This window comes from Engystomops pustulosus, chromosome 5 (assembly GCF_040894005.1).
Source record: "Engystomops pustulosus chromosome 5, aEngPut4.maternal, whole genome shotgun sequence".
In the NCBI taxonomy this organism is placed as follows: domain Eukaryota; kingdom Metazoa; phylum Chordata; class Amphibia; order Anura; family Leptodactylidae; genus Engystomops; species Engystomops pustulosus.
The window spans coordinates 132,264,036-132,530,898 of NC_092415.1; the positions used below are offsets into that span (position 1 = coordinate 132,264,036).

The 266,863-nt window shown below is 41.2% G+C and overlaps 2 protein-coding genes across 5 annotated transcripts; both read left to right on the plus strand.

Moving 5' to 3' along the window:
- The first annotated feature begins 1,769 nt into the window (after positions 1-1,769).
- On the plus strand, positions 1,770-239,151 carry SLC12A7 (solute carrier family 12 member 7). Of its 4 annotated transcripts, XM_072153071.1 has the most exons (26): positions 1,958-2,083; positions 43,902-44,046; positions 97,010-97,101; positions 106,320-106,442; positions 115,515-115,661; positions 115,999-116,053; positions 127,531-127,661; positions 140,496-140,731; positions 143,147-143,352; positions 143,759-143,923; positions 165,979-166,077; positions 174,740-174,797; positions 175,537-175,711; positions 177,354-177,472; positions 180,911-181,009; positions 186,578-186,697; positions 187,041-187,145; positions 188,756-188,924; positions 189,497-189,692; positions 196,283-196,452; positions 204,732-204,863; positions 214,795-214,902; positions 217,865-217,981; positions 232,825-232,997; positions 236,664-236,797; positions 237,118-239,151. In XM_072153071.1, the coding sequence occupies exons 1-26, from the start codon at positions 2,081-2,083 to the stop codon at positions 237,207-237,209; spliced, it is 3,369 nt and encodes a 1,122-aa protein (XP_072009172.1). In that variant the 5' UTR covers positions 1,958-2,080; the 3' UTR covers positions 237,210-239,151. The 4 variants fall into 4 exon arrangements, with proteins under 4 accessions (XP_072009171.1, XP_072009173.1, XP_072009172.1 ...); XM_072153070.1 differs by lacking the exon at positions 43,902-44,046 and having other exon boundaries at positions 1,770-2,083; XM_072153074.1 differs by lacking the exons at positions 1,958-2,083; positions 43,902-44,046 and adding an exon at positions 88,888-89,060.
- On the plus strand, positions 22,229-25,090 carry LOC140133212 (uncharacterized). The gene is made up of 2 exons (XM_072153069.1): positions 22,229-22,910; positions 23,730-25,090. The coding sequence occupies exon 2, from the start codon at positions 23,798-23,800 to the stop codon at positions 24,812-24,814; it is 1,017 nt and encodes a 338-aa protein (XP_072009170.1). The 5' UTR covers positions 22,229-22,910; positions 23,730-23,797; the 3' UTR covers positions 24,815-25,090.
- Positions 239,152-266,863: the final 27,712 nt, after the last annotated feature.

Sequence of the window (266,863 nt, forward strand, 5' to 3'; positions counted from 1 at the left end):
GTGAAAATTAAAGGGTTTACATATTTCTTAAAAGTTGTTTTACATTCTTTGAGGGCTACAATTTCTAAAATGTCATTAACCTTTTAACGCTCTGCGCCGTAGCTCTACAGCGCAGAGGTATAAGGAGTGTATGAAGAGGGCTCACGGGCTAAGTCCTCTTCATAAAAAGGTGGGGGTTTTTGCATTTTGCAGAAAACCCCCACCGCTAATAACCGCAGTCGGTGCTTGCACCGATCACGGCTATTAACCCTCTCAACGCCGCCGGCGCACGGGCGCCGCCATCTTCATTACGATCGCCGCGCCTCGAACGTCATCGGGGGGCGGCGATCGGTTGCCATGGTAGCCTCTTCTTTTGACACGAGGCTACATGGCTTCTGGAGATTCGTTACAATGAGCCAGTGGCTCATTGTAATGAATGACCTGCAAAAATGCCATATATTGCAATACAGAAGTATTGCAGTATATGGTAGGAGCGATCTGACCATCTAGGGTTAATGTACCCTAGATGGTCTAAGAAATAGTGGGAAAAAAAAGAAAAAAAAAAGTTTAAAAAATAAAAAAAATTTATAAAATATTAAAAATTCAAATCACCCCCCTTTCCCTAGAACTGATATAAAACATATTAAACAGTAAAAATCACAAACATATTAGGTATCGCCGCGTCCCAAAATCTATCAAAATATAAAAACGGTTACGGCCGACGGTGACCTCTGAGACGGGAAATGGCACCTAAATGTCCGAAATGCGACTTTTACACCTTTTTACATCACATAAAAAATGAAATAAAAAATGATCAAAATGACGCACAGACCTTAAAATGGTAGCAATAAAAACGTCGGCTCATTTCGCAAAAAATGACACCTCAAACAGCTCCGTGCGCCAATATATGAAAAAGTTATTAGCTTCAGAAGATGACAAAATTTTTTTTTTGTACACATTCGTTTAATTTTTGAAAATGTATTAAAACACAATAAAACCTATATAAATTTGGTATCACCGTGATCGCACCGAGCCAAAGAATAAAGTAGGCGTGTTATTTGGAGCGAAGAGTGAAAGTCGTAAAAACTGAGCCCACACGTGCGTTTTTTTTTTTTCAATTTTTCCACATTTGGATTTTTTTTTCTGCTTCGCAGTACACGGCATGTTAAAATAAATAACATTACGGGAAAGTCAAATTTGTTACGCACAAAATAAGCCCTCACACAGGTCTGTACACGGAAAAATGAAAAAGTTATGGATTTTTGAAGTTGGAAAGCGAGAAATGAGCGGAAAAACCCTGCGTCCTTAAGGGGTTAAAGGGGTTTTTCTCTCATAAATGTAGAAGATGTCTTTTGGTAAATGTTAGTTATTAAGTTATTTGAGGGGGGTGGGGGGTGGAGGGAGATAATCTGCCTGAAAGCATACATTTACAAAGTTTGAAAACTGCATTTTTTTCAAAATTTTAACCAAATTTACATTTTTTTCATAACTAAACGCAAAAGATATCACCCACATTTTTCACCTAACATAAAGTACAATGTGCCACCAAAAACTATAACAAAATAAGCAGGGTATGTTAAAGCGCTCCAAAGATACTGTGACAGGGGCTGTAGCAGGAAAGTGAAAAGTGGCTTCGGCAACAGAGGGGTTAAAATTTCTATAAGTGGCCAACTCAGCTGAGCTCACACTCAACAATTTCTGAGCGCAATCAGTTGATACAAGACACTTCACACAAAAATATACACTGTATATAATCATCGCTAGTATTCATAGGAGGAGCATGAGGCCGGCTGCCCAGCCCACTGCACATGGCTCCTGGGCAGGGATTACACACTCACTGTCAGCGCAGCCTTTACCCGCCCTGGGAGTGAGTGGCTTCTCTCCTGAGGCGGCGCATCTCCATCAGTGCACTCACACTGCTATTGTGCCGGCAGCTTCATGGCCAACCGCTTTAAAGTGACCCCGGCGCCCTCCGGCGAAGAGGCAGCGGTGTGTGAGGAGCAGGAACCGGCGAGGCAGGCGTACTTGTCACTGAGCGAGGCAGAAGGGGAGCGCGGTACCACCGTCCACATCCTGGAGTATTCCAGGGAGCCCAACAAGTATGGTAAGTGCTGAGGCGCAACGTGAGCACTCGTACTGCATGGCCCCTATGGTGCACCATCATGGAAGACGTATGTCACCTCTCCTGTTACTATTACCCGCGGCTGCCAGAGCATTGTGAAGTAGGGCAGGACTTGGACGCCAAGGGCAACGTTTCCTGCTATTGATCGCAGGTCTGTAGCTTATCTGCCCGGCGGCTGCTTCCGCTGTGTGTATGTAGCCTTGCTTCAATGTTATCTCTGGTACCGGTACTGCTCGGTGCTCGTTATTGGCGCTGGACTAGTACCGAACTCTGTCCACTGCCTGCTGTCCGTGTGTCTGGTGCCAGTGGCCATACTGAAGGGCAGGCGATGGTAGTTGCATGGTGCTGATGTGTTATCTCCCCAGCACTTCTGTCACCTCCTGACAGATTGTGTGCGATACAAGCAGTACACACAAACTGCTGTCATTGCACTACTTACTGTAAAGGGAGCCTGGTGTGAGGATTCAGTCCCAAAAGTTGTCTCCAGGATTGGGTCAGGACAGGACCACAATGATGTCCTTCTGTATTATGTGAGATTCTGCACCCGGATTATGGGACATCTATTACATTTTATCTTCTCCACAACCTCAGACTCCCTATTGATAGTTTGTATATTTTTCTGTGTAATATAGTAATCCAATTCATCATGTACCTTTTAGACTGGGTTAAATCACATTGTTTGTGTATGCTCCGCGTAAACATTGACTAATAGTGGCAGGTGGAGGCATAGTTTTTGCCCCCATCTGACCACTATATGTCAATGTAGCGAAAAAGGCAGGATGGAAAGACGCCATCTGTTTCATGATGTTAAAGTGCAGCAGAACCACAATCCAGAGGATTAGCCACTGTGCACGCTGGTTAAAGGACACCTGTCATCAGGTCTGTGTCACTAGTCCTGTCACCTCGACCTGTTGGAGCAGCTCACAAGGATCCCATCCCAGCCTTTATCTAGTTATTTCATACATTAATCATTGTAAAATCATCTATTTTTTATAATGTAAATGAGGCTGGTCACATGGTCAGAGGCAGTGATGTCACCCCTGTTACCCCTCCCCTCTCCTCCCCCTGCTCATGTCTGTGTGTAATGTATAGTAAATGCTGCATCCTCCTAATATACAGGTGAGAGACACAGACATCAGCTACACATGAATCTGACATGTTCTGCTGTAACATGGCTGCCTGGAGCTGCTGTATCTCTCCTATATACACACACACATGCACACACAGGCTGCAGGGGGCGTGGCCACCAGCACCAGGAAGCACATCATTATACAGCCTCACACCATTATACAGGCTGTCAGTCATGCACTGGGGGTGTGGCTGTGCCTCCCACTCATGAATAGAGTGGACAGCTTGAATATGCTAATGCTTCATTGGACATTTCACAGGTTATTTGCATACAGCTTTAGGACCTCATTGCTTAGGTTTACAGACATGTAGAGGGACAATGAAGTGATAGAGGCAATGCTCTCTAATGGCAGTTTCTGAAAATATATTTAGTTTAGGGGGGTTATTTTGCATGACGGGTTCTCTTTAAAGAAGAACTGCCACCAGAATTTTATTTCTCACACCAGTAATACATGCTGGTAAAAGGTTAAAAGTGCTCCCCATATCACCTAAAATTATCTGCCACTGAGAAACTCTACTTTAATTGCAGCCGGTTTCCTGATATGCAAATGAGAAGAGGCGAGTCAACTTCTGAAGAGAAGAGTCAGTTTTTCTCCAGGCTGCCCATGAACCACGCCTTCTTGTTTTGACATCTCTGTGCCTCTACAAATTTTGGCCCAAGCAGACAGGAAATCCTCTTTCTGTCAATTTCCCGTCCTTACAAGAATGTTGTCCCTCTCTCTACATGGTTGATCAGTGAGCACTGTGTGGGTCAACTGCAGGTCTTCTCACCATTTCACATACCCCGCAGTACAAACCTTGATAAATCTCATTGAGTGATCTGTGAAAACTGCTTCTGACTAGGACATGCTTTACTTTTTAACGGAATGGTCGCACTATCCATTAAGATACCGGTCATTGACCCTGATCTAATAAAATATTAGCATTTTCGATTTTCACTGTCATGTGAATCTGCTTTAACCTCCTGGCGCTCAGCATCCAATATATCGGACGCTGAGCGCAGAGACTTAGAGCTCAGCGTCCGATATATCGGACGCAGCGCTGATGCCGTTTCAGCTCAAGATCTGAGCCGAACCGGCATTGAGACACCCGTGTGTCGGCTATAACTAATAGCCGACACCGCTGTGTAACACCCGCAGTCAGAGTGGGCTCCGATCGCGGGTGTTTAACCCGTTAAATGCCGCGGTCAGCGCCTCGCTATGCGCCCATAAAACAAGTAACAGCCACGTGTGGGGGGTCTCTTTATGTGGGAGAAATTGCATAACAAATTGTAAAATGGTTTTCTCTTTTTAACTTTTGGAAATGTGTAAATTTTAGTGCTAAATAAACGTATAACAGACACAATTTGACCATTCAAAATTTTGATGTAATTACTATGAAGATCTCATGGGGTTAACAATCTTCCTAAAAGCTGTTTCTGATAGTTTGAGGGGTGCATATTTAAAAAATGGGTTGATTATATAGGGGGTTTTGATGTTAAATATGTAAAATGTCATTCAAAACAGTATTTATCCCCAAAATAGTCAATTCTGAAAATACGAAAAATCGATATTTGATTTGTAAGCCGCGTTACATCAAAATAAATTATTCAGACATTTCAAAAATTATGAAAATGTTAAGTAGACATATGGGAAATGTTATTCAGAAATTTATTTAGGTGGTAAATCTATCTGCCTGAAAACGCAATGATTTAGAATTTCTGAAATGGCAAATTTTTCAAAAAAATTCAACATTTTTTCTTTTTTTTTTTTTTGTAAATAAACGCAAAACTTATCAGCCAAAATTTACCACTAAAATGAAGTACAACATGTGGGGAAAAAACAATCTCAGAATCACTGTGATAAAGTTCAAAAGTTATAACCATATAAAGAGACGCAAGTCAGAATCCAAAAAATGGGACTGAGCCTTAAAGGGGTATTCCCATCTGTGCATTTACATTTAATTAAATTCATTTGCCATATGTAAACATTTCTTCAGTTGGATGTTATTAAAAAAAATGTTCCTGTGTGCAGATAATTTCTCATAAATGTAGTTATTCTGTCCCTTAGAAACCAGATAGCTTCCTTGGATACGACCACGTCACACTCTGGCAGCGGTGGCGAGATATGCGCTATAGAGTCCTGCCAAACCACCAGGATTCAGCGATCATTACCACAGGACGGCTGTGCGACATGTAGTAACTCCCGGACATTTTATATACAATAACCTTTTGTTTCTTTCTGCACTCAATCTATCAGACGTGGCCGTATCCAAGGAAGCCATCTCGTTTCTAAGGGACAACATGGTTACATTTATGAGAAATTATCTTCACACAGGAACATTTTTTTTAATAACATCCAATTGAAGAACGTCATCGGGGGGTGGCGATCGGTTGCCATGGTAGCCTTGGGTTCTTCTTTTGACAGTGGCTCATTGTAATGAATGACCTGCAAAAATGCCATACTGTGCCAGGAGCGATCTGACCATCTAGGGTTAATGTACCCTAGATGGTCTAAGAAATAGTGGGAAAAAAAAGAAAAAAAAAGTTTAAAAAATAAAAAAACTTAATAAAATATTAAAAATTCAAATCACCCCCCTTTCCCTAGAACTGATATAAAACATAATAAACAGTAAAAATCACAAACATATTAGGTATCGCCGCGTCCCAAAATGCCCGATCTATCAAATACGGCCGGCGGTGACCTCCGAGGCGGGAAATGGCGCCCAAATGTCCGAAATGCAACTTTTACACCTTTTTACATCACATAAAAAATTATCAAAATATCGCACAGACCTCAAAATGGTAGCAATGAAAACATCGCCTCATTTTGCAAAAAATGACACCTCACACATCTCCGTGCGCCAATCTATGAAAAAGTTATTAGCGTCAGAAGATGGCAAAAATGTTTTTTTCTTTTTTGTACACATTCGTTTAATATTTGAAAATGTATTAAAACACAATAAAACCTATATAAATTTGGTATCACCGCGATCGCACCAAACCAAAGAATAAAGCTGAGGTGTTATTTTGAGTGCACAGTCAGTCGAAAAAACTGAGCCCACAAGAACGTGACGTGCGTTTTTTTTTCAATTTTTCCACATTTGGAATTTTTTTCAGCTTCGCAGTACACGGCATGTTAAAATAAATAATGTTACGGGAAAGTAAAATTTGTTACGCACAAAATAAGCCCTCACACAGGTCTGTACACGTAAAAATGAAAAAGTTATGGATTTTTGAAGTTGGAGAGCGAGAAATGAGCGGAAAAACCCTGCGCCCTTAAGGGGTTAAGGAGTTAAGGGTGAAGACACAGCTGTTTATCTAGTCTGTGTCTACATTGCACACACAGGACTTGCTTGCTGTCATTCTATAGAAAGCGTCATTTATTTTCAGTAGATAGAAATCTGACCATGGTCACACAGGTGCACGGCTTGTTATATCACACAGCTCCCATTACTCTCTATGATACTAATGAGCAGTGCACCTGTGTAACCATGGTGACATTTCTGTCCACTGGAAGTAAACATAGAAACTTCCTATAGAATGACCATAAGCAGAGATTGTGAAAATTTTGAGGAATTGATGTAGAAAGTATATTGGAAAACTGTATAATTTTTCATAATACAAAACAAAAACCTCAAGTTACCAAAATGGGGATATCCCTTTAAATACAAACGTATTAGGGGAGATGTATTTTTGTTGTCATGTCATTTTCTGACTGCAAAATGTTTCTTAATTGGCACATATCCTCTGAGTATTTTAAAAGGGTTGACCACCTTCAGCTTTTTTTTCCTAACAAATTATAATAGCATGTCCATTACCTAACTAGCTCTCCCAGTTCCAAAATCGGGTGTTAAACTGACTCACCCAGTTCTTTACTGTGGGGCATATTAGTTTCTTTTCTCTCTGCGGTGTCCCTGTGTGGGTGAAAGCAGTGGGCGCCATCTTTGTGCGTGCCCACGCACGTCACAGGGAGGTACACGGGCAACAGAAGGCTACAGAGCGGGTGCGTGCACGATGGCTGGAAGGATCATGCGCTCCTCCAGTGAGTGAGGCGCAGCGAAGGGTCCGGGGAAGAGAGAAGAAAGACGACGAACCATGGACCGAAGTACAGCAAGGAAGGATCGGAACAATGATGTAGAATTCGAAATGAAGATAATGGGGACATTTGACCATCAGCCTGCCCCCAAGCCATAGATGAAATTTACATTAAAGTGTCTAACCCCTTTAGCCCCCCTCTGAGTCTCAGTTATGAAGCTGTTAAAGGCACTATAGTAAATGTGGTGATAAATCTCCCCCTTAGTCTTTATTGGGATAATATATAAACAAACGGGCCGATTTATCTGCTAGTTTCTGGCGTACAAGTTATTTTATTTTAGAAAAGTGGGTGGTACGCTGTAAGGCAAACTGACCCACTAAATTAGGTTCTAGCTGAAGTCTATGTTTGAGGGACATGGTCCCTGGTAGCAGCAGAGCTTCTGCAGTAGGCGTTCAAGCTACCGTAGTCTACCTTCCTCACAACTTGACACTGCTATCTTGGCTGAAGAAAATTCCTGAGGTAGGGGTGAGGAGCAAGGTTGTTTCTCTTCATACAGCCAGCATTACTTTCACCCACTCCTACCTGAGGGAATGGTTAGCAGAGCCATTCACACACACAGGGGCTTATTTAGTGCAGCATCTGCGGACAATGCACTTTCGGTGAGATCCTCCGGACGGTAAGTAAATGTGCCCCACAATCTCGCTCTCTCTTTTTTTGTGGAGTAGTGTTTGATTGAGGAGAGAGTCTCTCAAGGAGGAGAGAATCTTGACTGAGAATGAAAGGGGGTGATGGAGATGGGTGAGTGTGAAGCACAACCTAGGGGACCACCGGCAGGTGGTTGAGATCTGCATAAAAGCAGTGGAATGCATCAGCGATGTTTGGAGTAGAGTGAGCTACTTGATTAAAAGCAGTTTTATTACTTTAAACGCATGATTGGGCCAAGTGCTACCTAAAAGCTCTCTCTAACATGCAGTTACTTAGGTTGCCGTATTCATAGAATCTTCTGTGTCAAATCTGCAGCATCACACAATCTGGAGATGTTTTAAATTTAGGGAGGCGACCTTGCAGTGTGTGAGGTTTCTTTTTCCTAAGGCGAGCTCCATATTTAATAAAGGTTCCACATTAAACACATGAATAAGTTATATAATTGATAACTGTAAGGACACTGCATTCACCAGGTCTTGCAGCCTTGCAACTGCAAGAGGACGTGTTTCACTTCTTTAGTGCCCAAGAAATTATCCAAGGTGGGGTCTAGTGTAAGGTTGAGCTCTCCACATAGTATAACAGAGCTAGGGATCTTGGGTAGGATATCTTCCTAGTAAGTAGGTAACCTAACCCTGATTAGGTACATATACGGTGACAATACAGCCACTGAGTTCAATATTAAGGAAAACATATCTATGTCTATGGTGCACTCTATGATTTGTGGAAACTTTTGCCATGCCACAGGATCGGGATTCGCGCTTATTGGCAAAGTGCCAGGATCTTAATGTAGCAATATGTGTAGCAGAAGCCCAACATTCAGAATGAGGTTTATTCTATAATATATAGCACAAAAATCCACATCAGATTATTCTGACATCTATTTTATGGCTGTTATTACAGCTCTGTGCTCTGTATTGATTCCGCTGTCTGGGGCTGGTTAGAAGAAGTCCTAAGTGTCAAATTCCCACTGATCTCTAAGGGATAGGTCTTCAATAGCCATATGACTGAAAATCCTTTGAATTTACATTCAGTTGCCATAACTTATAATTTATTGTAAAATATGAGAAACTATATTTTCTACTGCTGGTTTTATTTTTGTATTGCTCCCATAAGGCACCTGTTGGGTTGTATTGCCTGTCACATGCTAGTTCAATGATGATAATGTTCTAAATTTAGAAATAACCTTTTTACTGTTCCAGGGTCAAAACTCTAATAATATTAAGAGACCGTAAAGCAATGTCACTTTACACTATGCCATTTAAAAGTTGAAGCAAGCTTTTGGGGAATTGTAGATGGTATCAACTTGCTTTCAAATGGTAAATGTATATTTACCAGTCTGGCTATTTGCATGTTACTTCTGAACACATTAAAGGGGTTAACTAGGACTTAAAAAAGACCTTAACCACTTCCCACACCCTGATGTAATTCTACATCATGGTATGCGGGTAGTTCCTGCACCTTAATGTAGAATTATGTCATGACGATCAACCGGGCTCAGAAGCTGAGCTTGTGTGATCTCCGCAGGATGCTGGCAGTACATGGTAGCCGGGATCCAGACTATCGCGATCCTGTCCGTTTAACCCTATAGACGCCACAGTCATAGTGACCGCGGCATCTATAGTGCATTGCCGCAACGATCGGCACCCTCCGTGCAGGGCATTGAGTTGCCGATCGTTGCCATGGCAACCCTAAGGTCCAATAAGGACCCCAGGGCTGCATACAGTAGCAACCTGTTAGGATCGGGATTACAGCAGGACTTAACAGTGCAGCTGTCAGCCTATGTATAAAGCAAGGGCTGACTATGTAATATGCTGCAATACATTAGTATTGCAGTATATTACAATGACCAAGTGATCAAATGATCACTTGTTCATGTCCCACCCTGGGACAAAATAAAACCGTAAAAAAAAAGTTAATACTGTAAGTGCAATAAAAAAATTCTTAAAAAAAGAATAAAAGTCTAAAGTCCCATCCCATGCAATCATCAAATAAAACATAAAGTGAAAATCATCCAAAGAAACACAACATATTGGGGCACATTTACTTACCTGGTCAAGCGCAATTCCCGATCCAGAGTGTCCGGCGATAATGTACTGTGCCGCGATTCACTTACATCTGCATTACGACCTGCATGTGTTGCTTTCCCGCTCAGGTCCGCCGGAGTTCACCATATTCCTCCCAGTGCGTATAAGTGCATTGATTGCAACACAATTTTAAAGTTAAATGCCGCGCTCTGATGGGCCCCCCCCATTTCTGTCGCAGGAAAGCTGGTGCTGATGTGCCAAAATCCAATTGCATGCGACACAATCCCCTTCTAAATCTCTGTCCCAGCGGCGTGATCCCCGAAAACGTCGGAAAACCCGAGGGAAACCCTTAGTAAATAAGCCTCATTGGGTATCACAACGAATGTAAAATTGTCACTGACCCTGTACAGTGAACGCAGTGGAAAAAAAAAGCCAAAAACTTCACAAAAATTATGACATTTTCACATCTATATTTTGCAGAACAAGTTAACCATAAAAAAAAGCTTTATAAATCGGGTAACGCCATAATTGTGATGACCCATAGAATAAAGATAACACATTATTTTTATGGTACGGTGAACATTCAGGAAAAAACATGCTAAAAACCATTAACAAGAATTAATGATTTTTTTTAACCACCACCAAGTAATAAAATCTGATTATTAGATATTGATAATAATGATGTACCTGAAAAGTGGATCTCGCCTGCAAAAAAAATAATCCCCATATGTCCAAATTACAAAAAAATAAACATTTTATAGCCTGTAAAATGTGAGAATTAGAGATGAGCGAGCACTAAAATGCTCGGGTACTCGTTATTCGAGACGAACTTTTCCCGATGCTCGAGTGCTCGTTTCGAGTAACGAGCCCCATTGAAGTCAATGGGAGACTCGAGCATTTTTCAAGGGGACCAAGGCTCTGCACAGGGAAGCTTGGCCAAACACCTGGGAACCTCAGAAAAGGATGGAAACACCACGGAAATGGACAGGAAACAGCAGGGGCAGCATGCATGGATGCCTCTGAGGCTGCTTAATCGCACCATTATGCCAAAATTATGGGCAACAGCATGGCCATGACAGAGTGACAGAATGAAGCTAGATAGCATCTAAAACATCCAATAATTGACCCTGACACTATAGGGGACGGCATGCAGAGGCAGCGGCAGCAGCGGAAGGCTAGAGAGTGGCATGGCGACATACCCTAAATGGACTCAGGCTTCAAACCAATGGGTAGCAGAGAGGAACCAAAGAAGGTGAGCAAGAAGCGCTCAAATAATATTGGTGCATGATAAAAGTTTGCCAGTATATTTTGTGGATTACACAGCAGGGTGGCGACAAAGTTAACATGGAAGCCATGAAAACAATCCAAAATTCTGCCTGACACAGCTCGTTTGATAAGGGGACGATGTATGGAGGCAGTGAACTAGTAGTAGATTAAAGGTACTGCAGTTAAAACTATGTTAGTTGGTTCTTGGCATGGAGATGGCGCTCCGCTGCCAGGCGAGCTTTCGCCAATCCAAGCCCCTGTCTCTAGGCTACTCCCCAAACAGCACTTCTAAGAACCTTTCGGATAAGATCAAGTGTAGTAGCGTTCTTATAAGTTTGGGATATGGCGGGTGAGGGGAATGTAAACATCTGCGCAAGAAGCGCTGAAATAATATCCGTAAATGAAAAAAGTTTTCCAGTATATTTTGTGGCTTACACAGCAGGGTGGCGACAAAGTTAACAAGTTTGATGTGGAATGCCCTGCAATAGCTCTTGGGCGGTGTGCCTTTTATCACCTAGGCTCAGCAGTTTGAGCACCGCCTGCTGTCGCTTAGCAACGGCACTGCTGCTGTGCCTAGAGCTACCGACTGATGGCGCCATGCCCACGGATGGTAATTCGGAGGAGGAGGAGGTGGAGGAGGGGTGGGAGGATTTGGAGGTATAGTAGGCCTTTGAGACCTGGACCGAGGTAGGCCCCGCAATCCTCTGCGTCGGCAGTATATGACCAGCCCCAGGGTCAGACTCGGTCCCAGCCTGCACCAAGTTAAGTGTAGTAGCGTTCTTATAAGTTTGGGATATGGCGGGTGAGGGGAATGTAAACAGATGCGCAAGAAGCGCATGATGCGCATGGAGCTGGCGCTCCGCTGCTATTCGAGCTTTCGCCAATCCAAGCCCCTGTCTCTAGGCTACTCCCCAAACAGCACTTCTAAGAACCTTTTGTATAAGATCAAGTGTAGTAGCGTTCTTATAAGTTTAGGATATGGCGGGTGAGGGGAATGTAAACAGATGCGCAAGAAGCGCATGATGCGCATGGAGCTGGCGCTCCGCTGCTAGGCGAGCTTTCGCCAATCCAAGCCCCTGTCTCTAGGCTACTCCCCAAACAGCACTTCTAAGAACCTTTTGTATAAGATCAAGTGTAGTAGCGTTCTTATAAGTTTAGGATATGGCGGGTGAGGGGAATGTAAACAGATGCGCAAGAAGCGCTGAAATAATATCCGTAAATGGTAAAAGTTTGCCAGTGTATTTTGTGGATAACACAGCAGGGTGGCGACAAAGTTAACAACTTTGATGTGGAATCCATGAAAACAACCCAAATTTCGGCCTGACAAACCTCGTTTGATAAAGGGACGATGTATGGAGGCAGCTATATGGACGACTTTTGGAGGTAGCAATGGAGACAACGTGTGGAGGCTGCTATGGAGACAATTCAATTTGGATAGTGCCTGTATGTGGCAGTCCAAAAAATTTTTCAAACCAGAGGAGCAGGTAGGTGGCCCTCCAGAAAAATGGAATAGATTGAGTGCCTGTATGTGGCAGTCCAAAAAAGTTTTTAAACCAGAGGAGCAGGTAGGTGGCCCTCCAGAAAAATGGAATAGATTGAGTGCCTGTATGTGGCAGTCCAAAAAATTTTTCAAACCAGAGGAGCAGGTAGGTGGCCCTCCAGAAAAATGGAATAGATTGAGTGCCTGTATGTGGCAGTCCCAAAAAATTGTTTAAAACAGAGGACCGGAAAGGTGGCCCTCCAGAAAAATTGAATAGATTGAGTGCCTGTATGTGGCACTCCCAAAAATTGTTTAAAACAGAGGACCGTGTCGGTGGCCCTCCAGAAAAATTAAATGCATAAAGTACTATACCTAGAGCCAGTGGGCCCTGTCAAAAAACAGCCAGTTTCCTCTGCTTTACTGTAGAAAGAGGAGGAGAAGGAGGAAAATGAGGAGGAGGAGGAGTGGATAAATTATTCAGGTTGAGCTTCCTTCACCTGCTGGAGATTTGAAATTAGGAGAAATCCATGCTTTATTCATCTTGATAAGCGTCAGCCTGTCAGCGCTGTCAGTCGACAGGCGTGTACGCTTATCGGTGATGATGCCACCAGCTGCACTGAAAACCCGCTCTGACAAGACGCTAGCGGCAGGGCAGGCAAGAACCTCCAAGGCGTAGAGCGCCAGTTCGTGCCACATGTCCAGCTTTGAAACCCAGTAGTTGTAGGGAGCTGTGTGATCATTTAGGACGATGGTATGGTCAGCTACGTACTCCCTCACCATCTTTCTGTAAAGATCAGCCCTACTCTGCCGAGACTGGGGATAGGTGACAGTGTCTTGCTGGGGTGACATAAAGCTGGCAAAAGCCTTGTAAAGCGTACCCTTGCCAGTGCTGGACAAGCTGCCTGCTCGCCTACTCTCCCTCGCTACTTGTCCCGCAGAACTACGCACTCTGCCGCTAGCGCTGTCAGAAGGGAAATACTGTTTCAGCTTGTGCACCAGGGCCTGCTGGTATTCATGCATTCTCACACTCCTTTCCTCTCCAGGGATGAGAGTGGAAAGATTTTGCTTGTACCGTGGGTCCAGGAGAGTGAACACCCAGTAATCGGTGCTGGAATAAATTCTTTGAACGCGAGGGTCACGGGATAGGCAGCCTAGCATGAAATCTGCCATATGCGCCAGAGTACCAACGCGTAAGAATTCACTCCCCTCACTGGCCTGACTGTCCATTTCCTCCTCCTCCAACTCCTCCAACTCCTCTTCTTCTGCCCATACACGCTCAACAGTGTAGGACTCAACAATGGTCCCCTCTTGTGTCTCGCCAACATTCTCCTCCTCTTCCTCCTCATCCTCCTCCACCTCCACCTCCTCCGATATGCGCTGAGAAACAGACCTAAGGGTGCTTTGGCTATCAACAAGGGAATCTTCTTCCCCTGTCTCTTGTGAGGAGCGCAAAGCTTCCGACTTCATGCTGACCAGAGAGTTTTTCAACAGGCCAAGCAGCAGGATGGTGAGGCTGATGATGGCGGCATCGCCACTGACCATCTGTGTTGACTCCTCAAAGTTACTCAGCACCTGACAGATATCAGACATCCACGTCCACTCCTCATTGTAGACTTGAGGAAGCTGACTGACCTGACTACCAGTTCTGGTGGAAGTTGACATCTGGCAGTCTACAATCGCTCGGCGCTGCTGGTAAACTCTGGATAACATGGTCAGTGTTGAATTCCACCTCGTGGGCACGTCGCACAACAGTCGGTGAGCGGGCAGTTGGAGGCGGCGCTGCGCTGCCCTGAGAGTGGCAGCATCTGTGCTGGACTTCCTGAAATGCGCACAGATGCGGCGCACCTTCGTGAGCAAATCAGACAGATTGGGGTATGTCTTGAGGAAACGCTGAACTATCAGATTTAACACATGGGCCAGGCATGGCACATGTGTCAGTCTGCCGAGTTGCAGAGCCGCCACCAGGTTACGGCCGTTGTCACACACAACCATGCCTGGCTTCAGGTTCAGCGGTGCCAGCCACAGATCAGTCTGCGCCGTGATGCCCTGTAATAGTTCTTGGGCGGTGTGCCTTTTATCGCCTAGGCTCAGCAGTTTGAGCACCGCCTGCTGTCGCTTAGCGACGGCACTGCTGCTGTGCCTAGAGCTACCGACTGATGGCGCCATGCCCACGGATGGTCGTTCGGAGGAGGAGGTGGAGGAGGGGTGGGAGGAGGAGGAGGCATAGTAGGCCTCAAACACCTGGACCGAGGTAGGCCCCGCAATCCTCGGCGTCGGCAGTATATGACCAGCCGCAGGGTCACACTCGGTCCCAGCCTCCACCAAGTTAACCCAATGTGCCGTCAGAAATATATAGTGGCCCTGCCCGGCAGCACTCGTCCACGTGTCCGTGGTCAGGTGGACCTTGTCAGAAACGGCGTTGGTCAGGGCACGGATTATGTTGTCTGACACGTGCTGGTGCAGGGCTGGGACGGCACATCGGGAAAAGTAGTGGCGGCTGGGGACCGAATACCGAGGGGCGGCCGCCGCCATGAGGCTGCGAAAGGCCTCGGTCTCTACTAGCCTATAGGGCAGCATCTCCAGGCTTAGCAATCTGGAGATGTGCACATTAAGGGCTTGGGCGTGCGGGTGGGTTGCACTATATTTGCGTTTCCGCTCCAGCGTCTGGGGTATGGAGAGCTGAACGCTGGTGGATGCTGTGGAGGATCGTGGAGGTGACGATGGGGTTTTTGTGGCAGGGTCCTGGGCAGGGGGCTGACTATCAGCTGACACAGGGGAAGGAGCAGTGGTGTGCACGGCCGGAGGTGAACGCGCTTGTTGCCACTGAGTGGGGTGTTTAGCATTCATATGCCTGCGCATACTGGTGGTAGTTAAGCTAGTAGTGGTGGAACCCCTGCTGATCCTGGTTTGGCAAATGTGGCACACCACAGTCCGTCGGTCATCCGGTGTTTCCTTAAAGAACCTCCAGACTTCTGAAAATCTAGCCCTCGCCGCAGGAGCCCTCGCCACGGGAGCTTCACTAGTTGACACATTTGGCGCTGATGCACCAGCTCTGGCCCTGCCTCTCCGTCTGGCCCCACCACTGCCTCTTCCAACCTGTTCTGGTCGAGGACTCTCCTCCGTCTCAGAAGCACTGTGTTCACCCGGCCTCTCAACCCAGCTTGGGTCTGTCACCTCATCATCCTCCGATCCCTCAGTCTGCTCCCCCCTCGGACTTCCTGCCCTGACAACAACTTCCCCACTGTCTGACAACCGTGTCTCCTCATCGTCGGACACCTCTTTACACACTTCTTCCACTACGTCAACAAGGTCATCATCACCCACAGACTGCGACTGGTGGAAAACCTGGGCATCGGAAAATTGCTCATCAGCAACCGGACAAGTGGTTTGTGACTGTGGGAAGGGTCCAGAAAACGGTTCCTCAGAGTATGCCGGTTCAAATGGCAAATTTTGCTGGGAGGGGGCAGACTGGGGGGGAGGAGGCTGAGGTGCAGGAGCTGGAGGAGTGCCGATTTCGGTGACATGGGTGGACTGCGTGGAAGACTGACTGGTGGACAAATTGCTCGAAGCATTGTCGGCAATCCACGACATCACCTGTTCGCACTGTTCTGGCCTCAACAGTGCTCTACCACGATTCCCAGTAACTTCAGACATGAACCTAGGGAGTGTAGCTCTGCGGCGTTCCCCTGCTCCCTCATAAGCAGGTGGTGTCTCACCCCGCCCAGGACCACGGCCTCTGACCCCTGCAGTAGTTGGACGCCCACGTCCCCGCCCTCGTCCTCTACCCCTAGCCCTCGGGTTAAACATTTTGAAAATGAGAGTTATAACTTGTATTTTTTTTTTAACTTTTTTTTTTTTTTTTTTTTTTGTGTTTTTTAGTTTTTAAAACCAAACGATGCTATCCTATTGCTATAGCTATTTTCTAGCCAAGTATTACAGCACACTACTATGCCAGATGAGATGACGCTGAGTTATGAAAAAAATAAACGTAAAATAAAAAAGGAAATGGCAGACTGTGCCTAATTGAAATACAACCCCGGGCCCTAATAAATTTTCCCACTTCGGTCTTTGCGATGGATATGTGCGTCACTAAAACACAGTGGTCGCAAGTCTGACTCCAAATTGCTCCCAATTTGATAGTAGATGCACTGCAGCAAGTACAGCCACCAGCAGATCAACCAGAAATCAAATATATATAACGCTACTGTAGGCGTAAGTAAGCCGTTTGTATTCTCCTATGGCTATTTTCTAGCCAAGTATTACAGCACACTACTATGCCAGATGAGATGACGCTGAGTTATGAAAAAAATAAACGTAAAATAAAAAGAAACTGGCAGACTGTGCCTAATTGAAATACAACCCCGGGCCCTAATAAATTTTCCCACTTCGGTCTTTGCGATGGATATGTGCGTCACTAAAACACAGTGGTCGCAAGTCTGACTCCAAATTGCTCCCAATTTGATAGTAGATGCACTGCAGCAAGTACAGCCACCAGCAGATCAACCAGAAATCAAATATATATAACGCTACTGTAGGCGTAATTAAGACGTTTGTATTCTCCTATGGCTATTTTCTAGCCAAGTATTACAGCACACTACTATGCCAGATGAGATGACGCTGAGTTATGAAAAAAATAAACGTAAAATAAAAAGAAACTGGCAGACTGTGCCTAATTCTACTCAAACCCCTAATAAATTTTCCCACTTTGGTGTTTGAGGTGGATATGTGTGTCACTAAGAGCTAAACACAACGGTAGCAAGTCCCCCTGCTAATTCCTCACAATATGGTACTAGCTGCAAATTAAAAAAAAAAAAAAATATAACGTTATTGTAGCCCTAAGAAGGGCTGTTGGGTTCTTTTAGAATCACTCCTGCCTAACAGTAAGCTAATAGAACACCCTAACGCTTTCCCTGAGCAGCAGCAGCTCTCTCCCTAGCGGCATCCAGACAGAGAATGATCCGAGCAGCGCGGGCAGCGGCTAGTCTATCCCAGGGTCACCTGATCTGGCCAGCCAACCACTGCTATCTACGTGTAAGGGTACCACGTCATGCTGGGTGGAGTGCAGAGTCTCCTGGCTTGTGATTGGCTCTGTTTCTGGCCGCCAAAAAGCAAAACGGCGGGAGCTGCCATTTTCTCGAGCGGGCGAAATACTCGTCCGAGCAACGAGCAGTTACGAGTACGCTAATGCTCGATCGAGCATCAAGCTCGGACGAGTATGTTCGCTCATCTCTAGTGAGAATGTAGGTCTGCTCTGAATGGCGCTCCTTCCGTTCTATGCCCAGCCGTATGCCCATACAGCAGTTTACCCACACACGTGGGGCGTCCCCATAGAAATTGGGTATCAAACTTTGGAGTTTTTTGAGTTTTTTTGTCTTTTAATACTTTGACGGTTTAATTTTTGGCCAAAATTAATATATTGTCTAACAAAATTACAGCTTGTAAATTACAACTCCATTTTGTTTTATGTGAAGTATCTAAAGGGATAAGTCTCTAAAAAGTTTATAAAATGGCATGATTTATGGGCTTTTACTGCTATTAAGGCCTTTCAAAGTCACTTAAACCCTGTTACCCTCTCCTCTCCTCCCGCTACTCATGTCTATGTCAGGTGTAATCTATGATAAAGCATTGCTGGTGTCTGTGCTTTATCTGCTGTGAGAGACACAGACATCAGCTAGTTTATAGGAGTTACAGCATGTCAGGCTGTAACAACTGCTACAGGATGCAGCCATGTGTATAGGAGTATCTCATACACACAAAGGATACAGGGGCCGCCAGAACCAGGAAGCACATGGAGGAGCAAGCACCAGGAGCGTCAAATAATTATACAGGCTGTAAATTAAGCACTGGGTGGGGGTGGCTGTGCCTCCCACTCATGTATAAGCTGGACTGCTGAATATGAATATGGTTCATTGGACCTTTCTCAGGTCATTTGCATACAGCTTTAGTACCTGATTGCTTAAGTTTACAGGCAAGTAGAGGGTAAATGAAGGGGTAGGGGCAATTCTTTCTAATGGCAGTTTATGAAAAAAAATGTATTCAGTTTTGAGAGGTTAATTTGCCTGACAACTTCTCTTTAAGTAAAAAAAAAAACACAATAACTTGCCCATGTCTTTAAAGGGAACCTACCACCACAAATCTACCTATAAAGGTAGATTGGGTGGTAGGTGGATCAATGGGACGTGAGGATGGCCCTTTTAAGGGCTAATCCTCACGTCCCCACACTTTTATTAGACATATATTCAAATTTACTTATGCGGCTACTGGGGCGTGGAGTAGCCGCATCTGAGGTTACACGAGGCGGCTACTCCACGCCCCGGTAGCCTCTTTTCCCCTCCTACTCACCCATCTTCGGCGCGCAGCTGCGCGCCCTCGTCCGGCGATCCTGCCGTCTGCGCATGCGCAGAAGAGCAGGCCCGCACCTGTTTCGGAGCAGTGACCGCGCAGGCGTAGCTGCGCGCCGAAGATGGGTGAGTAGGAGGGGAAAAGAGGCTACCGGGGCGTGGAGTAGCCACCTCGTGTAACCTCAGATGCGGCTACTCCACGCCCCAGTAGCCGCATAAGTAAATTTGAATATATGTCTACTAAAAGTTAACAAAAAAGTGTGGGGACGTGAGGATTAGCCCTTAAAAGGGCTATCCTCACATCCCATTGATCCACCTACCACCCAATCTACCTTTATAGGTAGATTTGTGGTGGTAGGTTCCCTTTAAATATCAAGCTAGACAAACGGGGTACCCCTGTTCAAACTTACTAAAGTCTGCTGTTGACAACTTTCCAGGTAGTAATAAAAAGTGTGTTGGTTTAAAAAATAGCTTGCAGCTAAAATATTTGTGCTGCCATATTCTGACACCTAGGACTTACTTTGGCACATTTTTTTGCGGCACAAGCTGACATTTTCATTGACACCATTTTGAAACTGAATGACAAATTGTGTACAGGCAGTCCCCGGGTTACCTACAAAATAGGGTCCAAAGGTTTGTTCTTTGAATTTGTATGTAAGGCAAAACGGTATATTTTATAATTGTAGTTCTAGACAAATTTTTTTTTTTCCACCACGTTCCATGACGGCCCCCACCTGGAGGATGCTCCTATATCCTGTAGGGACAGGAAGCGCAAGAGATTAAAAGCTCCTCCCTAGCACCCAACACCAGTGTCTTCCTGTCCCTTCGGGATATAGGATGCAAGAGAGTCTCCCTAGGGAGACACGAGTTTCTTTTTACTTTTACTTTTTACTTTTACTTTTTTACTTTAATGGGTTCCGCCTCACAACCGAGTGGGGGGAACGCCAAAATATACCTCCTCCCCGCCCCCCGTTCTGCCAGCCCAACCAACGGTCCCGGGAGACCAATGCTGGGTGGTTGCGGGGGGGACATGCAGCGGTACCTGTGCCGGGGCCCTTTCTCTGCTGGAGGACCGGTGTGTGAGGGGCATCGGTCCTCGGCGGTGAGGGGTTCCGGCTCCGGTAGGTGTTTTCGTGCGCGCGCGCACGTGCTGCTGGTGTGCGTGGTCCGGGATGGCCGCGTACCGGAAGTCGGCCGCAGACGCGACTTCCGGTGTACACGTCAGAGCGACAGGGTCGCGTCATTGGGGGCGGACCCGAAAGCCGGCTCCGTGGACGCATGCGCAGTCCAGGAGCCCGATCGCTTCCGGTTTGAACCGGAAGGGGGAGGAGGGACGAGCCTCTCCAGAACGCGGGAAAAAATCAAATTTAAGCGTTCCTGGAGGGAAAACCTAGTCGGTGGCTCTGGTGCTTCCAGCAAAATGGCTGATGACGCATCCAACCTGTTCCAGGTCCTGGTACCCGTAAGTACAAGCCCTGGGCTGTCCTCTTCTCTCTCACCATACATTTCATACCTGTTATTAACTGTTATCATGTATGCTTCTCTTAGGGGAAAGAGCAGAAAGAACCTAAAGAGAAAGAACAGAGAGAGAGAGATAAACCCCTTAAAAAACCCTCTAAAAGATGTGGCTTATGTAGTTCTAAATTACCAGAGGACTATAGGAAAAGCCTGTGTTCAGATTGTCTGACCAAAATTTTAAAAGAGGAAAGGTCGTCATTAATGGACGAAATAAGGTCCGCAATAAAGGAAGAAGTTTCTTCCTCTATTGCTGCTCATTTACCCGAACCACCTAGGAAAAAACCTAGATACGTTCAGTCTTCCTCTTCTGATCAAGACTCAGATTTCCCTTCCTGTTCTTTAGATGATAGACCGGAAGAAAGTCTAGAGGGGGGACATTCAAAAGATCAGGGGCACACAAAGTATTTGTTTGCGTCCGAGGATCTAGACAGCTTATTAAAAGCCTTGAGAAACACACTAGAAATAGAGGATGTGTCTGAACCAACCTCTGTACAGAGTGATCTCTTTGGGGGACTCAAATACAGAAAGAAAAGTTTCTTTCCTGTAATTGACACACTAAAAGACTTAGTGTTATCAGAATGGAAGGAGCCAGAAAAAAGAATTTCTATCCCCAAAGAATTCCGAAATAGATTACAATTTGAGGACAATACTTTATGGGAGGAAATACCTAAAGTCGACATTCAGGTGGCTAAAGTAGTAAAAAAGACGGATCTCCCATTTGAAGATAGTGCCCAATTAAAAGACCCCCTTGACCGTAAATCTGATGCTTTACTTAAAAGGGCTTGGGAGACGTCTTCTTTAAATATTAAGACCAACATTGCCTCCACTTCTGTCGCCAGGACTTTATATTTCTGGTTGTCAGAATTGGAATCACACCTGGTAAATAAAACCTCTAGGGATTCCATTATAGAGTCTTTACCCCTCCTCAAATCTGCCACAGCCTTTTTAGCAGATGCTTCTGCTGAAGCTTTAAGGTTTTCGGCCAAAGAGGCGGCCTTGACCAATTCTGTCCGGAGATCTCTCTGGCTAAAACAGTGGGGTGGGGATACGAAATCTAAGTCTATGCTCTGCGGTATCCCATTCCAAGGTGAATTTTTGTTTGGCAGCGAATTAGACTCTATACTAGAAAATGCTGCAGACAGAAAAAAGGGGTTTCCGATTAATAGAATTCCCCCTAAAAAACCTTCCTTTCCCTTTCCCTTTCGTTCCTCCAGGGAAGAGAAACCTCCCTTTAGGGGCAAAGGAAAGACAGGTAGATGGAGCTACACAAAAGGAGGCGCAGGTCGAGGGTTTTTCTCTAACCCCGACCACAAGCAGAGGAAACAATGACGAACAGGTGGGGGGGAGACTTTCCCATTTCAGGCCCGAATGGGAAAAAATCTGCCAAAACCCTTGGATTCTCCAGACCATCCAGTCAGGTTACAGGGTAGAATTTCTCCATATTCCCCCACAACATTTTCAGAACCCAAATCTGCCAGAAAGTCAAACTCTCCATCTCTGGACCAACATCCAACAATTGCTTCAGATGGATGTGATTGTTCCAGTCCAGGAGATAGAAAAAGGGGAAGGATTTTATTCCCCTCTTTTTTTGATAAAAAAACCCAATGGGTCTTACCGTCTAATTATAAATCTAAAAAAACTAAAAACAAATTTATAAAGTACAAACACTTCAAGATGGAGTCGATAAAGTCAGCGACCCCCTTGATAGGAAAAAATTATTTTCTTTGTACGATCGATCTAAAAGACGCGTACTATCACGTCCCTATTTGCCAGGATCACCAAAAATACCTAAGATTCACAGTTCGTTCCCCGGGGGGAAAAATACTTCATTTTCAGTTCAAAGCCCTACCATTCGGGATCTCTTCGGCACCCCGTATCTTTACAAAAATTATGGCAGAGGTAGTGGCCCACCTAAGATTGAAGGGCATAATTATAGTTCCTTACCTAGACGACCTTCTTCTAGTTGCAAAGACCAAATCAGACCTAAAGACCCACCTTCAGTTAGTCATAGGTCTCCTCCAGGACTTAGGTTGGGTCATAAACAGGAAAAAATCAGATTTAAAACCAGAGATGGTGAAAAAATTTCTAGGGGTAAAACTAGATTCCGTGAAGCAGAGTTCTTTCCTACCGTTAGAAAAGATCCAAAAAATAAAGGAAAACATAAGTCTCTTCCAGAGGAAAGAGTCGTGCAGCATTCGAGCAGCTCTGAGTCTTCTGGGCCTTCTGACGTCCTGTATCCAGTGCGTGTCTTGGGCTCAAAACCACACAAGGACTATGCAGGCTTGGACTATCCGGGTGTGGGACAAAAACCCTCTACATCTAGACCACAAGGTAAAGATTCCCCTTCTAGTCAAACATTCACTATCCTGGTGGAAGAGTCCCATAAACTTAAAGAAGGGAGTTTGGTGGAATCCAAACCCAATCTTAACAATTCAAACAGACGCAAGCCTGTCAGGTTGGGGAGCTGCGTTGGCAGGCCACTATTTTCAGGGTCAGTGGGACAGCCAGACTTGTTCTAGGTCCTCAAACTTTCGGGAGTTAAAGGCAGTCCTAGAAACATTCAAAAAGGGCCACTTGCATATAAAAAATCAACACATAAGAATCCTCTCTGATAACACTACTACAGTAGCTTATTTGCGCAGGCAAGGGGGCACAAAGTCTAAATCTTTGTCTGAGTTATCACATCAAATTTTTAGGTGGGCAGAAACACACTTTCTATCCCTCTCAGCTATCCATCTCAAAGGTACAGAAAATATAGAAGCAGACTTCTTAAGCCGGGTTACATTAGATCCTCATGAATGGTCTTTAAACCCACAAACTTTCGGGGAAATCTGTCATATCTGGGGGACCCCAACCTTAGATCTTTTCGCAACCTATCTAAATAATAAATCCCCTAAATACTTTTCTTTAGACCATAGGGGCTCTCCTACGGGGTTAGATGCCTTCAGTCATACATGGGGGTCGGGGTTAGTCTATGCCTTCCCTCCCATACCCCTAATTCCCAAAATCCTGCAGAAACTAAGATCAGAACGGGCATTATTAATCCTTATTGCTCCATTCTGGCCAAAAAGAAGTTGGTTCCCGGTTATTCAGGAACTAGCTATAGATAATCCTGTTCATCTTCCTTATCGTCAGGATCTTCTTCTACAGGGTCCACTGTTTCATCAGGACGTGCGACATCTAAAGCTTACGGCCTGGATCCTGAGAGGGCATACCTAATGACCAAAGGCCTTTCTACCGGAGTGATCGACACTATTCAAGCAAGCAGGAAACCAGTGACTAACGCTATTTATGCCAAGATCTGGAAAAAATTCTGTACTTGGTGTGGGGATTATCCTCCTTCTCCAGAAAATCCAAACTTAGGCCAAATTTTAGATTTCTTACAGGCTGGGTTTTCTCTAGGTCTTAAACCAAGCACCCTTAAGGTCCAGATTTCGGCTTTAAGTATATATTTTGACTTTCCCTTAGCAGATCACAGATGGATCAGGAGATTCATTAAGGGCTGTTCCCGTATTAAACCACGTATACACAACCCAGTCCCTTCTTGGGATCTCTCTCTGGTCCTGAATATTCTCACAGAGCCCCCCTTTGAGCCTCTGGATTCTGCAAACATAAAAATCCTCACATTTAAAACTATCTTCCTGATAGCAATTACCACAGCACGTAGATTGGGTGAAATCCAGGCCCTCTCTCGCAGAGAACCCTTTTTAAATATCTTAGATGACAAAATAATTCTCAAACTAGATCCCCTCTTCCTCCCTAAAGTTGTGTCCGAATTCCACCGTAAACAGGAAATTATTCTTCCCTCCTTCTGTGCTAATCCTAAATCTGAACGGGAAAGGAAGTGGCAAACCTTAGATGTTAGGAGATGTGTTCTCTTTTACTTAGAAGCAACAAAAGAGTGGTGTAAAGATTCCAGTTTACTAGTTAACTTTGGGGGAAAGAATAGAGGGTTGAAAGCCTCAAAGGCAACCTTAGCCAGATGGATAAAATCCACTATATCTCTCTGCTACAAGACCACAAACACTTCCCTTCCGGGGGATATTAAAGCCCATTCCACTAGGGCCATGGCGACATCCTGGGCCGAAAAAAGGGGTGCATCTCTGGACCAAATATGCCGAGCAGCAACGTGGTCAAGTTCCTCGACATTTGCAAAGCACTATCGGTTGGATATTGCCTCCCAGGAGGACCTGGCATTCGGCAGGAAAATCCTGCAGGCGGTGGTCCCTCCCTAATAATGGGGTAATCTGGTAAGTCTCCAGGTGGGGGCCGTCATGGAACGTGGTGGAAATATGGAATTAGACTTACCGGTAATTCGGTTTCCACTAGTGACCATGACGGCCCCCCATTATTTCCCTCCCTTTCTTCCTTCTTGGAGATGGTTCTATGTGAAATTCCTTGCACTTGCATCCTTCCGGGTGGTACTTTGGTAGACACTGGTGTTGGGTGCTAGGGAGGAGCTTTTAATCTCTTGCGCTTCCTGTCCCTACAGGATATAGGAGCATCCTCCAGGTGGGGGCCGTCATGGTCACTAGTGGAAACCGAATTTCCGGTAAGTCTAATTCCATATTTTTTTGCTATAATGGGACCAAGGATTATCAAAAAAGCTTAATTACAGACACCTTACAGCTGGTCATTGCAGTCTGGGACTATAGTAAAGCATCCAGAGAGCTTCACCAGAGGTCATAGGGGCAGAGGGGTCCGTCTGTAAGTCGGGTTTCCATAAGTAGGGGACCGCCTGTATATGTGTGTGTTTTTTTTTTCACGTACATTGGATGTTCTAAGGTAACTTTGATCTAATTTTTATGCCCCCTATCAACCCCTGGCTGTTATTCATTTTGGAGTTCTATGGGGGTTTTTTTTGTCCCCGCATCGCAAAAGCCACTTTTATCTTTAAATTCATAATGACATAATTCACATGAGGCATAACAAATTGTACTTCCTAGTGGCACCATTGTGTTGGGAGAAATTAATGAAATCACATTTGCGCCATTAACTTGTAGGCTCTGTTTTTACATTTTTCCTTGTGTTCTCCAAATGACACATCTTCTTTTATTTGGGTCAATACAGTTTGAGATATCTCATTTTTATAGGTGTTATTCTGTTTTAAGCCCTTTCCGCACCTTGATTATAAATCATAGGATGCGGGTCGTTCCCGCACCTTGACATAGAATCACGTCATGGCGATCGCCCGGGCTCAGAAGCTCATAGTGACTGCGGCGTCTATGGTGCATCGACGTGCCGATCACCATATTACCATGGTGACTCTGAGGTCCGATAAGGACCCCAGGGCTGCCTATAGTAGCTGCCTGTGTACGATCTAACAAGTGCAGCTGTCAGCCTATGCAGAATGACTGTAACATGCCGCAATACATTAGCAGTATAGTACAATGAACAAGTGATAAAATGATCACTTGTTCATGTCCCACCCTGGGACAAAATAAAACCGTAAAAAAAAAAAAAAAAAAGTTTAAAAATAAAAGGGAAATTAAAAAAAATTATTAAAAAAGAATAGTCCCCTGAAGTCCCATCCCATGCAGTAATCAAATAAAACATAAAGTGAAAATCACCAAAAAAACACAACATATTGGGTATTACAACGTCCGTAACAACCTGAACAATAAAATAAAACTGTCACTAAACCCGTACAGTGAACGCCATAAAAAAAACCTCACAAAAATTATGAAATTTTCACATCTGATTGTATAAAAAGCACATAAAAAGTGATCAAAAATTAAAATTTACATAAAATAACATTATACCAAGAAAAAGTACAGCTTGTCACGCAAAAAATAAGCTCTAAAACATCTCTGTAAACAAAAAAATATGAATGTTCTGCCCCTTGTTACATGGCGATGCAAGAACGAGCAAATTTCTCAAAATTAGTTCTATATTCTGTTAAACAAGTAAAAAGCCATATAAATCGGGTATCGCCGTAATCGTGATGACCCGTAGAATAAAGATAACACATTATTTTTATGGTACAGTGAACGTCCGGGGAAAAAAATGCTAAAAACCATAAAGAAGAATTAATGATTTTTTTTTTAACCACCACCAAGAAAGAGTTAATAAAATCTGATCATTAGATATTGAACCCCCTGTAAATGATGTACCTGAAAAGTGGATCTCATCCACAAAAAAAAATTATCCCCCATATGTCCAAATTACAAAAAAATTAAACATTTTATAGCCTGTAAAATGTAGCATTGCAGATCTGCTCTGAATGGCGTTTCCTTCCTTCCTTTCTATGCCCGGCCGTGTGCCAATACAGCAGTCACCACCACATATGGGGCTTCCTCATACTCAGGAGAAATTGGGTATGAAACTTTGTGGAGTTTTTCTTCATTTAATACTGCAATGGTTAAATTTTTGTCCAAAATTAATATATTGTCTTGTAAATCACAACTCCATTTTGTTTTAACCCCTGTGAAGCATCTAAAGGGTTAAAACATTTCTTAACCTTGATTTTTTTTTTTACACATTGAGGGGAACAGTTTCTAAAATGGCACAATTTATGGGGTTTTACTGTTATTTAGGCCTCTCAAAGTCACTTAAAGCTGAGCAGGTGCCTCTAAATAAGGGTTTTGGCGTTTTTCATAAAAATTAGAAAAACTGCACCCACAATTCGGACCCTCCTAACAACCTAGAAAAGAGAGAGGATGCATAAAACCCTATGCCGATATAAAGCAGATATTTGGGAAATGTGATTTATAAAGTTACTTGGGTGCTACGACTATCTGCCTGAAAAGCAGAAAATTTTGAACTTTGAAAATGAATAGTTTTTAGAAATTTTTGCCAAATTTAATTTTTTTTCATAACTAAACACAAAAGATATCATCAAAATATTTCTATTACTTTGAAGTACAATGTGTGACGGTAAAACAATCTCAAAATCCCCTGGATATCTTAAAGCTTCAGAGGGCAAATTTTAAAAATCAGGCCTAGTCCTAAAGGTCTAAAATGGCTTGGACACAAAGGGGTTAATACAACTAGAAAAAGTAAATCTTTAGTACAAAACAATTTTTATTGTTTTGCTATATTATGTTGTACTTAACTTTATGGAACAATGTAAGATACCATTCTGGACTTTACAATCTTTAAATCACTTTTTATTAAAAGTGGATATTCTTGAGATGTTGTTTTTTTTTTTTTTTTCCTGTTATGGCGTTCATCAAATGGGCTAATTTTATTGATTGGACATTTTGGGATACAGGTACATGTTTATGATTTTATCTATTCATTTTTATATGATTTCCTGGAAAAGGTGGTGATTTGAATTTTTACTATTTTTATTTTTGTATATTTGTTTCCTATTGTAATAAAACAGACTTAACCGCAGCGCTACCAAAAGTTACCATTTGCGCTAAAAGGATATCTACCAGCAAAACCAAGCATGATAAAGCAGGACACTTATAGATCCAAGCACCCTACCCTGAATATTTATTATTCATTATGCTAATAACAGTGAAGGGCACTAGAGTCCCTCAGTGCTTTTGTGCCAAGGCTGTTTCGCTCCTTTAGCACTTTACCCCTCCCTTTTACCTGATGTAATCTCGTTACAGAACGCAGTGAGATGGGTTAGTGCTCCTGTACAGTGTAACAAATTGTGACTGTGCAGCACTAAGGGGCTCTGGTACTGCCCCCAGAGCCCCTGGCTCATTAGAAAAAATGTAAACATAGATTTTAGAAGAGGAGGCCATTGATAACATGTATAAGAATATTACCACAGTCTCAATGCCTGGGATCTATGAGAAAGTGTCCCTGGTTTATCATGCTTGATTCTGATGGTAAGTTTCCTTCAAAGGTTGATAATAGACTTGGGTGTGTTTGGCATCCAGCATCCACGTCGGTCTACATCAGAACAAGTACAGCTTCATCCTCTGTGTTGTGACATAGCTAGACCAGCTCCCATTTACTAGAATTCTCTTATTAATCTTTGACCTCCATAGTGATACATATATGTTGTATTTTTTATCATAATATTTTAATAAAGGATTGGAGTTTACTGAATTCTCTATATTCACCAGCATTCATTTGATTCCCATAAATGTATTCCCCAGGAGGTGGGAGCAAATAGGAATTGTTTTGCTGTGGGGTTTTTTCTTTTCTTTTTTAAATTCTCAACTACCTTAGGAATGTGGAAAACCTGAGTAAAGTTGGGCCCCCTCTCTCCCGAGCACTCATTTATCACCTTGCTATATTCTGCAACCTCTCTCTCTCTTCTGGTGTCGTCCCCTCTTCTTTCAAGCATGCTGTTGTTACCCCTTTACTAAAGAAACCTTCCCTGGACCCATCCAGTGCTACTAACTACAGACCAGTTTCTAACCTCCCTTTCATCTTCAAACTCCTGGAACGCCTGGTCTATTCTCGACTAACCCGCTATCTCTCAACTGACTCCATTCTTGACTCCCTACGATCTTGTTTTTGTACTATGCACTCCACTGAAACTGTTCTTACTAAAGTCTCAATTATCTCCTCACTGCTAAATCCTAAAGTGACTATTCTCTCCTTATTCTTCTGAATCTCTCAGCAGCGTTTGATACTGTGGACCACCAACTTTTCCTCAGGATGCTTCGCTACATCGGCCTAAAGGACATTGTACTCACTTGGTTTTCTTTGTATCTCTCGACCACACTTTCAGTGTATCTTTATCTGGATCTTGCTCTTGTCATACTCTCACTGTCGGGGTTCCTCAAGGCTCAGTCCTAGTTCCTCTTCTCTTTTCCCTCCTATACGACCCTCCTATACCATCAGCAGATTTGATTTCTAGTATCATCTCTATGCTGATGACACCCAGCTATAAACGTTTGCAAGTAGCCTCACCCCTGCCTTACTCCAGAACACCAGTGATTGCCTCTCTGCTGTCTCTAACATTATGTCCTCTCTCTTCTTGAAACTTAATCTTTTTAAGACTGAATTTCTTATCTTTCCACCAACTACTAACCGACCTAACCATGACTTCTAGAACTCGGTATGTGGGCTCACTATAGCTGAGGCAGCAGGCCCGCTGTCTTGGGGTCATGCTGGGCTCCGATCTTTCCTTGCTACCACATATTCAAGTTCTTGCCAAAGGCATCTCAGAAACCTCTCCATAATTCGCCCATTTCTGACAATTGTAACCTCTAAAATGCTTATTGTTACTCTGATTCACTCTTGACTAGACTACTATAAATCCCTAATAATTGGTCTAACACTCACTAAACTCTCTCTTCTACAAGGGGCAGCAGGGTGGCTTAGTGGTTAGCATTACAGCCTTGCAGCGCTGGGGACCTGGGTTCAAGTACCGGGGTCAACATCTGCAGAGAGTTAGTATGTTCTCTCAGTGTTTGCGTGGGTTTCCTCCGGGTCCTCTGGTTTACTCCCACACGCCAAAAAACATAGTGGTAGGTTGATTAGATTGTGAGCTCCATTAGGGACAGGGGCCGTTTTAGCAATCTCTGTGTAGCATTGCATAATCTCTGTGCGCCATATAAATAAAGGGGGAAAAATCTATTTTTAATGCTGCATCTGGGCTTGTCTTTAAGACCAAACACTACATGGATGGCTACAGTTTGTGCCAATCACTGCACTGGTTGCCTGTCTTTTTCCGAATTCAGTTTAAAATAACCCTCATCCACAAAGCTCTGCATAACACTGCACCTCCCTATCTATCTTGTCAGTCTATTGCCCAACCCATGCTCTTCGGCATATGATATTAGATTATTCTCTACCTTAATTCAAACCTCACAGGCACCTTCGGGACTTCTCCCGAGCTGCACCAATTCTCTGGAATGACCTTACCTGGACTATCAGACTAATACCTAACTTTCAAAGTTTTAAACATGCTCTTAAAACGCATCTTTTTATGCAAGTCTATCACACTCGCTAACTGCATGAAATGTCAATTCTCTTTACTAATCCATTCTATGTCCTATCTCCTGTCTGTTATCTGGCAAACACCAGATATACACCAAGCTCCAGGCTTCTATCCAGTCATTTTCACCTTGGATATGTATATAAGATGGTGGTTGGCTAAAGCAGCAGAATTTTTATTTATTTTATACTGTTCTCTTATATGGCTGGACCATTAATACAAGCTCTTATATCTTTACAATTGTACAGGGAAATGTATAACAAGCACTTATATCTTTACAATTGTACTGGGAAATGAATAACAATACCAATTTATCTTTTATTAAATCCATCCATTAAAAAGTCACAGAAAAACGGGGGACAATGCATACAGGGGACAATTCATGTACAAATAACAAAAAACATCTATAAAATTTAGTGTATAGTATACTGGAATTAGAAGCATATGGGTCCAAATTCATATATTTCAATCAAAAGTGCAACAGTGTTAATACGATAACAGTATAAAAATTCCCATAGCACCAACAGCAATATTAGTCATGGTTGCAGTGATAGGTACACATAACAATAAGGTATAAGACTGACTATGATCCAATATACCAAGAGGTCCACCTTCTGCCCCAAGCCCGACACGCGTTTCGCCTGGGAGTAGGTTCATATTGACTACCATTCTGCTTTGGTTGTGGTGTAATTGTAATTATGTCAGGTCGAGTACTCAATATCACATATCTCACTTGTGGAGATCTGCCATTATATCCCATGCTGCATTCGCTGAACGGCACCAAAATCTCAAACCGGAAGTAGCTGTAATCACGTGTCCAATAAGTATCATGTGGTCTGGGCACATCATTATCCAACCACATATGACGCCAGCCTGCCGATCAGCTGACTGGCCGGATAGAACCCTAAGGTATGTTTTCTGTAAGTTTTGCACGCATATTAGGATGTAGATGGAAAAAAGGCAAATTTTACTTTTACCTATAAAACATCTACTTTAAATTCTATAAATCTCTCATTATCATTTAGATGAATGAGCAGTTAAAGATGCAAACAATCCATACTTTATAATTTATATCTAGCCATAAAGGACAGAAAGTACCCCCCACCCCCACCCCCCGCCCCTCCTTCATAGTAGCACAGGATGTGAGAAAATTAATGCGGAAGAAACTCCATTCACAAAAACAATTGAAGGAGATGTGTCATGGAAATATTCAGTGCAAACAAGTGAACACAAAGAAAACCATTCCATGCTTTCAGCTGCTGTATAGCTATTGTTGCTGTATTGTCCTCTACATTACTTTACACAACTTATTTTTAAATATTAACTTTTCATTACAACTTAACCTTGGCTTTTTTTTTTCTTTTCTTTTGTAATCTCAAAATGGCTGTTCGACAAAATAAGTGATTAAAATTAACAGAATCAGATGGGACTGTTGGCAAAAGGTTTTGTGTGATAACACTGCCTTGCCACTTACAAAATCAAAATTTCCAGAAATCATTGTTGACTTTCTGTTCTTATTCATTGAATTGCTCAATCCATTTCATCATTCCTTTTTAAAGGGGACCTGTCGGCATAAATTGACCTCATAGATCTCTATCGGTTGTAGTCAAACAACATTCAAGATGTTTCTTTCACGAAGCATTGTGGTGGCTCCACCCAGAAATTTAACTCTGAAGTGAGATGTAACTTGTGAGATGTTATCCTGGAAATAAGGGAATCAAAAACTTCAAATGAGATGTTCTGGAGGGTCGAGCTTGACTTCAGTTCTGAACTCTTTCTCCTTGACTTTTATACAACCAGTTTACATCTCCTTTCAAATTAGAATTTCTACATGATACCACATAACATGGCAAAGTGATGGCAAACCTTTTAGAGACAGAGTGCCAAAACTACAACCAAAATCCACTTATTTACAATGAAGTGCCAACATGGCATTTTAAGCAGTAACTTATTGCTACCTGTTTTTCAATTTCCCTACCCTTTCAATTGTATCGGCCGCCTGAGGTCACAAATACAGTAGAAAGAAGGAAGGCCTCTGTACAGGAAGAATGGTTGGTCCAGCAGGGTGACCCCCAAAAATAATGCACTTCTGTCAGCAACTTCTTACTTTTTCTGCAGTTCCAAACAGCCAATGAAGTGGTGCTTTAAAATATGCTAAGAGCAGCATCTAGTAAGTTGCCTGGGACTGCGACAGAAAGGGCTCTGAGTGCCACCTATGGCACCCGTGCCAGATGTTTTTACCTGCACTGACTATGCACACAAACTGTGTGTCATTTTTAATGGATACACAATAAAGAAACATTTGATCGTATTTGGTTGTGCTCTGGCTGTTTTTCAAATTCTTTTGGGTATGATTAAAAAGCATTCCCTGTCCCTTAGGATAAGTGGAATATTGCTGAATTAGTGTCTGTAGGAGCTGGACATCACTCAACATAACTAGTCCTGATGCTGTGTGTGTGTGTTGGCCGGAGGGCTGTAACTGGAAGCAGTATCTGTCTCCTAGCTGTATGGTCCTCCTGGAGGGCAAGTTTGGGCAGACTAGGTGCCTGCGAGCTGTCCTGAAAGGGGTCACTATGTGTGTGCTATTTGCAATCATAGAGGATGCGAGTTGGCATTCTTTCGGCCTCATTTCTGGGTTCCAGTGGCCAAATGGTCTAAGCTTGGAAAATCACTGACTGGAATGGACTTTTTTGCGATATCTTAAAATAAGAAATCTCTAAAAGCAGAGGAAGAAGTAAAATCTATACAGTCGATGCAACACTTGGAGGCATCTAAAAAAAAAAACATTGCTGCTATGCGAAGATACTGGATTACTTAAAGGAAACCTGTTGTCAGGAACCCTTTTATTCTGGCTCCCCCATGTTCCCATACAGAATAGTGTACACATTGCCAAAGCGTTTTTTTTTTTAATAGTAAAATAGTCTTTTTTTTTTTTTTAAATTAAGTTAGATGACAGTTTACCTTTCTGTATGCAGAGCTGTGTCGCTAGTGCCATGGGTTTCAAATGCTCCCATATGGGAGAAGCTTGTATAAATTGGGTTTCAAGCTTCTCCCATATGGGAGCATTTGAAACCCAATTTATACAAGCTTCACCCTTTTGGCCAAAAATAATACTATATAGATGATCTGTTTATGATTTGGAGGGGGGATGAAATGGAAGCTAATGCCTTTGTGAAACATGTGAATGACAACTGCTGGTGACTAAAATTCACATCGACCTTCAATTCCAATTCAATTATCTTTCTGGATCTGGAAATAAGTAAAGATAACCAATACCACATCAAAACCAGAACTCATTTTAAAAAAGTCGACGGAAATAGTCATCTGAATTTTACCCTTCAGTCAGTTCCGGAGGATAAGAAGAAATTGTATCACTATAACTGACTATAAAAGCCAAGCCAATATCATCTTTAATAGATTCCTTGCAAAGGGATATCCGAGGCCACTTATACAAAAGGTATATATCAAAAACCTGTATACCACACAAAAAGAATGCTTGCTCCCAAAAAAAAAATAAAAAAAAACACATACCCTTCAAAATTCAACACCCATATAGTCTAATTTCATTACAACATTTGATAAGGGCAATAATGCCCTCAGATGTCTTCTACAAAAAAAACTGGAAAATTTTGAAAAATGATCCCCATCTGGAAAAACTTTTACCGAACGAACCAGCCATAACACTCAGAAAAGCAAGAACTATAAAGAATATTATTGCACCCAGTAAATTAAGAACTATAAAGAAATCACAAAGTATCCAAGAAAAAACGGTAATAAAGGGTGTTTACAAATGCCAACATAAAAAATGCTTATGTTGCTCAGTAATTACAGATAAGAAAACTTCCTTCCGCTCTAACATTACCAAAGAAGAATTCCGTATCAGATATAGAATGACCTGTGAATCAAACTTTGTAGTATACCTAATCAACTACAGCTGTGGATTACAATATGTGGGACGAACAACACAATCCTTACGAACAAGATTAAATGGCCACAGATGCAAGACAAAATCTGGATTTCTGCTACAAAGTCTTTCCAAACATTTAACAACAGTACACAAAGACTTCAGCTGCATCACAATAACCCCCATCGAACATATCCCAGAAGACACACCGGATCGAATAACCACCCTGAATAAAAAAGAATCATACTGGATCTTCAGATTACATATTCTAGCCCCTGGAGGGTTGAACAAAGCGATTGAAACCTTTGAAAATTAATTTTAAACTGGATAGTTATCTCTGTGAGCTAAGTGATATCGATCTCTCTCAATCAATCTGTCAAATCTAAGATGACAAACCAATATGGAACAGCTATATATTAAATAGGCTTTGCTTTAAAATCTCTCTAAAAACTTCTCTATCGTTCATCCAATCCATCTGACGCCTCCATCTGATCCATCCATCTCTGGCGACCAAGCAGAAAAATGACGGAACCCCTTTTTGTCCATTGCCGACTTCCGTAGTTATCAACATAGCTAGGACGGAATGACCACAATCCATTTTAATCACAGCCAGCTTCCGTAGTTACCAACAACACTTAGGCTATATTCACACTGCCGTTGCCCGCCCGTACCGTAGCGGGCAACGGCAGTGTACGGGGAGAGGAGGAGGAGGTGAGCGCAGCTCACCCCCGCCCCTCTCCACAGCAACCTATGGCGCACGGCGCCGTATTACGGGGAAAGATAGGACAGGTCCTATCTTTCTCCCGGGTACGGAACGGTACGGTGCCGCACGTGTGCTGCACCGTACCGCTCCCGTAGGGTGCCGTGCGCCCATAGGAGTGTATGGGGGACGTATATACGGCCGTATATACGTCCCCCATACGTTCGTGTGAATGTAGCCTTAGACGGAATGTCCAGTCTCTAGGGAAACAGACGCTAACCTCAAACATCACATTACATCCGCTCCCAAACAGCTAACTATACACTCATAAACAAACAAACATTCAGTACTTTTATACATTTCTTACCTTATATTGTACTTCCCATTTTGAAAATATGAAATAATGAAGTTATTTTACTAACACAGAGATGACCCTTAGGGAGACCTATTTTGTCTATCATTCTATGTTAACATCAGTACGGGTCTGACGTATTTCCTTCACCCAAAGAGCATTGAATGTGTTTTATATGTTTTATTCCCGACATTTGACGTACTATTACTGCATGGGGGAGGTGCGTTCCCGCAAAATGCAGTAATAGTACGTCATGCTTCTGGCGCCGGCTCCAGAACGGAGCCCGCGCCAGAAGCTGCGGGTGTCGGCTATATATTATAGCCGACACCCGCCTCTAACACCCGCGATCAGAGATTTCTCCGATCACGGGTGTTAACCCCTGACACGCCGCGGTCGCGCTGACCGCGGCGTGCTAGGGGCATTTGAGAAGAATCGGACCCCCCACGGCGCTTACCGGGGGGGTCCGCTGCTCCGATTGCAGCCCCGGGACTGCCGGTGCCCAGGGCTGCGCGATCCTCTTCTGTGAGCCGGGTCCGTGCCTTCTGCCAGGACCCAGCTGTAACACACTGAGCATACGCAGCATGCTCAGTGTGTTACATTACACAGTGTAATACATCTGTATTACACTGTGTAATGTGAAGAATAGCTTGAACAAGTGATCAGTGGATCACTTGTTCACGCTAACCTGTAAAAGTTAATAAAAAATGTTAAAAACACTACATAAAATCATTTTTTAATAAAAAGAATTAATTAGAGTCCCCTAAACACAAATATTCCCTATACACATGCAATAAAGTGAAAAAAACACAAAATCGCCAAAAAACCCCACATATTTAGTATCGCCGCGTCCGTAACAATCCGTACAATAACTCAGAAACATTATTGGACTCGCTTGGTGAACGCCGTAAAAACAAAACCCGTAAAACACGCCAAAAATTTACATTTTTCATAAAATCTCTACAGAAAAATGTTCTAAAAAGTGACAAAAAAAAGTTGTGCGCCAAAATGGTACCACTGAAAAGAACAACTTAACTCGTAAAAAATAAGCACAAAACTAGCTGTGTCAACCAAAAAATATTAAAGTTACGTCTCCGAAAAGATGGCGATGCAAACAAATGAGATTTCCTCTATATTAGTTTTTATCTAGTAAAATTGTAAAAATAAATGAAAAACTGTATAAATGAGGAATCACCATAATCGTAATCACCTATAGAATAAAGATAATATAGTATTTTTAGTGAACGGTGTACGACCCCCAAAAAATACGAAAAAAAAGGAAACCAAAATTGACAATTTTCTTTTCACCCATACATACAAGAGTTAATAAAACCTCATCAATAAGCTAACAACCTACGAAAATGAATTATTTGTAAAGTGCATCTCATGTCGCAAAAAATAAGCCCTTATATGTCCAAATTGCCAAAAAAAATAAAGATTGTATAGCCAATAAAAAGTGACAATGCATAATCTGCTCTGAACGGCGCAGCTCCCCCCTCAATGCCCTGGCGTGTGCCCATACAGCAGGTTACCACCACATATGGGGTATTGTTATACGCGGGAGGGATTGGGTATCAAATTTTTTGAAAAACACATTCATTTAGCCAAAAAAGTTTACTTTCAAAATTGTATCCGATTTTGTTTTAACCCCTGTAAAACAATTAAAGGGTTAACAAACTTCATAAAAGTTGTTTTACGTACGTTGAGGGGTGTAGTTTCTATAATGGGGTAATTTATGGGGTTTTACTTTTATTTAGGTCTCTCAAAGTGATTTAAAACCTGAGCAGGTCCCTCAATATCAGGATTTTTGCGTTTTTTATGAAAATGTGAAAAATCGCACCTAACGTTCAAAGGCCCATAACATCTTACAAAAATAAGAGAATGCATAAAAATAACATGTCCACATAAATTAGACATTTGGTTAATGTTAGTTATTACATTTTTTGCGGTTATGACCATGTATGGAAAAAGTAGAACATTTTGAAGTTCGAAAATCAAGAATTTTTCCAAATTTTCACCAAATATCTGATTTTCTCATAAATAAATGCAAAACATACCACCAAAATTTTTCAACTAACATGAAGTACAAAGTGTCACGAGAAAACAATTTTAAAATCACTTGGATATGTTAAAGCGTTTCGAAGTAATAACCACTTATAGTGACACAGGGCAGATTTGAAAAAATGGGCCGTGTCAGGAAGGTGAAAAGTGGCTTCAGCGTTAAGGGGTTAATTACTGTTAATTTCAAATGGTAGGGGTAAGCTGAAAATACCGAGCACCAGCTCACCCTCACCCTGAGCTGGTGCTTGGTATTTGCAGCTTACCCCTACCATTTGAAATGGTAGGTTTCCTTTAAAGGGAACCTGTCACCAGGAGACACATTTTTAGCGCTCCCCCAGTCCCCACAGAGCATAGTACATACACTGCCAGTGTTTTTGTATAAAAAAATGGGTTTTACAGAAAAAAAGATATGTTATATTGTACCTTTTAGCCAACTAGGCAACCTTTTTCTGTCTTGTTCGGATTTAGAATATATTGTACCTTTCATTAGCATCTGCTGTGTGACTAGGCAGTTGCCTAATGGGAGGGGCTGGAAAGGAGCAGGGGGCATCGCTAAGCCCAGTGATGGGTGTTTTCATATATTTGAAAGGGTCACATGGAGAAGCTGTTCCCCAAGGGTGGGGGGGGGCTGCTCCTTTCCAGACCCTCCCATTTGGCAACTGCCTAGTCATGGAGCAGATGCTAATGAAAGGTACAATATAACATATCTTTTTTTTCTGTAAAACCAATTTTTTATACAAAAACACTTTGGCAGTGTATGTACTATGCTCTGTGGGGACTGGGGGAGTGCTAAAAATGGGTCTCCTGGTGACAGGTTCCCTTTAAGGGAGGCTCTGCAGGACATTTAATAAAGTGGGAGACTGTTCCTGTGCATTTTATCAAAGAGAACCAACTGCATTTCCCACTTAGGACTTGTACTCATGTTTAATAAGTTTACCCAGTTTTTCATAGTAAAATGAGATAACTTTGCTCATATTCAGGTTGGCTAACACTTGAGTATATACAGAATTACCTGCGCCTATTCATGCTGTAGGCTATAGCTAATACGTACGCCTACACCACAGCCGGAAACTACCCCCTTCACGCCCCTCCATACCCACTTGGACAAAACCTAAGGAGAAGTATTCATTTATTTTAAGTTAAAGATGTGCATGTAGACAATTTAGTTTTTTTTATGTTCCAAACATTTTGTCAGTATGTCTATCCTAGAAGCAGCAATTACATTGCGATATTTTGATCACTTTTTATTCCATTTTTTAAGTCAGGTAAAATGGTGTAAAAGTCGCGTTTTGGACATTTGGGGCTATTTTCCCTTATGTGGTTCACCGCCATCAATAACCGTTTTTATATTTTGATTGGGTATTTTGAGATGCGACGATACCTATGGAGTCTGTGACTTTTACTGTTTGTTACGTTTTATATTCTAGGGAAAGGGGGGTTGATTTGAACTTTTAGGTTTAACTTTTTTTAAACTTAATTTTTTTACTATTTTATTTATTTTTTTAGAACCTCTAGGGTACATTAACCCTAGATGGTCTGATTGTTCCTATCATACACTGCAATACTACTAGTATATGGTATTTTTCACCGTATACATTACAATGAGCCACTGGCTCATTGTAACAAAACTGCAGTAACCAGACAGCCTCGGGTCTGACGAAGACCTGAGGATATTAAGCAGCCCACCCGTCCTTCGATGTTCGGGGAGGGAAAATTGGATCCAAGATGGCATGTGCCGCCGTCTTTTAAATGCCGTGGCAGCTCTGCAGGCGGCATCAGAAGAGTTAATAGCCGCGATCGGTGCAAGCACCGACTGCAGTTATAAGTGGTGGGTTTTTGCTGCAATATGCAACAAACCCCACTTGTTTACGAAGAGGGTTTAGCCAATAGTCCTCTGACTATTCTCCTGCAGACAGCAGTCATTGATACTTTCAATACTGGGTTTCTGGCATTTTCGGTACGCAAACACATATAGAGGTTTCAATACATTGTGCAACCCTAATCCCTACAAGAATAAAAATATATATTTTTTTAACAGAACTCCATCAAACAAACTTTCGTCACAATGAGGGCAGGATGTCAGTCTGTTGGCAAGCTAAAGAGTGTCTTTCCAGGTTGACAGAAGATATCTAATTATCTGCACTGCCGGACATCTTGTCCATGCTAATTATGCACGCCCTCGCCACCTCGCTCATACTTTAGTTGATCCAGTTTGCTGTGCCATAATATTGAATTTTCTGGTGCACAGACTATTTGCTGTAAGGATATGCACTTTTTTCTGATAATTTGGAAAACTGTCTAAAATGATTGAAAACCTTGAATAAATGTGACTTAAATGACTCGAGCATTGTGGCGTAGACAGATTGGTGACCTGGGCAATAACATTCTGTATGTGTAGTCAGGGATGTAACAACAGCCGTAGCGGTTGCTACGGGGCCCTTGCTGCACAGGGGCCTGGGATGGACGGCCTGGGATGGACTTCTCTGCTTATGAACAGCACATGCGGTTCTCCCTGACAGTCAGCAGCACATCCTCCTGCTCGCCTGCCAGGACGTCCCCCTACCCTCCAAGTCCTTCTGCCGGCCTGCTGCCACCCTCCCGGGCATGTCCCACTACCCGCCTGCTAACACGTCCTTCAGCCAGCCTGTCCCCTTTGCCCACCCTCACCAGGTCCCCCTGCTAGGCCGTTGCCACGTCCTGCTACATGACTATACAGCCGCCTGCTCACCGCCTAATTTCACCCCCCCCCCCCCTTTGCCGGACGACACTACTGGCCGAATTTCAAGAAAACTCCCCAACCACCTACTGCCAGAACCATAAAGTAAGCAAGTAATAATAATAATAAATAATAATCTTTATTTATATAGCACCATCAAATTCCGTAGCGCTTTACAAATCATAGGGGACATATACAACTATATTACATTACAAAGAACAAACAGTCATATGGAACAATAGGAGTGATGGCCCTGCTCACAAGAGCTTACAGACAATGAGGATGAGGGGGTGACACAAGAGGTTGTAAAATGGTCCAGCCATTCTTTATAAGGGAACAATATAAAATAATTTAATAAATAATTTACTAAACAACGATGTTGCTGCTTGAACCAGCCATCAGCCGCCATCTTATTTACAGGGTCCAAGGTGAAAAAGACTGCAGAGAAGCCTGGATCTTGGTATATATCAGTTGTTTGCCAGATAACAGATGGGAGATAGGATGGATTAGTAAAGGGAGAGTTGACATTTCAATTTCATGCAGTTAGCGAGAGTGATAGGCTTGCCTAAAGAGATGGGTTTTAAGAGCACGTTTGAAGCTTTGGAGGGTGGGTATTAGTCTCAGAGTCTGGGGAAGGGCATTCCAGAGAATTGGTGCAACTCGGGAGAAGTCCTGGATACGTGCATGGGAGGTTCGAATTAAGGTAGAGATTAATCTATTGTCACTGGCAGATCGAAAAGCACGGGAAGGGCGATAGACTGAGATGAGAGAAGAGAGGTAGGGAGGTGCAGAATTATTCAGAGCTTTATGGATGAGGGTTATTATTTTAAAGTGAATACGGAAGGAGACAGGTAGCCAGTGCAGTGATTGGCACAAACTGGAGGCATCCGTGTAGCGTTTGGCCTGAAAGACGAGCCTGGCTGCTGCATTAAGAATAGATTGAAGAGGAGAGAGTTTAGAGAGTGGAAGACCGATTAGTAGGGAGTTACAGTAGTCTAGTCGAGAGTGAATAAGTGCAACAATTAGCATTTTAGAAGTTTCAAATGTCAGAAACGGACGGATTCTGGAGATGTTTCTGAGATGCATACGGCAAGAGCGAGCAAGAGATTGAATATAAGGTGAAAAGGAAAGGTCAGAGTCCAGCACAACCCCAAGACAGCGGGCCTGCTGCCTCGGTGCTATAGTGATCCCACAGACCGAGATGGAGGAGAGGTCAGGGGTGGTTTGGTTAGTAGATGGTGGAAAGACAAGAAGTTCAGTCTTAGAAAGATTAAGTTTTAAGAAGAGAGAGGACATGATGTTAGAGACAGCAGAGAGACAATCACTAGTGTTCTGGATTAAGGCAGGGGTGATGTCACGTGCAGAAGTATATAGCTGGGTGTCATCAGCATAAAGATGATAGTGGAAACCAAATCTGCTGATGGTTTGTCCAATGGGGGCAGTATAGAGAGAGAAGAGGAGAGGGCCTAGGACTGATCCCTGAGGAACCCCGACACTGAGAGGAAGATGAGAAGAGAAAGATCCAGAAAAGGAGACACTGAAAGTGCGGTCAGAGAGATAGGAAGAAAACCAAGAGAGTGCAGTGTCCTTTAGGCCAATGGAGTGAAGCATCCTAAGGAGGAGCTGGTGGTCCACAGTATCGAACGCTGCCGATAGATCCAGGAGAATAAGGAGAGAATAGTCACCTTTGGATTTTGCAGTGAGGAGATCATTGGAGACTTTAGAAAGAGCAGTTTCAGTGGAATACATAGAGCGGAAACCAGATTGCAGGGGGTCAAGGAGGGAGTTAGCTGAGAGATAGCGGGTTAGTCGAGAATAGACCAAGCGTTCCAGGAGTTTGGAGATGAAAGGGAGGTTAGAAACTGGTCGGTAGTTAGTAGCATTGGATGGGTCCAGTGAAGGTTTCTTTAGTAAAGGGGTAACAATAGCATGCTTGAAAGAAGAGGGGACGACACCAGAAGAGAGAGAGAGATTGAAAATTTTAGTTAGGTGAGAAGTGACTGCTGGGGAGAGAGACTGTACCAGATGTGAGGGGATGGGGTCACTGATGCAGGTAGTGGGGCGAGCAGAGGAAAAGAGCCTAGACACTTCTTCCTCTGTGACTGGCTCAAAGGAAGAGAGTGAACAAGATAAGGTATGGGAGGGAAGGGGATTGGAGGGGTGAGTGGATTGAGCATTTATTTCCTGGCGGATACAATCAATTTTATTCTTAAAATAGGCGGCCAGATCTTCAGCCCCAAGGTCTGTGACAGGTGGCTGCACCTTTGGTGTTAGTAAGGAGTGAAGGGTATCAAAGAGCCTTTTGGGGTTGTTAGAGAGAGAGGATATTAGATTAGTAAAATAGACCTGTTTAGCAAGGTGAAGGGCAGAGTTATAAGTTTTTAGCATAAATTTGAAGTGTAGAAAGTCTGCAGATGTGCGCGATTTTCTCCACAGACGTTCAGCAATCCTGGAGCACTGCCGTAATTATATATATAATATGCACATCTGCTGTATTTATGTATATTTTGTATGAGTGTATATGGTGTGTATGTTTATATGTATATTTTCTGTGTGTATGTCATGTATGTATACATAGTATGGAGGATATTTATCAGGGCTTTTGCACCCTTCTGTGGGGCGTGTCTCACCATGGGGTTGGCCCGCACGGGGCGTCCCAATCCCAGCGCCTGTGCACTTTCTGCTGTCGGATACATCAAGAGGCCTAAGGGTGATGTCACACATAGCATCATGAACCTGTTTTTGGTCTGTTTTTAAGCCGTCCGTGAAAAAAACACATGCGTTTTTTGAAAACTCTTACGTTTTTGACCATTTTCAACCAAAATAATTGGTAAAATCTGTAAAAAAACGGATGCGTTTTAAAAAACGCATGGGTTTTTTAATGCATGCGTTTAACGGATTGCTTCAAAACGGAACAAAAACTGGTTCAAAACTCCATGTGTGGCTTTTGATGTATGCGGCTGCGCCAGAGCAGCATCTGGTGTATGTTAAATAACTGCCTATGTGTGTATATGGTGGGTTGATACTGTATGTATCAGTATATGATGTATGTGTTTGTGTGTATATATATATATACGGTATGTGTGTTTAAATGTATGGATGTGTAAATACTGTATGTATTAGTGTATAAATGTATATATGAGTGCATAAATGTGTGTGTAGGTATATAATATACGAGTATATAAATGTGAGTGTATGAGTTTAGAACTTTACCTGTGTGTATATAGTATAAATGTGTACATGAGTGCGTGAATGTGTGCGATTGTATAAATGTGTCTTTACCAATATGTATATATATATATCCGCTATGGGGCCCCAGCTCTCCTTGTTGGGCCCCTGTATGTTTTTGCAGTGGCAGCACAGAGCCGCTCTTCATACAATCTCCTCATTTCGCGGCACACGCCTGGCCACGCCCCTCTCCACTAGCCGGGCTGCGCTGGCCATCACGTGCCCGGTCGCTATCTGAGATACTCGGCTCGTCCCGCCCTCTTACTTTAACCCCCTTGTATCTTCAGACAGACATGAGTTAGATAAAAGCTGACTTTGGGCGGAGAGTAAACCTGGGCGGGGAGGAGAACACCCTCTCAATCTGACCCTTCGCTTCCTAGTCGTCTTCATTTTACAGCTTCAGGACAATTGGGGCCAGTGCCCGTCGGGGAGGCACAGTTTAGTGTTTACGTGCAGGACAGGTGTTTGCAAACAACTCCGCCCTCACGCTGCGCCCATTCACTCCTTCCAGGCTGACGCAGTCAGGATGCCTACTAACTTTACAGTGGTCCCCGTGGAACAACAGGAGGATGCTGGAGAGAGCGAGGTGCTGCCAGCGGACCAGGAGGATAGGATTGGCAATGGCCCGAGGTATCACAGTGAAGAGTCCTTATTGGGTAAGCGCACAACAATGAGCTGCCTGTAAACTGAGTGAACAAGGAGGGGGAGTGACGTACCGTCAGCGAGTCCACTTTGTGTATACTGGTTTCACCTGACTGGGGTGACGTCACGCACAGGCCACTCCCCTGCAGCCCCGCCTCTTACATGTCACCGCTGAGTTACTTTATCGCCTTGTTATGCCTCTGAACTAATAGCGATCAGTGAGGGAAGGTTACGTGATCTGTAGTTTATGTATGCATATCTCAAAATATAGAAAAATAAGTTGGCAAAGGGTTTTTTTTTTTTTTTACATTTTTAGACGATATGTAATTCATATGCCATATTATTCCACTGTCGTGCTGGACGTAGGGGGGTTATTTATCCAAATTTTAAGTTTACTCTATTGATGCATATAGCACCGAGTTGGAAAGCATAGTGCACATGTGAAATGTTATCTGTTGGAAACCTGATAATGTGCTGTTTGTTATTATTGATAATAAACATATGTATAGAGAAGGAAGTCTGCTCACCTGAGGGCTCAGCTTGTTATTAGCTTGACCTGAAGTTCCAAGCACGGACACTTAGTCCAAATATAGTCCAAATATAGAGAAATAGAAGAAAAAATTCTGCTTACGGGACTCCAGGAAATATGTAAAAAAACGGTAGTATTCTCTATTTCTTACCATTTAAAAGTCCATCAATGCACAAATACAGAGGGAAACACACAGCCACAGCTCACAATCTACGTGTTTTGGAAGAATTCCTTAATCATGACCAGGTGGATCAATGGACTTTTAAATTCTAAAAAATATATATATATATATTTACTGTTTTTTTACATACTGTATAAGCCGAGCCCTTAATTTTACTACCAAAAACTGGGAAAACCTATTGACTCCGGGTATAAGCCGAGGGTGGGAAATGCATTGGTCAGAGCCCTCCCCCCAGTATATAGCCAGCCTGCCCCCAGTAGTATACAGCCAGCCAGCCTGCCCCCAGTAGTAGCCAGCCAGCCAGCCTGCCCCCAGTAGTATACAGCCAGCCAGCCTGCCCCCAGTAGTATACAGCCAGCCAGCCTGCCCCCAGTAGTATACAGCCAGCCAGCCTGCCCCCAGTAGTAGCCAGCCAGCCAGCCTGCCCCCAGTAGTAGCCAGCCAGCCAGCCTGCCCCCAGTAGTAGCCAGCCAGCCAGCCTGCCCCCAGTAGTATACAGCCAGCCAGCCTGCCCCCAGTAGTATACAGCCAGCCAGCCTGCTCCCAGTAGTATACAGCCAGCCTGCCTGTGCTCCCAGTAGTATACAGCCAGCCTGCCTGTGCTCCCAGTAGTATACAGCCAGCCTGCCTGTGCTCCCAGTAGCATACAGCCAGCCTGCCTGTGCTCCCAGTAGCATACAGCCAGCCTGCCTGTGCTCCCAGTAGCATACAGTCAGCCTGCCTGTGCTCCCAGTAGCATACAGCCAGCCTGCCTGTGCTCCCAGTAGCATACAGCCAGCCTGCCTGTGCTCCCAGTAGCATACAGCCAGCCTGCCTGTGCTCCCAGTAGCATACAGCCAGCCTGCCTGTGCTCCCAGTAGCATACAGCCAGCCTGCCTGTGCTCCCAGTAGCATACAGCCAGCCTGCCTGTGCTCCCAGTAGCATACAGCCAGCCTGCCTGTGCTCCCAGTAGCATACAGCCAGCCTGCCTGTGCTCCCAGTAGCATACAGCCAGCCTGCCTGTGCTCCCAGTAGCATACAGCCAGCCAGCCGGCCCAGCCCCCAGTAGCATACAGCCAGCCAGCCGGCCCAGCCCCCAGTAGCATACAGCCAGCCAGCCGGCCCAGCCCCCAGTAGCATACAGCCAGCCAGCCGGCCCAGCCCCCAGTAGCATACAGCCAGCCAGCCAGCCGGCCCAGCCCCCAGTAGCAAACAGCCAGCCAGCCGGCCCAGCCCCCAGTAGCATACAGCCAGCCTCCCCAGTAGCAAACAGCCAGCCAGCCGGCCCAGCCCCCAGTAGCAAACAGCCAGCCAGCCGGCCCAGCCCCCAGTAGCAAACAGCCAGCCAGCAGCCGGCCCCCAGTAGCATACAGCCAGCCTCCCCAGTAATATACAGCCAGCCAGCCGGCCCAGCCCCCATTAGCATACAGCCAGCCAGCCGGCCCAGCCCCCAGTAGCAAACAGCCAGCCAGCAGCCGGCCCCCAGTAGCATACAGCCAGCCTCCCCAGTAATATACAGCCAGCCAGCCTCCCCAGTAATATACAGCCAGCCAGCCGGCCCAGCCCCCAGTAGCATACAGCCAGCCAGCCGGCCCAGCCCCCAGTAGCATACAGCCAGCCAGCAGCCGGCCCAGCCCCCAGTAGCATACAGCCAGCCAGCAGCCGGCCCAGCCCCCAGTAGCATACAGCCAGCCTCCCCAGTAATATACAGCCAGCCAGCCGGACCAGCCCCCAGTAGCATACAGCCAGCCAGCAGCCGGCCCAGCCCCCAGTAGCATGCAGCCAGCCTCCCTAGTAATATACAGCCAGCCGGCCCAGCCCCCAGTAGCATACAGCCAGCCGGCCCAGCCCCCAGTAGCATACAGCCAGCCAGCCGGCCCAGCCCCCAGTAGCATACAGCTGGTATATGGTATTTCCTGGAGTCCTGTAAGCTGGATTTTTTTCTCTATATTTGGACTTGATAATAAACATCTCCTTTTCTTTTAAAAAAATGACCACTAAAAGATTTGTATACCAAGGACACATTTGCTACTTGAATTTCCCCATAGCTCTTCCAGAAATGGCACTTCTCTTATGGAACTGTGTTTGCAGGTCTCTATTGGAGCTCCAGCTGGCTCCAGCGCCAACCTCCACACTCACACGTTCCGCTAGCAATCCGTTCATAATGCGACACTAGCGCACACAGGGCCGGCGCTATGGGTAGGCAAAGTGGCCAAATGTAGCAACATCTAAACATGACTTTTATTATCTCATTAGCTTGGGTTATGCATATATAGTTGTTTTTTTTTTTTAATTTGTTTTTATTGGCAGTAAGAGTACAAATAAAGAGCAGGAGCGCAGTCCTTGTAACATTGAGTACATACAGTCAAACATAAATCGTAATAAATGACAAAATATACTAGTATGCAACTCTTGGTGTACTTCTTCATGTATACGCCCCGCTCCCTCCACACTCTCACCATTTTTATGTAATTTTAGAAAACGATAACAAAAACCACTAGGGAGACCTTAGACCCAATTAAGTGCCCATAAGGAACTCCCTAAAGAGACATAGGGAGGGGAGTGATAGAGAGTAATAGGGTAAGGGGAGTAAGGGAACGGGATAGGGTTAAAGGGGGTAGTCAAGTAGGCAAGCAAGAGGATAGAGGGGGGCGCCCAGGCCGGGTGGCAGGAGGACAACCGGAGCCGAGGCGATCCCACTCTCCGGACTGATCTTTATAAGAGTTGTCTATACTCAGTCGATTGCTGAAAGAGGATCCATGGTTGCCAGGTTTTGCTAAATTTCGCACGAGTGCCGTGTAAGGAAGACGTAAGGTCTTCCATACGCATGATGTCATTTACTTTGTTAACCCACATAGTCAGTGTTGGAGGATTGGTTTGCTTCCATAGTGCTGGGATGCAAGAACGGGCAGCCATTATTAGGAAGCGTAATATTGATTTCTTGTATGTTTGCGCTGAAACATCACAATGATGGAGAAGTAGGAGGGGAGGGTCCACTTCCACAGAGTCTCCACAGATCAAGGAAATGTAGTGTTGCAAGCTTTGCCAAAATGGGTCAAGGACCCGACAAGACCAGAACACATGGAGGAAGGATCCTTCCTCTTCTCCACATCTCCAGCATGTGGGGGGCACCAGCGGGAAGATCGTGTGCAGTCGAGTAGGTACCCTATACCACCTAGCCATGAGTTTATACCCCGCTTCCTGGTATCTCGAACTGATTGAGGCGCAATGGCAAAGTTCGAAGATGCGCTCCTTCTGCTCAGGTGTAAGTGTGACATGTAAGTCTGTTTCCCATTGCCTTAAAAACTGAGGGCCAGGGTCGTCCGGTACGGCTAGAAGACATGAATAGGAGGAGGAGAGCGTATGTCTTACAGTCCCAATGCTGGAACAAAGGCTTTCGAATGAGGTTTGGTTTTTAGAAAATTGAGAGCAAGGAGGAAGAGAAATTAAGTAGTGTCGTAATTGCTGAGCCCTCCATGCCCCCAATGGGCATGGGTCTGTGATTTCCATGAGCTGCTGAGTCGTTAACCAGGCTGAGTCTTTGCTGACGTGCTTAGCCCTAAATTTACCCGCCCGTCTCCATTGGTTAAATACGGGGTCGTCACAACCCGGACTAAAATCAGGGTGGCCCAACACTTGTGTCAGTGGGGAGTGTTTGGGCAGTAGTCTTTCCCGAACGATCTCTAACTGGCAATGAGAGAGAGTAGGGCCAATCGTTGGGTGTGATTTTAGAGCTGCGTTCCTTTCTAAAGACAGCCAAGGTATCACCTGTAGTGGGGTTATCGTGTAGGACTGCTCCAGCCGCACCCAAGGTTTCAGGTCTGCATTACAACACCAATCAAGGACTCTGGCCATATGAGCGGCCGAATGATAACCCTTGAAGTCCGGCAACCCAATCCCCCCTGCTATCTTTGGGCGATATAAAGTGGTACGCTGAATCCTAGCGGGCTTACCCGCCCAAATGAATTTATGTTGAATGGCATTCAGGGAACGAAAGTAGGCCTTTGGCAATTTGATGGGTAGTGCTTGAAATAGATAAAGAAGACGCGGGAGTATGTTCATTTTAAGTATGGCACATCTGCCAAACCATGAAAAAATCCCTTTGGTCCACCTGGAGCAGTCCTCTTGTATTTTCTTAAGAATGGGTAGAAAGTTAAGCGTGTAGAGCTTAGATAAATCGGCTGACAATTGAGTCCCCAGGTAAGTAATGCTTTGCGGAGCCCACCTAAAATTAAAGGACCCTCGCAGTGTCTCAACCAGGGCCTCTGGGAGGGAGACATTGAGGGCCTCAGATTTGGACCAGTTAATGCGGAAATTAGACAATTGGGCAAATACTTGTATTTCCTTCATTAGGTTAGGGAGGGAAACCTGTGGGTTAGTTATGAAGAAAAGCAGATCGTCGGCGTAAGCCGCTATTTTATATTTAATCCCTTGGGTCTCTAATCCGGAAATATCTTGATTAGCTCTTATGAGTTGGAGGAAAGGTTCCAACGAGAGGACAAAGAGTAATGGGGACAACGGGCATCCCTGTCTGGTACCATTTCGTATCTCAAAGCTGTCAGAGAGAGTGCCATTCACGCGGATGGAGGCTGAGGGGCTGGAGTAGAGCGACATGATCCAGCGATACATTTTGGTTCGGATATCGAACGCCCGAAGGACCTCGGACATGTAAGACCAGTTTACTCTATCAAAGGCCTTTTCTGCATCCGTAGATAGGAGCATAAGTGGGATTTGTTCCATTTGGGCCTTGTATATCAAATTAATGGTTTTTGTGGTATTATCCCTCGCTTCCCTTCCCAAGAGGAAGCCAGCTTGATCCGAGTGAATGGAGCTCAGAAGTAGGGGAGCAAGTCTCATTGCTATTACTTTCGCAAACAGTTTGAGATCCTGGTTCAACAGCGAGATTGGTCGGTAATTTGAGCATTGGGTAGCGTCTTTTCCTGGTTTAGGAATGACAGCTATGGTTGCTCTCAGTGCGTCTCTAGGAAGGGATGCTCCCGAAGTGAACTCATTGAAAGCCTTTGTCCAGTGTGGTTCAAGGAGGCCTGAAAACTTCTTATAATACGGTAAGGAGAAGCCGTCAGGCCCCGGGGCTTTGCCCGATTGAGTCTCTTTAAGGGCCAGTTGGAACTCTATATCCGTAATGGGGGCTTCTAGGGCTTCTGCCTCCTCCTCAGAGAGAGACATATATAGTTATTTATTTGGGTTACCAAATATCACATATATATGAGGCATTTGTGAACTCTACACATGTCCATGTATTATATTTAGGAGATGTGTAAATATTTTCTGTTTGGAGAACATTTTTTGCCATCAAAGTCATATTTTAAGTATTTATTTAATAAAATGTTTCCGTTTGAATCAAAATTGCATGAATGCGCCTTTATCTATAAACTCTTCAATGCAATTTTGAAAATGGGGCAAGTGCTTTAAGAAAATATGTGTTCTGTTGGGTTTACTTTCATTCTTTTTGCTGTAATTTTGATTTTATTCTTAAGCGTCAAAATTGTAAGCGTTTTTTGATTTATCTTCTACTGTATTTATCTTATCTACTGTATATATCATCTACTTTATAGTTCTGCATCTAGAAATCTCTATCATCTTTCATATTTATCTTCTATAATAATAATAATAATAATACCTTTATTTATGTAGCGCTCACAGATTCCGCAGCACTGCACAGACCTTGCCAAATCAGTCCCTGTTCCCATGGAGCTCACAATCTATTCTACCTACCAGTAATTTTTTGGAAAGTGGGAGGTAACTAGGGGACCCAGAGGAAACCCACGCAAACACTGAGAGAACATACAAATGACTGTGCTTCCCATCAATCTCCCTGTCATCTATCTATCTCCTATAAAATTCTCCCATATTACAGTTTGTTTTACCAATAAAAAGGGAGCCTTTTGCTGACTGTGACTGGTCATAAAATAGTTTTATTTTGGGGCCCCACTTTTTGTTTTGCCCAGGGCCCCACTTTGTCTAGAACCGGCCCTGAGCGCACAGGGGACGGTCCTCAACCAGATTGCATTCTCTGGAATTTCTGGCTATCATCGATCGGCCTGCGTTATGAGCGGACTGCTAGCGGAATGTGTGACCGCAGCCTCAGTCAGTGATGCACCATTTATTCTTCTGAATGTTATAGTGAATCAGAAGAACTCTTTCCTAAGCCCTCAGTATTGTATGCTAATTTCTTGAAGAGGGTGCTAGTGTCACAAAAGTTGCATGTGTCATTACATGTCATGGGTGTAGAGATTACCCCTGCAGCCTATAACCTCACATTTTTTAATGTGATTTTTCAAATATTGATGAACAATCCAAAGGATATTAGATCATGGAGATCTGACACTCGGATCACCTGGGACCAGTGCCCACACGAAGAACTTGTGTTTCTATGAAATAAAGAACTTCCACTTATCCGTGCAAATAACATTGCTTTTATAAAGCCCTCCCAATAATTTTACAAGGCTACTGGGGTGTGGATAGCCGTGCCGTGTAGTGGGAGCTATGGCTACTCCACGCCCCAGTAGTAGTTGAATCCCTCCTCCCCTCCTGTCAGCTTCTCAGATGAGGCACTGCATGCCCTCGGCTCGGCTACTACACAGAACTCAATAATGCTGCATATGTTCAATGATGCCACATATTTTCCATACTTGTGTAAATTCAGTAGTGTTTTAAATTGATGTATAGGATGCTGCCTGATCAACATCAGCAGCAGCGGTCACTACAGACGATCCCCTATTCAAGAACACCCGACTTACAGATGACCCCTAGTTACTAACGGACAGCTGGATTTTGGTAATTTGCTGTATTTTAGCCCTGGGCTACAATAAACTATAACAGTTATTAACTGTGTCTGCAATTAAGATATATTCTTAATCCTGGTTCTTATGATAACACAACTTTTTTTTAAATCCAATTGTCACAAAGACCAAAAAAATTTTATCTGGGGTTACAATTATAAAATATACAGTTTCGAAAGAACAAACTTGTACAAATCTTGTACGTAACTCGAGGACTGCCTGTATAAACACTGATGTGGATTTCACATATATGGCAATACATCTTTTTAGAAGTTTTTTGGGTTAGAGCAATGCAAGATTATAAGGGAATTTTTTTTTTTTTCCAACAAAAATACTTTGGTTCTGACTTAGGACGGGCAAAAAAACAGACTATTCCCTTATGGTTCTCCAAACTCAAAAGAAAATAAGCCATTCGGGGAATGAAATAAGTACTTCTTTTAAGAAGAGAACGCTCAGTGTTTTTTTGTTTTCTTTTAGCAAAACTGAGGCTGGGTTTACAAGTTCATTTTCTTTTGCTGTTTTTGAAACCAATACCAGCAGAGAAATACTTACTGTGCTTTATATTTTCCCTCTCTTAATCCACACTTGACTTTGGATTGAAAGACTGCATCAAGCTTGCTAAATTTATAAACCCCTTAGGCCATTATATTTTTTTTGCTTTTTTCACTCCGTCTTTAAAATCCCATACTTTTTTTTATTTTTCCATTTTCAGATCTGTATGAGGGCTTGTTTTCTGTGTAACAAATTGTTCTTCATAGTGATGGTATTTATTATTCTAAGTCATGTACTGGAAAGCTGGAAAAAAAATCCAAATGCAATGCTTGTAGATAAAACACATAGGGGTAGATTTATCAAGCTGTCTAAAAGTCAGAATATTCTCAGTTGTCTATGGAAACCAATCACAGCTCCCCTTTTAAAATATTCATGAGCACTGGTAAAATGAAAGTTGAGCTGTAATTGGCTGCCATGGGCAACTAGGAATATTCAGGCAGCTTGATAAATCTGCCCCATAATCACTGTTTTCTTTTTATGGCTTTCACTCTGTGCTCCAAATCACATATCTCCTTTATTCTGTGGATTGGTCCGATCGTGTTAAAGGAGAAAGATTTTTATTCTTATTTTTTTGGCAATTTTGACATATAAGGGCTTTTTTGCAGCGACATGAGATGCACTTAACAAATAATGCATTTTAGTTGGTTATTGGCTTATTGAAGAGATTTTATTAACTCTTAAATGTATGTAGGGAAAGAAAATTGTAAATTCTGGTTTCCTTTCTTCTTGTATTTTTTTGGGGCCATACATCGTACCATAAAAATAACATATTATCTTTATGCTATGGATCACTATGATTACGGTGATACCTCATTTATATAGATTTTTTTATATATTTTTACAATTTTACTGAAGAAAACCTAATATACAGAAAATCTCATTTATTTTGGTATCGCCATCTTTTCAAAGACATAATTTTTATATTTTTTGGTTGACAGAGCTAGTTTAGGGCTCATTTTTTACCTGTTGAGTTGTCCTGTTCAGTGGTAACGTTTTGGCGGACATAACTTTTTTGATCACTTTTTTGGAACATTTTTGTGAATAGATTTTTTGAAAAATGTAAATTTTTTGCAGGTTTTTCGTTTTTTTTTTTTTTTTTTTTAAAGCCTACACCTAGGCGGTCCAATAATGTTACTGATTTATTGTACAGATTGTTACGGACGCGGCGATACCAAATATGTGTTTTTTTTTCCATGATTTTGTGGGTTTTTTTTGTACTTTTTTTAGGTATGTAAAGGGAATATTGTTGTTTAGAGGACTTTCACTTCATTTCATTATTTTTTTAAGAAGGTGTTTTCATAAAGTGTTTACTTTTACAGGTTGCCTTGAACAAGTGACGCTCTGATCGCTTGTTCAAGCTCTTATTCCTTACTCTTATAACACAGTGTAATACAGATGTATTAAACTGTGTTACAGCTGGGCCCTTGCATACCCCGGCGCTGCCATCGGAACCACGAACCGCCCTTATAGGCGCCGCAGGGGGGGTCTGATCTGGTACAGAAGACCCTTGCACGCCGGGGTCAGCATGGCCGCGGTGTGTAAGGGGTTAACGCCCACGAGCGGAGGAAACTCCGTTTGCTGGTGTTAGCGGCGGTTGTCGATGCGGCAAGTACTTGCAGCTCATGACGTAGTACTTCGTCCAATGTCGGAAAGGAGTTAATCTGTCTATTTCTGTGGTGATTTGTTTTTGGGGGGGGGTAAAAATTCTTTACATCCCCAAATTGTTCGCCTGGTTCTTCCAAGTATGGCAATACCAGACATGTGGATGTCAACTACTGTTTCTCCGCATAGCGATGTCCAGAACAAAGTTGGTTCTATTGGGTTTTTTGGAGACCGCTTTTGCTACATATGTTTTGTGGTGCCACAGCGTAATTGAAGAGTCCCCTAAGTCACAGTACAATAGAAAACCCCCAAAGATGAGAACATTTTGGAAACTACAACCCTCAATGTATTTATTTAGGGCTGTAGTGAGAATTTTAACTCTTAACATGCTAGCCAAAATATAATACAAAGTAAATGGAGAAGAGTAAAAATAGCTCTTTTTATTCTCAAACATGCCATGTTAGTGTAATGTATGTTGCCCAACTCATGCCACTTGGCACAAACACATCAAAAAAATCATTATGCTGGTTATCCCGTTTAGGGCAATACCCAATATGTGACAATAATCTACAGGATGGGCACGTGGCAGGGCTCAATAGGGAACAATCAAAATGTTTGCTTTTGGAGCTCTGTTTCTTTTTTTTTTTTTTTTTTTAGATTGATGTTTGGGTGCCCCTGATGTACCAGTACAATAGAAACCCATGAGAAGTCACCCCATTTTAAGAAAGGGCACCCCTCAAAGAATTTATCTAGGGTTGTATCAGCATTTAACCCCTAAGATGCTGGCTCAAATATAATACAAAGTGAATGGTGCAGAGTAAACATTGCAGTGTTTTATCAAATGTGCCATTTTACTGACAAACCTATTCAGCCCAACTAATGCCACTGGAGAAAAACACTCCAAAAATGGCTGAAGCACCTGGTCCGACAAGTCAATTCCACCCATGTACTTGTCATAGTCCAATATACAGTCCGGCTTGGGGGCTTCTGTACTGGTACCTCTTACAGGGGCAAGGGTGTTGTACCCCTGTATTGTTGTTAAGACAAGGAGATCTCTCTTGTACTCAACACAGAATACTGAGTTGCTGCATATTTCCCGGTTCTCGTGCCTCCTAAGTTTTTTCTCCTAGCAGCGACTTTGGTAGACCTCTCTGATTTTTCCTAACAGTGCCGCATGCAGACGGTTTTTGGAAGCACAGCCCTTGAACAGTGTAGTGCTGGTGTAAAAATGTCAAGGTAGAGATGGTCCAGTAGTGGGTGCACCAAATCCCACACACATTTTCCAGCAATAGCCAGGAAGGAGGGTGGGGGGGATTTGGGGGCTCTTCTAAAGCTCTAGTCCAAAGGCACCTTCTTGGGGGTTCCTTGGGGTCACTTTGGGATGACAAATAAAATGGACACTCATCATCGCTAACAGATTGGGTATCAGAGGCAATATAACTGAAAAAGGGAAAACAGATTATGGGGGAGGAGGGGATAGTACACAAACTTGTACACACTACAACCTCCTCTGCACAACTACCTCAACAACACACTTAAAATTGCGGTTTGGGGAGGAAGGGAATACGGATGATGGGGGGTAGTATACAAGTGTGATCACTACGATAGTGAGAGATCACACAGACGCTGGGATTACACTGGGAAATGGATGAAGGGTGTAATAATGTTCTGTTTTACAGAATAGGACAAATCACAAGTACTTTGCTCTCCAACACCACCAAACGCAAAATGCCGGCGTTGGAGAGCGTGGGCGGACTTGGATCTACAGCCACAGCCACAGTCACTGATCACTGTCATAGGCTGCAGAGACTGGCCAATGGCAGCGATTGACATTGCAGGACCAATCAGATCAGCCATGTGATGTGAGAGGGGGGATGTTTACCCCTCCGCTGCTAAGCGCTATGTCACTGTGCTTAGCGGTGGTATATCCGTTGCGCAGGGGGAAGGGGTTAAAGGAGCATGGAAATGTCTGTTTATGAAGGAGCAGTATTATGTGGAAGGGGGACAGATGGGAAGGTTAGAAAGAGCATTCTTATGTGTATGGGTTGGAGGACGTGGGGGGCGTTTAGTTTCTGATACTAAAGGAATACTCGAAGTCTTTGGTGCTTTTTATAGGCAGTTGTATGCGACTAGAGCTGATTACACTGAGGCCCAGGTAGGGTAATTAAGAAGAAACTTGCGATAGCAAAGATCTTGTAACGGATCTGAAAAACTATTGCAAAACACTGGCTGGATGCTGATTCTTCTGGCATTACGGAAGGTAAGAGCATGGTAAATGCTACTCTCCAAATGGAACTGGGGGTGTATTTAAAACTGAATGCAGTGGAGAAGTTTGAGTAGCAATGGCATAAGTGGATGGAGTGTCCAGGAGTGGGGACGAAGGAATTGCTTAGAAGGTGGATGCAAATACCACCCGGGGGATTGGCAGAGGTGGGGTAAGGCAAGGAGAGGCGTGAGATACAGGGTACATGTTGGTTGTACAATACTGGAGGTTGACAGCACTGGGCTAGGGGGGACCAGACTGCTGGGTGTGGGGAAGTTTTCTGGGGGAGGACTTGTTCAAACAGTGTTCTGATTATATTCTGTCAAAGCATATTCATGCAACTGCCAATGTAAAGTGTGCAGATCATCACAGTATGTATTGCGCATTTCTGGGTGAATTGTAGACTGTTAACCGTGCATGGCGTCTAAAACAAGAGGGTTTAAACACCCTATTAGGCCTTAAATAACTATAAACAAATTTTAAAAATGGTATAAAAATTTGAATTCTTTCCCAAGAATGCATTTATGAATAAACAAAATCAAAAACATGTTCCAATATACCCGGTCAATGAAAATGTAACAAAAATAACCCCGTGCTTTAGTGCTGTAACAGAGAAATGTGTCTGAATGTTTTCATTTTTTCATTATTTTGCTACCCATAAAAATTTTAAGAACAATTGATCAAAAGGTTGTTCCCAGAATGGTATCAATGAAAATGTCACTTTTCAAGGGGTGTTCTAGATTTAAAAATGTATCAGTGTCAGAATATGGTTACGGAAAGACTAAATACGCGACATTTATAAATGTCAAATCTGATTTTAGTGTAGATTGTATTTATCAAGAGCAACTAGTGGGTGGGTAATCTTCATACGGTCTGTTTTGTATATACTGGTAGCAATAAAGAAAAAAATCATTCAGCATTTTCTTTGTGATCCACAAAATATGTGTTTCACTTAGATGAGTGTTTTGGTTAGGAGTCACATTCTTTTTGTGTTTTCAGTAGATGATAATAGAATGAAGAATAAATGTTGTACAACAAACAGTTCAAGCTGTGGTTTGTTCTGCCAAATGCACAATTCTTAGTAAATTATGATTAGAGTAAATTATTAAAATTTACCCTTGAACAACTCAGAAACTATATGTGAGCTTTCAAACATTTCAATTTCAAGGTAAGTATTACTATGTGTGTGGAGAAGGGCCTGAGGGCATTATTCTATTTGGAAATCATAAAGACCCACACATATTCCTGGGGGCAGTAAACTGTATAGGAAATGGGAGGACTAGGGTGCATCAAAGCCTAGGGGCTTTATATAGTCAATCGAGTAGGGTTGTGCATTACATTAGTTTTGGGGAATAATGGGGCACCCCTATAGTACCTTGGACCATGCATCTCCTCTTAAAGATAAGAATATCATCTTTCAGATTGCATCGGGTTTGTGAATCTGTGAGCTACAGATCCCCCTCGTGGACGGAGAGGAGTGAAAAAAATGCAACCCCCCCTGGTCTTGAAGGGGTTAATAACAACCCTCTTTTACACTGAGCTTGTGGATATCATTTGTTCAAAGGTGTACATAGCCTTTAACCTCTTAGCGCTCCGTGTCCGATACCTTACCCTGCAATATTGATGTAGTGCATGATCATGATCAAGCAATTGGATAATTGCCCCATGGTGGAAGAAATAAAAGTTATTCAATAAAAAATATGTTAATACCTTGTAGAATAAAAATAATTATTGAACCCACACAATGAACACCATAAATTAAACTGTTGAAAACCCACGAAAATTTATGATTTTTGCTTATTTCATCCCACAAAAAATGCAATAAAAAGTAATTTTAAAAAACCAAATCTACTTCAGAATGATACTGGTGCAAAGTACAACATGTCCTGCAAAAAATCAGATCAATAAGCTCTGTAAAAAAAATAAAATTGAAAATTGAATTGGCGGCAATGCAAAAACAATTGATTTTTTTCCCCCATATTAGGTTTTATTTTGAGAAATTTAGTAAAAAAAATATCAAGTATGGTTTCCCTGTAATCGTATTGACGCTAAGAATAAAGCTAAGCCTAATTTTATTAGGCTACACGGAGAACAACAAAAAAATAGCCACATATATCAATTACATAATTGATGCTTTCTACTCCTTCATGCCCCAAAAAAGTTAATATGTTTTCAACAATGGGGGATACTAACCCCAAAATGGTATCACTGGAAAATACAACTCATCCCGCAAAAAAAATTGCCTTCACAAGGCCCCACTAACGGAAAAACTAAAATTTTATAGCCTACAAAAGGACACCAATGTATATCGGCTCCCTGTGCACCCATACTAAAAGTAATATCTACATGTGGGTGTCTCCGTACTCAGGAGAAATTGCATAACAGATTTTTAAAACCTTTGCGCACCAGGATGAACTATATCGTCCTCGTGCTGCAAGTGGTAGAACCCGACCACGGCACCTAACTTACTATTACATGGCAATCGGTTGTCAGGGCCTACAGTCCCATTGAGGCTCGTAGGCTTGCCATGTGTAATGATCTCTAATAGCCAGCAGTATTGCAGTATATAGTATTAGAAATTGGACCCTACAGGGTTAAAGTACCCTGGAGGGTCTGAAATAATGGTAAAAATATGAAAAAATAGTAAAAACGAAAGTTTAAATCACTTCCCTCTCTCTAGATCACATATAAAAGTAAATAAATAGTAATAATTATAAACATGTTCGGTATCATCGCGTCCCAAAATGTCAGATCTATCAAAATATAATAACAATTTTTCCCGGCGTTTAACTCTGTAACGGAAAAAAGCCCCCAAAGTCGAAAATCCCACATTGCCTTTTTGAAAAATATAAAGAATTCTATTAAAAAAATGATCAAAAGGTCGTACAGTCCTGAAAATGATAGCATTAAAAAGTCATCAAAAGTTGCAAAAAGATGACACCACCCACAGTTCCGTACACCAAAGTATGATAAAGTTATTAGTGCCAGAACATGGCAAAATTAAATTTTTTTTTTTTTTACTGGAGTTGTTAATTTTTGTAATTTATATGAAAACATTATAAAACCTATATAAATTTGGTATCTCAGTGATCGTACTGACCCAAAGAATAAAGTAGACATGTAATTTGGGGCGCTGAGTGAAAGCCGTAATACACAAGCCCGCAAGAATATGGCGCAAATGCGGGTTTTCATTATTTTCACTGCATTCAGAATTTTTTTTTCCCCGCTTCCAAGTACATGGCATGGAATACTAAATACCATCACTATGAATTGCAATTTGTTATGCAGCAAACAAGCCATCAAAAGGTGGGGAGTGAAAAATATATACGCCGTATAAATGTACCCCATAGACGCCAATGGGCGCGCGGCCTATCTTTCCCAGGAAACCGGTGCCGTGTGCCATAAATCACTATGGAGAGGGACAGGGGTTAGCAGCACTCATCCCCTCCTCCTTTCCCCGGGGCCGTGTGCCCGCCTTACTACAGTATGGCGAGCACATGTTAGTGTGACTATAGCCTTAAGGCCCCGTCCACACTTGCGTTGCAGATCACGACAGAGTCTGATCAGGGTGCGATCAGGGTTTGGTCAGTGAAAAATGCAATTTCAATGCGTTTTTCACGCGCAGAAAATGCGTGTGAAATGGACTCAGGACTGAGCTCTATCTTTTCTATGGCAATTGCTGCGCGAAAAACGCATTGCACTTGCAAGTGTCTCACTTGCATGACTTGTTAAAAAAACGCACGTGTGCGTGAAAAAAAATGCAAGTCTGAAAAGACCCATTGGTTACAATGGGTCAGAGTGCAATGCAAGTTCTGCACGTCAAAAGCACGTGCTGAAAATGAGATTTTAGGGCGTGTACAGTTGAATCACATTGCTGATGTGTTTAACATGTTCTTACGTGCCATAGTGTACAGTATACCTGCACATTTCTTCACATTCTCACCAGAGCTGAATACCTGACATAATTCAGTATGCTTCTCCTTATCTTTTCACTTCCACTAGAACAACCCCTCAGACACAGAGCTCATATCCTATTGCTATTTCATACCCCCAGGGTCAAATGAAAGATGACATGGAGGTGACTTCTTCTTCCTACAGCATACCCCCTTCTTCTTTACACAAACACAAAAGAAAATGGATTGCACCTAATATTGCACTTAGAACTATGGATACCGGTATACAGTTTTTTTTTGTTTTTTTTTCTCACAGGTTCTCAGGCCCTCGACTTGAACCTGGAGGGGGGTCCGATTTACCGAGATACCAATTATCTGTGTTGGCCAGTTTGTGGCAGATCTTGCTAAGAGACAGACATGGAAGTCTCACTGATTGAATCTGCCCCCACCCCTTCCCCGATGACCTGACAGGGGGCAGCCCCAGAGTGTGCAATTACCAATAACTGTAGGGCTTTTTTTCCGCATGATTATTGATTATGTGGCACAAATTTGCAACATAACCTATCAAATCCACTGTAAAAAGTTGACTAGGGTGCACAGTTGTAGCTGTTGTCATTCCAAAAGGTGCCAAGATAGTAAGCAGGACTAATAAGCACAATAAAAAGATAGAAGCAGTGATAAATCTCCCGTTTTATGACAGTTTACTGTACTTTAACCCCTTAATGCCGAAGCCACTTTTCACCTTCCTGACACGCCCATTTTTTCAAATCTGACATGAGTCACTATAAGTGGTTATAACTTTGGAACGCTTTAACATATCCAAGTGATTTTGAAATTTTGGTGGTATGATTTGCGTTTATTTATGGAAAAACTGATATTTGGTAAAAATTTGGAAAAATTCGCAATTTTTCGAAATTCAAAATGTTCTACTTTTTCCAAACATAGTCCTAGCAGAAAAAAAACCTTAATAACTAACATTCACCAAATGTCTACTTTATGTGGACATGTTTTTTTTTATGCATACTATCATTTTTGTAGGATGTTATGGGGCTTTGAACGTTAAGTGCAATTTTTTCACATTTTCATAAAAAATGCAAAATCCTACTGTTGAGAGTCCTGCTCAGGTTTAAAGTCACTTTAAGAGGCCTAAATTAACATAAAAGCTCATAAATTACCCCACTGTAGAAACTTCACCCCTCAATGTACGTAAAACAACTTTTATGAAGTTTGTTAACCCTTTAATTGTTTTACAGGGGTTAGAACAAAATCGGATGCAATTTAGAATTTTTTTTTGGCTAAATTAATCTGTTTTTCATAAAATGTACAAATTCCAGTGGATAAAATACCAAAACGTTTCACAAAGTTTGATACCCAATCTCTCCCGATTATAATAATACCTTGTATGTGGTGATGACCTACTGTATGGGCACACGCCAGGGCATCGAAGGGAAGCTGCGCCATTCAGAGCAGATTATGCATTGTCACTTTTTATTGCCTATACAATTTTTTATTTTTTTTGCCAATTTGGACATATAAGGGCTTATTTTTTGCGACATGAGATGCACTTTACAAATACTTCATTTTTGTGGATCTGTAGCTTATTGATGAGATTTTATTAACTCTTGAATGTATAGAGGAAAAGAAAATTGTCAATTTGGGTTTCCTTTCTTTTTGGGTGTCGTACACTAAAAAATACTATATTATCTTTATTCTATAGATCACTCCAATTACGGTGATACCTCATTTATATAGTTTTTTTAATATATGTTTACAATTTTTCTGGATAACTAATATAAAGAAAATCTCATTTGTTTTTGTATTGCCATCTTTTCAGAGATATAACTTTAATATTTTTTGGTTGACAGAGCTGGTTTCGGGCTTATTTTTTATGTGTTGAGTTGTTTCTTTTTATTGGTAACATTTTGGCGCTGATAATTTTTTTGGAACAATTTTTTGTAGGCACTTTATGAAAAGTTTTTCGGTTTTGTTTTCATAGCATCCAATAATGTTTCTGAGTTATTGTGCAGAAACATTTGTTACTGTGCAGATTATTACGGACACGGCGATACCAAATATGTGAGTGTTTTTGGTGATTTAAGTGTTGTCACAGTCTGTGTAGATTAGTCCCTTAGGACTAAGTAAGTGGACTCCCTGGACCACTGCGGGAGATAACAACCTTAGCCGCACCCGGGAGCGGAGTCTAAATGAACTGCTGGTCTTCGCCAGAGCCCGCCGCAAAGCGGGATGGTCTTGCTGCGGCGGGAGTCACCAGGTCGCTCCGCGGGTGCGACTAGGCCTGCGGCGGCAGCCAAGGTAGGGACACGGGGACCATGGGAAGGCTGGCAGGACCTCTGAAGGGCGGCGGGCAGGACCTCTGAAGGGCGGCGGGCAGGACTGCCACAGGAACGCGGGAATCTCCACAGGAACGCGGGAATCTCCACAGGAACGCGGGAATCTCCACAGGAACACGGAGGCATATGGAAACGCTCAGAAAGGCTTTCACTCCAGTAGAATGACCTGAAGATCCAGCAGGGGATGCTGGGAGTCGCCAGGTTATATAGTTGAGCCAGGAATGCCAGAGCCAATAAGGAGGACGCTGGCCCTTTAAGGCTGGGAGAAGTCCGCGCGCGCCCCTTCTAGTGGCAGGAGCACGCGACTGTATGGAAGAAGCATGCGGCCTAGAGGCTGGGAGCAAGAGTGCAGGCCGGAGCCAGGAGAGGTAAGTGAGAGCTGGGGGAGCGGGGACCGCGGCAGCAGGCACGGGTACGCCCTCAATCCATACCGAGGATCGCGGGTGTAACCGTAAAGTGTTTTTTTTTTTTTTTTACATTATTAGACGTGTATACGGAATGTTTGTGTTTAGGGGACTTTTACTTTATTTAATTCTTTTTATTAGAAAAACTTTATTTAGTGTTTTAAACTTTTATTTAAAAAAGGCTTGTTCAAGCCTTCATTCATATAACACAGTTTAATACATATGTATTACACTGTGTTACAGCTGGGTCACGCCGTGCAGTACCAGAAACTAGTGATTTTGCCTGTGCGTACATGAATACAATATGGCAAAATAAAATAGCATAACAAGGGAAGTTGTGGGAATATTTGTATGTACGGGGAATTACAAACAACATGATACACAATAATTTACTATACAAGCACATAAACATCCGTTAAAAAAAATATTTCACCTGAACCCTCTCACAAGAAAGTTTTACCCTTACCTTCTTATTCATTATAGCTATGTTTACTCTAGAGTTCTGCTTTGATATTTTCCTTCAATGAAGGTTTGTCCAAAAAAAACATTTAACTTTTCTAACATAATTCAATTCTGCATTTATTTATTCAAGTGGCATAAGACCTAAAAAGCTACCAGAGCCTTATACCAACTGGTTTCCCTTTCATAGATTTTATTTTTTAAGACATTCCTGCCACTTTGAATAAAGAAATTTTTTTTTTGCTTGGGCAGTTGTTTTTTTTGTCATTTATTGGTGTAAAAGTGAGTTGATCTGACATCTAGTGGCCAATGTAAAATTTTCAATCATGATGACAACTTTGCAGTCCATTAAAATACAAAAAAGGGTTATTTTTTTTGGCTAATTTTTTTTTTCAAAGGTTTTGAAATGTGTAATGTTTGGGCCAAAATTAATTAGATTTCCAAACATTACAAACTTTGGCCCAAATAACAAAATGCTCTGCAAAGTTTGATACACAATTTCTTCTGAGTGAGCCGATACCCAGGGCCAGGATTAAAGTTGGTGGGGGCCCCTGGATGCAAAATCTGGTGGAGGCCCCCACTAAGTGTAGCGTACACACACGTCCTCCTGCTTCCTTTCCACTATCCCAGCAGTAACAAAGCTACAGCCGCTTCATCCCCAGTAACACCGCTACATACAGCCGCCTCACCCCCAGTAACACAGCTACATACAGCCGCCTCGTCCCTAGTAACACAGCTACATACAGCCGCCTCGTCCCTAGAAACACAGCTACATACAGCCGCCTTGTCCCTAGTAACACAGCTACATACAGTTCGGGCGGGTGGGGGGTATTGCCGGTGCTTGTTTGCAGGGGAGGGGGGGGGTAGTCGGTTGGTTGCTTGTTCGGCCGGGAAGGGGGAAGGGTGGCGGGTGCTTGTTTGTGCGGGGAGCGGGTGGGAGGTTGAGTGGGGGGCGAGGAGCCGGAGGCGGAGTTGAGCCGGGAGTGAGCGCAGCGGGGGGCGTGGAGCCGGAGGCGGTGTTGCAGAGCGGGGAACGAGCGGAGTGGGGGGCGGGGTCGAGCGGGGTTGCTTGTTTAGGCGGGCCTGAAAGCGGTCACCTGTGCCGGAGGGGGGGGGGGCGGAGTGGTGCCGATGTGCGGGCGGCTCGCCTGCAGCAGGATGAGTGGGCGGGCAGTTAATGCAGGGGCTGGATGAGCTGGGAGGTGGCTCGGTTGTGCATGGAGATGGCCAGGGAGGCGCTCACCTGTGCCTGGAGGCGGCGTGCGGCTCATGAGGGGGGGCACGGGAGGTGTGATCTGGTGGGGGGCCTAGGGGGCACAAGATGGTGGGGGCCCCGGGACTCGAGCCCCGGGGGCCCCGCCTATAATCTGGCCCTGTCGATGCCCCATATGTGGTGGTAAATTGCTGTATGGGCACACAGCAGGGTACTGAAGGGAAAGGGGGCCATTCAGATTTGCATTGTCACAAAGGACAGGCTATAAAATTTACATTTTGGGGGACCATGGACAGTTTTTGCAGTATGAAATGCAATTTTCAGATACATTATAGCTTATTGATGATATTTATCAATTCTTTCTTGGTGGGGGAAAAGGGAATCATCAGGGAATCAAAAGGATTTTTTTTTTTAGCTTTTTTTTCCTTTTGCGCAAATTTGTTTTAGCACCGGCGTCATTTTAGAAGTATAATAACTTTGTGGTTGACAAAGCTAGAGCGGGGATTTTGCCAACATACAGAATCCTCTTCGATGCTTTGTTAGAAGAGGTTGTCAGCTGTAATATGCAACTGACACACGCAGCTTTTGGCACAGGCTCTAAATGTGAACTGCAATAGTACGTCAGTTTGCAAAATTTTCAGGGCGGTATAATTCTAAATGTCATGGACCAGGAAACAATAATAGGGTTATATGGTTATGTAAAAGATAGGTTCTGTAGGTTTGCTTTATAAATACACGTGCAAACAGTTTGCACGTTCTTTCTAGTGCAAAGTCAGACGAAGTGCAAACAATTTAATAAATATGGGCCATACGGCATATACACACACATGCAGTGTCATATACAGATGTACAGCATACAATATATATATATACCTACTGTACACTATATAAACACAGTGTCAGAATCCTGGTGTACTTTTATTTTTGACCATTAGTGGCTGCTGTTTCTCTATCTTATTGTGCTGCACTTTTGCCCCTCACCACTGGAGGTATATGCACATATATAAACACACATATAGAGCATATACACATCACATACATTACTTATATATTGTACAATGTTCAGCGGAATATATATACAGACGGTCCCCTACTTAAGAACACTCGACTTATTGGTAATTTATTGTGATTTAGTCCTAGACTACAATAAACAGCTATAACAGTTATCACAGGTGTCTGTAATGAAGATTTAGTGTTAATCTTGATTCTTATGACAACCCAACAGTTTTAAAATCCAATTGTCACAGAGACCAAAAAAGTTCTGGCTGGGATTACAATGATAAAATATACAGTTCCGACTTACATACAAATTCAACTTAAGATCAAACCTACAGACCCTATCTTGTATGTAACCCGGGGACTGCCTGTATAATGATGCACATCCTCCATTTTTTAGCGTGTGCGGTCGGATGATAGGACCCCCTGACACTGCGAGCCCCATATGGCTGCTACCGCTGTAGTTACGCCCCTGTGCTCTACATGTAAATATGGTGTACATGTTTATTCACATGCATAATGTATGAAAGTAGTGTGTATGTCGGTGTGTTTTGCTTGTACCGTATTTACTGCACTGTATAATACCCATCCCCCAACACACAGCATAATACCATCTTTTACCCACCACACTGTAATACATCCATGTCTGCCACCATACTGTATAACACCCATACCCCGCCACAAATTTATGATGCCCACCCTCCACCACACTGTATAACGCCATCCCTCCGCACATTGTATAAAACACATGCTCACCCACACTGTATTACACCCATCCCCCCACATGGTTTAAAGGCTCTTTAGTACATCCAAATAGTGTAATGCCCGCCTTGTGTCCCTACACAGTATAATGTGCCACTAAAGTTGCTCAATCTATAAAGTCCCCAGTCCCTGCCCATACAGTATCCTGCCTGCCCCCTAGTGCCCAGAGACTCAATATTATTTATAATTTGAAGCATGTGATTTATTCGGTATGGGTCCTAGGGCGATTTGTAAGGTGTTACACCATCATTACTATGTTATTCATGCTCAGTAATGATTCTCTTTCATACATTTCAGTCTATTAACATTATCTACAGCTGTGAGTTATTTATTTGTATAAGTAAAAAAGATAGGACATGCCGCGCTCATCCCGAAGTATCGTGTGAATGTAGCCTTAAATCTGTGACAAAATATTATGTTTCTCTGAAAATAAGACAGGCATTATATCATAGTTTGCTCCCAAGAAATGGATTGGGGCTTATTTCATGAACAAAAATCCACATTTATTTAAGTAAAAATCATGTCGTCATCTTCCGCAACATCATCATAAACTTCCAAATTTTTCTAAACCTTGGTACATTTCTAGAAACACTATAGAGTCATTGGCCCCAATTTCTCATGTCTAGTAATAGCACTTAACCCCTTGCCGCCAATACTGTTTTCCTTTTTGCCTCTTACTCTTTTTCATAGGATCTCCCAGAACCTTAGACAGTAGAAATGGCACCATGGTTGATAGATGAGTCACTTGTTGTTAATGTGTTATATGAGCAATTCTTGTCCAAGTAGTTGCTTGTGCTTTTGTTAGCTGCCTCTTCCCTGTGACCCTCTATTCCTCTTTCTCCATGTTTCCAGCCTGTCTGTTGAAGGCGAGGGGCACATTTCAAACAGCTATAAGTTTTGTAGAACCTAGAAAAATGGCTGTGATGTTATTTTTAAAGAGGAAACTCTTCACTATTGTGTAGATTGTGTTTCTCGGTGCCACCGATATCCTCAGTTAAAGTAACAGTTGACAGTGAGAGCTGTATATGGGAATATACCTGTCTGTGGTACCTAGAAGTAGATTCTTTGTGTGATGTCAAAGGGGAGATCTTTTTGTAATGAAAGCTCAAAAGATATAGCTGTTATGTGCCCCCCTATAACTAAGGCTTAACTTTCAGTGTAGGGCTTATAATTTGACCATAATTTGAAAAGGCTACAAAATCATGCTAGGGCTTATTTTCAGGGAAACACAACCGCATCCTTCCCCTCTGAAAGCTGCGGTTGTAGTTGAAGAGCAGCTAATTCCCATTTTACACGCTATAAAATGTTTGCTTTTCCATTACTGTGACCTTATGATTGTTTTTTTTTTTATGAAATTTTCATTGACACCATTTTGTGGTGTCTACCTTACCAATGAAATGCCATTTACTTTTTCATGGGGGGGGGGGGGTGCTCATTGTTGCTCACATATTTATTTCATTGAACATGAGCTACGCCTGTTGTTCAGTGTTTTACACCTCATGACATCTATTAGCTGCTTGAATTTGTTGGTATGTGAATTCCCCTCGGGCTTCTTGGCATATGTTAAAGAGCTAATATTTTCGCTTTAATATGAAATCAATTCATGCTAAATAAGAGGCTTAGACAGACAGCTGTATTATTTTAACACTCAGCCATGTTTGACTAAATCAGAAATAATTAGTTTTCTCTTAATTCCTTTCTGTCAAAACACAAAGCAAATCCTGAACTGATTAAATAACAAGTTTCTTTGGCCATTTTAGCAGTTTTGCCACCGCTTTTCCACAGTCCTACTGTTGATGCCAGTACCATGCCTAAATGTAGCCTACCTAGGGCTAATCCACTTGACAAGTCCTAAGCATGAAGCTTGTTTGCATTATGACTACTGTAAGGTACATTGTATTCAGAGCATTGCATGCCATAATAATGATATTCTACCATGGTCTTCCCAAGTGAGTGGGTAATTGCCCATATGTATAGAGGCAAGTTTACTCTCAGATGACGATTTAACCCTTCGGTTGCAGCATCAGTAAACTTCAATTGAAGGATGCTTATCATTGCCCTAGTAGACTGACCTAGTAGTAAGGTAATTCTGTCAGTTTATAATGTTAAGTGGCATTGTCACCCCTCAACGACTTTTGCCATTTTGAACCTTCCTGACAAGACTTATTTTTTCTGACGTGTGTATGACTTGGTACAACTTTGACCGCTTTAACATATCTAGGAGATTTTTGAGATTTTCTCATGCCACATTGCACTTTGTGTTAGTTGAAATATTTGGGTGATATGTATTGGCTTATTTCTGAAAAAGAAAACAGGTAATTTGCAAAAATTCGGAAAATGTTTCCTTTTTTTGAAATTCTCTTTCCCGACACATAGGCATAACACCAAAATAACTTGATAACTTACATTAACCGAATGTCTCCTTTATGTTGCCATGTTTTTTATGCATCTCTCATGTTATGAGGCTTAGAACTTCCGGTGCAATTTTTCATATTTTTGTAAAAAGTATAAAATCATACTTTAGAGGGACCTGATCAGCTTTCAAGTGACATTTTTTCGAGTGAAGTTTAACCTTATAAGTGCCCTGCAGAGGTTAACCCCTTTCCCTGCCAAGAATGGATCACATTGGTCCTCACAGGGTGGCATCTGTATGGCCAGGGACGTATGTGATACAATCTCTTCTTCAGAGGGATATAACTTTGGATCTGTAGCACCTAGAATCATTTCTTTCATATGAATCTGAAATTCTAGATGCGAGGGAACCAGAGATACTATCTATGGACACCATTCAGAAGATATTTGCATTTTTAAATTGTACAGGCTATAACATTTTTTTTCTTTAATGTGAATATGTAGTGGCTTATATTTTGCCACATGAGATGTACTTTTCTGGTACAAATTTTGGGGCACCCATGGCTTATTGATGGCATTTAATAAACTTTTTGTTTTGTTGGTGGAGGAAATGAATGGGAATATGTTATTTTAGGGATATATATATATTTACTTATTTATTTTAATGTTTTGAACTTATTATTTCTTTTCTTTACCTGGACTTACACTGCACTACAATCAGAGCATTGTTGACTTAACGCATGCGCAGACAGTTTACAGTCCGATCCAGAAGGGTCTGACTGCAGAAGAGATCGGGTGGCCCCAGGGCACTCTGCAGACCTTGGGTCTGCCCTGAAGCGGATCGGATTCCCGGTAAGAGGCACAGGGTATCCGATCCCTAGGGGGTAAGACCCTTACACTTGTGTAAGAGGTTTAATACTCACGATCAAAGCCGCAGTGGTGACGGATTAATTTGTGACACGATTCCAAAAGCTGAGCGTAATAGAACGTCCTGATGTGGGAAGTATCTTGATGTAACTTGATCTGTTTTTTATTTATTTTTATCATAGTCTTCTATGTTCACTATTTTTATTTATCTATTTAATTACTTATTAATTGATTTATTCATTTAATTTTATTTATTCATGTATATTAGGTAAATATTCTATACAGGCGGTCCCCTACTTAAGGACACCCGACTTACAGACAACCCATAGTTACAGACAGACCCCTCTGGCCTCCGGTGACCTTTCTGAATGCTTTACTATAGTCCCAGATTGCAATAATCAGCTGTAAGGTGTCTGTAATGAAGCCTTATTGATGATCCTTGGTCCCATTACAGCAAAAAATGTTTACACTCCAATGTCACTGGGGCCAAAAAATTTTTTGTCTGGATCTACAATTATAAAATATACAGTTTCGACTTGCATACAAATTCAACTTGAGAACAAACCTTCGGACCTTATCTTGTACGTAACCCAGGGACTGCCTGTATACTTAATATCTTACTGTATCTTGAATTTTTCAAATGGGTCATAATACAAAGTTGTTAATGGTTAATATTTAATCCATTGCCGTATATATTCAGATTTCTTTCTACTGTCATTAAAAATATGCTTAGTCTGCATCTAGGGAACAGATTTTGATCACTATGACGGCCATCAAACAGGTTGTTGTAATACCCGGTCAGCATCGTTCTTTTGGTACATTGCACATGCACACATTCATGTTCACAGTGCACTCGTGGGTGCAGTGTTCATGTCTGCTCGGTGCACACTTTGACTGATCCAGCGTTTGCACGTGCACCCTCCTGCATGCATATCGCCCACTGATTTATACTGTCAGTGTTCATATGTGTTATTTGTATATTTGTAATTTCTTGGTGATTAACCCATCCCCTCCCATTTTATTGGGGTTCTGTTGTGTGTATATATTTGTGCATTGTTTAGGATACCTGTTATGCTGCTAGTCCTGATTTTGAGAAACCGGTTAATGGGATATCATTTTAACATTTTATTTATTGTTTTACTTGGTAATAACTCTTATGGATTCTTAATAAGCTGACATTTTTTTTTTTTTTAGAGTTGACTCTTTCTTACTGGCGTTAATACTCCATATTACCTGCTGGCCAGTGCTATTTACTTTAGCCGATAGGTTATGCTTTCATATGCCACCGATCCAGGACCGTGTTTCATGGAGGATTGCTTGTCCTATTATAGGGTGGTATGCACAACAGCCAAGTTGGCTATAGGCAAGCACTTGTTCTTTACACTCTTACGTTATTACCCAAGGCACCGCCCTCTTTGTGTTTTTATTTTTTATTAAATTTACAAGATCATTCGAGAAAAAGATTTTGAAGAGGTCAATTTCTGTAAGCAAAACAGAAAAAAGATATGGTTCAGCTCACCTCCCTGGTTAGTGCAGTCGTGGTAGTAGCCGATGCACAGAAAGCCGTGTGGGAACAGCAACAATCGGGAAGAAATCTGAAAAGGAATCCAGCATCCAGGCAAATAGTGAAAGTATAAAATCCGGCAGTTTATTGAAAAGGGTTAAAAACATAATACTCAGAAGTCACATAATCTGACACGTTTCTGACCCTACATGGTCCTTTCGTACATGGTCCATGGTCCTTAGTCGCCGGATTTTATACTTTCACTTTTTGCCTGGATGCTGGATTCCTTTTCCAATTTCTGTAAGGCCATCTGTCCACAAATTTAGGAATTTGAGGCTCGGGGTGTGGTCCATGCAGGGTCATTTGGGGGCTTAGGAACATACTTTACTGTTGTCTTGGGGTGCCTTCTTGAGGAGAATAAATAAAGAAATGGCCCATCCTTCGATTCTGAATTGGTGGCAAGGAAGGCATATGCCTCCTCTGCTGAATAGGATCTTTTTGATTAATGGGCCATTTTTTATTAGGTGAGGTTGTGTAATTATTGTTCTTCAACACGTGTAAAAATTTTATTACCAAGGTTGTGTATGTTGTGATTCAACATTTTGTATGGGAACCAAGAACACTCTAGTTTTATGTATAAAGTGAGGGGAGAAGGGGAAGAATGGAAAAGGTGTGTGTGTGTGTCTTTTAAAATTTAACTTTTATTAAACTCATATAAAAATATATACTCTCACTGATCACCACTCTAGGTTTGTGTAATGCCACAGTGGGAGGACATCCCAAATAAAAAGTATACAATTTTTCCATCACTACTATTGAAACTCTCAATTAGTTTGTATAGAAGTAGAAAATTATTCAGATCGATAGATTGGATCGGTCAGGAAAGTGGCAGAAGAAGATAATCAGTTCTTACTAGGACAGCACCGATAATCTCCTGCTCTCATCGCCCAATGTCGGAAAGGGGTTTAAAGAGTATTCTCATCTGGACGTTCACATTTAATTTGAGTCCTTTGCCGTATACATACATTTCTTTAATATCATGTTATTAAAAAATGCTAATATGTTTTTCCATGTGGAACAAAGAAAACAATGCCTCTTTTTGTTACCTTTAAAAGGCAGCACCCTTAATATCAAGCATGATGTGATGAATCTCTCCCTCTCAAGTTACATTGCACTAGAGAGCCTCACATTTGGCATATAAAGTCCAACTCACCTATGTAAGATGGTGACTTTACGCTAAGTTTTACTATCCTAGCACCCAGCACCCAATTATGTCTGGGAAATCAGTCTCATCAGAATCTCTTAACCCACACACCACACACACACAGCTCAGGGGGTGCAGTATCACACTATATACCCCTTGCCACTTACGTGCCTATGGATTGCTGCTGCACAGAGCTACTCTGCTCACTGATACAGTCAGACGCTCATTCCATACACTTATCACATCTGCCACCGCTCGTAATTATGGCTTATGGGATGCCTAGACCAGGACCACGCACTGTTCACCTGGTCACACACTGCTTATTAAAGGACAATCTAATATGCAAAAGACACAATTCTTATAGGTTACAAAACTGATGAAATAAACAGACATGCATAAAAGCAAGGCAGTAAAAATAAAAAGGGATAAAAAAAAGAAAAACAGACCTCTTTCTAATTAGGTTGGCAAAGTGATCCCTAGAGGAGAACCAACAAAATCCTGGACAGCTCTGCAAAACCTAGTTGCATCCTGAGTCAGTGTTTGTATGCTCTTTTTGAATAACCACTTAATACAAGGGGGGATGTTGGGGACATATTTCCTATGTATGTCATATCTTTTTCCAGGGTTCTCCTGAGAAAAAGATATGCTCAGCACATTTCCTAGCATGAATTTACAAATCTTGCCAGACACCACTATGAAATATTTAACCAATATTTAATTCTTTTTGAAATGCATTTCAAGCATGACATATCCTTGTGATAATCCCATGCCATGAACAAAACATAAAAAAGACCAAATGTCTGAATTGCAACTTTCTTGCACTTTGAAAACTTTAAATATTCGAATAAAAAGTTAATCTTTTAAAGGTCCCAAAATGATATCAATGAAAACATCTCATCCAGCAAAAAAAAGACATCTGTAATTTATAATCTGTAATATGCAAGAAAATTGAGTTACAGGGAAATACATTTTTTTGCAAAGTTCTTTTTTGCAGTTTTTTTAAACCTAAATCTAAATGTATTCTCTGTATTCATACTGAACTGAAAAATAAATGTAAGGTCTGTTTTTGTTATAAATATTTCATTTTTTGGGGGGATAGCAATGTGATTTTTTTCATCTTTTAGTTTGTAGTCTGAATTTTTACTTTTAAATAAAAGTTTAAGCTTAAAAGTTGAAAAAATGGTAAAAACATTGTTTTTCAAATTTTGGTTATTTTTTTTTCTCACTCTAATGTGTTGTCTTAAGACTTTTACCCCTTAACGACTTGGCCTTTTTTAGTGTTTTCACTTCCATTTTTCACTCCCCACCTTCAAAAATCTATAACTTTTTTATTTTTCCACATAAAAAGCTCTGTTATGGCTTATTTTCTGCGTAACAAATTGCACTTCATAGTGACGGTATTTAATATTCAATGGTGCGTACTGGGAAGCGGGAAAAAAATTCCAAATGCAGTGAAAATGGTGAAAAAACACATTTGCGACGTTTTCTTGTGGGCTTGGATTTTACAGCTTTCACTGTGTGCCCCAAATGACATGTCTACTTTATTCTTTGGGTTGCTACGATTATGTGGATACCAAATTTGTATAGGTTTTATAATGTTTTCATACATTTAAAAAAATTCTGTACACATTTTTTTTTTGATTTTGCCATCTTCTGGCGGCAATAACTTTTTCATACTTTGGTGTACGGAGCTGTGGGTGGTGTCATTTTTTGCGACTTTTGATGGCGTTTTCATTGCTATCATTTTTAGGACTGGGCGACCTTTTGATCACTTTTTATTAATTTTTTTATATTTTCCAAAATGGCAAAAAAAATTTCATTTTTGACTTTGGACGCTATTTTCCGTTACGGGTTAAACGCAGCGAAAAACCGTTATTATATTTTGATAGATCGGACATTTTTGGACGTGGCGATACCTAATGTGTTTATGATTTTTACTGTTTATTCATATTAATATCAGTTCTAGGGAAAGGGGGGTGATTTGAATTTTTAGGTTTTTTTATTATAATTTTTTTTTTTAAACTTTTTTTTACTTTTACTATTTTTCAGACTCCCTAGGGTACTTTAACCCTAGGTTGTCTGATCGATCCTACCATATACTGCCATACTGCAATATGGCAGTATATGGGGATTTTACTCCTCATTCATTACAATGTGCTGATAGCACATTGTAATGAATGGGTTAAAACGAGTCAGCTTCGGGCCTTCGTGAGACCCGAAGCTGTCATGGCAACGGATCACCGCTCCCCGTGACGTCATCGGGGAGCGATGATCCGCGGCAAGAAGCCTCCGGCAGCATTGCCGGCGGCGACCGCAGTGAAGGCACCCGCGATCGGTGCTAGCTCCGATCGCGGGTGTTACCGGTAAGCCTTTGCTGCAATATGCACTACTAGTACGGCGCGCGTCGGGAAGGGGTTAAAATAACATTTGGCATTTTTATATATCATGTGTCTGTTTTAGGATAACGGGGTATCACAGGGTTATGTTAATGAATGTGAGGATAAGTTACAATTTTTCTTAATTTATAAAATTACAGATTAAAAGGGTCACTGACCAACCCAGCAGCAGGCATTCAGTACTAGTGGTCGTGTTTGTGCACTGTTCAAATGCTTGTGTATAAGAGCAGAAGAAGACTGAAACAGTTAGAACCTGTGTTTAGGCACCCAAACCACCTACCATAAATGTTTATCTGACTTGAAGTAACTGTCAAATCCTATGCCTCTTTTCAGTCATTCATGAATACATTTAACAAAATGTAAATCAATAGTTCAATAAACTTGGAAGCAGTTAGCAGTTAGTTAAGCAGTTTGTGTAAATGGGTTTTATGTCCTGTACACCACTCAGTTGAGAGATAAGGAATCTGATAATGCTTCTAATGTCTTAAAGGTCAAAAATAATATTATGATACACTTGTGAAAAACCACAAAGAGCAGTATCACTAATAATGTAGAGAAAACAATGCATACTAAATCCTTTAACGGCACAGAATGATTTTGTTTAGATTTTTTTTTGCTCACCTCCATTAAAAACCCTTAACTTTCTAATTTTCCATGTACAGAGCTATATGAATACTTGTTTTTTGCATAACAAATTAAACTTCCAAGTAACAGCTCACAGTCCACATTTCAATACAATATTTTCTCGACTCCTTTTCACTTAAATGTGTAAATATAGCTGCCGAACAAGTGCCGAGAGGTTATAAAAGGGGATGCCATGGTGCTCGGCTTCAGAAAAGCCATCAATCTATTTTATTTTGTTCAACAGTAAAAGAACTGTAACATACTGGGCAGAATGGAGGTTTTAGCAGGGGATTCTTGGGCGACGGCCGTTCGGCGCTGTCTCTAGCCTCTAACTTGTGGCTTTCTCACCTGCCTATTAATAAAGCAGGGGGTAGGTCACTGCCTTTGTAAGCAGGTAACTATGACGCTAGCTGCCATTCGAAGGAAACCTACCAAGTAATGTGCAGCTGAGTCATAGAAATAAAAACATACAGGGTTAAAAAGATGCATTCATCATTAAGAAACTGTCATATATGCTAGCAGGAAATCTCTTTTTTTTTATATATATTTATTTCCCATTTTTTATGCCCAAATGAGCATAACATAAGCATAAACCTACTTTTTACCTAAAATCAAATATGTTTTTAGCATAATCCTTTTTTCTTTTCTCACAAATGATAGATATATCTATAACTATATTAGCAAGCAAGAAAATCCCTGTAGACAGAAATAGAATTTTACAGATATAGATCCTGATCTATTTAGCTAAAAGTGTGCAATTGTCATTCTTACAGAAAGACCCCCATATCATGTTTATCATTCATTCCTAGCGCCCCCATAGCTTTCGTTCTTATTATCCAGCGTGCCTCTTTTCTATGAGAAGTAGGAGTATGTGTTGGTCTTCTCCTCCATTTGGGGGAATGGGTACATCCTCTAAGCCCTTCGAATTTTAACCCCTTCCCGCCATGGCCCTTTTTCGATTTAGCGTTTTCATTTTTCACTCCCCACATTCAAAAATCTGTAACTTTTTTATTTTTCCATGTACAGAGCTGTGGGATGGCTTATTTTCTGTGTACCAAATTACACTTCGAAATGGTGGTATTAAATATTCCATGCCGTGTACCGGGAAGCGGGAAAAAAATTGGTAAAAAAACGCATTTGTGCCGTATTCTTATGGGCTTGGATTTTACGGATTTCACTGTGCACCCCAAATGACATGTCTACTTTATTCTTTGGGTCGGTACGATTACGGGGATACCAAATTTTTGTTGTACAAAATTTTTTTGTGGGATTTTACCATCTTCTGGTGCTAATAACTTTTTCATACTTTGGTGTACAGAGCTGTGGGTGGTGTTGTTTTTTGCGGATTTTTATGACGTTTAGAATGTTATCATTTTTATGACTGTACGACCTTTTGATCACTTTTTATAGAATTTAAAAAAAAAATTTTAAATGGCAAAAAAGTGCCATTTTCGACTTTGGGCGCGATTATCCGTTACGGGGTTATACGCAGTGAAAAACCGTTATCATATTTTGATAGATCGGGCATTTTAGGACGCGGCAATACCTAAGGTGTTTATGTTTTTACTGTTTATTTATATTTATATCAATTCTAGGGAAAGGGGGGTGATTTTAATTTTTAGGTTTTTTTATTATAATTTTTTTTATTTTAACTTTTTTTTTTTTATTTTTACTATTTTTTAGACTCCCTAGGGTACTTTAAACCTAGGATGTCTGTACGATCCTATCATATACTGCCATACTACAGTATGGCAGTATATCAGGATTTTACTACTCATACATTACAATGTGCTGACAGCACATTGTAATGAATGGGTTAACCCGAAGTAGCTTCGGGTCTTCGTGAGACCCGAAGTTACCATGGCGACAGATTGCCGCTCCCCGATGACGTCATGGGGAGCGACGATCCACAGAAAGATGGCGGCGCCCGCGCCTTTGCCAGCGGCGATCAGCGGTAAAACACCAGCGATCGGTGCCGGCACCGATCGCGGGTGTTACCGGTAAGCCTTTGCTGCAATATGCTCGGCCCGCGTGCCCTCTCCATGTACCGGGACCCGACATGTGACGTACTATTACGTCACATGTCGGTAAGGGGTTAACACAAAGTGTCTCCTTTGTGTACCTTTTTAACACATGCTCTATGAGTCTTGGGGCTCCTTTCCCACTTTTTATTGAAAAACAATGCTCACTGAATCTGATCTATAAGGGTCAAATTGTGATCTACATGTAAAAAACTGTAGTGATTTCACTTCTAACCCTCCAAGATGCATATGCTTTGTTTTCATGTTTTGGTAACAAAACTTGCATTGGCCACAACAGAAATTTCCTTTGGGCAGCATACTGTTTAACCAATTATTATTTTTGGGAGGCAGTCGACTTCTAACTACTATATCTTTAACATTCTGCTCCTTCTATAGGATATTATGGGGAGACTTTTATAAAGAAATTTAAAAACGCCTGATACCTATGCAAGCTGAAAGAAAAGAGAGAAAGCAAGACAAATTCATACGAGATAAGAATGATTTTGATAAAGATAATATATATTTGATTTGATTTGAGTAAGAAACAACTAAAATTAGAAGAAAATTTAACAGCAACAATAAGAAAAAAAACATATGATTATTGGGCAACAGACTCCGATTCTAGTGTATCACATAATCAATTGGTGACTACAGGACAAGATCCACAAGAAGAATTGTCTCAAAGAGAGGAGAAAGCTATCCCTTTAGGAAGAGGACGTGGAGGGGACGCAGCAAGGGGACAAGGAAGGAAACGAAAACAGGTGTCTTGGAGACAATAACTGAAAAAGATGATAAACGGTTGGTGGTGAATTTGACAGGAATAGATCTAGTTTTGATCCTGTCAAAAGAGTTAGGTTTCTGTCTTACACAGGAGTTTGATTATACAGATTTTGTAACAGACCTCTCATAAGGGGCAGGCAAGATTAATCTTGCAAACCTGGTTACCTACCCCCTGCTTTATTAATAGGCAGGTCAGAAAGCCACAAGTTAGAGGCTAGAGAAAGCGCCGGATGACGCAAAATGGCTGTTGCTCAAAAACCCCCTTCTAAAACCTTCATTCTGCCCAGCAAGGGCGTTGCTAGGGTTGTAAAAGATCCGGGGCACGGGCCCCAATACATATGTAGTGCTCTTACAGTAATGTCCACTCCTGTACATAACCCCCCACATGTGGTTGTGCCAATAACAACTTTACTGACTATATATATAGCTAGAGAAACGCAGGAGAAATCCCTACTTGTTAAATCCAGTGACTGCAGGTGACGCGTCCTCCATCTTCTCCGCATCTTATGTTTCAGTGTTATCTGCTGCTGCCCCTAACAATCTCCCCCAAATACTGTAAGTCTGTGTCCACACGTTTGTCTTGCCTTTAAACAGCTTGTTACCAATCACACGTGTGTGTGTGTGTGGGGGGGGGGGGTGGATAGACGCAAATGAGATCAAACCAAAGGCTGCCCTAGTGCTAGATATGTGCCCACACAGCCCCCAGTAAGTATTGTGCCCACACAGCCCCCAGTAAGTAATATGCCCACACAGCCCCCATAGGAAAAAAATGTACCCCCCAACAGGGGAGGAAAAAAGCGACAGACTAGAAAGATGCATATAAAGGTAAATCTTTATTGGTAACACATATTCGCAATAATGTGGACGATACCAGCATTAAATGGCACCGTCCTATGGGTATCAATTGCATACAATAAAAGTATAATAAAAACACGAGTGATGTAATACAGAATAAGAAGAAGCGGACCGACCCGGACAAAGTGGAGTAACAGGTAGGTAAGAAAAGTTAATGGCAAAAAACTGGACTAGCATAGGTCTAAAACCTGCTGTTGGGTCATGTATTTATAACAAAAATAGATGACAGCGGTGGCGTGAAAAAATGCCTGTTGTGAATGGTGACAACGCTATCCTATATGTAAGCTGCATAGCCTAGTGGCTGCAAAACATGAAGGCCAGTTCTTACCGAGTCGTAAAGGGGTCCACTGTCCGGGAGAGGCCGCGTCCCCGACGTACGCGGAGCAAGCCTTCATCTGGGGGTGGCGTCTTCCCAAACTAGGGTCCATATATAACAAAAAAATGACCCAATGAGCGTTCAAAAAGAGGTGCACTTGATCGGGACCTCCCGAGTCACGTGCTGCTGGACCGCGGAATCAGGGCCGGCAAGTCACGTGACTAAGTATCGCGGGAGCGCGATACTTGCATCGAATGCCGGAGAAACTGTCTATGATGTTTCTGCAGAACAGATACGTAGAGGGCGCCCCGAGATGAGTGTCTGCTAGCGGTATTGCAGAATAAAATACATGTGTCGAGTTGTGTCTGAGTGTAAATGGCTAATGGGAACACCACCATGAGTGGATATCATACATATAGAGATTTGCTCAATGAATGTGAGAAATAGTCGTGCAAAGCTAAAAAATAACCTATACACAATATATGTGAGTATATAAAGAATTTACGAATAATAATGAATGTGCAAGAGTGATAACATATAGCATATAGAATATATACAAACAAAGTGACGTGTGCCTGAAATAGGTAAATACGTGCATACAAGTATACAAAAGTAGTAATATTTAAATACATAAAATATGTAGAAAAAAAAAAAAAAAAATATATGGGAAGTGACTAAGTACATAGAATCAATACTATTAGCACTTATAAAAGCCATGCATAGTGCATGGTATTGCAAATAAATTATATAACAAACGGTGGCAAGTACATAGAATAAATCCTTAACTGTTAGCATATGTAGAAATCGAAGGCAAGCAATGCATTATTAGAAAAATAAATAAATAAATTACAGGCTCAGTATACTTGAACAAAGTTTGTATGAAATGTTAAAAACCTGCACATTTTATCCTATGAAGCTAGCATTTTACGATATTAGGGTGGTTAAGGATGTGGAGACTATGTTAAGGGTCCACATTATTGTGAACATGTGTTACCAATAAAGATTTACCTTTATATGCATCTTTCTAGTCTGTCCCTTTTTTTCCCTCCTGTTGGGTGGGTAAATTTGTTTCCTATTCGAGTTTTGGGGACTAATAAGACTAGGTGCGTTATTGCATGGAGTGACCACATGGTGGGCCACATACTTGGCCCTGGTATACATTTAGGGAAGATTTTTATCTCCCCACACAAAACCCCTTCACCTGTATCCAATTTTTTGTCCACACAGCCCCCAGTAATGTCCCCCACACAGCCCCCCCCAGTAAGTAATGTCCCCCACACAGCCCCCCAGTAAGTAATGTCCCCCACACAGCCCCCCAGTAAGTAATGTCCCCCACACAGCCCCCCAGTAAGTAATTTCCTCCACACAGCCCCCCAGTTGCATTTCAACTTCATTGCAGGCCTGCCCTAAAAGGAGCAGCTAACATCATTTTAGTGATTGATCTCCAGCCCTGTACTCATCAACACCCACACCTGTGTTAATGGAGCAATCTGTCATGGTTAAGTAAGAATCACTCCACTGGACACTTTAAAATGAGGCTGGTGCTTGGCATCATTGTTTCTCTTCTGTTTACCATGGTTATCTCTGATGAAACACGTGCAGTCATCATTGCATTGCACAAAACAGGGAACGGTATCGCAGCTAGAAAGATTGCACCTCAGTCAACAATCTTTCGCGTCATCAAGAAATTCAAGGAGAGAGGTTCCACTGTTGCCAAAAAGGCTCCAGGGCGCCCAAGAAGGACCAGCAAGCGCCAGGACCGTCTCTTAAAAGTGTTTCAGCTTTTGGATTGGGCTACCAGCAGTGCAGAGCTTGCTCAGGAATGGCAGCAGGCAGGTGTGAGTGCATCTGCATGCATTGTATGGCAGACACTCTTGGAGCAAGTCCTGGTATCAAGGAGGGCAGCAAAGAAGCCACTTCTCTCCAGAAAAAACATCAGGGACAGACTGATATTCTGCAGAAGGTACAGAGAGTGGACTGCTGAGGACTGGGGTAAAGTCATTTTCTCTGATGAATCCCCTTTCCAATTGTTTGGAACATCTGGAAAACAGCTTGTTCGGAGAAGACAAGGTGAGCGATACACCAGTCTTGCCTCATGCCAACTCTAAAGCATCCTGCAACCATTCATGTGTGGGGTTACTTCTCAGCCAAGGGAATCGGCTCTCTCACAGTCTTGCCTAAAAACACATCCATGAGGATCAACTTCTCCCAACTGTCCAAGAGCAGTTTGGAGATCAACAATGCCTTTTCCAGCATGATGGAGCACCTTGCCACAAAGCAAATGTGATAATTAAATGGCTCAGGGAACAAAACGGAGATTTTGGGTCCATGGCCTGGAAACTCCCCAGATCTTAATCCCATTGAGAACTTGTGGTTAATCATCAAGAGACGGTTGGGCAAACACAAACCAACAAATTGTGACAAAATGCAAGCATTGATTGTGCAAGAATAGACTGCTATCAGTCAGGATTTGGTTCAGAAGTTGATTGAGTGCGTGCCAGGGAGAATTGCAGAGGTCCTGGAGAAGGGTCAACACTGCAAATATTGACTTGCTGCATTAACTCATTCTTACTTTCAATAAAAGCTTTTGTTACTCATAATATCATTGCACTTGTATTTCTGTATGTGATAAAAACATCTGACAAACACACATAAAAACCAGAGGGCAACAGATCATGTGAAAATATAATATTTGTGTCATTCTCAAAACTTTTGGCCATGACTGTATTACTGTTTTGAATAAAAGAACCTGCACCACTGTATGTCTTGCCTATTAATAAGAACTTTATTATACTCGGTTTCCAACTACCATATATATCGTTTAAAAGCCGAGTTTTTCAGCACAAAAAATGTGCTGAAATACCTCACCTCGGCCTATACACGAGTAAATTTAAAAAAAAAAAAAACTTACATACTCGCCCTCCTTGCCCCCGATGCTCCACACGGCTTCCGATTGATGTTATAGCCGCCAGATGCACAATATGATGCGGCTGATGACGTCATAGTGCGCGTCGGCTGGCAGATCGCATGGGCTCGGCTCTGCTGGCTTCTACAGCATTAGAGAAGATAGAGGAGCCTCGCCGAGGATCGGAGGACGCATGAAGCATCAGGGCGCCGGAGGGTGTGTATATATATATATTTTTTTTAAGTGCTGGGCTGGCAGGCTGTATACTACTGGGGGCTGGCTGGCTGTTTACTACTGGGGACTCGGTAAAATGAGGGGTCTCGGCTTATACTCGGGTCGGCTTATACTCGAGTATATACGGTAATACACTTGCTAAAACATCTGCTTTTCCATGATTACATCCAATACACCAAGAATCCTCACTCAACCCAAGTTTCGGCTTTTGGCTCCATTCCCCCCCCCCCCCCCCCAAACACACTTCAGATCCACTTATCAATTCCTGCCTGCTCTTGTCGAAATTTCTACTCTTTATAGGTGTCATAGCTTTAGGCAGGCGTGGGAACTAATGAGCAGGGCAATGATTATGCCCTAGAGCATTGGTGGCGAACCTATGGCACGGGTGCCAGAGGTGGCACTCAGAGCCCTTTCTGTGGGCACCCAGGCCATCACCAGAGAGGACTTCAGGTATCTTCCTGCAGTCCAAGACATCCCAGTACTTGCTGTGCACAGAGCTATATTAAAGTGAGAACGCTACCTGGGACTACTGGAGGAGTGGGAAGGTGTGGACAGATCTGGATTATCATTGTAGCTCCTGCTCCAGCCCTGACAATTCTTCCTGTTTATGGGGACCTAAGGGAAGCTACAATGATCATCAAATTTATTCTATTTTCTGCTTTATTGGTGTCCTTAGGGTGCTGGTATGAATGAAAGCTGTGATGGAGCAGGGAGTATAAATCACAAATCACATTTCTGTGTTGGCACTTTGCAACAAATAAGTGGGTCTTGGTTGTAGTTTGGGCACTCGGTCTCTAAAAGGTTCGCCATCACTGCCCTAGAGCAAGAGCCTGAAGGGGCTCTGCTAATGCCCCCCCCCCCAAAAAAGCTCTTTAGATTGATTTGCATATATTTCAGTACATTTTTTTTCAGTGGCATAAGGAACAGGGATATAGATAAAATATACCTCGATTGTCTAATCTACTTATAGAGCTGCATCAAGAAGCAAAATATGCTGTAAATCTGGAAAAAAGTCCAATATTTTGCCTGCTTTCTCCATGCTGTGTACAGGATATTCTGCAGGGGAAAGAAGAACAAAAACAGGCACTGAGAAGCGGTTTTACTATTGTATTGCAAGTTTACCTGCCCTCTTAATTTCTGCAATAAATTTTTTTTCAAGGATTTAGTTGTGCTTTAACACATGCATTAACACCCTTTCATAGACAGATCCTAATGTACTTTTATCTAATTCTTGTTGGTTTCCTGAGAGACCTCACGAGTAACAATGCCAGCAGTATAATGCAGTCAATGACATTGTAACATAAGAACATGAAGAAAATTAGAATACTATGCAGTAATTGTAGGTCTTGTGTTTTGGATACTGAAAGCTTTGGTGAGGTGGAGGAAAACACATTTACTGACTTGCTTTTCCTAGTGAGAAAAAGGTCACAAACTGTACCCTTGAAGATTCACTCTTTCACATTCATTCTGCTTCCTCTCTATCTGTGTGTTTGTGACATAAAAAGGGGAACTGGCTGTTAGCCATATCAGCCCCCTTATTTCTCTGCATTGGCTGGTTTTGAAACGCAATGCATAGGCTGTGGGGAGGGGCTTAGCCCAATCTCAGATGCGCTTCAACTGAAACACTTGCATTCGGTAACAAGCATTGCCTGTTTTTACATACACAGTGAAAGCTGTAACCAACCATGCAAGAAAATGGTGCAGCTGTGTGTTTTGTCAATTGTAGCTCATTTGGAATTGTCCAGGCTCCCAGTACACAGCAAATAACTTTAAAATTGTGGCACTAAGAAGTACTATTTGTCCTGCAAATAACAAGCCCTCATACAGCTCTGTACACAAAAAAAGTATTGTTTAGGTATCGAGTATTGTGGTACTATCACATTCCAAATTCTGGCATTTGGAATCTAATCTACGCATAGTGCTGACAGCAGGATCAGGCTGTCACACTGTGACTGGGGCCACTATCTTCAGCTACTTTTCAGAGCAGGCCATTTTATGGACAGGAATAGAAACTGATGAGGCAAAACTCATTTATAAACCAGCTTCACTTTTTAAGAAAGTAGTGCAGAACTTTTAATAAGTGTATATTGGTAAATTACCTAATATTTTGCCCCCACATTTGGACAAGACCTTTAAGGTCGTGAGGGGGGACTAACTCCGTTTTCCCCAGTGGGAGTCTGAGGTTGTCTGAATGCAACTATAGACATGAGAAATACTATTGGTATTCCGAAACAAATCTGCCTGAATTCAGTGTACCTGTCATACCAGACATAGCTCCTACAAAATAGACAGAGCATGGTAGGTCACTGCTGCAGCCAATTACAGGTCTCGTGCCACTAACTGTCTTTAGAAGAGACCTACCATTTGTGTTGAGGTCATAATTGAGGTCTGGGTCAGGTGTGTGTGTGTAAAATATTATATCACTGTACTCACCTTTCCAATGCCCACCGCAAGTCCTCTTCTTGCTTAGGATGCACTGGTGCCTCTTCAGGTCCTTCAGCTCCTCTTCAGGTCGCTCGGTTCCTTGTCAGGTCCCCTTACAACGCCGGCGGCGTACAAACAATGACATTGGCAAGCGGCCATGCGCAGGGACCCGAACGACCAGAAGAGGAACTGGAGCATCCGAAGCAAAAAAGAGGATCTACAGGTGTGTCGAATAGGTGAGAACAATGCTAATCTTTTTTAATTAAAGGCTTGGCATACTCTGGGCAGGGGCTGGCCAGCTCTATACTGGGGGATGGGCTGGCTATATACTGGGGGGGCTAGCTGGCTATGTACTGGGGGCTTAGGCTGGCTATATACTGTGGGGGCTGGCAGGCTTTATACTGGGGGCAGGGGCTGGCAGGCTTTAATTTTGGGGAGCAGGGCTGGCAGGCTATATACTGGGGGATATGGGCTGGTCAGCTTTATACTGACTGGAGGCTGTGACCAATGTTTCCCACCCTCGGCTTATACTCGAGTCAATAGGTTTTTCCAGTTTTTTGTATTTAGAATTAGCACAGAGGGTATTTTGAACTTTTTTGATTTTAATTTAAATTTTCTTTTACAGTTTTTTAGACCCCCCTAGGTTACTTATCGATCCTACCATATATCGATCCTACCATATATAGTGCTATAGTACAGGATAGCAGTATATGACATTTTTTGCACATGGGCACATAGTTACAGATTTGCATAAATGATAAATCCTCAGGTCTTGTAGCTGGCGGTGGTATGTAAAGTTAACACCCGCGATCGGTGCCAGCAATGATCATTGGTGTTAACGAGGTGGGGGCGGGTTCCTTGTTGCCATATGCTTCAATATTGATTTCAGTATTATGTTGGTTTTCAGGGTTAAAGGTAACATGTCAACAAATATTAATCTTATGAACCACTGAGACGATGGTGTAAGCCGATACCTTGGACCAGAGTCTAAGTGGTACCCGGTTTTCACCCGAGCCCGCTGCAAAGTGGGTTGGACTTGGTTCCACAGGCGCGACTCTGTCCGCGGTGGCAGCCAAGGCGAAGTACAGAATCGTAAAGCAAACTCTGGTCTGGATCAGAGTCGGGGACATATCAGAAGGTCAGGACAGACAGCACGGCATCGAAGTCAATAACGGAACCGGGGGTCACAACAGGAAATCACAATAATAGCGCAGGGCATAGGAACAAAGCTTTCTCCAAGGCACAAAGATCTGGCAGGGGACACAGGAAGGGCAGGAATTTATCTTGGCAGCCAGCCAGCCAGCGTCAATTATCGTCACGGTGGCCCTTTTAAATCTTACCAAGCTAGAGTGGACCGCAGGGAGTGAGGAGACTGCAGCTGGAGCCGGGAGAGGTGAGTCAACACGCAGGCAGGCTCCAGGGGCACAGTAAGGCACCCGGATGCTCCTGCGACCCGGGATATGGGTGGCAGGGGCACCCATGACAGATTACATTCCAGATCTAGTATCATCCAGAAAAACTTGAATAATATGTACTGTATATTATCTGGTTTGTAAGATTTGTAAGAAGGATTCCTTTTAAAGAAAATATCTTGAAGTAACATTTTATGTGTTGAAAAAGGTGTTTCTCATTGTGCTTCTTCAAAAATATACTTAAACTGTAATTTCATGTTGTAAAAGTAGCCTTATTTTTTTCTCAGAAGTAAGAAAAGGTTAAATCTGGGTCATCAAGTTTTTAGTCTTCAAGTTTTGCCAGGGTCAACAAGTTTTGCCAGCACCAATCGTGGGTGTTAGTGCTGGGTGCAATATGTAGCAAACACTAATGCTGCATGGAGAGTGCTCAGTCCGCCGGTTAGGGGCTAATACCTTTAAAATAAACTCCTAACTTGCCATAACTTTTTAAAATTTCATTGTATGGAGCTGTATGAGGTGTTTGTTTTTTTTTAAGCACTGTAGACAAAATGGGAAATTTTTTCTATGCAAATATAAGGGATTGACGCTGTGTAATGAAGGACTAACACAATTGATGGCGAAAAAATTGTCAGTAATGATGAGTTTAGTTGCAGTTAATCCACCATTCTTGGTGGCTCCGAAATCGAATCGGCAGTTTCTTCTGTTCCCGCCGGGGCTAAGGATGTCGTTGAACCTCAATTCTCAATCTATGCAGGGTCAGCTAATAAAAATATCAGTGTAGTCGGGGCTTTCCAGATTGACCAATCGGACATACAATAAATAGAGGCATGAGAATGGTCACATAGAACTCCCTAACACCCCACATTGCCAGCAAATTTATACACGTAAAGAGCTCTGTGATGGCTTGTTTTCCATGTAAGAAATTGCACTTCATAGTGATGGTATTTAATATTCCATGCCGCGTACTGGGAAGCGGGGAAAAAATTCTGAATGCAGTGAAAATGGTGAAAAAACCCATTTGCACTGTTTTCTTGTGGACTTGGATTTCTTGCGGTCTGGCGTTTCTATTGTACATCGCTGCAGTGTCTGCTAGCGTTATCAGAGGTTTCCGATAACGCTAGCAGTGTAACACTCCTGCATCTGTTGTAGCACTAGTAAGCAGCTCCTAGTGCCGTTTATACAGATGACAGGTCCTCTTTAAAGGAAATCTGCCATCAAAATCAAGCTTGTTAAACCAGGGGAACGTACTCATAGATCCAGGCACAGTGACTGTGGTAATTTATAGTTATATTGTACAGGCGGTCCCCTACTTAAGAACACTCTACTTACATACGACCCCTAGTTACAAACGGACCACTGGATATTGGTAATTTATTGTACTTTAGTCCTAGGCTACAATAATCAGCTGTAAGAGTTATCAGATGTGTCTGCAATGAAGCTTTAGTGTTAATAGTGATTCTTATGACAATCCAACATTTTTAAAATCCATTATATTTATATTTATATATTTATATTTATTATCCATTTCCTTTTTCGGCCGCGTATACATCCCCACAGACGGGTGTGTGAATGCACTCTAACTCTGTTTTTGTGATGATCATGATAAATCTCCCTACTGTTTTACATTGTTACTTATGTATTTATTTATTACTTCATTGACAATTTTTAAAGGGATGAAATTTGTAATTCCTTTTAAACCCAGTGATTTGCTTTATGAATTTTCTATTTCCCATTTCATGTTGCAAGATACTTGACTTAAATGTCTTGATTTTCCATCAGCTTCATAGAGTTATTTTAGTTTAAAGGAAATCGCCATTTGAAAAAAACTAAAATCCCCTAGAAAAATACTCACCTGCGCTCCTTTTGATGTTGAGCCTGTTGTCCGTTGCTATGCTTGCCATGTTGGGATCACCTAGAAAAGAAAGTTATAATTAGCAGCCCAGGAGCTAGGAGACTCTCGTGTGACGTCACATCCCTCTCCCATGCTTCCATCATGGGAAAGGGAGGTGGCAGGGCGTGCATGATTAGCAGCCCGGAGCGCCAGACATCTAGGTGTTGCCAGCGTGTTAAGACTAGCGAAGGACAGCGCCGGGATCACCATAAAGAGGAACGGAGATATTATGGAAAAGAAAATTAGCATTGAGTCCTCTGGAATAAGTTTTGGTCATTTGCTTCTCATTTTATACCTGTGCAGCAAAAAATAAAACTTTCTTTTCCTTATAGGATATTATCCTTCTGTTTTGCTTTGAGGTCTTTTTATCGTGTTGGAATTATAAAATGGGTCAGGGAAATGTAAAAGAGAGAAAATACCAAAGTCATTTACAGAGGATTAAGTATACTGGTGACATGAGTTAATAAACAAGTAAATCCTTCCTAACAAAATGGGATTTGAAAAGTGAATGAAACCAAACCATCCAGTATTTTGATGTTTTAATCACCATTTAAATAGGAAAAGTGCAGTTATCATAAATATAGTACCAGCTGGTAATGGGCCCCCATCAGAAGGCCCCTGTTTCTGTTTTATTTAGAGCACACACATATGGTTGTTTGGAGGCAGACATTTAAGTGACTGTTCTATTGATCTACATACAGCTTGTAGAAATCCATGCACTTGTAGAGACAAACCTATTGGTATGTACAGTACTTTGGGAATTGTTCATTTGCAGAAATTCTTAAAATGTTAACATTTAACAACCCCAAAGAGACCATTTGAAACCCTTTAAGTCAGCATAATTAGCTAGTTAATTGAGGCTTTTGAGGGATTAATTTTCAAATGATAGAATATTAGTAAATAAAAGAAGATGTTTTAAGGATATTCTAATTATAGCACTTGCTTCTAACAGTTGGTTGCTCCCCTTCAGACCATTCACTGTTTATCAGTGGTAAAGATCTATCGGCTTAAAGCTGTCACAGTGTATTGCTGTTGCTGTGCTGCTCGGCTTTGTGTCAGAGGTGCAGTGTAAACCCTGGGAAGCCTGATGACTTGCCTTAGAGTAGTTTGGTTGCTACTGAGAAACAGGCATTAGTGGAACTGAGTGGGGAAAAAGCAGCTTGCGTTCTTGTCCATTTATTACCTGGCAAAATCCATATTGCATAAACCCCTACTATGAATATTTTGGATTACAGAGATGGTGGTCCGAGTGTCGGTAAGTTCTCACAATGGTTTTCTTCTAAAATGTATTTTTACTGTATGTTTTAGTTTTATGTTTATCAAGTCCTGATGGTTTTATATTATGAGTGTTTGCAGAGGATATAACCAAAATAGAATTTTTATTTATGAATGTGTGTGTTTTTTTTTTTTTTTTTTAAACCGACTTAAGCAATTTAATTTCAGTGATTTGACTAGATGGTTGCATGAGTGCAGGGCTGGTATCATCTGTTACGTAAAGGGATTAGACATATGGCTTTTTAGTCCTTCTGTGTCTCTGTTTTTGTTACTGAGTGGAGGGGGCGATTGATAGCACACCGTACATTATATCAGAAACCATTTTAATAATGCATGTTTAGTTGGGCTCCTTAAGGAATGTTTTAGAAGTGTTGCTGGGATTATAACACATTTTAATATATACATTAAATATAGTTTATAAAGCATGGCCTCATAAGACACAGTATATGACCTGCATTGTAGTTTATTTGTAAAAGGAAGTAAGAAGAAAATGGATTTGTCCTCATAATGTACTTTAAAGAAAAAAATATAACAATTTTATCAAACTGCAGAGAAGTCCTAGATTTAAGAGACTGGTTTGTAATGTAAGTACCAAAGAAAAACCCTTATCTACCTATATTTACCTATTGCGTGTGTCTATATTTATATATTTTTACACAATTTTTCTGTAAAGTAAACTTTTTAGGGCTTTCTATCGGGGTTTTTTGGGCTATAATGTTAATGAAGTGAATCCATAAAGATCAAATATCCAGTTATAAAATTACGTAAAATAGTACTTTAAAGTATAGGAAACTTATTATTAGGTCTTATTTAGGCTTTTTATAATTCTGCCTCTGCCTTTAGCATTAGTTATCACTAGTAGTTGTATTCTGTTCTTGATACTGATTCTTTTAGCCTCACTCAAAGATCAAATTACTTTTACAAATTTCAATCGAGGTGGCTTTCCCAAAGAAATTAAATAGTCACAAATATTTGTTGGCTTTTGTGTATATATATAATATGTGTGTATATATACATGGCAACTTGAAGGGGATGACCAATTTGCCTCATATTTATTGTAATGTGGATGTAATTGTGGGGGGCAGGATATAAGGTAATTTACAAATATATTCAAATCTATTATTAGTTGTGCTCTGCTTTCTAGATATGTGTGTGAAGTGAAGCCTCCCGTCTTTTACCTCATAAGCCAGACATTCCGGTCTAAAAAATAGCTGCAGATGGGGTCGTGTGATCTCTAACTGGCGATTGTTCATGTCTGGCCGATAAGGTAAAAGACTGGAGGTTTCACTTATATCAAGAAAGTGGAGCAGAACTATTAATAAATGTATATTGGTAAATTACCTAATATCTTGCCCCCCCCCCCCCCCACACACACACACACACGTACACACACATTTAAAAAAAGCATGAGGTAAAGTGGACAAGTTTTAAGCAAGTATTTTTTTTAGAACATTTTTTTTATATTCAAAACAGCATTTCAGTGCATTATGGGTGTGGTCGACTGTTTCATTGCCCCCTCTCTTCCCAAATTTAATAGGAACACATGTATAGTGAAACAGATTAACAAACCTTTCCGATTGTTTCTTTCATGGCCAGAGTGGTGCTATCTTACAGAAAATCAATTTAAGCCATGAAAATACGCTCCTAGCCATAAAGAAGGTATTAAACTTTATTTGTATGAGAAGAATATTACTGTTAATTTCTAAGTTTATTAGGCAAAACAACAAAGGATTGGATTCTCTAGATGCCTCTGGCCTAGTAACCTAAATGAATGTTTATCCAATGCCATATTTTATTACAAACATTTTGCTATATGACAAAGGATCAAACAAAGGCCTGGCATGCTGACATGTGACTGCTGCAGCCAATCTAAGGACGTGGATGATAAGGGACCACTTAAAGCCGGCTTCACAGACTGATACACTGTGCAAGGATAATTCCCCCCTCACTCTGTGCTGGAACTTCCTCTGCTACTGCGTGATTACAGCATGCAGGAGAAAGGGAGCAGAGGGGGAGACACTGTAACAGCCTGTGACATTGCAGCATGAAGGGAATCACGTAACATCTGTCTTCCAGAGTCCTTGAGCAGGGGTGTAACTAGAATTGATTGGGCCCCATACAAAAATCCTGGTAGGGCCCCCCATCCCTTACTGTGCCCAAAGAATATAATAACCCCTCTTCGACTTTAGGTGCGTACACACACTCCGCTTGCAGTGCGTTTTGAAAGGGTTGCAAACGGAACAGGGAGGGGCTTGTGTCAATTGTATCTGCATTTAAGAGGAAACGCATGCAATCGGTATCTAGTACCATGTGTTTTGCATGTACGAAATGCAAAACATGTGGTGCTTACTTGCATTGCAATCAGAACGTATGTCCGCACTCTCAAAGACCAATCTTTCTCTTATCAGCAGGAGAGAAGTGTTGCAAATAAGTGATATGGGAAGCGGAGCAGGGCACAGTTGGGAAAAGTACGGTAGCTGGAGGCACATTACAAAGCCAAACCTAAGGGGTCAGAAGTCAGCGGGTCTTTCTTGTATATTTTACTTCTCATCCTGCTGCTTGATCTCTCCCTCCTCCGACTCCAGCATATGTCACAGCTCTACACAGTGGGGGTTTGGGGAGCCTCTTACTACAGCCCTACACCTCGCTCTGCAGGAAGCTGCCTGTGAGGGGGCGGGGTTTGCTTTGAAAGTTTTCCAGAGGAAAAAGGAATTTGCTGAGACAGAGCATGCAGCATATGGTACTTGTAGGTAAGTGGCTGGCTGCATGCAGGAGTTCTGCTACATCCTATTACTGTGTTTGCACACAGACAGCCACTTATTCACACTTCCTATCTGCAGATCTCTCAGCCTCTTCCCTACTGCTGCCCACTCTCTCTGCCTCTAGAGGTAAACATACAGTGTCCTTAGCGGGCCCTCCCTCTGTGCGGACCCCGTTGCTGCTGCTACGGCGGTTGTTCAGCCACTGCCTTTTAAGCATATTAGCATAATTTTAAAAGTTTATCTTAGAAGGAAGGAGGCCATGGATAACAAATATAAGAAGATTGCCACAGTCACTGTGCCTGGATCTATAAATAAGCGTCCTTGATTTATCATGTTTCATTTTCACGGTAGATTTGCTTTATAGGACACCTGTCATCAGGTCTCTGTCACTAGTCCTGTCACCACTACCTGTTGGAGCAGCTCACAAGGATTCCATCACAGCCTTTATCTAGTCAATTCATACATTAATCATTCTAAAATCCTCTTTTCTTTATTATGTAAATGAGGCTGGGTACATGGAGAGAGAAATTGATGTCACCCCTGTTCAGGGCCAGCGCTATGGGTAGGCAAAGTGGGCATTTGAGAGGAATTTCTTCTTTCAAATGAATCTAAAATTGTGTTTCTAAGTGCCATGGATCCAGAGATGTTCAGGTTTAAAGTGAGACTTTCAGGTGCAATTTTTTTTATATAAAAATCACTCCAGACAGCATTTTAACAGTTAATATGTCTGTTTTTCTGACACTTAGAAACACAGACTCTCCTCTTTCATAGGAAAAAAGAATAGTTGTTTTATGTGTCATACAGCCTGAGATATACCTCCTCCAGATTCTTAGCCACAATGCTACAGGGAGCATTTGCTGGACACAGGAGCTGCTGCACCTCACAGATAATGGAAATATTCACTTTATATGTTACTATATTTTGAGAAGGGATAATATCAAATAATATTTATGTTTTTAACCCTCTCCTATCCAGAACTATCTAAGAGCACAGTATCTCTCTTATTGCCTTTTTATTTTCTGATTTTTTTTTTCGAAAATTGACTGATATGGTGAACATTTGAGTCTCTTCGCCTAATGTCGCTACATATTAACACCGGAACCAGAACGTGTCCATAAAGTTATATGTAACACCAAAAACACACACATGTTCTGGAATAAAGTTTTTATTTCACACCATCCTCCATTATTTATGCCTATTGTCACGGGTGACCCTGCGATACCTGCCCAGCCCCGGTCTGGAGTCATGGCACAGGTGCCCCCGCGATCCATGTTGCGTATCGCGGGTGCACCCGTGCTCTGTTGTATGCTCCTGCTTGCCCCGGTCGCTTACCTCTCCTGGCTCCTGATGGCTCTATCGCCGTCCCATCCAGGCCGCATGTCTGCCCCCTGACTAGGCCGCGCGCTTCTGCTGCTAGGGCGCACGCGCCTACTCTCTAAGAATTCAAAGGGCCAACGTCCTCCTTGTTGGCGCTGGCATTCCCGGCTCAGCCATATAGCCTGGCGACTCCCAGCATCCCCTGCCGGATCTTCAGGTCATTTTACTGAAGAGAAAGCCTCCTGAGCGTTTCCAGACGCCTCCATGATTCCTGAGCGTTTTCCAGACGCCTCTGAGTTCCCGTGTTCCTGTGGCGTTCCCGTGTCCCTGTGGCGTTCCCGTGTCCCTGTGGCTTTCCCGTGTCCCTGTGGCTTTCCCGTGTCCCTGTGGCTTTCCCGTGTCCCTGTGGCTTTCCCGTGTCCCTGTGGCTTTCCCGTGTTCCTGTGGCTTTCCCGTGTCCCTCTGGCGTTCCCGTGTCCCTCTGGCGTTCCCGTGTCCCTCTGGCGGTCCTGTAATTCTGTGGCAGTCCGGTTATCCTGTGGTCTTCCGAGGTCCTGCCAGCTGTCCTTCTGAGGTCCTGCCAGCTGTCCTTCTGAGGTCCTGCCAGCTGTCCTTCTGAGGTCCTGCCAGCTGTCCTTCTGAGGTCCTTTTGCTATCTTATTAGCTTGGTTTATGGTTATTTATTTTGGTTACCATTGTGTAAAGAGCATACAATGATAGATCTGTGTGAAGCTTAGTGCAATTTTCTGCAAAAATAGTTTGGTGTCCCCTGTGGATTTAACATTCTTTAGCTGCATATTTTGGGGAATATACACATGTGGGGTGTGTATGATCGCCTCACATCTTGCTGTTTTAGGAAAGTATGTTTTCTTTACATAAGGATTCTGTTTTTGTATATATTTTAGAGGAAATGTAGCAGTTTCAAGCAATTTTTGCATTTTATTGTTGTTTGCTGCAAAGTTGCATGAAGGGGGTAGTGTGTATGAATGAAAAAGCTATTCTTGTTTACATGGTGATTTCTGGAAAAAATTGATTCTGACAGAATAGGAGCTTTTTATTTTGTGTGTGATATATTTTTAAACACATTCGTGGATAGCAATCAAATATGGCATGGGTTTTGTTTTAGCATTTTGGGGAGTGTAAATTCTTGATGTTGTGTATTGTGGTATATACATAAATCTGCTCACTTTGTGTTAATATTTTTAAATCCCTATTTGTGCGTAGACCTCCACTTCGATGTGAGTTTTATGTAAAAATGTACGTTATCAAGGCATTTTCAGTACACTTTTTGTTTAATAATTTGTGTTTGTCACAAAGTTACATGAGGGTGGTCAAATGTTAATCACCTGGTTGTCTGCTTTCAAAATTATATAGGTTTTATGGGTGCCTTTACTTTTTAATCTGTTTTATTGATATATTTTGCAGGTTGTGACTGTCTTAAAATTTCTAGCTGAAAAGCAGATATTTAGTTATTTTAGTTTTAGTGATATTATGATGATTTATTCATGTGAACATATCAATATGAGGCATTTGTGAACTCTACACATGTCCATCTGTTACATTTAGGAGATGTGAAGGTAGATATTTTCTGTTTCGAGCACATTTTTTGCCATCAAAGTAAAATTTTAATTTTTTTTTTTAAATGTTCAGTTTGAATCAAAATTGCATGAAGGCGTCTATGTCTATAAACTCTTTAATTCAATTTTGAAAATGAAGCAAGTGTCTGTGGTATGTGGTTTCCTGCGGTTTACTTTAATTCTTTTTGCTGTAATTCCGTCAAAATTCTAAAAATTGATCTGGCCAATAATGCGACAAAATATCCAGAAATGCCTGGCAGTGAAAGGCTTAATACCCCTTGGTTGAATTCCTGGGTGAATATGCTGATCATCTATCTCCTGTCTATATATCTATCAGTCTAGTTATCCATCTCCTATAATCTGACCATTTATATATCTCACTTTTTCTCTATTTATCAATCAATCTTCTATTTCTCTTCTACTGTATTTATCTCTCATATCTATCTACTGAGTATATAATATATCTTAGTTCTGCATCTAGAAATCTCTATCATCTTTCATATTTATCTTTTATCATAATAATTATAATTAATAATTCCTTTATTTATATAGCACACTCAGGTTACGCAGTGCTGCACAGAGCTTGCCAAATTAGTTCCTGTCCCCAATGGTGCTCCTAATCTAATCAACCTACCAGTAAGTTTTTGGAGTGTGGGAGGAAACCGGAAAATACCAAGAGAACATGCAAACTCTTTGTAGATGTTGACTAGCACTGCAAGGCTGTAGTGCTAAGCACTGAGCCACCGTGCTGCCCATCAATCTCCCTATCATCTATCTATCTCCTATAAAATTCTCCTATATTACAGTTTGTTTTACCATACTGAAGGGAGTCTCTTACTGACTGTGACCGGTCATAAAATAGTTTTATTCTGGGTTTCACTTTTAGCTTTAACTGCTCACATCCTGTGTTCTCCCATACACATGTATGAGACGGACATCAGCCACACATGAATCTGACATGTTCTGCTATAACATGGCTTCCTGGAGCTGTTGCATCTCTCCTATACACAAACAGGCTGCAGGGGGCGCCAGCACCAGGAAGCACATGGAGGAGCTATTACACCATTATACCTCACATCATTATACAGGCTGTCAGTCAAGCCCTGGGGGGGGAGGGGCTGTGCCTCCCACTCATGAATAAGCTGGACAGCTGAATACAATAATGATTCATTGGATCTCTGTCAGGTCATTTGCATACAGCTTTAGGACCTGATTGCTTAAAGGGATCCTGTCACACATTTGCACATATAGAGCCAGTGACAGGTTCCTATAGAGCTCTATTCACTCACTGATACCCTTCTTTTAGCTTAAAATTGTTTCATTTGCATCCACATAATTCACCTTTTTATCTTCTATTACGTGGCATCAGAGGGGGGCGTGTCCTGCTCGGCCAACCTCTCCCATCAACTCCTTCCCATGCCTTATGCTTTCTTACTGGTCACAGTTCATGTCATGTGACCAGAGTGACATCATCTCATGTGATCAGATACATGCATGGGGTACAGTTTGCTATTATTAAGAGGCTAAAGTACCTAAGGTAACAGCTGCCTCTATGGACTTCTACTACTCCTGATCCTCCATGGAGGCTGCTGTGATTTCATGTAATTACATACATGGTGTACAGTTTGCTATTGGAGGCTGAGAGATATGCAATGATGTCGCTGGTCACATGTCATGAATGTAACACAAGGCACAGTGTAAAAAAATTGATACAATGGGGCAGATTTATCAAGCTGCCTGAAAGTCAGAATGTTTCTAGTTGCCCATGGCACCCAATCACAGCTCAGCTTTCATTTTACCAGTACTCATGAATATTTTAAAGGGGAGCTGTGATTGGTTGCCATGGGCAACTAGGAATATTCTGACTTGCAGACAGCTTGATAAATCTGCCCTAATATTTCCCATCTGTACAGAGAGCTTTATATGTCTGTAGCTGAATATTAGCAGACGGTCCCTAAGTGCAAGAAGGCAGAGCAGGGATTTGAAGAGACACAGAGCTGTTTGCATGTGTACTGGTGAGGGACAATAAAGGGATAGGGGCAATGCTTTATAATGAAAATATATTTCGTTTTGGTGGTGATTCTCTTTAAGGCTTGCAAAAACTTTTACTGTGTTTTTTTTATAAATATGGGTTAGATAATCCCTTTTGTTTATCTGGCTTTACAGTTAAAGGCTCTATCCCGTGGGAAAACCCCTTTAAGGAAAGATAAACTATGTAAATAATACATTTTCACCGGTCCACCCATTGAAACATTTGTTTGTTTATTCTACAGGAGATGGCAACCCTAGAGAAAATAGTCCCTTTATTCAGAATGAGATGGATAAAGACAACTTATATGAAGGAAAAAACATGGCGCTTTTTGAGGTATTTTGCATCATTTCATATAAGTATTGTAAAGGAATGTTTAACAATTGTTGAAGTAAAGGGCGGCACAGTAAAGTTATGGATTAAGATCCAAAGTGAGTGCAAGTCGAAGGGGATCCGACTCAAAGCCCCAAAAAATCCAATAAATCGAACAGGCGAGCAGCACTCCGTATCGTTGAATGATTTATTCACAAGTGGAAAATGCAACGTTTCAGCTAACTCAATGTAGCCAATTTCAAGCAGAATTGCTCGCCCGTTCGTTTTATTGTAAAGGAATGTTTATATATACATTGTCCCCTTAAGGACACAGCCAGTTTTTTGTAATAATCTGTGTCGTAATAACTTTTAACACTTTAACTTATCAAATTGATTTTGAGATTGTTTGTTTGTTTTCTTGTGACATATTGAAATTTATATTAGTTGTATAATTTTGCTGAATTTTAGAAGGTTTATAGTTTTAGTAGCAAGTTCTCAAATTGTGTGCACCACCTACTCCTCCAAACACACGTGCACTGCTACCTACTGCACACACCTTGTGCAGTACTCCTACTATCACAACGCGCTTACAAGTGCGGTTGGGGGGAAGGGGAAACAGACAATGGGGAGCATAACGCAAGGAAAAAGGACAGTGCTGGGAATAACGCAAGGAAAAACAGATGATGGAGGGGTGTAGTAGTGATTGTGCAACAGTACCTACAGGACAGATCACATGTATATCTCTAACACCACCAAATGCAGAATGGTGGCGTTGGAGAGCGGCGGATCTGTCATGACTTACATAACTGTAACAGGCCAGTCCGCATTGACTGGCCAGTTTCAGCGATGGACATCACAGGACCAATCAAATTGGTCCTGTGATGTCAGCGGGTGGGTGTACTGAAGAACAGCCTTCCATAACTTTGCATAAATTCAACCAGCTGATTGCGGGAGAAATACTGGAAATAGAAATGGTAATACCAATATAAAGGGCTCAAAGGCTGTCCCCTTACACACTTAGATTTTTGGGGGGAAGAGTGGGTGGGGGGGGGGGTCAATCCTTTTCACTTGCAGATACTCGAATATGGCCTTAAGGGGTCTTCCAACATTCAGAAAAACTTTTGGATGAAAACACATTTTTGATATTTTTTTGGAATCTGAGAAAAACTCTTAAACCAATTGAATGATACTGGGGTACATTTACTAAAAACAGTGCAAACTGCACAATGTGCAGTTTGGTTGCGTAATGCACAGAGGATGCCAGATCCTTGAATTGTGGCACATGTTCTTTATGAATCTGGCTCTCTTTGCATTGCCCCAACAGAGTGCACCAGGGTGCACTTTTAACATGGACGTACAACACACTGTCAGACTTTACATGTTAAATGTGGTGCATGGTCTGACTGTGCATCAGAATACCCATTTCAGTGACGAAATTCATGTCACGTTTAGAATAGTGCAGCCTTGTGACACATATGTGGCACGGGCATTTCTTGGATACATGTGCAAGCAGTTTGCACATGAAATAATTTGTACAAAGTTTGCCAGAAAACTGGCGCAAGGACCGTAATAAATGTTCCCCGTAGTGTTTCAATAATGTATGTGAATACTTTATACTGCGGAGGCTTCTTATACGCACTAATAATCTACGGTTACAGTGAAAAATGTGTTGAGCAATATTGCCGCTTCATGCTGAGTGAGAACTATAGACTTCTTACAGCTACTATTATGTATGAATTAATTAATTTTTATCGCTTCTAAAACATATAGGAGGATGCAAGACTTAAAGTCTTCCAAAAATGTAAAGTTTATCAGGTAAAAGCCTCAAAAAGAGCAAAATTCACCAAAACCTTTTTATGCAGGTCAAAAAATGAAATTCAATACATATTTTTTCAGGGCCCACTTTTTAACCGGTCATGTTCAGTTCAAGAAATTTGTTAGTGCAGACCTAAACCTTTACCTTCAGTATATCTGACCTAGTCTCATGTAAAGTGGTTTTGATGTCTCTATGATTAAATGTTATATAGTTTACACGGTTGAAAAAAGACCCATGTCCATCAAGTTCAACCTAGGAAGGAAAGGGATTGGATGAGTAAGGGATTTAGGGGAAACAATTCTATATAACATAACCATCAATGGTATTTAGGTGTAAAAAGGCATCTAGACCCTTCTTGAAGCTCTCTGCTGTCCCTGCTGTGACCAGCGCCTGAGGCAGGCTATTCCACAGATTGACAGTTCTCATAGTAAAAAAAAAGCCCTGCCACCTCTGGTGATTAATCCCTTCCCGATGTGCGCCGTATTACAAGTGCGGGTGTCCTCTCCATAGCCGTCAAGTCTTTGCTACATATTGCATTGGGTCTTTACTGCATATTGTTTTCCTGTCAATCGCCTGCCTGCGGCTTCAAAGAAAGTAGGCGTTGCCATATTGGTGACGATTGCTGCTCCACGTGAATTCATCGGGGAGCGGAGATCAGTCGCCATGACAGCCCCGGGCCTTCAAAAGACCTGAGGCTTATTTTAACCCATTCATTACAATGTGCGATTGGCGAGGTGGAAAATCTGCCATACCACCTCTTTATAGAAGATCAGGTTAGTCTGACAACGTATTTCCTTAGTAAACACATGCTGGCTGTCACTTATTACACTATTTGATGTCACATACTCTTGTATGTAATCTTTTAGTAACCTCTCCAATATTTTCCTCACTATTGCAGTTAAGCTTACAGGCTTGTAATTGCCTGGCAAAGTTCTAGAGCCTTTTTTAAATATTTGAACAATATTTACCTTGTGCCAGTCACTTTGAACCGTTCCAGTCATTAAGGAATCTTTAAGAACTGTGGGGTGTAACTCCTATGGTCCATGAGCCTTGTACACATTGATTTTATTAAGCCTAGATTGGATCATGTCTACATTTATCCATTTTAGTATATTACAGGATCACCTGGACTGGCACCACCCACGTCAGAAGTTCTTTTCTCTATTGTATAAACGGAGCTAAAAACCCATCCAGTATCTCTGCTTTCTCTTGATCTCCAGTCACCAAAGCCCCTTTATTCAGACCTGCTCTGATCCATTTTTTTGCATTGATATACTTAAGAAATTTTGTAGTATTTGGTATGCTATCTTTGGCCACCTGTCTTTTATTTTGTTATTTGGCAGATTTTATTTCCTTAAAGAACTTAAGTTCTGAGTAAGCATGTCTATCATAATTATTGAAAGCCTCAGGTGACCCGTCAGATTCATTTTTCTGGATGCCCTCTTTTTTATGATTTATTGCCCTTTTATGCTCAACTTATTTATGAAATTCTCCCTTTGTAAACTGCAACAAACCACATCACAAAAATAAAATTACATTTAAGGCTCCACCTTCTTCAAAGGTTACACAAGAGCTGAGATAGGTCCAAAGGTGGGAACTAGGTTATTAAATGAGATGGAAGGTCACCTTTTACAATGAAAAAAGTAAACTACAGGAAACCAGATATGCTACCCCAAGAGGTACAAAACAACATTGGATACTACCTCAACATATTAAAACTGCATCCTTAGTATGATAGTCAAGTGGGAATGTACAGGGATGGGAAGTAACATTTTCCTGATTCAACTGTAGGAAAGGCGTATAAGCAGGTGATGAGCAGTTTGTGGGAAAAGATTCTATTTTTTTCTTTTATATATATTTATATATAAATTTATGATTCCACTTTCTCTCTGTTTTGAAACTGTATATGAATTTAGACATGGCTATTGGTGATTGGATTATTTTTCAAAAGTACAAGAATCTAATGAGATCCCCAATAAGACAATGGTTTAGCCAATATTTATCACTATCTGTTTACAAACATACCCATCATTGCTGTCATGGATTCATTCAGTGGAACAGAGCCTACAGTGGGGATATTTGCATGACATGTTCTACAAAAAAATTGTATGCAACAGACTCCTAGTTGTACACCCTTAAACTGTCATATTGAGGTGGGGAAAGTCATATTCGTCTCAATCATTTCTTTTATACCTATATTTTACCTACAATTTTTTTTCTTAACCATAGAGTTTTTAAAGTAGCAAAAAGTTGTGATAAATACAAAGCAAGTAGAATTTAAGCCCTACAATCTTCTGGGGCCATGTGAAGAAGCCTATTTGAATCTTGTTAAGTACATCTACAAAAAGCAAGCTGTTCTATTTTGATCAACAGCCTTAAGGTTCTTTCAAGGACGAAGGAATGAACTAAAATCAATTCTCAGCAGCTTTGTGTTTCCTACTGTGGTGAATGAGCAATACTGTATTATTTTACCTTAACCCCCTTAACAACCTGGCCCTTTGTTTCCATTTTTCACTGCCCACCTTCAAAAATCTATAACGTTTTAATTTTTCTATGTAAATAGCTGTCTGAGGGATTGTTTTCTACATAACAAATTGCATAGTGACGGTGTTTAAGATTCTATGATGTGTACTGGAAAGCGGGAAGAAAATTCCAAATGCAGTGAAATTGGTTAAAAATGCATTTGCACCATTTTCTTGAGGGCAAATGTCTTCTTTATTCTTTGGGTCAATATGATCACTGGGATGCTATATATATATCTCCTGTATATATGTTTTATAATGTTTTCATAAATTTACAAAAATTAAAACCTCTTGTATAAAAACTGTACACTTACCAGCTTCTGACACTAGTAAGTGTACGATGCTGTGTGTTTAGTAATTTTTTGCGACTTTTGATGACGTTTTTTAATGCTACCATTTTAAGGACTGTGCGGCCTTTTGTTAACTTTTTATTGAATATTTAATATTTTTAGAAATGACAAAGTTGCATTTTCAACTTTGGGCACTATTTTCTGTTATGGGGTTCAACACTGGAAAAAAACCTCTATTATATATTTAACTGTGGTGATGCTTAACTGTTTTTACTGTTTATTATATCTATATCAGTTCTAGGGAAGGGGGTGATTTAAATTTTTACGTTTTTATTTATTTTTTTTACTTTTTTTCTTCTTTTTTTAATTTTTTTACTATTTTCAGACCCCCCCTAGGGCAGTGGTGACACTCAGGCCATCACCCCATGACAGAGTTTACCAAACACGGAATCTTCCTGCAGACCTAGGAAATTTAATTTCACGCATAATGAACCAAACATACCTTGAGAATGCTGTAGCTACAATGATGCAGAATCATATCTTGTTTAATCCCTGCGCTGAGTGGTTTTGCTGAAATAACAATTGTAACATTGAGAAACATGGGAAAGCTGGATTGCTTAAGCCTGCCATTGATAAACTCATTACACTGATTTTTTTTGAACTGTTCAGACAGGACTAATCAACAGAGCTGGATCACTGATAGACAGCAGCTGGGGGATTGTGCAGTGATTGATTACTTCTGCCTGTTTGGCACAACACAGTGATTACAGCATTCTCTGGAGCAGTGCATAATTAATGTGAAAGGAAAAGTGCCAGACCAGGCAAAGGAGCGACAGAGTTTCATTATCATAATTTTATAACCCTTTTTTCAGCAAAATCACTCAGCTCAGAGATTAAACAAGACTTGTGCCTGCATCAGTGAAGCTACAGCTTTCTCAAGGTATGTTTGCTTTATAATGCATGAAATCAAAAGGTGCATTTTGCCTTTTACAAAGTAGTATGAAAAAATAAAAAAGGTACCTGAAAGTTTAATTCTACAACATAAGGCTACATTCACATGACCGTATGATTTCTCCAGTCCCGTATTTACGGGCCATATATACGTGACGTTTTTCATCCGTATGCACCACGTATGTAACCCGTATACAACGCCAATATAAATGGTCAGACGTATTGTCCATTGAAATGAATGTGGCCGTATGTAATCCGTAAAAAAACGGTACGGTACGGATACGGCCGTTTTCATACGTCTGTGTGAATGTAGCCTAAGACTGCTGGAACGAGAGAGAAATCTGTGTATTTGGGTTAGCAAATGGCTTAGTGATAAAACAGAGGTTTGTTATTCATGGCACATTCTTAGACATTGCCAGTGGGGTGCCACAGGGGTCAGTATTGGGGCCACTACTTTTTAAAATATTTATTAATGGAGGATAGTATAATATTATTTGTATAATGTTACAGAGGGATTTGTGGAAACTTGAGGTCTTGGCTGACAAAGGTAGATGAGCTTTAACATGTATAAATTTAAGGTAATACACATGGGTCTAGGAAATAGAAATTATAATTATATTTTAAATTTCTGGGTAAATGGAGAAAATTGGTGGATGGTAACATTTTTGTGATCAGTGCCAGGCATCTTCTCCTAAAGAAAATAAAATTATGGGATGTATCGAGAGAGGAATAGCTTCTCATGATATGGCCTTAGTTTTGCCCTTATACAAATCCCTGGTCAGACCACACATGGAATATTGTGCACAATTTTGGGCACCAGTGTATAAGAAGGATATAGTAGAGCTGGAACGGGTTCATCAACCAAGCTTTTAGTGGAATAGAAGGGACCAGAATAACTAACCTTGGGTTATTCAGCTTAAAAAAATTACACTGTACAAATATCTGAATGGGCAGTACATGGATCTCTCCAAATATAATTTTATATCAAGGCCTGTGGCCAGGGTATGGGTACATCCATAGACAGGGGATTCTTTACTCTTTGTGAGACTGTGGAACTCTCTGCCACAAGATGATGTTCACGAACATGTTCATTAGGGGCCTGGATGCATTTATGAAGAGAAATAATATCACAGTTCAAGGGATTAAAACTTTTTGTAAGTACTTTCTATTGATCCAGGGAGTTCCATATTTGGTGGCGGGAAGGAATTTTTCCATGCTTTGGGCCAATTAGCATCAGTCTTGTAGGGTTTTTGCCTACTTCTGGATCAACATGGTATAATTTAAAAGGTTGGACTTGATGAACCGATGTCTTTTTCTAATCTCATTTACTATTTATGATACTATAGCTTTGATACATGTTGTATGTGAGCAGCCCAGTTTTCTTTATTCTTTTTACAACACTTTAAGCTGATTGGTTCAGATTGCTAAGCCCACCTGTGGACTGTGGACACACATCTTGTATACACACCATGTCTTCCAGAGCCGGAGACTGATAGATTGGATTCCATGTGCCCTAATAAAACATAAAGACAGTGGACGACAAGGTTGTATGATGCCAAATGTGGTATTTTGTTCAATGAAACCACACCACTCTGCATAATATATATACACCGATTTGGCAAGGTCTGTGTAGCACTGCCTAATCTATGTGCGCTATATAAATAAAGGAATTATTATTATGTTTTGACAGCTGAGGGTTTGCTACATTTACAGACATGATAAAGGGCACTTTTTAATATGTGTAGTAGCCACCTTGCAGTAAAAAGATATTACAGAATGTTATAAATGCTTGTGAACAGAACCTTTGTGGTTGTGTGGAAGTCAATGGAAAATTAAGGCCAGGTGAAGACTTGCCCCCACTGTTAACGGATTCTCACTTGTTCCCATACCACAAGAATCCTGTGTGTCATGTCCTGATGAGGAAATCTAAGATGTGTTCTTTGTAGGCCTCTTACATTAAGCGTAGTAGTTTAAAGGAGTTTTCAAGGAGTACAATTTTTTTAAAATATATATGTGGGTGGGCTTTAAAAAAATAATAAAGAGCTTCTACTTGCCTTTATCCCCACTCCTGTTATGCTGCTTGTCACTGCTGGCTGCTGCATGTGTACATCACCTACATGTGCCTGCTACAACCTGACATCAGTGCTGCGACTGAGGCTGGCAATAATTGCTGTGCTGCCGTAACCCGTCAGGCAAATTAACCCCCTAAACGAAATATATTTTCATAAACTTCCATTAGAAAGCATTGCCTCTATCCCTTCATTGTCCCTCTACATGCCTGTAAACTTAAGCAATAAGGTCCTAAAGCTGTATGCAAATGACCTGTGAGATGTCCAATGAGTCATTAGCATATTCAAGCTGTGCAGCTTATTCATGAGTGGGAGGCACAACCCCCCCCCCCCAGTGCTTGACTGACAGACTGTATAATGGTGTGATGTATAATGGTGTAATGGCACCTCCATGTGCTTCCTAGTGCTGGCGCCCCCTGCAGCCTGTGTGTGTGTATTGGAGAGATACAACAGCTCCAGGCATTCATGTTATAGCAGAATATGTCAGGTACTTGTGTAGCGGATGTCTGTGTCTCTGTGTATTAGAAGGATGCAGCATGTCAGAAGATACAGCACAGACACCAGCAATGCTTTCCTATACATTACACACAGACATGTGCAGGGGGAGGAGAGGGGAGGGATAACAGGAGTGACATCTGTCTCTGACCATGTGACCAGCCTCATTTACATAATAAAGAAAAGATGATTTTAAATTGATTCATGTATGAATTGACTAAATAAAGACTGTGATGGAATCCTTGCACACACAATTCTATCTCACTTTGCATGATAAATGTGGCATTTTGGTGCAGAAATTTGTGTTGCATGAAATATATCGCAGCTGTGCGTACTATGTTAAATACAAGTCCAAGCATTTTGCTCTGATAAGAACGTGCAAAGTCTGCCAGAAAATTGGCGCAAGAACTTTAGTAAATGTGGGCAATTGTCTCTTCAAATCCCAGCCTAAACATAGACAAAGGCTGAAAAAGTTTAGGGAACCATTTTACTGGTGGGAGGAGGCAGATTTAATCTGGGGTGCCTGTGCTGCACTTTTCAACAATGGCAAGGGGGGAGGTGAGTAATGTAGTTGTGCCTGTTCTTGATGACAGGCTCCCTTTAACCCATCACTATCCGTGGCCTTTTCCTACTTCATATGAATCCGCTGAACCCTGCTTTTGGTATGTTTTTATATTTGTGTGCTTTCGAAGCAGGTTGTTTGGAGATAATAGGCTAGCTTGGGGAATTAGATCATCTTAAGCAATTGCCATCTGGCTGAGATATTAATGTTAGTTATTGATGTCCACGGATGCAGAAAGGGGACATTCTTAGGCAACGGAAACTTTACTTTAGGACAAAATTTTTCACCACTGTGACTTTATACAATGATTTTACATCTGACTTCAAAGATGATTTTGCGGGATGATGCCACCACTCTGTTCCATGAAAGAAAATGATAGAGATTTGTTAACCTGTTTCATAACATTCTGGTAATGGTTTATTAGTTCACTTTCTGCTGACAGGTTTCCCTTAAAACCAATTTGTAATGTATGTAAGATTTAAAGGCCAGTATTTATGAGTATAATAATGTAATTTTTTATTCTTATTAATCCTTTAGGAAGAAATGGACAGTAACCCAATGGTCTCTTCGCTTTTAAACAAACTTGCAAATTACACAAATTTGACACAAGGAGTTAAAGAGCATGAAGAGTATGAAGATCGCAGGAGGAAAGAAATGAAGGTAGCATGAAACAGTGATTTATACCATTTTCTAAAATGTAACAAAGTAATTTATCCCAGTACTCTCTACATTTTGTTTTCACATGCATGGATGATGAGATATTTTGTTACTTTGTTTCTAATAAAATAACTGTTCAAGATCATTATAAGTTAGCAAGTCAGTCAACCCCCTCCTTATTTCTTTTGTGCTACAATAAGTCAAGTATTTTGATTTTTGGAATGGAGGCAGCTAATTCTAGAAGATGAAATATTACCATTGGCACTTCCTTTAATTGTCAAGTCATGCTTTTGTGTACTTGCATAGACCAGAACATGGTCAGCAGAAGGCAGTGGCTGATAGCTTTATTGTACTGCTGGAGTCATAGATAAAAAGCTATACAGTATGCAAGCAGTTAATTCTTTCTATAACCCCACTGGTGTGAGGAGCAAGTGTATATGCCATGACCTTCTGGAGACATTATTAGTCAACTGACTATTACACCATGGCCTGTATTAACAATGGAGATAACAAATGTATAATTCCAATAAATTGTAAAAGAAACTGGCACTGCTAACTATCCATAAAATATGGTGGAAAGTATGACATCTAGTGAATATGGTTGGTTTTTACCCTGAACATAACAGTCTCTAGATTGAAATTGTTTGTTGAACTAAAAATTACCATATATACTCGTGTATAAGCCGAGTTTTTCAGCACAAAAAATGTGCTGAAAAACGTCCCCATGGCTTATACAAGAGTCAATACTTGTAAAAAAAATAATTAAAAATGGACTAAAAACAAATAAAACTATTTACTCACCCTCCGGTGGCCCCAATGCGCAGCGCTGCTCCCCCGATGTCATCGCGGCTCCTCTTCTGGCTTCCCGGCTCCTCTTCTTGCTTCTGCGCCGTCTTCTGTCTTCTTTAACATCGCGTTGGGCGCCGCCATTGTTCTTCTCCCGTGCGGCGCCTAGTATGACGTCAGCAGCAGCGGCACCGGAGGGTGAATAAATAGTTTATTTTTTTTTTAATTCTGGGCTGACTGTATACTACTGGGGGCATGCTGTATATTACTGGGGGGCAGGCTGGGGTGGCTGTATACAACTGGGGGCATGCTGTATACTACTGGGGGCAGGCTGGGGTGGCTGTATACTACTGGGGGCAGGCTGGGGTGGCTGTATACTACTGGGGGCAGGCTGGGGTGGCTGTATACTACTGGGGGCAGGCTGGGGTGGCTGTATACAACTGGGGGCAGGCTGGGTTGGCTGTATACAACTGGGGGCAGGCTGGGGTGGCTGTATACTACTGGGGTGGCTGTATACTACTGGGGGCAGGCTGGGGTGGCTGTATACTACTGGGGACAGGCTGGGTCAGGCTGTATACTACTGGTGGCAGGCTGTATACTACTGGGGGCAGGCTGTATATTATAGGGGGCTGGCTGGCTATATACTTGGCTGGGTCTGTGACCAATGCATTTCCCACCCTTGGCTTATACTCGAGTCAATAGGTTTTCCCAGTTTTTGGTGGTAAAATTAGGGGTCTCAGCTTATACTCGGGTCGGCTTATACTCGAGTATATACAGTATATTTTTCATGGGTGTAACTAGGAGAGGCTGGGCCCCATAGCAGATTTCTGCATGTGGCACGCCTTCCCTTACAAAGGTATACAGATTTGTAAAATCACACATTTATATCCTACACATACATACATACATTTATAAACTCGTACGCACACATTTATGTGCATATATATATATGCATATACACTTATACATGCATTATATACAAACTCATTAAAGTATATACATACATTATATACAAACACAGTGGCCCAGATTTATAAAACTGGCTGTGCCAGTTTTCAGGCTTGGTTTACACATAATCACATACTTGTATATGTATTTATTAAGTGTTTTTGGCAGCTTTGTGTAAATGTATGGATGTGTACATAGTGGCCCACATTTATTAATAGTGAGGCAAACTGCATTGAAGACCGGTGCATGGTCTTTAATATACTTGTACATTGCACTTAAACTGAGCGAACCAGTGTGTTTTGGTGAACCGCAGCAGGTGCCACATTTATGTCGAATGTCTGAGCATACGAAAGAAGCGCTCAGTTTTAAAGCAATTGCCATCTGAAGGCTTTGGAAGATTCAATGCAGTTTTCTTCCATATTAATAAATGTGGCCCACTATGTACACATCCATACATTTATACACATGTACACCATATAAACACATTCTGTATAGTACATATATTCTATAAATTAGTATATATTAGTATATATACATAATATACTTAGACATACAGTATATACACACCCTATACACTCATACATACAGGGCCGGATTAAAGGAGGGGCTCCCGGGGCTCGAGCCCCCACCAGTTTGCACCCAGGGGCCCCCACCAACCTTAGTCCGGCCCTGCATACATACAGTATATACACAGATACACCATAACTTACCAGAAGATGTATTCTTTCTGGCTCTGTGTTGGTGCTCTTCAACTCCACCAGTGGCGTAGCAATCGGTGGGGGGGTATGCCTGAGATAGGTACGGGCCGTCTGCAGCACTTACAGAGGCAGTGATGCCAGCATCGGCGCCGACACAGCCCGGCCGCCTCAAAAAGGACCTATACAGAGGCTGCCAGCAGAAAGCTCTGCTGGGCCTTTCTCTGTGACCCAGCTGTGCTTGAAGACAGCATCACGCTGAAGAGGCTGCTTCTTCAGAAGCTCGGCTGGCCTGCCCCGCCCACCTTTCCTGCCGACCGGCCCACTCCTCCTGCCTCACTTGTTGACCTGCCTGCCCCTCCCGCCTCACCTGCTGACTACTCGCATTCTGCCACATACTGGATTTGTGTGTATATATGATGCATATCTGTGTGTATGATGTATATAGTGGATGTGTGTGTATATATATGCTGTATATCTGTGTGTATCCTGTATATAGTGGATGTGTATGTATATATGCTGTATATTGGTGTGTATATATACTGTATATACTGGATGTGTGTATATATGATGTATATCTTTGTGTATGGTGTGTATATACTGGATGCATGTGTATATATGCTGTATATACTGGATGTGTGTATATATGATGTACCGTATTTTTCGGATGATAAGGCGCTCAAAAAATCCTTTTGATTTTCTCAGAAATCAAAGGTGCGCCTTATAGTCCAGTGCGCCTTATATACGTACCTTACTTACAGACAACAGCTGCCTTGAACTGTGCACAGGTCTGCCACCTGCTGGTCATCACTCATTGTAAAATCATATTTTCTTTATTATGTAAATGAGGCTGGTCACATGGTCAGAGGCAGTGATGTTACCCCTCCCCTCTCCTCATGTCAGTGTAATGTATAGTAAAGCATTGCTAATGTCTGTACTTTATCTGCTGACATGCTACATCCTTCTAATACACATGTGTGAAACACAGACATCAGCTACACAAGTAACTGACATGTTCTGCTATAACATGGCTGCCTGGAGCTGTTGTATTTCTCCTACACACACAGGCTGCAGGGGGCGCCAGCACCAGGAAGTACATGGAGGAGCCATTACACCATTATACCTCACAAAATTATACAGACTGTCAGTCAAGCACTCGGGGTGTGGCTATGCCCCCCACTCATGAATAAGCTGGACATCCTGAATATGATGACTCAATGGACATTTCACAGGTCATTTGCATACAGCTTTAGGACCTCATTGCTTTACAGGCATGTAGAGGGGCAATGCTTTCTAATGGCAGTTTATGAAAATATATTTAGTTTAGGGGGTTATTTTGCCTGGCGGGTTCTCTTTAAACTTTTATTCAGTTAATGTGAGTAAACTTTGCAGTTAAATGAATGTATTAATGATGAACATTAGTGAATTCCAAATCAAACCTTCATTTTGTTTGAAGTTCTGTAAAATACTTAAAGGGTTTCTCCTTGGTGTTTAGAAAAGTTTGAGGGATGAAGTTAATAGAAATCCCCCACATATCACCCTGTTCTATTAACAGAACTTCCAAAACCCCTATAGAAATGAAATGGTCCTTAACCCCTTCTGGGTGCATGGAGAGGGCTCACGGGCCGAGCCCTCTCCATAGCCGGTAAGTCTTTGCTGCATATTGCAGCACAGACTTACCAGTAACACCAGCAATCGGTGCTAGCACCCGCCGATCGCCGCCGGTAATGCTGCTGTGACGTCATCAGGGAACGGCGATTCTTCTCCATGACAGCCTCGGGCCTTCCGAAGACCTGAGGCTGTCTCGTTTTAATACAATATGCTATCAGTCCTAAAAATGATAGCAATGAGAACACCATCAAAAGTCGCAAAAAATTTGTGCAATTTGTTACGCAAAAAATAAGCCATCACAGAGCTCTTTATGTGGAAAAATAAAAAAGTTATAGATTTTTGAAGGTGGTGAGTGAAAAATGGAAGTGAAAAAACTAAAAAGGGCCAGGTCGTTAAGAGGTTAAAGTGTCCCTGCCCACACTCTAGAATTTTACAAGTAAAATTGGAAAGTAATAGGGTTAAAAGTGATCTTGTGTCTAAACATCACTAGGGGATTAAAATTTGAGAACTTTCTTTCATGGGCAAACCCCTTCAACTTCTTACAGGCAGTAGGTAAGCATGACCATGCAGTTTAAGGGTTTTCACCCACACTGCTTTCTGGGAGATGCAGACATTGTTATTGCAGCCCTGACCAAGGATCCGGTCAGGATTTGACATTTTAAGTTTTAGCGCAAGAGTGACCATCAGATGATCACATTTTCAAGTACAAACATAAAAGGAAACCTTCCATTTGATTTGATGAATTATGAAGCAAACATACATTGAGAATGCTGTAGCTACACTGATGCAGGATCATTTCTTGGTTAATCCCTGAGCTTAGAGGTTTTGCTGAAAATACTATTATAACATTCAGGACCCTGGGAAAGCTGGGCTAGGCTGGCTGCCTAGACGAACACATTAGACACAAACTTGTAATTACAAATGAAGGTTAGTCAAGCATGACTAATCAACCTGAGCTTGATCACTCATACACAGCAGCTGGGGGATGGTGCAGCAATTGATTATTCTGCCTTCAGGCACATCCAGGGACTGCATCATCCGCTCCTGCAGAGAATAACTCATATGCTAGGACAAGCGCTGAACCAGCCACCGTAGCGGGAGAGCTTCATTATCATAATGTTAAATCTATGTTATCAGCAAAACCACTCAGCACAAGAATTAAACAATATATGATCCTGCATCAGTGTAGCCACAGGATTCTCAAGGTATGTTTACTTCATAATGCATCAAATCAAATGGTAGGTTTCCTTAAAAAGGATGTTTAGGGGGTGGGGCCTTTCCACTGAGTAAGAATAAAACGTTGGTGTAGGCTTCCACAATATAAGCTTTATGACAATTCATGAGGGTGAGAACATAGTGAAGCTTGTTGGAAAAACCTCCAGGATACACAGAGTACACCTTCCTGCAAAGAAGACTGGCCTCTCTGAGCGCTTCCATAGCTTCAAAAAGTGACGTTCATCGCTCCCCGTGATGTCATTGGGGAGCGCCGATCGGTTGCCATGACAGTCACTGGTCTTCTGGAGACCCAAGGCTATCTCATTTTAGCCATTTCATTACAATGTGCAATTTGCACATTGTAATGTATGAGGGGGAAAATCCCCATATACTGCCATATTGTGGTATGGTAGTATATGGTAGGATCGATCAGACAAACTAGGGTTAAAGTACCCTATGGGGTATGAAAAATGGTAAAAATAAAAAAAAGTTTTAAAAAATTTACAATAAAAAAAACTAAATTCAAATCACCCCCTTTCCCTAGAACTGATTCTAAATATAAATAAACAGTAAAAATCATAAACACATTAGGTATCGCCGCATCCGAAAATGCCTGATCTATAAAAATATAATGGTTTTACACTGCGTTTAACCCCGTAATGGAAAATAGCGCCCAAAGTTACCATTACCATTTTGAAAATTAAAAAAAAAAATCAATAAAAAGTGATCAAAAGGTTGTACAGTCTAAAAAATGGTACAAGTCATCAAAAGTCACAAAAATGACACCACCCACAGCTCCATACACCAAAGTATAAAAAAGTTCTTAGCGCCAGAAGATGGCGAAATCCCCCAAAAAAATTTTCTACAGGAGGTTTTAATTTTTGTAAATATATGAAAACATTATATTTACAAACATTACAAATTTTTTATCCTCGTGATCGCACCAACCTAAAGAATAAAGTAGACATGTCATCTGGGACACCCAGTGAAGGCCGTAAAATCCAAGCCCACAAGAAAACGGCGCGTTTTTTAACATTTCCGTGCATTTGGAATTTTTCCCCCGCTTCCCAGTGCATGGAATGGCATAATAAATACCGTCACTATGAAGTGCAATTTGAAAACAAGCCCCCACAGATCTCTTTTTTACGTGTAAAAATAAAAAAGTTGTAGATTTTTGAAGGTGGGGAGTGAAAAATGAAAAAACAAAAAAGAGCCAGGTCGTTAAGGGGTTAAAATGATTGATTCTAAAATTTTCTTAAAAGTTTGAGAGAATACTGTTCGATTTGTGATCTTTCTAGTGTCTGCGCGCCGGTTGGGCCGTGCGCACGGAGCTGTCGCAGGACCAGGCTTTGGACTTCTCTTGAAAATAAACAGGACTGAAGTAACAGGGGTCAAGGCACAAATTCAGCCGGCATAAGGGAGAGCTGTAGCTGGCAAATGCCTACAACAAGGTAGTGAAGTTGAAAATTTTAGATTTAAGTTCTTAAATCTATAGTCAACATTTATTAATTGTGTCAGGTACAACACTCACCATCTATGAAGGAGGTTCAAGCTCTCTTCATACATCCCTAATAGCATTATGGTGTACTTACGCGTCATTTTGTGTTTAGGGTTTTAAAAAGAAAGTAGAGAGAGAATTGTCTTCTGTGTTTATGGTCAATTAGGCTGCATGTTCTAAAGTCATAAAATTTTATGTATTTTTTAAAAATATTTTCTGTGGCAGAACAAGACATGGGGGTCATTTATCTTATCTCTGTTTGTTTTGGCTAGTATTTGCCTGTCTTTTTTCCATCTGCTTCTTTGGTAATTTATCATTTTCGCTTTTTCCTTGTGTTAAATGTTTTTTTTTCAGATCTCTTTTTGAGACGTTACAAATGTTGCAAAAATTTCACACAAATGTCTCGAGTCACTTCTTTCCATTTTTTAAGTTTTCCTTAAGTATGGTTTAATCTGGAGTTTTTTGCGCCAAAAAATGTTGCACATTTGAGCCAATATGAAATGATAAATGTCATTTGCGATATTTGGCACATCTGGAATAGAAGATATGTGTCTTACTGAAGAAAAACAAATGTCCAGCGGTGGTCCTGGTGGTCTTGCCCTGGGGTCAGGGTCTACGGGATGCAATTTTTGAGCTCTACAACATATTTTGGTCAGATAGTGTCTCCAACCCCTGAAATTGCCCACATGTCTTTCATTGCCAAAACTGCAATAAAGTTTATTGAGCAGAATTTTTTTTTTCTCTGTGCCATTATAGTGAGTGTAGAGTGCAAGTTCAAGTCCCAAAAATATTTTGAATAACATTAAATAATTTAGAGACCTTGCAGAGATTTAGAAACACCATATATGGTGTATGTGTTTCCCTGATGTCATGGTACCTCCTCTACCAATGGCCTAAAATATGTATGTAAAGGATTCCCCTGCAGACAGCTAATAGGAGTCTGTAGAATGGCATAAGTCATTCAGTACTGAAAATGACAGAAACCTGATATTGAAACGTTAAATGGTACAGGCAGTCCCCGGGTTACGTACAAGATAGGTTCTTTAGGTTTGTTCTTAAGTTGAATTTGTATGCAAGTCAAAACTGTATATTTATAATTGTCACTCCAGACAAAAAATATTTTTGTCACAGTGACTATTGGATTTTCAAAATAGTTTTGTGCTTGTTGGTTCACGTTGACCACGGCTGATTTTCACAATGCACTGGAGAAGATGTGAGAAGACTTGGGAAGACTATGTACTGAAGGAACAAGAAAGTTTTTTGGGCACTGGGATTATATGTATGAATCTTTATCAGTATCTGTTAGGTTTCTGACACGTTTCAGGTTAAAGAACAAATTCTTTTAGCATGACTCTGGGCATTTTGTTCTTTTTTCTGAAACATGTCAGTCATAATGTATTCTGCAGTGGATCCATATATTTAATGGATACTAATAAAGACTTTTTAATCATGGTGCCAGAAACACTTCCTTGTTCCTTCAGAAGTCACAGATTCTAAATGAGATTTAAGCCTTGACTTTGAATAGGCCATTTTAACAGTCTATAAAAACCTTTTCCCTTGGGTTTTCTGTGTATTTACCTCCATCCATCTTGCCAGCCACTCTGACTTTTCCAAGTCTTGCTGAAGCAAAGCATCACCACACCATGCTTCACCGTCACATGGTTCAGCAGCCTTAATACATTTCCCCCAGTGTGTATTCCCTGCAACAGTACACAGCACACCCAAATTACTAGGTACTCCTGTACCCGAATAATGTCTAAGCCTGGTCCTGCCTTGCGAAATAGTGCAGTATTCTGGCATAGGCTATAGCAAATTTAGCGGGGCAATGCTGTGCATCGGGAATTGGGACTATTTTATGCCTTGTATGGAGGATTATTCTTGTACAAGGCATGATAAATAACTTAATAACTTAATTTAGACCCCGTTCACACTACACATACGGTGACATATATCCGGCCACAAGATATACTTCCCCAAATGTGCAGTGTGATTAGACATCTGTTGCAACACCATACCATACACAGGGAAAAGATAGCGCGGCTCTTTCTCTATACGTACGGCCGGTAGCACTGTTTCATATGGAGTGGGAAGAGGTGAGCATCCTCCTCCCAAGCACACGTCCATATGAATATAGCCTTACAGACTGTAAGAGTTATCAATAGTGTCTACAAGGAAGTTTTATTGTTAGTCCTGGCTTGTATGACAACCCAAACTTGTGAAAGTAACTACTGTCAATTGTAATAAAATAATTTGACAAACTTGAATTTAGTAGTGTTTTTTTTTTTTTAATATAACATCTCTTTTTTTTCATTCTTATTTTAGGAAACACGAATGGGTACCTTCATTGGAGTATACTTGCCTTGTTTACAAAATATTCTTGGTGTCATTCTTTTCCTGAGATTGACATGGATAGTTGGAACAGCAGGAGTTTTAGAATCTTTTTGTATTGTCCTGATGTGCTGTTTGTGTGTAAGTTGAATTTTTTAGTTAACTTTTTAATCTTGGATTTCTTGCTCCCACCCCACCCCACCCCTTTTCCAATCCGACAAGTGGAAGTAGTGAAGTTTTATATTACCACAGTTTAAGATGTGACATTTTTTCTTAATTTCTTTTACGTAAACTGAGCTAGCAAGTAGGAGGTGTCCTAGTTATCTGGGCCCTTTTAGACTGCAATTATACTGTCTAACTAATGGATAGTGTTAGTATATATATAATAGAGACTGCATTTTTTTATTTATGTTTTTTTTATCAGAAGAAAATAATTTATCTGTACATTAAAACTTTATTGTGCCATTTTTTTCCCCAGACAATGCTGACTGCCATATCAATGAGTGCCATTGCAACAAATGGTGTTGTCCCAGGTGAATAGATATTCTTCATATGAAAGTATAATGTTCCATGCAACTTTCACGTAAAAGTAGTGTGCTGCTGTTGGGTGGACTGCTGCTAGATGAATACCCAATTTATATATTTATATATATACCCAAAATATATTTTCTGTATGAATTCCTTGCAGTCTTCTAGAGCTCTGTTTGCTGTCATTCAATAGACTTTATTGTTTGCTCCCAGTGGATGAAAAGTATGTATGTCTAACCTCTTGCGGAGCAATATAGATATACCACGTATGCAAATGCTCGTTAGCACAAAGTAAGTAACATGCATACCATGGCATTGCTAAGACATGTTGCAGAAGCCCATTACAGCTGCATTGCAAATAAGCCTTTCTGCTTTCTCTAAGCACTTGCATTACAATATAATAGTGTGTTATAACTTACCTTGCTCCCTGATAAAATCCTCTGTGGAGTCCCAGGGGTTGGGTTTTGGTTTGGATGCATTTAAAAAAACAACATGTGATTTGTATGTGCTGCAATTATAATGAAAATATATATTAACTAAAGACAGGACATTATAATTTTTATATATGTGTATGTTCATTGGAGGCATCATCTATAATCTGATTCATTTTATTGATTTATTTATTTGAAATGACACTCTAGAAAAACACTTCATCTTTCATGTACCAGCAAACCTAAGTAGTGCAGAGTGTGAGATGCACTCATTTCCCTGCAGTGCAGCCTCTGATGCCATCTTAACAGTTAGATTTCTCTTTCTCTATGCTCATAATGCATTAGGCTCCTGCCTGTTGAGGGATAGTGTACAATTAGAGGGCTGCACTGTCATCTCCATTATAACTGTATGACAGAAGCCTGGCATCATCATCAGTAGCTATGGTAAATTGTGCACTCCCCTCGGTCTCGTATAGTCAAGAAAGTGAGAAATCAGTGTAATTTTGTCAGGTCACATGGAGATGACATGACCTAAGTAACAAGGAATTTTTAGAACAGAAACAAAACAAGGTAATACTCACTGACTTGTCGTATATACTCAAGTATAAGCCAAGAACAAAATTTGTGATGAAAAATCCTAACACGGCTTATACTCGAGTCTATAAATAGATTAACACTGTACTCGCCTTTCCGACGTCCCCTGTAGGTCCTCTTCTGCTTTTAATGCTCCGGTGCCGGGTCCTTCAGATCCTCTTTGGGTTCTTCCGTTCCTCCTCGGCTCCTCTTTGGGTCCCTTCGGGATGCCGGCGGCTCACAAACAATGACGTCGGCAAGCGGGTGATGTCATTCTGTGTGCCGGCCGAGCGTGAAGACCCGAAGAGGAGCAGAACGTTCCGAAGAGGAGCTGAAGAACCCGAAGAGGCGGCATCGGAAGCACAAGAGGACCTACGGGAGGCGTCAGAAAGGTGAGTACAGTGTTAATTTTTTTTTTTTTTTTACCACAAGAGGGCTGGCTATATGCTGCCGGGGGCTGGCAGGCTATATACTACAGTGGCTGCAGGCTATATACTACAGTGGCTGCAGGCTATGTACTACAGGGGCTGGCAGGCTATGTACTGCGTGGAGCTGGCAGGCTATGTACTGCGTGGGGCTGGCAGGCTATGTACTGCGTGGGGCTGGCAGGCTATGTACTGCGTGGGGCTGGCAGGCTATGTACTGCGTGGGGCCGGCAGGCTATGTACTGCGTGGGGCCGGCAGGCTATGTACTGCGTGGGGCCGGCAGGCTATGTACTGCGTGGGGCCGGCAGGCTATGTACTGCGTGGGGCCGGCAGGCTATGTACTGCGTGGGGCCGGCAGGCTATGTACTGCGTGGGGCCGGCAGGCTATGTACTGCGTGGGGCCGGCAGGCTATGTACAGGGGGGGCTGGCAGGCTATGTACAGGGGGGCTGGCAGGCAATGTACTACGGGGGGGGGGGGCGGGCTGGCAGGCTGTGTACTACGGGGGGGGGGGCTGGCAGGCTATATACTACGGGGGGGGCTGGCAGGCTATATACTACGGGGGGGTTGGCAGGCTATATACTACGGGGGGCTGACTGTCTATATACTACAGGGCACTGGCAGGCTATGTACAGGGGGGGGCTGGCAGGCAATGTACTACGGGGGGGGCGGGCTGCAGGCTGTGTACTACAGGGGGGCTGGCAGGTTATATACTACGGGGGGGCTGGCAGGCTATATACTACCGGGGGGGCTAGCAGGCTATATACTATGGGGGCTGGCTGTCTATATACTACAGGGCACTGGCAGGCTATATACTACATGGGCTGGCTGTATACTTGGAGGCTGTTCCTTGAACAGCCGTCGAGGGGGAATACTGCTGTGTGGGGTGTGTGAAAATTGCTCATCTGGAAGCCCAGATTCTGGATCTAAATGAGCAAGTTTCAAGGCTGCGGGCAATTGATAATATGGAACGAAGTTTGCTGCTCCTGGAGCACAAACTCTCTGGGGAAGATGGGTGTGGGGAGGGAAGTATGGAGGTGCAGAGTGAGGGGGCAGCTAGTTGGGTAACATGTAGAAGGCGGGGAAGAGGGAAGAGTTGTAGGGAGTCTAGTCCTGATCTGGTGCACCCCAATAAGTTTGCCAGGCTGGCGGATGAGGGGGATATCAGCTCTGGGGTAGCAATGCTGCAGCAAGACGTGGCCGCTAGCAACCAGGGAAATGTCTGCTCCAGTAAGAAGGGTAATGGGAGAACAGGCAAGGTCAGACAGGTGCTAGTAGTGGGAGATTCGATTATTAGGGGAACACACAGGTCAATCTGTCACAAAGACCGTGCATACCGAACAGTGTGTTGTTTGCCGGGTGCTCGGGGTTGGCGGATTACTGGGAGGGGCTGGTGAGGAACCAGCGGTCATGGTCCACATTGGCACTAATGACAAAGTAAGAGGTAGGTGGAAGGTCCTTAACCCCTTAAGGACGCAGGGTTTTTCGGCTTATTTCTCGCTCTCCAACTTCAAAAATCCATAACTTTTTCATTTTTACGTGTACAGACCTGTGTGAGGGCTTATTTTGTGCGTAACAAATTTTTACTTTCCCGTGATGTTATTTACTGCGTGTACTGCGAAGCTGAAAAAAAATTCCAAATGTGGAAAAATTGTGGGCTCAGTTTTTACGACTTTCACTCTTCGCTCCAAATAACACGCCTACTTTATTCTTTAGTTCGGTGCGATCGCGGTGATACCAAATTTATATAGGTTTTATTGTGTTTTTTAATACATTTTCAAAAATTAAACGAATGTGTACAAAAAAGAAAAACAATTTTTTGCCATATTCTGACGCTAATAACTTTTTCATACTTTGGCGCACGGAGATGTGTGAGGGGTCATTTTTTGCGAAATGAGGCGATGTTTTCATTGCTACCATTTTGAGGTCTGTGCGACATTTTGATCATTTTTTATTTCATTTTTTAGGTTATGTAAAAAGGTGTAAAGTTGCATTTCGGACATTTGGGCGCCATTTCCTGCCTCGGAGGTCACCGCCGCCCGTAACCGTTTTTATATTTTGATAGATCGGGCATTTTGGGCCGCGGCGATACCTAATATGTTTGTGATTTTTACTGTTTATTATGTTTTATATCCGTTCTAGGGAAAGGGGGGTGATTTGAACTTTTAATATTTTATTAATTTTTTTTATTTTTTAAACTTTTTTTTTTCTTTTTTTTTTTTTTCACTATTTTTTAGACCATCTAGGGTACATTAACACTAGATGGTCAGATCGCTCCTACCATATACTGCAATACTACAGTATTGCAATATATGGCATTTTTGCAGGTCATACATTACAATGAGCCACTGGCTCATTGTAACGAACCTGCATAAGCCATGTAGCCTCGTGTCAAAAGAAGACCCGAGGCTACCATGGTAACCGATCGCTGTCTTTTAAACGCCGCCGGCGGCGTTGATAGGTTTAATAGCCGCGATCGGTGCAAGCACCAACCGCGGTTATTAGCGGTGGGGGTTTTCTGCAAAGTGCAAAAACCCCCACCTTTGTATGAAGAGGACTCAGCCCGTGAGCCCTCTTCACACATCCCTTATACCTCTGCGCCGTAGAGCTACGGCGCAGAGCGTTAAGGGGTTAAAAATGATTTCAGAGATTTAGGCCATAAGCTCAGGGCAAGGACCTCAAAGGTAATTTTCTCCGAAATACTGCCTGTACCACGTGCCACACCAGAAAGGCAGCGGGAGATCAAGGAGGTAAATAAGTGGCTCAAAAGTTGGTGTAGGAAGGAGGGTTTTGGGTTCATGGAGAACTGGACTGACTTTTCTGTCGGCTACAGGCTCTACAGTAGGGATGGGCTGCACCTCAATGGGGAGGGGGCCGCTGTTTTATGGAAAAAAATGGCTAGAAGGTTGGAGGAGTGTTTAAACTAGAGACCTGGGGGGAGGGCAACTACACTTGTGCAGGGCAAATAGACAGTGTACGTAGAGAGCTGGGAAGAGTCATAGTCCATGGGGGAGGAAGGGGGTTGGAATGAGATTGGGGAATAAGAACAAAAGGAATACGGACAGGGAAAACCATATAAAGTGTATGTACACAAATGCCAGAAGCCTCACAAACAAAATGGAGGAACTGGAACTCTTGATGTTGGAGCGGAAATATGATAGTGGGTATCAGCGAGACATGGCTGGACAGTAGCTATGACTGGGCTGTTACTATAGATGGTTATAGTCTTTTTAGAAAGGATCGTATAAATAAAAAAGGTGGAGGGGTTTGTTTATATGTGAATTCTTGCCTCAAGCCCGTCCTGCGAGATGACATCAGTAACGCAAATGTGGAGTCCCTGTGGGTTGAGGTAAGAGGAGGGAAAAAGAATAATAAAATTTTACTAGGGGTTTGTTATAAGGCTCCAAATATAATGAAGGGAGCAGAGGAAATGCTGATAAGTGAAATGGATGCGGCTTCAAAGCAAGGTGAAGTACTTATCATGGGGGACTTCAATTACCCAGATATCGACTGGCAGAAAACCTGCAGGTCCTTCAAAGGCAGCAGGTTCTTGTCAACAACAAAAGACAATTACCTGTCGCAACTAGTCCTGGAGCCAACAAGAGGGGGGCACTGCTGGACCTTATCCTGACCAACAGACCTGATAGGGTATCAAAACTACAGGTTGGGGGGACCTGGGGAATAGTGATCATAATATCAATGATTTTGTATTACGCTTTACTAAGAGCGTTAGTGAAGGGGCAACCAACACTCTAAACTTCAGGAGGGCAAATTTTCAGCAACTAAGGGAAGACCTTAAAGGCATAGAATGGGATAATGTTCTCAAAGACAAAAGCCCCCCCAAAAAATGGAACTTTTTCTCATATATTCTGAAAAAGTCCTGTGAGAAACACATACCTTATGGGAAAAAGCATAAAAGGAACAAGAAAAACCCTATGTCTCTAACTAGTCTTGTAAGGAAAGCAATAAGCGAGAAAGATAAAGCGTTTAAGGTGCTAAAACGTGAAGGTAGCGATGAGGCATTACAGGATTATAGAGAGAAAAATAAATCCTGTAAAAAGCAAATAAGGGCCGCAAAAATAGAGACTGAAAGAAATATTGCCAGGGAGAGCAAAAATAATCCCAAATTATTTTTCAAGTATATAAATGATAAGAAACTAAAAACCGAGAGTGTGGGTCCCCTTAGAAATAACATGGGGGTCATGGTGGAAGGAGATGAGGAAAGGGCCAATCTACTGAATGTCGCCTTCTCAACTGTCTTTACCCAGGAAAATCCCCTGGTGGAAGACACAATGAGGAATAATGTAAATTCTTTTTATAATGTCAACAGTTTAACCCAGGAAGAGGTACGGCGCCGCCTCGCAACCACTAAGATAGATAAATCATCTGGGCCAGATGGCATACACCCCCGGGTTCTGCATGAATTATGTACGGTGATAGACATTATTTTTAATATTTGAAGATTCACTGAGAACTGGTTATGTTCCACAGGAATGGCGCATAGCAAATGTGGTACCAATATACAAAAAAGGATCAAATAGCGATCCTGGAAACTACAGACCCGTGAGTCTAACTGCTGTGGTGGGGAAAATATTTGAGGGGTTTATTAGAGATGCTATCCTGGAGTATCTCACTGTGCACAACCTTATAACCTAGCGTCAGCATGGGTTTATGAGAGATCGGTCCTGTCAGACTAATCTGATTGGTTTCTACGAGGAGGTAAGTTCAAGACTGGATCTGGGGGACGCTGTAGATGTTGTATATTTGGACTTTTCAAAGGCATTTGACACCGTGCCACATAAAAGGTTGGTATATAAAATGAGACTGCTGGGAATAGGAGAAAATCTGTGTATTTGGGTAAGTAATTGGCTTAGTGATAGAAAACAGAGGGTGGTCATTAATGGCACATTCTCAGATTGGGTTGATGTTACCAGTGGAGTGCCACAGGGGTCAGTATTGGGGCCACTTCTTTTTAATATTTTTATTAATGACCTTCTAGTGGGTTTACACAGTCAAGTTTCAATATTTGCAGATGATACTAAGCTGTGTAAAGTAATAAATACTAAGGTCGATAGTTTAGCATTACAGAGGGATTTGTGGAAGCTTGAGGGATGGGCAGAGAAATGGTTGATGAGGTTTAATGTAGATAAATGTAAAGTTATGCACTTGGGCCATGGAAACAAAAAGTATAATTATGTTCTAAACGGTCAATTACTTAGTAAAACTGAAGCTGAAAAGGACTTGGTGGATGGTAAACTTAATTTTAGTGACCAGAGCCAGGCGGCTGCTGCTAAAGCAAATAAAATAATGGGATGTATCAAGAGAGGAATAGATTCTCATGATCAAGACATAGTTTTGCCCTTATACAAATCCCTGGTCAGACCACACATGGAATATTGTGTACAGTTTTGGGCACCAGTGTATAAAAAGGATATCGTAGAGCTCGAACGGGTGCAGAGGAGAGCAACCAGGATTATTAGGGGAATGTGGGAACTAGAATACACTGACAGATTTAAAAATTTGGGATTATTCAGTTTAGAAAAAAGACGACTGAGGGGAGACCTCATTACAATGTACAAATACCTGAACGGACAGTACAAGGATCTCTCCAAAGATCTTTTTATACCTCGGCCTGTGACCAGGACAAGGGAGCATCCTCTACGCCTAGAGGAGAGGCGATTTTACCATAAACATAGACAAAGGTTCTTTACTGTAAGAGCAGTGAGACTGTGGAACTCTCTGCCGCATGAGGTTGTTATGGCCGACTCTATGTACATGTTCAAGAGAGGCCTGGATGCCTTTCTGGAGAGAAAAAATATCATGGGTTATGGGGATAAAACATTTATTTAATTCTTAAAGGTTGGACTTGATGGACTTGCGTCTCCTTCCAGCCTTATATACTATGATACTATGATACAATGCATTTCCACCCTCGGCTTATACTCGAGTCAATAGGTTTTTCCAGTTTTTTGTATTAAAATTATGTACTTCGACTTATACTCGGTTCGGCTTATACTCAAGCAACCAGGAATATAATGAAAGGGGGGAAAACTCTTTAATATATATGTGGAGGCATAATCTGTTTAATTATGGTTGGTCACAATATATATTTAATAATTTATTGTAGAGCATTAGATATTTTTGGGGTACATGATTTATTTAACCCCTTAAAGAGGTGGCCCTTTTTCGTTTTTTGCGTTTTAATTTTTCACTCCCCAACTTAAAAAATCTATAACTTTTTCATTTAAAGAGCTGTGTTTGGGCTTGTTTTCTGCATAACAAATTGCAATTCACAGTGACGGTGTTTATTATTCCAAGCCGTGTACTGGGAAGCGGGAAAAAAAATTCTGAATGCATTGAAAATGATGAAAAACCGCATTTGCGCCATATTCTTGTGGACTTTGATTTTAGAGCTTTCACTGAGCGCACCAAATGACATGTCTACTTTATTCTTTGCGTCGGTATGATCACGATGATACCAAATTTGTATTGGTTTTTATAATGTTTTCATACATTTTCAAAAATTAAAACTTTCTGTACAAAAAAAAAATTCTTCATTTTGCCATGTTCTGGCACTAATAAATTTTCATATTTCAGTGTACAGAGCTGTGTGTGGTGTCATTTTTTCTGACTTTTAACGACGATGAAATTTTTAATGCAAACATTTTGAGGACTGTACGGCCTTTTGATCAATTTTTAATATTTTTCAAAGTGGCAAAAAAATAGCACTTTCGACTTTGTGCACTATTTTCTGTTACGGGTTTAAAAGCTGGGAAAATCGTTATTATATTTTGATAGATCGGACATTTTGGGCCGCTATTATACCAAACATGTTTCTAATTCTTACTGTTTAAATGCTTTTATTTGGGATTTAGGGAAAGGGGGGTGATTTAAACTTTTTCTTTTTTTTTACTAATTTTTCTTTTTTTATTTTTACTATTCTTTCAGACCCTCCAGGGTAATTTAACCCTGCAGGGTCCGATTGCTCATACTATATACTACAATACTAGTGTATTGCAGTATATAGCAATATTACAATGATTTCTAATAGCCTGTCATCTGCTGGAGATCATTGCACATGGCAAGCCTACGAGTCTCAATGAGACTGTAGGCTGCCATGGCAAGCGATCGCCGCCCATAAAAAGTTAAGTTAGGTTAGCTGCCGCGATCAGTGCCAGCACCGAGTGCGGCAGTAACAGGCAGGTGTCAGTTGTATTACACAAGCCGGCACCCGCTGTGTATGGAGAGATCGGGAACACCCGATCCAGTATAGAGGGCAGTGTCTCCGATCGCACTCCGGGGTCTGCCAGTGCCCCAGTGCTGCTGCGCAATCCTGTCCGGGAGTCGTGTCCCAGCCTCCTGACCCGGCAGTAACAAACTGAGCAGAGCATTGCTTGTTGAAGCCAACCTGTAAAAGTGAAAAAAAAAAGTTAAAAACAGTTTATAAAACTTTTTTTTAATAAACAGCATAAATTGAATAAAGGCCTCTAAACACCAACATTCACAATTTGACATGTTAAATCCTGCGGGTTCTATTTAGATTAGGGGGGGTTATTTTGCATGACGGGTTCTCTTTAAGATTGTATAGCCATTATAAAGGGACAATGCATAATCTGCTCTGAATGGCGCAGCTACTCTTCAATGCCCTTGCGTGTGCCCATACAGCAGTGTACCACCACATATGAGGTATTGGCACACTTGGGTATCAAGGTTTGTGGAGCGTTTTGGTATTTTTTGAGAAACACATTAATTTAGCCAAAAAAATTAAAATTTCAAAATTGCACATAATTTATTTTATCCCCTGTAAAACAATTAAAGGGTTAACAAACTTCATAGAAGTTGTTTTACGTACATTGAGGGGTGTAGTTTCTATAATGGGGTAATTTATGGGGTTTTACTTTTATTTAGGTCTCTTAACCCCTTCCCGACACGCGCCGTACTAGGAAGGGGTGCATGGAGAGGGCTCGCGGGCCGAGCGCTCTCCATAGCCGGTAAGTCTTTGCTGCATATTGCAGCAAAGGCTTACCGGTAACACCCGTGATCGGTGCAATGCTGCCGGAGGCTTCAGAAAGAAGGCGCCGCATGGTCGCCGCCATCTTGCCGCGGATCATCGCTCCCCGATGACGTCACTGGGAGCGGTGATCCGTTGCCATGACAGCTTCGGGTCTCACGGAGGCCCGAAGCTGTCTCGTTTTAACCCATTCATTACAATGCGCTATCAGCACATTGTAATGAATGAGGAGTAAAATCCCCATATACTGCCATATTGCAGTATGGCAGTATATGGTAGGATCGATCAGACAACCTAGGGTTATAGTACCCTAGGGAGTCTGAAAAATTGTAAAAGTAAAAAAAAGTTAAAAAAAAAAAAATTATAATAAAAAAACCTAAAAATTCAAATCACCCCCCTTTCCCTAGAACTGATATTAATATTAATAAACAGTAAAAATCATAAACACATTAGGTATCGCCGTGTCCGAAAATGTCCGATCTATCAAAATATAATAACGGTTTTTTGCTGCGTTTAACCCCGTAACGGAAAATAGCGTCCAAAGTCAAAAATGAAATTTTTTTGCCATTTTGAAAAATATAAAAAAAATAATAAAAAGTGATCAAAAGGTCGCACAGTCCTAAAAATGATAGCAATGAAAACGCCATCAAAATTCGCAAAAAATGACACCACCCACAGCTCCGTACACCAAAGTATGAAAAAGTTATTGCCGCCAGAAGATGACAAAATCAAAAAAAAAAATTTTTGTACAGGAGGTTTTCATTTTTTTAAATGTATGAAAACATTATAAAACCTATGCAAATTTGGTATCCACATAATCTTAGCAACCCAAAGAATAAAGTAGACATGTCATTTGTGGCACACAGTGAAAGCTGTAAAATCCAAACCCACAAGAAAACGTCGCAAATGTGTTTTTTCACCATTTTCACTGCATTTGGAATTTTTTCCCGCTTCCCAGTACGCACCATGGAATATTAAATACCGTCACTACGAAGTGCAATTTGTTACGCAGAAAATAAGCCATAACAGAGCTCTTTATGTGGAAAAATAAAAAAGTTATAGATTTTTGAAGGTGGGGAGTGAAAAATGGAAGTGAAAAAACTAAAAAAGGCCAAGTCGTTAAGGGGTTAAAGTGACTTGAAACCTGAGCAGGTCCCTCAATAGCAGGATTTTGTGTTTTTTATGAAAATGTGAAAAATCGCACCTAAAGTTCAAAGCCCCATAACATCCTACAAAATTGAGAGGATGCAAAAAAAAAATGTCAACATAAACCAGGCATTCGGTTAATGTTAATTATAAAGTTTTTTTGCTGTTATGACTGTGTGTGCAAAAAATTAGAACATTTTGAATTTCAAAAATCGAGAATTTTTCCAAATTTTCACCAAATATCCATTTTTTTTATAAACTCAAAACATACCACCAAAATTTTTCAACTAACATGAATCAATCAGTCAAAATCACTTGGATATGTTAAAGCGTTCGAAGTTATAACCACTTATAGTCACACAGGGCAGGTTTGAAAAAATGTCTTGTGTCAGGAAGATGATATAAAAAAAGCTTAGTTTAAAATGCCATAATCATGCTTGTGTAATTAATTTTGTACGGTGAATGGCGCAAAATTGATCATGCAGAAAACAGTGATAAAATTGCCTTTATGTCCTCCCACAAGTTAAGTATTTCCACCTTGCAATGTTATAAGGTGATCCTTTTCTAAAATATTTCTTGGTTAAAGGGAATCTGTCACCAGGGACCTAATTTTCGTTAAAAACTGCTTGCAGAAGCCCATTAAATTTCCACTGCACATCTGCCTTTCTGCTTTCTCTAAGCATTTGCATTACAATATAATTGTTTGATATAACTTACCTTGCACCCTAACAGAATCCTATGTGCAGTCCCAGGAATTGGGTTTTAGTTTGGATGCACATTAACCTGGTGACAGCTTCCTTTTAAATAGAAAAAAATAACATAATCTTCCTATTTTTAACATTTCCATTGGCTTCTAAAAATTACTTAATGGTTTATTAAACATTTCAATTTGATAGCTGGCGGATCATATTACATGATCTCAAGATCGTTGGGTCCAGAATTTGGAGGTGCTGTCGGTCTATGCTTTTACCTGGGAACAACTTTTGCTGGAGCTATGTATATTCTTGGTACAATAGAAATTCTGTTGGTAAGTTCTTTATTTATAATACATGACTGATTTTGCTTTATGTATTCTTTTAATAAACTTTTAGTTTTCTCTTTGATTAAAAATTACATTTTACAAAGCCATTTGTTTGGTTTGGAACTAGGAAGACTATCCAATACATTCAGATAGGAGAAGCATAAAAACTTAGATTTTTTTCCTTTCAAAGAGTAGTGCCTCAATTTCAGATTGTCTGGGCCTCGTTAGAAACACAATTACCAATCAGCTGACTAAATGGAACCATGCCATCTTCATCTGTGTCTTTTTTTAATCTAAATAATCAGACTCCACTCAACAGCTCATTTCCCTATATGTCAAAGGATCTCAAATACAGAAAGCTGCAGTAGTAGACACTGTTAAAAAAAGATAATGGGGCAGATTTATCAAGCTGTCTGAAAGTCAGAATATTTCTAGTTGCCCATGACAACCAATTACAGCTCCCCTTTAAAATATTCATGAGCATTGGTAAACTGAAAGCTGAGCTGTGATTGGTTGCCATGGGCAACTAGAAATATTCTGGCTTTCAGACTGCTTGATAAATCTGCCCCAGTGTGCTTGGGCCCTTTCAGATTGAGGTGTATATGTGTATATGTTTACCTCAGCCACATGAACAGAAAAATACACTGCGGATAAGCTCTTTCCTTTTTCTCACCATACATGGCGTAGCAGGATGGTAGTTTACTCATTGCCGAACATGTATGGCACAACGTAGACATGTCACCGTTGTACCTGACAAATGGTGATATCGAAAGGGATGTCTGGTGTCTCTGAGCCTCTGTGATCATCCTCCTCAGTGAACAACTGCATGTGGCCACCGTCGTCAAGCTATGCAAGTGTTATAATACCGTAGAAGTCCCCACCTATAGATTTGATGCTGCAAAAGTGATATAATTGCATGCTACTACGCTATACTAAGTGCACTGCTGTGCAAGCAGTAATGTAAGGTAGTGTTCTGCACTTCTACACAAGTGATGTGTTCAGTAGTCTGCCTGTTTTCACTTGTAGTGTAACATAGTAACCTGCATATTTCAAGAGGTACTATTGCAGAGTAGTTCATACTTTTAAGAGCACTCCTGTTTAAGTGATTTTACAATGTAAACATCCACAATTTTCAGGTGGTGTGAATTAGATATAACATTAGATACATCATTACTATACGTGCATAAATAAAGTGCTAAGACATGATTAAGTCATGATCAAAATACTTAGTAAAATGCTTGAAATAGTGCAATACTACAACCAAACAATAATAAGACATGAAAATATCATGATAAACATTAAGTGATGACATATAGTATCATTTTTACAAATAACACTGACAAAAAACATAAAATGATTCTTAGTGAACAAGTACAATACCCAAATAAAATATCAACTCAATCCTAATACCAAATTAGGTGACATGATACCAACAGTAAAAAAACTAAATAACACTAAATATATAAATATGTAATTACTATATGTATACCATTTCTTCAGCAGTATGTACCTTCAGTAACAACTCAAACTACACAAACAACTACCGTATTTTTCAGACTATAAGGCGCACAAAAAATCCTTTGATTTTCTCAGAAATCAAAGGTGCGCCTTATAGTCCAGTGCGCCTTATATATGAACTGTACTGACAGAAAACAGCTGCCTTGAACTGTGCACAGGTCTGCCACCTGCTGGTTATTGATCCTTATAATCAGGTGCGCCTTATAGTCCAGTGCGCCTTATATATGAACCTAGACATTTTAGCAGGTATTTATTGATGGTGCGCCTTATAGTCTGAAAAATACTGTAGAAACATCAAAGAAGCTTAATTCCAATACTTGGGTCATAATGGGTCCTTTGGTCTTTCCATCATGCAAGGACCACATTTTTACAAACATATGCTAATAAACTTCATATTAGGATGTCTCAATGTTCTAGTTGTAATCATTCACATACAATTTTTCGTCATATAGGGATCCCATTCCAGGTTGAATATACCAAAAACAAATTAAAAACACAGAATACCAAAACATTTATGGTTGAGACATTATAGGAATGAGGCAAAGCTACATGCCTCATTTATAAGACTGGGGAAAATCGTTCCTAGCTGAACAATGCATTTACATTCCCTCTGTGCAAGTAACTTCTTCACGTCGCCCCCTCTGATGCCAGTGTGTACTATTTCTATGCCTCATACTTTAAAAGATCTGGGATTGCAGTTGTGATGCATCTTAAAGTGCTGGGGTATAGTTGTTAGTTCTTCAATTTTATCGACATCTTTTTCCTTGATAATACCTCTCACATGTTCCCTCGTTCACAGAACTGCATGATATGTGTTCCCTAATCTTAAACGTCCTACTACCATCAACAGTGGAGACTTCATCTGTATGTAATATATTTTGACAGGATATGCAATCCCCGCAGGGGAAGCATCCTTGTCTCTAAGTACTCCCACCAAAGGGATACTGGATTCTTGGGGTATAATGACTCCTGACTAACAGATCTTTCAAATTCTTAAATCTTTTGGCTGTCAGAGATGGTCTGTTTTGTAATGCTGTCTTAAGTGTCACATCAGTCTGTAACACCTACCAATGCCGTTTCAAGATTGCTTTCATATCTTCCCACCTATTGTTATAGGTAGAGATAAAACGGACATTGTTGCTGGATGTTTTTTTGTCTTTAATTGTCAACAACTTGTTGCGTGTTTTGGAACGTGCATGATGTTTCGACTGCTACAACCCCTATCTTGGAAGCGCTGCCACAAATCCTCAGATTGTCTCTCAAAGAGTACATTCGTAGAGCAAGTTTGTCTCGCTCTTAAAAACTGTCCAGTTGGTATAGCATGTATCGTAGAGGGAGGTGTGTGCGGACGAGGCATGCAGAAATGAACTGACTGAGGTTGCCATTCAATAAATATCAGTTTTTAAGTACCCAAATCTATCTACCATTATTTGGATGTCCAAAAACTCAATGGCCTCTTTTTCGTATTTGTCTTTCGGACAGATTACCAGACCGCCCCCCTTCCCCCCCCCCCCTTTGATAACGATATCATTGTAGGTTTGCAATTCTTTTAAAGCCTTACGTTCAGAGGCTGTTAAGTTGTCCCTATGTCCATGACCTCAAAGTGCCTCAGAATCCTTAGCCACCAATTTAGTGAAGATTTCAACCTGGGGACATATGGACAAGGAGGGGAACAGGTAGATCTGGGAATAACTGAAGTTGGGAACCTACCTTCAGTTTGCAAGGTTTGTTCCTGTAGAATATCTTCTAGAGCCTGAAGAGCTTCCCTTTCCATCTGGCTATCCGTGGTTATATCCTTTTTGGAATGCAAATTTTTTAAAATGAATTTCCAGGAAAATAAATGAAGGTCTTTTAGAGCTGTAAAAAGTTACTTACTTAGAATACCACACTGGACATCAGCGAGGGGATGGGGAGATATATTAATTACCTCTAACTGGTTTTTTTGTTTCTTTGCCTGCTGGTATAGAGGGTGCGGGTGCCATTTCCTTTTCCCAGATGTATGTGCATCGTTTTTGCATGTGCCTAAGCCGAGGCTGAATTTGTGTTCTGTTTTGCAAGTGTGAATAAAACACTTAAGTTGGACTTTAAACCTGCGTGTGTCACTGCTTTCTGCACTGCTACCAGTCAACTACCAGAGCAATTCCCCACAACTGACAGATATTAGTCTCCGCCAACTTCACCTCTAGTGAGAGAGATTTTTGTCAAACACTTTCAGAACAGAAAATGCCAACTTTGGAAAGAAATGGACGAGCAGCACAAAGTAGGCATCGTTTGTTTTCAAAGGGGGAATTACATACAATTATTTGGTAAAATAACTATAGCTTTACAGTTACACTTTAACACTTTAGAGGTTGTCCATTTTATCATTGTTTTCTAATTTATTTATTTATACTTGTCTTTACAATATTGCTCTTGTATTGCATGTAACAGTTTGTAGACACCATAGAATGTAAAAGCATCTTTATGTGACACTTGGGATTCAATAAGCAGCCTTTGTGGTAAGTCAACTTGTATATTATAACAATACTGCCTATCTGTGGGCAATTGGCTTAAGGCAGTGATGGCGAACCTATGGCACGGGTGCCAGAGGCGGCACTCCGAGCCCTTTTCGTGGGCACCCGGTCCATCGCCCCAGCACACCAGACAGGACTCAAAGAATCTTCCTGTAGTTCCAAGCAACTTAAAAGATGCTGCTTTCAGTCATATTTTGATACTTACTTCGCTACTTGGGACTGTAGGAAGAGGGGGAATGAGTACACAGGGCTGAATTATCTTTGGAGGACCTCCTGCTGGCCCCATGATTCTCTGTGTACAGAGGGACACTGGAAAGAAGTGATGTAAATTTTCCATCTTTCTACAGTGTTGCTGTTCTCAGGAGGCCAATATGATTGAAAGTTGTTGAACAGGGAGCAATAAGTTACTGCTTTAATTTTTAGTTGGCACCTCTTGATAAATAAGGGGGGTTTTGGGTTCAGTTTGGGCACTCGGCCGCTAAAAGGTTCGCCATCACTGGCTTAAGGTGCTGAGATAATGGGGGAAACATTGAGGGTGGAGACGCATAAAGATTCTGGGAGCTTTTTATACATATAAAATAGCAGGCAAACTGAGATGTTGTAACAATACAGTGGGGGTCATTTACTAAGGGCCTGATTCGCGTTTTCCCAACATGTTACCCAAATATTTCCGATTTGCGCCGATTTCCCCTGAATTGCCCCAGGATTTTGCCGCATCGGCGCTGGCATGCACGCGCCGGAAATGGGGGGCGTGGCCGAACGAAAACCCGACAGATTCAGAAAAACCCTGCATTTTTAAAAAAATGTGTCGCGGAGCTTGCACTTACCTTCGCTCAGCCCGGCTCGGTGTATTCCAGTGCGTTCTGGGGAACTTCAGCGCAGCAGCGCCACCTGGTGGACGTCGGAGGAACTGCCTTAATGAATCCTGGCCGGACCCGAATCCACCACAGAGAACGCGCCGCTGGATCGCGAATGGAACGGGTAAGTAAATCTGCCCCAATGTATGCTATAATCCATAATGCTATAAGTAAATAATACAACATAACTCAATGTCACTTATCACAAAACTGAGCTTAAATAGTTTGCTTTTATGATTCTATGGGCTTTCTTAAGTAGGAGAAGTTATCTCCAAGATGGCCACAATCTACAACTACAACTCCCATGATACCTCATTTCTCAGTAACAGCTCTTTTCTCTTATGCTCTAATCCCAGTGATGATCTAACAAACTAGGGGTCATTTACTAAGGGCCCGAATCACGTTTTTACCTCTGGTTACCCCAATATTACCGTTTTTGCGGCAATTTTCGCTGAATTGCCCCAGATTTTTGGCACATGCGATCAGATTGTGGCGCACGCAGCGGAAATTGGGGGGGGGGGGACGCGTGGCCATAAGAAAACCTGACGGATTCAGAAACAATTTCTGAATGTTTTAAAAAAGTGTCGCTTGATACGCACTTACCTGCACCCAGCATAGCTTGGTGAACTCCGACGGACTTCAGCGCAGCAGCGACACATAGTGGACATCAGGCGCCCTACCTTAGTGAATCGCCGGAAGACCCGAATCCTCCACAGAGAACGCGCCACTGGATCGCGACAGGACCGAGTAAGTAAATCTGCCCCATTTCTGCTCTGTTATCATAGTAATGATGTCTAACTGCCCTGCGACTACAGCCAAACATAATGATGATCACATGACCTTCCCAGGCAGGTGCAGGACATGTGATGTGACCAGTGGCTTCTTTAAGAAAATTGGGCATTGGTGATGGATACCGGAAATCACTAGAGATATGTGTGGTAGGTCATATAATGGATGACATTTATAGTCTAAACTGTGTCCTGGAGGATTCCCAAAGTATCTATACAGTGACAGGCAGCTGCATATCCAACTGAATCCTAGTACAGTGAGATACATCATTATGGGCTGGATGCAATAAAGATTGCCCACTGTGCTGCACATAAGCAAATACGCGTCGGGGACCTTTTACACCAGATGTGGGTAGAAAAGAGATCATGGGTATGTGCAATATGTATGAATTATGTATTTACACATATAAAAATGCAATTGGGTATGTGCAATATGCTCCTGTACAGTAGTATGTAACATGATTAGACCTGTTTACAGGTAACAGTGTAATATTGGAGGACGGTATCTGGGAACTATATAATCCGTGCACTTTTAAGCACTAGACACTTTCCTTGACTTAATCTACATCCCGGATACTTGCCCTCTTATGCACTATGCACTTTTTAAGCTGTCCCTAATGTCTTGTACATCGATTCTGCCATTTGTAGTATGTAATAGTCCCATGTATCACTCTGGATTATCTGGTTGTATATTTTTTTTTGTAGTGTCCTTGTTCCTCTCAACAAAGATCAACCTATTAGTATCTTTTTAAATGTTTGTTTATTATGTATTATTTCAATAAAGATGCATTGTTACACATAAGGTGGGTAAATTGGCTTCTGTGTTCTCTAGATAGGTTCTACATAAGCAAATAAATCCAAAAGTTGCATATCAAACTCTTAACTAGATTGTAGCCCATTAGTGGTTTATCATATAATTAAATATTTTTTAAGCATTTTATTCAGGCAGTCATATTATAGTCTAACAAACCCTTAGTAATATTTTATTATTCTTTTTCCCTCCCCTTATCTCCTCCCATATGGACTCCATATTTTCATTTTTGTCACCAATATCATGTCGCAGGACGGGCTTGAGGCAGGATTTCACTTATAAATGTACCCCTCCCCCTTTTTTCATTTTTTCAATGATACCCACTATATCATATTTGGCCTTCAACATTAAGAGTTCCAGTTCCTCCATTTTGTAAGACTTCTGGCATTAGTGTATATAACTTTTATCTTCTTGCCCTGTACAAGTGTAGTTGCTTTCCCCCAGGTCTCTAGTTTAAACACCAATGGCCGGATCATAGGGGGGCCCCCACCACTTTGCCCTTCCACTTCCTACAGTCCCTAGTAGTGAAGTAAGTATCAAAATAGGACTGAAAGCAGCATCTTTTAAGTTGCTTGGAAGTGCAGGAAGATTCTTCGAGTCCTGTCTGGTGTGCTGGGGCGATGGCTCGGGTGCCCACAGAAAAGGCTCTGAGTGCCACCTCTGGCACCCGTGCCATAGGTTCACCACCACTGTTATAGGGGGTGTATATAGTTATTATAGGGAGGCTGTATATTGTTATTATAGGGGGTATATAGTAATATGTGGACTGTATATAGTGATTATAGGGGGACTGTAGTTATTATAGGGGGACTGTATATAATAATTATAAATCAACTGTATATAGTTATTATAGGTTGTGTATATAGTTATTATAGGGGGACTGTATGTAGTTATAGGGAGGCAGTATGTAGTTAATATAGGGAGGCAGTATGTAGTTAATATAGGGAGGCAGTATATAGTTATAGGGGAACTGTATATAATTATTATAGGAGGACTGTATATAGTTATTATAGGGGGTGTATATTGTTATTATAGGGGGCTGTATATATAGTTATTATAGGAAGACTGTATATATAGGTATCGCCGCGTCCAAAAATGCCCGATGTATAACATAAAATAACGTTTTTCACTGCGTTTAACCCCGTAATCGAAAATGGCACTTTTTTGCCATTTAAAAAAAAAAATTCTATAAAAAGTGATCAAAAGGTTGTAAAGTCCTAAAAATGATAACATTGTAAACGTCATCAAAATCTGCAAAAAAGACACCTCCCAGAGCTCTGTACACCAAAGTATAAAAAAGTAATTAGCGCCAGAAGACGGCAACATCCAAAAATATTTTTTTGTACAGGAGATTTTAATTTTTTTTAAATGTATGAAAACATTATAAAACCTATAAAAATTTGGCATCCCCATAATCGTACCGACCCAAAGAATAAAGTATACATGTAATTTGGGACATACAGTGAAATCCATAAAATCCAAGCCCACAAGAGTACACGGCACACGGCATGGTATATTAAATACCACCATTTTGAAGTGTAATTTGTTACGCAGAAAATAAGTCATCACACAGCTCTGTACATGGAAAAATTAAAAAGTTATAGATTTTTGAAAGTGGGGAGTGAAAAATGAAAACGCAAAACCGAAAAAGGGCTGCGGAGTTGAGGGGTTAAAAGAAAGGATACATGGCATAAGATGTACTATGGTTACATTATGTATCGAAATTTCGATACCTTTTTCAGTTTTCAGAGAGGCAGAATGGTTCAATACCAGGATTTGTTGACGTGCGATACTCCACGTGGTCACCACTCCACCAACCAGAAGTAAAGTATGCTCTGTGTGAGCGCGGGCAAAGGAGTAATTGGTGAGAAGAACAGGGAGTTCGTGTGCTGCCACTATGGCGCTTGAGGTAAACCATGTTCCTGCTCTTAAGCACACACTGCCTCATGTGGTGCTGCAGGCCTTCCCCCCTGGAGCCCTCCACTGAAGTGCAGCCTCCAGCTGCCCTGACACTGCGAAGATAGAGCGTTTAGGGCTGGAGAAAAGTTTTCACAACAGGAGCTGTGCAGGAAGTTTAAAATAAAGTTCAAAAACATGATGGTCGTGAAGGGGTTAAGGAAGTGTGATCCTGAAAGGTATAATACACATAGTTGATTCCTTGCTCAGTGTCTGAGAGAGCCTTGAGATCCTTATCACACAGACGGGCTCTTACAGTCTCTGTAACTCTAGAGTAGAGTCTCTGTCACTCTATGCATCTTCATAGGCTGACAGTGATAATACCCTGCAATACTAATGAATTGTAGGGTATTCTAATGAACGAGCAATCAGATTTCCCATACTGAAACAAAGTAAAAAAAAAAAAAGTTTTTGAATTAAAAAAAAAAATCAATAAAAGGATAAAAATACCCTAATTCCCCATTACATATAAAATCACATATAAAGGGAAAAAAGTTAAAATCTTCACACAAAACCTACGCATATACTATTACCGCGTCTGTTACAACCCATACAATAAAGCTATTATAAGTGAATCTGCACAATGAATGCTATAAAATAAGGCCAAAAATATATAAGTTTACCTATCTTGTCTCCATGACAAAAGTAATTAAAAGTGATATGTATCTGTCAGGAACCAGGGGTAGTGGACCCACTGGACCACCGCTAACGATGATGTAAGCCGACACCAGGGAGCGAAGTCTATGTGGTACCTGGTTTTCATCAGAGCTTGCCGCAAAGCGGGTTGGACTTGCTGTGGTGTGGTACCACCAGGTCACACCACAGGCTCGACTTTGTCTGCGGTGGTTTCCAAGGTGTAGTACAGAGTCGTTAGGCAAAACCTTGGTCAGGGAGAGGCAGGAGGTCGAGACAGGCAGCACTGGATCAGAGTCGGAAACGTAGCGGTAGGTCAGGACAGACCGCATGGGAATAAAGTCAATAACGGAACCGCGGTCACAGCGGGAAATCACAGTATAAGCACAGGGCATAGGTAACAAGCTTTCTCCATTGCAACGGGGCACAAAGATCCGGCGGGGTATGTAGGAAGGGGACGGCTATTTATTAGATTAAGGAGTGGCCAGCTCCAATCAGCAGTTTGTGCACGGTCGCAGGAGCACACGTGACAATATCTACTGCTGAATGGTACTAAATTGCAGCATTTCCAGCTAAAATAAGCCTCAAATCAAGGGTTATGCATCTTGGAAGAGGGTGATGCAAAAACTATAGATTTCTAAAGATCAATTTGATTTGTTATTCTGATTTTTGTTTGTTTTAAGATGGCCACACCCCGGTATTAATTGGGCAGCACCTTTGCTATCCTGTCTAGATAAGCAAAAATGAATGTCTCAGAGACTTAACAAACAATATACCCCCCTCTGCACAAACAACATAAAGATTATGCAAGTAAAATACCTACTTGGTTGCTTTTTCTTGCAATTAAACCCAAGCAAAATAAAATGCACTTATCTATTTGTTGCTGGATAAAAAAAAAAAAAAAAACTCCTTCCCTTAATCCCGAGTACCACTTTGGACACTGCACACAATAAACACATTCACTTTTCTGCTTGTTATTTAATAGGTTAGATGCCAAAATAAGCCTCTGCATTTACTGCAACAAATATCTGGCTGCAGAACCCAAATTCCTACAGTATGTGAAGTGGAACCCGGATATAAACTTAGACATGCAAGGGCTTCACCCAATAAAACTAAGCTGGTATAGGAGCCAACCATTAGGGACTACTAGAGCTGAGATATTTTTACTCTTATGTTCTACATTGCCATAAGCTTAAAGCAATATGAAGCTATCCATAAATTTTTACATATGTTAAGATCGATTATTTAAGACAAGACAATTTTGGTACTATATTTGCAGTATACCGTATTTTCTGGAGTATAAGACGCACTTTTTAGCAAGAAAAAATCTTGCTAAAAAGTCCCCGCGTCTTATAGACCGGAGGTCAGGAGGATCCAGCACTGCCAGATCCTCCTGACCGCTGTAATGGAAATCGGGTGATGCCCTGAGATAGAGCTGCACCCGATCTCCCAGAGTGGAGAGGCTCCGTACTGCTCTTCCCTCTCCCCGATGTCCTACAGGTCCAGGACCTGCGATGATGTCAGAATTATGTGACTGATCACATGCTTCTTACATCACCACAGGTCTTATACTGCCATGCTGCACTAGGACAGGGTGAGAAGAAGAGGAATGGGGGGGGGTTGTGTTCTGTGTGTGTGTATGTGTTCTGTGTGTGTGTATGTGTTCTGTGTGTGTGTATGTGTTCTGTGTGTGTGTGTATGTGTTCTGTGTGTGTGTATGTGTTCTGTGTGTGTGTTCTGTGTGTATAGCTGTGCTGAGTGTGTATGTGGATGGATGATGCAGTGCTGTGTGTGTATGTGGATGGATGATGCAGTGCTGAGTGTGTATGTGGGTGGATGATGCAGTGCAGTGTGTGTATGTGGATGGATGATGCAGTGCAGTGTGTGTATGTGGATGGATGATGCAGTGCAGAGTGTGTATGTGGATGGATGATGCAGTGCAGAGTGTGTATGTGGATGGATGATGCAGTGCAGAGTGTGTATGTGGATGGATGATGCAGTGCAGAGTGTGTATGTGGATGGATGATGCAGTGCAGAGTGTGTATGTGGATGGATGATGCAGTGCAGAGTGTGTATGTGGATGGATGATGCAGTGCAGAGTGTGTATGTGGATGGATGATGCAGTGCAGAGTGTGTATGTGGATGGATGATGCAGTGCAGAGTGTGTATGTGGATGGGTGAAGCAGGGCCGAGTGTGTATGTGGATGGGTGAAGCAGGGCCGAGTGTGTATGTGGATGGGTGAAGCAGGGCCGAGTGTGTATGTGGATGGGTGAAGCAGGGCCGAGTGTGTATGTGGATGGGTGAAGCAGGGCCGAGTGTGTATGTGGATGGGTGAAGCAGGGCCGAGTGTGTATGTGGATGGGTGAAGCAGGGCCGACTGTGTATGTGGATGGGTGAAGCAGGGCCGACTGTGTATGTGGATGGGTGAAGCAGGGCCGACTGTGTATGTGGATGGGTGATGCAGGGCCGAGTGTGTATGTGGATGGGTGATGCAGGGCCGAGTGTGTATGTGGATGGGTGATGCAGGGCCGAGTGTGTATGTGGATGGATGATGCAGGGCCGAGTGTGTATGTGGATGGATGATGCAGGGCCGAGTGTGTATGTGGATGGATGATGCAGGGCCGAGTGTGTATGTGGATGGATGATGCAGGGCTGTCTGTGTAAATGTATGTCTGTGTGTACTGTGCTTTAGTGCGACCAACAGGGATATTTTAATTGGTGTAAAATATATTTTTTCCTTTTTTTGGAAGCGTAAATCTGGGGTGCGTCCTGTAGTAAGAAGCGTCTTATAATCCGAAAAATAAGGTAATTTTCAGGGTTTATCTTTGCACAGAGTCCCTGGCATATTTTTAAATGAGATCTTTAATTCTGCCAATAGATTCATAAATATAAAAAGGGTTGCATCGGCACAACTAGCTTCCGGAAGCTTGGTATATATGTGGGAGTAGGAGTATAGTAAATAGGTCTTATCAGAGTGTTCTGTGCCCAGTTCAGACAAAACAATGCCAGGAGGAAGATGGAAGGAATAGATGCTACAGATATGCAAGGTCTTTTCTAGCTTGCCCCTCCCTAATGCATTTGTGATCTGACCCTATGCTGCAAGAAAATCTCTGTTGGCAGATTTAGAAAAACTAGTATGAAAAAAAGCTTATGGGAACCTGTCATTGGGTGAAATGTGAAGTCCTCATGACAGGTTTGCCTTAACGATTTAGGGAAAGTTATTGGAAATACAGAGCTGATTTATCAAGTAAACTATTCTTTAATATGAATGGCCTATTCTCAATGGTTTCAGAAACACTGCTCTCTAAAAAATAGTGTACACTTGCTTATCTACATCCACTGTGCCAACCACAGCTTAGTAGATTTGGGCAATTGTCTGTGGAGTCAAAATGCTCACTATACCCCTATATGAATTTGTGTAGATTCCAAGGGTACCTCGGGGTCCCTGTAAATGCAGCATGTTGCATAAATGTATAAAAATGTGTATAAAAATCTGCATTTGCATACAAATCTGTAAACTTAATAGCAGTCCTTTCCTCCTAAACCCTGCCATTTGCAATATACTGATGCCCTGCAAAATCCAATTTGGGTGTTTGCAGAGTAATCAGCTCATTCCACTTTGTTATCTTTGCACCAATCATTGTGCATTAAGTTTGCAACAATTAATTGTTTAAGGAATTTAGTTTACAAAAGTTTTAATATCTTTTTTGTTTTCAATACTTGCCTGTAGTCACAAGTATCTTTTTGCATTTTGTTTTTGCAGACTTATATATCACCGAATGCTGCTATATTTCCCATAGAACAAGATGATCCTCAAGCTATGTTAAACAACATGAGAATTTATGGGACTTGCATTATTGCTATGATGGCTATCGTAGTATTTGTTGGGGTTAAATATGTCAACAAACTTGCACTGGTTTTCCTTGCCTGTGTGATACTGTCCATTATGGCGATATATGCTGGCGTTATCAAATCAGCCTTTGATCCACCAGATTTTCCGTAAGTCATGTTTTTTTCTTCCAGATTCTAACCAAATGCAGAATTGGGTTTCAAACTGTGCAGTGCATTTGGTCATCTAATCCATTATGATGTGAATTTTCGGGCCAAAAAAAATTTCAATTTATAGATCAGATCTCCATTTTGTTTTACCGTTATGAAACATGTGAAGGATTAAAAAACATTTTAAAAGTTGTTTTGCGTGTGTTTAGGACTATGGTTTCTACAATGGGGTAATTTTATGGGGATTTCCTATTCGTTAGGCCTCTTTTGAAAGCTGAGCAGGACCATAAAAACTTAAAGGGGTTTGCCCATGAAAGAAAATTCTCAAATTTCAATCCCCTAGGGATGTTTACACAATAAAAATCTTTTTAACTCCTTACTTTATAATATTACTCAGTTGTATTGCTATTTAGCTCTTTTCACACCCTAGTGTAAAATTCCAAAGTGTGGGCATGGAATCTCTAAACAGACACATTATGACCTCTCTATTGCTGTGTGAGATGCTGTATGCTGACAATGTGGTTAGATTATCAGGTTTATATACACTTTCATTTAGCTTCTGAACATTGTACTAGTATCTGATACATAAAAGAGAGGTGAGACAGATGAGAGATGATGAGATCCATGAGATGCATATAACACACAATTATATTCTCAGTTCTGCTACATCTCGGCCACACCAAACACTGTCAGATCTGCTGTGCCTCCCACCCCCTCCCCTGGATAAAGACCTTATCTGTTTGTAGCTTGTAACTTTACTCCCCTCGTGCTGCTTTCCGGGATGAAGTCTATGTGTGTGTGTTATTTGTAAGCTTGTCTTGGAATGCAAGGGTGGGGCCGCTGCAGAGATGAGCTCAGTGCAGCGTCAGACAGGATAACAATATGTCTTCCTGACCCATTCAGATCCCAGGCCAACCGAAATTGTGTACACCAGGACTAATAGAGACAAATTGGAATTATATCTGTGAAATGCTGTATTTTGTTTATAACAGTGAATTTGAGAACGCGTTATTTTGTTATCCTGAGTATATTTAAGAATCTTGTTGGGAATACCCTTTAAGATTTGACGATTTTCATGAAAATGTAAAAAAATGGAGCCCAACATTATAAGTCTCATAACATCATAGAAAAATTAAAGGATGCTCAAAAAAACCATGCCAACATAAAGCACACATTTGGCAAATGTCAGTTTATTAAGTTATTTGGGTGATATTTAAAAAAAGATTTAAATCTAGTAAAGAAATTTTGAACTTTGAAAATGGAGATTTTTTTTGAAATTTTAGCCAAATTTCAGTTTTTCTTAAATACCGTATATACTCGAGTATAAGCCGACCCGAGTATAAGCCAACACCCCTCATTTTACCACCAAAAACTGGGAAAACCTATTGACTCGAATATAAGCCGAGGGTGGGAAATGCATTGGTCACAGACCCCCCCCCCCCAATATATAGCCAGCCTGCCCCCTGTAGTATACAGCCTGCCCAGCTTGCCCCCTGTAGTATACAGCCAGCCCAGCCTGCCCCCAGTAGTATACAGCCTGCCCCCAGTAGTATACAGCCAGCCCAGCGTGCCCCCAGTAGTATACAGCCAGCCCAGCGTGCCCCCAGTAGTATACAGCCAGCCCAGCTTGCTCCCAGTAGTATACAGTCAGCCCAGCTTGCCCCCAGTAGTATACAGCCTGCCCCCAGTAGTATACAGCTACAGCCTGCCCCCAGTAGTATACAGCTACAGCCTGCCCCCTGTAGTATACAGCTACAGCCTGCCCCCTGTAGAATACAGCCTGCCCCCAGTGGTATACAGCCACCCCAGCCTGCCCCCAGTAATATACAGCCAGCCCAGAATTTTTTTAAAAAAAAAAAACTTATATACTCACCCTCCGATGGCCCAATGAGCAGTGCTGCTCCCCCCATGTCTGTGCGGGTCCTTTTCTGGCTTCCGCACCTGTCTTCTTTCTTCTGTAACATCGTGCTGGGCGCCGCCATTGTTCTCTCCTGCCTGGGAGAAAAACATGGCGGTGCCCAGCTTGATGTTACAGAAGAAAGAAGACAGGTGCGGAAGCCAGAAGAGGACCCGCACGGACATCAGGGGAGCAACGCTGCGCATCAGGGCCACCGGAGGGTTAGTATATAAGTTTATTATTTTTTAGGTCCATTGACATGTGTATTGACTCGTGTATAAGCCGAGGGGACGGTTTTCAGCACATTTTTTTTGTGCTGAAAAACTCGGCTTATACACAACTACATACGGTAAGTGCGAAACATATCAACTTTTGTTACATTGTGTCACGAGAATACAATCTCATGCATGTGTTTCAAATTTTAAAACAATTTTAGTGACACATGTCAGATTCTAAAAAAAAAAAAATTATTAATTAATATAATTTAACTTAATTTGCATTATGTCTATATTTGGCAGGATGTGCCTTCTTGGAAATCGTGTTTTAGCCAAAAGAAATCTTGAGATTTGTGCCAAATACATTTCTAATAATACAATAAATGAAGCACTGTGGAATAAATTCTGTATAACTACAAATGAGAGTACTACGTGTGATCCATACTTTATGGCAAATAATATCACTGAAATACAGGGTATTCCGGGAGTTGCAAGTGGTGTCTTACTTGGTGAGTTGAATTCTTTGATGTAACTGGACATTGTATATTAAATAGTATGTGTGTGTACTGCCTCCTAAGTCCTGTTATTCACCTACACAAGGATGTTTCATTCTGTTCACCCGTTCTTCCCCAGGCTTATTTATGACAATTTTCAGAGGACTTTTCTATAGGTTTTATTCCTTCTGTTTTCATACATTATCAAGTACTACATCACCGCTGGTCTTTGGATCATTGGGTGTCCTAACAATCATACCTGATTGTCCAAACTGATTGTGTATTCTTTTGTCATTCGATTAATTTCCTAATGTGAATATTTATTTTCTTTTATTTACTGGAAAAAAAGTCTCCTCTATGGCTTACATTGTCATTTATTGTTTACAAAGAAGAAAAGTAAAATTTTTATGTTCTTTTCTAGATAATCTTTGGAGTGCTTACAGTCAAAAAGGCTCTATCATTGAGCGGAATCAAACCTCATCTGTGGCAGGAGAAGGACAAAAAACTTACAGTCAACATTATGTCTTGACAGATATAATGACGTATTTCACAATGCTTGTTGGAATTTACTTTCCATCTGTAACAGGTAAAATAGAATTATTGAAGGATTAGTCTTTGGGATGTATTGATGGGTTGTACCATTCTTCTCTTCCTTACTCAGTTCTCCACGTAATTGACTGATCTCTGATAAATAATCACACTGCACTATTCTACCCACTTCTATTACTTGATAGTAGTATTTCCTATATACAAAGATAAAGATATCTGTCAGTAGCAGGGAAGAAAAGAGGGCACCTACTGGGCACAGCTTCAAGAGCCTGGTGGTAAACATTCTTTATGCACTAGTTTAATAATGTATGTAAAAACCAACTAGAAGTTCCTTGTGTCCTTTTCCTAAACATGTTTAAATATTAGGTTGAATACTAATATAACAGAATCCATATAATTTAGGCTTTAAAATATTTCAAATACCGTACAGGGGGGTAAATAAGTGTTTGATCCAGGCCGATTTTGCAAGTTTTCTCAACTACAAAGAATGGAGAGGTCTGTAATTTTTATTATAGCTGCACTTCAAATGTGAGAGGCAGAATCTAAAAAAATCCAGAAAAATCACATTTTATGATTTTAAAAATAAGTTGCATTTTATTGCATTAATTTATTTGATACCAGAGAAAAACAGAGTGTAACGTTTGGTACAGAAACAAATTACAGAGGTCAGACGTTTTCTGTATTTCTTGACCAGGTTTGTGCACTGCAGAACAGATTTTGGTCGAGTCTTCCATACAGATCTTCTCCAGATCTGTCAGGATTCAAGGCTGTCGCTGGGCAACAATGAGTTTCAGCTCCCTCCAAAGATTTCTGTTTGGGTTAAGGTGTGGAGACTGGCTAGACCACTGCAGAACCTTGAGATGCTTCATATGGAGCTGCTTGTTAGTTGCCCTGGCTGTGTGTTTTGGGTCATACTGGAAGACCCAACCATGACCCTTCTTTAATGCTCTTACTGATAGAATGAGAGAAGGAGTTTTTTGTTCAATATCTTGTAATATGGGGCCCAATCATTGCTTCACTACTGTGCAGTCGTCCTGTCCCCTAAGCATAAAACCACCCTCAAGTTATGTTTCCTCCCATGCTTCACATTTGGGACAATATTCTTATGTTCATTGTTCATCTTTCTCCCTCCTCCAAACCCAGGGAGTTGATATTAAAAAGTTTTATTTTGGTGTCTGCTGACCACATGGCCTTCTCCCATACCTCCTCTGCTTTATCCAGATGGTCGGTGGGTAACTTCAGATGAGCCTGGACATGTGCTGGCATGAGCAGGGGGACCTTTCAAGCTCTGCATGATTTTAATCTCTGATGTTGTATAGGGGGTCCCCTACTTAAGCACACCCGACTTACAGATAACCCCTAGTTAAAGACGGACCACTCTTCACACTGTTACCTCTGGTGAAGCTATCTGGATGTTACTATAGTCCCAGACTGCATTGATCAGCTGTAAGGTGTCTGTAATGAAGCTTTAATGATAATGCTTGCTCGCATTGCAGCAAAAAATATAAAAACTCTGTCACTGGGGCAAAAAAGTTTTTTGTCTGGATTGACAATTATAAAATATACAGTTCTGACTTGCATACAAGTTCAACTTAAGAAAAAACCTATGGACCCTATCTTGTATGTAACCCGGGGACTGCCTGTAGTGTGTTACTAATGGTAATCTTTGAGATTGTGTTCCTTGCTGGTTTCAGGTCATTGACCATGTCCTTATAGGTTAATTCCTGACCTTTCGCAGAAGCATCCTTTACCTACGAGGTGAAATCTCCCATGGAGCCCCAGACCGAAGAAGAAAGATGGTCATCTAAAATTTAAATTAGAACTTTATTTTTTTAATTAAATAGTACTTTAAAAAAATCTGAGAGAGCCTCTGTGCCTCACTCTGAGACAAGAGAGGGACCGTCTCAAATAAGTCTTGCCGGTCCTCATCCTCGATGGGGCCAACAGCAAACCCAATGTTGGGGATGACATTGCAGTAAGGTGAGGAGGGGGGGGGTGTAACTGAAAGAGGAAAGAGGCTAATTGAATGAGGAAGGGGGTACTAACTATGATATGAGGTGGGATAAGTGGATGATATGGGGGGGCTGAGTTTGGTTAAAGTAGTTGCTGTATGTCACACCCTAGGCTTCTACCTGTAAATTGCCCAGATATATTATTATGTTTGCAACAGTTTTTTGTTGTTTTTGCAGCCTGCATTTCCATTTGTTATGCTCCTGTCACAATTGTGTTCCTAGTTTAGACATAGATGCAAATAGTAAATAGTACTACTGTAGTATGGCAGTATATGATAGGATCGTACAGACACCCTAGGGTTAAAGTACCCTAGGGAGTCTGAAAGATAGTAAAAATAAAAAAAAAAGTAAAAAAAAAATTATAATAAAAAAACCTAAAAATTCAAATCACCCCCTTTCTCTAGAACTGATATAAATATAAATAAACAGTAAAAGTCATAAACACATTAGGTATCGCTGCGTCCGAAAATGCTTGATCTATCAAAATATAATAATGTTTTTTCACTGCGTTTAACCCCGTAACGGAAAATCGCCCCCAAAGTTGAAAATGGCACTTTTTTGCCATTTTAAAAAAAATATAATTTTTTATAAAAAGGTCGTACAGTCCTAAAAATGATAACATTGTAAACGTCATCAAAATCCACAAAAAATGGCACCACCCACAGCTCTATACACCAAAGTATGAAAAAGTTATTAGTGCCAGAAGATGGCAAAATCCCCCTAAAAATTTTTGTACAGGAGGTTTTAATTTTTTTAAATGTATGAAAACATAATAAAACCTATACAAATTTGGTATCCCCGTAATTGTACCGACCCAAAGAATAAAGTAGACATGTCATTTGGGGCGTACAGTGAAATCCGTAAAATCCAAGCCCACAAGAATATGGCACAAATGCATTTTTTTACCAATTTCACTTCATTTGGAATTTTTTTCCCGCTTCCCAGTACACGGCATGGAATATTAAATAACACCATTTTGAAGTGTAATTTGTTACGCAGAAAATAAGCCATCACACAGCTCTGTACATGGAAAAATAAAAAAGTTACAGATTTTTGAATGTGGGGAGTGAAAAATGAAATCGCAAAAACGAAGAAGGGCTGCAGCGGAAAGGGGTTAAATAATATGGCGCAACTTGCATAAAGCAAGTGCAAACTAAAACGAGGCACATTGCACCACTTTTTTTTTTATATTTTGGGAATTTTTCATTTTTATTTTTCACTCCCCAAGATCAAAAATCTATAACTTTTTTTTTTTTTTACACGTAAAGAGCTCTGTGACGGATTGTTTTCTGCGTAACAAATTGCACTTCATAGTGATGGTATTTATTCTTGCTGTGTACTGGGAAGCGGGAAAAAAATTACAAATGCAGTGAAATTGGTGAAAAAATGCATATGCGGCGGTTTCGTGTGGTCTTGGAATTTACGACTTTCACTTTGCGCCACAAAGACATGTCTACTTTATTCTTTGGGTCAGTGTAATCACAGAGATAGCAAATTTGTATAGGTTTTATAGTGTTTTCATACATTTACAAATATTAAAAACTCGTATAGAATTCTTTTTTTTTTTAATTTTGCCATCTTTTTTTAAAATGGCAAAAAAGTGCAGTTTTTTACTTTAGGCGCTATTTTCCGTTACGGGGTTAAATGCAGTGAAAACCGGTTATTATATTTTCTGACGCGGTGTTACCTAATGTGTTTGATTTTTACTGTTTATTTATATTTAAATCCGTTCTAGGGAAAGGGAAATTAGAATTTTTAGGTTTTTTATTACAATTTTTTTTTTTACTTTCACTATTTTTCAGACTCCCTTGGGTACTTTAACCCTAGGTTGTCCGATTGATCGTACAATATACTGCCCTACTACTGTAGGGCAGTATATGGGGATTTTCCTCCTCATTCACTACAATGTGCTGATAGCACATTTAAATGAAAGGGTTTAAACGAGACAGCCTCGGGTCTTCGGACCGTTTTACGTTACTAAATTATTAATTTGGGAGGCGTTTGGCATTTGATATATAATATTTGTGTGATCATGTTCATGTTTTCGAGTATATACGGTAGATTATTTTAACATATTAGGGGATTTAATCATAATCAAAATCTTTAGTTAGTAGTATCCATGCTTCTACCAAATTAAGTAATTGGATTTGTAGTAGGATTTAAAGGGGTTTTCCACTCTTAACATATTGATGATCCATCCATAAAATGCATCCAGTCTGTGGGGTTAAATTTGTATCTACCAGGTAAACTTGCATTCAGTTGTAGCATTTTTTCTGTTCTGAGGCTTTGTCAAAAATCTTTAGCTGCAAGTAAGTGGTCAGGACCCAACTTCCTTCTATGATTGCAGTGGAACTATGCTCTTTTTAAAAAAAAAAAAAAATGACAGGTTATCCCTTATCCCTTTTGTACCATCATTGTTGTAGTGGTTTATTGCATCCCTTTTTGTGGGTCTTTCTGTTGTTGCCCATGTAGGCTGATTTGGAATCCTTACAGTCCATACCCAAACACAGTAGCCTTTTAGTGCTAGGGATATCCATTTGCATAATTATTTACACCTGATCCTTGTGCACTGTCTTTTAGTCTGTTTGTTGTCTCTTTATGTCTGCCTTTCTTTTCATGTCCCCTTTGGGGAGATATAATTTTAGAGTGTACATTAATCAATAAAGTATTGTTTTATATTTATGTACATTTGTCCTTGATAGTGTATTTTATACACGAAGTAGGTGACTTCCTGTCGTAGTAGAAGCAAGAAGCGATCTCCCCCGGTTGGGATTATATCCACTTTTTACAACCCTCCAAAATGTAAGAAATAAGCGTTCCCATTATGACATGGCCTAATATGGGCTATCAATCTGGGACAACCTTTGCCCCTACTGATGGAGTGAAAGTGTTCTCTGACCCTAGTGAACAAGCAATGGATGGTTTTCCCAAAATAATGGGAAAATGTAAACAACGAAAGTGGTTCTCCAAGTAATAAAAGATCGGACCCTTTGTGACCCTGACTCCAAACTGGATGAACTTGCTCCTCAGGTTGTATTGACAAAAGTTACAATGGCTGCAATTAAAGTTTCCTTCCGGGACACCTTTCTCCAGCCATTTGTTACTAGGTACCGTAAATCTGCTATGAACTAAATAATTCCTTATGGTGGTACTGCGTCTAAAAGAAAGGTTTGTTAGACACTGGATGTCCCAACTGTAACAGGACACTCCAGGCGTTCGGTAATTCAGTGAAGCCATGAGAACCTGAGCGTGGACTTTTGTTATAAGGACTGCAGCATGCTAGCCAAAGAATGGTGATGTACACATTCCTTATGTCAATGTTTAAAGAATATTATATAAAAAGGAATTGTTTCCATACATGGTTCTAGTGGTATTTTCGAAATTCCTATTAGTTTCGCAGCATCCTTCTTTCATGAAATATCCTCTGTTGGGGAAATTTGTATGGGCATCTTTTCCGACTCGAGGGTTATTACAACATAATCCTGTCCACACAATGTACTGCTCTTCCGTCTTTTGCCCAGAGTTGGGAGCATGAATTAGGGAAAACTTGCCCTGCCGCTACATGGTTCAGGTCTTTTGACCTGTGCCATACATTTTTTACATCCTGTAATACACAGGATACCAACTATAAAATACTGGTCCGCTGTTAGAGAGTACTGTGCAAGATATCAAAGTACTCTATAGACACCATGCTGTGTAATCTGCCTAGAGATAATTTTCCTTGCTACTGTTTTTCTTCTTCTCTGAAGCGTCTGCTTATCTTGTTTTAACTACTGGGTACCTTCACAGTACATTTGTGGCTGGGATAATGATAAGATTCTGTTCCCTGGAGAACAGTGCTTTTTAGAAGAAATGACACATAGGGGCACATGTATTATCGCATCAGCGCAAAAAAAATGCTGGGATTTTAATGTATTTTTTTGGCGCAGAACTGTTGCCGATCATTTATAATGAGTTTGCGCCAGAAAGAACAGATGTTTCCGACTGTCCCGACACCTCTGTCTTTTTTTGCCGCAAGTGGGCGTGGCCTAACGTTTCCACATTATCCTCCATATTTATGTGTTTTTTGGCTGCATTTTTAGGTGCAATTTTTGGCGCACAATAGACCAGGTAAAAATTGGTCTGAGACCAAAATTAAGGCGCAGTGCATGTAAGATTTGGGCGCACATCTCATTACTGTCTGCATTTTTCTTTAATGAATCGGCTGTGCTTTGCGGAGACTGTTCTCCGATGCTGACAGTCGTTCTTGCGGGACAATTAGTAAATCCACCCCCATAGAGTTCATCCACATTATTTTGAGAAAGTCGCTTAAGGGGAGTTTCTGGGAGGTGCTCAAGGTATATTCAAGATAACCTATAGCATTTTAGTATTTTATCATGCCCTATGCAAAGCATTTTTGTTTCCTATATACACGGCTGTGCACCCTGAATAAAGTGTGATTGAGTACAGCTACGACCTTAAGTGAAGTGTCTACTGTTTTTCTCCGTCATCACCAGTACTGGCAGCCGTTTTGTTTTCCCTTCCCACTTGGATATGGTGAGACAATAAGGGGGCACTGCATCATAAGAAATTAGTCTGAAGGTCTATGGCTGTATGGATCAAATCATGACAAAGCACAGCAGCCCTTCCCTTTAGTGCATTTCATTGACTAGGTGATTGATACTATATTGAATGGTTCCTAAATAATTTTAAAGTAATATTAAAAGCTATGTTTTAATTATAGTAAATGTGCATTCTGCTGGTTTCCTAATGATTTTTTGGAAGTACTATGACTTGAGTAACAAGTCAGCCAACATTGTAACTCCTTTTTGGCTTGTCTAGATTTATTAGTCTGATTCTATCATTGGTATGGCTGTTTTTTCTGGCAACAGGCTTGGACACCCAGAATTGGATAGCAGAAGCTAAGGAGGTTTTTTCAGATAAATGGTTTGTACAGAAAAGATACACCCCAACCTTCAATGCTGCGTTCAAAGATTTAACACCAATCCCTCAATATGGAGACACCAAGTGGAGGGGAACTTTCTCTACCTTAATATAGGAGAGGGAGTATCTTCTTCCTGGTGAAAGTTTGCCCCCTATCCAGTCTGAGAACACTGGACTTGTTAAAATCTTTGCCGGCTAATAGTCTAGCTGGTTATTCAATGTATTTGTTTATTAAATATGTGGTTGTAGTTGTGTTTTGTATTTATGATGATCCCTGCTCTGGGAGGGGCAGATTAATTGAAATAAATAAGAATGTATTATTAGCAATGAAAAAAATGATTAAAATATGGTTATTGAAATAATGTCACTGAATGTTAATGGGCTGAATACCCCACAAAAGCGCACCTCACTTTGGAAAGAAATAATTAATACTCAAGTAGATATAATAGGGATACAAGAAACCCACCTGCTTAAGAAAGATGAAGTTCGTCTCCACCACCAGGAATTCCCTTTGATTATCTGTGCAACAGCTAACACCAAAAAGGCAGGGGTATGTTTGATGTTTAAACACACTGTAATGTTTAATCTTGCAAGGAAAAAGATTGACGAAGAGGGCAGATACATTATAGCTGTGGGTAAGATCAATGACATCCCCTACACTTTTGTGACAATTTATGCCCCAAATAGAGGCCAAAAAACTTTTTTCAAAAAAATGGCTGCCCTGTTAGAACAAAACGCAGAGGGGAAAATTATTATTATGGGAGATTTCAACGCCCCACCAGATAAAAAATTGGACTGCTCTTCGAATGCGAGAGGTGATAAAGGAGATCTTGCACAGACAATAAATGAAGAGAGGCTACATGATGTGTGGCGGTATCAACATGCTGAAGAAAGGGACTATACCTTTTTCTCCGCTGGACACCTCTCGTATTCGAGGATAGACTTTTATCTAGTAAATGATCTAGCATTAACATCCTGTCTATTCTCCAAAATAGGTCAAATAACTTGGGTGGATCATGCCCCTATATTTTTATCTATCAAGGAAAGCTCTATCGCCTTCACGAACTCTCCTTGGAGGTTAAATAACTCCCTTCTAAAAAATGATAACACACAAAACTTGATTTCAAGGGCTATAGAGGAGTTCATGGATATCAACGATAATAAGGAAGTTAATGACGAATCTCTATGGACCTCTCTTAAGCTACATATAAAAGAAGTTTTTAAGCAGATAGCAGCAAGAGAAAAAAGAGCAAAAAATAAAGAAATCCGTGAAATTTTGCTACAAATAGCTTTACTAGAAAATTCTAATAAAATTAATCCTTTACCCTCTGTTAGTAATAATCTCTCGTCACTAAGAGCAATATTAAGAGCACGTATGTTATCAGACTATGAAATATCATTAAAGAGATTAAAGCTCCAAAATTACGCCCTGGGAGACAGAGCAAGCGGGACTCTCGCCAAAACAGATTTAAAAAAAAATAGCAAAAGAGCGATAATCCTTACTCGAGAGAGCAATAAAACGCAGCTAAGAGATCCTAGAGAGGTAGCGGAGGCCTTTAGGAAATATTATGCCGCATTGTATAATCTAAAAGATGATAATGACATGCTGCAACCATCTATAGAGGAAATTCGTAAATTTATTGCCTCAGTCTCACTCCCCAGTATTTCAAAAGAACAAGCAGAGAACTTGGCAATGCCTTTTAATCAAGAGGAATTAAAACATGTTCTAAAGGGTCTCAAACCTAACTCGGCCCCTGGGCCGGACGGTTTGACAAATATGTATTACTCTAACTTTGCTCTGGCCCTAAATCCCCTCTTAATAAGAACCTTTAATTTTTGGCAAAATAAGGGAAGGATATCAAAGGCAAACGCAGAAGCAATAATTAGAGCAATACCTAAACAAGAGAACCCCAGCCCTCTCCCAGAAAATTATAGACCAATAGCACTGATCAACTGCGATTTAAAAATATATTCTAAGATGTTAGCAAACAGATTGGAAAGAATAATTCCCAGTCTAGTAGCTACAGATCAAACAGGGTTTGTATATGGAAGACAAACCAAAGACTCGACAAGAAGGATGATGGACCTTATTCATCTGGCAAACTCATCAGGAGCCCCGGTTGCAATCCTGTCTTTACACGGCGAAAAGGCATTTGACAGGGTGCATTGGGGCTACCTAAAGGAGGTCCTCTCCAAATTTGGTATTATTGGACAAATCCAAAAGGCAATTTTAGCTCTCTATGCGGAGCCTTCATTGCGAGTTTTGATTTCAGGTTTTTTATCCTCCACATTTAACATCTCCAACGGCACTCGCCAGGGATGCCCTCTATCACCTCTAATATTTGCGTTAGTAATGGAACCCCTGGCAGAAATGGTGAGGTCCAATTCAAATATTGCGGGTATCACAGTGGGTAAGGAAAGACACATAATTACCCTATATGCAGATGACGTGATCATCACGTGCCAAGAGCCCGAAAAATCGCTTCCTTACTTGCTACAGATTTTAGGGCGTTTTTCATATATCTCATACTATAAATTGAACATTAAAAAATCCATTGCTCTTCCAATAAATATTCCACCTACTGCATTAGGGACATGTCTATTAAGTGCGGCATAATCTGGAAACCGGAAGGCATAAAGTACCTTGGAATCATTCTGTGCCAAACAACAAAGGAGACAATTAGAAAGAACTTAAATAAACTAAAATCAAATCTGAAATCAGATTTCGAGAAACTAGGCAAGATCTACTTATCTTGGGTGGCAAGAATCCAGTTGTGTAAGATGACAGTTCTTCCTAAGATTCTGTATGTTTTCCAATGCCTGCACGCACCAATATCTAACAGAGTCTTAAGAGAGATTCAAACTATGCTTAGTGAATTTGTATGGAATAATAAATTCCCAAGAGTAGCAAAGGCGACTCTGTACCTTCCTTTTAATAAGGGAGGCATGGCAATACCAGATATTGCAACTTACTATAAGGCAGTCTCTATTGACTCACTGAGAGAATGCTGGAACCCGAGAGAAAATCATAAATGGATAAGCCTAGAACAGAGTGTTTTGGGTGGGATACCTTTAAGAAGGGTAATGGAAGCCGCTTGCATGGGGGACGTAACAACTCCTACAAACATGCCCTCACTACAATATATAGTAAAAACTTGGAACGTAGTAGGTGGCAGTATAGGTCTAAAAAGAGGACAAATGTCCATACGAGCCTTGGAACTACTGATCCCTAATATGACACTTGAGCTGTGGGCTAATAAAGGTTTACATATAATCTCAGACCTCTATGAGGGAAATGTTATAAAGTCTTTTGAAACCCTTAAAGACCAATTTGACCTCCCTAACAAGGTTTTCTTTCAATACTTACAAATAAGAAGCATATTAGAAAAAGGGGAAAAGGAAAGTAACCCCCAACTGTATCCCCTCAAAAAACTTTTTGAGCCCTCTGATAGAAAAGTTAGTGGTATATCAATAGTATATAATATTCTTAATTCACAGGGGGAAAGAGATAAGCTAAGATACATGAAAGAATGGGAGCTGGACTTGAATGAGGAATGGGATGGTGAGCAGTGGGCAAAAACTCTTAGATGGACTGCTCAGTGCTCCCCTTGCATAAATCACTTAGAACAAATAAAAAAAATGCATTTGAGATGGTATCTCACACCAGACAGACTTTCCAAAGGAGGAACATCTTCTCCTTGGTGTTGGCGAGGATGCCGAACCAAAGTAGGTCAAGTTCATATCTGGTCTTGCCCTAAATTAACTCGAATCTGGTCACAAGTTAGGGCTTGATAAACATAGTTACACAAGTACAGAACGTCATCCCCCCACAGTTAGCTCTTTTACATATAGGGACTGAAAAATTCCCAATAGCACAGAGATGGATTATTACGTACATCCTGATCGCAGCAAGGCAATGTATAGCAGCAGATTGGAAGATGGCACAAAAATTAAATTTAACAGAAGTCTGCAATAGAATAAATATGTACAGGCATTATGAGATCATGTTGGCGACAAATTACACACATTTACGCAGAATTAAAGATAAATGGGTCTTATGGGAGAAGTCCCCCTTTTTAGTGGACTGACTCTGGGCCCTGAAAGATCCCATAAAGTGCTCAGCCCATCTTATAAGATTCCCTAAAGTGCTCAACCCATTCTGTAAGGCCCCCAAAGTGGTCAGCCCATTTGATGCAATAGAAGGGGGATATCTAGCCCGATTTGAAAATAGTTATTTAAAACGTGTGATTAAAAGGTTGCCCCTCCCAGACTGCAGCCTCAGAAATGGTGTATTGTTATATGTTTGTTCATGTGGTTTATATTTGTAAATGTATTTGTATTTTTGTATAATAAAAAAAAAAAAAAAAAAGTTGTCCCTTAGAAACAAGATTGTTGTCCTTAGATACCACCACTTTGGCTGGAGAGATTGCACAAAGAAAAAAAATGTTTTTGCATATGATATTACTGAGATATACTCCATGAGCGCTGAAACCAGGTGATTGTGCGGGCATCAATAGTACACATTTGGCCACTGCTGCCAGAACGGATTGGTGGTCATATCCAGTGCCAGCTATCTCATTTCTAAGGGGCAACATGGGTACATTTATGGCACATTATCTTCACAGAGGAACATTTATTATAACATGTAATTATAAAAATGTTTATGTATGGCAGATGAATTAAACTAAATGTAAGACCGAAAAAAAAAAAAAAAAAAAGATTTAACCAAAATCTACAAAGAAAAAGTCACCTCATGGTGGGAGGTTCAGTCCCTGGAGAACTATATTAAGAATAGAATCAAATAGATATCAGAGGACTATGAATAACACTAACTCCAGCACAAAGATGGTGTTCTCCCACTCTAATGACGAAGTTGGAGAGAGAAAACACTGATAGCTCTCTACGCCTTATGCAGTTGTTACTGGATGAAGAGAAGACAATTCTAGGGACATTAGAGACATGTCTGCTGGAACAGATTGAGCTGACATAAAAATTTGAGACAGAATCCCAGTTCAAAAATAAAGAGAGTGTCCTACAGTCTAGTATAGAAAAATTCCAATATCATATTAAGGAACGTAAGCATAGGCAATTTACTCATGACTTACTTGACTTTAAAGAAAATAAAGTATATTCGACTGTAGTGGGTAGAAGGCAAATGCATCGTCAGAGACTGAAAACTCAGATACAGACTCCACTCAAGTCCAAAACTAGGGCAAGGGGGAGAGGAAAAGGAGTACACGGGGGTAATATGGGACAAAATACCCCTGACCAGGGTCAAAGGTGAGGATCAGAGGAAATCAGGGCCCCCAGCAAAAAAGTCCCACAAACCCCTTACAAAAGAACCTTACAGTGACTAGTAGTGAAATCACTCAAGTCAATAACCTGTCCTCATTTGAATTGACTGATGTTAGTGTCCTTAAGGGGGGGTTATCCTTTGTACCGAGTTCCAACTTCGAACTATGTGAAATGGTAAAGGATTTGAACCTGGCACAAACATTTTGTCAAACACGACAGGATAGTGAGCTCTGAATTAGGTGTCCTTACAGACATTCTTCCTGCATCAGACTACTGACAGTATTTTATTGTTGTGGGAAGGTGTGCAGGCAGTCTTTTTTTTGATAATATTTTAGGATCTACATTATGTTTCCTTGAGTGATACTGTATTTCTTTCTTTGTCACTTGCGGTAGTCCATTGAAACTGTTGATAAAACTGTGTGGAAAAAAGGACACAGGAACTGAAATCTGAACAGAAATCTTCGTGTATTTGACTGGCCAGGGGCTCTATAGCCAAGGCAAACAATAGGGGGTAGGGGACACCCCTACTTTGTTCCTCTTCCCAAGTTAAATCTATCCGAGTGTTGGCCGTTAAGAGTGATATAAGCCGTCGGCTTTTGATATATAATGGATATCCAACGTAGGAAGGCAGGACCGAAGCCAAACCTGAATCAAAGGCCTTTGCCACAACTAATGAGGCCAGGGCCCAATTCTCCCCCTTCTCTACGCCCAGCTGGAGCAGTATTTGAGTTCTGTGGAGGATGTCTGCCGCTCTACGCCTCCTTAAAAAACCTGATTGGTCCTTGTGGATCAGGGTAGTCAGTACCGCATTTAGTCGGGAGGATAGAACTTTAGTTAGTAATTTATAATCTGCATTTAGCAGTGAAATTGGCCTTTAAGACCCACACTCACTGGGATCCTTGTCTGGCTTTAACAACACAATAATACTGGCATCATAGAATAAGTCAGGTAATGTCTCCTTCTGAAATGAATCTGCTAAGATTCCCAGTAAAGCCGGCAGCAGGTCCTCCTGATACTTAAGGTATGCCTCTAAAGGCAGGCAATCAGGCCCAGAAGCCTTCCCCTTGGCCATGCCCGCTAGGGCTTCCTCCAATTCCACTAGCTTAATTGGGGCATCTAGCGCATCTGGAGTTCAACCAAAGTGGGGCAGCTCACAGTGGAGAGAAAATTATCTATCTGTGCTTCTGAACAAGCCGTGCTGGTTCTGTATAATTCTTTATAGAATTCTGTAAATATGGAAAAAAAACTGGGAATTAGAAGTAACCATCTTGCCATCCATTGCCTTAACTCCTAGAATTGTTGGGGAGGCGTTGTTCCTATGAATCAGCTGAACTAATAAGCTGCTGGATTAGTTTCACTGCTCAAAATATTTCTGTTTTTTAAAAAATAGACGTCTTTTTTGCCTTTCTCATGAATACAATGGAGATACTTGCCGCCTTGCTGTAGCCATGCCTGTTTGTTTTCTAGGGTTGGATTGGCCACAAAAGCTGCCTCCTGTGCAGCACGAGTACTGGCTGATTCCCTCTTAATAAATTTAATAGAGGACTGTACACATCCTCGTAAGTACGCTTTCCCCTTCATCACGATGGCACCACCAGAGAGATAGGGATCCGCCCTCCAAGGACAGGAAACCTGAGCATAAAAAGAGGCTCCTCCTACTCCACCTCAGTTTGGTTTCCTGTCCTTGGAAGGAGACCTGAGCACGCCGTGATGAAGGTGTCCCTGCGGTGTCTCACTTACCCTTCTCCATGAAAGGAGTGTGGGACGCCGGCAGTTCTATCCTCCGGTGTGGGGATGAGGTTGTGGCGTTTTTTCCTCCCTCCGGCTGTGCAGGACCGCGGTCGGAACGGAGCTGATAGGAACCTGCGGCTGCCGGCAACGGGGGTGAGTGATTAAGCGTGCACCGGAAGTGACGCGTAGTCACTTCCGGTTTCAACTACGAGCGCCCGAAGTGGCGCTCGGAACAAACAGTAAAGCGTGCCGCATGTCTTCAAGAGCGGTGAGGCGCACAATTTTTAGTCAGTCAAAAGGAAAGTGTGTTCTTTTTGTTTTTCATCACCTTTTGATATTTTTTCTCGCCGCTGGCAGCCTGACCGGAAGTAGGTCAGAGGCCACGCCCACTTGGCGGGAGGTTTAAATAGGATAAGGTGGAAACTGCTGAGTGCTGGTTACAAGTCAGCAGTGCAGCATGGCAGACAAACGTGATCTTGCAGATACACCCAGGACTCCAGCCCCGGTAACTATACTGCAGGGCGGTGAGTGTTTTTTACTTCTTTGTGCTGATCTTATAACAGGTGTTATTGTTTGTCTATCTTAGGGAGAAGAGGGACCTAAAAAGGCTACCCGTAAGACGCACCATAGAGAGTGTAAAATTTGCGCCCATAAACTCCCTTCCAGTTATGAAAAAGCCACCTGTAACACCTGTATTGGCAAAATCTTAACTGAGGTATCTGCCGTTTGGATGGAATCATTAAGGAGCGTGGTTAGAGAGGAAGTCCAAAAGGCCAGAGAGTTGTCAAACCCACCCCCACTCACTCAGGATCAGACAGGCACCTCCGCGGTATATGTTGCAGAAGGGTCAGGATCGGAGGAAGAAGGTGTAGCCTCAGTCAGCGATTCAGGTTCCCTGGCCTCTGAAGTAGAACATGCAGGGCGTCCTCTGTTTAATATTGACGATTCGGATCGTCTTCTTAAATTGGTCAGGATGACTATGGACATTGAGGACAAGAAGCAACCTAAATCCGTTCAGGATATTATGTTCGAGGGCCTTAAAGAAAGACATAAATTATCTTTTCCCCTTCATGAGACAGTGTCATCCCTAATACAGAAGGAATGGGAGAAGCCAGATAGGAAATCGTATATTCCTAGATCAGTGAAGAGGAAGTATCCCTTTGACTCAGAGGTATCCAATACATGGGGCTCTGCTCCTAAAGTGGATGCGTCTGTAGCAAAGGTCAGTCGCAGGTCTTCTCTCCCGTTTGAAGATTTAGGTTCCCTAAGAGATCATATGGGTAAGAAAATTGAAAGCTTTCTTAAAAGGTCTTGGGATTCGGCTACCTCGGCCTTTAAGCCTAATATTGCAGCCGCTTGTGTTTCCCATTCTATGATGTTTTGGTTAGATCAGCTAGAAACAGATATTCAAAATAAGGTGCCAAGGGATGCTTTAGCCTTGTCAATTTCTAATGTGCAGAAGGGAGCCGCCTTTTTAGCAGATGCCTCTGTCGATGCCCTTAGACTTACTGCTCGGTCATCAGCATTGTCCAATTCTGCTAGGAGAGCCCTCTGGCTAAAAAATTGGCCAGGGGATATAGGGTCAAGGAACAGACTATGTGGAATCCCTTGTGACGGAAAATTGTTATTCGGGAAGGTGTTAGAGGAATTATTGGAGAATGCAGGGAGTAGGGTAAAATCTTTTCCCTCTAACCAGGGTAGTTCCTTTCGTCCCTTTCGGAGGCCGAGATCTCAAAGAAGGGGGACAGAAAGGAATCAGAATTTCAGACCCTTTCAAAAAAACAGAGGACTCCTGTTCAATCAGCCCAGAGACCCAAAGCGTCAGAGACCAAATGCTTTATGACGCCAGGCTCCTCGTAGGGGGAAGACTAGCCCACTTTTTCGAAGCCTGGTCGGAGATATCAGGCAGCAAGTGGGTGCTTCAGACAGTTCAAAAGGGCGTCAAGATGGATTTTCTATCTCTTCCTCCCTCTCGATTAGCCATCACGTATCCCGCTTCCAGAGAAAACAGAGAAGCGATGTTTACAGAAGTCCGGACCCTGATCCAGAAAAAGGTACTGTGTCAAGTTCCGCTTGCCGAACAGGGCCAGGGATTTTATTCAAATCTGTTTCTGGTAAAGAAAGCGGGGGGTTCATTAAGAGTCATTTTAAATCTAAAGCCCCTAAACAGATTCCTGATTGTCCCAAAGTTCAAGATGGAAACCCTGAAATCAGCGGTAAACCTGTTGTTCCCCGGTTGTTTCATGGCCTCAATAGATCTAGCCGATGCGTATTACCACATCCCCATACATCAGGACTTTCAGAAATACTTAAGGGTGGCCATTCAGGTAGACTCGGAGGTTCATCATTATCAATACAGAGCACTACCATTCGGGATTGCTATTGCCCCAAGAATCTTTACGAAAATAGTGTCAGAAATGGCAGCCCACATACGAGAAACACAGGGGTTGTTCATTCCATATCTGGACGATTTCCTACTAGTAGGGTCATCAAGTCAGGAAGTACAAACTCAACTATCCAGGGTTCTTCAGATATTAAAGAAATTAGGGTGGCTGATAAACAAAGAAAAATCATCTATGGTTCCCACAACAAGAAAGCTCTTTTTAGGGACATGGTTTGATTCACAGAGACAGAGGACCTTTCTTCCAGTAGAAAAGGTAGAGAAGATAAGACTGCTAGTGCTAGAGGTAAAACAAAATCCCCTGATTTCCTTAAGAAAGGGTATGTCTCTTCTAGGTCTTTTTTCAGCCGCCATCCCTGCTGTTCCTTGGGCTCAGTTCCACTCAAGGAGTCTACAGAATTTTCTTCTAGAGAAGTGGGACAGGGATCAGGCCTCCTTAGAAGTAAAAATTCTCCTCCCCCAAAGAATCTTAAACTCCCTAGATTGGTGGTTAAACGTAACAAATCTAGAGGTTGGTCTTCCCTGGAACCCCAGTCAGGACAGGTTAATCACTACGGATGGCAGTCCGTGGGGGTGGGGGGCCCACATGGAGAATCAGTATTTTCAAGGCATTTGGGAGGTGACAGAAAGAGACCTGTCATCAAACAAAAAAGAACTATTAGCAGTCTTAAAAGCCCTGACGCAAGCACTTCCTCTGTTACAGGGACATGGGGTGGCCGTGATGTCAGACAACACTACAACCATTGCCTATATCAACAGACAGGGCGGCACAAGAGGGTCAGGCCTCATGCTCATAGCCACTCAGATCCTAACCCTGGCAGAGACCTTTTTTACATCTCTAAAAGGAATTCACATAAGAGGTGTAGAAAATGTTTCAGCAGATTTTTTAAGTCGAGAGACCCTATATCAAGGGGAATGGGAACTGAATCAGTCAGTATTTCGGAAGATAGTCAGGCTCTGGGGGATGCCTCTGATTTTCTCAAAAGTGGGACAGTCCTCTTCTTTATGCCTTCCCCCCCCATGATCCTCCTGCCCAGGATTATCAGAAAGATAAGACAGGACAGGGCAAAAGTAATTTTGATAGCTCCCTTTTGGCCTCATCGGGCATGGTTCTCAAGTCTAAGGGAGCTGTCAGTAGCCGATCCCTGGGTGCTTCCGGAATCCAGGAAATTATTGTCGCAGGGCCCGATCCTCCATCCAGAGATAAAAGCCCTGCATCTGACGGCATGGCTATTGAGAGGATGATTCTCCAAAAGCAAGGTTTGTCTAGTGAGGTGATTTCCACTCTACAAAAGAGTAGGAAACCAGTAACATATAGGATCTATAATAGGATCTGGAAGGCTTACTTTTCCTTCTCTGGTCAGGACCCAGAGCGGTTGACTCAGCCTAATGTTAGTAAGATTCTTGAGTTCCTGCAGAAAGGTTTAGAGAAGGGTCTCAAGCCGGCTACTCTTAAGGTTCAGGTGTCAGCTCTGGGAGCCTTATTTGATCAGGAGTTAGCCAAACATCCCTGGATTTCCAGATTTATTAGGGCAGCAGGTAGAATTCGGCCCACAATTAGGAGTAAGTTGCCTCCCTGGGATTTGTCTATGGTCCTCAAGATTTTGTCAGGCCCTCCCTTTGAGCCATTAGATAATATTTCTATTAAGCTTCTCATTTTAAGACGGTTTTTCTTACAGCCATTACCTCAGCCAGAAGGGTAGGCGAAATGGCAGCTCTTTCCTATAAACAGCCATATTGTAGAGTCTTGGATGACAGGGTTATCCTTAGACCAGACCCAGGGTTCCTGCCTAAGGTAGTATCTGATTTCCATAGATCTCAAGACCTCATCCTTCCATCATTCTGTAGTAACCCTAAGACAGAGAAAGAGAGGGCTTTTCATTGTCTTGATGTTAGACGGAGTATTGTACAATATTTGGATTCCACTTCTAGTTGGAGGAAATCAGATAGCTTGTTCATTTTCTTTTCAGGAAAGAATAAGGGGAATAAAGCATCTTCCACAGCCATCGCTAGATGGATTAAAGTGACTATTCAGATGGCCTATGAGATTGCGGAAATTCCTGTTCCGGTCGGCATCCGTGCCCATTCAACTAGATCATTAGCTACATCATGGGCCGAGTGTAGGGATGCTACGCTGGAACAGATTTGCCAGGCGGCCACCTGGTCTACCCCGCACACTTTCCTAAAACACTATAGGGTGGATGTGATGGGTTCTTCCTCTCTTTCATTTGGAAGGAAAGTCTTATCCTCTATTATCCCCCCCTAATTGTTTGTATTTTCTCTGCAATTCTCTCTGGTGGTGCCGTCGTGATGAAGGGGAAAACAATGAATTACTCTTACCGGTAATGTTGTATCCTCAAGTCACGACGGCACCTGGTATTCCCACCCGGGTGTTACTTTTTTATGTGGTTTGGTTCACGGGTGTCGCAAAAAAAAAAATGTAAAAAAAAAAAAGACATGAAGAAGATATATATATATATATATATATGCCGAATGAATATGTTTTGTCTACTAACTAAACGGCTCTTCCAAGAAATTCTCTGTAACCTAACTGAGGTGGAGTAGGAGGAGCCTCTTTTTATGCTCAGGTTTCCTGTCCTTGGAGGGCGGATCCCTATCTCTCTGGTGGTGCCGTCGTGACTTGAGGAAACAACATTACCGGTAAGAGTAATTCATTGTTTTCATACCATCCCAGTAAAGTGAGTGATTCAGATATGGTGCATTAGATGTTATGAGAGTGTATCTCTACCAGGTGTATGGCATGTAAATTCATGCAAGTCAGGGTGGAGATGCCGCCATAGGTCATGCCAGCCAATTTCTCCTAACAGGGATGCCAGGGCTGAGGGCCTACTGCCAGAGACCGTGCTGGGATGTTGTGTTAACCTGTCCACATTGGGTTCTAGAAGTGTATTTAGGTCTCCCAGGCATATGAGCAAGTTGAATAGGTGGCAGCATATCTAGCCACTTCATAAAGAATTACCAGATTACTGGACAGGGGGTTATGCACACAGATAATAACATGGGGGTTGCAATCTATGCTGGCATATATAAATAAGAATCTCCCGGGTCAATTTGTGAGGCATTTACTACCCATCTCAGTAATCATTTAATCAGGAGAGAGACACCTCGTAAGTGAGTTGTATATGTGAAGTGGATGCTCCTTGTATCCAAGGGCGCTGGAGCATATCTGGAAAAAAACGATATTACGTTTGCAGACGCTGCCCATACTCCTTACATTCCATGTCAGTACAGAGAATGGCATATCACACAAGGCACTTGCTGGATCATACCTTAGCTAACTCCGTGGTTCCAGCCCCAGACAACCAGAGCGCAAGTATTGGGGCACAAGGGTACCCCTACACCTACTTGACAGCTTAAGTGAATACTGGGTTAGACCGCTTAGGTTAGGTGTAACAACCACGGAGTAATGCTCCTAAGAGCAACCCCTACCCATGCTAAGATGGTTGTGACCATTCGGTTGTGACAATAGCATGTCATAATACAACAAAGCGGCACCCCAATTCTGATGAGGGTCCTCTAAGAGTCTTTGCCTGCAACAATAAAACCGACAAACAAGAAAGGGCATAGTAAAGGCAATGTGCCCGCAAGCGGGCCATCAACTGTTGCTTATGAAAGTCTGCGTGCTGAAGGAGTGTGGTGGTAGAAGCAAGATGATCCGGAGTGTCCAGTCAGGGTACCGGAATCATTATGAAGGGCGAATAAACTGCAAAGAGCTAACGTTAGTGCCTGGGATGCCTCTGGCAAGTGTTGAGCCATGTGTCTGCATCTTGCGGGTTATCATAGAATATGGTACGCTCCTCGGGGATGATGCAAAGGCGCGCTGGGAAAGCCATGGAGTAGGTTATCTGCATTTCACGCAAGCGTTTCTTGACTCCCAAAAACAAGGCTCTGAACTTCTGTAGAGCAGCTGAGAAATCTGGATACAGCAAAATGGTGGCGTTCTGGAACGTTATAGTCCCTTGCCTCCTAGAGGCTTGCAATATGGCGTCTTGGTCTCTGCTGCACATTAACCGTACATTAAACGGCGGTGGTTTAGCTGAGATTCTATGTGCCCTTTCTACTGCAAACGTTGCGGACGCCAGGTTGTCTCGCGCCACTTTTCAATAAATGTAACTGGGTCGGGGCCTCCAGCCTGTTCAGGGAGGCCCAGAATGCGTACATTACTGCACCGCAGCTTATTTTCAAGATCATCTGACTTCTGCTCCCATAGTTTAACAGCTTTCTCTAGGGCACGTAGTTGCACCGGCATCGGGTTAAACAGTCCCTCCATTTGTAATATGCGTGCTTCGTTCTCTGTGACATGCTCCCTCATGTTGTGGAAGTCGTGTCGCAGTAGGCCCACGTCCACTTGTATCTCATCAATTTTAGCAGATAGTGAGGTAGTGGAGGATTGGATAGCTGATAGCAGCTGAGCAGATACCTCTTTCAGCGAGGGTTCTGGTTCCTCCGCGGTGTCAGGTGCTGCCTCTTTTGAAGGCGAGGCTGCTGCGCGGCATGTAGTAGAGGGACTGGCGCCATCTTTGCATCCGTGCCATGCGAACTCCCTCAACTTGTCGAGGCTTTACTTTTGCTCATCCCGGTCCGCTGAGTACAGGTACTCTTTCTTAGCTTGGGACCCGAAATGGTGCCGGCTGTGGTTTGGCAGGATAATCGGGTAAAGGCTGTGTGTGAGTGGAGCTCCTTTTACTGTTACCGCTTGTGTCGGCTGCTAGCCACGCCCCCCATGAATATTTTTTTTATTTAAAGGTTGTCCACTTTTTAATAAATCTGTTCCATTAGACCTATATCTGCATGTATATGTACCTGTGTCTTTGCCTCCTTATGAGAGCTTCAGCCTTACCTTGCTCTCACCATGCTACCTTCTGCAAATATATGCAACATTGTGTCTCTCACTGCTCCTGTCCATCATAATGGCGTCTCCCACTGTAGGCCTCTTTCTCTCACAGTCCATCTTCCTAACAGACACAGGAAGAGGGGAGGGGGGATGAGCAGGCATTCATCAGTGCTCAGACACGTAAACAAAGAAGCACACAGAGTCTGCTTACAGCTCTAAAATAAGTATCAGGAATACCGAATCACTCAATGAACATTCAGGGATTATTATTAAGGCAGTAAAGACACATGGGTGTCTTATGTAGAAAAGTGACCCACCGCTTTCAATTTTTATTTTTTTTATTGTGTGCAATATATTGCAAATTTATGATGATTCTCTACTGAAGGGGCCTTTTGATTGATAGGCCTGGGAGATCCATGGGGACCCTAGGCTGTCAAGGCAAATTTTTGTCATTGCTGTTTAATTGTCATGGTTGAGGTTGTCAATGCTGTTAAATTGTTAAATGTCAAGGAGGCTACCAGCTACACTGACAGCCAACAGCCCCCCCCCTCTCCCCCAGTAGTAAACAGCAAATGGCTAATGTATAATAAAGCAAATACGTATCCTGTATAGAGAAGTCTCATCCCCCAAGACGTCTCACGAACGAGAGAATTATTGAAAGGACTTTTCATACTCTGAGGGTGCTATGGGGTAAAATTTGGAAAGTCCCTTTACGCCTGTGCCTTTTTCTGAAAACACTGGGTATTTACCAATATATTGCCAAATGTCTAAATGTGTTGCTAGATCTGTACTGTAATTATGTTTCAATTCTTGCATATTGTCATTGATATTCATTGTTCATTTTCACTAACTCTTATGTATCTTAATTTCTTTAGGCATAATGGCTGGCTCCAACCGCTCAGGAGACTTGAAAGATGCTCAGAAGTCTATCCCATTTGGAACAATTTTGGCCATTGCAACCACATCATTTATCTGTATCTTTTATTATATGTATATCATGTATAATACCAGTAGAAGAAAGTCTTGCTCATCATCTGTTAAAAACACTGCTGGATCTGTTTTGGCAGATATGACTAGCACCTTATAGACCTGAATCGATAGGGGTCTATTCGGTACCAATTTTTGACTAATTGCTGCTTGTGACACTTGAGAAGTCACAGGGAACAGTCAGATAAGTTAAGAAATAAAAGAGTCATATAAATCAGAAATTAACATGATAAACTAGCATCCTCTACTTACTCATCTGAGTACGGAGATGTGGACATTGGTGGAGATGTATCAGAAGTGTCTTTGGTTAAACTGTTCTGTTCTTTTTATTTCCATTTTTCACTCCCCACCTTTAAAAATCTATAACTTTTTTATTTTTACACGTAAAGAGCTCTGTGATGGCTTGTTTTCTGCGTAACAAATTGCACTTCATAGTGATGGTTTTGAATATTCCATTCCATGTACTGTGAAACCAAATGCAGTGAAAATGGTGAAAAAAAACACATTTGCACCCTTTTCTATTGGGCTTGGATTTTACGGCTTTCACTGTGCTCACCAAATGACATATCTACTTTATTCTTTAGGTCGATACAATTGCAGGGATACCAAATTTGTATAGGTTTTATAATGTTTTTATACATTTACAAAAAGGAAAACCTGTACAATTTTTTTTTTTTATTTTGCCATATTCTGGCACTAATAATTTTTTCATTTTTCGTACGGAGCTGTAGGTGGTTTCATTTTTTGCGACTTTTGATGATGTTTTCAATGATATCATTTTTAGGACTGTACGACCTTTTGATCACTTTTTATAGATTTTTTTTTATATTTTTCACAATGGCAAAAAAGTGCCATTTTCTATTTTTAGTTTTTTTTATTATCTTTTTTTTAACTTTTTTTTTATTTTTACTATTTTTCAGACTCCCTAGGGTACTTTAACCCTAGGTTGTCTGATTGATCCTACCATTTACTGCTATACTACACTATGGCAGTATATGGGGATTTTCCTCCTCATTCATTACAATGTGCTGATAGCACATTTAAATGAAAGGGTTTAAACGAGACCGACTCAGGTCTTTTGGAAGACCCGAGGCTGTCATGGCGATGGATCCTCAGCAAGATGGCAAAGACTTCAGTATGCAGCAAAGACTTAACGGCTATGGAGAAGGCTCAGCCCATGAGCCCTCTCCATGCCCCGGGATCCGACCCTCGCTGTGAATACACGGCGGGCGGTCGTGAACCAGTTAAATTACAGCTGAGTTCTGATTGGTTGCCATGGGCTCTTAGACACTTCTTATAAATCTTAATGCTCAAAGAATATGTATGAAATTGAGCCAGAATGCTCTGTGGGGGCGTCTCTAAAGCCCCTCTAGGCTTTGGCTTCACAAGCTTATAGGCTTCACACCATCCGTGTCACATCTCCAGCGTCATATCCAGTGAGATCTTGTTGTAGTGGTTGCCGGCATACCAGAGGATACTGCTGGAAGAGGATGGAGGAGGATGCCTAAGACTACCTACAAGTTTATTTAATATAATAATAATAATTCTTTATATAGCACCTACAGATTACGCAGCACTCCACAAAGCATGCCAAATTGGTCCCTGTCCCCATGTGGTCACAATCCAAGCAACCTACCAGTATGTTTTTGAGCTATAAAAACTTGGATTGACCCCTGGAAATACCAATCAAGATGAATAGAGCACATTGAGCCCTCTGCCCAAAATTCCGTGGTCCTCCATTTGACGTAATATGCTATGTTATGGATTTTGAGCTCAAAGAAGAGATTTAGACTATGGTACTTAAAATGGTGGACTTTTTGGGCATCCACCTTCGGCTTTACTAAGACCTATCTTTCATTAAACTCCAACAGTGCAGGGCTCTGAAGCTGTTAATGGATCTTTTACGTACCCACAGAATTCCTCATTGCTGGGGCTTCTCCTTTAGCCTTAACAGGGTATTCCCATTTCAGCAAATAAATGTTATTGTTTGAATAATGAAAAGTTATCATAGTATCATAGTATATAAGGCCGGAAGGAGACTCAAGTCCATCAAGTCCAACCTTCAAGAATTAAATAAATGTTTTATCCCCATAACCCGTGATATTTTTTCTCTCCAGAAAGTCATCCAGGCCTCTCTTGAACATGTACATAGAGTCGGCCATAACAACCTCCTGCGGCAGAGAGTTCCACAGTCTCACTGCTCTTACAGTAAAGAACCTTTGTCTATGTTGATGGTAGAATCGCCTCTCCTCTAGGCGTAGAGGATGCCCCCTTGTCCTGGTCACAGGCCTAGGTATAAAAAGATCTTTGGAGAGATCATTGTACTGTCCGTTCAGGTATTTGTACATTGTAATGAGGTCTCCCCTCAGTCGTCTTTTTTCTAAACTGAATAATCCCAAATTTTGTAATCTGTCATTGTATTCTAGTCCCCCCATTCCCCTAATAATCCTGGTTGCTCTCCTCTGCACCCGTTCCAGCTCTACTATATCCTTTTTATACACTGGTGCCCAAAACTGTACACAATATTCCATGTGTGGTCTGACCAGGGATTTGTATAAGGGCAGAACTATGTCTTTATCATGAGAATCTATTCCTCTCTTGATACATCCCATTATTTTATTTGCTTTAGCAGCAGCCGCCTGGCTCTGGTCACTAAAATTAAGTTTACCATCCACCAATACCCCCAAGTCCTTTTCAGCTTCAGTTTTACTAAGTAATTGACCGTTTAGAACATAATTATACTTTTTGTTTCCATGGCCCAAGTGCATAACTTTACATTTATCTACATTAAACCTCATCAACCATTTCTCTGCCCATCCCTCAAGCTTCCACAAATCCCTCTGTAATGCTAAACTATCGACCTCAGTATTTATTACTTTACACAGCTTAGTATCATCTGCAAATATTGAAACTTGACTGTGTAAACCCACTACAAGGTCATTAATAAAAATATTAAAAAGAAGTGGCCCCAATACTGACCCCTGTGGCACTCCACTGGTAACATCAACCCAATCTGAGAATGTGCCATTAATGACCACCCTCTGTTTTCTATCACTAAGCCAATTACTTACCCAGATACACAGATTTTCTCCTATTCCCAGCAGTCTCATTTTATATACCAACCTTTTATGTGGCACGGTGTCAAATGCCTTTGAAAAGTCCAGATATACAACATCCACAGCGTCCCCCAGATCCAGTCTTGAACTTACCTCCTCGTAGAAACCAGATTAGTCTGACAGGACCGATCTCTCATAAACCCATGCTGACGCTGGGTTATAAGGTTGTGCACAGTGAGATACTCCAGGATAGCATCTCTAATAAACCCCTCAAATATTTTCCCCACCACAGAAGTTAGACTTACGGGTCTGTAGTTTCCAGGATCGCTATTTGATCCTTTTTTGTATATTGGTACCACATTTGCTATGCGCCATTCCTGTGGAACATAACCAGTCCTCAGTGAATCTTCAAATATTAAAAATAACGGTCTGTCTATCACCGTACATAATTCATGCAGAACCCGGGGGTGTATGCCATCTGGCCCAGGTGATTTATCTATCTTAGTGGTTGCGAGGCGGCGCCGTACCTCTTCCTGGGTTAAACTGTTGACATTATAAAAAGAATTTACATTATTCCTCATTGTGTCTTCCACCAGGGGATTTTCCTGGGTAAAGACAGTTGAGAAGGTGACATTCAGTAGATTGGCCCTTTCCTCATCTCCTTCCACCATGACACCCATGTTATTTCTAAGGGGACCCACACTCTCTGTTTTTAGTTTCTTATATATTTTCCAATATAATTTCTGTATCACTTGTTATTGTTTGAATAATGAAAAGTTATATAATTTTCCAATATATTTTCTGTATCACTTCCTTGCGGTCTTTTAGATCTCTGCTTGTTGCCCTGCTATAAAAAGCTTCATCCAGTGAACAGAAATCTGACCATGGTCACACAGGTGCACGGCTAGTTATAACCCACAGCTCTGATTTCTCTCTGCTAACAAGCCGTGTACCTGTGTGACCATGGTCAGAATTCTGCCACTGGAAGTAAACATAGAATCTAGAAACCCACAATTGATACAAAAAGTATATTGGAAAATTGTATATTGTATTCATTATTCAAACAATAACATTAATTTGCAGAAATGGGAATAGCCCTTTAAGGCCAGAAAAGATGGAAAGTTGGCTACTCTTTGGTTCCCTGAGGATCTACAGACAGGATCTATCTTCCTGACTGGCCAGCACAGCCTACGCCTTTGGTCTTGCCCCTTACATGTCAGCCAGTAAGATCCCACAAAAAGCATCATAGGATGTCAGATTCTGGTTGTCAGACTCTTTGTGGGTCTTACTGGTTGACAGGGGGCTTACAGCGCTGTCCGGCTTTTCTATTGTACAGCACGGCAGTGTCTGCTAGTTTTATTGGAGGGTTCTGATAAAGCTAGCAGTGTAACACTGTTACATCTTTTGTAGCGCTGGGAGCTGCTTACTTTACTAAGCATCTCCTAGTGCCTTTTTTTATGGGTCCTCTTTAATGTCAAGGACCTGAACTCAGATGTCATGAGGTGATTTGCCCTTAAGTAAATGCGTCAAGCAAAAGCAGACACTGTTCTTCTTCAAAAAATGCATTATACGGCTACAGGGTTATTTCACTTTGCTAGGAACTGGTTCCCAATGGCATATATGGTGAATGCTCCTTCAAAAAAGATGGAGGTTGCTATTCTCATATCCCGACATTGCCCATTCCAAGTTACACAGACTGAGATAGATCCACATGGTCGTTTTCTGATTTTGCAGGCACCTTTTCCGGCATTTTCACCCTTTGCTCTGTCTATGCTCCTTATAGCATGTCCATTGTCCACGGTCTTCTCTAAGCTGACCTTGAATCATAATGAGCTACTATTGGTGGGAGGTGATTTTAACTTCCCTTTCTCTGACACTATATAACACCTTACATTATCTCTACATCCTTTCCCCCAAGCTGTTAAGACACTAGCTGCAAGTTTTCATAGGCGGCTGGGAATACTCCTTTTATGACTAAACATCTATCTATCTATCTATCTATCTATCTATCTATCTATCTATCTATCTATCTATCTATCTATCTATCTATCTATCTATCTATCTCTTGACTAAACAGTACACATTTTATTTCTGCCACACAAAACACATTCTTATTTAGACTACTTTTCTAAAGAACATCACTGCCCATAGGGTGCTTGCTTCAGCTGATATCGGGCCAATTAGTCGGATCCATTCTCCCATTACTCTAGAACGACGACTGGATTCCCGTCTGTGCCGCTGGCGCCCACGTTAAAGCCTTTTTATTGCACCTGAATCTTGTAAGTCATTAAAGAGGTATCCCCCACAAAGACAAGATTTTAAATATACTGAAGATGACAAAATAACACATTCTCTTAACCCCTTAACGCTCTGGGCCATAGCTCTACGGCACAGAGGTACAGGCAATGTATGAAGAGGGCTCACGGGCTGAGTCCTCTTCATACAAAGGTGGGGGTTGCAAACCCCCACTGCTAATAACCCCACTGCACCGATCGCGGCTATTAACCCTTTGATTCCATCTTTATTCCGATTGCCGCGCCCCGAACGTCATCGGGGGGCGGCGATCGGTTGCCATGGTAGCCTCGGGTCTTCGTTTGACCCGAGGCTATCTGGCTTCTGCAGATTCGTTACAATGAGCCAGTGGCTCATTGTAGTGAATGAGCTGCAAAAATGCCATATATTGCAATACAGAAGTATTGCAGTATATGGTAGGAATGATCTGCCCATCTAGGGTTAATGTACCCTAGATGGTCTAAGAATTAGTGAAAAAAAAAGTTTAAAAAATAAAAAAAAATTCTAAAATATTAAAAATTCAAATCACCCCCCCCTTTCGCTAGAACTGATATAAAACATAATAAACAGTAAAAATCACAGACACATTAAGTATTGCCGCGTCCCAAAATGGACGGGAAATGGCGCCCAAATGTCCGAAATGCGACTTTTACACCTTCTTGCATCACATAAAAAATGGAATAAAAAAATGATCAAAATGTCGCACAGACCTCAAAATGGCAGCAATGAAAACGTTGGCTCATTTCTCAAAAAATGACACCTCACACAGCTCCGTGCGCCAAAGTATGAAAAAGTTATTAGCATCAGAACATGGCAAAAATGTTTTTTTTCTTTTTTGTACACATTCGTTTAATTTTTGAAAATGTATTAAAACACAATAAAACCTATGTAAATTTGGTATCACTGAGATCGCACAGAACCAAAGAATAAAGCTGAGTTGTTATTTTGAGTGCACAGTCAAAGTCGTAAAAACTGAGCCCACAAGAACGTGCGTTTTTTTTTTCAATTTTTCCACATTTGGAATTTTTTTTCAGCTTGCAGTACACGGCATGTTAAAATAAATAACATTATGGGAAAGTAAAATTTGTTACGCACAAAATAAGCCCTCACACAGGTCTGTACACGGAAAAATGAAGTTTGAGAGCGAGAAATGAGCGAAAAAACCCTGCGTCCTTAAGGGGTTTTAATCATGGTTATTTACAAAAATAGAGCGTTACACAGATATAATTCCAACACATCTCTATCAGTCCTGGTGTTTACAATTTTGGTTGTCCCAGGATCCGACCATTGACACATAAAATAAACGCAGCAATGTTACACTGCTAGCGTTATCGGAAACCTAGCAAACACTGCATAGTACAATCGGGGGTGTTTCGGTCCGGCGTTTCAAGTGTCTACTAGCGTTATCGGAGGTTTCCGATATCGCTAGCAGTGTAGTACTGCTGTGTCTGTTTTAGCACAAGGAGCTGGAGCCTATTTCAGCAAAATAAATGTTATTGTTTGTATAATGAAGTAGTACAATTTTCCAAAATACTTTTTGTATGAATTCCTCACAGTTTTCATCTTGCTGACATTCTATAGAAAGCATCTATGTTTACTTCCAGTGGTCTGATATCTGACCATGGTCACACAAAGATGCACAGCTCATTGTAACACACAGCTCTGATTACTCTCTATGATACTACCGAGTCGTGCATCTGTGTGACCAGGGTCAGATGAAGGACAGCAAACAGACATCTAGAAAACTGTGTGGAATTCATACAGAAACTATGCTATGATATGATACAGTATATATATATATTTTAGCGGCACTGCAACAAACAAAAATTAAGATGGCTGCATAACTGGTGTTTATTCCCAAGCTGCAAACATCATACAAACAATAATATTCACTCAGATCTACTACTGATAGTAGATTCCTCATGGTAGGTTTCCTTTTTGATAGAGTTTAGCTGCAATACCCAATGCAACCAGAAACACATCTGGCATTGTATAGCTAGAAGGCAGCCATGGTATTTAAACATCTCCAAGTTATCAAATCTGCAGCAAATAAGTGAATTCTGTTTTTCTCTTTCTGTATGAACCCCATTCACTATGTTGATACTCTATTACGCTGCAGTTGTTCAAGAACTACCAGGGTAGGTCATTACTTTTACCTTAGATGCCTCCAAACCCTGTAAACCAAAAATAGCTGGAGCAGATGTAGCTCAGTACATAAACTGCTTATTAAACCAGAAATGGTCCCAGAGGAAAATGTCTAGGTTTATGCAGCTATTCATGGTGAAATAAGCAAGCTCCGTTACACTGTAAATTCACACTCAGATTTTTGCATTCCATTTTTCTAAGAAAGTGAAAAAAGAAGATTTTTGGAGTGGAGTGGAGAGTTACACATCAAAGTCTGTGAATAATCCACATATATTAGATGCACCAAATAGTCATGAAATTTCTCCTGTTATATTTGGATATACCTGAACTATTTTCTATAAGCTTTATATATATATATATATATATATATATATATATATATATGTATATATATATGTATATATATATGTACGTATATATATGTATGTATGTACGTATATATATGTATGTATGTACGTATATATATGTATGTATGTATGTATGTATATATGTATGTATGTATATATGTATGTATGTATATATGTATGTATGTATATTTGTATATATATATGTATGTATATTTGTGTATATATATGTATGTATGTATATATGTGTGTATATGTATGTATATATATATGTATGTATGTATATATGTATGTATGTATGTATATATGTATGTATGTATGTATATATGTATGTGTATGTATGTATGTATGTATATATGTATGTATATGTATGTATATATATGTATGTATATATATGTATGTATGTGTAATGTATGTATGTATATATGTATGTATGTATGTATATATGTATGTATGTATATATGTATGTATGTATATATGTATGTATGTATATTTGTATATATATATGTATGTATATTTGTATATATATATGTATGTATATTTGTATATATATATGTATGTATGTATGTATATTTGTGTATGTATGTATGTATGTATATTTGTGTATGTATGTATGTATATATGTATGTATATATGTATGTATGTGTAATGTATGTATGTATATATGTATGTATATATATGTATGTATATATGTATGTATATATATGTATGTATATATATATGTATATATATATATGTATGTATGTGTATGTATATATGTATATATATATGTATGTATATGTGTGTTTTTATATTTCTTAAATTATTAAAAGATCTATCCTGCGTGGTTCTATTTGGTGCCTGCATTGAAGGAGCACTACTCCGTGACAAGTAAGTTGTTTACAAACACTCATCAGTGCTAGGTTGGAAAATCTGTTGTTTGTTCGACAGATGGGGATTAGTCCCATGTTACAGGGCTTGTTTCTTATCATGAGGTGCCTTGTAAAATAATATCTTCCCTATTTTCTGTATATTTAAATAGCCCCTCCTTTAGTTTTTACAAGATGGTTGTCCGAAAGTAGACTTTTCACCTTATTATAACAAAACAGATATGTACCACTTAATTCCCCCAAAGTCAAACAATACAGTACCATTTGATATATAAACAATCTAATGCCCATTCTTTAAGTTTGTTTATGCACAAAGATATGGGGTCTAGTGGATCTGTAAAGGAAAGAAGCATTATTAGGCCATTCTGAAAGGGGTTGTCTGAAAGTAAGAAAAAATAGTGAGGTGGTCGGGGAGCGACTACATAAAAAAATATACTTGTTCTTATGTCATCCAGCGAGGTCCCTAAGTGACGTTGTCTGTTTACTTACAGGGGCACGGAAGCTCCCTGGCCTCACTTTTTTCTCTTCCTCTCGGACAACCCCTTTAAATAAAAAGCCACTAATAAGTTACAAATTTGTTGCAACTAGTTCTTATTTTTGCCTCAGTTGGAGTAGATTGGCTCACTCATAAATTTCAATCATAAATCCCCTCGATGTGTTCCTGTCACTGCCAAATGTAACCTAAGGCAACAACATTTGCACACATTTCAATAACTTTATTATTTATGTCTTAATGGCAGGTTTGGTGAAGCAGTCAGTGGCCAACTTGTGATAGGTACTTTGGCCTGGCCATCTCCTTGGGTAATTGTTATTGGGTCTTTCTTTTCTACTTGTGGTGCTGGACTCCAGAGCTTGACAGGTGCTCCACGTTTGCTTCAAGCCATTGCAAGAGATGGAATCGTGCCTTTTCTTCAGGTACAATAGGCCAAAATTAAATTTTGGGACATATTCCAATAATGTTTGAAGTCTGTATCAATTCCTCATGATTTTCAAGATCTCTGCTTACTGTCATTCTATATGTGGCTTCATTGTTTTCTTCCAGTGGATAAAAATAAGTGAATAGTGATGTCACACAGGTGTATGGCTCGTTATAACACACAACTGTGCTTGCTTTTGGTGATACTAACGAATTGTGCACCTGCGTTATATCACATGACTATGGACAGATTTCTATCTAGTGGAAGTAAACATAGAAGCTTTTTTACAGCAAGCAGAGAGGGGCCACAATAGTAGCATGAGATAAGAGGGGACCTACAGTAATAGTGGGAGATGAAGGGGGGCCACATTATGAGGAGATGAGGGTACCACAATATGAGGGGGTGTTGAGGGGGACCCATAACATGATGAGGAGATGAGAAGGGCACAATATGATGGGGAGTTGACAGGGAACCACAATATGTGTGGAATATGAGAGGAGGCACAAAATCAAGTTGAATATGGGGGAAAGATGGAGGTCACAATATAAGGTAGAGATGTGACCCACAATATGAGCATACACAATATATGGAAGAGATCTGAGAGGAGCCACAATATGAAGGAGAGATCAGGGGTGCCGCACTATAAAGGGAATATGAAATGGGTCACCTAACCCCTCTCCCTGTGCTGTATCAGGCGCTTGGATATGGTGACGGGTGGGCATACCCGGCTATTTGCAATGCGTTTCAAAAACCAATGCAAATGCATTCTTTCAGCCTGGGTTAAGTATTTAAGGAGGTAGGTATTAGTTCATAATACTTATTAATAAATTTATATTTTATAGACTCATTCTCTAGATTATGTTGGAATTGTGAATATTGTTTTATTTTACATCTGATTTTATATGGATAAATGCAAAACAAAAACCATATTAAAGGAAATCTACCATCAAAATGGACACTTACTCATAGATTCAGGCACTCTGACTGTGATAATTTTCTTCTATTTGTTATTCATGGTCTCCATCCTTCTAAAATAAACTTTTTAAAATGATGTTAATGAGCCAAAAAGAGCATTAACTGAGCCTTTTGATGCTCTGGCATCACTGTCTATTATACTGTTTCCTCCTACCCCTTGCTCTCCCAACATTTCACCCCTCCCTCTACTTGAAGTAATCTCATGGCAGTAGAGGAAGTTTCAGCATACAGTGGGAGGGGAAACTGACCCTTGCAAACTGTCTGTGAAGCTGCAGCGTTGAGGGGCTCATTAGCTTAATCTTAAAAGTTGATTTTAGAAAGAGGGAAGCCATGGATAATAGATAATAAAATAATGACCACAGTCATGGTGCTTGGATCTATGAGTAGATGTCCCTGGTTTAAAGTATCATGCTTCATTTTGATGGTACATACGTGGACAAAAATGAATAGACAAACATATAAAAAGTAAAAGTTATAAGACCATCTCCAAGCAGCTTGATGTTCCTGTGATTTCAGTTGTACATATTATTCAGAAATGTAAGATCTAAGGCACTGTAGCTTACCTCCCTGGGCATGGGCGTAGGAGGAAAATTGATAACAAATAAACCATAAAAACTACTAAAGAGATTAAAGGTGAAAAACAATATGGGATTTTTTTTCTTTAGGTGTTCGGTCATGGAAAAGCTAATGGAGAACCAACTTGGGCTTTGTTGTTGACTGCTGGTATTTGTGAAATTGGAATATTAATTGCTTCCTTGGACAGCGTTGCACCAATTCTTTCAATGTATGTATTTTGAGTTTTTATTTAGTAGATGAAGGGGTAATAATTACCAGTTAACATACCACAAAACTACACGTGGGGGGGGGGGGGGGGAATTTCACTTAAATTCTTTGAGGGGTATAATTTCCAATGTGAGGGACCTTGCTGGGGATGTTTGCCATTCTAGGGGCCCTGTGCTACAAATGTTTAGTGGTCTGTAAATGGCCAACAACCATATAGCACTCTTCCCATTCAAAGCCTAAGTTTGTGCCCATACAGGAGTTTGTGATCATATGTGGGTTATAGCTGTATTCAGGAGATACTGCTAACAAATTGTAGGGTTCTTTTTATCAAAAATTCCAAAATTCCAAAAATACTATTTTGAACCAAAACAATGTTTTATTGGAAATAATTTATTATTCCATTTTCAATTCCCAGTGTTATCTATGATATGTGGGGTCAAAATGCGCTTGATGACTTCTTTGAGGGCTGATGTTTCTAAAATCGGATCACTTATAGCGGGTTTACTATGTTCTGGTTTACAGAGGGGTTCTGAAAATGTCTTATGGTGTTTGGTTTTTGGATGGCTGATTTTGCTGGAACAGATATCAAATGGTGATCTTTCACCTTTCGTACCCAACCATGTGCCCGTACAGCAGTTGACACAACATCATGTGGGGTATTGATATGTTCAAGAGAAATTGAGTAACAACCTGTGGGTGTAATTTCTTCTACTGTTATATCCTGTAAAATAAGAATTTGTGGGGAAATCAATGTTTCATTGCAAAATATTACATATACCGTATATACTCGAGTATAAGCTGACCCGAGTATAAGCCGAAACCCCTAATTTTACCACCAAAAACTGGGAAAACCTATTGATCCGAGTATAAGCCGAGGGTGGGAAATGCATTGGTCACAGACCCCCCCAGTATATAGCCAACCAGCCCCCTATAGTATACAGCCAGCCCAGCTTGCCCCCAGCAGTATACAGCCAGCCCAGCCTGCCCCCAGTAGTATACAGCTTGCCCCCAGTAGTATACAGCTTGCCCCCAGTAGTATACAGCTTGCCCCCAGTAGTATACAGCCTGCCCCCAGTAGTATACAGGCTGCCCCTAGTAGTATACAGCTTGCCCCCAGTAATATAAACAGCACATTTTTTGTGCTGAATAAATTGGCTTATAAACGAGTATATACTGTATCTTTTCTATAATAATTTCTATGAAATACCTTTTGTGGTCAAAATATTCAATTTACTCCTTCATTCTTTTAGTGGTATCGTTCCAAAATGGAGTCATTTATTGGAGTTTCCAATGTTCTAGTATGAATGGAGCTCAGCAAATTCATTATGGTGTCTAAGAGCTGTTCCATCAAAATCTTCCCTAGCATTTTGTAAATGTGTACATTTTAGGACTAAATTGATTATTGAATAAAATGGAAATTTCTGGTTTTCACCTTCATTTTGTTCTAATTATTGTGAAACTTATGAAAGGTTAACAAACATAAAAAAATGTTTTGTATAGTTTGTGGGTAGATTTAAATGGGATGATTTATGGAGGTTGCTAAAATGTAAGCCTTTTCAGCTGTCTTTGAAACTTTCTTGCTCTCCCCAAAAAAAAAGAATTTGGAAACGCTCTTGAAAATTTCCAAACATACGGTACTTTTAAATTTGTTTGCCTTCATAAAATCCTGAAATAATCAAAGGATATTTAAACATTATACTTGCATAATGTATATGTTAAATCGTAATGTCAGTAACTACTTTTGGTGGTTTTACCATTTTGTATGCAATTTAAAAGAACATTTAAAATCTTAAATAAACAAAACACATATTGGTGCAACAATACGCCCTTGGATGTATAAAAGAATTGGAAATTTTTTACCACATAAACTGATATATGTAAGATTTGGAAATGTGGTTATATCTATAAGATCAAAAAAGGTGCCCTTAACCCTGTAACCATCCTATCTGCTTTCTACGTTGGTCATAAAGGGTACTTCTGATGCAATGCATCAGGTTCTGCTGGGGTGGGCTGTGTTATCAAGCCCAGCCCTGGCACTAATGCCCAGGATCGGAAAAGTCAAAAAATGGACAATGGAAATCAAATGTAATAACCAATTGAGGCCTGGTTTCAGAGTCACCCACTCTGTGGAAAAACACACTATAGGCTGATCCAATTTTGAAGTAATGTCTGTACAAGAAGCCAAAACAAGGCCAGTATGACCTGCCAGGATGGCATATCAATGCAAGCTTTGACAAGTAGGTTTTCTGTGTCTGTCAGTGTAGTCTCCAGAGGCTGGAGGGGCTACCATAGAGACAGGCCAGTACACCAGGAAATGTGGAGGGGCCCTGCGATGGCAACAACCCAGCAGCCTACCTCCGCCTTTGTGCAAGGAGGAATAAGAGGAGCACTGACAGAGCCTCGCAAAATGACCTCTAGCAGGCCACAAATGTGTGTGCAGAAATGGTTAGAAATCAACTCCATTCGGATGGAATGAGGGCTTGGCAAATTCGCCACTGGCGCCTTATACTCTTCACAGATGAAAGCAGGTTCACACTTAGCACAAGTGACAGATGGAGACTCTGGAGAGCAATCTACTGCCTGCAACATCCTTCAGCATGACTGGTTTGGTATTGGGGTCAGTAATGGTGTGGGGTGGCATTTCTTTGGAGTGCCACATAGCCCTCCATGTGCTTGCCAGAGGTAGCCCAACTGTCATTAGGTACCAAGATGAGATCCTTAGACCCCTTGTGAGACCATATGCTGGTGCATTTGGCCCTGGGTTCATCCTAATGCAGGACAATGCTAGATCTCATATGTATGGAGTGTGTCAGCAGTTCCTGCAAGATGAAGGCATTGAAGCTATGGACTGGCCTGCTTGTTTCCCAGACCTGAATCCGATTGAGTACATCTGGGATATCATGTCTCGCTCCATCCACCAACACCACAGATTGTCCAGGATTTGGAGAATGCTTTAATCCAGGCCTGGGGGAGAACCCTCAGGAGGCCATCCACAACTTTATCAGGAGCATGACGAGGCATTGTAGGGAGGTCATACAGGGACATGGAGGCCACACACAATACTGAGCCTCATCTTGACTTATTTTAAGGACATTAGATCAAAGTTGGATCAGCCTGTATGTGTTTTTCCACTTTAATTTTGTGGGTATCACCAAATTGAGGCATCAATTAACAAATAAATTTGATTTCCTTTGATTATTGTTTTGTGATTTTGTTGTCGGTACATTCAACTCTGTACAGAACAAAGTATTCAATGAGAATATTTCATTCATTCAGATCTAGGATGTTTTAAATGAGTGTTTCTTTTTAACTGTGTGTGTGAATATATATCTATAGATATCAATATATATCACACTCATAATTAGAGATGTTCGATTCCAATAATATTGAAAAATTCGATTTTCTGTTTTTAAAAGTTAATATATTGTGTCTTCCTTAGGTTCTTTCTGATGTGTTACATGTTTGTTAACTTGGCTTGTGCCCTGCAAACTTTATTAAGAACTCCAAATTGGAGACCACGGTTTAAATACTATCATTGGTAAGTGTTTATACCAAGTATATTTATTTTTATATCATGTCATCATTTTATTTATCATCATTTATAACTTTTTAGTGGGCTCTTCTAGGTCCTTTGTGGTATGTTTCATACCATATAGTATGTCTAGTGTTGGTTATGAGTTGAAATACCAACTTTCCAGTGCCAACTCATTTCAGCATTGCCACAAGACGACTATAGCACATGCAATTACTACCTACCATATGCAAAATTTATTTGTTTCTTTGTATAATCACTTCAGTAGCAGTGGTCATATCCAAGAACAGCTGTGGTCTAAGAGACCACGCGTCTACATTTATAAGAAATTGTCTTCATATGGGTACTTATATGGCAGGTGAATTTTATTAATTTTGAGTGTCCAGTTGGGAATACCCCTTTAAGTGTGCATATTAAAGTTTCAGTTTAAAGAATCTAGCTAACCCCAGTTTTAAAATTACATTAGAATTCACTGCTCAAAAAATTAAACAAGCACTTAGACAACAAAATGTAAATTCAAGTCAATCACATTTCTTTGAAATCCACATGTTATGAATTAACTTTGGTTACGAATCCATTTTTCCCGCTGTTTTGCAAATAAAACGGACAACTTTTAGAAATGAATAGGCCAATTAGTAAGACAACTTTTTCTCTGTTCCATTTCTTTGTCCTTATCCTTACTGCTGTTAGTTTGGTCAATTTTGCATTTTGTCATTGCTCTCACACCTAGAGGTAGCTTGAGGCGGTGTCTACAACCCACAGAAGTTGCTTAGGTAATGCTGCTTATTCAGGATGGCACATACATGTGAGGTGTGACAACCTAGATGTGATTCCCCCAAATCAAACACTATTATAAACCGTTTTATACCGTGCAATATTATTGGGACTTGCAATATTATTCGGCCCCTTTACTTTCGGTGCAGCAAACTCACTGCAGATCCAATGTCAGCCTAAATGACTGATGATGATAAATATAATCCACCTGTATGTAATCAATTCTCAGCATAAATGCACGTGCTCTGTGATAGTCTCAGGGTTCTGTTTAAAGCGCAGAGAGCATCATGAAGATGAAGGAACACACCAGGCAGGTCTGTGATACTGTTGTGGAGAAGTTTAAAGCTGGATTTTGATACAAAAAGATTTCACAAACTTTATACATGCCAAGGAGCAATGTGCAAGCGATCATATTGAAATGAAAGGAGTATCAGACCACTACAAATCTACCAAGACCCGGTTGTCTCTCTAAACCAGGGGTCTCAAACTCTTTTTACCTGGGGGCAGCTGGAGGTAGATTCTGGGTAAGGCTGGGCCGCATCAAGTTTTCCACACAAAATGCGCTTACAAAATATCATTATTCAGATTCAAATGTCATGGCGTCTCCCAGCGCAAGGAAAGCCCCGAGCTGGGAGACGTGTTTTCTCTATGAACGCGTCCTGTGCACCGAGGGGTCCCAAGCTCCTACCGCACTGAGCCCAGTCAGGGACACTCCATCCCCCCTCCTCCCCCGGTACTTGCCTCCCCGTGTCCCTCCCATCGAAGAAGATGAAGTCGCCGCTCTGACCTGCACCAAGTGGGTTCAGAGCGGCGACTTCATCTTCTTCAAGTACCGGAGGGAAGGGGATTAACCGGTTACGGGCCCTTTACTGTTTTTTCATGTCCATTTTTCACTCCCCACCTTCAAAAATCTATAACTTTTTTATTTTTACACGTAAAGAGCTGTGTGACGGCTTGTTTTCTGCGTAACAAATTGCACTTCATAGTGATGGTATTAAATATTACATGCCATGTACTCGGAAGGGGGAAAAAAATTCCAAATGCAATGAAAATGCATTTGCGCCATTTTCTTGTGGGCTTGGATATTACGTCTTTCACTGAGCGCCCCAAATGACATGTCTACTTTATTCTTTGGGTTGGTACGATTAAGGGGATACCAAATTTGTATAGGTTTTATAATGTTTTCATACATTTACAAAAATTAAAACCTGTACAAAAATTATTTTTTTGATTTTGCCAACTTCTGGCGCTAATAACTTTTTTATACTTTGTTGTATGGAGCTGTGGGTGGTGTCATTTTTGGGGAAATTTGATAATATTTTCAATGATATCATTTTTAGGACTGTTCGACCTTTTGATCACTTTTTATAGATTTTTTTATATTTTTTAAAATGGCAAAAAAGTGCCATTTTCGACTTTGGGCGCTATTTTCCGTTACGGGGTTAAACGCATTGTAAAAAACGTTATCATATTTTGATAGATCGGGCATTTTCGGACGCGTCGATACCTGATGTGTTTATGATTTTTACTGTTTATTTATATTTATGTCAGTTCTAGGGAAAGGGGGGTGATTTGAAATTTAATGTTTTTTTATTATAATTTTTTTTTTTTAAACTTTTTTTTATTTTTATTTATACTATTTTTCAGACTCCCTAGGGTACTTTAACATTGTAATGAAGGGGTTAAAACGAAATAGCCTCGGGTCTTCGAAAGACCCGAGGCTACCATGGAGACGGATCGCTGCCCCTGGGGGAGCGGCGATCCCAGGTAAGATGGCGGCGCCCATGCGTCGCTATCTTTTTGAGGCTGCCGGCAGCCATCGCTGTGATACCGGTAAGCCTTTGCTGCAATATGCAGCAAAGACTTACCGGCTATGGAGAGGGCTCAGCCTGTGAGCCCTCTCCATGCAGCGCGACCCGACCGCCGCCGTGAATACACGGCGGGCGATGCTTTTCCAGGTGGGGGCCGCAAAATATTGTCCCGCGGGACCGAGTTTGAGACCCCTGCTCTAAACTATCATCTCAAACAAGGAGAAGACTGATCAGAGATGCAGCCAAAGAGGTCCATATTCACTCTGGATGGTGGGAGAGTCTGTTCATAGGACAACAATCAGTCATAAACTGCACAAATATGGCTTTTATGGAATATTTCCATAAAAAGCCTTGTTTAAAGTCTGCCACAAGCCACCAAACATGTGGAAGAATGTGCTCTGGTCAGATGAAACCAAAATCAAACTTTTTGGCCACAATGCCAAATGATATGTTTGGCGTAAAAGCAACACAGCTCATCACCCTGAACACACCATCCCCACTGTCACACAAAGTGGTGGCAGCATCATGGTTTGGGCCTGCTTTTCTTCAGCAGAGACAGGGAAGATGGTTAAAATTGATTGGAAAATTAAGGCAAATACACAACCATTCTGGAAGAAAACCTGCTGGAGTCTGGAAAAGACCTGAGACTGGGATGGAGATTTATCTTTCAACAAGACAATGATCCCAAACATAAAGCGAAATCTACAATGGAATGGTTCAAAAATAAACGTATCCAGGTCTTAGAATGGCCAAGTCAAAGTCCAGACCTGAATCCAATTTGTGGAAGGAGCCGAAAACTGCTGTTCACAAACGCTCTCCATCCAACCACGCTGAGCTTGAGCTGTTTTCCAAGGAAGAATGGGTAAAATTTTTAGTCTCTATATGTGCAAAACTGATAAGAGACATACCCAAAGCAACTTGCAACTCTATTTGCAGCAAATGGTGTTGATACAAAGGGGGCTGAATAATATTGCATACCCCACTTTTCAGCTTATTATTTTTTACAAAAGTTCAAAATGAATGAATAAATAAATTCCACTTCACAATTGTGTCACACTTGTTGATTCTTCACCAGAAAATTACAATTTTATATATTTATGTTTAAAGCTTGAAATGTTGCAAAAGGGGTGCAAATATTTTCACTGTACTTTGCACTGTATTTCATGCTTTTGATGCAGAGTAAGACTCAAGTGAACAAGACCTGTCTATATCTCCTATTATTCTCTAATGTGGCTGTAGTGTATCAGCAGTTCCTGCTTGATTAAGGCATTAATCTTATAGATTTCCCTGCCCTCAGACTTGAATCCAATCAACCACATCTTAAACATCATGTCTAATTCCATGCCACATTGCACCACAGACTGTCCAGGAGTTGACTGATTGTTTATCCCAGGTCAAAGAGGAGGTCCCTCATGAGAACATCTGCCTCCTCATTTGGGGCATACCCAGGTGTTGTAAGGAGGTCATACAGGCACGTGGAGTTCACACAAACTACAGAGCTTCATTTCCTTGTCTTGAGGCATTTCAACCGCAGTTGGGTCAGCCTGAAATGTTATTTTCCACTATTATTTTGAGTATCTTTCCAAATCTAGACCTCCATAGGATATTAACTTTTAATTTTTATTGCTCCCACTATAAAATGAAAAAAGAATTGCAACTGGAATATTTTATTAATTGAGATCTAGGATGTTGTATTTTAGCATTTCCTTGATATTTTTAAGCAGTGTACTTGCCTAGAGGCCCCAAACCTTTGGGAGCCTATATGACATTTATATGTAAATAAATATATTTAACCCCTTAGCGACACGGCCTTTAAAGGCTCTAGTGAACAGGGCATTTTAGCAAAACATAATGAAAGCCTAAAGATTAAATTACATATATACATACAAAAAATGTGCTGAAAAACCCTAACTCCGCTTATATTTGAGTCAAGGAAAAAAGCAAAAGTGAACTCAACTTCTAACGCTCCCCGGCATCCATCGCGGCTCCGACATCGGGTCCTGGTCCGTCACAGTCTTCGTGACTTCAGCCGCATCGGCACACACTATGACCTCATGGTGCCTGGGACCGGGAGGGGCTGGGAGGCTATATACTCGAGGGGGCAGGCAGGCGGGTTATATACTTGAGGGGGCAGGCAAGCGGGCTATATACTTGAGGGGACAGGCAGGCTATATTCTCCAGGGGACAGGCAGGCTATATACTTGAGGGGGCAGGCAGGCGGGCTATATACTTGAGGGTGCAGGCGGGCTATATACTTGAGGGGGGCAGTCAGGATATATACATGAGGGGGCTGGAAGGCTATATACTACAGGGGCTGGCTGGCTATATATTACAGGGGACTGGCAGACTATATACTCCAGGAGGCTGGCAGGCTATATCCTGGGGGGCTGTGACCAATGCATTTCCCACCCTCAGCTTATACTCAAGTCAATTGGTTTTTCCCATTTTTTTTGTGTCAAAATTAGGGGTCTCGGCTTATACTCGAGTATATACAGTAACTCAAAATGAGCATTATTAAGGAATTCTTTTTGTTTCTAAAGTCTAAAGACGTCTATAGTAGGTGGTGAGTCCGTGATTTAAATGATAAATTATACATTGTGGACCAGGTTTTCATTTGGTCTGAAATAAATAGATTAAAAAATTGTTAATTGAGACATGTGTATCCTAAAGTGGTGGTAGTGAAATCTACAAGATGTGTCAGAAATAATAAGATTAGTAGAACACCATTACCATTGTAACGATGTACTCCCACAATTTTATTGCATTAAATAAATAATTTCTAATTAATATACATTAAACTGCAGTTTCTGAATGAAAACTGAAGAGGAATAAAAACTTAACTTGACTACATCTTGTCCACCTTCCATCATTTTGGGACACAGCTCATGATTACACAGTTCACAGAATATATGACTCAATAACTTCAACTTCAAGATTATAAGAACTTTAGGATGATAAAAGACTATAACTAAACTGGTTTGCTTTTCAGGACACTTTCATTTGTGGGGATGAGCTTATGCCTGGCTTTGATGTTCATATGTTCATGGTATTATGCGTTAGTTGCTATGCTAATAGCAGGATGTATTTATAAGTATATTGAATATAGAGGGTAAGTCAACAAAACAAGCTTTATCTTTTCCATTCTACTGTCTAAAATGCCTTTTATTTTAGGAAAATATTTTATTCTATTATATTCTAAATATTTTGTACATGGTTCTTATTAAGTAACTCTCCAGTTTCTTTCAGTGTGGCTGCAGACTAGTAAACTACTGTTATTTCTGGTATAATGTACAAGGGAACAGATTTTGGTATTGTAATAGTGAAGGGGGGGGGGGGTTTATCATGGCTAGCACACCAGTTTTCTCTTAGTAAAAGGAGCCAGCTCTTCATTAATTCCTCTGTTGCAATAAAAGCATCAATATGTAAACTTTGTATCTGTATATTTAATCTAGGGCAGAAAAAGAATGGGGCGATGGAATCAGGGGATTGTCCTTAAACGCTGCTCGATATGCTTTGCTTAGAGTTGAACATGGTGCAACACATACAAAAAACTGGAGGTATGTCTAATTTTAGTTTACTTAATACTGTGTCTTATATTGGTGCTTAATATGTATCTTGAGGTAACTACATCTACCGTAATAATGTATGGAGGAACTTTTGAGGCCCTAGGCAGACTGCAAGCCAAGTCACTATTCAGTAACTATTATATATATTCCTTATTTAAGGTTTTAGGCCAGGGATGAGCAACATTTATTGGTCCAAGGGCCATACTGTCATACTAATCAACTTTAAGGGGCCGCATGAGTAACCAAAATGCTGATCCAGAAATGAAATGCAGAGTACAGCAATAAATACCACCCCTGTATATACACATACTGTATTCAGAGCATAAAATAATAGAGCACACAGTAGGCTTAAAATACAGGAGACTCCCAGAGCATAAATCTACCAATACTAGAGACTCCCCGAGCAGATAAGAATACTGCAGACCCCAGATAATAATAATGGAAGCCCCAAGAGCAGGCTAGCAATACCCCAGACCCCAGTGCAGACAATAATAGAGGCCAAAGAAGACAATATTGGAGACCCCCGGTGCAGACAATAATATTGGAGACCCGATAGCAGACATTAATACTGGAGACCCCATATTAGACAATACTGGAGAACCCTAGAGCTTAAAACTAAGAATTCTGGAGACCCCAGAGCATACAACAAAAAAATTCAGATTTCCTGACTCCACACTGCAGCTTCTTATCTATTCTATGTGCCACTCTGCTCTGTGTTCCCTGCAGGTTGTATGCAGTGCAGGACCCAGAGCAGAACTGTACCAGAAGCAGAAGATCTGGGAGTAATAAATTACACAAATCCTATCAGAGAAAAATGGACCTATACCAAGACATAGAAAGGCAAATGCAATAAGATAGCAGGGCACACATCAGTATACAACCATCCACTCAAAGAACTAACATTACCGATAAGGAGAAAACAAATTGAGCACTAATGGTAATAGTAAAACCACAATTTTATTAAATGTGATTAAAAAATAACGTATGACAAACTTGGTAGTTACATAGCAAGCATATATGGGTGCCGGGCAGCAGCACGTTCAGTAAGCTATGAATATGTCAATATATAATAGGCAAAGGTCATAGAGCTGAACATGAGATGAAGTAGTGTCAAAACATCAAACATTAATAATGCACACGAACCGTAGAACATAGTGGTATATACCTTAGATCCAGTAACAGTAAAGTGCATTAGGAAGACACTGCCCTTCCAATAGAATGACAGAAAGCAGAGATCTAGAAAACCATTGGTACAGAAAGTATATTGGAAAATTATATAACTTTTCATTATACAAACAATTACATTCATTTGCCGAAATGGGAATACCCCTTTGAAGACTCTGAGAGGCTCCAGGCCTTAATCTAATCATCTAAATGCCTCCATGGTATTCGTATTTAATTTAATTACATTGTGCTTGTATTTAATGCTAATCAGCATGAAGTAGGAGGCATAAGGAAGAGTTGAAGACTACACAGTGAAACTAAAGTGTTATTAAACTGCCTAGAAGATGCCTATGATATTGCGGCTGAAGCCATTTTTTTTCTTTTTCTCCTAAATAAATAATTGACTTAGGCCTCTTTTTGATCTTTCTTTATTTCAGACCACAGATTTTGGTGTTGGTAAACCTGGATTCTGAGCAGAATGTGAAGCATCCTAGACTTCTTTCGCTCACTACCCAACTGAAGGCTGGCAAAGGATTAACGATTGTTGGTTCTGTGCTGCAAGGGACTTTCCTAGATAAACATGTAGAAGCACAGAAAGGTGAAGAAGTAAGTACATTAATCCTAAGATTTGAACTAATTAGAACTACAGTAGGTTTTTTGTTTAGAACTTAAATCTAACCTATCGCCAACGACCCCCCAACCCACCTCGCAAACCAAACAAACTACTGTTTAGATGCCAGCATTCTAAAAACACTTTTATTGATGTCCTGGTGGCAAGGATCTGCAGTCAAGTATACAGTCAGGCTACCTCATCTCCTCAATGACCCTGACACTGCTGACCTGGCTGAAGAAAATTCCTGAGAGAGGGGTGTGGAGGAGGTGAGAGAGATAGTGGCTTTGTTTGACTCCGCTCTTCACGTCATTAACCACTCCCACGGGAAGGAAGGGGTTGTGAGAAACTCTGGCTGTTTGAAGAGAAATCAACCCCCCCCCCCACCCACCCACCTTCCGCAGGAACTCTATTCACCCATGTTAGCAGTGGCAGCGTCAGTAAGAACAGCAGAGTCACTTTTCTCTAATCTTTTAGTTTCTATAGGTTAATTTATCTGGTTATAAGGTATTTTAATTGGAAGTGCCCTTTAACTTTAGTACATCATTTTGTTCTGTTTCTATTGTAGAATATAAAAGCGTTAATGACTACAGAGAAGACAAAAGGATTTTGTCAGCTAGTTGTGTCACCCAGTGTACGTGATGGAATTTCACACTTGATCCAATCAGCTGGTCTTGGGGCCATGAAGCACAACACTGTATTAATGGCTTGGCCACACTCATGGAAGCAGCCAACCGATCCCTATAGCTGGAAAACTTTTGTTGGTGGGTTTTGTCTTCTTTTTTATTGTATCCTGAGTTTAGAACCAAAAAGATTTAGAATTTCTTAAATCCACTGTCAAAATGGATATTATACAATCTTGTAAAACCAACAAAATTGTATTCTTTGGCTGGAAGCTGAAATAATTACTACTGATTTAACTTAATTTGCTGTTAGTTTTTAACACTATCTATTGTTAATGATTTAAAGAGAACCTGTCAGAGCGATTGGGACACTAAACCACCCTGCTTATGGAACAGTGGTTTAGTGTCCCAAATCGCCCTGTTTGATTTTAAAGCATTTAGGGGGAAAAGAAAACCCCACAAAACTTAAAGGGAACCTACCACCACAAATCTACCTATAAAGGTAGATCGGGTGGTAGGTGGATCAATGGGACGTGAAGATAGCCCTTTTAAGGGCTAATCCTCACGTCCCCACACTTTTATGTTAACTTTTATTAAACTTGTATGCAAATTTACTTATGCGGCTACTGGGGCGTGGAGTAGCCGCATCTGAGGTTACACGAGGCGGCTACTCCACGCCCCAGTTGCCTCTTTTCCCCTCCTACTCACCATCTTCGGTCACCGCTCCAAAACAGGCGCGGGCCTGCTCTTCTGCGCATGTGCAGACGACAGGATCGCCAGACGAGGGCGCGCGCGGCCATGTTTTCTTCTAGCAGTCGCATAGTATGACGCAGCCGCTGCTGACGTCATCGTATGCACGGCCACAAAGAAAATATGGCCGCGTCCATGACAGAAGCAAGAAGAAAGAAGAGGAGCCGCGGAGAAGAAAGAAGACGGAACACGCTGACATCGGGGACATCAGTAAGCCGCGCTGACATCAGAGGGTGAGTATATAAGTTTATTTTTTTAAGGGCTGTGGGGGCAGGCTGGCTGTATACTACTAGGGGCTTGCTGTATTCTACTAGGGGCTTGCTGTATTCTACTAGGGCAGGGGTCAGGAACCTTTTTGGCTGAGAGAGCCATGAACGCCACATATTTTAAAATGTAATTCTGCGAGAGCCATACAATATGCACATGCATCCAAGTAGATAGGTAGCCACGGCACATGTCTCTCAGTAGATAGGTTGCCACAGCACATGCACCCAAATAGACAGCTAGCCCCAGCACATGCCCCCCAGTAGATTGGTAGTCACAGCACATGCTCCCCAGTAGATAGGTAGCCACAGCACATGCTCCGCAATAGATAGGTATCCACAGCACATGCCCAAGGTAGAAAGGTAGTCATAGCACATGCCCCCAGTAGATAGGTAGCCAGAGCAAATACCTCCCAGTAGACAGGTAGCCCCATCACATGCCCCCAGGCCCCAGTAGATAGGTAGTCACAGCACATGCCTCCCAGTAGATGGGTAGCCACAGCACATGCTTCCCCAGTAGATATCTAGTGCCAGCACATAATTGCTCCCAGTAGATAGGTAGCTCCAGCACACGCCCCCATTAGATAGGTAGTCACAGCAAAAAAAAAAAAAAAAGGGAATACTCACCTACCTGCTTTCCCTTCAGCATCTTCTCATAACTCCACGCTCTTCTCTATGACCCAGACGCCACTGCCATTTTTGCTTAGGCAATGGCACCTGGATGCGGCTCTACTCTATGACACAGGTGCTGTCACCTAAGCAATGGTGCGGCAATGGCACCTTGGTCACTGAAAGGACGCATGGAGTGGAAACATCCCTGCCTGCATCCAGAGATCAGCACTGTGTGTCTTAGATGTACACACTGCCAATCGCTATTTAACAATGATTTGTCTGAGAGCCAGATGCAGCCATCAAAAGAGCCACATATGGCTCCCGAGCCATAGGTTCCCTACCCCTGTACTAGGGGCTTGCTGTATTCTACTAGGGGCTTGCTGTATACTACTAGGGGCTTGCTGTATACTACTAGGGGCTTGCTGTATACTACTAGGGGCTTGCTGTATACTACTAGGGGCTGCTGTATACTACATGGGGGCTGGCAGGCTGTATACTACTGGGGGCTGGCTGGCAGGCTGTATACTACAGGGGCTGCTGTATACTACATGGAGGCTGACTGTCTGTATACTACTAGGGGCTGGCTGTCTGTATACTACTAGGGGCTGGCTGTCTGTATACTACTAGGGGCTGGCAGGCTGTATACTACTAGGGGCTGCTGTATACTACATGGGGGCTGGCAGGCTGTATACTACTGGGGGGGGGGGGGTTGACCAATGCATTTGCCACCCTCAGCTTATACTCGAGTCAGTAGTTTTTCCCAGTTTTTGGTGGTAAAATTAGGGGTCTCGGCTTACACTCGGGTCGGTTTATACTCGAGTACATACGGTAACTTAAAAATTGTGTCACAAGCCAAGCACTTACGTGAACCGGGAGGAAGATGGTGAACTCCGGCAGATCTGATCAGGGAAGCGACACATTCAGAATGTCAGGCGCACAATGTAAGTGAATCGCGGCACAGTGCATTGTCGTCGGACAATGCACTTTCAGGATCTCCTCTGGACCGGGTAAGTGTGCCCCAATATGATTTGCTGTAGATATTTGCTTGAAATTGCATCAGATCAGGTGAAACAAAACAGTTAAAGGGAACCTGTCATCAGAAACTGGCCTAAAAACTACCAGTATGTTGTCTAGCAGCTATACACCTTACATATCATGTTTCTTTCATAGCCCAGAAAGGTTCCATCACCCAGAAATTCATATTTGAAGTAAAATGTAAACTGGTAGTAAAGTCAAGGCGGAGAGTGAAGCCAAGCTCTCCATGCCTCTGAACACCTCCTTCCATGACTTGCATCATGCGCCAGGAGATCTGTTTTGTGATTTCTCTGGGTGCTGGACCATCAGTCACAGTGACAGGGGCATTCTGAGACCAGAAAAGCTTGAATTCAGAGTTAAACTCTCAGCCTTGTTGACTTTATACAACAAATTTACACTCACTTGTAAGTTGTTTTTCTGGATGATGCCACCACATTGGTGATCTTTTAAGGTGTTCAGCTGCTTACTACTCAAGAAATGCTACACTAAAAAGACAAATCCGCATGAAAAACAAATAAAATCTATGCATATTGGATCCAGATTTTCATGCAGGTTTTCCACATGACAATACACAACATGTGCAGATAGCCTTTAGATCCTGATGAATGACTGGTCCTGGAGTGCATAAAGACTCCAAGCTTACATGGGAATGGATCGTTGCTTCCTGATGATGTCACTGAAATCCCCCATTCCCCCAATAATCTTCGTTGCTCTCCTCTGCACCCGTTCCAGTTTTACTATGTCCTCTTTATATACTGGTCCCCAAAACTGTACACAATATTCCATGTGTGGTCTGACCAGTGATTTGTATAAGGGCAAAACTATGTCCTTATCATGAGAATCTATTCCTTATTTGATACACCCCATATTTGCATTATAAGCGGCTGCCTGGCTCTGGTCACTAAAATTAAATTTATCAACCACCTAAACCCTCAAGTCTTTTTCAGCTGCAGATTTACCAAGTATATGACTGTTTAGAACATGACCCAAGTGTATAACCTTACATTTATCTACATTAAACCTCACCAACCATTTCTCAGCCCATTCTTTCAAAATTCCATGTTATTAATTGCTTTACACAGCTTAGTTTCATATGCAAATATTGAAACTTAACTGTGTAAACCCTCTATAAGGTCTTCGATAAAAATATTAAAAAGAAGGATCCCTACTGATCCTTGTGGCACCCCACTGGTAACGTCAACCCAATCTGAGAATGTGCCATTAATGATGACCTTCTGTTTTCTATCTCTAAGCCAATTGCTTACTCTAATACACAGATTTTCCCCTAGTCCTAGGAGTCTCATTTTATGGACCAACCTTTTATGTGGCACTGTATCAAAATCCTTGGAAAACATCCACACAACATCCACCGCATACCCCAGGTCCAGGCTAGAATTTACCACTTCATATAAGCCAGATTACAGGCAGTCCCCTACTCAAGAACACATGACTTACAGACGACTCCTAGTTAAAGACGGACCCTTCTGTCCAGTGTGACCTCTGGTGAAGCTCTCTGGATTTTTTACTGTAGTCCCAGACTGCAATGATGAGCTGTAAAGTGTCTGTAATTAAGCTTTATTGATAATCATTGGTCACTTTACAGCAAAAAATTTTGAAACTCCAGTTGTCACTGGTGCAAAAAAAAAATTTGAAGAAGAAGAACAAACCTATGGCACCTATCCTGTACGTAACCCGGGGACTGTAGTCTGATTGGGCCGTTCCCTCATAAACTGCTGTTTATAAGGTTATGTACAGTGAGATACTCCAGGATAGAATCTCTAACAAACCCCTCAAATAATCTTTGGGATGTATTAGTGCACATCTGGAATCTAAAACAGGGTGCTTAAAGGGAACCTGTCACCAGGGACCTCATTTTCACTAAAGACGGGTTGCAGATGCTTATAATACTGCAGTGCATATCTGCCTTTCTTCCTTTTATACGCATTTGCATTACAATATAATTGTGTGTTATACTGTAACTTACCTTGCTTGCTGACAAAATTCTGGGGTAGTCACAGGGGCTGGGTTTTGGTTGGGATGCATTTCATAAAACAACATGTGCCTTGTCTGTGTTACTAACTCCTCAGAGCTTGGCCCCCACCTTTGTGCTTCTGTACAGCTCCTCCTCCTGCTCCTTCTCAGAGGTCACAGCCCTGGTCAGCCTGACATCAGTGGGGGAGGGACGAGCTGTACACGAGCACAAAGATGGATGCAGCCTGCAGCTCAGGCAAGTTACATGCTGTTTTTTGAAATGTATCCAAACCAAAGCCCAGCCCCTGTGACTACCCCAGGAGATTTTGTCAGGATGCAAGAGTCAGTTATAACACCCAATTACACTGTAATGCAAATACTTAGAAAATACAGAGGCATTTTTGCACTGCAGGCGTCATGGGCTTTTACAATCTGTCTTTAGTGAAAATGAGGTCCCTGGCGACAGGTTCTCTCTAAGGATTATGGATCCAAAATCATGTGCAAATATGTAATCCAAGCACACCAACATGCAGTTTAAGGATTTTATTTGGTACAATTTTCATGTAAATGTTTTCGGCTGATGTAGCAGCCTTTATCAAACACTGAAATCTAAACACAAAACATATACTTAATAATCGGATAGATGAAACTGGAATATTAAGGCAGTCATCAGTTAATAAGAGTGATTCAATAAGTGGACACAGTAAGCAGTATATAAGTAACAATTGACATAGATGCTCACATGATATCAGGCATCAGTTTTTCCTCAGGTAGGTGGGGAAATACAGTGCTGGAAAATACAGGACTGGAAAAAAGAATGCAGCATAAAATAGAATGCAGTGTAAAAAATCTTACCACAGACCGACAGGGATTAGAATATTGCAGTGGCACCTAGGAATGGTACGTCGGAATTCCAAGGATTATGGCATGTAGTGTTAGACTGTGTGTCTCAGTTTAAATGCGGGCAGCGGCAGGGAGCGTGTGGAGCCGCGGACCTTTAGTTGTGCAACAGGCACACTTCGTTATCAGAAGGACTGTCTATCCACGGACGCTAGGTTATCAATGCGCATGTACATGATAGTAGTGTTGGAAAGGGAGGATTGTACTGAGATAGAAAAAGGTGGAAATGAATAGTAGGATGGACTTTAATATGATGGATGTGTAATAATGGAAGATTAGGAAATGATAATAAGGGAGAGAATAAAGGCTTGAAAGAATTGAGAGAATAAAGTTAAGAGAAAATAAAGTTTTTCATTTATTTTTTTCAGCTTTACTTTCTAATTTCTTCAACCTTATTTGCATATATAACCTGTTCATTTAATGTGTAGGTAGCAGTGAAAATCTACTGTACAGTATGAAGAACGAGGAATTAGTTTTATAATTTTATAGGTCAAATATGTGTTAATTACCTTGTTAAATACATATATATTATGTCTAGAAACATATGTGCAAATTCTCAAACCATTAACACATATAACTCCATAATTCACTGTTTAAGAACACAAGATATTTAATTTACACTATAGAAGCAGAAAAGAGCCTACATCCTGAAGGTGAATGGAAGGTATCCTGCCTTCAAAGATTTAAATGAATGGTAAGGTAGCTATAGTAGAAAGAATTACATGGGCTACCACAAAAAAAGAAGTAGTCTTCATTCTACATATCATACTACTGTGCTGGCCCTCTCACCTTCTTCTCACTAACCCGACTGTAGACTTGTCAGGGCAGCTCAGCTGCTGGCTTCCTGTCATTACTGAGAAGAAAGAGGAACGAGCACATTGCATAATCCCTCACCCTTTGTTGACTCTATTCTTCTTGGCATCCAGGTTGCAGGCCTGAAGGCAGAGGGGCTGAGACGGGTATAAAGCATTAGTAGGCAAAGGTCTGCAATAAAATAATGAATGTATTTTGGAAAAATGTTATTCTTCACTTATTGCAATTATAGAAAAAACTATAAGAATTTTACAGTTACGCTTTGAACTTCACATATACTTATTCATTCAATGAGATCATATAACTACACCTCTACAGTAATATGCTCTTGGATGGGGAATCGGTGTGAGTATTGTAATATATTAAAATTTTTCTATGACTCCACAGACACTGTACGAGATGCAACGAGTGCTCAACAAGCTTTACTTGTGGCCAAAAATATAGATTCATTCCCTACCAGCCAGGAGCGTTTTGCTGATGGAAATATTGATATATGGTGGATTGTTCATGACGGTGGAATGCTGATGTTGCTGCCTTTTCTGTTACGCCAACATAAGGTATTCTTAAATTTAAAAATTTGAATCTATTTTTAAATACTTTCACAAATTTAATAATGAGTCATTTCATCGTCAGGTTAGCAATTTCTAGAGCACCTTCCTATTTCTGTGCTGCCAAGACTTCCATTAAGTCATTAACTTCAATGGCAGATTGCACTACACAGACCTCTCCCACTAATGAGATTGTGCTATTCGTGTGCTAACCCTATCCCCTAAGTGACAGGGAACAAAATGATCACCTCTTTGTCACATTACATGCTGGAAACAGTACTCAAAGTTAACGCAACAATGAGCATTGAAAAAAGTAAATCTTCTAGAAAAAATATAGCATTTGTTGGGTTTTCAGCTATGAGGTCAGTCATACATAGTGCCCATATTTGGTATCATTATACAAATAAGTGTGTAGTATTTATACTGTGACATAAATGTATCCAATCAAGATAAGGAAAAATGAAAATGCCCTCCAATTTCTAATTTGTGATTTAACATATTCAGTTTAATATAAAGCATACACAGTTCGGGGTAACTTTTCTTTCTTAGCACAGCATTATCGCCATCTATTACTAAAAACATGTTAAAAAACCATTAGGCTGAAATATTGAATAAAAACTAAAATTTTACCCTTTGAATTTGGGATTCCAAAACCTGAAATTTTGATCTGGACAATGTGGCATCAGAAAACCTGGTCTTGAAAGGGTTAAAGAGCTTTTAACACAACCATTTAAGCTGGAAGCTGTCAGGGAAATATCCCTTTATCTCGATGTGATGGTGGTCCAAATCATTGTATAGTACGAGCTGCTCGGTGAATCACTCAGACCTTCACAAGTGTTTGAGAGGATTCCAATTTATTTAGGTTGCAGACAGTTTTTATAGGTTCTTGAGACAAAGGAGCCTATTGACCATACCCACATTCCATTAGCCTCTGAAAGATGATCAGTGTCCTTGGGGGGATGGTGCTATTCATAGGGATCTTTTCTATCAATAGAGCCAAAAATCTTTGTATAGATACATGATAGAAGAACAGATTCAAAAATGGATTAGATTCCCTCACAATTCCTCCCTTTTTGTGAATAATTTCAGGTACTGCTCAGGTGGTACATTGACATGTGCTAGTCACACATCCAGGCCTTATCTGACCACTTCATCTGCTTCCCTCCTGAGCATCCTGAACATTATATCACAACACAATTAATTCGGTCTTAATATTAATGGTAGGTTCTCTACACTCTCTTGGCCAAATTGTACATAGGTATAACCACTCCCTCTGTAGAATTAGGTGTATACCTAGGTTGATATCGCACAATCCTTGGTTTCCTTCGCCACAGTTTTACAACAAGCCAGATTACTACTCTTATGCAGATATAAACAAATACACATAACAAAAGGATTTGAAATATTGCTTGCAAAACTCCCATGAGCCACCCAAAAATACCCTTAAACCAATTGGCGGGGTTTAAGGATGCGAATGTGTCAGACCACCAGCTGTCCTTATTACTATCATGCTCCTTGAGCCATCTATCTCTAAAATCAGCAATTTTTGCTAAATTCGTCTTAATTTGCATGTTGCCTTGAGGATCGATGTAATGACAACATGTTGGCCCTATGACTTGACACATGCCACCCTGGGACGCAGTGATGTAATCTAAAACTAATGTATGTTGGTTGGTTACCACAATTAACTGTCTCTGGATGACATTTGTCTTATTCACAGCCCCCAAAATCTGAAAAATTTGTTGATCTAGATAATCTGTGGCTTCTACCAATTTATCCCACATCTGCATTATCATAGGATAAATAAAAAGTGTGCTGAAGATTGTGTTAGCTGTTCCCATCTCCACCACATGTGGGCGTCCGTCTGGTCTAGGAAGATTATCTGCTTTTCTCTTGTGTAATGTATGCTTGGGAATAAGATTTACATTTACATTGGTATGGGGGACAATAAAAGTGGCAGGAGTAAGGCGAGCCAGTGTACAAACTCCTGTAAAATTGCTAGGAAGCCATTTATAAGCCTGATGGCCACATACAACATATATGTTTTTCGGTACTCCAACGACAGTGCCATTAAAAAGCTCTGCTACCCATCTGACTAGCATGTTCACCTTCAGGATTTCACTCACTTCCTGTTGGAAAAAGGTGTCATTTGAAAGGAAACCTGCAACAAGGTTTTGCAAGGACATGCTAACACAGGGGAGTGTAGAATTAATAGTGGCATCGACTCCTACACATTGAGTGATGTCAGATTTGTTACCATCACACTCTGTATAGTTGAAGTTAGAGAAAAACATTCCTTTAGATCTAATTTGGATACAACTGCAAGATGTAAAATTGGGATAACAGGCAAGATTAACATTATTTAAAGCCCAAGGAATGACAGTCTGCTCTAACGGTGGACCGCTCCTATTAAATATCATATACTGCTCTTCCACCCACGCAGCTACAGGTAATGGTACAGTCATCTCCTTATGTTCACTTTCCAGCACAGCTATTACTGTATTGTTACAGATAGAAAATATTTCCTCTAAAGCCACTGGGATAGCTAGATAAGGCATACTGCTAGAGCTGACAGGACTGTGGGTACAAATCCAACAATCTTTGGGTAATACATCATGTCTCATATCTTTTAAAAGGACTTGATGATGCTTAATGAGCAAGTTATCCCAATCCCCGCTCAACATCTCATTGAAAGTTCTTCCAAGGGGTAATATCAATAGTATCTTAAGTAATATTAACATTTGGAGATACAGATTCATCTTCATGAGCAGCTGGATTCAATACTCTTTTGCAATGGCTGGCGTGAATCCAATTAGGCTTCCCTTGTAACTTCACGGAAGTAGATGTGGTCAGAAGGACTTGAAATGGTCCTTCAAAACGTGGCTCAAGGCTTTTTCTCACATGTCGCTTCAAGACCACCCAATCTCCAGGTTGTAGATTATGTGATCCTCCTACTGCATCATGGTCTGGAATAGAAGCAAAAACTTGTTTATGCACCATAGCTAGATGTTTTTGCAGGGCTTGGACGTATCCTGTCAATTCTCCATGGTACATCTGTAAAACTTGTGGAAAATATAAGCCCATTCTAGGAGCAGATCCAAAGAGAATCTCAAAAGGTGAGAGGCCTGTTTTCCTGTTGGGAGTGTACCTTATAGAAAATAAGGCCAAAGGAAGACAATCAACCCAGTTCTTCCCTGTCTCTTCCATGGCTTTCTGAATTTTTAACTTAAGAGTCCCATTTAACCTCTCCACCTTCCCACTACTCTGTGGATGATAGGGGTATGGAAGGCCTGTTCAATCCCAAGTGCTCCCATTACCTCCCTCATCACCTCCCCTGTAAAGTGAGAACCTCTATCACTCTCTATGGTCTCTGGAATCCCAAATCTACAGACTAGCTCCCTCATTAACTTCTGTGCTGTGTTTTTTGCTGTGGCTTTTGTCACAGGATAGGCTTCAGGCCACCAGAAAAGAGGTCCACACACACAAGTACATGTTCATAGCTACTTACCTTTGGTAGCTGTATATAGTCAATCTGCAACCTCTGGAAGGGGTAAAGCGGCTTTGGAGTGTATATATGAGGGTCTTCACTACTCTCCCTACATTGTACTAGGTACATATAAACATACTTGTGTAAATGGACAGTAGCAAAAGTAAATCTAAGTGATACTCAATACTTATCCACCACGGAGCATATAGAGTCTTAGCCTGGTGAACCATCATAGGGTAAAGGGCCCTTGGCAGACATTGCTTGTCACCTTTTTGCCATAGTCCTCCCTCCATCCTTGGGGTCCCAGTGTTACTCCAGTCTTGCTTCCTCAGCTGTGAAGCCGGTTTCTATATAGATAGGAGTATAGATAACCCTACTGGGCCAGCGAGGGTCACGGACTGTACTGATCCAGGCTCCTTTCCCCTAGGCTTTCTAGTAACCAGTATGGTCACTTCATGTATTAGAGCTTTATAGGTTTTTCCTTCTAGTATGGACCTTTATGTAACACTAAGGCCTCTATCAGCTATTTCAAAGTCTCATAGTTGTTGATAAACTTACTATATGAAGTCAGGAATCATAAGGAATCCCACAAGACTCACATTCTTCCCCCCTGCCACTTTACACCCCTCCATCAGTGCCTTCACCTCCGCCTCCTGTACAGACAGGTAGGTCAGGAGTGGTTCTGCTGCTGTTACCTCATGTTGTGTGACCGCTGCACATCTGACGTAGAATTAACCTCATTCCTGGTTTCTAAAGCCATCTACAAAAAAACTCAAAATACAGATTAATGATATATTAAAAGGTAACTGGTTCATTAATCATTAAGTTAATAGAAAATTTTAAATACAACCCGTCTACCTCATGTCTCCCCCCTTTGAATCTAGCGAAAATAGTGGAGCTGGATTCAATGTAATAAAGAGGGCACATTATAACCAAGGTTTCTAGTCATGAAGAGGTGAAATAGGATAGTCCAAAACTACTACAGAAGCTCTTTATGCGTAGGCAGCAGTAGGATACAAAACCAAGAAGGGTCCAGGTTGTCATGTGACACACGATCAGCAGAGCTTCCGGCCTGTTTCCTCTCCTCTGAGGTGCTTGGCTTAAACTTAAATGAGAACAATAAAAAGTGAACAATATATTCCAGAAAAACACAGTATTGGGACCAATGCCGATGTATCAATGCTGTATAATAGGAGACATACAGCATACAAATTCCTTAGATCTTATTATAACCTATACAGTCATACTGGGGGCACATACTGGGGGACAGCGTTACTGAGCAGAAGCATCACTAGAGACTATGACGTAGGAGGCTTCTAGGTGTGTTATAACTTCTGCCTAAAAAGCTCCTAATAATAATCTCAGTCATAGCTGCTGAATAGGACTAATAGTATGGGATCATAGAGAGGTTTTACTTCTGGTTAAAACAATAAAATTACAAATGTTGCACTGAATCAATCCCAAAATCTGCCATGAGGGTTATCAGTAATGAACACACATTCTCATTGTTCCTTTCTTCTCTTAACATTCCAACATGTGCTCCCCCCTCCCCCCCCTCCTGTGTTCACTGAGACAAGGGGGGAGGCAGCCCCCTCCTTCTCCCTGTGGTGTCTGTAGTACTAAGTGTCCCAGCATACCAAGAGAACAAAGAAAGAATCCAACACACCATTGTATCATCTAAGATCACTCCATCATCCTACACAAATTGCAAAAACTTTTGACCACACCCTTCAGACTGTATTATAAAGTTTTACACTACATGTCTGATGTTTTTAAACATAAATCACAGGATTTCTCAGGTCCAAGCCTGCAATGAAGAATGTCCATAATTGTGTGCTGTGCTTTCCTCACATCTGGTAACTGATGAAATGCCATTAGCACTATACATGATATAGACAAAACACATATTTATCTCTTTGCCATTATCTGCAGGACTGTATAATGGAATAAACTCATACATAGAACATCTACAGTATCTGGCAAGGGTCAGCTCAGGGAATCCAATTGGGACTGCACAACCGTCCAGGAGCTCTCCCCACAGAAGACCAAAATCCGTAACAAATATGTTACTACCCGGGTTTTTGGACTTTGAAGTTCTGAGAGGTAACTCTTAGATAAGAAGGCACAGTCTCCTATATTTATTCCCTGGGTACTATATCTTAGTTGTCTTCTAAAGTTACAACAATATCCAAATACAGCTAAATACAGCTGAGCGGACTGTAAGATGCAAATCCAAAGATCTTTAGGCAATGCATCATTACCCATACCACTGGTCTACTAAAATATATCAAAGTGAGAAACATCTGCCCCCTACAGGAGAAACATCTGAACGCTACTTCTTTGTCCTGTTGGAGCCCGCACTTTTTCAAATCTAGTCTTGACCGGATATATTCCAGTGTGGGGGTTGGGTCTAGGTGCCACATTGCATGCACATGTCTCCGCCAGTCTGTTTCTTTGTTTCCATACATCAATTCATCCACCATTTTAGGGTGGAGGCCGAAATTTTTCTGAATGTTGTCTTTTGTCTGTCCAACGTTTTTGTCCGTCATCGTCATAACACTCATACAACACACAATTTCCTATGGCTGTTTCTTTATAACCTCCTCTGGTCACTTCCTCTGTAGCTTTCTTCTATCCACTTGCAATTTCCATCATATCATTATTATGCAACCAGCCTTTGTTCTTTTAAGAACCTTTCCATTTACCAACATACAAACAACCATCTTTTTGATATACTTGTCCTTTTTCCAACATTCTCTGACATCCATGTACAGCTTTTTTTTTTTTTTTTTATCATTCAAGATCCGTACGTCTGGTTTTCCCTCTGAATTGCCTCTCATCCTACCTAGCAATTTTTCCCATAATTTTCTATATTATATCTCTAGTGCCGGCACACACTCGCAGTCCCCCACTCTTCCTTAGGGCAGTTTTAACCACTTCTAATTCTAAAAATTTTTTTTTTTTTTTTTTTTTAAACCGTTTGCCCGTCAAGAGATGACTGCAGTCCCCTTCCTTGAAGCAGCTCTGGAACCTACCACACAAAATAAATTTATAAAGTCCGACTGTCCAAACTCAGTCTACTTTGTCTCAAGCGAATTACGTTCCAAAAAGCAGCTAGCCTTGGAGACTCTTTAGGTAGGGGCAATTCCTAGCACGTTCTTAAAACCAGTACAGTACAGTATCACAATAGCGCTATCAAACACACATGTTCAAACTCACACAATACCCATATACACTACCACACATCACATGGAGTTTTCAAATAAACTAACAAGATTCTTTGGACTGGGCAATATAGGCATGCAACTCACCGGACGTGGGGAAATCTAATCAAGGAGAGACAGAGCAATTTGTAAGAAATAAACTTCTTACCTTTTATTTGTGCAGCTGCATGGTCTGTCTGTCCTGAAAGGATGATCCCTAAATTCTCCGGTAGGCGTCATGCAAACCCAGGTCACTGTTCGAGCGCCATGTTTTGTCAGGGAAATATCCCTTTATCTCGATGTGATAGTGGTCCAAATCATTGTATAGTACGAGCTGCTCGGTGAATCACTCAGACCTTCACAAGTGTTTGAGAGGATTCCAATTTATTTAGGTTGCAGACAGTTTTTATAGGTTCTTGAGACAAAGGAGCCTATTGACCATACCCACATTCCATTAGCCTCTGAAAGATGATCAGTGTCCTTGGGGGGATGGTGCTATTCATAGGGATCTTTTCTATCAATAGAGCCAAAAATCTTTGTATAGATACATGATAGAAGAACAGATTCAAAAATGGATTAGATTCCCTCACAAAGCCTCCTGGCACATATTTATACTGCTCATTCCAATAAGCAAGAAAGCCACTGCATTCCTTTAGGTCCAGTAAAAAAAGTGGTGTTCTTTAATCAGGGCAGTGTGTAGGGTGCGCCTCATTCATGAATTGTGGTGCACGTTCTTCATAAATATGACACCCCTGCACTGCTCTGGAAGTGTGCACCATTTTTTGGAGCCCTTTGTTCATGCTGCAGAATTGTTGTGCACTAACACGCCCATTTGGTGCACATTTTTCTGTCTTTTCTGACACCATGCAGCCACATCACAAAACTTGTGCAGTTTGCGCCAATTTTCTATCTCATCGAAAGAATGTGCAAACACCTTACTAAATGCTGGCTATTGTCTTTATCAAACATGATAAAGACAGTGTTTCGAAACTTTGCTGTATTCCCTGAATAATGAACAACCCTTTTTTTCCCACTGGACCTAAAGGACTTCTGTGGCTTTCTCGTTTATTGGATTGTGGTGGGCCCATGCAACAAGGGCCTACAGCCGCAAGCAACTGGACTTTAGTTTGGATAGCCATTGGGCTTTACAGGAAGTGCTGTCTCACCTCCCTTTTTCTGGGTAACCATATCCTGCTGATGTTTTATTAATTTTTACTGTTATAATGTTTTATTTTTATAGACATAGTTAAACTATTCTGTTGTTTGTTTTTTTCATGTAAGTAAAGCTCAAAGTGAACTTATGACCATGAAAAGGCAGAATAATCTGCAGACAACATGCTGTAGACCAAGAGCAGTAAATTGATATATATAGTTATTATGGAAAAGATTTAGTATAACTTGTCATTTAAATATGCTTAGTTTCTATGCTTGGAATCCGTAATCTAGTCATGAGGGCGGCTCCCTCAGTGATCTACAGCTTTTTCTTTATGCTCTTGAACCATTCGCAAATGTTAGTTAACCAAATTTAAAAAAAGAATATTTCTGGTACTGGGAGCTAATTATTATCACTTTGTATAATTGCTGATATTTTCATATAGGTATGGAGAAAGTGCAGGATGAGGATTTTCACTGTTGCCCAAATGGATGATAACAGCATTCAGATGAAAAAAGATCTTCAGATGTTCCTTTATCATCTCCGCCTGGATGCTGAAGTTGAAGTAGTAGAAATGGTTTGTGTTCTCATTTTTTGAATCTTTAAACTAATTTACTAACTTTTAAATAACTGCATAAATCAGCAGTTTCATTTAAATGAAATGTATTTTCAGTGATGTGTTACATTACATAGAAGTGCAGGGGGGAGAGCCCTCTGATAGAAAAGTTAGGGGTATTTCAATGGTATATAATACTCTTAATTCACAGGGGGAAAGAGACAAGTTGAGATACATGAAAAAATGGGAGTTGGACTTGAATGAGGAATGGGATGTTGAGCAGTGGGCAAAAACTTTTAGGTGGACCGCTCAGTGTTCCCCCTGCATAAACCACTTAGAACAAATTAAAAAAATCCATATGAGATGGTATCTTACCCCAGACAGACTCTCCAAAGGAGGAACGTCCTCTCCTTGGTGCTGGCGAGGATGCCGAACTAAAGGAGATCAAGTCCATAGGTGGTGGTCTTGCCCTAAATTAATTCCTTTTTGGTCGCAAGTTAGTGACTTGATAAATATTGTTACACAATCACAGAACGTCATCTCCCCTCAGTTAGCTCTCTTACATATAGGGACTGAAAAATTCCCAATAGCACAGAGATGGATCATTACTTACATCCTGATTGCAGCAAGGCAATGTATAGCGGTAGATTGGAAGACGGCACAAAAATTAAAGTTAATAGAAGTCTGCAACAGAATAAATATGTACAGGCATTATGAGATCATGTTGGCGAGAAATTACACGCATCTTTGTACAATTAAAGAAAAATGGGTCTTATGGGAGAAGTCCCCCTTTTTCGTGGATTGACTATGCGCCCTGAAAGACCCTACAAATTACTCGGCCTATCCTCTAAGATCACTTAAAGTGCTCAGCCCAACTGAGGTAACAGAAAGGTTATATTCAGCCCGATATGAAAATAGTTACTTTAAATGTAAAACTAAAAGGTTGCCCCTCCCAGACTGCAGCCGCAGAAAATTCTTAATGGTGTATTGTTTTATGTTTGTTGTGTTGTTTGTATTTGTAATGTATTTGTAATTTTGTAGAAAATTAAAAAAAAAAAAAAAAAAGAAGTGCAGGGTGAGATGGAGCAGTGAGTTACGCAGGCTGCAACTTTGAGACAAGAGCTCATTTCCGTTCAAGCTGCTGTAAGACCAGTTTAAGGCAGCCCAATTGCGTTTACACCAGCCCTATTGTAGAACTGCTGAACTGATATTCTTAAGTAAATTCAGTGGTTTAACTTGCTTGCCTGTAAATAACACAAACACACAGGGGCACATTAATTATGGCTTGTACTCCAGTTTTACGGCATACAAAGCATGAAAAAGTTGCAATCATTGGTGCACAATGGGAATTGTGGCTAAACTCCCCAGTGTCAACTCCACACCAAGTGGGTGGGGAGTGTGTCAAGTACGCTCCAGACCGGCACACTAACTATATCCTGTGCCAATTGCATCATGTTCAGTTGTGATGTGTCTAATATGTTAAGAAGCTCTGCCCTGCGTAGAATTGTGCTATAGCAGAACTGTATCTGCTAACAGGATTAATCTCATGGCTTGAAACTTGATATTGATAACTGTTTTAAAAAAGGACATTTATAATAAAATGGGAGAAAACTCTTTAAGATGTCCTTAACCCCTTTTCACCGGCGCTTGTTTTCAGCTTAAAGGGGTATTCTCAGTCTGTGCACCCATACAACATTCTATATGCACATGTAGGGTATGTCTACACTCAGAAGAAATAGGTTTACATATTTTTGGGGGTTATTACATTTTTTATCCCTTGTGGCTATAAAAAATTGTGCGGAAACGTGACTTTTTTGGGAACATTTTCACCTTTTCCCTTTTTTGGGGCCTAATTGAATCAAACACCTTTATGGGCAAGTACACATTACATATACACTCACCGGCCACTTTATTAGGTACACCATGCTAGTAACGGGTTGGACCCCTTTTTGCCATCAGAACTGCCTCAATTCTTCGTGGCATAGATTCAACAAGGTGCTGGAAGCATTCCTCAGAATGGTCCATATTGACATGATGGCATCACACAGTTGCCGCAGATTTGTCGGCTGCACATCCATGATGCGAATCTCCCATTCCACCACATCCCAAAGATGCTCTATTGCAGTGGTGGCGAACCTATGGCACGCGTGCCAGAGGCGGCACTCGGAGTCCTTTCTGTGGGCACCCGGGCCACTGCCCTAGTACACCAGACAGAACTCAAAGAATCTTCCTGCAGTTCCAAGCAACTTAAAAGATGCTGCTTCCAGTCATAGTTTGATACTTACTTTGTTACTTGGGACTGTAGGAAGAGGGAGAATGAGTAGACAGGGACGAATTATCTTTGGAGGACCTCCTGCTGGCCCAACAATTTTCTCTGTACTGAGGGACACTGGAAAGAAGCTAAAATGATGAAAATTTTCCATCTTTCTACTGTGTTGCTGTCCTCAGGAGGCCAATATGATTGAAAGTTGTTGAACAGGGAGCAATAAGTTACTGCTTTAATTTTTGGTTGGCACCTCGCAATAAATAAGGGGGGTTTTGGGTTGGAGTTTGGGCACTCGGCCGCTAAAAGGTTCGCCATCACTGCTCTATTGGATTGAGATCTGGTGACTGTGGAGGCCATTTGAGTACAGTGAACTCATTGTCATGTTCAAGAAACCAGTCTGAGATGATTCCAGCTTTATGACATGGCGCATTATCCTGCTGAAAGTAGCCATCAGATGTTGGGTACATTGTGGTCATAAAGGGATGGACATGGTCAGCAACAATACTCAGGTAGGCTGTGACGTTGCAACGATGCTCAATTGGTACCAAGGGGCCCAAAGAGTGCCAAGAAAATATTCCCCACACCATGACACCACCACCACCAGCCTGAACCGTTGATACAAGGCAGGATGGATCCATGCTTTCATGTTGTTGACGCCAAATTCTGACCCTACCATCCGAATATCGCAGCAGAAATCGAGACTCATCAGACCAGGCAACGTTTTTCCAATCTTCTACTGTCCAGTTTCGATGAGCTTGTGCAAATTGTAGCCTCAGTTTCCTGTTCTTAGCTGAAAGGAGTGGCACCCGGTGTTGTCTTCTGCTGCTGTAGCCCATCTGCTTCAAAGTTCGACGTACTGTGCGTTCAGAGATGCTCTTCTGCCTACCTTGGTTGTAACGGGCGGCGATTTGAGTCACTGTTGCCTTTCTATCAGCTCGAACCAGTCTGCCCATTCTCCTCTGACCTCTGGCATCAACAAGGCATTTCCGCCCACAGAACTGCCGCTCACTGGATGTTTTTTCTTTTTCGGACCATTCTCTGTAAACGCTAGAGATGGTTGTGTGTGAAAATCCCAGTAGATCAGCAGTTTCTGAAATATTCAGACCAGCCCTTCTGGCACCAACAACCATGCCACGTTCAAAGGCACTCAAATCACCTTTCTTCCCCATACTGATGCTCGGTTTGAACTGCAGGAGATTGTCTTGACCATGTCTACATGCCTAAATGCACTGAGTTGCCGCCATGTGATTGGCTGATTAGAAATTAAGTGTTAACGAGCAGTTGGACAGGTGTACCTAATAAAGTGGCCGGTGAGTGTATATATATATATATATATATATATATATATATATATATATATATATATATATATATATATATATATATATATATATATATATATATATACACCTTGCTAAATTCTCCAAGGGGTGTACTTTCCTTAATGGTGTCACTTTTTGGGGTTCTCCTCAGTTTTGTACTATTAGGGCTCTCAAATGCATCCTGAAACGTGTAATGGATTTTTGTCAAATTTGGCTTCTAAAAGGCCAACGTACCTCTTTGCCTTCTGAGCCCTACTGCGTACCCATACAACATTTTACATGCACTCGGGAGAAAAAGTTTTACACATGTTTGGGGGTTGTATCATCTTTTACACAAATTAGGGGTAAAAGTGACGTCAAAAGTACGCGCAGAAAACGCACGTGAAAAACGCAAGTGTGAAAGGGGCCTTAGTGTTTCCACTCAAAATGCTACTGGATTGCTGTATACTGCACATTAGACCCAATGTCAGACTGTCAGACACAAGAAAAGGACAGAAATGGATTTAGGGATATATCTATTTGTTTAACCCCTTCCCGACATTTGACGTAATAGTACTGCATCGCGGGAGGTGCGTTCCCGCAAAATGCAATACTATTACGTCAAGCTTCTGGCGCCGGCTCCTGAACGGAGCCGGCGCCAGAAGCTGCGGGTGTCGGCTATATGTTATAGCTGACACCCGCCTCTAACACCCGCGATTGGAAATTTCTCCGATTGCGGGTGTTAACCCCTAACACGCCGCGGTCGCGCTGACCGCGGTGTGTTAGAGGCATTTAAAGTTATTTAAAGCTGAATCGGACCCCCACGTGGCGCTTACCGGGGGGTCCGCTGCTCCGATCACAGCCCCCGGACTGTATTGCACTGTGTAACCTGTAAAAAAGCTTGAACAACTGATCAGAAGATCACTTGTTCAAGCTTAGATGTCAGTAACTGTAAAAAAGTAAAAATAAATAAATAAAGGTTTTTTTACAATAAAAGTAAATAATAAAAGAAAGTGAAAGTCCCCCCAAACACCACATTTCCCTTTACACAAGTAATAAAGTATAAAAAACACTAAATCACGAAAAAAAACCCACTTATTTGGTATCGCCGCGTCCGTAACAATCTGTACAATAAATCCTAATCATAATTGGACCCGCTCGGTGAACGTGGTAAAAAACGAAAAAAAAAAAATTTAAACTTTTTATCAAATTGCTTTACAAAAAATGTTCTAAAAAGTGATCCTAAAAAGTTACAAGCACCAAAATGATACCAATAAAAAGAGCAACTTGTCACGCAAAAAATAAGTTTACAACCATCTCCGTAAACGGAAAAATACTATAATTATGCCACTATAAAAATGGCAATACTATAAAGCAAATGCAATGTTTTCTATTCTAGTTTTCCTTCAATAAAATTGGACAAATAAAAATAAAACTATATAAATGAGGTATCACCGTAATCGTAGTGATCCGTAGAATAAAGATAATATATTATTGTTATGCTACAGTGAACACCCCCCCCCAAAAAATGCTAAAAATCCAAAACAAGAATTGATGATTTTATTTTCCTCCACACGTAAAAAGTTAATAAAATTGCTTCAATAAGCTAAAACACACTAAAATTAAGTTTTTTTACAGTGCATCTCGTCTCGCAAAAAATAAGCCCTTATTTGTCTAAATTGCTTAAAAAATAAATAAAGATTGTATAGCCTATTCCCAACGAGCGTTGTTATAGAACGGTGCGGCGGGTAGTGACTTTCCAACACTGGTCAGGGTAAGACGGCGACTGTTCACTGATCGGGGTAAGACGGCGGCTGTTCCTCACAGCCATCCATCCTGCCCCATGGACCAGAAGGGTTACGTCCCCCTCCCCCCCCCCCCACACCCCCAGTTTATTATAGCTGCTATTGCCAATAGCAGCGAATTTACTTATGACGTCAGTAATACCGGTCACCATGTCTGTAGACACGGTGATCAGGGCAGGGTGGCGGCTGTTCCTGACAGCCACCAATTTTGCCATTGCGGTCCAGAGGGGTTTTGTTGCCCCCCTCTGTCCATGTTTGCCGCTATTGGCTGGTCGATTTGGTCCAGCCAAAAGCAGCAATATACGTCACAATGGGCATCACTAGGGTGAATAAAAGCAACACTTGGTGATAATTTCCCTACTAAAACGAAGATATGGTACAAAAGCGCTGGCCGTGCACATTGTTCAGATGATGCTGTACAACTCTTACGAGCTGTTCCAATGTGCAGGTCCTGCCGTATCATTTCTCCGTTTTCAAAAGGAAGATCTTAGGAAACTAATATTGGTACAAGAAGGACGGGGCCCCAGTACCTCTGGTTTAGATGTTCCTGTGTTTTGCCAGGACAGCATTTTCCCGGTGAATTCTGCTGCTTCTAATGGTAGGACTCAATAAAGAGTCTGTTCCAAAAGAGAAGTTAGGATGGACACTACATACTACTAAGAGACCTGCGACACCTCCAGAGTGACAAAAGTTTTTTTTTTTTTTTTTTCTTTTTCTTTTTTTTTTTTTTAAAGACTTTATTATGTTTAAGCATCAAATTACAACAAATTACACAACCAACATCAATAACATGTTCTATACATGACAGCAGACATAAATATTCTAACCGCTACCCACAGTAGAACATCTATAACCAAAGTCCTTCACACATAAGGCAGTAGCCATAAATTCTATTCGGATTAACTTAGCTGCTTGTCAGATAATCTTCTTGAAGCCCCTATTTATTCCCCTTTCTCCCCCAACCCCCCACCCCCCCTCGCTGGAAAAAAAAAAAAAAAAAACACCCCAAAGGACACGACTCTATTTCTTCCAATGTTTCCAGATGTCATTCAGATTACTGCCTTTTCCAAAGCGTTTCTCATAAGCGCATTCATATTCGCTGATACGATCAACTGTGTTTTCCCATTCCTTTACCGCTGGAGCTTTTCCTTCTTTCCAGTGTCTAACCAGAATCACCCTTGCCAGCAATAGGGACTTCAAAACTATATGTTGTTTCGACTTTATACTTATCCCCTCTGGGATTAAACCCATTAGGCCCAGGGTTACTATACAAGGGAGGGTACAACCAGTCCGGGTCTCGAGTATCTTAAAGATCTTGCCCCAGAATTCCCCGATCTCAGGGCATTCCCACAACACATGGAGGGTGTCTGCATTAAGGTTATTACATCTGAAGCACTTGGAATTATCCCTAATACCTATCTTACACATTAACTGCGGTGAAAAATACGTTCTATATAAAATATTCAATTGTACACATCTATGATTTACATTAATCGTGCTCCTAACCACGTTTTTATATATTTCTTCCCACTGTTCATTAGTGATCTCCCCAACCTGACTTGTCCATTTACGTTGACTAACGTGTCCCATTTCCTTATCAATCTGTTTTCGAAAGAAGTGATATAATTTTGCTAAGCTTTTTGGGCGACCCCCCCAATCTAACATACATATAAAGGTGTTGCACCCCTCAACTTTTAACCCTACCCTATTTTTTTCTTTGCTATGTGCATGTGAAAATTTACAATATCTAAATCGATCTTTATCCCTCAAAATTCCAGCTTCTACCCAGAATCTAAAGGTGGGGAATTCCCCATGCAAACCCAAGTGCTCCAAGGCGGCGATACCTCTTTTTTCCCAGAACAGAAAATCCTCTATCTTATTTAGCTCCGGGAAATTTACATTCCCCCATAGGGGAGTAAAGGCAAGACCCCCTTCAATTCCAAGTAACCTCCTTACTTCTCTCCATGTATTCACCAAAAGTCTTGTCAGTGGGGTATTCCCGACCTCCCGTCTTTTTAGTTGTCCCGCCTCCAGTAATACAAATAATGAATTATGCCGACAGTTAAATCTAGTAGAGAGGGTTTGGAACAGCATACCCACTTTATTTTCAATTATATATTGCATCTGAGCTGCAAGAAAATAGTGGAAGAAGGATGGAAGAGACAACCCTCCCTTACTTTTATCCCTCATTAGTACTTCTTGTTTAATACGCACCCTTTTCCTCCCCCATAATAATTTATTTATGATTGCCCGGAGAGTGACAAAAGTTTAGTTGGTCCCTTGATATATACTACCTCCTTATACACTAGACATTCACAATTCACGCCCAACCTATTTTGAATTAATTTCGGTAAAATGAATAATTGTAACAACTGTTATGTCCCGTTGCTCCCTATACCCCTCCATTATTTCATAAGGGGCGCCACATAACGGGCACTGAACTTTCCAGAAATAATTGAAATTTCCATCTTGGACTCCATTGCACATCATATTTGGAAACCACCTATATGTTCAAAATGCTCATTTCACCACGTGTATTACACTACACCACATATTACACCTTGCTATATTCCCCAAGGGGTGTACATTCAACAATTAGGGTCACTTTTCGGGTTTTCCTCTGTTTTGGTACCACTACGGCTCTCCAAATGTATCCTGACACATGTGAAGGATTTCTTACAAATTTGGCCTCTAAAAGACAAACATCCCTCTTTTCCTCTACTGTGCGCCCATAAAGCATTTTATATGCACATGTGGGGTACTTCTACACTCGGGCGAAATAGTTTTACACCTTTTTTGGGGTTATTTAATATATTATCCCTTGTGGCTTACATAAATTAGGGGTAAAGTGACATTTATAGGAAAATTTTCACCTTTTTAATGATTGGGGCCTAATTGGATCATTCACCTGTAGGGGCAAATACATATATTACACATTGCAAAATTCTCTAAGGGGTGTGCATTCAAAGATTAGGGTCACTTTTCGGATTCTTATCTGTTTTATACCACTAGGGTTCTCCAAATGCATGTCAAACATTTCTGTCAAATTTGGCTTCTAAAAGGCAAACATTCCCCTTTCCTTTTACTGTGCGCCCATACAACATTTTATATACACATGTGGGGTACTTCTACACTTGAGAAAAATAGGTTTACACATTTTGGGGGGTTATTACATTTTTTTATCCCTTGTGGCTATATAAATTTTAACGCGCCGGAATTCACCGAGGCCGTCTGAGTGAAGGTAAGCGCGTCCCGAGCGACACATTTTCCGTTCTTAAATGCGGCGGTTTTTCCGAATACGTCGGGTTTTCGTTCGGCCACGCCCCCCGATTTCTGTCGCGCGCATGCCGGCGCCGATGCGCCACAATCCGATCGCGTGCGCCAAAATCCCGGGGCAATTCAGGTACAATCGGCGCAAATCGGAAATATTCGGGTAACACGTCGGGAAAACGCTAATCGGGCCCTTAGTAAATGACCCCCATTATATGCAAAAGTGGTGCAGTTCTGTGCTTAGGAGAAATAGTTTTACACATTTATGGGGTTGTTTCATCTTTTATCCCTTGTGGCTTACAAAAATTTGGGGTAAAAGTGACTTTTTTGAGAAAATTTTCACCTTTTTTCCCATTTGGGGCCTAATTGAATCAAACACCTGTTGGGGAAAATACACAAATTACACGTTGCTAAACTCTCCAAGGGGTGTACTTTCCAAAATGGTGTCTCATGTTGGGGCTTTCCTCTGTTTTGGTACCATTATGGCTCTCCAAATGCATCCTGACACATGAAAACTTTTTCAGCCATATTTGCCCTCCAAAAACGAAACAACGCTCTTTCCATTCCAAGTGCCCCCCTGTGCCCGTACAGCAGGGTACAGTGACAAAATGGGTATTGCCCTCAACATTGTAAAATGCATTTTCCTTTTTAACCCATTGTGAAGGTGCAAATTTTAGTGTTCAATGAATCTATAGTAAGATAAAATTACATTTCTCTAATTTCACTTTCATTTATCTTTCAAGCTCATGAAACGCTCAAAGGGTTAACAAAATTCCCAAAGGTTGTTTTGAATATTTTGAGGGGTGTAGTTTCTAAAATGGTGTCATTTGTGGGGGTTTTCTGTCATGTGGGCCTTATAAAGTCACTTCTAACTAAATTGACCCTCCAAAAGTAGGTTTTGAAAATTAGAAAATTTTGAATTTGGAAAACATTGTTTTTTTCAAAATTTTTGCCAAATTTACATTTATTTCATAAATAAATACTAAATATATTGATTACATTTCTCAACCAGCATGAAGTACAATGTGTCACGAAAAAACAATCTCAAAATCAACTGGATATGTTAATGCGTTCCAAAGTTATAACCACTTAAATAGACACATGTCAGATTTTAAAAAATGGTCCGTGTCAGGAAGGTGAAAAGTGGCTTCAGCGTTAAGGGGTTAATAAAATGGTTTGAAAATGAAGCTAAATAAATTGTTTTTTTTTCTCTTACTAATGTAAACAAATTACTAGTTGGGAGCATGTATTGCAACTATTGACTTATATGGAAATATAGATTTTTTACAAATGTATATGTTTTTTTCTAGTTTGAAAATGACATTTCTGCATTTACATATGAGAAGACTCTAATGATGGAACAAAGATCACAAATGCTTAAGCAAATGCAATTATCTAAAAATGAAAGAGAGAGAGAGGTAAGCTGTTGTAATCTTCATTTTTGTTTTTAAATACACATATGAGATTTTTAGGAAAAGTCAACTACATCAAGATTTCAAGTATAGCAATAGAAGAGGGAAATAATTTCTTAAAATGGGTATGACTGTAGGCACAACCTTTTCTGATTGCCCTGGAAGTGAGCATTACCGCTGGATCTGTTTAATATAATAACTACCGTCTTTGTCAAGCATACCTGTAACTGGGGAAGTGCTATGAATTGATATTAGATTATCTTGTGGCTAGGTATCTCAGGAAAGTCATTTTTTAAATGATTTTTCATTATTCTTTTTTTTCTTTTAAAAGTGGTAGCTTTTTTGCTTTTTACATTCCAGTCCTAGTTTATAGCTTATTTATTTAATTGTTTCTCTGGGCTATGCATGAATTTCGATCAATTTTTTTTTATTTTAAGTGGTAAAATGACAAAAAATAGTATAGTATAGTATTTATAACTTTATTTTTCTTTTTTTTTGTATACTGCACTTACTGAGCAGGATTAATGATGGGTTAGATTTATAGTCCAGGTCTTTATACATACGGTGATAGTAAATATGTTTTGGTTGTTTTTTTATTTTAATGAATCATTTAACCCCTTCACAATACCACCCTGTTTGCTCCCCTCCTTTCAAAAGTCAAACCTTTTTATTTTTCCATTTACATTTCTGCATGAATTCTTCTTTGCTGTGTAACAAACGGCACTTCCTAGTGTCAGTATTTAATAACCCATGCAAGGTATTGGAAAACTGGAAATAAAAATCATGTGCAGTGAAATTCACAAAAAACAATTTAAGCCATTTTCTTGTGGGCTCTGTTATTATGCTTTCACTGTGCAGTCTAAATTACACCTACACTTTTCTTTAGATCAGTTCAATCACAGAGATACCACATTGATATAGTTTTTATAATGTTGAAATACATTTAATAAAATGTGTAAGGTTTCATTTTTGTGAGGAACATGCTGATGTTTTCATTTCTACTATTTTGGGGACTGTACAACTTTTTGTACACATTTTATTACAATGTTTAAAAAAAAAAAGTGTTGTAAAATAGACTATTCAGACAATATGAATTTATTTTCCATTACTTACAATACTTTGGGATTGTGCTAGATATGATTATTTATTTTTATTTGCATTTTTTTTAAAATATTGATTATTTCATTTTTAGGCCCCCTATTGGTACATGAACTCTCTGGGGGTTTGATCATTAATACCATGAACAGCAGTATGACTTTATTGCAGTATATGGTCAATTTATTACTTATCTTTATCAGACTTCTGGAGTTAGACATTATACAGCATTATTTAACAGATACCCTGTATGCATCGAAAGGGTTTATACCTCCTTAATGACAAACTATTCTGTTGTTAAATGGTGCCACAAGGAAGTACAACTTGTCCCTGGATAACGAGCCCTATTTGTACATGGAAAAATCAAAAAAATATGTCTTTTGGAAGGCAGGGAGTGAAAGAAAGAAAGAAACACAAAAACTTAAAAGGGCCTCATCCTGAAATCATGAAGAAGGCGTGGGACATAGAAGTAGCTTTCGACACTCATGAAACTTAGAGGTGTCAATTCTTTTTTACAGACGTTGCCCTGTCCAGAATTTATCTCTACAGGCGGTCCCCTACTTAAGGACACCCGACTTGCAGACAACCCATAGTTACAGACGGACCCCTCTGCCCACTGTGACCTCTGGTGAAGCTCTCTGAAAGCTTTACTATAGTCCCAGACTGCAATGATCAGCTGTAAGATGTCTGTAATGAAGCTTTATTGATAATTCTTGGTCCAATTACACCAAAAATTTTGAAACTCCAATTGTCACTGGGGCAAAAGAAAAAAAATTGTCTAGAACTTCCATTATAAAATATACAGTTTCGACTTACATACAAATTCAACTTAAGAACAAACCTCCAGACCCTATCTTGTATGTAACCCGGGGACTGCCTGTATTGGGTGTCTTATTATATGTGTTGGAATTTTGATTATGTAAATGGTTTTTCTGACCTTAAATCGTCTCAAGTGTAGTCCCTGTTTTTTCTATTTAACCACAATCTCATGCAATGCAATGGAAATATGGTTACCACTCCTGCATTGAAGCACAGAACAGTTTTATACATGTATCCATTGGCTAATATCTCCTGCCTTTGTTCACTTTAACTTCTGTTTCTGAGATGAGCAGGTTTTACATGCTGGGCAATTGACAGCCAATCTTTTTATTTTTCATTTGCAAAATAGAGTGAAAATGTAGTTTATATTAGTAATCCACGCAAAACAATTCCACGCTCAACATGAAATGAAATATGTCGCCCAAAGCCAGGAAACATAATTAAAAAATGTAAAAATGAAGGGGGAAAAAAAACATTCTGAAGACTAGTTTTATTTGGGTCAAGTAAACTCTGTTAACTCCACCAAAGCCACACACTATGGTATGGTGTGGACCAAGTATATCCCTATTACAGGTTTTTCTGTTTTTGTAATAAACTAGCTACTCACAGTATCTCTGAAACATATACAATCAATAGACTATTTCTTTCTGTATGGAGTGGTATTTTTAGTATGCCTTTTTTCCATAAGTAAAGTGCTCTTTACAGGATACATTTTCTGGTCTTATTGTACATTGTGAGCAATTATTAAACACATGTCCTAGAAGCTGTGGCTCCTCAACTTAGATCAAATGTTACTTTTTCATAAATAATTAACTTAACTATTATATATTTGTGCGCATTCTTACTATCCATTTAAAATATTAACCTCTGATTTTCTCATATGTATTCATATGGTGTGTATATGTTAAATATGTTGTATATGTTATTGGTTGCAATTGTCCTAACCCTTAAATCTCTAGGATAGTAGGGTTAGAACAATAATTAATTATTGTAATAATTACCTTGTCCTTTTATCATCTTGTGTAATTTGCTCTGGGAAACCTTTATAACCCAGATACAGAGCATTTCAGATGAGTCACGTGGTTCTATTAGAAGAAAAATATACTCTATTCCACGACCAGGGGCTCAGGACTCCTATTCTCTGCTTCCTAGTGAAAATCCACTAAATGAGGTAGTACAGGCAATGTAATCCCTTTGTCTGTTTGTTTTCATGTTATGAAAGAATTAAAGTGCCAGAGTTTTCACTCCTTTACAACAAAAATCAGATTTTATTGTAAAATTGAATTCTGTATCAGACATGCAGCAGTTGGCGTAAAGTAAAAGTAAGGTTCAGACGATCAACATCCTATCTCCCCCCCATACGTGAACCTCAACTAAAAGCTCCAGCAAGCCAGCAGCTCAGGCAAGCCCCCTCCCATCTCACAGCAGATGGCTCAGTCTGATGTAACACAGTCCTGCTACTTCCCTCAGCTGCGTACCCTCCCATCTCAGTCGAAAACAGCACAACCCTGCCTTGGCCATGTAAAAAGTGGAAAAAACATAAGATATCTTTCAATTGTCCTTGGTCTGAGTCTCAATGCAAGAACTTGCCTTGTGGGATAAGAATGATTTTGAGAGGTCAGGGATGGGCCCATAATTACATAGGAGGATTTGATCAATGACCTGCAGCAAGCTGGGGCCACAGTTTCAAACACAATATACAGTTAGTTACACAATAAACCCTCATGAAATAAAAACTGCAGGGCAAGTAATGTCCCCATGCCAGCACATGTCCAGGCCCATTTAAAGTTTGCCAGTGACCATCTGGAATACTCAAAGAAGGTCATGGGGTCAGAAGAGACCAAAATATAACTTTTTGGTGTCAAGTACTATTTGGAGGAAGAAGGAGATGTACAACACCAACAACACAGTCGCAGTCATGAAGCGTGGAAACATCATATGTTGGGATGGGTTTTCTGCAAAAAGAACAGGACTGCTGCACCATATTGAAAGGAGGATGGATGGGGGCCATAGCTAGAGTTTAGTCATCAACCTCCATCCATCAGTATGAGCATTGAAGATGGGTCGTGGCTGGGTAATTCAGCATGTCAAACGTTTCAAGGTCCTGTAGGTCCTGAACCCAATCAGGCAACTTAATCTCAAAGTTGCCCACTGACATCCCTGAAACCAAAAAGATCTGTATGCAGGAGTGGGGAAAAACTCCTGCTCTTGGTAAAGAGCTACAGGAGATGTCTAACCTCTGTTATTTTGCAAACAAAGGTTTGTGTACCAAATATTATGGGGAAGCTGTCACCAGAAAACCCTAAAATAAACCATGACCGTTACCTTATAGGTGACTTTAATTGTGTAATAATGGTGTCTGTGTGTGTCCTTTGCGTTTTTGCTTTTACACAAAAAACACTTTTATTTTCCATGATTATCTGTTTGGATGCAGTCAAAGAGGTGGGAGAGTGCTTGCACCCAGTCAGGCTCTCCCTGCCTCCTCACAGACACTGTGGCTTGTGAAATCCACCCCTGCAAACTACTTGTGTCCTAGCCCTCAGCACCACGTCACTGTAAACTGTAGCTCATGCACGTTGCGCCTGAGATGTTGGCTTGGGGCAGCTCACTCTGGTCGGCTGCAGCAATACACTATGCATAAGTGAGTATTATGTGCGCGGCGCCAGCTAGAAAGAGGTAGCCAGTCGTACTCCAAGGTGCACATCACTGATGAGCATCAGAATAGCTAACTCTTGCTTACTGGTGCCACACACATAAAAGTCATGTGAACTGAGCATGCGCTAGAGTTTTCACATTGCTTGTACTGACGTGGGGCTGGGAGGCAGGGAAGACTGATTGGGAGAAACCACTCCCCCGCCTTCTTGACTGCATCTAAGGTTAATTATGGAGAATAAACAAGTTTTTTGTGGCAAAGCGCCAATGCGAAGGACACACTATTACAATACAATTAGAGTCACCTACAAAGTAATGGTCATGGGTTATTTTAGGGTTTTCTGGTGACTGCTTTCCTTCAAGTACTGATTTTCTATTGTTTCAAATACTTATTTTTAAATAAAATGCTATTTTTTTTTTTAAATGATAGAAAATTTGATATACTGAATACTTCTCTTCGCCATTGTAGTAGCTATGCAATGAGAAAGGAGACGGGAGGGGGAGCAGAGTTGAAGCTGAAAACATGTGACAGAGCTAATGAACACTTCACAGTCAAACTCTCAATACAGAAGAGACTGCAATTTGTAAATACCATAATGATTTATAAATGCATGGCAAGAACATCCCAGTGCAAAGTAACAGTTAAAGCGTAACAGTCATTTGAGATAATTTTTAATATTGTGTGTGGAGGGATATAGTGAACTTTTTTTTTGTAATACATCATTAACAAGTTCTGCTTTAGTTTGTAAAATAATCAAGCTACTCCCTTCCATAGAGATGTGTATTCTAGCCTGTAGAGTGTGTGTCTTTGGATCTCCCATTTAATCTCCATGTGTGTTTTTAAACAACTCTAGCAGTGAGGATTAATCCCTTTACTTTCATTTTGATCAATTTAACATGCTTTGTGCAGCGCTGCGTAATCTGTGTGCACTATACAAATAAAGAATTATCATCATCTTTCAGCTTGATGTTTGCTACACCCAAGTAGAGAGCATGAAGGGTTAACACTCACAGCTGTGTAACAAACAGGAGAGGCTAAAGAGACCTATCTTCAATCTGGTAAACAGATTTGCCATAGTAAAGCATTGTAACTAGGGGGCATTCAGCAGTCTTTTTCTTTTCAAACTAAGGGGAGTTTCTTAACTCAATCTCGACCGCCCACTGATTTTAGACATCAACAGACACGGTCTCGAGTGTGCAGCAACTTCTTTTTATGTTACTGCAGTTATCTTCTGATACCGCACTAATCGCAGGAGCAGACCAGGTCTCCCACTAACAGCCAGAGACCCTATGGAAAAGGGAGATGCGGTTTCCTTCTTCACTACTCCCAGTCCAGCTCTGATCAAACATCTGCCACCACAGGGGGTCAATTAATCCTGTAACTGGTGCTCATATAGATGCCCCAGTTACAGATGAGAACAATGGTTTTGTATGACCTCATGGGGGGACATATAAAGTTAAACCCCCATACACACATTACATATTAAAGGACATCTACCACCAGATTTACTCTTGCTTTCTCCAGCCAGCTAAGCAAGATGTAGAGTCAGGACGCAATTTCAGAATTCCATATTTTTTTTATATGTAAACATTTCTTCAATTGAATGTGAAGATAATTTTAATAAATGTTGCCATGTTGTCCCTTACAAGTGAGATAGCTTCCTCGGATACGACCACCTCACATTTTGGCAGCGGTGTCTAGATATGCGCTATTGAGCCTTGTCTGGATTCAGCGTTCATTATTACAGGACGGCTGTGGGACCTGGAGTAACTCCTCGGACATTTAATATTCAGAAACTTTTTGTTTCCTTGTGCAGTCACTCCAGTAGAGGTGGTCGTATCCAAGGAGTCAATATTGTTTCTAAGGGACCATATCACTACATTTGTGAGAAATTTTCTCCACACAGAAATTTTTTTTTAATAATATCTAATCGAAGAAATGTATATATATGACAGATTAATGAAACTGAATGTGAATACCCGGACGAGAATACCCCTTTAACTATCCCTATGTGTCACATAAAATGCAGAAACTGTATTGCACTAAATAAAGTTATGGCCCTTAAACCAATAAGTATGAATATTTGTTCAAAATGCTCTAGTCATTTAAGCCTGGTCATGAAGGGGTTAATGAAGTAGGTTTGAAAAATATTTACAAAAACCTTTTCCCCAACAAAAACATAACATGTGTTTATTGTTTTTGTTGCACAAAGGTTTCCATAACCATTAATCTCTCCCAGCACCCTGACGTAACTCGTTATAGGATGAGGGTAGTTGCCGCACCTTGATGTAGAGTTAAAGGACACCTGTCATCAGGTCTGTGTCACTTGTCCTGTCACTACTACCTGTTGGAGCCGCTCACAAGTATCCCATCCCAGCCTTTATCTAGTTATTTCATACATTAATCATTGTAAAATCATCTATTTTTTATCATGTAAATGAGGCTGGTCACATGGTCAGAGGCAGTGATGTCACCCGTTACCCCTCCCCTCTCCTCCCCCTGCTCATGTCTGTGTGTAATGTATAGTAAAGCATGGCTGGTGTGTGTTCTGCATCTGCTGACATGCTGCATCCTTCTGTTATACAGGTGAGAGACACAGACATCAGCTACACATGAATCTGACATGTTCTGCTGTAACATGGCTGCCTGGAGCATGCTGTATCTCTCCTATTCACACACACATGCACACACAGGCTGCAGGGGGCGTGGCCACCAGCACCAGGAAGCACATCATTATACAGCCTCACATCATTATACAGGCTGTCAGTCAAGCACTGGGGGTGTGGCTGTGCCTCCCACTCATGAATAGAGTGGACAGCTTGAATATGCTAATGCTTCATTGGACATTTCACAGGTCATTTGCATACAGCTTTAGGACCTCATTGCTTAGGTTTACAGGCATGTAGAGGGACAATGAAGGGATAGAGGCAATGCTCTCTAATGGCAGTTTATGAAAATATATTTAGTTTAGGGGGGTTATTTTGCATGACGGGTTCTCTTTAAGTCCTGGCTATCGCCCAGGCTCAGAAGCTGAGCCTTAGTAATCACCACAGGATCCGGCAGTGCGCAAAAGCCGGAATTGCGACTATTGTGTTCCCGCCTGTTTAACCCTATAGACACGGCGGTCTTTAGTGCATTGATGTGACGATTAGCACACTCTGTGCAGGGCAGGAGTTGCTGATAGTTGCCATAACATCCCTGAGCTCCGATGAAGGACCCCAGAGCTGCCTTCACTGAAAGCATTCTGCACGATCTTACAGTGCTAATGTCAGAATGCTGCAATACATTAGAATTGCAGTATATTGCAGTGAACAAGTGATAAAATGAACCCTAATTCATGGGACAAAATAGCACAGTTTAAAAAAAATGTACCATATTTTTTGCACCATAAGTTGCATAAAAAATCCTTTGATTTTATCAGAAATCAAAGGTGCACCTTATAGTCCAGTGCGCCTTATTCATGAACCATACTTACAGACAACAGCTGTCTTGAACTGTGCACAGGTCTGCCACCTGCTGGTCATTAATCCTTATAATCGGGTGCGCCTTATAATCTGGTGCGCCTTATATATGAACCTAGACATTTTAGCAGGCATTTATTGATGGTGCGCCTTATAGTCCGAAAAAAAATGGTATCAAAAAGTGCAATTAAAAAAATAATTCAAAAAGAATAAAAGTCCCCTGAAGTCCCATCCCATGAATTAATCAAATATAACATAATATGTTGTGTTTTTTTGGTTATTTCCACTTTTTTGAGTATCACCACATCCGTAACAACCCATACAATAAAATAAAATTGTCACTGAAACCGAACACACAAAAACTCACAAAAATTATTAATTTTATACATCTGACCTCATAAAAACAGCAGAAAAATATCAAAAAGTAACATTTACCCTGTCATGATACTAAGAAGAAGTACAGCTTGTCTCGCAAAAAATAAGCTCTAAAACATTTCTGCAAACAAAAAAAATTAAAAATTTTATGCCCATTAATACATGGTGATTCAAAAACAAGTAAATTTCTCACAAAATGAGAGCGAAATTCTGCAAAACAAGTTAACCATAAAAAAGCTTTATAAATAGGGTATTGCCATAATCATGATGACCCATATAATAAAGATAACACATTATTTTTATGGTACGGTGAATGTCCAGGGGGGGGGGGGATGTTAACAACCATAAACAAGAATTCATGATATTTTTTTTACCACCACCAAGAAAGATTTAATAAAATCTGATTATTAGCTATCAACCCTCCCCCTATCCACCCCCCCCCCCCCCATAAATAATGTACCTGAAAAGTGGATCTCGTCCATTTGTCCAAATTACAAAAAAGAAAAAACATTTAATAGCCTGTAAAATGTGACAAAGCAGATCTTTGAATGGTGCTTCTTCCATCCTATGCCCGGCCGTGTGCCCATACTGCAGTTTACCACCACATATGGGGCATCCTCATACTCGGGAGAAATTGAGGAGTTTTTCGTCATTTAATACTCTGTTACTGTTTAAATTTTGCCCAAAATTAATCTATTGTATAAAGAAAGAATTGCACAAAGAAGAAAGATGTGTGTCATCTGGGTATATTACACATAAGTCTGTGCGGTGTGCACGCCTGGCATAGTGCTAGCTGTGCATGAACACCGCACAGACTTATGGGTAATATAATATGAAAAAATGTGTGCCTTCCTTTAAGACCCATGATGAGTTCTTGGCAAAAATAAAACACGTTGGTTCCAAGGGTCAATTGTGTGATGACAGGAGCTAGTATAAATGAAGTCAGCCTAGATCACTAATTTAAAAACCAGACAGCTTAGCTAGGAGTAAGCGCGAGAATGGTAAAGACCAGGTCCGCAGCATCTCAGTCTACTGTAGTATTGCTGCTTACTCGCAGAACTGTGATAGCAGTAGCCAATACCGCAATAGCTAGCCTGGAATAGCCTGATGGCAGTAGCCAATACAGCCATAGCTAGCCTGGAATAAAAAGAAACCTTTCAGCAACTCCAACTAGTGCACTAGTGTGAAAGTAGTAGATGTATAATTAGCTGACATTACATAGCGATATTGCCTATTCACTTAGCGGTGACAAGAACAACCATATTTACACCACTTCAGTGAAAATGTTAAGCTTTGTTTGTTTATGTGTTGCAGACAATAATGCAACATTTTAAGTAGGGTGAAATAGCACAAAATGCTTGTGCACCTACTAAGGATAAAAACAAAGCAATCACATTTATGTTATATGTCTGTAATCACAGTCCTGTCTATTAATTTTATATGTGTGAAATAAAAGCTACTTTTTCATTTTCTGAAAAATGCTTCTATCTGAAGTAAATTTATATATACAGTCATGGCCATAAGTTTTGAGAATGACACAAATATTATATTTTCACATGATCTGTTGCCCTCTGGTTTTTGTGTGTTTGTCAGATGTTTTTATCAGATACAGAAATAGTGCAAGTGCAATGATATTATGAGTAACAAAAGCTTTTATTGACCGTAAGAATTAGTTAATGTAGCAAGTCAATGGGAGTCATTTACTAAGGGCCCGATTCGCGTTTTCCCGACGTGTTACCCGAATATTTCCGCTGATTTTCCCTGTATTGCCCTGGGTTTTTGGCGCACGCAATCGGAATGTGGCACATCGGCGCCGGCATGCACGCGACGGAAATCGGGGGGCGTGGCCGAACAATAACCCAACGGATTCGGAAAAACCGCCGCATTTTAAAAAAAAAGTGTCGCGGGACTCGAGCTTACCTTCACCAGGTATAGGCTCGTGCATTCCGGCGGACCTCGGGGAACTTCAGCGCAGCAGCGACATCTGGTGGACGTCAGAGGAACTGCCTTAGTGAATCGCCGGAAGACCCGAATCCACCGCAACGCGCCGCTGGATCGCGAATGGGCCGGGTAAGTAAATCTGCCCCAATATTTGCAGTGTTGACCCTTCTTCTTCAAGACCTCTGCAATTCTCCCTGGCATGCTCTCAATCAACTTCTGGACCAAATCCTGACAATCCAAGTCCATTCTTGCACAATCAATGCTTGCATTTTGTAATAATTTGTTGGTTTTTGTTTCTCCACTCGTCTCTTGATGATTGGCCACAAGTTCTCAATGGTATTAAGATCTGGGGAGTGTCCAAGCCATGGACCCAAAATCTCTGTTTTGTTCCCTGAGCCAGTTAGTTATCACCTTTGCTTTATGGCAAGGTGCTCCATCATGCTGGAAAAGGCATTGTTGATCACCAAACTGCTCTTGGACGTTTGGGAGAAGTTGGATGTGCGTTTAGGCAAGACTGCGAGGGAGCTGATTCCCTTGGCTGAGAAGCAACCCCACACATGAATGTTTGCAGGATGCTTTACAGTTGGCATGAGACAAGACTGGTGGTATCACTCACCTTGTCCTCTCCGAACAAGCTGTTTTCCTGATTTTCCAAACAATCAGAAATGGGATTCATCAGATAAAATGACTTTACCCCAGTCCTCATCAGTCCACTCCCTGTACCTTTTGCAGAATATCCCTGATGTTTTTTCTGGAGAGAAGTGGCTTCTTTGTTGCCCTCCTTGACACCAGGCCTTGCTCCAAGAGTCTCCGCCTCACAGTGCGGAAAGATGCACTCACACCTGCCTGCTGCCATAACTGAGAAAGCTCTGCACTGCTGGTAGCCCAATCCCGAAGCTGAAACACTTTTAAGAGATGGTCCTGGCGCTTGCTGGTCCTTCTTGGGCTCCCTGGAGCCTTTTTGGCAACAATGGAACCTCTCTCCTTGAATTCCTTGATGATGCGATAGATTGTTGACTGAGGTGCAATTTTTCTAGCTGCGATACTCTTCCCTGTTAGGCCAGTTTTGTGCAGTGCAATGATGACTGCACGTGTTTCTTTAGAGATAACCATGGTTAACAGAAGAGAAACAATGATGCCAAGCACCAGCCTCCTTTTAAAGTGTCCAGTGGTGTGATTCTTACTTAATCATGACAGATAGATCTCCAGCCCTGTCCTCATCAACACCCAAACATGTGTTAATGGAGCAATCACTGAAACAATATTAGTTGCCCCTTTTAAGGCAGGCCTGCAGTGAAGTTGAAATGTGTTTTGGGGGAAAAAGTTCATTTTCAAGGCAAATATTGACTTTGCAATTAATTGCTGTTAAGCTGATCACTCTTTATAACATGCAAATTACCGTTCTAAAACCTGATGCAGTAGACTTTGTAAAAATTCAAATTTGTATCATTCTCAAAACTTATGGCCATAACTGTATATCCTGTGCATGTCACGGATTAACTGATGTTTGTCTATCCATTCGGCGTATTACTGTAGGGATATATATTTTTGTATATGCACTACCTAGCAACCAAATATTGCAATATTTCCTAACTCCCCACTCGGTGCCACGTCACTTCCAGTGCTTGCGTGTGTATCACTGCATGGCCCGTGGCATTAGGTCTGACTTGACATACACCTGTTGGTGAGAATGATGGGGGGTATTTATGGGAGCTTGGCATCATAGGGGGTACGTTCATCCCTGAGGAAGTCTCCAGAAGTAATGCGTGGGGAGCCATCCACCTCCTCTGTATTGACTTACCACCCCGCTGTTCTACTAACCTGACGCTGACCTGTATACCTTCCATTATAATACCTACTTGTAATGTATGACGGTGCATGTATTTTAGTGATCCACATCTGATATGTCCAACAGTTTGGTTAAATATATTTGTACAGATTGGTGCAGTTCTCATATCCATCTGATATTGGTTGGTACTGTGCTTGTGAGTTATATTTATTGATTTACTCTTATTGGTGGTCTAGGAATTACTTACAGTTGGAAGTGTTTTGTGCTTAATTCAACTACTTGTTTGCTATATGTAGCCTTCTACATTTTTTAATTGCTTTTAATGTGTCCACTACTTCTCGGTTGTTTGAATAAAGATTTACTACCTGGGCCTTATGACACACATCTTTCTTCTTTGTGCAATACTGATTCATGTATTGTGTCGCCATATGTAGTTTGTGATTGTTTGGTTGTGCAGGGTTGAGTTGCTATTGTCTAAAAAAATTAGTTTGTAAATCATACCTCCATTTTGTTTTAACCCCTGTGAAACATCTTCTTAAAGTTGATTTTTCACACATTGAGGGGTGTAGTTTCTAAAATGGCATAATTCACAGGGTTTACTGTTCTTTAGGCCTATCAAAGTCACTTAAAGCTGAGCAGGTGCCTATAAATAAGGGTTTTGTCGATTTTCATAAAAATGAGAAAAATTTCACCCATTTTGATCCTCCTAACAACCTAGAAAAGGTAGATGAGGCATAAAAAGCCACGCCTATATAAAGAAGACATTTGGGAACTATTATTCACATCACCCAAGTAACTTTATAACTATGTGCCTGAAAAGCAGAAAATTTAGAACTTTGAAAATGATATATAACCTATTGTGTTCACGCAAGGTGAACAAACCAAAGCAAAGACAATTAAACAAGATAATATCAAGGAATCTTTATTATTGAAACATGCAATACAATATTAACAAATAGGACATAAAAAATGTGCAGCCACCAGATGTTGTTGCGCGGACAGAGGAGTCGACCCTGAGGGTACGACAGCAACCCAACCAATAAGTATTATTATGTACAGGCTTAAACCACACTAGCGTTACGGTATGAATTATACCAACTAAAGCAGTAGCTGGTTCACTGTGTAAAGTGCATCAGAGTGGACAGCCTAAGTGAAGCAAAACATGCTTTTTTACCCATGTTGTGGATTGGATTGGTGTCTGTGCCCTGGGTGACTCCGGCCCCTAACTCCTCTGTCCGCGCAACAACATCTGGTGGCTGCACATTTTTTATGCCCTGTTTGTTAATATTGTATTGTATGTTTCAATAATAAAGATTCCATGATATTATCTTGTTTAATTGTCTTTGCTTTGGTTTGTTCACCTTGCGTGAACACAATAGGTTATATATGATTTGGCTCTGAACCATAGCAGCTTTGGTGTCTACATTTAGGAGGCCACATCGAGTTTAAAGCCACCTGTAGGTGGGATGTGTTTACAGGATATGCCTCAGTAAGCAGTTTCACTATTAGTGTTTATCTGAACTTTGAAAATGAATACATTTTTGACAAATTTCCATTTTTTCATAACTAAATACAAAAGATATCAACAAAATGTTTCTATTACTTTGAAGTATAGGCAGTCCCCTACTTAAGAACACCCGACTTACAGACGACCCCTAGTTAGAAAAAGACCTCTGTATGTTGCTAATTTACTGTACTTTAGCCCTAGGCTACAATAAACAGCTATCTGTAATTGTGCTTTACTGTTAATCCTGGTTCTTATGACAACCTATCATTTTTAAAGCCCAATTGTCACAGAGAGCAAAAAAATTCTGTCTGGGGTAAGAATTATAAAATATACAGTTCTGCCTGTACAATGTGTGTGGAAAAGACAATCTCAAAATATTGTGTGCGCCAAAATCCCAGCGCAGGCATTTGTTAAATACCTGTTCAAGCCGTCTAATCCCCCAAAAAGGCGCACAGTCTGACGAAAGTGAGCAGCATGACTCAGTATATGAACACCAATATTCCAGTCTGATCGTAGTCCCAAGGAACTTTTGTGTATATGAACTTTAGACGCATTGTTGATTCTCATCCCACCCATTCTGATTTAGGGCTGTGTTTTCTTGACTTTAACCATTTAAAAAATTGTTGGAGGTCAAAAGTTTACTTGCTTGGAGTCCATGCATGATCGTATAAGATATGACATAAAATTTATTCAACTAATGTTGTGAAGGAGGGTGTACTTTATGTGGTACTAATTGTGACCAACTGTAAATCCATGATAAAACCAAAGAACATTGTAATAATCATAGCACCTGTACCTTCTCTATTCATCAGGCTATACATTTAAAAACATATTTAACTCTGGCTCTTTAAACTTTTAAACCAAATGATTTTTGTTCTATACCATTGTAGCATTTACTGTCATATTTCCCTTTGTTGTGGTAATATGTGTTTTGTGCTGTGACACTGAACAGTTGTGGCTAATGCCCTCTAGTTTCTTATTTCATTTATTTTTCCAAAATGCTGCACTAGATTTGCTAAAGAATCTGACAAAGGGGTTGTGCAACTTTCGTAATTTGTGTACTATGGGCGCCTGGTAGTCCAAAAATAATAAGGAAGTAATACTTACCTCAGTCTGTGTCTGCAGTACAGTGTATACAGAGGTGCCTAGTCCTCAATGTGCACCTGCTGCAGCCTGTGACTTGTAATATGGCTACAGTGGATACACGCTGTTGACACGTCATTGCTGAGTCTCAAAAGAGGCCTTGTGTGAGGGCTTGAATGCATTTGCACCATATTCTTGTGGGCTTGGATTTTACAGCTTTCACTGTGTGCCCCAAATGACATGTCTACTTCATTCTTTGGGTTGGTGCAATCACTGGGATAACAAATTTGTATAGGTTTTATAATGTTTTCATACATTTACAAAAATTAAAACATCCTTCACAAAAAAAATTATATATTTTATTGCTCTATTTTTAGGACTGTACAGCTTTTTATCACATTTTATAGAATTTTTATGTTTTTCAAATTGACAAAAAAAAGTGCTATTTTTGACATTTATTGAAATATAATTTTTTTTAAATAACATTCGTGTAATTTCCTACAAATGTGCCCATGTTGTTCTTTAGCTGTCCTTGGAAATGACCACCTCTGCTGTAGTTATTGCACAAAGCAGCAAATAGTTTTTGCATATGAAATGGCCATGAGTTACTGCATGTCCCAAAGTCCTCCTGTGAGCTTGGTTGGCTACTACTGCCAGGGTGCGAGTTGGTCATATCCAAGGACTTCTATTTAGTTTCTAACAGATAACATGGCTTAATTTATGGTAAATTATCTTCACTTCGGTACGTTTTTTTTTTTTTTCTTAAATAACATAGAATTTAAGAAAAGTTTGAATATGTCCAATGAAATAAATTAAATTTAAATGTCCAGATGAAAATACACCTTTAACTGCAGAGGCAGGCTACCTGTGCTTTCCCTGACTAATAGAAATGTATATCAGAATTTTTATTTACCCCTTCATGACAGGTCATTGGTGCCTAAAGTAATTTTTGCAGTTTTTAAATGCCTGTCTTTAAGTGACGATGTCTTTTTTTTTTTTTTCTTCATTATATTTTAGACTAACTTGATAGAATCATTTCATTCATAATTTTTTAATAGAAATGGCAGACAAATAACTAAAAATACGAAAAAATGTTTTTTGTGATTTTCCAATTAAAATATTTTTAAGCGGTGAAATTGTATAAGCGGTGAAATTGTATAAACATTTACCAAAATAGATTCTAAATACATACACTGTCAATCCATCACCATTTTCCAGGTTCAGAGGCAGAGGATGTGCGTACTTTTGAAAAGTTTCATCTGCAACTCCTTCTGCATTCTGCCTTCAGCTGGGGGCTCACTTCTCCTCATATCTTCTGAAACATCCTATCTGGATTATGTGTATAGCTTAAATAGAACCAGAGCTATCCACTGCTAACTCCTTACCAATGTGCAATGTAATAGTATGTCACACGTTGGCTGCCACTTAATAGAGAGGGCTCACAGGCTGAGGTGGGTTTTGCTGCATATTGCAGCAAACACCCAGTGTTAAACCCTTGATTGTCACCACCATATTGGCTTGGATTGGCGCTTCCTGATGTGACCAGGAAGTGGTAATCTGTTGCTATGACAACTACAATGTGCGATTTGCCCATAAATGATATAGTAAATCCCCATTTACAGTATATGGTAGGATCAATCAGACAACCTAGGGTTAAAGTACCCTAGGGGTCTGAAAAAAAGGGGGAAAAAAATAAATTTTAAAAACCTAAAAATTCAAATCACTCCCCCCTTCCCTAGAACTAATATAAATATAGGCGGTCCCCTACTAAAAACACCTGACTTACAGATGACCCCTAGTTACAAACGGGCCTATGGATGTTGGGAATTTACTGTACTTTAGCCTTAGCCAACAATAGACAGCTAACAGTTATCAAGGTGTCTGCAATTAAGCTTTATTGTTAATCCGACAATACAACATTTTTAAAATCCAATTGTCACAGAGATCAAAAAATATTTTGCCGGGGTTACAATTATAAAATATACAGTTCCGACTTGCTTATATACAAATTTAACTTAAAGGAAACCTACCACTTGGCAAAAAACATGGCAAAAAACATGGTATTTCTGATTTTGGGATGCAACGATACCCTGTTACATGTTTATGATTTTTACTGTTTATTTGTACATGCAGTCCCAGGGTTATGTACAAGATAGGTTATGAAGGTTTGTTCTTAAAGGAAACCTACCACTTGTAGTGGCAGGTTTCTGATGGAAATACCGGGCACCAGCTCAGGGTGAGCTGGTGCCGGAGCTTATTTTCGTTAGTGTTTTAAACCGCGGTATCGCGGTTTAAAACACTTTTTAAACTTTATAGCCGGCGCAGGCAGGTACGCGCTCGGCGCTTACCGTGCGCGCGGCTACATAGGAAGTGAATGAGAGCCGCGCGCATGGTAAGCGCCGAGCGCGTACCTGCCTGCGCCGGCTATAAAGTTTAAAAAGTGTTTTATACCGCGGTTTAAAACACTAACGAAAATAAGCTCCGGCACCAGCTCACCCTGAGCTGGTGCCCGGTATTTCCATCAGAAACCTGCCACTACAAGTGGTAGGTTTCCTTTAAGAACAAACCTTCATAACCTATCTTGTACATAACCCTGGGACTGCATGTACAAATAAACAGTAAAAATCATAAACATGTAACAGGGTATCGTTGCATCCCAAAATCAGAAATACCATGTTTTTTGCCATTTTGAAAATATAAATAATTCAATAAAAAGTGATCAAAAGGCTGTACACTCCTCAAAACAATAGCATTGAAAATGTCATCAAAAGTCACAAAAAATGACACCACACACATCTCAGTACACCGAAGTATGAAAAAGTTACTAGCCCCAGAAGATGGCAAAATTAAGAATTTATATAAATTTATGAAATGGCATTCTTTGATTTTTATGTAAATCTTTTAAGAAAATTTGCTGTGATCATTTTTTAAAATGACTTATCTTCTATGTAATTGTATGGACAGGTTGACCATGTAATATATTGACTGGTTGGTATAGGACAGTTTCTCTGATCCTTCTGAATTTTGAAACCCTTCTCTATGATGTCCATAAGCCGCACTTGGTCCAGATCAAAATATGTAACTTACTTAGTGTTGCTGGGATCATATAATAACTTTTCAGCAACTAAAATTACAGTTATAAAAAGAGGTTCCAGTTTACGTTTATATTCACTCACTGTATATTTGTTATATTTCTTTTGCTCAGGCACAGATTATTCATGACAGGAATACTGCATCACATTCTACAGTGGCTGCCAAATCAAGTGCAGCACCAGAGAAAATTCAAATGACTTGGACTAAAGAAAAGCTTATTGCCGAGAAGCACAAAGTAAAAGATCTAAATGCAGCAGGATACAGGGATATATTTAACATGAAACCGTAAGTAATAATAGGTAAAACAGTCATCTGCCAATAAGAAGTGGCAAATAAAAGTGTTACTATACTTGAGGGCAGATAGGAGTGAACCACTGAGTGTTAAAATGGTGCTGTACTGTTCTGCTTACTGTGCCATTACAAAGCTAAATACAGACGGTCCCCTACTTGAGAACACCCGACTTACAGACAACCCACAGTTACAGACAGACCCCTTTGACCTCTGGTGAAGCTTTCTGAATGCTTTACTATAGTCCCAGATTGCAATGATCAGCTGTAAGATGTCTGTAATGAAGCTTTATTGATAATCATTGGTCCCATTACAGCAAAAAATGTTTAAACTCCAAATGTCACTGGGGCCAATTTTTTGACTTGCATAAAAATTCAACTTAAGAACTGCCTGTACACACTTGGTGCATAGAGCTGATAATGGTCATCCTTTTCACAAATATTGTTAAAGGAGTTATCAAGAGACTCCAAAAACCAACTTTTCATGTGTCCGGACACTTGCAATGAAAACACAACCTCCATCAATGCGACTTGAGGCTGTGTGAGAGGTGTTTTCTGCTCCCCTTTGTGATCATTACAGGCATGTGACTACAAGAGGCTGGTCTGGCCGTATTTGCCGCCCCCTTGTAGTCATGTCACCTCAGATAAATGGTAGGGAATATCTTCATGGGGACTCCTAACATATGATTACAAGAGGACTTTTCACAATCTCACTTATGTGGAGATTGTATTGCTTATTATTACTATTCTGTAGGAGCTGTTACAGATTCAGGAGCACTTTGAATTTTGTTTCTAGCCCCAACGGTTGCAGAGATATAATTCCCAGTATCTGACCATTATAACCATTTGGTCAGAGAGGAGGAGCTGGGGCTGGAGGCGTGTGTTATGCTAATCTTTTTTTTTTCTATGTTCATTTAAAGGCTGTGTTCACACACATTCCACAAATATTCTGTTGACATTGCGTTTACACTGCATTTACATAATTACAATATTAAAAAATTGCGTTCAAATTCCATCTACATCGTAAACGAGTTGTGAAACCAAATGTAATTTTACCACAAATGCAATGTAAATGCAAATCTGATAACTTGATATAAACCCAGATGCAATATAAACTCGTTAGACTTGTTACTGCAAAAGCGATGTAAATATAAAAGGTAATGTAAAAGTATCTACGTTACATTTACGCAAACATAACCTTTACACGGTGTTTGCGCTAACATCGCATTCTGAACTACTGAATGAAATGAGGCCAATTTATATATATTGTGGGACATTTTTTACAGAAAAACATTTTTTTTTACCAAGTGCTTTAAAGTGGAGTGGATTCATCAATGAAGGGAAATGGTTGCCTAATGGCATATTGTTAATGTGTCATTCAGAAGACCTTTTGTTGTTTTATGCTTTTATAAAAGGAACTATTGTAGCCCTAAATATGCAGTTCCAAAAGTCTTTTTCCACTTGAAAACCTGCTACAGAGCATTATGTAATTCAATGTTGTCTTTTTTTCCTGCATTCAGAGAATGGGAGAGTCTGTAAGTTGCTATGAAATCTTCTAATCCTCTAACAGCTTTGTGGTCGGATGTTAAACTTCAACTTATATCAACTTATACTAGATATTTGTATGTTTTATGTTGGAAGTTTATTCCAATTTATAGTTTAAAATGGTCTGTGGTGTAACGAGCAAAAAAGAATAATAAAAAAAATTAGCTATGGTCCAAAAAAGTTAAATATTAGGTTAGTTTTTCCAGAAGTTTCTAGGAGCAAAACTGTGATGGTTGCTCATACCAACCATTCAGAGCTCAGCTTTCTTTTATTTTTAATTGTTGTGGGGTAACAAAGGATGTGCTATGATTAGTTGTCACGCATCCAGATGGTAATGTGATTGAACAGGTGATCCATCACAGCCTAAACCGTGACCATGCACTGCAACTGTGGACCTTTCATATGTTAATGGTGCGGCACAGCTTAAAAAATAATTCAGATCCAAAAGCTAAAATAAATTTCTCCCAAAAAGAACGGGCGCAAAAATCATGTCACCAGCTCAAAAATTGAAAATGTGTTTGGTCCTGAAGCTACTATTTAATCTGGTTCTTAACTAGTTAAGTGGTTTTGATGGTAACTACATAAAGCCAACTGCTTTCATGCTCTTTTTTTATGACAGGTGATTATTGCAGAGACTTTATAGGCCATCAAAATACATTTCTGGAAAACCTCTTCATACACCTCTTAATGATGGCAATCAGCCTGGAAGGCTGTGGGAGTGTTACAAAGCCCTCCATGATGTTGTAGCTGCTTGCTGTTTCATTCTAATGGAGCACTTCCACCTCCCACTGTGTGCTCACTGCTGCTGAGATTACAGGAAGTTCTGGGCCTGATTCTGGATAGGCTGGTGGTTCTAGTACCCTGTACATTATTATTGCAGGGTATTATAAAGAAGAAGCAATCAGACAAGTCCTTTTTCATGTCCCATAGTGGGGCTATTAAAGTTTTTAAAAGATCAATTTAAAAAAAAATGGAAAATTAATATAAAAGCTCCTTTTAAATATAGAAGTTTCATATACAGCAAAAAAGTGAAATTCGCCCCACAAACCCCATATATTTGTTACTTTGTCTGTAATGACTAGTACAATCAAACTAAATCAATAGTTAACTTTTATGATGAATGCTGTTAAAAAAAACCTCACCCAAAATGTTAGACTTTATTTCCCCTCCAAAACTGCAATAAAAATTGATAAATATCTACTCCAGAATGGTACCAGTGTAAATTACATGACCCTCAAATAAACTAGCGCTCAACCAGCTCCACGGGGAAAAAAAGTGTTAAACCTCTTTCAAAACAGCAATGCAAAAACTATACATTTCTCCCCACATTAAGTTATATTCTGTAAGTTTAGCAAATTGTAAGAAAATATACCAAAATATGGTGTTGTATTGAATAACGATAACATGTTACTTAGGTTATATGGTGAATACCCACAAACAAAAATGTCAAAAGTCAATTATAGAATTGATGTTACAAGTAACGTCCACAAGTGTGGTGTCTCCGTAATAAGGAGAAATTGCAAAACATATTTTCTCCTTTTACCTTTTGTAAGTGTGCAAATTTTAGGGGTAAATTTCAAAATTAGACTTGGTAAAAGCTGTTTAGTAAGCTAAGGGGTCCCATTTTGAAAATAGGGTAATATATAGGTGGTTTCTAAAATATGTTTCAAAACGCATTAAAAACAAAAATGATCCCTAAAAAATTCGATAATGAAATTTCTGTGAAAATCAAGAAAATCAATGTTTGATTTGTAAGCCGCGTGCCGTTGTAAAGACATTTTAAAAGAAACACAAGTCAGACATTTGGGAAATGTTAGTTAAAACCCAAATTAGTTATTAACTATCATTTGGGTCGATTAGAATTTTGAAAATTTTAATTTGTTTTCTTAAATGCAAAATAAGAAATAACATGAAGAGCAACGTGTCACAAAGAAACGCTCAAAATCACTTTAGTTAATTAAAGTGTTTAAAAGTTTTAACCATATGGCCATGTGAGATTACAAAAAATGGGACTAAGTGTTAATGTGCAAACTGGCTGCATCTACAAGGGGGTAAGGGTTACAAATTAACTACAAATTTAATGTCACATTCATTTTCATTTTCTTGCTTTATTTCTAGAAATCAGTCAAATGTTAGAAGAATGCACACGGCGGTGAAGCTAAATGAAGTTGTTTTAAACAGATCCCAGAATGCACAGCTGGTATTATTGAACATGCCTGGCCCCCCAAAGAATAAGCAGGGTGATGAAAACTGTATCCTTTTACTGTTTTAATTACTATAAACCTCCTTCTAAGTAGGAAACATTCTAGCAAAACCTTTTATGTCACAATGATAATTTTACATTTCTTGTGTCACAAATAAATCATCTTTTCTTCCAGGCTACCAGACAAACTGAAGCCTAGAGGGTTGAAATTTAGCACACCATACACTGTTTTGGAAATATATAACTCCTGCACTGCTGATAAAAAAAGGGTATCAATAATAGTTTGTCCTGAATGCATTTTCTAAAACATTTCTTCCTAGAAAATGATATAAAAATAAAATAGCTTATTTCTTTAACTACTGTGACTAGATATGGAATTTTTAGAAGTTTTAACTGAAGGCTTAAATAAAGTGCTGCTTGTACGTGGAGGTGGAAGAGAAGTAATAACTATCTACTCATAAAAATCTGAAGAGGAAAAATTAGAATGGAACATTGCAAAATGAAGGATGAGAGTGACAAAATAAAGCCATGTACACTGTTAGTATATACTTGAAGTGATGCTCCAGACAATCACTGGTCTGACAGAACGCTCTGCCAGTGTTCATACCTAACAACATATATATGGATAATATTGTTAAGTGCCAGATCTTTTCCTTTCTAGTTATGACAATAGTAAAATATTCATTTAGTATTCGTTATTTGTCTTTCTTTGTACTCAACATTATAAAAAACGTTATCGTGCAGTAAAACAGAGAGTACAGACAGGCATCCATTTCCTTATACCAAAAAATGTTCTAGCTTTTCCAGTTGTTCTATCATTCTTCTCCAGTGATTCATGATTTAATAATCTACTTTGTTAGTGCATTGACACATTTTATATATTGTATTCTGTAGCAATATTTTGTGTATAGTACAGAGGGAAGGTATGCACTGCTGGCATATTGGATTATACATATATAAATACTGCACTATGAAAAAGTTCAACATATTTCTGCATGGACTCGGTGTAACTACAATAAATTTCCCACCATTTTTGTCTTTACAGATGTGTATGGGAGATTTATCAGGCCCTTGTTTTAGGTCCCCCCACACCTTAAGTTTGACCAAATATACTAATAGGCTTTAGGTGCTGGACTGTATGGTCTGGCAATTATATGCCAGGATAGATCCTTGCACTATAACCTGTTCCAGGAAAGTGCACTGGCATATAGCCAGTGTGCCAGTGCAGGGTCTCCTCACACTGGCACACTCTGCAACACAGCCCATTTCATGCCACTCCAAAACCACTTGGAGAACAAGTTGCTATTCCTGGTGCACAGCCAAGAACAGCAATTTTTTTTGAGCCCATATTTTATGTAAGTCAGTGCAATCCTTGAAAAATGTCCTCTATGTCTCTATAGTTACATAATGCTATTTACATTTATGTGATATTTTACTCTGCCATCTCTATTAGCAGGTGGTACTATAGAAGTAACTGTTACCAAATTTAAAATAAGATCATTGGCAATAATAGTTACATCTTTGACTAGCTTAAAGCCAGTGCGACACCATGGACGTCTTTTTAGCTGGAGACAGGCTCCAATAGCCTTTGCAATACGGATTTTAAAAATGCCTTTATCTGTATTCTGAATCATTTCATTAATTTACATATCGTTAATTTTACATTACCTGGCTCCCTGCCAGTAGCATGTGGTGAGTCCTGGGTGGGTGGGGGGCAGCTGCAGCCTGTGTCTCTTCATGCCTTTTTCCTCTTCTCCACACCATCCTTCTCACACAGACTGACCCTGCGGGACACATGCTGCTGGCACGGAGCCAGGTAATGTAAAATAAACTATTATAAAGTACTTCAATGATTAAGAATGTGAAAGAGGCTTTTTTTAACCCCTTCCCAACATTTGACGTAATAGTACTGCATGGGGGGAAGGTGCGTTTCCGCATCATGTAGTTCTATTATGTCATGTATGTGGCACCGGCCCCTGAACAAAGCTGTTACCAGAAGCTGCATATGTAGCTAGGGTTTAACCCTTACAAGCGGCAGTCACGCATGACCGCAGCGTGCAGGGGTCTTCAACAGTAGATCAGACACCCTTGGTCCATAGCTCTGATGGCAGCCCCGGGGTCTGCCAGTGCCTCAGGGCTGCATGACTTCTTCCGGTAGCCGGGTCCTGCCTGTCCCCAGGGACCTCATTTGCACTGAAGACAGTTTGCAAAAGCCCATTACACCTTCATTGCAAAGATTTGTTTGTGCCTTTTCTCAGCACTTTCTTTACAATATAATTGTGTGTTATAACTTACCTGGCTTCCTGCTAGAATCCTGTGGAGGTTTCCTTGGTTTGGATGCATTAAAAAAAAAAAAAAAGATTTGCCTGTGCTGCTCAATCACTTCTCAAATCTCAGCCCCCACCTTTGTGCTCCCTCCTGCTCCTTCACTCATACTGGGATAGAGCTCACTGCATAGTGATCTGACATCAGTGGGGGAGAGAGAAGTTGTCCATGAGCTGGTAACAGGTTCCGTTTAAGGTTTTTTTTAACACTTCAGTGGTCCGTGGATAACATTTCAAAGCCTTTGATATTTTTCTTATGGACAACATCGAATCAGTGTAAAAAAAACTGACATTTGAAAAGGCACGTTGAAAAAAATGGTTCAGTAAGGCATCACTGAAAATTACTAAAGCCAGTAATAAAAAAATAAATTAATGTGTGCATTTGCCCAAATGAAAGCATCAGTAAGGCTTCTGTAAAAATCACTGAAGCATGCGTGTGACTAAAACCGTGAAAAAACCCTACGGCAGATTAAAATGGGCAGGATAAGAATGTAAAGCTCTGACCTTTCTCAGAAAATAGTTACATTGTTTACTTATGCATTAAAGTTAAATCATTTTTCTATTTTATTAATACTGTAATAAGTGTTACTCACTACCATATATTCAGTTGTCCCATGAAGAATTTTTAGTGTACACCTAGCTTGAAGATGGCCAAAATGATTTAATCAGGATAACATTATTTATCTTTTTAAAGGGTTTTTTTTAATTTCTCTTTGTAAAAGGTTTTTTTGGTGAGCAGTTCATAGATCCCTATTGCAAGATCTCAAAGTAAAAGGGCAGAGAGGCATAACACGATACATGGCACAAGTTCAGTTAAGTGTGACTATCACTGCAAGTATGCTCATGCAAAAGAATAGGGCTGCTCCTTTTTCTTTTAGGATCCCATGTACCATACAAAGAGAGTTATCCAAGAAAATTCCATTTGTTTATACCAGGAAAACCACTTTGGACTACACTGTGCATTCTGCATAGCATGCTGTAGGGTTCTGAAAGTAATAGTGTGAACATGCAAGTTTCCACAGTTGTGATTGTTTATGCAAACACTTTTCTTAGGACTGTTAAGGTCATGATATAGCTAATGAGCTACAGATAATGCACTCCCTCAGGTTTGTTGAGCAGATTATATGTATCGATGACTAACTAAGGTTTTGCTTTAAATCATTTTTGTAATATATTTTTGCTGTATTACAAATGTTTCATTTGTATTAAATTTATATTTTTCATACTAAAATTGATATTAAATTTTTGTTGTCACTAAATGAATTACCTAATTTACATATTTATGCTTTGTTGTTTCCGTGTCCAATGTACTAAAGGATGTTTATGTTGATTCATATTCTGTTTAATTTTTCGTATAAAGTAACAATTGTTTTTAGATGATGTTAGATTTTTTGTAAACATTTAAATAAAATATTAATAAATAGTGATGTCATTCTTCCTGACTGGGATTAAGCATATCCGTATAGTGATAGCTGATTTACAATCTCAGATCTCATGTACACAACTATTTCTTTTATACACAAAAACAGCCACTGCAACATTTTTTTTTTTTGCGTCTAAGACACGGGGCATTGACAGTAATGGGAAAATAGATAGTCGTATTTCTCACTGCATCGTGAACTGGCCATGAGACTGCAAAGCAAAAAATAGAACACCAGGAGACCAGGTCATGTGGCTGCCAGCTAGCAGCAAAGTGGGACCACAAAATGTATACGGTCGCTTGCATTAAGTTTGAGTTTATGTCAAACTGCCAGGCCTGTCTTTAGGCAGCATCTGTAACAGAGTAACAGACTGATACAGATGTACTGCAAAATCCCCATATGCTACAAAACCGTAGTATTGGTAGTAATATGGTAGGAATGATCAAACACCCTAGGGGTCGTCTAAAACTACAGTGAACAAAAGTTAAAACATTATAAAAAACATAAAGCAAAATAATAAACATGTTCAGTATCACCGCATCCAAATATCAAAATATGAAACCAGTTATTCCTGGAGCTGAAACCTGCAACGGAATATCAACAACCTGCGATTTCTGAGGCTGGTGACTCGGATGAACTTATCCGCAGCAGCAGAGGTGATTCTTGGCCTTCCTTTCCTGGAGGGGTCATGATGTGAGCTAGTTTCTTTGTAGCACTTTTGCAACTCCACTTGGGGACACTTTCAGAGTTTTCCAAATATTTTATTTCAGACTGACTGACCTTCATTTCTTAATGTAATGAATGCCACTCGTTTTTCTTAACTGCTTTTTTCTAGCCATAATACAAATTCTAACAGTCTATTCAGTAGGACTCAGTCTGTGGATGGGACCTAGAGGAACTGGTTAGGTGGTGAGCACAGCTTACCTCTATTTGTCCCTTGTTGGTTGAACAGCCTGGTCACAGCAGGGAGGAATGCCTTCTGATAATGCTCTCTTTCACACTTTGGGTGAAACAGTCGGTCATTGAAGGTGCTACCCAATGCCACCACAGTCTCTATGGATGTGAGCTATTCTGCAGAATAGATTTTACCTTACACAGTATCCTCCTCTCAGCTACCACCTGCACAGGACCCCCCCAGGACAGAGCTGACTTTCCTAATCAGATTGTCCAGTTTGCTCCTCTGCTTAGCTGAGATTGTGCTTCCCCAGAAGACTACACCAAAGAAGATGGCTGATGCCACTACAGAGTTGAAGAGGGTCTTAAGAAGTGCCTCCTGCACTCCGAATGCACTCAGCCTCCTTAGTGTGTTTATGGAGGACTGTGCTTACGGAAGTCCATCACCATCTCCTTGGTCTTCCCAGCATTTACGCTAAGGTCGTTTTGCTGGCACCAATCCACAAAATCCTGGGTCAATTCTTTGTATTCCCTGTAGATCTCACCTGTAATGAGACCTACTAAAGCAGAGTCATCAGAGAACTTCTGAAAGTAGCAGCTAGTTGAATTGTACCTGAAGTCTGATGTGTATAATGTGAACTACTAATCACGGTGTCTGACACACAGTCGTGGGCTATCACATACTGAAATTGGTTTGCGAGGTAGTCTAGGATCCAACTAGAGTGTTGGTGGTCCACTCCAGCCAGATCCAGTTTGTCTGTCAGTAGCCCTGGCTGCAAAGTGTTGAAAGAATTGCACTGGAGAAATCAATTATTCTCAAAGTGTTCCCTGGTTTCTCCGTGTGAGAAAGAGTTTGACGTAGAAGGTAAATGATGGCATCATTTATACCAATGCCTGGCCAATAAGCAAACTATAGAGCGTCCATAGATAAGCACACTACAGGACGGAGATGTGTGGGAACCAACCTCTCGAAGGCCTTCATCAAATGGGATGTTAATGCCACCGGTCTGTAGCTGCTGAGGAGCGATGGATGAAATGTCTTTGGAACTGGTACCACAAAAGATGTTTTCCACAGTTGTGGTACCCTTCCCAACTTCAGGCTCATGTTGAACATGTGTGCAATGATACCACAAAGCTGATCACCACAGGTCTTGAGTAGTCTTGCACTGATACCATCTGGCCTTGCAATCTTGCCCACTTTAAGCCTTTTCAGTTCTCTTCTCACCTGGGCACTTGTAATGATCGCATTGTAACCTGATGACTGACAGCTGGTTTGACTGATCTGGAGATTGGGGCTAACAGCAGGGGATCTAGTGGGGGAGCTCACATTGAATGTGGAGGACACAATAGAATGGTGTGTGATGGGAGGGGCAGGTGTGTGATCAAACCTATTGAAGAATAGATTAAGTTCATTAACCCACTCCTTATCTGCGGTAACCTGAGAGACAGGCTGTCTGTGACCAGATATTGATTTGAGACTTTTCCAGACCCCACTGATGTTTTCCTGTTTCATCTGTTCCTTTGTTTTCCTCCTGAATCTGGATTTCCCCACCCTTACTTGCCACCTCTGCTCCTTTTGAACAATCCTAAAGTTTGGTCAGTGATAGTAGGTGCAAAATCCCAGGTTGTGGATGGGGACTCTCTAAGCAGACACATCTAGTTCTGTAAGCTGACAATGTGGTTACATTATCAGGGTACAGGCTGTATATAAACTTTTGTCTGGCTTCTGAACATTGTACTAGTATCTGACACATTGAAAGAGAGATGAGACAGATCAGAGATGATCAGATCCATTAGATGCCTATTGCACACAATTTCAGCTCTCCTACATCTCTGCTATTCCACAACACACTACATCTGCCGTGTCTCCCCAGATAAAGAACTTATCTATCTGTAGCTTGTAGTTCGCATGCTGGCAGCAGGAACTCAGATTCTGTGTATCATTGTGTGAGCTCCGTCCTTGACTGCAAGGGGATGGGGCCAGAGTCCAGGGCTGCAAAGCGAAAAAAAACTCAGCTCCACGGCCGTCACACAGAAATTCAAGATTGCATCCCCAACCCCAAGTCAGAAGTTACAGGGTCGTGTCTAGAAGCAAATGAAATTGTGTACACAAGGACTGATAGACAGGTTGGACTTACATGTGTGCTGCAATTTTGTCAATCACAGTGAATTAGAGAATGTGTTATTTTGTTATCCTACATGCGTTTTCAGTCTGTTTAAAAACAGTCCAAGAACACTATGGGGGACATTTGCTTAAAGTGTCGGTGTTTGCATTGGCTTTGTTACCAACCTGCTCTCAGAAAGAAGATACACATTTAATATTGTGGAGCTGTGAACATACATTTCTGGCACCGAGACAATTTTCTGTCTCTGAGACTAAAATCTGTACTGAGGCAGCAAACATCCTAACGTGAGTGCAATAGCACGTTTTGTTTCCCTGCTAGACCAAATTTCTTTGGTCTACTTTCCTCCAGTTTACAGCGCCCAAAAATGGCTGTGACACATATTAATTGTGTCTGAGTTACCACTCTGCCAAAGCCACGCCCCTTTTCGGAGAATAGTCGCAGCAGGCGCCAGTTAATAAATAGGTTCGGGGAGCAGAACATGCGGTCGGAGCACCACAAAACTGGCGGTGCTGTGGTAAATGTCCCCCAATGTTTGATAGCACCCTAAGGCCTACAGGTCTCTGAGCCCAAACCAGAGCCTGCCATAGCAGCTCCTCATCTCCAGCCTATGACTACCAATACTAGGCTGTGAGCAACCTCTGCCCGAACACCATCCAACCAGCAACCTTGCACAAGTTGAAACACTATTTGTTGATTATGATGTTGCCACGTTCCAGTATAAACGAACTGTTAGTTTTATGGTTGACATCCCTGGTCTCCCTGTGATCCTTGCCACAAGACGCTAACATCAAGGGCACCCCACTTACCATCTGGCCAAGGATCTTCCATCTACATCTGCAGTGCCCCAGGGAGAACTATCATGCAGCATCCCCCTCCTTTCTTGCAAGTCTAGCTGCCAAACTAGCCGCCTGTTTCACCGGTACACAGCACCATGTCCCCGTCGAGTGCTAGGCTACACTCAGCTACACTCAGGTACCAAAGGGAACTGATTTCTTATAGATAATAATCTAGTGTGTGCATATTACAAGATGGTTTCTTGGATTTCGTTGAGGCCATTTGGCGCTAGCATACCTATCTTGTACATCCAATAGACTTCCCGTCTACATAGAGTTGGGACTGTGATGGATATATGATTGATCAGCATAAAACAAATTTTATTACTAATAAAGAATGCAATTAAAAACTATATTGCAAATATTAACTCTTTCAGATGCTACTTTAACAATACTACACATTACAATTATACTCAAATCAACCATCTATCCACATGTCTGAACACTTATCTGTTTAACATTAACCCCTACGGGACTCAGCCTCTTTTGGCCTTAAGGACGCGACCCCATTCTTCAAATCTGACCTGTGTCACTATAAGTGGTTATAGCTTTGGAACGCTATGCGATATCCAGGGGATTTTGAGATTGTTTTCTCGTGACACATTGTACTTCAAATTAGTTTAAAAATTTGGATGAAATCTTTTGCGTTTAGTTATGAAAAAAAACAAAATTTGGCAAACATTTGGAAAAATTCTTTATTTTCAACGTTCTAAATTCTCTACTTTTGATGCAGATAGTCATAGCTCCCAAATAAATTCATAACTTACATTTCCCAAATGTCTGCTTTATGCTGGCATGGTTTTTTAAAATTCCACATATTTTACTAGAATGTTATGAGGCTCAGAATTTAGGTATCATTTTTCACATTTTTTTGTAAAATCACCAAAACCCGTATTTAGATGGACCTGCTCAACTTCTAATTGACACTGAGAGGCCTAAATAATAGTGAGACTCGTAAATTACCCCATTGTGGAAACTACACACCTCAACGTATGAAAAACCACTTTTAAGAAGTTTGTTAACTCTTTAGGTGTTTTATAGGGGTTAAAACAAAATGGAGGTGCAGTCTGCAAATTGTAATATTTTTTCACAATACACTCAATTTGGGTGGAAAATTAAACATTTACAATGGATTAAATGAATAAAGGCTCCACAAAGTTTGTTACCCAATCTCTCCCGAGTACACGGATACTCTATGTGTGGTGGTGACCTGCTGTATGGGCACACGGCCGGGCAGAGAAGGGAAGGAGGCGCCATGCAGATCAGATTTGCTATGTCACATTGTACAGGCTATAATTTTTTTCTTTTTTTTTATATGGACCTATAGGGGCTTATTTCTTTTGCCACATAAGATGCACTTTTCTGGTACGTAATTTGGGGGAATCTATAGGCTAATTGGTGAGATTTTATTAACTCTTTGTTGGTGGAGGAAATGAAAATCATCACTTTTCAGGAAGATTTTTATGGGGTTTTTTTTGGCTGTTTACCATACCATAAAAATAGTATATTATTTTTATTCTATGGGTCGCCACAATTACGAAAAGACCTAATTTATATAGATTTTTTATTTTTTCCCATTTTTACTGAATAAAAAGTAATTTGGCAAAAATGTTGTTAATTTTAGCATCACCGTCTTTCATATACATAACTTTTTTATTTTTCGCCTCACAAATCTGTTTAAGGGCTTATTTTTTGCGAGAAGGATTGTTCTTTTTAGTGGTCTTATTTTAGAGTGCATAACATTTTTTAAATCCCTTTTTACAGCATTTTATAGGGTATTAATTGAAAATGATCTTTTTTCTGGAGCTTTTTTTTGTTTTGTTTTTTACGGGGTTCACTTCTAATCTAATCTGATCTAATAACAATTCTGTTTTATTATGCAGATTGTTACGGACGCAGGGATACCAAATATGTGGGGGTTTTGTGTATTTTATTCAATTGTACTGAATAGAAACCAATTTGGAGAAAATCTTGTTCATTTTAGCATCACCATCTTTTCATATGCATAACTTTTTTATTTTTCGGCTGACAAATCTGGTTAGGGGCTTATTTTTTGCGAGAAGAGTTGTTCTTTCTAGTGGGCTTATTTTAAATTACTTTTTAGAGCATTTTTTATAGGGTATTAATTAAAAATGATCTTTTTTCGGAACGTTTTTGCGTTTTTTTTTCTATGGCGTGTACCGTGCGGGTCCAGTAACAATTCTGTTTTATTATACAGATTGTTACGGACGCGGCAATACCAAATATGCGGGGGGTCTTTGTGTTTTTGTGTTTTTTATACTTTATTAAGTGTTTTTATAGGAAAGTGACATTTTAGGGGCTTATATTTTAATGCATTTATTTTTTATTCTAATGTGTTAACTTTAGTGTTTTTGACTTTTTTTTAATTATACATACTTGAACTTGAACCAGTGATGCTCTGATCACTGGTTTAAGTTCAATACACTGCTCTACAATACTATTTTATTGTAGAGCAGTGTAAACTGTCTGAGCAAGCTTGCGCATGCTCAGACAGTTTACAGTCAGACCCGGAAGGGGTCTGACTGCCATGGAGACCGGGCAGCTCCGGGGCACATGCCAGTCCTTGGAGCTGCCCAGAAGTGGATCGGATCCCCCGGTAAGCGGCACGGGGGATCCGATCCACAGCGCAAACACCCTTACACGCCATGGTCATGTTTGACCGCGGCGTGTAAGGGGTTAACACCCGCGATCGGAGCCGGCTCCGATCGCGGGTGTTAGCGCAGGCTGTCAGCTGTACTAGACAGCTGACAGCCGCTGCTTCTGGTACCGGCTCCGTTCGTGAGCCGGTGCCAGAAGCAGGACGTTATAGAACGTCCCCGTGCGCTAAGCATCTAGCCCCAGGGACGTACTATAACGTCCTGGTGCGCCTAGGGGTTAATTTCTTATATATATATATATATATATATATATATAAATATATATATATATATATATATATCTTCAATTCTCTGATGTTCCAAATAAAATAACTGAAAGAAAATTAAGTTTAGCACCAATCTAGACTTATTCTCTGGTATAAATTTTAGCTTGGATATTCATGAATTTCACATCTCACCACAAGATGTTACCAAGGAGCTAAGCTCTAAGGAAAAACACTAGTTAAATTTGACCCTCACAGGCTTCAATACTTTTAGTTTAGAGTACAGCACCATCTTTGTAGTTTATCTACGGTATGCGTTCAGAAGAAACCAAATAAACGGTGTATCTGATTAGATTTTTTTATAGTTCTTAAATCTTTATATCTGTAACACTATTTATTGTTAATAATGATTTGTATGTACATGTTATTTAAAGATTTATTAAAACTACTTAGGTATTCTAACATTTATCTTAACCCCTTACGTAATAGTACGTCATATACCGGGTCCAGGTGCAGCAAAGGCTTACCGGTAACCGGTAACGGTTTTCTCGCTGATCGCCAGCGGCGGCTTCAAAAAGATGCCGGCTTATGCGCCGCCATCTTTCCAAGGAACGTCACTCCCCGTGACGTCATCAGGGAGCGGCGATCTGTCACCATGGCAGCTTTGGGTCTTCCAAAGACCCGAGGCTGCTTCGGGTAAACCTATTCATTACAATGTGCTATCAGCAAATTGTAATGAATGAGGAGGAAAATCTCCATATACTACCATACTGTAGTATGGCAGTATATAATAGGATCGTAAAGACAACCAGGGGTTAAAGTACCCTAGGGAGTATGAAAAATAGTAAAAATTTTTAAAAAAGTAAAAAAAAAAAATTATAATTAAAAAAACCTAAAAACTCAAATCACCCCCCTTTCCCTAGAATTGATATAAATAAACAGTAAAAATCATAAAATGCCCGATATATCAAAATATAATAAAGTTTTTTCACTGTGTCTAACCCCGTAACAGAAAATCGTGCATAAAGTCGAAAATAGCACTTTTTTTGCCATTTAAAAAAGAATTAAATAATTAAAAAATAAAATAAAAAATAAAATAATAAAATAACTAAAAAGTGATCAAAAGATCGTACAGTCCTACAAATGATAACATTGTAAACTGCATCAAAAATCAAGACTTCCCAAAGCTCCGTACACCGAGGTATAAAAAAGTTATTAGCGCCAGAAGATGGCAAAATCCCCCCAAAAATTTTTGTACAGGAGGTTTTAATTTTTGTAAATGTATGAAAACATTATAAAAATTTATACAAATTTGGTATCCCCGTAATCCTACTGACCCAAAGAATAAAGAAGACATGTCATTTGGGGCGCACAGTGAAATCTGTAAAATCCAAGCCCACAAGAATACGGCACAAATGGGGTTTTTTACCAATGTCACTGCAATTTTTTCCCTGCAAAAATGAAAAAGGACTGCAGCGTTAAGGGGTTAACGAAATCGAAACCGGGACATTTCCGGTCACTTCCAGTAAATGACATATGAACTCTTGTAAATTCTGTGTTAAAGACTACATGCATATGAATCTGATGAAGTGCTTCATACAAGAGCGAAACACGTTATTCTATTTTTAAAGACCCTTTTATTGTACATGATTGTTTTATGAAAATAAAAAAAGGTTTTTTTCACGCCAACATGAGGGAGCCAGCGCCATTTCTTAGCCTTCCAGACTGGGGAAAAAAACGCACCCTTCTATCGGATGCTAAGGGCGCGTTCACACGTTGCGTTTTGGTCGCGTTTTCATTGCGTTTGAGACGCTTATACAACAGCTGATGAGAGGTGATTTGCCTAATTACATTACCGTTTACGCTTGTAAACGCAATGTTAATGCATGCGTTAACAAAACGCATGCGTGAACATCGCGTTTATGATGCATTTTGTAAACGGAAATGTTAACAGTGATGTAATTAGGCAAATCACCCCTCCTCAGCTGTTGTATATGCGTTTCAAACGCAATGAAAACGCAGGTCAAAACGCAATGTGTGAACGCACCCTGCGTTCGCAAGACGCAGACCAAACCGCGCCCACCGGGCGGTCCGCGGTCCGATCGCATCGGTGTTTTTCTATGGAAACGCCTGCGCGGCTCGTTCCCGATCGCAGGCGTTTCCATAGAAACACCGATGCGATCGGACCGCGGACCGCCCCCGGTGGGCGTGGTTTGGTCTGCGCCTGCGTTTGCAAACTCAACGTGGGACAGCGCCCTCAAGGACACACATTTGAGAACTGCATCTCCATCAGGAAGGAGAAAGCAGGGTAACGCAGCAGCGGCACAAAATCTTCAGATAAGCTCTACGAGGAGTTGTGCCCTTGATGCGCTACCCCACCAGGTGAGTGCCCTTGATGCGCTACCCCACCAGGTACCCTCACCTTTTGTCTCCCCATCTATTCTTCATATTTTTTTAACGCATGCATTTTTTAACAGACTGCTTAAAAATGGCAAAAAAACGGGTTCAAAACGCCACGTGTGCCGCCGTCCTTATGGGTACTGGCGGCCAGCCTCCTAATTTCCTCTGAAAGTGATTGAATGCATTACTATGCATACAATCACAGCTTCAGGTGCATCCTGATTGGAGTTGTGCTTCCTATTAGCTAAAGTTCCATCCACTCAGGGCCAGAATTATTCAGCTGGACAAACACAAAATTTTCCCAAGTAGAGCAGCAAAATCTGTGGATAATGACCACATAATTGTTCCAAACGCTACCAAAATTGGTACAAATCGTCAGTAAGTAACTAAGAGTAGACATTTCTGGTCAGTTCTCTATAGCAGAGTTTATAATCTGTAGCCTCAGTTATGTATATTTTGTAACTTTGTGTAATATACCATGCTATTATAGTGTATGACCTGTGTCATATATACCAGTTATGACTGCTGTATACTATTGTATGACCGGTGTCATATATACCAGCTATGATTGCTGTGTACTATTGTATGACCTGTGTCATATATACCAGCTATGACTCCTGTATACTAGTATATGACCTGTGTCATACATACCAGCTATGACTGCCGTATACTATTGTATGACCAGTATCATATATACCAGCTATGACTGCTGTATACTATTGTATGACCTGTGTCATATATACCAGCTATACCAGCTGTATACTATTGTATGACCTGTGTCATATATACCAGTTATGACTGCCGTATACTATTGTATGACCGGTGTCATATATACCAGCTATGATTGCTGTATACTATTGTATGACCTGTGTCATATATACCAGCTATGACTGCTGTTGCTGCTTTATTATTGTGTATGACCTGTGTCATATACCAGGTATGACTGCTGTATACTATTGTATAACCAGTGGCATATATACCAGTTATGACTGCCCTATACTATTGTATGACTGGTGTCATATATACCAGCTATGACTGCTGTATACTAGTGTATGACCTGTATCATATATACCAGCTATGATTGCTGTATACTATTGTATGACCAGTGGCATATATACCAGCTTTGATTGCTGTATACTATTGTATGACCTGTGTCCTATATACCAGCTATGACTGCTGTATACTATTGTATGACCAGTGGCATATATACCAGCTATGACTGCTGTATACTATTGCATGACCAGTGGCATATATACCAGCTATGACTGCTGTATACTGGTGTATGACCTGTATCATACATACCAGCTATGACTGCTGTATACTATTGTATGACCAGTATCATATATACCAGCTATGACTGCTGTATACTATTGTATGACCTGTATCATACATACCAGCTATGACTGCTGTATACTAGTGTATGACCTGTGTCATATATACCGGCATACCTCCCAACGGTCCCGGTTTCGGCGGGACTTTCACGGTTTTGTAGCCCTGTCCCGCCGCCCCGGGAGGTTAAGAGGTTGTCACGCTTTGTCATGCATTTTCCCGGACCAGGAGACTTTGTCCCGTCTCCTGGTCCCGGGACACTGACTGCAGAGAGAGGAGACAACGCGATCTCTGCTCCCAGCACAACCCCTCCTCCTTCCCCGGGCCACCCCTCCTCCCCCTGTGTGAGGAGGAATCATCATGGGGGAAGGGAGGGGGGTCACCAGGAGAGCGGCTGCTGTGAAGTCTGAGCCCTGAGCTCCCAGCTATGCAGGGCACAGCACAGCAGAGCCGAGACCCTCTCCTCCCCCTACATGAGCTGCAATGTCTGAGGAATCATCATGGGGGGTCACCTGGAGAGCAGCTGCTGGTCATAGATTTGGAGACTCCTCTGCTCCTTCTCCTGATAGCTCTGCAGATGGAGGGAGGCAGCACAGAGAGAAGAGATAGCAGGAGATGTGATGTGCCCCCCTCCAGCAGCTACAGACCATCATGAGGTAGGACAGTCAAAGACATCATGCACAGGTACAGGTCAGTGTGATACAGAGGTACAGGTCAGTGTGATACAGAGGTACAGGTCAGTGTGATACAGAGGTACAGGTCAGTGTGATACAGAGGTACAGGTCAGTGTGTGACAGGACACATCTATCAGGGCTTGTATGGCAGCTTTGTGACATACAAGCCCTGAAATAATCGCAATGTCTTGCGAACCGCCAGACATTGCGATTATTTTGCCCTTCTCCACACCGAGAGGGATATATCCATCAGTGAGCCGTTAACCCCTAGGCGCACCTGGACGTTATACTACATCCCTGCGGCTAGATACTTAGCGCAGCGGGACGTAGTATAGCGTCCTGCTTCTGGCACCGGCTCACGAACAGAGCCGGCACCAGAAATAGCGACTATCAGCTGTCAATCACAGCTGACACGCGCTCTAACACCTGCGAACGGAGCCGACTCCGATCGCGGGGTTTAACCCCTTACACGCCGCGGTCAAGCAAGACCACAGCGTGTAAGAGTGTTCCTCTTCTGGGCAGCCCCGAGGACTGCCAAATGCCCTGGGGCTGCACAATCTCCCTGGAAGTCAGATCCCTTCCGGGTCTGACCGTAAACTGTCTGCGCATGCGTCTGCACCACCAGACATTGTACACTGCTCTACAATGAAATAGTATTGTAGAGCAGTGTATTGGACTTGAACCAGGGATCAGAGAATTAGAGCATCAGAGCATCGCTGGTTCAAGTTCAAGTATGGAAAAGAAAAAACATGTAAAAACACTAAACACTACTCATTAGAATAAATAAAAAATAAATACATAAAAATATAAGCCCCTAAAATATCACTTTCCCATTAAAACACTTAATAAAGTATAAAACACACAAAAACACAACCCCCCCCCCCCCACATATTTGGTATTGCCGCGTCCATAACAATCTGTATAATAAAAAAGAATCGTTACTGGACCTGCAGGGTAAACGCCGAAGAAAAAAAACCAAAATACTTTCCGAAAATGAAATACCTTTAAAAAAATTCTTTAAAAAGTGATAAAAAAATGTTCTGCACTCTAAAATAAGCCCACTAAAAAGAACAACTCTTCTCGCAAAAAATAAGCCCCTAACCAGATTTGTCAGCCGAAAAATAAAAAAGATCTGCATATGAAAAGACGGTGATGCTAAAATGTACAAGATTTTCTCCAAATTAGACTACAGGAGGAGGATGGAGGACGGGAGGCCACAGGAGGAGGATGGAGGACAGGTGAATGGAGGAGGATGGAGGTTACAGGAGGAGGCTGGAGGACAGGAGATTACAGGAGGAGGCTGGAGGATAGGAGGCCACAGGAGTAGGCTGGAGGACAGGAGACTACAGGAGGAGGCTGGAGGACAGGAGACTACAGGAGGAGGCTGGAGGACAGGAGACTACAGGAGTAGGCTGGAGAACAGGAGACTACAGGAGGAGGCTGGAGGACAGGAGACTACAGGAGGAGGCTGGAGGACAGGAGCTACAGGAGGAGGCTGGAGGACAGGAGCTACAGGAGGAGGATGGAGGACAGGAGGAGGCTGGAGGACAGGAGCTACAGGAGGAGGCTGGAGGACAGGAGCTACAGGAGGAGGCTGGAGGACAGGAGCTACAGGAGGAGGCTGGAGGACAGGCGCTACAGGAGGAGACTGGAGGACAGGAGCTACAGGAGGAGGCTGGAGGACAGGAGCTACAGGAGGAGGCTGGAGGACAGGAGCTACAGGAGTAGGCTGGAGGACAGGAGCTACAGGAGTAGGCTGGAGGACAGGAGCTACAGGAGGAGGCTGGAGGACCGGAGACAACAGGAGGAGGCTGGAGGACAGGGGCTACAGGAGGAGGCTGGAGGACAGGAGACTACAGGATCAGGCTGGAGGACAGGAGACTACAGGAGGAGGATGGAGGAAAGGAGGCCACAGAATGAGGAGGATAGAGAACAGGGACCACACCATGTGAGGAGGGGTGGGGATAGGGGTACAGATAGGATTATGTGTAAGTTTGGGGAGATAAATAAAAGTGGAAAACCAAATGTAAAGGCAGAATAAAATTAACCCCTTAAGGACGCAGCCTGTTTGTAGGTTAAGGCTCGGTCCTTTTTTCAGAAATTTGACCAGTGTCTCTTCCTGTGGTAATAACTTTTCAACGCTTTAAGATATCCTTGTGATTTTGAGATTGTTTTCTCGTGAGACATTGTAGTTTATGTTAGTAGTATCATTTCGGTGATCCGTTCCTTTTTGGGGGGGCAAAAATTCACAAATTTAGGAAAAATTTGAAAAAAATTACAATTTTCAAAGTTTCAAATGTTATACTTTTTAGACAATATGTCACACCACAATTTTTTTGGGGTAGAAACCTTTTGCCATTGGTCTTCTTTTTATTTCCATTATTTGTTTTACGTTCCCATTTTTTTTACGGATGTGAGAAGGTTTCAAGTGTTAGTAGCAAATTCTCAGATTTTTTTAAAATTTGAAAAATGTAAAATTTTTGGTGACCAATGCAGTTTGGAAGTGCTCTATAAAGGCTTTTGTACTATATACCCCCACAAGTAACACCATTTTATGAACCTAACATCTCAACCTATTCAAATCAGCATTTAGGAAGTCTGTTAACCCTTTTATTATTTTTCCAGAAGCAAACAAAAATGGATTTGAAATTCTGAAATTTCAATTTTTGATTACGATATTTCTCATTTAGCCCTAAAATGGACACATTCATTAGAAATTTGAGGTAAATAAACATCCCAAAATTATTGCCCTGCTTCCTCCGAGTACGGCAATACCAGACATGTGGATGTCAAGTGCTCCTTTGTCGCACAGCGATGTCCAGAACAGAGTTCGTACTATTGCGTTTTTGGAAGGCCAATTTGGCTGCAAATGTTTTGTGGTGCCACAGTGTACTTGAAGAGCCCCTGAAGTAACAGTATAATAGAAAACCCCCAAAAATGTCACCATTTTGGAAACTAGACCCCTCAAAGAATTCATCTGGGGTTGTGGTGAGCATTTTAACTCCCAACACGCTGGTCAAAATCTAATGCAAAGTAAATGGTGCAGAGTAAAAAATGCGTTTTTATTGCAAAAATGTCAGTTTAGTGCCTAATATATTGCGCCCAACCCATGGCACTTTAGACAAACACCCCAAAAATCATTCTGCGGGTTGTCCCTAGTACAGCAATATCACACATGTGCCAATAATTGACAGGCTGGGCATACAGTAGGCCTGAGACGGAAAGGAGTGAAATTTAGCTTTTCCAGCTCCTTTTTCACACGTTTGGATTTGGAGTGCCATGTCATGTTGGCAGGGCCCGTGAGGTACCAGTGCAATAGAAACCCCCGATAATTTATACCATTTTGGAAACTAGACCCCTCAAAGAATTCATCTGGGGTTGTGGTGAGAATTTTAACCCCCAACAAGCAGGTCAAAATTGAATGCACAGTAAATGGTACATAGTAAAAAATTGCGTTTTTATTGCAAAATTGTCAGTTTAGTGCCTAATATATTGCGCCCAACCCATAGCAATTTAGACAAACACCCCAAAAATCATTCTGCGGGTTGTCCCGAGTACGGCAATATCACACATGTGCCAATAATTGACAGGCTGGGCATACAGTAGGCCTGAGAAGGAAAGGAGTGAAATTTTGATTTTTCGCCTCCTTTTTCACACGTTTGGATTCGGAGTGCCATGTGATGTTTGCAGGGTCCGTGAGGTACCAGTGCAATAGAAACCCCCAATAATTTATACCATTTTGGAAACTAGACCCCTCAAAGAATTCATCTGGGGTTGTGGTGAGAATTTTAACCCCCAACAAGCAGGTCAAAATTGAATGCACAGTAAATGGTGCATAGTAAAAATTGCGTTTTTATTGCAAAAATGTCAGTTTAGTGCCTAATATATTCTGCCCAACCCATAGCAATTTAGACAAACACCCCAAAAATCATTCTGCGGGTTGTCCCGAGTACGGCAATATCACACATGTGCCAATAATTGACAGGCTGGGCATACAGTAGGCCTGAGAAGGAAAGGAGTGAAATTTTGATTTTTCGCCTCCTTTTTCACACGTTTGGATTCGGAGTGCCATGTGATGTTTGCAGGGTCCGTGAGGTACCAGTGCAATAGAAACCCCCAATAATTTATACCATTTTGGAAACTAGACCCCTCAAAGAATTCATCTGGGGTTGTGGTGAGAATTTTAACCCCCAACAAGCAGGTCAAAATTGAATGCACAGTAAATGGTGCATAGTAAAAATTGCGTTTTTATTGCAAAAATGTCAGTTTAGTGCCTAATATATTCTGCCCAACCCATAGCAATTTAGACAAACACCCCAAAAATCATTCTGCGGGTTGTCCCGAGTACGGCAATATCACACATGTGCCAATAATTGACAGGCTGGGCATACAGTAGGCCTGAGAAGGAAAGGAGTGAAATTTTGATTTTTCGCCTCCTTTTTCACACGTTTGGATTCGGAGTGCCATGTGATGTTTGCAGGGTCCGTGAGGTACCAGTGCAATAGAAACCCCCAATAATTTATACCATTTTGGAAACTAGACCCCTCAAAGAATTCATCTGGGGTTGTGGTGAGAATTTTAACCCCCAACAAGCAGGTCAAAATTGAATGCACAGTAAATGGTGCATAGTAAAAATTGCGTTTTTATTGCAAAAATGTCAGTTTAGTGCCTAATATATTGTGCCCAACCCATGGCAATTTAGACAAACACCCCAAAAATCATTCTGCGGGTTGTCCCGAGTACGGCAATATCACACATGTGCCAATAATTAGCAGGCTGGGCACACGGCAGGCCTGAGAAGGAATGGAATAAGATTTTGCTTTTGGAGCACCCTTTTCACTAGACTGATGTTGGGGTGCCCCTGAGGTACCAGTGCAATAGGAACCCCCGACTAGTGACCCCGTTTTTGGAAATGGCACACCTCAAAGAATTTATCTGGGGTTGTATGAGCATTTTAACCCCTGAAATGCTGGCCCAAATGTCATACAAAGTGAATGGGTCAATGTAGAAATAGCATTGTTTTCTCAAATGTGCCATTGTAGTGACAAATGAAAACAGCCCAACTCATGCCACTATGGATAAACACCCCAAAAATCTTTCTGCGGGTGATTACGAGTACGGCAATACCCCATGTGTGGCAATAGTCTACAGGCTGGGGACACGGCCGGGCTGAGAAGAGACCAGCAATATTTAGCTTTTGAAGCACCCTTTTCACTAGAATGTTATTGGGGTGCCCCTGAGGTACCAGTGCAATAGAATCCCCCGAGTATTGACCCCGTTTATGGAAAGGGCACACCTCAAAGAATTGATCTAGGGTTGTATGAGCATTTTAACCCCTGAGATGCTGGCCCAAATGTAACACAAAGTGAATGGTTCAGTGTAGAAATAGCATTGTTTTCTCAAATGTGCCATTGTAGTGACAAATGAAAACAGCCCAACTCATGCCACTGTGGATAAACACCCCAAAAATCATTCTGCGGGTGATTACGGGTATGGCAATACCCCATGTATGGCAATAGGCTACAAGGTGGAGACACGGCAGAGCTCGGAATAGAATGATATTTGGAGCACAGACATTTAATTTTTTTTTACATTAAAAAACATTTGTAGATGCCCTTAGGGATCAGTACAGTAGAAACCCCTAAAAGCTGACCCTATTTACAAACTACACCCCTCCATGAATAAATCTAGGGGTGTAGTGAGCATTTTAACCCCACAGGTGGACCCCAAGGATGATGCATAATGGATAGTGCATAGTACAAATTATCCATTATGTCATCTTGTGCCCAGCTCCTGCCACGGGAGACAAAAACCCCAAAAATCATCATGTGGGTTCTCCCGGGTACGGCAATACCCCATATGTGGCAATAATCTACAGGCTGGGCACACGGAAGAGCTCAGCAGGGAAGGTGCGGCATGCGGCATGATGTATAAGCTGTGTGAGCTGTGTGCATCAGGGTACAATTATACATCCAGGGACGTGTGATATATCCTAAAACACTCCTTCATGCATAACCCTGGTTTGTCGGGGCATGTGTCACACTGATATATGGTTTCCTTCCTTATGCCCCTTTTTGAGCACACCCTGCACCTTTTTTGATTCCTTCCCTTGCTGGCTGTTTGGGGAACTTCTCCTGGAAAGTGCTGCCCTGGTACAATCCGTGATGTGGCCTCGCTTCCAGACGTGCTAGCACTCTCCCCTTCCTGGTCTCTAAAAATCAGCTTCTTGACTACCACCTCTTGAAATTCCAGGAAAGTTCCCCTCTGGCCGGCATATCGATGCAGCACAAAAGCATTATACAATGCCATCTGCATGATGTGCACGGCCAGCTTCTTGTACCACACCCTCGACTTCCGCATGGCATTGTACGGCTGAAGTACCTGGTCCGACAAATCCACCCCTCCCATGTACTTATTATAATCCAAAATGCAGTCCGGCTTGGGGGCTTCTGCACTGGTACCCCGTACATGGGCAGGGGTGGTGGTGTGCCCATGTATTGTTGTTAGTACAAGGACATCCCTCTTGTCCTTGTACCTAACACACAATACTGAGTCGCTGCTTAGTGCTCGGCTCTCATGCCTTCTGAGCTTTTCCCCTAGCAGCGACTTAGGGAGACCTCTCTGATTTTTCCTAACAGTGCCACATGCCGCAGTTTGTCTGGAAGCGAGGCACTTGAACAGGGTAATACTCGTATAAAAATTATCCAGGTAGAGGTGGTAGCCCTGGTCCAATAGTGGGTGCACCAAATCCCACACTATCTTTCCAGCTATTCCCAGGAAGGGGGGGCATTCAGGGGGCACTATCCTAGAGTCCTTCCCTTCATATACCCTGAACCTAAAAGTGTACCCTGATGCACTCTCACACAGCTTATACATCTTCACGCCATACCGTGCCCTCTTACTGGGCAGGTACTGGCGGAACTGAAGTCTCCCTTTGAAATGTACCAGGGACTCGTCCACTGATATGTGCCTCTTTGGAGTATACACATCCATAAATTGGGCACTCAGGTAGTCTAATATGGGTCGGACCTTATATAGCCTATCATAACTGGGGTCATCTCTGGGTGGGCACTGAGAATTGTCAGCAAAATGCAGAAACCTATGGATGGCTTCAAAGCGCATCCTATTCATTGCCATGCGGAACATCGGGGTGTGGTACAGAATGTCTGTGCTCCAATAATCCCTAATAGAGGGCTTTTTGACGAGTCCCATAAGAAGTACTATGCCCCAATACTTCTCCATCTCTGCTGCACTAACAGGGGTCCACCTGTAGGGTTGCGCATAAAAAGAAGTGGGCTTGTGGGCAATGTATTGTGCAGCGTAGAGATTAGTCTGGGACACCATCAAACTAATAAGCTCCTCAGTAAAAAAAATCTTAAAGTAGTCCACTGGTCCGAGCCCTGCCGTGTCTCTGTGTATCCCAGGGCTGGCCGTAAAATCAGGGACCTGAGGGGCATAACTACTGGGGGTCACCCATGTGGGGTCAGAAGTCCCGGGCACTCCAGCAGAAGTCCCGGGCACTCCAGCAGAAGTCCCGGGCACTCCAGCAGAAGTCCCGGGCACTCCAGCAGGAGTCCCGGGCACTCCAGCAGAAGTCCCGGGCACTCCAGCAGAAGTCCCGGGCACTCCAGCAGAAGTCCCGGGCACTCCAGCAGGAGTCCCGGGCACTCCAGCAGAAGTCCCGGGCACTCCAGCAGGAGTCCCGGGCACTCCAGCAGGAGTCCCGGGCACTCTGGCACTACTGCGTAAGCGCCTTCTCGGGGGTTCCTCTGACTCGCTTTGTGAGGACGAGGAAGACAAATAAAACTCGTCCCCACTTGCTGACTCTGTATCGGAGGTCATAAAACTATAGACCTCCAGATCCGTATACGTCTTTTGAGACATGATGGGGGTGATAGTATGCAACCTATACTACACCGCCTTCTCCTCCTCACAACGCCTTCTCCTCCTCACAACGCCTTCTCCTCCACTACACTCCTTCTCCTCCTCACAACGCCTTCTCCTCCACTACACTCCTTCTCCTCCTCACAACGCCTTCTTCTCCACTACACTCCTTCCTCACAACGCCTTCTCCTCCTCACAACGCCTTCTCCTCCTCACAACGCCTTCTCCTCCTCACAACGCCTTCTCCTCCTCACAACGCCTTCTCCTCCTCACAACGCCTTCTCCTCCTCACAACGCCTTCTCCTCCTCACAACGCCTTCTCCTCCTCACAACGCCTTCTCCACCACACACGCCTTCTCCTCCACTACACTCCTTCTCCTCCTCACAACGCCTTCTCCTCCACTACACTCCTTCCTCACAACGCCTTCTCCTCCTCACAACGCCTTCTCCTCCTCACAACGCCTTCTCCTCCTCACAACGCCTTCTCCACCACACACGCCTTCTCCTCCACTACACTCCTTCTCCTCCTCACAACGCCTTCTCCTCCACTACACTCCTTCCTCACAACGCCTTCTCCTCCTCACAACGCCTTCTCCTCCTCACAACGCCTTCTCCTCCTCACAACGCCTTCTCCACCACACACGCCTTCTCCTCCACTACACTCCTTCTCCTCCTCACAACGCCTTCTCCTCCACTACACTCCTTCCTCACAACGCCTTCTCCTCCTCACAACGCCTTCTCCTCCTCACAACGCCTTCTCCTCCACTACACTCCTTCTCCTCCTCACAACGCCTTCTCCTCCTCACAACGCCTTCTCCTCCTCACAACGCCTTCTCCACCACACACGCCTTCTCCTCCACTACACTCCTTCTCCTCCTCACAACGCCTTCTCCTCCACACACGCCTTCTCCTCCACACACGCCTTCTCCTCCACCACACGCCTTCTCCTCCACTACACTCCTTCTCCTCCTCACAACGCCTTCTCCTCCACTACACTCCTTCTCCTCCTCACAACGCCTTCTCCTCCACACACGCCTTCTCCTCCACTAACGCCTTCTCCTCCACTAACGCCTTCTCCTCCACTACACTCCTTCTCCTCCTCACAACGCCTTCTCCTCCTCACAACGCCTTCTCCTCCTCACAACGCCTTCTCCTCCTCACAACGCCTTCTCCTCCACACACGCCTTCTCCTCCACCACACGCCTTCTCCTCCACCACACGCCTTCTCCTCCACTAACGCCTTCTCCTCCACTAACGCCTTCTCCTCCACTAAACTCCTACTCCACACACTTCGCACTTAAAAGTGCGGTTTGGGGGGAAAGGGAATACAGATGATGGGGGGGATAGTACAGGGAAGTGGGATTACACTGGGAGGGGATGGAGGATGGGTGTAGTAGTTTTTTTCACTTTTACAGGACAGATCCTAAAACCCTCTGCTCTCCAACACTACCAAACGCAGAATGGCGGCGTTGGAGAGCATGGAGGGTGTTGGGTCTGCCCTCCACAGTCACTGATCGCTGTGATTGGCCAGTCTGTACAGACGGGCCAATCACAGCGATCTACATCACAGGACCAATCAGATCGGTCCTGTGATGTCAGAGGGGGACGTCCCCTCTCGATCCCAGCATGCTCCGGGGTTTTGTCATCCCGTCTCGCGACGGGATGACGTCATTAACCCCGGAGCCGCCAGCCTGCAGCCTCCGATCGCTGCAATTGGCCGTCTGTAAAGACGGGCCAATCGCAGCGATCGACATCACAGGACCGACATGACAGGTCCTGTGATGTCAGAGGGGGGATGTCCCCTCGCGATCCCGCCAGGTTTCGGCGGTCGGTCATCCCGTCTTGCGACGGGATGACCGAATTTGAACATGTTGCGCCGCTGGCGGATATATCCGCCATCGAGCGCTAACTCACTGCGCTCGATGGCGGATATATCCGCCGCGGAGCGGCAAGGGGTTAAAGAGGGGTTTTATATGTTTCACATGTTGCAGAGTTACATTAGGGGATATTAAATTGGTCCACGGGAAGGGGGGGGGGCAAATTAAGGGGCGTTGTACCATCAAGTTCGATATTATACTATACCTGTGGGTGGGACAATGGGCGTGGTTTAGAAAAAGGGGGAGGGGCTTTGTGTCCCTCTTTCTCTTGCCCAAAAGTTGGGAGGTATGTATACCGGGTATGACTGCTGTATACTATTGTATGACCTGTGTCATATATACCAGTTATGACTGCTGTATACTATTGTATGACCAGTATCATATATACCAGCTATGACTGCTGTATACTATTGTATGACCTGTGTCATATATACCAGCTATGACTGCTATATACTGGTGTATGACCTGTATCATATATACCAGCTATGACTGCTGTATACTATTGCAGGACCTGTGTCATATATACCAGCTATGACTGCTGTATACTATTGTATGACCAGTATCATATATACCAGCTATGACTGCTGTATAGTAGTGTATGACCAGTATCATATATACCAGCTATGACTGCTGTATACTATTGTATGACCAGTATCATATATACCAGCTATGACTGCTGTATACTAGTGTATGATCTGTGTCATATATACCAGCTATGACTGCTGTATAGTAGTGTATGACCAGTATCATATATACCAGCTATGACTGCTGTATACTATTGTATGACCAGTATCATATATACCAGCTATGACTGCTGTATACTATTGTATGACCAGTGGCATATATACCAGCTATGACTGCTGTATACTATTGTATGACCTGTTTCATATATACCAGCTATGACTGCTGTATACTATTGTATGACCTGTATCATATATACCAGCTATGACTGCTGTATACTAGTGTATGACCTGTGTCATATATACCAGCTATGACTGCTGTATACTATTGTATGACCTGTGTCATATATACCAGCTATGACTGTCGTATACTATTGTATGACCTGTGTCATACATACCAGCTATGACTGCCGTATACTATTGTATGACCAGTATCATATATACTGGGTATGACTGCTGTATACTATTGTATGACCTGTGTCATATATACTGGGTATGACTGCTGTATACTATTGTATGACCTGTGTCATATATACCGGGTATGACTGCTGTATACTAGTGTATGACCTGTGTCATATATACCAGCTATGACTGCTGTATACTAGTGTATGACCTCCAGCAACTCAGTAGTATCTCAGGGTTGACCTGGCGTCTTGTACCATCTAGATAACAATTTTGAACTTATTATCCTGGTTTCTAACACATCTATAGAAGCCTAATGGGGGGGTCAGCGAGGTCATTGTGTGGTATATCAAGGACACCCTCCCTTAATTAGGCATGCGCCCTGAGATGTAGGCCTCCATTTGTGTTAGTGGTTGATATGGCTGGTGGATACCACCCAATGCTGTTACTGTCCGCATTATAGAGTGTTTCTGTAGAAAATCCAAAACTTTGCATTCCTTACTTATGCATGTGGCTACTTAAATTGAGGACCGTTCTACTTCTACCATATCTCTCAGGGGCACTCCCTGTTCTGACTCCGTTGTTTAATAACCCATCCTTCCTTCCAGGGATTGATAGACAGAGGTTCCTTTGCTGGGAAGTAGCCAGTAACATCAGATTAGGCCAGATAGCTGGTGACACATGATTTCCGTCCTGGGATTCTTTAACCCCTTACCGACGTGCGGGATAATAGTACGGCACGCGTCGGGTCGTCATCTTGCCGAGGATCGTCGCTCCTCTTGATGTTATCAGGGAGCGGTGATCCATCGCCATGACTGCCTTGGGTCTCCCGAAGACCCGAGGCTGTCTCATTTTAACCCTTTTATTACAATGTGCTATCAGCACATTGTAATGAATCAGGAGAAAAGTCCCCATATACTGCCATACTGTAGTATGGCAGTATATGAAAGGATCGATCAGACAACCTAGGGTTAAAGTACCCTAGTCTGAAAAATCTGCCTGGAAAAAGTCTGAAAAATAGTAAAAATTTAAATTAAAATAAAGTTTTAAAAAAACTAATATAAAAAACTAAAAATTCAAATCACCCCCCAAATCATCCCTAGTACTGATATAAATATAAATAAACAGTAATAATCATAAACACATTAGATATTTCCGCATCACAAAATGACGGTCAATCAAAATATAACGTTTTTTCACTTCGTTTAACCCCGTTACGGAAAATAGCGCCAAAAGACAAAAATGGCACTTTTTTGCCATTTTGAAAAATATTAAAAAGGCTGACCAAATGGTTGTACAGTGCTAAAAATGATAGCAACATCATCAAAAGTCGCTAAAAAATGACACCACCCAGAGCTCCGTAAACCAAAATCTGAAAAAGTTCTTGGCGCCAGAAGATGGCAAAATAAATAAAATAATAATTTGTACAGGAGGTTTTAATTTTTGTTAATGTATGAAAACATTATAAAACCTATACAAATTTGGTATCCCCTGTAATCGTACTGACCCAAAGAATTAAGTAGACATGTCAATGGTGCGCACAGTGAAAGCTGTAAAATCCAAGGCCACAAGAAAACTGTGCAAATGCATTTTTTCACCATTTTCACTGCATTTGGAATTTTTTACCTGCTTCCCAGTACACGGCATGGAATATGAAATACCATCACTATGAAGTGCAATTTATTATGCAGAGAACAAGCCATCACAGAGCTCTTTGCATGTAAAAATAAAAAAGTTATAGATTTTTGAAAGTGGGGAGTGAAAAATGGAAATGAAAAAACAAAAAAAAGGCCAGATCGTTAAGGGGTTACAAAATATAGCTACTTCTTCACAGAGCTTGAGGGCCTGTTCAGAAAGGCATCCCCACCAACGCATGCTCTCTCCACACCTTGTCTTCTCCAAACAAGCTGTTTTCCAGATGTTCCAAACAATCAGAAAGGGGATTCATCAGAGAAAATGACTTTACCCCAGTCCTCATCAGTCCACTCTCTGTACCTTCTGCAGAATATCAGTCTGTCCCTGATGTTTTTTCTGGAGAGAAGTGGCTTCTTTGCTGCCCTCCTTGACACCAGGCCTTGCTCCAAGAGTCTCTGCCTCACAGTGCGTGCAGATGCACTCACACCTGCCTGCAGCCATTCCTGAGCTAGCTCTGCACTGCTGGTAGCCCGAACCCGAAGCTGAAACACTTTTAAGAGACGGTCCTGGTGCTTTCTGGTTCTTCTTGGGCGCCCGGGAGCCTTTTTGGCAACAATGGAACCTCTCTCCTTGAATTCTTTGATGCGATAGATTGTTGACTGAGGTGCAATCTTTCTAGCTGCGATACTCTTCCCTGTTAGGCCAGTTTTGTGCAGTGCAATGATGACTGCACATGTTTCTTTAGAGATAACCATGGTTAACAGAAGAGAAACAATGATGCCAAGCACCAGCCTCCTTTTAAAGTGTCCAGTGGTGTGATTCTTACTTAATCATGACAGATTGATCTCCAGCCCTGTCCTCATCAACACCCAGACATGTGTTAATGGAGCAATTACTGATACGATGTTAGCTGCTCCTTTTAAGACAGGCCTGCAATGAAGTTGAAATGTGTTTTGGGGGAAAAAGTTCATTTTCTAGGCAAATATCGACTTTGCAATTAATTGCTGTTAAGCTGATCACTCTTTATAACATTCTGGATTATATACAAATTGCCATTATAAAACCTGATGCAGTAGACTATGTAAAAATTAACATATGCATCATTCTCAAAACTTTTGGCCATGACTGTAGAATTACAGTATGCTTGAAGAATCATCCCCAGGTAGACTGGGGTTTGTAGAAGTGTGGGAAAGTGAATTGTTGACTGGAATGACTGATGATGAATAGGAGAAGTCCTTTTTTTTCTCCCACAAGATGCTCTTGCCTTGTAGTTCCCAAGAGAAAAATTACAAATTGCTGTCCCGGTGGTACTGGTGTCCCCTCATACTCAACAGTTCATACCTGAAGGTCCCTGAGACTTGCTGGAGGTGCGGTCGGGAGGTGGGCTCAGCTCCTCACATATTATGGAGCTGCTCTGTGCTTCAACCATTCTGGGCCCTGGTATTTGACACAGGACAGTAATTGGTAAGGCTGTCCAGGCTTCTCTCCAGTTGGCACTACTCTCGGTCTTGCCAGGCTAAGAAGGATCTGCTTTACCATTTCCTAGCGGCTGCTCAGACTGTCATTCCTAGGCACTGGAAGAGTCCTCCCCTTCCCTACAGTGGCTGAATGGCTAGGCTACAAGACATCCGGTTTATACAACGGATAGAGGAACTGGTGGCCGGCGACTCTGTAGACCCTGTACTCCCTTGGCCCCCCTGGATGGCCTACCAAATCTCAGGAGATTTCCAAAACTTGTTTCACTAATGCAGCATTTTGGGCCTACTGCTGACCCAAGCACCTATCCTCTCCTCTATTTTCCTCACACCACCCCCTCCCCTACTTTTTTTCTTCTTTGTTTATGATTGTGATGATCACCCTAATCATGTTCCTTAACAATAATTTCTTGGAGGAGCCTTTTGCGTTTATACTGTTGCGTTTATTGACACGAAGGTAATACATATCTATTCAGACGTCTCTTGTTATCCCTGTGGGTGTACAATGTCCTAAGTGCAGTTTATGCTTAACTTTCAATTTGATTCTGCGTGACCAGTACCTTGGGTGATACTTTGTCAGGCACCAGGGGTAGTAGACCCATTGTGCCACTGTGGACTATGACATAAGCCGACACCTGGGAGCAGAGTCTGAGTGGCATCCAGTTTTCACCAGAGCCCGCCGCGAAGCGAAGCCCGCCGCAAAGTACCAGAGGCGCAACTTTGTCCACTGTGGCGGCCAAGGCGAAGTACAGAATCAAGTGAGCGCGCGCACACTAGGTGGGCGGGGATGTTCTCACGCCAGACCACAGGGGATGCCTCTGTAGCCGGGAGAGATGACATGGAGGGACACACAGGTGCTCCTGTGACCCGAGACATGGGTCGCAGGGGCACCCGTGACCGTACCCCGCCTTCAGCCTTCCCCCTTCTTGGCCTGGAGGAACCTTTGTAGAAGATTTCAGTCCAGGTTGTTGTCTTCGGGCTCCCAAGACCTCTCCTCAGGCTCAAACCCCTTCCAGTCGACAAGGAAGAACCGCTTCCTCCTAACTGTCTTCATATCTAGGACCTCCTTTACCTTGCCGGGAGCACTTGCCGGGAGAGGCAGTTCAGAATGACTGGCTTCAGAAGAGAGACATGGAAGGAGTTTGGGATGCGCATGGTGGGTGGAAGACAAAGGTTATAGGCCACCAGGTAGATGCGCTTCAACACCTCAAATAAACCCAGGAAACGTGGACCAAGTTTGTAGCTGGGAATCTTCAAACAGATGTACCTAGAAGACAGAC

What these genes read in the sequence shown, in the direction of transcription:
- SLC12A7 (XM_072153070.1), top strand. Translation starts at nt 1,918, where the DNA reads ATGGCCAACCGCTTTAAAGTGACCCCGGCGCCCTCCGGCGAAGAGGCA. An exon ending in TTACTTTCCATCTGTAACAG is followed by an intron (nt 143,924 to 165,978) that starts GTAAAATAGAAT and finishes TAATTTCTTTAG; the next exon opens with GCATAATGGCTGGCTCCAAC. An exon ending in GTTGCACCAATTCTTTCAAT is followed by an intron (nt 177,473 to 180,910) that starts GTATGTATTTTG and finishes TGTCTTCCTTAG; the next exon opens with GTTCTTTCTGATGTGTTACA.
- LOC140133212 (XM_072153069.1), top strand. Translation starts at nt 23,798, where the DNA reads ATGACCAAAGGCCTTTCTACCGGAGTGATCGACACTATTCAAGCAAGC.